Raw genomic sequence first — 205,997 nt, forward strand, 5'->3', positions numbered from 1 at the left:
GTTAGTTTCGCCTTTAGGGTGTCCGATGAACAAATACTCTTGCTAGTTCATTACAAATTTTTTACGTTACGTCACCTTAAGGTTCACAAACTTCCCCGCTAGCTGGATGAAATTACAGATAAGACAAGATAAGATGTTTTTAACATCTTTCAGGAGTAGGAACTTTCGGTGTATAAACTTCTGCATGGTGAAGTTATTGTAGTTACAATGACTGTCTTTAAAATCTTAAGAAGTAAAATTTTCCCTTTCCAATAGACATTTTTAGTAAATATGTGAAATCTAGTTAAACAAGTTGTTATGCAAAAATGATACATATGTTATATTTAATTTCTTCAAGTTATTAAAGGTGTTTTGAATTCAAATCAAAGCATGTTAAGTTACAATAAATGATTTTATAGACCTAACTCGTTTTTATTGTAATTTATGTGTCATGTAACACTGTTCATGTCACGCCTTACCTCTTATGGCACATCCTAATACAGGTTTGACACCCCTCGCCTCCAAAGCACTGAATAATTTCTGAATCATCTACAAATGATTGTACAAATTTACCATCTATTATCACTTAAAGTAACTGTTCGAAACAAAAACTGCCATGTTACAAGAATTATGTAACAAAAATGCACTTGTCACAAGTTGCCCTGATAACAATGTGGTAGTAACAAAGTGTCAGTAACTAAATGTTTGTAACAAAATACTTAGATCCTGTCACCAAAGTTATTTGCAGTTCGAACTCGGGCTTCTCTAATGTAAAGTAAGTAGTGGTTTAGCAGTCGCTGCTTATTGCCATTCATCATGTATTTGTTCTGGCATTGGAGTAAAAGGCACAGAACTAACGACCAAGCGTAGCACAGTTAAAGCAAATATTTTCTTTTATGATCAAGGCACTTTTGAGAGTACAACTCTACCTATGTTGAAAGTATGGTTATAGTACTTCGTCCTGTTCAGTTTACGACATTCATTACAATGAAGTAACAGGCTGATGCATCTTCAATGCTTTAAAGGGGCTTTACATATTTTGGAGAGTGTTTCATAATCTGGTATACAATTGCTATTGCTCTTAGTTTATTCATATATTCAGTCACGCAGCTGATATGATTAAATAAAAAAAAACCATGTCGCTACTGAAACCGCCTCTATAAGAAAAAAAAAAAGATATTTCACAGACCAGTGTGTGATATATGACATTGCTTGGTAACCCTTCAATAAACTTATTGATGCGCATTTCATCATGATATTCAGAAGGCTTGATAAGAGGTGCTTTTTTTATATAATATTTTTAAAGCATTTTTCTAAATGGCTCACTTCTCTAGAGGTCTTCGCCTTTGAGCTTAGTCATACGGATCATTAACAACTGTGTCCCAGTATTGAGTCACGTATCTTCCAAAAATTTTGGGGTACATAGAGCTACACTGTCTAATCTCAGCATCAGGAGTTGCACACATCACATTATGCCCAGTCAGTGATTGTCTAAGTCAGTCACTATAACATCTGGTTAGAGCTGATTGGTACAGTCGCTCAAACTGTTGACCAGTTCCAACCACACTAGTTTAAAGTAGTAAGTGCTGCAGTAGCAAATATTTGTAACCAATCACTGCATATTTATTTTAGTGTAAGCCTGATTTTCTTAGACAAAAAAGGAAAATAAACAAAATGTAATGTTTGTGTAGGTTAGCAATTTGCTGGCCAGCTATTTGTGTGACTGTTAACTGGTTTCTGGAATAGAGGGCAAAAACATTGGAGTTAATATTGAAGAGACAGCGAAAAATCAGGAGAGAAGACCACGTGAAAAAAATACTATGAACAAGGTTTATAGTCAGCAAAGCCTTAGTTCAATATATCAAGAATCCTAAGAATACATACTTTAACTAATACTACATATTTAGTTCTAACTTTCTGTATTATCTGTGTAAACAGGCTGTTTTATATACACAGATCATCTTGCTGACGTGCATGAGCTATATTACATACACTGAGTAGTTCCTGGTATTATTCTCTATTTTCCTTCTACATCGCCGAGAAGATGATTATTTTAGTTATTCCTGCCTTCTTTTTCATGAAGAGAGTTTTGAGTTTAAAGATTATGAAACAACGTGTGCCTGGTACAAAATCCCTCTTTGTTTCTTGAATACCTCTTTCCAATTCATCGTCCAGTTTCCCTGATATTTACAACTGTAGATCAGCTTTCTGTTGAATTACACCGTTTACTTCCTGCCATGCTTCTCTCAAAGAAGTCTGCCACTTTCATTAAACTGGCTTATGTACCTTTATAAAAAGTATTACTTTTTCCCATAAGGTATAAAACATTCATTATTCTGCCCTTCAGTAGAGAGACCAATTTCAAAGATTTGTAATTAACAATATGCTAAATTTTAACTGATATCTAAACTTTATATTAATATTTTGTTTCTCTTTTTTCTTCGCCAGTTCTAAGAATTCATTATTCAGGCCATTAAACTCATATGGCCCTACTACCCCTCCACTTGTTACTCAGTTTTAATTTCGCGCAAAGCAACACGAGGGCTATCTGCGGGCTAACAGGGCAAGCATGTTTGGTGTGACAGAGATTCGAGCTTGCAACCCTCAGATTGCAAGTCGAGCGCCTTAATCACCTGGCCATGCCGGGTGTCATTGTCTTTTTGCTGAAGTTCTGAGATAGCTTTACTGAGTTATGTTCAATTCTGTTTCATCTTTGGCTTCAGTGTACACTTTGCAGGCCTTAAACTTCTCTTTCTAAGCTTTCTTCACTTCCGATATCTTCCATTTGAATATGTTGCAACTACCACATTTACTTTTCTGACTCATTTGTTTATTTCTCCGCACTCTATTCCATCTACTCATGGTGGTTTTGACTTTTGTTATATATAGGAAGTTTGTAGTTTAATTATGGTTTTGAGAGAGCTTTTCCTTAGTTATTATATTTTTAGTATAGTTTCTGAACAATATCTTCCCTTTTAACTGAAGAAACTTAGTAGGTGTAACAGGAGTGAGGTGTATGGTTGAGTCAGAATCTTCCTCTTACTCTGTCTACAAGTCTTGTGAGCATCATTATGGGTTAAAATACAGTGGAAGTCATGTATTTTGCATACTCATTTCGGTTTCTATCTAGCCAGATGTGGTTCCATTAATCAAAGTTGACTGCAATGTTGACTATTGCGCCTATATTCACAAGACGATTCAGCAAACTAATTTACCAACGTTTATAACTGTAGCTGAAGTCTGACACCATCAGACTAAAACTTAAAAAACTTCAATTTATGTCTTTCGTAAAATATTTATATATGGTTAAATACAAAAGTAGGGTATGATATCTTGTATTATTGTTACAATGATATTATTTTCAATTATAAAGTAATAGTAAGTTTTCAACATCAAAAAAGTGTTGTAAAAATAGTATGATAATTACTAAACAATGTGATGTACTCAGGTTAAATTCATATTCTGCGACAATATAGCTAATACAAAGGAGTTCCAAATTTATGTAATTAACTGAATTTTGGAAAATGAAATAAGGACACTTCATACAATATAAAACACACTTGAACAATTCATATTAAACAACACATACACGGTGTGTATGTATAGTTACTTAAAAATGGCAATAAAGTTTATTCATATTAACTTGTACTTCTCTCCAGTTGTATCAGTTGAGATCGTATATAGTCTGAATAACCTACTATAGTAAACAACATACTGGGTGTGATAAATGTCTTCACCACATCCAACACCTGTTTGTTTGTTTTTGCACAGCTTAGAGAGCAATTGGCTGTTAAAATTATTTCATTAATTCATGTAGACCTCTTCATGTGTCCTAAACCAAGCTTTAAAAGCTCCAACAATGCATTACCCACAGACTGTAGAAAGTAATAAGACTCATTATATACAGGTAATGCTATTTCATCTCTTGCAGTGGGCTACTGCTATTTAGACCTACTCTCTGTAAAGAAACATCAACAATTCTTTGCGGGAGTTTATATTGTTTAGGTTGAAAATTTCTCTGGGTGACATACACTGTACATTATTGACACCTCAACTTTATGTTTTGATTTTAATGTAGCCACTAGAGTCACATTGAATATTAGAACAAGTACAGTCATGTGAAAAAGTTAGGACACCGTATAAAAGCCTGTGTATTTTCGTAACATTTTTGGATATATAGATATTTAATCTCAATTTTAACAATACTGAGAGATTATAGGAATATAACTAAATAATTAAAACTGAAGAAGATACTTTTCAAGATCTTCTGTAAATGTAATTCTACAAAAATGCATATTATAACTGAGGGAAAGGTTAGGACACCTTACCCCCTAATAGCTAGTGTTACCCCCTTTGGCTGAAATAACTGCAGTGAGACGCTTCTTGTAGCCATCTACCAGTCTCTGGCATCGGTATGAAGAAAGTTTGCCCCACTTCTATGGCAAACTTCAGTCTGCCCTTGATGTTTCTCATAGAGAGCAAAGGTTTCCTTCTTGCACACCTCCCATGCAAGTTAAATTTGTGCAGTCTCTTGCTCATTGTAGAGGCATGCACTTTCACATCAACAGCAGCCAGAGCCTGCTGTAGGTCTCGTGATGACATGTTAGGGTGTTTGGAAACTCTTTTAGCATCTTGCGGTCTGTTCTCGGAATGAACTTGCTTGGATGACCAGACCTGGACAGTGGAATGCCTGATTTCAAAATCCTTTGGGATGTTTTTAAATCCCTTACCAGACTCATGAGCTGCTACAATTTTCTTTCTGAAGGCCTCAGACAGCTCTTTTGCTCTCACCTTGGTGCTGACTCTCACTTCAACTGTCAGGAGCACACCAAACTAAATGTCTGAGATTTAAATAGGACAAGCCTGATTCAAAATGTTGAGTAACGATTTTCTAATAATGTGCACCTGGTGTGATACACCTGTGTGTGAGTTGAGCCATTTTAAGTGGAAATAAATGTGGGAGTGTCCTAACTTTTCCTCAGTTAGAATATGCATTTTTGTAGAATTACATTTACAGAAGATCTTGAAAAGTCTTTTCTTCAGTTTTAATTGTTTAGTTATATTCTTATAACCTCTCAGTATTGTTAAAATTGAGATTAAATATCTATACATCGAAAAATGTTACAAAAATACACAGGCTTTCATAGGGTGTCCTAACTTTTTCACATGACTGTATAGGTAACATATTGGTGTCCTACATGTCTTGTGTTATTTAAAATTTATAGAATCTCGTGTCTCAAAGTATTGTGGACCATTAACTTTAATTCAGGTTAAGAACCATACCTTGGGTTTGCTAACATACTTCTTGCACTCTTAATAGCTCATACAAATACCATTGGTTATGTGCATTTGTGCTACACCCTCAGTATGAATTGGTCATGCTTTACCTTGTTACATAGAATAAAACATCTATGATAGATCTTGGTCTTTTAGTTGTTCTTCTTAGAGCTTCCAAAGCATTAATGTGACAACCATTCTCTAATGGAATCTCCTACTGTGTGACTTCTTGTGACTGTGTCAAAAATAATTTGAGCTCTCATATAGTGTGCCCATGGTCTGGACGTTCAACAAATGGACAGAGTCTTATGGCAATCCATGCTGCAGTGTCAGGTGATACTGCTTTACTAACTTTACTGTTACAATGCTGTTATCCAGCATGCTATCATGCCTTCTAGATGTATAAAGTTTATCAATCAATTGGGTGCCACATTATCTATCAAATAGTGAATTTTCTCCCATACAAGTGATGTTGTTAGTGCTTTACAAAGACTTCAGTTGTAAGCAGTTTTTCTTTGGTGTATAATATCTTCATTCAAGAGTTATAAGTGTTCATTTAGTGTTCATGATCGCTTGTTGTACTCAATCGTGAAACTACAATAAAACTGTTCCAATTCCGTAATAGTTGGCGTAGGTATCTAACAAGAACTCACAGACTTATGATGGATACTCCAACTGTGATACTTCTACTAAAGAATGTTTCAGGGAATGGGATACTTGGTCACATTCCTTACTCCATCTGAAGTATGTCTCAATTTTTGTTAAAGCTGACAATGATGTATTAACCCTGGAGTTGTTGGAGCTACACAATTGATTATCTGTGCTCATTCATTGTGAGTCCACAGACACACTGCTGTGCCACTGGGGACCAATGGGATAGGCTTGCTAAATATCAAGAGATTTGGTAAAATATATATTTCATAATAGTTCTAGTTTTCTCAAAAAACAATCTTTATTTAATAACATAAGCATATTGTGTGTGTGTGCTTGCTTAGGATGCTGGGCAATCAGTTTGTTGAATAGTAACCTGCTTTGTTTTCCACACTGTATTGATCGAAATTGTATACCAAATACTTCCAGTGAAAAGCCTATTTACTTCTTCAAAAGCCTATGCTAGCCTGTTTAAATCTAGCATTCCTTATATAATTTGCAATTTTAGATTTACTCAGAGAAACTAGCAATTATTATAAGATGGTCACTTTCTTTCATATGTAAGGAAGTTTGTAGCGTCGAGATATTACCTTACCTACTACGGAGCACATTATTATCTGGATTCTTTTACAATGTATATTTTACACCCATAGCGTCCAAGGACATACTATGCCAAGAAAATGACAAAAGAACATGGACAGCTTGAATAAAATCAACTAATAACTTTCTCGACGATGTCTTATGTGAAAACTACACAAACCAGAATACTATATAACTTCCAACTAATGTTAGTTAAAAAGAAGAGGCTGTTAACGGCACGATGTACCACATAACAAAAAATAACGTAATTACTATTGTTTTAAAGTCACACAATGGACTATCTCTACACTATCCACTGCAGAGAACTGAACCGTGGATTTTAATATTGAAGTCCATAAACTTACCACTGGCTTTAAAGGGAGACACAACAACATTGATAGAATATATAAATATACTTTCTCACCTTAATACTTAGGTTTAATGTAATGGGCATGAGATTTTACATATAGGTATAACGTGAAAATACAAACATTTATGCAGTTAGATACAATATATGTTAAATGGTAAAAATTCGTGGTGTTACATTCCTTGTGATATAAAACGCTGGATTTCGAAGAAAAGTTACATGTAACTTGAGAATTGATATAAAATTATTCAGAGTTAACATTTTCTTTAAAATGCTGTTGGTATTAGTCTCTGATAGTTTGGGAGTTTTTTCTCTAATTGTACGGTTCTGTATACTCTTCTGTTCTGGATATGTTTGTTTTTGCCAGATGTTTAGCCCCGAATCAACTAAATGTATTAGAGAGTTGCTTTGGACCTTTGTGTTTGTAGAACTCACCTATTCCAAGACACAATACTTTTATTTATTATGTGTGGCGTACAATTTGTTCTAGGTCTCTTTCAGGGTAGCCTTCTGGTCCTAAACTGATCCATTGGTTTTTGTTTTCCAATATATTAAGTATAAGAAATGTGTCCGTTTTGAAATCTTACTCTTTGATCTGAACTACACCTGAGTGTATGAATATTTTGCATTAGAAAGGGTTTTTTTTTTTCCATTTCTCATAAATGGTTTGGTGTGTTTTGATTTTCGCGCAAAGCTACACGAGGGCTATCTGCGCAAGCTGTCCCTAATTTAGCAGTGAAAGACTAGAGGGAAGACAGCTAGTCATCACCACCCACCGCCAACTCTTGGGCTACTATGCGAATAGTGGGATTCACCGTCACATTATAACGCTACCACGGCTGAAAAGGCGAGCATGTTTGGTGTGATGGGGATTCGAACCCGCGACGCTCGAATTACAAGTTGAGTGCCTTAACCACCTCGCTATGCCGGGCCTGTCATAAGTGATCAGTTTCCGGTATCATCACACCACCTACATCAAAATGAAATTGTCATAAATAATTCTCCTTTGCAATTTTATACTGGCTGTAATTGTCACGTGATTTGCTGAACTGCATATTCACAATTATTTTAATATAAACATATAAGCTAAGAATACAGGTGGGTCCAAGGCCCGAAGACTAATTTGTAATATTAGCCCTTTGTAAAAAGTACATTTATGCATCGTTTTATATGGTTCATTTCATCTATCTCGTTACTACTCACCTTTAAAATGTAAAAGTTGACTATATAGTATATTCTTTCTGTACACAATATCAAATATAGTAGTAAAAAAGGAGAAATATTCAAATTATTCAAAATACAATTCAGATAATCTAACAGCACACCTTTGGTGTTAGAAATATGTATACAATGATTTTACTTATTTTTCTTTTCATACGGATGTAGTTGGAAAATGAATTCAAAACACATTTAAAAATGCTTTATTTTATCATAATGTACTTAACCCCGTACTTTTGGTTTAAGTGACAAAATTAAAGCAGAATTAAGTAATCGTTTTCTCCAAAAACATTTGTTTCTTCTGGTGAGAAAATGTTTAACCTTATGGACGTAGTTTTGTTTGAGCACTTGGTAACGGTGATTTTGCGAAGTATCGGCCTTAAAAATGATTTGTGTAATAAATAATTCTTTTCTTTTGTTTAATTTGTTCTCCTGACGTGCTTTAACATTGATGATCAGTTAAACACGTGCTTTTCATTATAATAAATGTAAGGTAATGCATGCAAGTTGTCGTAAATTAAATTATAAGTATCATTGTGATGAGTATTATAATTTTAATTGTGGTATGGAACAAAATGATCTGATCCGTCACACCAATATGCTCAACCTTTCAGCAATGGGGTCATTATAATGTGATGATCAATCTCACTATTCATTAGTAAAAGAGCAGTCCAAGAGTTGGCTGTGGGTGGTGATGAGCAGCTGCTTTTCCCTCTAGTCTTACACTGCTGAATTAGGAAACGACTAGCGCAAATAGCCCTCGTGTAGTTTTGCGTGAGAGTTCGGCATGGCCAGGTGGGTTAAGGAGTTCGACTCGTAATCTGAGAGTCACGTGTTCAAATCCCTGTCGCACCAAACATGCTCGTCCTTTCAGACGTAAGAGTGTTATAATGTGACGGTCAATCCCACTATTTATTGGTAAAAGAGTAGCCCAAGAGTTGGCGGTAGGTGGCGATGACTAGCTGCATTCCTTTCAGTCTTACACTGCTAAATTAGGGACGGCTAGCGCAGATAGCCCTCGAGTAGCTTTGCGCGAAATTTAAAAAACAAACAAACAAAGCTTTGCGCGAGATTCAAAAACAAACAAACAAAATGATTTTGGTGTTGTTATCCATATGTATAGAAATGTTGAATGCTTACGAAACTCTAAACTCCAAAGTTAGAAATAATAATGGGATTCTTTTATTTGCATAAGATGCCACTAGGTCCGTACAAGAAAATAACCTGTACTTACTAGATAATAACTCGCACGAACAAGCTGCTACCGCGTAACTATGAAAGACTATCACATAGTAAAGATGCATTTATTTGACCTCTCCATTACTGTGCATTACAGATAAGTATTTGCACTTACCTTCGCAGTAACATCTCGTCCGTAAAAGTCGTTTTATTGTTTTAACTTTGCAGTTAAAGTCTTCCGTATAATATGGCTAAAGAGGTTGTAATTTCATATGTACAACCATTAAACAATTGGTCTGTTGTGTAATATTAAATAATGAATCCAACAAAATGTCATAACATTATCCACATAACTAAATTAATTTACGCGGCCATATTGTGAAATAAAAGGGTCTAGAAACACCTTAAAGAGGTTATAATATCGTTGTATGAATCATTAGTTAACTCTCAATTGGAGTGTTGTATTTGGTCCTGGGCTCCTTACTTTAAAAAGGACATTGAATTGTTTGAAAGTGTTTAGAGAAGCGCTACTAGGATGATATCTGAAATAGAAAAGTGTTCATATTATGAAAGGTAACTATTTTTGATTTTTTCTTTTGAATTGTTTGTTTGTCTGTTTTGAATTTCGCGCAAAGCTACACGAGGGCTATTTGCACTAGCCGTCCCTAATTTAGCTTTCTAAGATTTCCCATTCCACACTGCGTGCTGCCAGTTTACAAAATCTGGAGACATAGATGCCCTCACGTAAGAAAGAATGAGCTTTACCTTGTTGAGTGACCTCTCATACTTATCAACAGACACACCGATTGCCATCAGTATATGCAGTACTACCCTGAGATGTAGAAATACATCTTCTCCATAAGGAATTAAGAGTGTGTATGGTAGCTCGAAGTGCGTATCCCCTTGATAAGTTTCCTAGTACTTCCCTTCCTTACGCTACTGTCTTCAGTTAAGACAGTTGTGTTTTCTTAACGTGGTATTTAGCTTTTGGAATGAGTTAACTTCAAGTATGATAAATTTACTAAATTTAAGGGGTTGAAAGTTTCAAGGGTTGGCTTTGAATTTGTTCTTCTTTTTTACGTTTAGTTAATTTTTATTGATGAGACAACTCATACAACAGATCAGATTTCTTGTTGTCATTGAAAATAACGTTATATCTGTAATAATAATAGGACGTGTCTGGATAAGTGTGACTGCCATAGCTCCAAGAGGAAAAACCAAGAATTTGTTTGTTTGTAACTAAGCACAAAGCTACACAATAGCCTATATGTGTTCTACCTACTACGAGTATCGAAACCCGAATTCTAGCGTTTTAAGTTGGCAGACATTCCGCCGTACCACTCGGGCCAGAACCTAGAATCCTGAAATTTTGCACCCATGCTAAGTGGAAAGTGAGAGTGTGCACCTGGGTGATATTACTTCTTATTCACGCGCGTACGCATTTTTTTAACGAGACAAACTAGCGAGAAACCATATAGAAATGAAGTGGTTCCTTATGTAACAACTTCTAATATACAGAAAGCTAATGTGTTTCAACAACAGCTCTCTGTGATGATACGTGGTAACTGAAGTATATAAATTGTGCTTTTATTCTAAAAGAGGTTAAAAAAGCACACATTAATAACATAATAACCCGAGCGAAGCCGGATAATTTCGCTATTAATGTTAAAAAACGGGTATTGTTTTAACTAGAATACACGCCAGATCTATAACTAAAACAACAGAAAGCAAATATGATCAACACAAGCTAAAGATATGTCTTATGTAATATTTTCGCACCGCCATCTACATTATTTAAAAAAGATTTTTTGTATGTAAGAAGGAGGTACTGTGCAATTTATATTGTTACAAAAAGTAAAAGTATATTTGAGTACGAAATATCAAGCCTTGTAGAGTTAATCATTGTGTTTTATTATACACTACTTAAGTACCATCAATTTGAAAAGTAAAAACTATAACATGTAATAAAGCTTGTTTTAACTAAAAAAAATTAACAGATGTTTGCTACTAGTATTACTAAGACGTGGTAAAGTAATTGTATAGTTTCGGACTAGGCTTAACTAAGTTAATTTTCTTATTGTGGAAACCTGAATTATTATTAAGGATGTATCATGTATTGGTACATATAAATTGTTTGAGTCGTAAACGTAGCTTCCCAAGTTTTACTATTATTACCGGTGCAAATAATAATGTTAAATGAGGTTATACTTTTGCTTTTACAACTAGTACGATATAACATATTTAGAAGGTTTAACATTGAGAAGGCGTTAGTGTGATTGCCCATGTTTCTCACAGTATGAGTATTGTTAATAATAATACCATTATACTTAATTTTATAGCCGAAAAGTATCTTTAGCAAATAATGAGGCTGAGGAAAATGACAAATGCTAGTTTGTTTGTGCCAAAAAATATATAAAAATAATCTTGTATTCGATGTTTTACTTTCGTTTCTGAGACTGAACCTGCTAAACTCTGATTTACATTAACTGTAGTTTGGTATATGGTTCTTGATATTGGAGGAAAGGCTCCATCTATACTGCATATAGTAGATGTGCGCTTGACATTGTATTGCATATTATTTGTTTTCAAACACAAGCATTTAGAATTAGTACCAATTCTATATTAATAGTCTCCTGCTGGTACAGTGGTAAGTCTATGGATTTATAATGCTAAAATCAGGGGTTCAATTAACTTATTTGAATTAGATTAGCTAGAATTAGATTCATTTAGATTTTATTAGAACTTTTAATACAGGAGCTGTAAATTATTAAAGTTATTAAATATATTAAAATAAAGAAGTGTTAGCCAAGTAAAAAAAATAATTTATTTTTCTTTAGAGTTGAAATTATTGTTTATAATAATTAATAGTTGATAAAAAATATAATAATTAGTAAAATAACTGAATTTGTAATTATTTATGATTAGATATGTTTTATACTCTCTAGTAGTAGTATTGGTTTCTTAATATGGGATTTTAGTGTTAGAATAATATATAAACTGTGAAATAGCATAATTCTGAGACAATAATTCTGACGAAGAGATTTGCATACCAGTAGCCATGAGTAACTCTCATGTAATTTTACATGAATTGTGACTATTTATGCAACTTGAGCCCTCTTCCAATAGGAAGGCAACTCACTTTCATGCACACTACTTATCCCTATCAATTTGTACTTATGAATCTTAATTATTTTCCTTGTCACAGGTGTGTTTGAATTTCACATTTGTGCTCAATTTATTGAAATTTAATTTGTTAATGCAGTTTTGGATTTTGTTCTCTTTTGTTTTTGTTTCAAAAGCATTCAAATTTTTATTATGGATTCCCAACTGACAGTGATTTACTCTTAGTCCCGAGCATGGGACATTGTTATCTCTTGGATTTATTTCTGCTGTTCCAATTCTTCTCTTCCTTCAGTGTGTTTCCATTCCAGCTCCTACCCTATAGATGGTTAATTTGGTCATGTTCCACTCAGCCTATTCCACTGTCTTTTCTTGCTCCAACTATTCTTGTGACTCCTATTCCAGGAACCTTTTGTTTCAAGCATTAACCACACACTTCTGAACTTATTCAGGAGTTTAAATCTTAGTTGTGGAGTAGACTGCCTCTTTCAGTCTGTCCATATTCTATCTAATTGTAAAATACCCACAGGTCTATTGTGGGGTTCACCATTGATTGGATACTTCCATTTTGATTAATTTTGCTTCCCTTCTTAACTCTGGACTTTCTCTTTTATGAGAATTTATTCTCCATTTTTTGACTCTGGCTGTTGATTTATTAGTCAGGCCTTGTCTTACCTCTTTTCCTATACTTACATCCCTATTTTTGTTCTTCTTCTGAGTCTTAGATTTACAAACCTACTCTCCTTGGTTGTTCCTCTTTGATTGCCTTCACCTTAATGTACTTAGTATTTGAATTCTCATTCCTCTTCCCACTATCCCTTCTCTCTCTTTTTTTTTCACTCTCACACTTTTCTTCTTCATAGAAAAATATCCTCCCTCCACCTTTAAGCTAGAAATATGCTTATTCTGTTATATATTGAATTAAACTTTCCATCTGTGGTGGGGATTTTGTCATTGGCCCCTCTTTCACTCCTGGGAGTAATTCTTTACATCACCTATCTGCCTTTCTTACCCAACTATTTGCTGATAGATTCTTAGTCTCAACCTTTCCTAGTTGTTAGGTGGCCTTGTCCATGGCTTTTATAATTTCCTGGTACCAAGAGATATTTCTCTCCTATCCTCTCTTTTCTGTTTCTCTCCTTGCACAATTCCCTTGCTTGACTGAGCCATTAATGAGACAATGAACATTAGTGTATGTCCTATTTGAACTGTTGATTTTCTTGCTTTTATACCATCTTTCTCTCATAACTTGTCTCCCTCCTTTTTCTATTCTACAATTACTGTTGTTCCATGAGATGCTTCTTGCACCCTCTCCCACTTCACTTATCTTTTCTGCTTTCCAGACCAATCCTTTCTTCCAACTTTATCTGCTCAGGAGGTATACTGTACTTCTTTCCTATCTTCTAGTTCTTTATTATTAGACCATCTGCATCTGTTGAGCTGTTCAGTGTGCCTTATCATGGACCTCTCCTTTTAGGAATCCTTTGTATGTTCCTATTCTGGCATCCCTCTTTTACCGTGGACTTTTCTCCTTCCTTTGTAGGAAGGTTCGTTGATTCATCTATTGACATGTTTGTCTCAGGATGTGGGTGCTCTTAGACTGTTTTCCTTTTCTTTGTATTTGATTTGTCACCTTTTTTTCTTCTCTTATATTTCTTTTTCAGCAGTTCTTGGGCAAGCTCCTCCAAGTGGGCATGTGGATTCTTTCTACACATTTATCACCTTATATATACCTTCTGGATGGTTTGTATCCTGATGATTTTCACCATTCTTCAATCATTTCACTACTTGTGAGAAGAATATACATTATTTCTGTTTAAGAGCTCCTTTCTTATTATGTAGGAGGCTACATAATGTACTTACACAAAATTCACATTGAACCAAGTTAATGGAAAGTGCTCATACCATTTACTTTAATTTCACATTTGCCCACTAAAAGATTTTGTATTCTCCAAGATCACTTGAAGTATCCATGTGATACATCTGTGTATCTATATTCAACTTATTGTCTGATCCACATTGTACTTATTCCTTGGACTCTCATATGAAATGCCAATATCAGAAATTGGTTTCTGCATTCTTTTTTGGCTCTTGCTTGCTAAATGATAAAAATAGGTTTAAATGATCAACCATTGCACTGTTTCCAATAAAAGACCTTTTCAGACTGAAGCACTGATTTGGATGTGGGCATATTTCCTTCAACTCAAATTCTTGTCCCCTTTTACAAATGTGGTACTGGAGGTCCATGCAATTTATAAGCTCCTATCTGCTTGAGTGGTGGACCATGAAGAGTCCTTGCTAACTGGGGCCTAACCACTTGGGCTAGAATTAGGGGTGCTAATAAAAGGAGCAGTATGGAAATGATGATACTATTGGTGTAGGAAAGATTTACCCACACATAATGAGATACATCACTCATGTCACATATTCTCTGTTCCTGCAGCCTGAGCTATTCGGTAGGGTTGAGACGTGTATGCACTGTATATGGGCTAGATGCTGTCTTCAACCACTCTCTCTGTTCAGTAAAAATCACACTCAGTACTAATCCTTACTATATAATAAATGTGCCCTCCTCTTGCAGCTCCTCCCATAGAGTCTGATGGTTGAGCTGAGCAGATGAACTTTATTATAGTTTCAAGTATTATTCAGGCAATCAACAGGATAAAGATCTATCATTTATTTCTGATATATTCTGAAGATAATAAGAGGACAAAAGTTTAAGACCACTTTATCAGCAGTTGTAGAGATCAGCAACTTACATAGGTTTGTTTAAGAGGGTAATCAATAATTTTCTGGTTTAACACATTGGCTTCCACATGACCCACAGGTGAGTTGTGCTCTGTTTTCTTTTTAAAGGGCCACTTACTGGCTGGGAGACAATGGCTACCTATACAGTTACCAATATAATTGTAAAATGACTAGTGGGACCCTGGAATGCATCAACAAAACAGACTTAGAAGCAGGGTCTTAAAACTTTACCTTTGTCAAAGGTAGATATACCAGTACAGTTTTGAAGGACCAAATGGTCCATTGTAATCTGTATATATTATGTTCAACAGTTTCAATGAAACATGAAATTGAAGATTTTCCTCATAACTTACAGTACAGTTTAAACCTGTAAGATGTTGAAATAATCTAAAAACCAAATTGTAGGATAAACTTTAATTGGTATCTTACCATGTTTATATGCTTGTAGCATCAGCCATGGCCCAAACTGAAAATCAACAGACAATTGGACAAGGAACTGCACAGTTTATGATTGATCCAACAAATAATGATGCTCCACTGGAGTTTAACATGAATAAAAATAAGCCACTTATCACCACTGCTGACCAAGGAGAAGGCTACTGTAAGTAGGTTATGTACAGCATAATTTTCTATAGATGTTATATGCTTTGTTAGGTAATATTGTCCTATACAGGTAAACTGACAAAATACAGCATTTTTTAATTATTTTGCTAGAAATGAGAATATTTTTAGTACTGTGGTATAAGACAATTACTGATAAAGGTTGTGAAAGATGTGTTTGTTTATAATATCTACTTCAAACTGAGAAAAATGGGTGGAAAAAACTAAAGCTATGTGGCAAAGATAGTTTTTTAAGTTTCTTGAGAAATGTGTTTAGTGAATTATTAATCTTCTTACCCGAGTATGTTTTGTACAGTTTGAGTAAACCAATTAAACTTGTCTTATTCTCACTTGTTGTTGGCTGTACTAAAATCAATTTGGAATAAAAATATTTTGTTTTTTACATATTAACATTGGGTTATTATGCGTATATACAGTATGCAGCCATAGGTAACAATTTATTTTTATCAGGACGTGTATCTGCAGTAGAGATTGTACGTGATCTTGCTTGGGGTATTTTTTCACTGCATTATGTGCTTAATCATGTTCAATACAAAATACTGACCTAACACCATATGTCATGGTTACTGATTGGAGAAATTAGGTTATATGTGAGGCAACTCTTCTAAAATGGAAATTTGGATTTGATAAGTTGTGTGGTAATTGTGTTTAGGCACTTAGTAATTTAGTACTACAAGGGAAAAGTAGTAATTTGTGTTTGACAAGATGGATGGGAATTAGTGATGTTTTGTGGGTGTATTTGTGGCCCAGTTTCATTTTTTTAATAAATGTCTTGCATTACTGTGTACTGACAACCAATCATATATTTATAATAGTTTATGAATAGTTGCAAATAAAATATTGATTTATGCAAGTGAATTAGAGTAAAGGAAAAACTTCCATATCTCTATTCAAAACCACAAGAAGCTGTTGCAGACTATAATATATTAAAAATCTGAAGAAAATGTATAGTGATGTTTTTAAAATGTTTTTGGTGAAATCATGATAAAGAATGTAAATCTTAACTAATAAATTAGTTTTTGGCTGGATATATAGATGCACATTTTTTTTAACACCAAGTACACAAGAGAAGAAAAAAACTTGTCAAAATAGGAAGTAAATGTAGGTATGGTTAATACCAATTCTTCAAAAACAATGGAAACAAGATAGTAGGAATGGCATTTACATCATCCTAACATAAAGCATGGGCAAGAATTAACATATAGCAATATATATATATAACTATTTAATAACAATTGAGTTTAATTTATCCCATTTTTAACTGTTAATATTCTACCACATTGTGAGCCTGTGCTGTTATGTATGGATGATTCATGTGTAATACCAACAATCTTGTTTGCATTGTTTTTGAAGGATTAGTTATAAAACAAGATATGTCAGGAAACATGCAATGTTACTAGAGTGACATAAATTTCTATAATTTATGTAAACTTTTGAATCACCAGTACTGAATGCTGTTTTCCATGAGCATAATTTCAACAATCCACATGATTAAGGTGCTAAGCTTGAGAGTAACACTATGTAACACAAATTTTGTTCCTGGATAGCATGTGTTATTTCTAAATTATGTTGTAAAAGTACAGAAAATTGTTACTATTCTCTTCAAACTTTGCTTTTGTGACCTGGATAATGAAATTTAGAAATTAACTTATTTTCTGTGTAAAAATGGGCAAATTTGCACATTTTCATTTACATAAGGTCTGAATAAAACAACATATAAATCAAGATTTACATGTATTTATACTAAAGTTATACAAAAATATTTAGAAGTGAGTAGTTTTTTTGATATTTGCAACTGTAATGTAAATCACTTTCACGTGTCAGCCCCCAAATGTAGTCTTCCATCGTGTTTTTGTTATATGCTCCCAGGTCACAAAAGCAAAGTTTGAAGAAAAAAATAGGTCTTTTCCATTAACTTTAGACATGAGTAATTGGGAAATAACACTTTCTGCCCAGGAACAAGAAAAAGTAAAACTTTTGTTACACAGTGTAATCATTAATGATTTTTGTCATTCAAGAAATATTTTTTTTGTACTAAGTAAGTAAACTTTTAGAAGAGTTTGTTTCAATTACCAAAACTAATTTGTTGTAAGTTTAGTAGGTTTGTATTTCTGATTATTCTAGCAGCTTACCTAAGGTAGGCTTAGCTCTGTGTGTTTGTGAAAAAGAACAGGCCTAGTTGTGGTTGTGATGGTTGTCTGTTGATAGTAATTTTGTTTCTAATGTCTGGAAGAAAGTGAAGTGTATTGAGTTATCACAGTTCAAAATTGTGATGTTAATACAATGGTTAAAAATAATCAATGAAAGACAATGAACAGTAAAACTGTTACCCTGCACTTTCAAAAAAGAGAGATTTTTTCACCATGTGTGTAATATTTGATTTTTTGTTTCATTTTTCATTTCTCTGATAAGTCAGTCAATTTTAATTTCCCAGTTTATGAGTCAGGTGGTCAGATAAAAGATGTTATTAGTGTAAGATTCTATATTTCACAGTACAAAAGATTGCACTTCTGTAGAAAGTGAAACAGAAATCCAGATAGTTAAACCTGTTAAAGAAACAGCTAAAAATTCTAATAAAGCTATCTGGTTCTTGGTGTGCTCATCCTCATGAGATTGATATAAGAACTACTATAATCACTACAACCATGTCTCTTATAATTGTATACTACATATAAAATTTATTATGACTAAAATATCTTCAAGAGCTAAATTATAGACAAAGATGAAATGTTTCAGGTGTGTGTTTTACTGATGTGTGAGAGAGTGTTGCCTTGTTGTGCAATGTATAGACTGAAAGTAAGGGATAATAGCAGAACCAATAGTTTTAGAACACCACTGAGAGAATAACTTTTGGTGGTGTTATTGTTCTTAACTCACAACCTCAACTTCATGCTGAAGAAAAAATTGTGGTCGAGTTGTTCTAAACTTTGGTAATCAAGAAGACAGAGTAAGCCTCTTTATATTTTCATATGAAATTACTGTATATTCCAAACAAATGGTGTTGAACCAACTATATGCATGTAGAAGAGATAAAAAGGAGTTGAACCAAGATATTTTCTGATGGAGATGAGCCGCAGAACTGCAACACAAAGCTGTGTTTCATATATAATTCATGTTATTGAATGCTATAAAAATAAATTTGAATATTGAGGGTTAACTTAACTATTTTTCGGGCATGCCTTTAGCAAATGAATAATTTTATTACTTCAAGTAAATCGTGTAGTCTTGCCAATCTAAACTGAGTTGGGTACAAAAGAATTATTTTTAAACACATTATTGCAGAGTTAATGCTGTAAATATACTTAAGTAATCCTTAGCTAATTATTAATATTATTATATTATTCCATAGGACCATTTTATTAGATTCTTAATCCCAGTAAAATATCTTTTTCATTAAGTATTCAAACTAAAAATACATGATACTTTGTATAACCAGTATTATACAAATAAATGTATGTGAACACATACATATCTTATTTTAGATTATATCAAACAGAGTGAAATTATCCCCAAAATATTAAACATCATAGCCTTTTCATACTGTTATTCATCTAAAATTGAAATCCAGTTCATGGCTACGTGACTTGGTGATGAATCATAACATTGAGTTTACACTGCATTAAGATGCAGTTTCAAAGAGTTTTAGTTTGGAAATTTTGTACAATGTGAGACTGATTTGATTCATAATATTGGATTATGCAAAGTTTCAAAAAACTATACTAGTTTTTCATTATAAAGCAGTCTTGTTTCCTAAGTTTTTAATTTGTCACTTAAGTATAATATAACATGTTAACATTACTATTTGTATATACATGTATGCATATTACAGTATGCAAATAGCATGAATATATTTCTATTTTATATTTTATAAATTCAATAGAGTTTTTCATTATTTCTGATTCCTTTTATATCTGCTGCCTCTTTCACTTCCTTCTGATCATCTTCTATAAGAACATTTGTGTAAATATTTAGGTTTGGTCCTGTTAGAATGATATTTTTTTTTTCTTGGTCAATATCACTTTCTTCCATTAGGTTCTCAACCTTTGTTTATTTCTGCAAGTCTTGTTTCTCTTCAGTTGACTGATAATTCCTCATGCTTTCAGGTCTTTCACATTTTCTCCTTTAAATTTTCCTCTGATAAAAAAAAACAGCAACAACAAAAAACTCCAGAGGTTTTTTTAATATTTTGTTATATTCTTCTTGAGTTTTGGCATTATCTTTAGTTAGTTTTCTTATTATGCAAATTGTGGTTGACATTTTCTATATTGCTCTCAGAAATACCATTTTAAACTTTCCCACTTCTGTCATGATGGTGCCATTTTGACTTTTAACATGTAGCCATCAATGCATAATTGGGACAGTGTATTGGATGTAAGGAATTAAATAAACCAGGTATTAGATATTTTGTACAAATTACTAATAAACAGATGTACTGTTACTTAATAATTATGATATAATTTTAACTTTACCCACAATTAAAAACTGAAATTATCATAGCTTCACTGTAAGAAACATGTTTAAATGGTACTTATTATATATTAAAGAAAATTAATTGCCAAAATAAATTAATTGAAGGCATTTGCTACCTATACTTCTGAAGTTCATTTGGTTGATTGTTTTGTTTCTTGGTTTTCAGTTTGACAGTTAAAGGAAAAATGTAATAAAACCAAACAAAGCAAGAAACACTACAAATGATTAAAATGTTTACTTTGTATATGACAATATGAAAAGCAGCAAAAACTGTATATAAAATAGAATTTTAGTAAAATTCTCTACCTTTTATGTATTATAACTTTTCAGCATCAACAAATAGTGAAGGAATATCTTCAAATGCTGGTAATGGTGTAGGAGAGCAGATGCAAGAAAATGAACCAAGAAAAGACTATGGACGAGGCAAAAGTAGAGGATGGGGCAGAAGAGGAGGACGAGGAAAATTTCGTGATAGAGACCGGGGGATGGCAAAAGAAAGAAAAGGTGAACATTCTTATGGTTATATACAAATTTAAATAATCACTTTCCAGTGGGCAAGAATTATGCTTCAAAATGTTTTGTGAAGTACTGAAATGTTGAAGTTATAGTTATACCAGTTTTTATTTTGTTGCAAAAAATATGTGATTTCTTTATGTAAGTTAACAAAACATGAAATGCTTTTAGCATTAAAACAAGACATATCTCAATAAATTTTTAATGTTGTATTTTTAATTATATTCTTTCACTTAATTCTACTTTTTATGTTTTAATAAGTGATGATGTTAGAAATTGATAAGCAGTGATCTCAAGACTGTCACATTTCTTAAAAATTAAATAAATTTCTTACAGTTTTTGAACGAGTAACAAATTATACTTAAAAGCAATTTAAATTGAAGCAATCACACTCTTGAACAACAATACATAAAATTAAATAATAGGCAGCAGGTTAGTGATATTTTAAAATTATAAATGGCAGAAAGTATAAGGTGTAACAAAATTCTAAGTATTAGTAAATCATACAGACTACAGCAACCTTATACCAATGAAATAATTTTGATCAGTCATAATTAGAAAAAAATAGTTCAATATAAATGTACATTAATACTGAAGTAGCAGTGATAGCAAGAATTAAATTTCTCAGATTATATTCTTTTTCAGAGTTTTAACTGGAAAGTATATAATAAAAGTGAGCCATAATGGCAGTCCATAAAAGCTGTGAGTTACTTTGAGTATCTCTTCCATTCTGATTTAATTATCTTTAAATAAGAAGTCTTTAATATATTTCATATGCATGTGAATGTTGTTTGAAGAAACATGTACCATTTTCACAAAAATTAGGAACATTAGATAATAATTAATCCCACCAACATGGGTCAGATGTCATTTTCTTGTTTGTAGAGACTCACATTCAAAATTTTATTGAACTACTATTTAATGAATGTATATCAATAAGTTTGGTTTCAAATTATAGATTATAATTAAAATTTTAGTATTATACATGAATTAATTTCTCAATTTAAAATTACACATTAAAAATCTAAATGATGATTGCTTTGTGTAACGCCCCTAGCTAGTACAGCGGTATGTCTTCGGATTTACAACGTAAAATCAGGGGTTCGATTCCCCTCGGTGGGCTCAGCAGATAGCCCCATGTGGCTTTGCTATAAGAAAACACACACACACACTCTTTGTGTAACTTGGTATGTTGAATGTATAATTGGTTCAAATTTCAATGTTTATATTATGTCTATAGTTTCTTACATGCTAGATTTTCAAATTACCAATACTGACAAACATGGGTCAAATGTCATTTCGTTGTGTTTGTAGACCCACATTCAAAATTTTATTGAACTAGTATTTTATGAATGTATATCAATATGTTTGGTTTCAACTTATAGATTATATTTAAAATTTTAGTATTATGTATGAATTAATTTCTTAATTTAAAATTACATTTTAAAAACCTAAGTGATGATTTCTGTGTGTAACTTGGTATGTTGAGTGCATCATTGGTTCAGATTAAATGTTTATATTATATCTATAGTTTCTTACATATTAGATTTTCAAATTACCAATACTGACAAATAGGAATCTAAGATAAGAACCTTATATCTTTTATATTTTCTCTCTTACTGTTTGGTTTGATGATGTGCTGTAGTGAGGTGCGGGCCCCTGACATGTCTACATGCATCAAGCCTCTTGTGACTTAAGTGACAATGTACAGTCCGACTGCTTATATAGTGGCCATCCAACTCTATCAGTCAGCAAATGAGTCTGTCAAACTATAGCACTAGACTAGCTGCATAATAGTTGACTGATTGCATCCCTGTCTTTGTGCCACTTCATATTGGCTCCCTTTCACCATAAAGATACCATTGGTGATGTGTATTTATGTGTGATAAACTTAACATGGTATTCTGTAGTCACTATGTTAACCATATTCAGGTTACACAATAGATATCCCTATTTTTTATCTATATACATGATCCAAATGATAATGCCCAACAGCAGACTATAAAAATGGGCTGATTTGGCATGTGATGATCAGGATTCAGTGAAGTATTTCAAAAGTGTAAAGGAGTGGTTATTTAACATTGGATGGTCCTCAGATGTTTACACAAGGAACGGAAGGTTCATATTTTTAACTGTTGAGAAAATTATTTATAACAGTATGTGTTTTCATTGACTGTCAGTGTACTAAAAGCATTTCCTCATTGAGTTGATCCGATCTTGCCAACAATAATGTGACTTATGTCTCTGAATTTCTTTCACAAAATGCAAAGTATGTGTAAACTTATACAGAGTTTTTAAAGCTTGTCTTTTATATAACTTACTGCTCAAGCAATAAAATGTTTATAAACTCTGTTTTTCTGTCAAAATTCAGATTTTATTGTTAACAGTTATAGCATTAATTTCACATACTTGAAACTCACTGAGATTGGCATACACAAAGTACCACCCCATGTGATGGCATACCATAAGCAAGTGATACCCTCTGGTAATTGACAGATGATGCCATCTAGTGTCTGATGCTGCATTACCAAGATACATTTCCAACTTTAACATGTTTAATATGCATAGCCTTGCATAACATTTGAGACACCACAGATGAGATGTCTCATAGCTTCATTCCATTGGGGGAACACCTTACAGCCTTGTGTTTTATCTTAACCTTCTCAAATATTTCCATTGCTCTGTTGTAGAGTTGTTTATCTCATCTTCAATACCTCTTGTGCTATTACGTGTTACCACTTCTGAAAGAGTGCTTGGCTCCATTACATAAAGGGTGTTGATGGTGAGGAAGGACCATGCTGAGAATAATAGTTTTCTTTCTGATAATTCTCAGTTGGTCCAGCCTCATATTGGATTGATGTGCTGTGGTGAATTATTCTGTAAATCCATTCCCTTGATTTTTACTCTGATTCTGAATTGTACTCTATCTCTGCTTGATTGCATCTTTCATTTGTCATGGTCTTGGGTGTTACCATTATATTTAAGAGCTGAGCTTCAAGTGAACTAGTGGTATTCCTTATAGAGAAGTTAATTGGAAGGAGCCGTAAGGAATACCACTATTTCACTTCAGCTTTTAAATATACATCTTCTGGACAAGAAAGGGTGAGAATGTGCCTGTTTGGAATTCATTTTAATTTCAAAAATGTAGAAGTGAAGTCAGACATACTCACCTCTGAAGTTCTAAAATCTAAGGTATCCCTAAGAAGTGTGATTTATTCATCTGAATTATGACAAGAAAGCAGAGCTCATACATTCTCATGCAATATCTTATGCAGAATGTAAGAAAATGCATAACTTTGGATGAGTTGAATAATTCTCTATAACATGTCAAGGGCATTAAGAACATAGTCACACAACAGTTGACAGCATGAGATCAAACTCATCAAGAAAGGGTTTTGGTGTATCAGAGGCAAGAATCTGTTTGAAATTTATGTGAACCTTTTTCCTTACATGGGGTATTACACCTTGTTTTCATGTTGCCATACTGTCTATAAATGTATGTTGTGAAATGTTCTGAATATTGTATATTACTCCCCATTAATTCAACCAAATTTTGATCAAATATATGCAGCCACAAAAATGTTCATGCTTGGCATTTATGCAGGCTGAGCCAGGGTTGTGAGTGTTCCATTGCCCTCTTCACTATTCAAGATATTTTTACCACATTTACTATATAATTGGGATCATTATTTTATTGACATATGAATAGCCTCATGGATCAGACTATATCTGTACAGTCAGGTGCCATCAATTTTATGTAAATCAGCATCATTGGCTGAAATGTAGTCTCATATGATACCATTTACCTTTCAAACAAACTGTTATTGATTGTTGCTTAAGAATTTAAATGTGGATTCTTTTTTGAAGAGCACATGTCTCCAGCTTTGTCCAGTCAACTGTTTGTGGTCTAAATAGTTTTTAAGTTTTTTTTTGTTTTGTTAACTCCCTTCAGCAGTGGTTTTCAAATAGTTGCATATTAATTGAGGCAACTCAGTGTTAATATGTATGTTACTGCTTTCTAGGATGCATTCACACCAGTATTTACAGCAAGGTCATTGTCATTAGCAAGATCTATACTCAAGTATTGTTTATCTTGCAAAGAATATACATTGAGATACTTTGTCATTTTTAGTGATTCTTTTTCACTTCTTACTGATCACTTCTGTTATTAATAGGTCCACTTTTGTGTGCCTTTTTCATAAATATATATATACATCTACAGAAACATTGAGGCTTACCTCAATGTTTGACATTAATTATCCTATGAAATATAAACAATGTGACTGCTCTGTTGTAGTTCATTATTACTTATTAAAGGGGCAGGTGGCATCTTGTTATATTTATGTTTCGTATTTTTTTCCTTACTCTTTCCATAATTATTTCCAATATGATGATTCATCAATAAATTTTATTATTATTAATGTCAAGGAGAATGAGATATTTTTGTTTTCACACAGAAATGGAAAGTTACTTTGAAAAGTAATTATTATACTAAGATTTATTGAAGATAAAATCACAAGTCAATGTACTGATACACTAAAAGCACATTTTCATGCACGTAATTTGGCATTATTCCGTTTCTAAATAACTGCAAAATGATGACAGGCACAAAATACTTTATGAAATTATTCAGTAAAAGTTTTGATATTATTTTGTAACAACTTCAGAATATTTGTTTATTGAATTAATAGAAAGAACTTTGGTAGTAATAAGTACAAGTGCAGCTGTCATATATTTTAAACCTCTTGCTATAGGTAGGTCAAAGTTATATTTCAACATTTAATAAGGTACTTTAGTATTATTGTATTTAAATAAACTTGGCACCAGAGTGTAGTTATTAAATCAGCTTTTAATATCATGTAAATTATAAGTTCTTAGTTGTATAAGGAAATATTTAACAAGATCTCAATCTTATTGGGTATGAGAGTCATAACATTTGTTCTCTGATCTTCTTCCTCATCTAATTCATTATTACTACTCTCAAAAGTATGGAATATAATGTACATTACACATTATAATACAGATACAAATAAGGCATAGTCTAAGTTTTACAGCTTTCAATCTTATTTGTTTAAGGAGTCATAAATTATAAAGTTAGACACACTTATCACTCCCACCTGTCATATTTTCTCTTTCAAAAATTGCCAATATCAATAGTTTGATCTGACATTTTACACTATATTATTTATAACCAATTGAAAGACAAAGTTTTAATGTATCAGTGATTTAATTATGTTATTGTTTTCAATAGTTCCTCTTCATTTTGAAAGTTTATCTTATGGTGTTCAGATCAAGAATTTTTGGGAATTATTTTAAGGCTCTTAATATCATAGTTAGGAAGCTAGCTAAATTATGGTAGTTATAGAACGTTTTTTGCTTTGTGTGTGTTGTTATTCTGTGTCTTAAAGTACATTATTTAAGTAAATAAAAATAGTTTGTTAGTATCATTATTAAAAGTAAGCCTAAATTTCATTGACAACCAACAGCAAATGAACAAAAGGTTAGAGGTTGTTATTACATCTGCATTGTTTATTTAATATTATGGAAGTAATTAAATTTTAAAAACTAAACACTTATTAGGTTAGATAAGATTGTGTAAAGTAAGATAATGAAAAAAAGAATTCTGCAGTAGTAATATGAGCTACTTGTTTGCTGAGTGATTTACAACTTGTGTGATGGGATTATTAGTTAAACATAGTTCAAAGAGCAATAAAATGAAATGTAAACAGATGTATAATGTTATGAGAACTTTAAACTATTTAGGATAAACAACTGTAGTATCCTGTTACAATGTGTGATTGTTGTAAAAAGAAAAAAGGGTAGTTTAGATATTGTATTCTTTTATGTTGGTTACAAGGTCAATCAAATTAGCCAAGTTTATATGGAGTAAGGGAAAAGAAAATAACAGATAAAATCTGAAATTATGCTATAAAATATTTTATAACTATTTTTGGAGTTTAACAGGCTTTGCAAATGAAATGTGAGAACTTGCAGATGAATAGAATTATTTTTAATCTCAACTTGAAGCTGTCAGTACTTTGATTCTACATATTCATGGACAAATCTTTGGAAAAATACTTAATAAAAAATTGTTTAAAATGTTTTTTTTATAAAAGACTTGTATCATTAACTAAATGCTTTTAAAATTTCATGAAGGTTCACATAACAAATTAAAAGTTATAGTTGGAAAACTGATGGTTACTTTGTAGTCACAAGATCTGTCACTGTGACTGCCCCTGTATGGAAAGAATTAAATAAAATAATTTGTTTAATAATGAGCAAAGAATTCACAGTAATACTTCTTTATTATTTTAAAAAGTAGATTTGAGTTAAAATTCACCAAAGAAACTACTTAGTATAAACAGTGTTCTAACATGAAGTTTTTCATTAAACTGTTGGTAATTGTGTTACGTTGTCTACGTATTTCATATTCTTTTAGTGTTTTCTAAACTATACTTGAGATCTAGTTCATCTCTAAGTCTATTTGTATGTTTATTTCAGATGATGACATGGTTCTAAGCAATGAAGGAAACATAACAGAACAATGTTATCAACCATTCAACTCAGTGGACCATACTGCTATAGGGAGCAACAGTGTTGCTGGAATGATGCCACATTCAGATCCTTCTCAGTGGAATGTGATGAATGCATTTAATATGATGGGTTTGATTCCAGATCCTAACATGCTGAATATGATGGGAGTGAGTGGATTTAGTCAGGTGAGTAGCAACAGTTTTATAAATTATAAAGATAAAAAACCAGTTATTTACAGGTTATTGTTTTATTTCTTTTGACATATTCCAAATGCTCAGTCCTAGACAATTGCATTCAAAAACACCATTCTGTAGATGAGGAAATTATCAATGGATACAGTTGAGTACTTCCCTGATTGTTACTTTCTGTTCAGTTAACATTTATTTTATTAATTTACATGTAAGTTTCATCGTTTCTTTTTCGCTTTGTGTAAAAATGTTTAGTCGTCTTTAATTCAACAAGTTTTTATCATTTTACTGCTTTTCTTTTTATCTTGAGCTAGTCTTCATATAAAAAAAACTAGAACATTGTTTTTGTACACCTACTTATAGTTTGGCTTTATGGGGACTCCTGACATGAATTTGATGAATTCTGGCATGATGGTTCGTGCAGCGCCTGTGAAAGAAGTAATTCGCTACAAGAGCTGTGTTCTGTATCCACCAAAGCCAAGTAAGTACGTAAACAAATATTTTGTTCTAAATGTGTTTTCTTAGTGGTCTTTAAACATTTCTTTAAACCATTATATTCATATATACGCTCCATATTGATTTCATTTTGGTGTAGTAAAGAAAGTGGTTTCTCTTCACTTGGTTGTTCTGAGAAAGCCTTCTCTCCTGTAAGAAGGAAAATGTATATTTCTCTTTATATCTATTCAATTTTCAGACATAAAATAATTAGCAGCATAAACACTAGCTGTTTACAGTTGTATTGAATAAAAACTTGATTTTCCAAAATTATTCAGAGATTTGAAACTCTTGGTAAGGAGAACCTGTGGAACAGGAAGTATGCAGCTGTTACAGATTTATTAGTAGATTGTTTAAAGAGAAACACCAGTGAAAGTACTCAGAATTGTAAAATATTTTTTCTTTCGAGTGAACAAATTTTGTTGAGTCTCTTGATTTATGTCTCCTCCTTCTCTTTGAACACAAAATTATCATCTTGTACTATAAAACCAGATGTTATTAGCCAACTGGACATACAACAGAGCAGTCAGGTTTTAAACTCAAAACAAGTGTTATCTAGTGACTATAACCCTAGCTCATGTTACATTAAGTTTCTTGGTTACATTACTGACAATACTGTCACTGTACATATAATGTTTTTGTTGTGCACTTTTATTTTTCGAAGTGAATTATATTATAAACAAAGTGGAATACTTGTAGAGAATATTTATAATTCTTTTCTTTAGATGCCCCTCCACCCTCCACTCGAGAAAGACCCCCAGGCTGTAGAACAGTTTTTGTAGGAGGTTTACCAGAAAATGCAACTGAGGAAATTATTCAAGAAGTTTTTGAGACCTGTGGACCAATATCAACAATTCGTCTGAGCAAGAAAAATTTTTGTCATATTCGATTTGAAAGTGAAATGTTTGTTGATGCTGCCATCTTCCTTTCAGGTATAACCTGCCAAGTCATTACTGATTGCAAATCTAAGAGTAACTTTTTTTGTTATAAGTTAATCATGTTTGATATTGATAAAGATATGGCCATAAGAAAAATTCAGTATTCAAATATTTGTTAATTTTGTGTAAATGTTTTTGAAAGCATTGTAATCTAATCCTTAAAAATTTAATTATAAGGCAAGTTATAAGTTTTATTGTACAGGGTGTTTGGAAAGTCACTGTGCAGTTTTGTAATAATATTTTATTCAGTATATTTCAAGCCACCAATTGATAGCAGTGTTTAGAAACAAAATAAGAAGGATTCTGGCCTGTATTGATGCCAATGGGGGTCGCTTTCAACATTGTTTATAATTATCATTCATATTTACCTCCTGTATTTTATATTGAAGCATGTCTGTTAATAAATATATAAGTGCACAGTGACTTTCTAAACACCCTGTAGTAGAAAATATTAATTTTCTATTACCTAAATACTAACTCGGCTACGTAACAGAATTATTACACCAACAAACCGGTGTACAGAAATGTTCATTGGAGGATAATGTTTTTTTGTGATTGTAAATAGGTGATGAGAATGACTGTTAAAAATCTTTAATTTTTAGTTTCGTAAATGAGTTTGAGATCTTTTGTTTATTTTGTTTGTGTATGAAGCCTTTACAGCACAACTAGTGTACAGTTGGTTTGCTAAATATCTGTAAAAATTGTGCAATTAAGTGTAGTTGTAAATATTCAAAATATCTTCATTATAGGGAAGTGTTAACATATATCTAGCTTTGGACCGATACTCTCATGTTAACTTAATGTGATTGCATAATTTAATTGTTATTGTTAACATAGTACAAGTTTCTTATAGAGTAGCATAATTATGCCTTTCTTAGAGTGTGTAGCTAACAAAATGGTTGATTTAAAGTTGTAAGCATTGTATTACTGTTAAGAATAACCTGTCATATTTATATAGGAAAGATAGTCTCAGGTCAGTAGTGTTAGTTTGGTTGAAAATACATTTTCTATATTTGTTGTGCCTAAATAGTTAACTTTGGTGTTTAACTTTAGGGTTACAAAGAAACTGAGTTAAATTGGTATGTACATGTATTTTATTTAATGATGGATGAGTATGTGAAACTATACATTGTATTCTTAGGATTGCTTGTTCTCAAAAGGACAACTAACTGAATATTTAATAATGAGCTGGATGATAATAAGGGTTTTTAATAAAGCTCATATGGTGTACAGTATTTTTAAATTCCTAAGAGAATTGTGATGTGCATTCAGTATACATTTTTTCACATAGGCTATCGAATGAAACTAGAAGACAAAGATGATGCTCCAAATACTGGAAGAATTCATGTAGATTTTGCACAGGCTAGAGATGACCAATATGAATGGGAATGTCGTCAACGTGCAATTCATCGAGAATATCGTCATAGGGAACGTGTAGAGCAGGAAATGTTTCATCCACCAAGTCCACCTCCTGTTGTGCATTATTCAGATCATGAGGCTTCTCTTCTTCATGAGCAACTGCGTGGTAAAGGTTTTCTAGAGTGTTAACTGTAATTTCACCATTTCTAAGTTACTATAAGCAAACTGTACATAAAAATGTTAATATTTGTGCCATTTAATTAACTCCTTAAATGTAAAGTCAGTCAGTTTGACTGGCCACATGACCTCTTTTGTACTCATTTAAAGTCTATAGTTTTGACACTACTAACTTATAATATGTATATTTTCACAAATTTTGGCACACTTCTAGTAAACGTTAAACTTTTCACAAATAAAAAATCACATTTTTCAGTGAAGTATTTTTAATAAACTTAAAAATATTTGTATGTGAATGTTTCAAATATTTCTTTACTAGCCCAAGTGCAAAGAGATTTTCAGGTTAAGATTAAAGAAACTTTTCTTCATCTCAGAAGTCTGAAATTTCATTTGCATAATTTGTAAATACAATTCAAAGTTTGTTTTTACTAAATTTCATATTTTATCTGTTATTTACTCTACCTAAACTATATTCAAGGTTGGTCAGTTTGACAGATCTTTTAACTACCAAAAAATCAAAATAAATTTAAATTACCCTATTTTCTTTTTTCAAATGAAACAATATTACTTTATCCTAAGTATCTTTAAATTAGTAACATTATTCATCTATTTATACTTAAATTTAATTGTTTTATTGCCCTTTTAACAGTGTCTTGCTATTATTCACACCATTATACATAAATCACTTCAGGAATGTGGAGCTCATGTTATGCTATTGAATTACAATACCTATGAGCTGCTCATATGTGTGACTTGTGAAATATTTTTATGATATTATTATTTATTTGCCTAATCTATTCTTAACATCTTAACTAACCTAAAGAGATCCCTATTTTTACATTTTATTTACTTTTATAATAATAAATAAAGAATAAACATAAAAAACAAGAAATAAAGTACTCACCCAGGCCTTTTTTTTCTGTCAGTCACTATTGACACTTAACCTTATTTTCTTTTATATTAATGGTAGTAATGAACTAAGTTTTTATTTAATTAAATAATGCACCAAAGAAAAAATATTTAAAAAAATAGGTAACTTCCTCTTATCTCAAACTTTTTCTGGCTTTCAAACTATGCAACAACAGCTGTTACAAATTCATCCAAATTAGTAGTGGTCTTTCCCATGGGAACAAAGTTTGTACTGACAGAGAAATTTCAGTTCTTTGTTCAGAAACAATATAATATGTCATTTGATAGATGAAGACCTTGACTTTCACTTGGTAATATGTAATATAGTATCAAACATAAGAGTGATCTTTTAAGAAATTCTGAAAGAGATGTGACATGTGGTTGTGGCAAGAGGGATCTGATTTTCTTTTTGATTGCTCTGTAACTAAAAATTGAAGGCTATAATAATTATGGTTTGTCAAAGCAATGATGATTTTATAATGAGTAATTTGTTAAATTTCCTACTTATAGGAGGGGTAGTGAATAAAATAGAAAAGAGTGGGATGCCTAGAGAAAATACTTAATGTTTCTCACATCAGGGGAATTCAGGATTTTTTAGAATATCACCTTAAAGAAATGAAAAACTTTAAACTTGCATACTACTTGAATGTGGATTGTTAGCTGTGCTTTTGTTCTATACTAATTGGTATAACAGAAACAAAATAGTTTAATAATATTTTGAATTGAAGTCACTGAATTCTTGTGACGTGCACAGTTAATGATACTGTCATTTTGACATTCTGCTTCATTAAACCATGAAAATTATGCTTAAGAGGATATTATTATATGTATTTTACATATATATTTATATACCAATATTGATATGCTTGAAAGTTTCAGAAATGTGTGAGGTGTCTTTTACCTTGAGATTTAGTTTGAATCAGCATTTTAGTTAATGAATAATTGGAATCTAAGTATGTTCTCTCATAAAAATATGTTTGTAAAAAATATGATCTGATTACAGAGCAAATGCATGTAATAGTTTGAATTCTTTTAATTTCTTTGTTTGATAAGTTTAATATGCATATGGTGAACTTAGGATTAGGTGGAATACAAACTTAATTGTGTCAAGTTTAATTTTGGTTTAGGTGATGAAACTTTCCAGAAGGCAGTGCAAGTGCTAATTACATGGCTGGAGAGAGGAGAGTGTAACAAACGTAACTGTGGTCAATTTTACTCCATGATCCAGTGCACCAATAGTCATGTTCGCAGACTTATGAATGAGAAAATGCAGTTTGAAGAAGAGTTGGCAAAAGCCAAGCAGTTATTGAACCAGGGCATTCAAAACATCCTTACTCAGTGTAAGTTTACAACTAAATTTGACTTTGGATTTTTGGCACTGTTTTCTTAACAAATATATTAGTAGTTTAGATTCACTTGAATGTAAGTACCTCTACCTAGATAATCTTACAGCTATGATCATTTATTTGGTTGAAATTAAACTTTTTTATACTTTAAATAACTCAGTCCCTGTGTACAACATAATGCAAATTTCAAGAACACTGAGTGTAACATTTTTGTTTCAAATTTTAGACAAGCTATTTATAAAAGATTCAACATACTTACTGTACAATATGCATTTGCCTCTTGGTATTCCTGAATACTTAAATTCTTGGTAAATCTCAAAATGAAATAATTCCTCTAAGTTGTTATACTGCTACATACGTTGAAAATAATGTATATATTTCATTAGAGTTGATTCCAAAAATGATTTCTACAGCTTGTTTCTGTGCACCTACTCTGTCAATAGATAAAAATGAAGTGTCACTAGTAACCAGATAATTCGTTTTCATAATGGAATTGAATTGAATGTTTTCACTTTTTCCAAGAAAGATAGATATTTGGTCAAAACTGACTGTTTTAAGTTTTGTTTACATTATGAATAATGTCTGTGTAACAGAGTTTTTTATTTATTTTTTTATGATGAACTTGTAACAAATTATCTTGTTTGGTCAATAGTAGGTTGATAGTCTGGTTCCTTGTATATTCCTACTCTTTCACAAGGCTGCATTACTACATTATGTAATATTCTGAATATTTAACTTGATAAAAAGGAAAACATGCTGTAAAATTAAAATCTGGATAAAACAATTGCACATTGATATGTTGAAAAATACTTGAATTTACTTTTCTGCCAAGTTAACATTGAATCAAATTCAGTTTTTGAAATAGGTGTTAAATATTTTAAAATGATATTGCTGTGTATATTTTATGTAGGTTTTCTTCTGTCTTTTAAATAGTTCACATTATATGAAAATGTTTATCTAACCCTATGTATGCAGGGTCAGTCCATTGGATAAACAGTATCATCACACTTAACTGTCAACATGAGACAAGTTACTGAGGCACTGCAAGCTTATCTACATACTTCCAACTTGACATACATAATATAGGCATATGCCAATTAATATGGTTGTTCTGATCTTCTCATTGAGAATGTACATCAATACTAATTAAACATGTTATTTGTTACTGAAAGTTTGTGTTAAAACACAGGAAAAGTCGACTGTATATTGTATGATATATACATGTATAACTGGCTTAATTATTATCACAATCAGTGGATTATGAAAGAGTGCTTATGATGATTGGGAATAGTGTTGTGACCTTTCTAGCACATGGGTTACTGTATTTCTGATTGAACTGTTTGTCACAAAAGGTAATCATTAATTATGCAAATTATGTACCAATAGGTAGTATCACTTTAAGTTAACTTTATTCATAAACTTACAGATATAACTGCATTTTAAACATGCAATTAAATGAAAACTGTATTGCTGCTTATAATGGTATTCTTCATTTGCTTAAAACGTCTAGCAAATTGGTCAGGTGTAAAACCGTCAGAAAGTTCTGTGTAAAATTTGGTCAGAAACCAAATTCAATGAAATATTAGAACATGAAAGAAAAACCACAAAACATTTCACAGGTTTGGTTGAGAATGGGTTCACTTGGTATATGTATGACACTAAGAGATTGTTCATGTTGAAAAGACAGGAAAAAGTAAGGCATCTGTATTTGAGTACAACATTTTGCTAACACTATATAAATCATTATATACAAAATGTAAATTGAATAAACAGAAATAAAAATACAAGAAATTCAGAAAATAACTTTATATTATTTTGAATTAAGACAGATTATTAATTTAAGTAGTAAAAGAAAAAGAAAGTTGTTTTCTCAGTTTTGAGTTATTATTTTAAAATTGGTTCTTAAATTTAAAAAATACAATAATTGCAATGCTTTATATTGTATGTATACACACATAATGGGAATAAGTAACCTCTAAACAGACAATCTTTTTTTTCATTAAATGGTGTTTTCACATTGTGAATGCATTTGATACAGATGTGAAGTTTCCTTATTTTCAAAAGCTTCTTGCTTTTGGCACTTGGAGGGAGAAGTGACTTCTCCCTGCTCTGGGAGTCTAGCTTCACCCCTGTCTTCAGATACAGAATTTGTGAATAAATCACAACTATAATATTTTTTATTGTAAAATAAAGCCTGTTAAATTGCATTTATGCTGGCATTATTTTCATATGCATATCTGACCTATATACATTTGAGAGTATTTAAGTATTATGGGTTAATAATTTTGTGTTATAATTTAAGCTATGCCTCATATGTTTAAGATTGCTGTACATTTCTTCTACTATGGGGGTTTTCAATGATATAGTTTCTATCAGTTTAGTAGATCCACAGGAGATGTGAAATTAACTTAAATAGAAGTCACACTTGAGATCCTGTTTCATATCTCTGTATTTGACTATTTAGAGGAAACAGTTAATGCTCTATTACTGTTGCAAAAACTTGTGATAACTATCTTTTTGCAGAAACAATATAACTAAATATTCATATTTTTGCTTTAAAGTTTTTTTGTTCATGCATCTCTCCTTAATACTTAATTATGGAATTGCTTCCTAAAACCTTTAATACAAATTAGAATTTTTTTAGCTCATTTACCAGCATTCCCTAAGTTACAAACACTATTTACTGATATACATTACAGTTTATCACCATTTGAAAGATATGTTGCTAATATCAAATTAGGTCTCTCACATTTACAATAGAACAGTATACAGAGGCTGAGTTTGACATTCTTTTATAAAGATAAATTAGAAATCTTTAGTTTCATCATCATTACGACTGTTAATTATTATAATTTAAATATATTTTGTTCGTAGTAGAAGCAGAAAAATCTTAAAAATGTATGTGGTCAGGAAAGTTCTTGAGGGGTGTATGTTATCAGAACAAGTTGTGAGAATCATTAGTTGTGTGTGTTTCAGTGAAAATCGAAGTGTATCCTGATTGAAAAGTATATGTGGTAAGGAAGTATACCATCATAATACTCATGAATTTCTGCTTTTACCCAAATAAATGAAGGATATATGTTTAAAAGAGTGGCTGGTGGAAATTTCAAGTTATGTGTATTTTTACAAAAATAGTTAGAGAGGAATCTGACCATAAAATGTTTGTCAGAAAGGTATGCAAGTCCAGTAGAAAGTATTGTTAATATGATCGCAGAACATGTTTATTAGAATAACTCATCTATATCAGTTAGAAATATCATGTCAATACTAGAAGTATGTCTGCTGGAATGTAATATGTAATGGTTATTATATCATCATGATATACAAAAGATGTTTTGATATTAATTTTTTTTATATTTTGAGTTACAATGGAGGTTATGTTTCTCATGAACAAGTGTGTTAAACACACATAACATGAGGTACAGATATTTGGAGGTAGGTTTATTTTATCAAGGTGGATAAAACCGGAGAATACTTAGCAATGAATATGTTATTAGAGTCAATAAAGTTGCTTCCAGGTTAGGAATATATCGTCATGATACAGGAAAAGTGTCCTGATTGAAACAGTATCGTCCAGTATTGTTCTTCGATTGGGTTTCTGACTTAATCATCTCTTCAGCAAGTAACGGTAAGAAGTAACTTTCTTAAATACTCTGTGGTATAATTAACAAACTGAATGAGAGTGATTGTCAAGTCAAGCTATGATGCATAGCTTTTTCCTGTGAAGTTTGAGTTTACCAGTCATCCTTTAATTATCTCCCTATCTTCAAAGTCAATCAGATAGAGAAGGTATTCACGACAGCCAATCACCAAAAAGTCTGGGACCATTTCACCAAGGCACAGAGGAAGAATATTAACCTGTGGCATAAACAAGCTAAGGTAAGTTGCCTGGTTGATAGAGATACAGAATGGCTGGTGTTGAGAGTAAAAACATTTGTTCTTTCCATTGATATCAGTCTTATATACATTTCTCTCAAGGCTAAATTTTCATTTCTCCTTCAGAGCTAAAACATATATCTTGCAGAAACTTACATTTTGAATATACAGTTTCTATAATAAAGTATTATACAATAACATATTAACAATTTTTTAATTAGAAAGAAGCAAATAATGTACTTGTTCAGATAAATATGCATTAATAGATTAATAAAAATAAGAAAACATAACATTTTAAAACTTAAATCCTTTAAAACTGATTTTGAAAATCATTGAGATTTAGGTAAATGTTCAAGTTAATGATTAATTTATCACATTTTTAACAGAAACACTGTTCTGTTTTATCTGGCCATTTTGATAAGAAAAACAGTGAAGCCTCAGGTTGTGCAAAAACAAAGTTGCTTTTTTAACCTTACAAGGAAATAAGATTTGGAGATAATTTGCTTTGAATAAATGAACCATTTGCTGGTTAATAGCAAAATGGACATTAAGTAACATAAGTGACATTAATTTTCCAAGCTTATTGATTGTTTACAATATTTCTTGAAATGAACCTGCTAAAGTAATCTACAACTAACATACAAATAAGGGATTGGTGGAAGTTTGTTACCCTGAATTTTTCATAAAACATTTAAAACATTAACAAATGCATAAGCAGTAAGTGAAATAACAAACATTGTACTTCAGCATTTTTACTTAAAGTGTATTCTCAACTCCAGTTTGTTCTGTCTTTGTTGGAATATGTATAAGGCATAGAGTAAGGTCCCAGTATCTTGTGTGTCTGTGTATCTGTTAGTTTGTTTAGAAATATATCTTTATTAAACTGTCAAAAACAACATCTAAGGTGAATGAGGTCTTTGTTTTAACTTATTAAACTGTTGCCGCTCTATGCCTTGGTTCATCTCAATTTCTTCAAGTCTTTTTTTCTGAATGATCATCCAGCATCTGATGTTTCCCAGAAAGAAATACATTTATTAATTTTTTTATGGAAAAATCTCCAGGAATAACAATAATAAACTTTATATATGTAAAAAAATAAGTACTATGAGAATGTAGTATTTAGATTTTCATAGCTTTTTATTATATATGGATTTTTTTTAACCTACAGAGGATCAGGTTAGCAAATCTCTTTCCAGTTTTAACTTTGCAACTTAGTATACTCAGATGTTATACATACACACCTTTGTATATCTATCATCTAAAGCTAAAATCATTATTATTCACTTAAGAAAAGAACAATGAACATACTAATATTGTCATGGCAATTTAAATTGTAGCTAAATATAAGTATATGAAACCTAGATTTCTGGGAGACATCAGAAGTTTAGACTGTACCTACTGGGTTCTCCATTGGTACAGTCAAATCACACTCAAGCCAAACTAATGATGACATCAAACAGTTTCTTTGGAAATCAGGTAGTACTATTAACATTTAGTTCAATGAACTTTTATGAGGTAAGTATATGCTCTGTCACAGAAGGGAAAGTAAGACATATAATAAATGAGTTTCTACTGGAAATCAAAGCAGGGATTTGTGTTCTGATGACACAAGAAAAACAATGAGTGATTCATTATTGTCAGTAATTCATTGTAACTTATGGTCATTAAATATTATTTTAAGACTTGTATTCTAGACTAAAATAAATACTATTTTAAGTAACACTGTTTGGATTCAGGAATTCTGGCTTTGTTGTAAAGCCTGATGTTTGTAATTAATACAGTATATTAGAAATATAGAAGCTAAATAGAAGAATAGTATTATTTTTATTTTTACACACAATCATCTTAACTGTTTATATTCTAATTTTATTTTAATTTAACTTTGTTGTAGTCATCAGTGAATGTAATGGCACCTTCTGACAGCTTCTCTTATTAGGGTACTTAATAGGTTGACCAGTTTTTCACTGTAGCTGGAACAAGAGTAGTAATGTTTTGACTGGTCAAAAAATCAACACTTGAGATAGTTTTTGTAACAATGTAACAAAATATTCCTTAGCTTTTTAATTAAAAAATATAGAAATTGTTTAATTAGTTAAAGGACTTGTAATTCATCTAGCCTGTTCTATAAGATACTGTCACCTTATTTAGTGTTTAAATTCTTTGTAGACAAATTGATTGTATTGCAGATTAAATTTTAAACACAAAGATTAAAAAGTGAATAAAATCTGTATGTAGCCTCAATGACTTTGACTTTTTTGCTAAACTCAGTAAAGAAATAATTCGATAAAAAGATGTATAGATTTTTAAAGACTGTCACGTTAATAAGTCACAAATTGCTGCATAGTATAAATGATTAGTGAATTCAACTTAGACTCTACTTGAAAAAATGGTGGATTTCAAAATATGGACAATTCCTCATTTGCTCAATTATTTTACATTTTGGTGAACGTATTTAAAAGAATGGCATTAAATGTTACAAACGTTTGTTTTTGCATACTGGTTCATACAAATCAAGGTTTTTATAACCCAAAATTGCCTCTTTTTTTTTTTACTTGTATTTGTGGAAAAAAATATGCTGTCATTTTACCATTTTTCAAGTATGTATATAAAAAGAAACTTGTAGCATGACTTAAGCATCCCTTAAATGATCTGATTTGACAAAAAATGTAATAAATACATATTACAGTTAACATGAATTATGCTTTTTTTGTTTCGTGGTGAAGTATAGCATTTTCTAGATACATTCATATAAAAGTCTTTCTGTAACTTAGTTCATGTTATGGTATGTGTTTAGATAAAATTAAGTACATATCAAATACAAATATTTTTTCTTCACAACTTGTGTGTGTGTGTTTCCCAAAGTAGTATAGTGTTTTCATGAATCACTTATGAAAAGTCTACTGCATAGGTAGTTAGAGAGAAACAGGTATGAGAAAAAAATGTGAGGAATATTCAGTTGCAAAAACAAGGTGATTTTTGAAGATATTTCAGTAGATCACTCTGTAAGCTTGTTTCATTGTTTTGGATCAGAAAGTATATGTTGCTTTGTAAAAGCTATGTTACAAATGACATTCAAGGTATAAATAATTTAAAAATCAAAGGATTGTAACATTGTATGAAAGAAATTTCACCTGTATAGTTTTACTTAATTTCTGAGAATTTAGTTGTAGCGTTTTTAAGGTTAATATGTACAGATCTGGTTTGAGGCTAACATACTTAAATTGTAAAGGTTTTCAAACACTTGAAGAGGTGGTGAATGTTACATTACAGCCACTGGAAAGAAGCATGTAATGCATATCCCATAATAATTTCAGGAGAATAAGTGTACATTGTGAGCAGAGACTCGTGAACGTCAAAGCCTACATGTGTTTGCATAAAAATGAATAAGATAAAACTTCTGTATTTAAAAGGAAGGTTTCAGAGTTGAGAATCAATTGTAATTATAAGTAGTAAATGCTATATTTCTGTGTCATTTGGTTAGCTATAATCGTAGTAATTACTTTTAAGATGTATTGCCAATGATTTATTGGTAATTTAAAATTAATGATACACATAAATGGAAAAATACGTCTACTTTTTTTTTCCAAAAAAGTATTGCACTTCTGGTATAATTAATGTAGTTTCTGTCTTTTTTTAATTATGTAGTATTAACCTTTTCATGAAAGGTATCCCTTTAAATCCTTTTCTGTGGAAGTCAGTGTTGCATTTAAAATTTGGCATCTTATATATCAATGTAGTTGAATGAAATTAACAAGTTAATATATGTTATGATTGGGATTTTATGTCTAATCTAAGTTTTTACCTTTATTTCAAAAGAAACCTTTAAAAACTACTTACACTTCAGATGTACTGTCACATGATCAATGAAATATAAAAATGTTCTACTTTGGCTCTCTGTATCTTCAGTGATACAATGGTAGTCAATTAGAGGTATGCCTTGACAAAAAGATGCTAATAAAACCTTTTGACTCATTCACTTTAAAGTTCTCTGAATGAATATAATTGAAACAAGTAATAAATTTTTTTAACCCTTAGCAGCTGCTATACATTGAACAGACTTATTTAAGCTTTATAGCCTACATTTGGATGTTATATATCCATGTGTATAGTCATTGGAAAGAGATCATTTTACACACTTATCAAACAATGGTTACCTTGAAGTTGGCACACGGTTGTTGTAATGAATGATATAATATTGGCTGTAGTATTGTTGGCTGCTTGCTTGACTATAACCCTTATGCATATATGCCAACCATTACAATTTGAGTGTAATCATTACGATTTTGGTGTATACATTACGACTATACGCTCATGCAGACAAATATTACGACTTGTTGCATTTCCCAAATTATTATATATTATATAGGCCTATACAATAAAGTGATAAATTGTACCTCCAGGGCTTGAAAGTGGTGAAAAGAAAATTTCTAGTGAGATACAAATAAATTTTGATAATAAATAAAATAAAAGACATAGTCCAAATGGTTACTTGTGATAATCATGTTTGTGCTTGAAATAATAAAAAATATTTGTATCTCCAACGTCTACCAATAATTTGAGTGCAGTGCTTCTTCATACTGGGTATGTGGGGGAATCCATAGTCAGCCAATCAGTGCTCGTGTAGATGGGTATTTCTTGTTTTCTAAGCAGCATAGAAACACCAATGCAATCGTTCACAAGATGGGAAAAAAAGTGGCCTCGTTCACCAGATTGTCTTGTTTCTGGCAAATCTAAAAGGACTAAAACTGTGAATCAAAAATTTAGGAAAGAGTATAGTGCAAAATATCCGGTCATTGTATCAAAAGTCAGTGACAGTCATACGTTTTGTATAGTTTGTCACATCGATTTTTCTGTGGTGCATGGCAGGATAAACGATTGTTCCAGACATACAAAAGGCTTAAGCGAAGACACAAATGATGCAGATAACGACATTTATGAGTAAGAATTCAGAATATGAAACGATAAATGCAGAAGTGATGTTCATGCAATTCGTCACTGCTCATAATTTACCCATAGCTGTAGCCGATCATGCAGGACATCTATTCAGAAAAATGTTCCCCAGACTGATCTGGCAAAAAAATTTGGCTGTGCTAGAATCAAAACTACAGTCATTGTACAAATGTTGGGTTGTGAAGATGACAAAATGATTTGAAGCATACTTACTAACAGTGTTTACAGTTTAGTCACAAATAGATCCACAGACATGGATGACTTAAAACTGTACCCAGTGGTTGTATGATATCTGTACGGGCTCTGTCTACAATCATTACACTCAGTCATTTGAAATAGTTGGCATCTCTGCTTATGGTTGTTTTTTACATAAATATGGTATAGTTTGAGGTACAGTTTAAATTGTATTTTAGTCTTACTATTATATTTTAGTTAATTATGTGTTAGTTGTGTTTTGGAATACATAATTAAAGGGTTTTAAACATGTTTTTCAATATATATCATACTTCGATTACATTCTCAAGGCTTATGATATTAAGCGTTGAACAGAAAGGTTTATTGAAGGGTTGTGCATGTTTCCCAAAGAAAGTGAAATATGCTTAATGCTCTGTTGATTTGTGTCAAGACCAATAATAAGTGGTAGTGAATACTGTTCTTACTAAATCCTAATATATTAATTTGCAGCAAAATACTTTAGTAGATTAAAAAACCTTCATAACAAAGCATATTTATAATGCAAGTATGCTGAATTTAAAATAGATTTACCAAGTTTTTTACTGTACTTCTGTAATAATAATGACAAATATGTACACAAACTGTTGTAGGACATAAAGTATACTTTAACCTTTACTGCTGTTTAGTGGTGAGTTTGGTTACATTATGATGGATATATACAGTTGTGGCAGCAACTACTGGTTTGAGATTTTAAATTTTTTAGGTTTTTAGGGAAAGATTTTTTGTTTAGTACTAATTAAAATAATTTAGGTAATCAAATCATGTAAAGTGTATTCTTATTGAAAAGAGACTGATGGTTTAATCATACTGCAGAGAAAAAAAGGTATGCAGAAGCAAAATAGGTGTTATGTTGTTGCTGTAGCTTTTGTTGAAAAAATTATGCAGGAAAATATTCTATACCATCTTTGCAACATTAGTAAAATTAGTTATGTAACACCTTTTCAAGAAGAACTTAATGATTTATGCTTCCTAGAGCAGTAGAATTAGAAATTAAAAAGTGTAGATTAGTAAAGTTGTATACATAACATTGTTATATTGTGGAAAGGTATGAATATAGATAGATTGCTTCTGAGATTGTTGGTGAAACTAATAAAAATGTTTTTTTGACACGTAGCTTTTTGGAAGAGAAAAAAAGCAAGATGTTTTGCTTTTACATATGTTGCATGATAAAAGAACAAGTTATATATTACCTAAATGACTGTAATATGATGAGTTTTATTTTTAATACAGGAAATTAAAAATGCTCAGCTTGAAGAAGTCCTGAATGAACGGAAAGAGGATGAAATGGACGTGAGTGATGAAGAAGCTGGTGATCAGCCAGCTGTTAAAAAGACTCGAGTTCAGCAAGGAGAAAGTTTCCATATATCGTATGGTAAGCCGATATTTTAACACTTGTAAAATCTTTAGTTAATTAAAAATCTTAACTAGCATACAAATAGGCTGAGAAACAAATGATATAAACTGAAATTGAATAGTAAATGATAAGAGCTGTGAGCCACAGTGTAAGATTCATTAAAGTTGCTTTGTATGTATGTAAATAACTTATTTAAAGCTGTTTTATTTGGATTGAATAATAATTCATATTATTGCATTTTAGTTACCAACAAGCTAATAATGAACCCATAGCTTGTTCACCAAGTTTCCTAAATCACTCAAGATATTAGAACATCAAACAAAATAGTTTGATTTAATTTACACTGAGGACGTCTTAATGTTCACTGTGTGTATATTAACCATTTTATTATGGGGAGGGTGGAATCCACCCAGCTTGAAACCACAAAGGTATCCATGAGATATGATTTTTGATAATATATGTGTACATTTGCAAAACCTTGCTGGTTATAAGGCTTTCATATACAAAATATCAGGTTTTTCAATTAAGCAGTAAAATAATTTAAGATTTTCTCATAATTTTTTTTATTCAGAATATTGAATAGGCAACATGCAGGGTAGTTTTCATTTTAAGATTAAGAATACTTTTATGTATGTGAAATTTGAACATTTTCTCATACATAAAAGTATTCTTAATCTTAAAATGAAAACTACCCTGCATGTTGCCTATTCAATATTCTGAATAAAAAAATCTTTGCAAAATCTTTGTAACATCCAGATAATTATCAAATGCTTTTCAAGAAGAAACTTTCTATTTTATCTGTTATTTTCACTCTCAGATTGGAATCTCTGAACATGTTTGATATATTTGACCGATCTTATAATTATAATGAAAAAATTAGGAATAGAACATAAATTATGCTTTTATCTGTCTGGAATGATTATAAATTATAACTTGAAAACACAAGTGTTTAATCTAAATAGCTTAAATGTGATAACATAATGTATTTATTATTTTTATTATATTGACCTTGCAGCCACTGCTGGCTAACCTGATAAAAATTTCAATGATGCAGTGCACATGCTCATCATGTTATTGTATCCAAGAGTATAAAATTGACCTATAAAAGTAACCTAGTTTTTCTGTATTTTAGTGGACTAGTATTTTGTGAAATACAGTCACATTTCAGTTATATTATGTATCTGTATACATTATTAATATTTACAAATAAGATTTTAAACTTATTTTTTTAAAACATGGAACAGCCAATAAAGAAGTAAAGCAAACAATTATCTCTTGTAGTTATGACTTTTATATTAGGTTGCTAAGCCTTAACAAATTTCATGTGTGGAGGATGTGAAATGCAATAATTTTTTTAATCTTTATATATACATTTGAATAACCAAAAAATAATAAATTACTACATTGATACCATAGAACTCCATCATAATTTATCTAATTTAGTAATTGAGCTGTATATGGATTAAACAAAAATTAAACTGGCTAAAAGACACAACTGAAGGTTTGTGTCGGAAGAAACAAACAGTGCCGTTATATTTGTAAATGGCTGGGAAAACCACTTTTGGGACATTCTGAGCATTTGATTGATAATTCACATATCTTTTATAGCATTAAGTGTATATTAAGGACTATTTCCAAAAATGAAAGGAGATGAGCAAGGGAGGGTCGCTGTGTTGAATTCAGTGCAATAGTGATATCTCATCCTACGGAAAAGATAAGCATTATAAAGATATTATACTTTATATTCTATCTTTTAAATATGAATATTTTGCATTCTTATTTCATACAAAACTATAGACTTTGTATTCTGACATCAGAAACATCTAATTTCAACCAGTGCTGCATTCAGTATACCACGTGACACACAAAAATTGATGTTTAAGTTAATTTTTTTTTGAATATTACATTTTAGTTGAAAAATTAACTAATGTGTAATATGAAAACTTGTATTACAGTCTACAGTTTGATACAAACCTCATGACATAAATTCATTAAATATTAGTTAAATAAACTTTTGAATAAAAGCCAACAAACATGAGGACATGGCTTTTGATCCATGATCTGTAACAATAGGGTTAAAGTAGAGATCGTTGAAACTTGATCAATCCTAGCATAACTTTAATCATACATGTAGTAACTTGGCCTGCTTTTAACTTAAGAGATTTATTGAAACTGATGCAAGTAGCATGTTACATCTTGAAAGCAGTAACTGTAAGGGAACAAGGTCATTTTTAAATATTTATTTTAAGTGCTGTAAATATTTTTTCAGGTGTGATATATATTGTTCAAAGCAACATGGTATTCACTAATAAAGTAGAATTTTTGTAGTTGGCTATACACTTATAAAATCCTTTTTCTTTACAGACGTAACTAACCAGTTGGTAAACAACTTAAAAGAAGAAAACGATTCTCTTCGCTGTCAGCTAGATGCTTATAAGAATGAAGTTGAAGTTTTAAAAGCAGATGGACGACAAGATCAGGACTCCAGGGAGAAGCAACTAAAGATGATCCAGCAGGCTATGCAAGGGATGCAGCAAAACCTTTTAGCAGCTGCACAACAGAAGAAGAGAGATGAGGAAGAGATTTTGAAGGTTTGTGGAGAAACTGTAACTCTGTTTGCTAAAATATTCATTAATAAACTTAAAGAACTCTTCCAAAATTAGAAAATTAACAAAGACTCTTTTAGTACTTGATATACAGACAAGCTTATCTAGGTAGATTTTATCTTTATGATTGTGGCTAACCCACAGTGTTTAATACAAACATGGCTACTGGGAAACTTCCTTCTTTTGTGGATTGCAACATAAAAGGTATTCTCTATACTCTCTCTTTGTTCATAAAGAACATGGCTCATTTTCTTAATATCACAGAGGAACTTATACCAGTTGACATTTGCTGCATTAACAGCCTTCTGTGAACAATGGATGTTCCTTCTCTTTACATTAATACACTGCTGGCCAAAATCTTAAGGCCAATGAACATAAAGAAAAAATATGCATTTTCTGTTGTTAGACTCAACCATTTATTTGAGTAGAGCTTTGAAAGATGAAAATATGAAATGGGAAGATGAAAATAAAAAAACCTTTTAGCATTTAATAGGAAAATGTGAACATGATGAAATTAGTCTAAATACTAACTGGTCAAAAGTTTAAGACCATACCAAAAAGAAGTCCTAAACAGGTTAGGAGATGCCCAACAAGAGGTCTCAGTAGTGAGTTGCATGGTCTGTATCAGCATTTGTAGAAGGCTAGCGGGAATGTTATTCCAAGTGGTGAAGATAGCTTCATCAAGATCGTCCACTGTTTGGAATTGATGTCCATTTCTGTAGACTTACCTTGCCATCCACCCCCAAACATTTTCAGTGGGGTTTAGTTTGAGGTAACATGTGGATGGTCCAGAAGAATCACATTATTCGTCATGAAAACGTCCTTTGTCCTGCAGGCATTGTGGTTTGGAGCATTATCCTGCTGAAAGATCCAATCATTTCCACACAAGCAAGAGCCTTTACTGAAGAAAGATGTTCTCTCGAAGATGCCAATGTAGCCAGCTGCTGTTTGACGCCCTTGTATAACCTGAAGCTCCATTGTTCTATGGAAAGAGAAAGCACCCCAGATCATGATGTGTCATATATAAAATGTCTTTGGTGGGATATCCATATCGTGCCAGTAACGTTGTAAGCCCTCTGGACCATCCAGGTTAAATATTTTCTCATCAGAGAACAAAATCTTTTTTCCACTTCTCTACATCCCATGTTTGGTGCTTTTCAGCAAAGTTCAACTGAGCTGTTTCATGATGTGTAAGGAGGCATGGCCTTTGAAGATGTTTTTAAACCCTTTGTCTCATCAATGCCATTTTATTGTTTTTGAGCTGCATTCTGTGTCCTTATAGGCCTTAATCTGGTTCGACGATCAGCTGGTGTGTTACCAAACAACCATTTGGATCCTCTTGCTAAATGCCAGCAAAATTGTCTTGGGGCGACCACATGAAATTCTCATTCCGTATCCCTCAGGGTCTTTTAAGAAATTTGCAACAGCAGTTTTACTATGTCCACTCTCATCAGTGATGACACATTGAGAGAGACCTTGCTTTTGCAGCTCGACAATTCTGCCACGTTGAAACTCTGTCAACTTTTTAGGCTTTGCCATGTTTTTACCCAGTATAACACAGGAGATGTCAGTGGGAGATGTTGACAATGCTAATGCTTGAACACAAATGACTAAATTTCATTACATGTTATTAATGCTTCGTTTCAGTATTGTCTAAAACATTTGACCAGCTAGTATTCAGGCTAATTTAATAGTGTTCACATTTTCCCTATAAAATGCTAAAAACGTTTTTATTTTCCCTTTTCTTATTTTCATCTTTCAAAGTTCTACTCAAATAAATGGTTGAGTCTGACAATGCAAAATGCATATTTTTTCTTTATGTTCATTTGCCTTAAAATTTTGGTCAGCAGTGTATTTCACAGGACGATTGACTTTACATCCTGAAATCTATTCTCAACCTTTTTTGAACCATCAGAATCTCAGAAGGTAATTGACCTTGTCACCTATGTCATATCTGTATCCAGCTTTGCATTTGATAATGAACTCCACCCGCAAGTTTTGCAGTACTAAAATGATATCGGTTTCCATATGAATGAATGAACTTGATTCTATATAGTATGTGTCTGTGACTTGTTGGCAATAAATTTCAGCAATGAATAAACAGCACACAGTTCACTTGTTTTAAAATAATATATTAAACAAAAGTTCACAAAAGTTTATTTCATTGTTGGTTATCACAGTTGTTGCTTGCAGAGCTGTAAATAATCATCTTGTTTGTTTGTGAGTTATCTGCCATATTTTTGTTGCCACTACATTCGTGTATGTATTCCACCTTCAGCTATCATTCACGCTGTATTTTCCACTGTTTACCACATGATAATCCTAGTTGGCTCACCAGTGTTGGTGGGCTGGATTCTTTGCAGTAGATGTCTGTGACTTGTTGAAGATAAACTTCAACAATAAACAAACAGCATGCAATCCATTTATTTCAAAATAATGTAATCAAATCAAATCAAAGACAAGCATATACAGAAATCTTCATTATGTAGTTAATCACCAAAAATTACCAAAATACAGTGTGTGATAATTTTACTTTAAAAAGTTTCAGCAATACACACTTTATAGCTAAGTTCACAATAATGCAATCTAGACCTAGCTGTTTATCTAACTAACTCAAACTATAGTTTAAATGTGTATTTCTGGCTTCACCAAATCCTAGAATGTTTGGTACACAACAAGATGTAATCATTCTCAATCAAAACAACGAGTACAACTTTTTTAAAGGTTCCAGTAACTTCATGCAGTAATGCAACAAGAGCCAGTTCACAACTGTTGAACTACACAGCTTAAGATTCACACACAGTTATGTAACCAAACTGAAGATAAACTATCATTTCTAAATGCAACTAAATTTAACATTCGCATTAAACTAAAATTGAAACAGTTGCCAAAATGGCTCCAACTATGTCAGTATATGTATGGGCCATAAAAAAGCCCTGTAAAACCTCATAAATGGAAATGTTACATAATTGACATATTTTTCATTCAGATAGCTGGTTCTGAATTGCTACCCAATAACCATTGGCATCTTTTACTACACGTCATGAAGTTTCAGTGACTTGCATTTAAAACTTAAACTACTATTTTTTTTCAGTTATGACAATTATTATAACATAAAATAGCAGTCAATAATCCATATTTTAGTAATATTTATGTTTTAAGTTCTTAATTTTATGAGGCAATATTTTAAAAGATCCTAAATTTTCCTAAGTGTGAGAATTGTGACATATTTTCTTTGGATTCCCCTCTTTATTTTATTCATTGCTTCTCCAATAACTGCAAAATTTAACATAAATTAGTTATTATATAATAGTCATTGTTCAGACTAACCACAATTTTTATAGTTTTTAATTGTGTATGGTTACAGAGCAATTAAATAGAAAATGATATACATCTTGCCACACCCATGTGTCTCATCGGGATTTGTCAAAGCCAGAGAAATTGTGATCGTTAAAGTATATTTCCAACTTTCTGCACATTATTATTCTATCATTCTTTGGTGCATTATTTAATTAAATAAAAAGTATTTAGTGCATTACTACCATTTATATAAAAAAGTTAACTGTCAATGATAATTAATACCAAAAAGAAAAGACCTAACTGAGTACTTTATTTCTTGTTTTTTGTGTTTATTCTTTATTTATTATTATAAAAGTAATTATTATGTAAAAATAGGATCTCTTTAGGTTAGTTAAAGTTAGATTAGGTAAATAATAATATAATGAAAACATACAAATGAGACATACATGGATAAAGTACTTTGAAAGAATAACATGAGCTACATATTCTTGAAATGATTTACAGCTTATAATGACATGAATAGTAACTAGACACAGTTAAGGGCAATAAAACAATAACATTTAAGTGCAAATAGATGAATACTGTTGTGAGTTTACAGCTACTCAGGATAAATGAGTGTATTTTTATGGTGCAGCTTGAAGTTATTCTAAAAAGAAAACAGATAATTTAGGTTTGACTTTTTATTTTGATGGTTATGAGGTCAGTCACATTGACCATCCTTGTATAGAGTTATGGTTGAGAAAATAACATAAAATATGAAGTTTTATTGAAAACATATATTTGAAACACATTTAGGAAGTATTAGTAATTACACAAATGAAATTTAGAGGTTTTTGAGATGAAGAAAAATATTTTTAATCTTCACATACATATCACTTTGCACATAGGTTAGTAAAAAAAATACTTTACAAACAATTTTTTTTAGTTTGTTATTAGCACTTCACTGAAAATATTCATATTTTTGTGAAATTGATCGAGCCCATATTGAAAGAGTTGATGAGTATTTCTTATGGCAATAAAACCTCTCACGAGACAATCAAGTTTACCATTGATTGCTCCCTTATCCAAGTTAACTTTCTCAATGTCACTGTCTTTTTAAATGATGAAATTTTACACATTGACTTGTACAGAAAATCTGCTGACAGGCCATGATATCTCCCCTATAAAAGCTGCCACCAAACACAAACACACACAACACTAAACAAAGAATTACCGTGTTCATGAATTTCCCATTGACTGCATCCAAATGAGTGAAAGTCTTAAAGATATCCACGTTCACAAAAATGTATTACACCTTAGTAAAGAGTAGTTGTCATTCATGTAATAAAGCCTATTGTTTGACATACAATTTTGTAAAACTACTCATTCTTTTTCTGATATATATGACCAAAAACACTTGAAAATTTCTAGCACAGAACCAGTCTCTCGTGCAGTATAAAAAATGCAATAACCAGTGTATAGGACAGACCCCAGATGACTCTTGTGGAAAGTTTCCATACCCATAAATCTAATATTAACACTGAAATCAACCTTCCTGTTGCCCAACATTTTAACCATTCTAGTCATTCTTTTAATGTTGTGATTCTTATTAGCAGTGAAACCAATTTCAAAATTAAAACTGTCAGAGAAATAAAAGAAGCCTGGTGGATTGCCACTCTAGAAGGGGTTCATGGGAAGCAGTTGATGATTTCAGAATTTGTGTGAAGACTGGATGTGCACATAACTGGAAATTGGAGATTTTCATTACTAAATAAACATATATATTTTGTATTGAATAAGTGAATAACTTTGTTGAAAACTAAACAAAATGCAGGTTTTTTAATTAGCTTAAGATACTGAAACTTGCTAGTGTTAAACCTATTTATCCTTTCATGGAAACTAATATAGCACAAGTACTGTGATAGTTCTGAATTGTTATTATTTTGGATTATGGTAGTTTATAAACACATTTCTAATCCATTGTCTTTTATTTATAGCTTCAGAAACTGATCAAAAAAGTAAAAGTTAAAAAATCAGATGATACTGAAAAGCAAGAAAGTGATCTAGGACAGGAAGAAGTAGCTAACATCACTCATACTGATCATGAAAAAACTGATGGGGAATCAGAGAATGAAGAATCCTTGCTGGAAGAGATCTCTTCTTCTGCTCTATCTTTGGAGATCACAGAGAAAGATGCTCGCCTGATTGGTGAGATATTTTTGTATGAAACAAGATGATAAAATGCGTAAAACCTTTACATGTATTATGTACTCTGTTTAGCTTTCTGAGTAAGCAGATGTTAAGTGGATTATGTTTTGTTGAACTGTAATATCCTTTAATTTGATAAAATGCTAACTGTCAGGTTTTTCAAACACAAATAACATTGTTGTAATAAAGTAAAAATAATCACTAGTTTTAGATTATAAAAACTTTTCAAAATTCTTCAACTTTAAGAATAGTTTTATTAGAAGCTCATCTTCTCTTTAAGGGTATTATGCATCGTGTTATTTATTTAAAAAAAAAATTTAATTAGTAAAATGAACTAAGTAGTGGAACAAATAGTAAGGACAGCTGTTAGATAAGTATATAAATTTAGTACAGTGTAATATGTGTGTATATGATTAATTTAGCCCAGGCTTTATTGAACAGGTTATTTTGATATTTCTGTTTGTAGACATTCATATACATTGTGTTTTACTGATAAGTAATTTGCTACATACAGTTATTTTCATTACTTAATGGCCCGGCATGGACAGGTGGTTAGGGCATTTGACTCTTAATCCCTGTCACACCAAACATACTCTCCTTTTCATCCATGGGAGTAATATATTGACAGTCAATCCCACTATTTGTTGGTGAAAGAGTAGTGCAAGAGGTGGTGATGACTGGCTGCCTTCCCTCTAGTTTTACATTTCTAACTTATGGACAGCTACCACAGATAGCCCTTGTGTTGCTTTGCATGAAATTCAAAAACAAACAAACAAACAAACAAATCATTACTTAACTGTCATTTTTGTTTAGCCATTGTAACCAACCTTGTATATGGTAAAAGGTTATAAATAAATTTTAATATAAAATAGGGTTGTTATACTTCTAACAGAAATTTGAGTATAATTAAATAAGTAAAATTGTTTTCAAACAACAAAGTTTTCTTTTTACAAAAATTCATTTGGTATAGTAGACACTTAAATCAATATTGTTAAGAAAGTTATTTTATCTGGAGACAACTAATTAGAGAAGATATGATCTGACTGAATGTGACTAGATTTGTAGCTTAGATGTATTATCCTTGTAGACTGTGTTTTGATACGTAGATATCAATAAATTGAATTGGTATTTTGCTATGTTACCATATCAACAAAGGGATGGCATGATCTTACTTTATCTGTGAAAATGATTACTGGATTTCATCTTTGTTAGAGGTTGAACTTTCAACTTTCATATGGCAATTTATTGATGTTATAATGGTATTATCTGTAAATTTGGTCAACATAATATATACATAATAAGTTTACTTTCAATTACTGCATGAATAACTGTCTCTTGTGGATGGAGAAGGAACCCCCATGGTTACTGTTATTTTTTCAATTAAAATACAACTGTAATTTAGGTGATATTTGAGGAGGCTGAAGATGTTGCATTGTTGTTGTTGTTTGATGTAGTGAATATTGTTTCTGTCAGGAAAAACTTGTAGAGAAAATAACACCAAAGCTGGTGGTGTAGTCAGAATCTTTAGCCATACATTTGAAGATGTTGAAAAAATTGTTTTAAATGTAAGAACTAGTGGTTGGGTACATTGGCTTATAAGATTTTATAGATGTACAATTGTGGATTGACAGAATAAGGAGTGGTTATAACCAGCTTGTTGCCAAAGTGTGAATAAGGTTATAACGTCTCAGTTTCTAGTTGCATTATTTCAGTCCTATCTCATCAGGATCTGGGTCAGTAAGTTTGATGTAATGTAGCTTTTGTGATGACACAAAAATCATGGGTATGAAGTCTAGTTATTATTTATTGTTTGAGGTCTGAAATAACCAGAAAAAACATTAACCATAAATCATATTTGTTTTTTTTTTAGAATATAATGTTTAGAAACATTATGAATTCCAGTTAAATACTGACATGGTCACAAAAATATGATATTTAATGGAAGAGCACACTAAATCATCTACAATTTGAGACTCTTATAAAATGACAATCTAAGCTTTTTTTGTTTTGTTTTGAATTTCATGCAAAGCTACTCAAGGGTTATCTGTGCTAGTTGTCCCTAATTCAGCAGTGTAAGACTAGAGGGAAGGCAGCTAGTCATCACCACCCACCAACAACTCTTAAGCTACTCTTTTACCAACAAATAGTAGGATTGACCGTCACTTATAATGCCTGCACGGCTGAAAGGACGAGCATATTTGACCGGGATTTGAACCAGTGACCCTCGGATTACGAGTCAACGCCTTAACATACTTGGCCATGCCAGGCCTGCAATATAAGCTATTAAGTGTTTTAACTTTTTAGTTAGATAAATTACACAGAACTGTGATGGTCTTATAATCTTGACTTTTTATGTTTTACAGTAATTCCTGTTTGCTGAATCTAAAAATATCTGTTTTTCTTCATCACATACAGACTTCTCACAAAACATCACATGTATTTTAACATCAACGAATAATTTTCAGTAAAATCATGTTACATTATGTTATGCTTAAAATGTTGACAAACACTGACTATACATTTCTGTAGACCATTTGCAATGTCTTATCAATGATTCTAGAACCCAAACATAATATTTAAAAATATTCATTGTGGTAAATGAATTAATAATTTGATTTAAGTAAGAGTTTTTATTTTCTTCCTAATTTGTTAAAAGAATCGTTATGTGAAAGAAAAAAATGAATATTATTTTCAAAATCTGCATAGCTTAATTATGAAAGATCCATTATTAAAAAAAACAACTTTTGTGAAGTTTACTAAATTAGCAGGACTGTATCATTGTAGATGAGTTACTTGTATTCATAAAATATCCAGTTTCAAACGTTTTAAGTGAGATATGTCTAAATAATTCAGTAAATTTCTGGTGTCTTAACAATTTAATAGAAATATCACACTTGAAGACATTTGTAAGTATAGTTAAGTTTTATTTTACAGAGTGAAGTCATGTTTGCACATTTTTTTTCAAACTATGATTAATATAGGTGTACTATATGATCTATATCTGAGTATTATACTAATAAAAGTTCATTCATTCAGAACTTTTTGTTGAATATATATGTTTATAGTTTGTGTATTTAAATGCATTAGTATTCCAGTATCCAGTTTAATTTTGTAAATGATTCTAACTTGTGTATAGGAATGCAAGAATAGTCATGTTTAACCTTTATTTTGAATCCTAAAAAGTAAGAAATGAATTTCTAATATGTCTGCCTCAAATTTTATTGAACTTTTTTTATTGATAATTATGAAATTATGTACAAAACTTCTGTTAAATTATTTATGTTGCAGGGCTTATTAGCACCTTCCTTCATGTGCATCCATTTGGAGCAAGTGTTGACTACATCTGGTCATATTTGAAACAGCTGGAGGTATTGTTGCAGCCCAGAGATGTTGAGATGCTTCTGACGAAGTTTCCTCTTGTGTTTAAGCAAGAACTCTCAGGAGTTGGAGCTAGTCTTGAAAGAAAATGGACTTTTTGTGGCTTTGAGGAGAAATAGTGATCTTTAAAGTTTTGTGTGTGTTCCACTTTGTTTTCTGTAAAACAAAACAACTTAGAATTAGAATAGTGTTTAAGCTGAATAAAATAAGTTCAAATGAGATTTCATTTGAATTTTTGTTTTGTTTTGCTAAACATTTTTTTCAGTAGTTTTTTGCTAAAATGTGAGCAGCTTTTTTGTAATCTAGTTTGAATGTGTAGTCTTAGCTCAGATGAAGGTGTTTGTAGTATTTGCAAAATACATGTCATTAACATAAGTGTATTTTTTGATGTTGTGTCTGGTGTTTATCATAATTTTGTTTCGTATTTTCTTCTGTTAATGATATACAAAAAAAATTATGCCAATATTTTTTAAAAATAATTTTCCATCAGAATTGTTATAAGCAGGAGAAATATTTCCATTGACTGACATTTGTAATGATATCACCAAATAAAACATATTCTGTGTAGGTTCTCATGAGTGATGGTTTTTTTTAGGTTGTATTATTATAGTTGACAAGTACAATACATTGTGAAATATTAACCATAACATTTATGGTAAAGGATGAATGATACATTATAATATCATGACTGTTTGAAAACAATAATTGTTTTTGTAATGTTTCAGAAAAGTTGTATCTGATTATGTGTGCAAAACATGTGATACCCAGAATGATTTATTGATACAACATTTCAGACATAATGACAATAATTTGATACCTATAAGCCATGTTAATCACAATGATCGTTCTGTGTTTGTGTGCCTGCAAACAGAAAAGATAAATCATGCCTGAAACAGCAGAAAAATAAACATTGTTTTTAAATGGTGGTAGTGATATTATGCTAAATTATTTCTTGTACATTATTTTCTTCCAAATTCTATTTGAAATATAATGAGTTCCAGGCATTTATTTCATTTTTCATATTTCAGTGATGACCTGCATGTTTCTGGGTAGACTAAAACATCATCTGTGAAATATTTTGTCAGTATGAGTAAGTTCTGATGCTTAAAAGTTACTTAAATAACTTCACAATACAAGCTATATGGTTTGATCATTTATTTTTAACGTGTAATTAAATATTAAGTAAGTGCTACTTATTACTTGTGACTCTGTGTGAAGTTGTTTCTTAACTTTCGTTTAAAGCATGAACATTGAAAGACTAGTGTGATAGGACTTTCACAGATATCATATATTTAGTTATGAAGTGATACAGAATTATTTTCAACAATTACAGTGCAATCTATGAAGAAAATTGACTCATGTACATTAAGGAATAAGTGAAATCAGATACTTATATAAACTGATAAAAACTAAATTACTTACGAGGGTAAAAAGGGAGCAAAAATTAATTTCTTTTCACGAGTATTTGTAAATTATTTTATGACAATTTGGAAGACTAAGGAAATGTCAATTTGTACATGTGGATGTGGGAATGTTTTCTTGATTGAAGTTTAAAAAAGAATTGTATCAGATGTATCTCATATAGACACACATACACATATTTAGGGATACGAGAATGGCATTTTTGTCATCTGATAATAGATGTTAAGTCTTTCTTTGGGAGGTCCATTGTTGTTGGAACAGTTGGAGACGAAATAGGTATGTCATTCATTTACTTCATGAAGGAGATTCAACACTGCAAAGTTGAGTAACTGGACATGTAAACATTATTTTCAGAACATTAAAAATATTGCTGGATTCCCAATGGAAGTTAAACAGTTGTAAAAATATTTGAATAACATTTATTATTTTTTAAAGTTACATCATGAAGTGTTTTTCTCAAATGTTGACTGAACTTTTTAAACAGAATAATCACTAAAGTTTTAGAAGTTTTGTCTTAATTACGTTTTTATTAAGTTAATTGATAATTGTTTACTGAGTATATTATTCAAGGCAAGCATATGATCGTTTTTTATAATTTTATGTTATAGGTGTAAATTCTTCATGCAAATTCAGTTTTAATAATAATAAATCCAGAATTATTTTCCTTAACTTGTATATATATTTACGATTTAATTGCCATTAGTAATCTAGTAATAAGTAATTATATTAGAAGCATTTATCCTGCAGTTCTACAGATTGATAATTTATCCAAATCATATATTGAAGCACACTGTTAAGGTAATTAATAATAATAATAATATATATGACAGAAGAAATTATTTGAAACATATGGACTTATTTCTCCAAATAATAATGTACCAACGTATGTCGTACAGAGTACTACATACTTACAGCTTCTTAGATAGTTTGTAGCAACATACAATTTTTAATATCAAATACAAATACATTCGTTCATAAATTGATTTTTATTGGTTTTGATGAATATTATTTGATTATAAATATAAATGTTCTTCCTTAAATTTAGAAATAATGACAGATTTATAATATATAGTAAAATAGTATTATAAAAATATTAGAAAGGAAATAAACTTCATTATTTGGACAATTTTATACATTATATGGGTGGACTAATGTGTTTGTATCACATTCCTCATAGAAGAGCCTTCTCTGGTTTCTTTTTTCATAACATTGAAGATCCAAGTAGTAGGACGGAGGATGGGAGCAATACTAATGGAATGATACGTATTATTGAAATAAGTAAAACATTAGTTTATTCCGGGTAAATAAATAACATGCGAGAGTAAGGGTTAGGTTTAGCATGCCCCCCTCGCTAGTACAGCGGTATGTCTCCGGATTACAATGCTAAAATGAGCGGTTCGATTCCCCTCGGTGGGCTGAGCAGATAGCCCGATGTGGCTTTGCTATGAGAAAAATACAGGTTTAGAAAAGTAGTACGTGAACATATTGATGGAGAACAAACTACTCGTACAAGGATAGTTTTACTGCTTACCCCCATTCTACTTGTGAGCAACCACCTTCCCACTTTTGACTGCAGACAGCGAAAGGTGACAAAGACGTGGGTTGTTGCTGGTTTCAGTTTTCGTATCTCCTCAATTTTATCTTCTAAACATATGATACCAGCGAAATTGATGTTAAAACGTATAGACAGTGTACCACAAAGGCAATTTAGGTTTTACTTTCTCAGGATCTCAAAAAGCCAAGGCACGTTACACAATTACTTTAAAAAGTGAATTGTTTGACTAATTAACAAAAAAATATGTTGGCACACGTTCCCCTGTGTTTTAGTATGGTTTTATTGGCTATTAGCTGTAAAATATACGTATTAATCAAATAATATGAGACTGGGAAGAGTAACCTAAGACGTTATGTTAACTTTTAATGTTGGTTTTGTTGGTGATGTAGATACAAACAAACAATACAATACAAAAAACAACTTGCCGGAAATGATTGTGGAATGATACGTATTATTGAAATAAGTAAAACATTAGTTTATTCCGGGTAAATAAATAACATGCGAGACAAACAGAGAAAGCTACATGCTCAATATTACAACATGGTATTAATATACTTAAAATATATTGTAAACATTCAGAAGCATGTTCAGGTGGCTGATCAAACATTACTGATAAAGGAGCAAATAAAACTTCACCAATACGTACCTCATGCTATCCATCCATCTTTCAATAATAACTTATATATCTGAAATATCCAGCTTAAATTATTTACAGGGTTTGCATAAATATTATTCAAAGCAACATTTTAAGTAAACAATAACTAGAATTTTTGTTTGCTTGCAGTTAAGCATAGTGATAAACAAGTGGCTATGAACGCTCTGCTCACCACAGGTATCGAAACACGGTTTCTAGCGTTGTTAGACCGCGTTGGTAAGGTAGAATTACAGTGCTTACCATTAATGAAGGAAAAATAAAAATCCAATAACAGAAGAGAAAAAAACGTAATTTGGGGTATTTGATATTTCTCTGATTTGTGTGTGTAACGTCAGATTTCTTTAACCAGTTATGAGAAACATTGATAATGACAGCGACTTACTAATAGATGAATACAACTAATTTTGTTCGTTTTGGGATGATTTTTGTCAAAACCAAAGCTATATTGTAGGTTATTGTCAACAATGTAAGTTGCACCGATGATCTTACAGTATAGTCAAAATTGAATACATTATATTAAATGAGATAACTTTGTAATTCAAGTTTTGGTACTACGTGTATTTTGACGTTGTTCTTTAAAGACTCGTTTTTACCAAGAAGTTAAGAGATACTAAGAAGATAAAAGAAAACCAAATACCAGCGACGTAATCAACCATACAACATATAAATCATATTCTTTGCTTAAAAAAAATCACCTCATGGAACATAAATAATTATCAACTTATACTTCTTATTTTTAAATGAACTATTACTTTATTTGTACTCGAGGGCTCATATTTAATGAAATACCTTACGTTACATTTCAAATGGATAATGTGAAGTACTGAGCTTTAAATATCACAACGACGCAGTAAACGTGTATAATATTGAATAGTAAAAGATAAAGGGAATTTATTTATTGCAAACTCTTGGGATTATAACGTACACTTGATCCCAAAGTGCAGTTAGGGATTGCTATCTTTTTGGCCCAAGATATAAGTAATAAATTGATTTTCTATAGATTCTTAACTGTAAATGACAATATCAAATTTTTAGTACTTTATCTAAAAATAATCTAAGTATAAGAGATATTTATCATTTCCATACCCAAACGAAAAGTTGAAACTTTGTTTCTCATTAACCAATAAAATAGTATACGAGGTCTATTAAAAAAATACGCGGACTGATTGAATTGCGCGGCTCCAGTTCGTTCCAGGGGAATCCGCTTGGTGTCGCTAGGTTCGCACAAATCAGCTGATTACGACGCCATTTCCCGATTGCAGATATCTTCATTTGTGTATTAGCTACGCGGTTTTAAGTGAAGTGAGATTTTTTCGTTTGGCGGATTTCAGAATGAATGATCTGAAGGAACAACGACTTGCTGTGAAATTTTGTGTTAAACTTGGAAAATCTGCGATTGAAACTTTTGCTATGCATAAAACGGCTTACGGTGATGTTGCTATGAATCGTACGGCATGTTTCAAGTGGCATGAACGTTTTAAGGATGGTCGACAGTCCATTGAAGATGATGAGCGTCCTGGACGTCCTTCCACGTCAACTGACGACCCACACGTCGACAAAATCAACACCCTGGTGCGGGCAAATGGACTTTGACTGTCAGGGAGCTTGCTGAAGAATGTGGGATATCAGTTGGATCTTGTTACGAGATTTTGACCGAAAAATTGAAGATGCACCGCGTTGCTGCGAAATTTGTGCCTCAGAACTCGTGAGCTTTTGGCCAAACACTCGATCACTGTTCTTCCCCACCCCCCTACTCACCTGACCTTGCTCCTTGCGATATTTTCTTGTTCCCCAAACTCAAAAGACCTTTGAAAGGAAGAAGATTTGAGACGATTCCCGAGATTAAGGCAAATGCGACGAAGGAGCTGGAGGACATTACAAAAGAAACGTACCAGGACTGTTTCAACAAGTAGAAACACCGTTGGGATAACTGTGTGCGTTGGGGAGGAGAGTACTTTGAAGGGGTCCCAGACCTGTAACTTCCAAATAAAGTACATTTTGTTTTATGACGTCAGTGCGCGTATTTTTTAAACAGCCCTCGTACATTTTTCCATCTTCTCAATATCAGTATATCATAGTAGTAATTTTCTTTAAGTTTGTCGTTCACATCAAATTAGAAAAGCGTAAAATATGTCTTTATTAATGTACTGGTCTTACGAAGTTACAGAAAAAATTTCGTCGTGGTTACCACTGAGTTACTTTAACATCTAGCCTGAAATTTCAATGTAATGGTGGTTAACTGTTTGTTCAGCACCAGGTTACACACGGGCTACTAATGCTCTCACCGCTGGCGGAAATCGAACACCAGATTCTTATCGTTGCAAATTTGTAAAATTACCACTGATTTATTCAAAAAATCCTTAACAAATTATTTACAATAAATTATGTTTATTATATCACTTTCATCAGTAAACGAACACGAAAAAAATGTTGTAAATGCTGCTTAGAAATCAAGTCAAAGGCCACCATCTTTCTTAACATTATGTTTAGTTGGTGTTGAAACAGAAACACTTTTATTGTCTTAACTAACAATATTTTTATTTTTTCACCAGAAACAATTTTTTTACAAACAACCTTTTCATTCAATTAAAAACTATGACAGAAACTAGTTTGATATTTTATAGTGTTTATGTGAGCTGTTGCACTACCTATTAAAGTGGTAGCTTCTATTGAAAGGTTATCCGCTGGTCCAGAAGTAGTTTACGGATTTACAACGCTAAAATCAGTGGTTCGATTCCCTCTGGTGGGACGGCTAGCACAGATAGCTTAGCTTTGTGCGAAATTCCAAAACAAACAAACAAAAAACCAGAAGTAGTTTACGGATTTACAACGCTAAAATCAGTGGTTCGATTCCCCTTGGTGGACTTAGCAGATAGCTCGATGTAGCTGTGCTATATAAAAACATACACTTGTTGAAAGAAGCGACAGGAATATATTCACACTCAATCTTTACGAAATACGTACTATTTCTAAAAGAAAAATTTTGTGACAATTTACTACATTTATTATTAAAAGCAGATACTGGGAATTATTGGTGATTTTGAGTGAGGTTATTTTTCGTGTTGTGTGTAAAACAGTGACGTGTAACAAAAATCTGTTTGGATAATACATTGTGTTTGTAAGTGACAAAAATAAAACAAAACACATAGTTGTCAGCGAGTGCCACTGAAACTGTATTTGTTTTCTGTTGTTCTTCGCTTATCATACAGTGTCGACCCATCCAAGATTATTTGACCATCAGAAAGTTTTTGTCCCATGATGTTCAATAGAATAACAAAAAAATATATAGTCATGCAAATAACAATGAAATAATTTGTTTTCGATTAAATGGATTGTGAATATTCTTGTAACGGAAACAGAATAATGTATTTACTGCAGATTGAACGCCATCGACGAAGCTGTCCAAGGACAGCACAGGATAGAGAAAATTATTATCATAAAATGCCATTTTCTCTCATTATTACCATATGTAATTATTCTAATTTCATGAAGTCATGCCGTATTATGTACTGAGATGCTATAAAACTACCCATTTTGTCAAAATTAATATAATTGTTATTTCTATCGTGTAAAAAGATTCATTGCTTTTAGTTCGTATACAGAATCTCTTAGATGTTTTTGAATTCATAGAGCAGAATTATATTTCACTTCCTTTTTTCAAAATATGATTGTGTTGTTTCTTGTTTCTCGCACAAAGCTACTCGAGGGCTATCTGTGCTAGCCGTCACTAATTTAGCAGTGTAAGACTAGAGAGAAGGCAACTAGTCATCACCACCCATCGCCAACTCTTGGGCAACTCTTTTACCAACGAATAGTGGGATTAACCATCACATTATAACGCCCCCACAGCTGAAAGGGCGAGCATGTTTGGCGCGATGAGAATGCGAACTCGCGACCCTCAGATTACGAGTCGCACGCCTTAACAATCTTGGGCATGCCGGGCCAGTGTTGTTTCTAACAGTTGAACTAATGGTTAGGACCGGCATGGATAGGTGGTTAAGGCATCCGAGTCGTAATATGAGATTCGCGGGTTCGAATTTCCGTCATACCAAACATGTTTTCCCTTTCAACCGTAGAAGCATTATAATGTGACGGTCAATCCCACTATTCGTTGGTAAAATTTGTCTGTTGGTGGTGATGACTGGCTGCCTTCTCTCTAGTCTTTAACTCTTCCCTCTAACTACTGGTTAAACACAACATTCACCTTGGTCCTAAGAAGTGTTATTGAACTAATGATTAAAGAGAAGGGTAATTTATGACAAATGGGAGCATGAATTGAAGAGGCATTTAAGCTTTAACATGCAAAAGATAGTGACTAGTGATGACTTTTTGGAACAAAAAAAAAGCTAACAGGGATTTAGTTATAATGAGCTGGTTCCAAAAGTAACGTATGTCAGACTGTAGCTCTGTGCAGATGAGAAACTAGGGAAGGGAGAGATAAGTAAATAGAAAAATAAAAATGGGAACGAAAATGTTTCTTAAAGATAAGAAAGTTATTGTTGATGTCATAGGTGATTATTTAGCATGGCATGTAATTACTGTAAATACGATAATCTGTATGGTGAACATACTGAGAAGAATTAAATTATGCTGTCAGTATCACGAAGCAGAAGTGGATGATAGATCAAGGGAAAATATAAAACCAGTGTCTAAATTAAACACCCAGCATTAACGAGCGAGGTGGCACAGGTGAAGTGTTGTGGCTTAGTCAGTTAAATTACGTGTTCTAGTAAAGAGGAAATCGTGGGTTCGAATCTTTCTCGTGCTTTTTGAGTAGATCTTTGAAATACTAAATTATAAACACCTTACATTCTGTTAATTTTAATTTTGATCAACTACACTATGAACAATGGTTTCACAAAATATGTTTTTAAAAACATATATATATATGTTATATAATTAATAAATGAGTGTAATTAACATACTAAATGCTTATCGCAGTATGCTGTAATCTAACAATATCTTGCGAGAGTAGCAGGTTGAGCGTTACAGCTCCGACGTGACGACTGATGTACATACGGTTTTAGATATTAATTACGAATTTGTTCCGTGGTGTTTTTAAAGCAGTGCTCAACAGTAAAAAAAAAAATTAATGAAGGTTTTAGTGTGAATTTTAAATGTGAAGGAAGAAATAGAATATGAATTTCACGTTAATTTATTTGCAGAACAGTGAATGAATTAAAATGACGTTTAATAATAATTATGATAATTAATAATTACTACTATAGTAATGATGATAATAAATAATAGTAGTAATTGTTATAATGGTTTATTTGTTTGTTTTTTGGAATTTCGCTATATGAGGGCTATCTGCACTAGCCGTCTTTAATTTTGCAGTGTAAGACTAGAGGGAATTCAGATAGTCACTATCACCCACCGGCAGCTCTTTGGCTACTCTTTACCAACGAATAGTGGGATTGATTGTGACTTTATAACGCCCCACGGCTTAAAGGGCGAACATGTCTGGTGGGACGGGGATTCGCACCAGCGACCCTCAGATTACGAGTCGAACGCCTTAACCCACCTGGCCATGCCCGGCCTGTTATTATGGTAAGAGTGATAATGATAACTCCCGAAATATTTATCAAAAATTATATATTTACAAATAACATAAATTATCTTATTGGTAACTTATCACAAGATGCTCTGAAATGCAATTTTCTGCCCCTTAGGCAGATTATGCCCACAGACTGATAACGCTAAAAGCCGTATTTAGGTACCCGTGGTGGGGAGAGGGCAAATATCCAATTGTGTAACTTCAGGCTCAGCTTCGAACAAACAAGCAATCAGTTTCCAGCAATACAAATATTTGGTCTATTAACTGTTTAGCCCCACCATGTTGTATTCAATAGAAAGATATATTTCTAATCAAATATTTTGTAGTTGTTTTTTCCTATCAAATTCTGAAATTCGTAAATAAATGGTAGAAATTTAGAATATCGACAATACTTCACTTTTCTCTGTCTACGTTTAAAACAAATAAAAGTACATAAAGACTCTTTTTAGTGCTATATTAAAATTTTTGTCATTCTTTTTCGCTGAAACCAGTGAATGAATGTTTGCTAGATTTCATATTAAGAATTATGCTACTTTAAAACCCATAAACATAATAACTCTTGATAGTAAAGTGAGACGATAATAAAGTGTGTTCAATAAAACAAACACGTTTTCACAAACTCGGCCTTTTATCTGTTGTACATTTCAGAGTTAGTAACTGAAATTCTAAAATCAAAATTCCTATCTTTTATAAATATTCCAAACTACCGTGTTGTGTAATATACTTAGACAGGTAGACGATGCAAGTTATCCCCAACAACATAAGCACACTACCGCTGTCTGTCGACTCTGTTTCTCTTATATCATTGAGCATCAGTTCCATGACTGAATCACATGTTCGAAGCTCCTGATGGACATTGTCAATATACAAATGGCTAGGAACAAATTTCAAGGTAATCCTGTATGCCATACGCAAAAGACATATATTCCATTAATAGCAAAACCTAGTGACATAAAAATAACTTTGGACTATAAAGATGACCTGAAAGAAATTCTTTCAGGGAACTGGTTAAAGATACACCAGAAATGTATTACCATTACTCAGTTAAACATACAACATTAGTTCCATTCTGCTCTTGCTATTCATTGTGATTATATTATACATTGAAATGAAATAGTATGAGATGTTTAGATAAATATCTAACAAGAACTCATAAAACAATGTAAGTTGAATGACCAATCATTTGTTTTAAAAATGGCAGAAAAAGTTTCTTGATTTTCATAAAACTCAAATAACAGGGAATGATTTTAACTACCTTGTAAAACTGTTTTATATCTTGTCATATTAAAATATTTATAATGTATCTGTATTCACTGTATACCATGCCAACTAGGTCACTTTTAATGGTTAAAGATCATTAAACTGGCTGCATCACAAATCCTTAAAGTGGAATTGAAGGAGGCATAACTGTGGACATTCTCAGGATGTTCAGTGAGATATAGCCAAATTACAGTGGTCGAATACTCTGTATTTGATAGCATAAAGAATTCGCGTATAGAAACAGCGGGGAATAGTAATTTTCTTTCTGGAAACCTGAAACCTTACTTCATTCACATATGATCTTCCAATGAAAATAACTGAAACTTTCAGACAAGTGAAAACTTAAAAACGTGTAAATATTGGAGACGTTCAATAAAATGTAATTCACTTTTATATTTCTAAATGGCTACAAGCATTATAACAGTCAAATATTATGCGATATTCAGTTGCATTGAAAGAAATCTTGAGCACATAAAAATTCTTCTTTGAATATCTGAGGATTGGTTTGACCTGCACACAAAAAAATTCACATGATAAGCAATTCAAACACATTTACCCGGCATGACCAGGTGGGTTAAGGCGTTCGACTCGTAATCAGAGGGTCGCGGGTTCGAATCCCCGTCGCACCAAACAAGCTTGTACTTTCATCCGTGGGGGCGTTGTAATGTAACGATTAGTCTCACTCTTCGTTGGTAAAAGAAGGGCCCGACAGTTAGCGATGGATGGTGATAACTAACTGCCATCCGTGTGGTCTTACACTTTGCTGAATTAGAGACGGCTAATGCAGACAGCTTTCGTGTAGCTTTGAGCGAAATGCAAAACAAAGAAGCATTAACTGTAAATATTCTTAATGATTCGGGGAAAAAAGTGGTTTACATGGTCCAGAAGTTCGCTGAGAAGTGATCATCGTTTCTGTATCTTGTGACAACAAGTTACTTAAAGGTTTAAATTAACGCTGAAGAACTGCTATAATATAATGAATTTTATAAACTGTCTGACAACACAGAAAGCAAGTGAAAAATATTTTATTCATATTTTTTAATAATTTTCCATATTCTGTATAAAGTGTTAGTAATTAATATAGGACAAGTGTGCGAATAAGTTTGGTCTTCACGTCCGATTCGTCTTTCAAGAAATTGAGATTTTTTTACTGTTGACTGCGATTCTGAAATAAATGAAATTCCTGACTTAAAAGAAGTGACAATCAAAAACAATAATGTAATCATAAATAACATTTGTCAAACACCACGATAAACTTTGAAAAAGTAAAACAACGAAATAGAATTTTTTATTTCGTTAGACGAATCAGTCAGTAGGTGAGATGTTAAAAATATAAAATAAAGTCCTCGACCTTGTTATTCAAAAATAAATACGATAAACAATTTATTTTATACAATATAGTTTCAATAAAAATATTAAACTTTGGTTTGAGTTTTATAAATAATTTTTCCCGAGTCAACTTAAAACATTGTATAATAGAAACACGCGTCCCGGCTAGTACAGCGGTATGTCTCCGGATTTACAACGCTAAAATCAGGGGTTCGATTCTCCTCGGTGGACTCAGCAGACAGCCCGATGTGGCTTTGATATAAGAAAAACACAAATGAAACACACAATTTTCTACATTTTAAGTGATTGGTTATTTTCAGTGTTAAACATCTTTCATAATCCTTAAGAAAACAGATGATATTCTAAAATAAGAACATGTTAAATACCGCAAGTGATAGTTTTTTACTTTTCTGTTTAGATTATTTTATTATAACTTTGTTTGTTTCTAGAGAAATGCTACATTGGACTATCTGTTGTATCCATAGCGGTGAATCGAACCCCATTATAAGCGCTGTAAGTTACTAAACTTAATGTAGTCTCACCAGAGGACTCATTATAACTTGATCAATGAAAAGCATTGTACATCTGTTATACTCGTGGTTAATGCGTAATTTGATTATTAAGTTTAAAACATTTGAGTAATCAAATCCAATATATTTTCGTTTTATCAAAATATCTACTAATTATATGAATAACTTCATCTAATAATGAAATTTATAAGATAATTTACATGATAACTTAAATCCTCAACAATTGTAAATTAAACATTTTGCACAATTTCATCTAATGCCTTCAACAGAATTAGATTGAACTTACCGGTTGGGAACACAGGATCATTTTCAAATTGATAAGCGTTCCAATGCACGATTCATCCTAGAAGGAGAAACAGAACATTAATAACGAGACATTCATGAGCGAGTTTTTTATTGCATAAAAACTATTTACGTTTTCATAAACATCTACATAAGGAATATATTTCAAACAAAACAACACGAGATGATTGAAAGTACTAGTTCTTAAAGTTAATATAAACCAGAAATGATCTTTTATGAAAATAACTGTCTGATTTAGGCTATTCAAATATATATTTGTTTCTCATAGTCTTAAAGACATTTATTGATGTTCTCCCAGTATCTAATAAGTAATCAAATATGTTTTATAAATAGTTTAAACAGAATCCATGATGAAACGATATTTACTTTCATGGTATTCAAAGTCTAATCTTTTTTTTTACAAATATCAGAATACTGCTTAGAAGGAAGACAAAACATTATAACATTGTAACATCGAGACGTGTATCAATTTTCGATTTTTAATATTAAGACATTCTGTTTTAAACATTTATACTTTTAAAACCAAATTTTATATAATTTATAAAAATAACCAAAAATTAGATGTTAGCATTAATGTCCAAAAGTAAAAAAAATTATTTCTTTTAACTTGTACACGGATGTCATAAAGTAATGTACCTTACAATTAACAATGAATAATTTAACAAATAGCTTTATTTAAAATGGGTTACAGCACATTGACATTCAGAAATAAGATCTAGTAGTAGTAGACTTTGCAAATGTCATGTATGAGAAAAATAAATTTAAGAGGCAAATTTTTTAACCATTATTTTATAAAGTATTTTTGAAAGGGATTTAACTTTTTTGACGTTTTTCCAACCTCAATAAACGTGATTCGTTAGGATAAATTTATTCTTCATCTTACGAACCTGGAAATATTTATTTATCCTGATAAAATCATTAATAGAATATTATCTATGAGAAATATTATAAGTAAATCAAGAAAAATATCTACTTACCACAGCTTCTATCACAGCTTCTGCACTATCTCTGGTCTGTGAAAAAGGAGAAACAACAAAACAAAAAACAGTTTGTTCTTGATAGAATAAAACTTTTTCGTGTAAAGTGTATCTTTTATTCATAGCTTTCCTCTAAACAAGTTCTTTAGATAGATATCATAAGAAATTCTTGCTTTGTTGAATTTGATTTTAGTATCTGTTTAATATCTTCTATAAATTACAAAAATGCTCAAAGAGCATAGGTGAAATAAGTAAAAAATATGGAGGAATAACTTTTTCAAAACATGTATATGCAAATCAATGTTTATTCACATTCTCAAAATAAAGACCAAATAGCTGTTACTACTTTATCTGTTAGCTTGGTGTACCGTACTCTTAGTTGTTGCTTGTCAAGTGAATAAAATAAATATAACCTATAAAAAAATTATAAATTCATAAATATTCCAATTCTTATATCAACTACGTTACCAGATAGCGTTTCCTTTAACTCTAAATCGTGAGACATTGTAAGTATCAGAATGAAACGATCTGTACACTTTCATTTGTATTTTTATATAGATGTAACGACAACTTGCTTATGATCTCTTAACGAATAGATACCATAATCATCTGTCATTTATTTTCAATTTATCACAAACATTATACCTATTCATATTTACAAAACTTATCTCTATTCAAAGCATACATAATTATCCTTCTATAAATTTAATATACTCTACAATTCAGCTGCAATGTCTTAAAAGTGAACGCTTATTCTTGAGAAAAGAATAAAACCGTATTTCCTCATTCACGTGAGGGTCTACTTTTGCTAACAATACATCAAATATAAATAACATTATAAATAATAAATTAACAGTATCTGAAAACTGTGGAATATATTTTTATTTTGACACACCTTCATTCTATTTGTTTTAAAGATGAAATGCTTGAATCCAAATGTATGAGTTTTCTTATAGTAATGTTACATGGGGCTATCCATTGTATCCCCAAGGGGAACCAAACCACTGATTTTGGCGTTGTATATTTGAAGACGAGCCGACGATTTAGTTATAAATATATAAATCGTGTTAGACCAGTAAAGAGCAGACAGAGAAGTGGAGAAGCTATGTTTGGTATGTTTCGAATTTCACACAAAGCTACACGAGGGCTATCTGCGCTAGCCGTCACTAATTTAGCAGTGTAAGACTAGAGGGAAGACAGATAGTCATCACCAATTCTTGGGCTACTATTTTACCAGCGAAGAGTGGTAATCACTGACACATTACAACACCCCTACGGCTGAAATGGCAAGCTTTTTGGACTACGTGTTGAGTATCTCAACCACCTGGCCATGTTCGGCCGTTACGCTAAATAAAATAATGTAGAAGATACATTTGGACAGACAAGGCCTAGCTGTTTATATATATCAGAGCGATATTAACGATGTTGAAAGAGATAAAACGAATAGTGTATTTTGTCAAAGAGATTTCTAAAGTAATTTAATCTGCCTGTCGACAGAAATTAGACAATTACTGAAAGACTGCCACATTACGAAAGAAGGAGCAGACAATTTTGGAAGTAAAGAATAATCGTGGTAACTCGATGAAAAGTAACTGAACTGTGCTCAGTTGGGTGACAGGAAGAGAGAAAAAGCACGACTTGTGAACTCCCCCACGGTTTAAAGGGCGAGAATGTTTGGTGTGACTGGAAATCGAACCCGTGACCCTCAAATTAAGAGTGGAGGAGCTTAACCACCTGACCGTGCCGGACTTTGAGAAGAAGTAGAGAACTGTATAGTGTCTATAATATGCCTCTGATCATCTATAGTGTAAAGAATTTGTTCTTCGCACGTTTAACTAGTTCCTAATATATATATTATTTTTTAAAGTAGTTATTTGAGTGCTGTTTCTATTTCATCAAATCAGAGACATCTACTTTAAAAGAATCCTTATCCCAACAGTAACACACAGAATATATTTTAACTGAATATGTGTATATATAATACAAAAAGTAAACTTCCTAATGTGTGGCGGCCCTGCCTCGATCATATAGTAGTAAACGGCAATAGAAGAGAGTGCGAATGACATAAGTAGGCACACACAACTATAGTAGTAACGAAAATAGTGCAGAAAATACAGCTGCTCTATAACATCATGCGAACAGATTTGGATAAAAAGAACAAAACAATGAAATAGGAGAAAGGAGAGGCTGGAAATAAGGAGGATAAAAACACAGTAAAAAAGGAAGAACAAGTTAAATACATTGTGTAATAGTAAAGTTGAAATGGAATTATACTTACTATTTCAGGCCTCTGACCGCACGTGGACTGATCTCCTAGATGTGTCAGCTATATAGTAAAAGAAAACGTAAAATAAATCAGCGTAAATATGTCCTATCTATTCATGACAATGTCCTTTTATCACTAAACTTACTTCTTACATTGCCTTTGTATATAACACTTTTACAAAGGCTTTGATAAGCCACTCTCCGGACGACATATTTCGTAAAACAAAATAATCTAAATACTGTGAACTGTTAATTTTGTGAAACACTTGTAATTACAAATGAAGTACACATTGCATTATTCCTCAAGTAAATCTGCATATTTTTATAAATTTATTTATATTTTTGCACATATTTAAAGGCTACATACTACATTACAGACAATATTTGAGATTTTTGTGAAAAAAACTTCACATTTTAATTCGAACAAGAAAACAATTTTTTGTATTTAAAAAGCCAGTATAGTAATCGAGTGAATTCGACACAAGAACTGATTTATAATAATAATTGCATTAATCGTTCACCTATCTGATAAAATAAACATTCACAATTATATTTATCTTTTTGTTAAAATAAAAAAAAAAGTTGTGTGCATTTACCTTACTTTTAGTTTTACAGTAGGTGGAAGTGATCCTGGTGATTAAACAAATAGTTCTGTATGTTAAACATTGAAAATTCTTTTGAAACTATTCAAAAGTGATTGGGTTTCGAGTATCTTATTTGAAATTCATTGCACGATTTGTGTACTAACTCTTTGATCATGGACCATGGATCCACAGTTTACTGATGAAATATATAACTTCTTTTTGTTTTTAAATATATACATTAATACATTTATTACATTAACGTTCAATATATTCCAATTAAATCCATTAGTGGCGACACCTAGCACGATCATTTAGACACTATAACTATATTGCTTGGGTTTTATATGAATTTCAATGGCAGCTACACGAGTGACATATTTAACTTTAAACCATGGCATATTTCTCAGCAAAGGACGGCTTCCACCTTTAATTCAATGGAATCATTTCCTTATCCTGCTATTTAAACTTATAATTACTGACTATATTCTCCTTTATCTACAAACAAATAGTAAATACTCCAGCTTAAAATCACCCAACACCCCTAATCCTAAACCTCTTTGAACTTAATATATTTCCAACACTCAAACAATATCTGTATGCCACACTTTTACTGAATTTTAAAACAACGACGAAAACAAAAAAGTCTTTACTTATTTCCTTCTGAAAAAGAATACAAATTATTTTTTGTGCTGTGTACCACTGTAGTCCAGCCAATACTCTCAAAATTTATACTGGAATGTTAAGACCATTTACCACCGAGTATAGAAAGTTAGTGTTGATGCTGCAAAACTTACTTCTTCAGGGAGACAGCCTATGATCTGGTGTTTCAGGTCGTCATCAACACAGTCTGAAGCGGCTGCAAAAAGAGATTTACTTCCATCAGTTATCTTTGCATATTATTAAAACAATCATTGGACTATGTCCTGTTATAATGGTATGTTATTTGCTTTCATATTCTGCTATATTATCATATTAATATCTCAGAAGACTGCCATTTTTATCCATGAGCGATATACCTAGACCGTTCAATACTTCTGAGACATCCGATATTGATGTTACATGTTCACCTTTCGTGCATAATTGCACAGTAGTATATTTAGGCTTAAAATTTATCATTGACAAAGTGACTTGCAGTGGATTGGCAGTGAGTTCATTGACTCGGACTAGATCCACCGCGATGAAGAAGACACCGATGGTCCATTACAAAGATTTTCATTAAAACAATTCAATGATTTTCCTGAGAAATTAAGTGTCATTAGTGAAAGAGGAACAGTGTTTGGTAATTCAAAACAATATGATATAAAGAAAGTTTTTGTGAATATAGACATGTGTTTGATATTAACATATTGGTATTTAATTTAAACAAATATCAATCTCCTTCAAGATATTATATTGAGATTCTTATAAAAAACACAGACTTACCACATATGACATTTCGGATAAAACGCATTATCATCATTACTCTTGGTGTTGGACCATATTGATTCGAACGTGGTGGTCTTGAAATTTTCGGTCTGTGACCGCTACCAATAACAGCGAAGGTCAAGACCAGGACAATAAGTGTGTTCTTCAATGTCAAGAGATGAACACTTATGTTTGATGTTATACCACACTGTGAGGGGTGTATATATGTAGGAAAATCTTTGTACCAGTTTGGTCTGCATTCCCTACACTCGGCACCCTTATTGGACGACTTATGCCTGCATAATTGCTTCAGTGTTTAAACAGGTGGTAAAAATGTGTATTTGTCGGTTTAGAGAACAAAGTTGGAATTTGCGTATAAAATATATTTAATAAATTAGTAATAGAAAAGCTGTTTAATTATCTTGGCTGACAGAAGACTATTTAGACACATGGTGTAGTACACGTGGTCTCAAGATGGAAATATATAGTATTTCATTTTCCCTTGTGGTGTTCTAAATGCGTCGACACTTGTATTTATAACAAAATGATAATAAGTAGCTGCTGAAATGGTTTATTTAACGAATATTTCCTGTATTTTATTATACAATTTTATGTGGATGCTGTTTCATTATGTTTTTCATGCTGTACACATAAATACTTTGATGCTGAATAAAATGTTTTCTCTGGTTCATAACAAGTCAATGCAAATATCATAAACCAAGAAAAAATCGTTAATATAGGTATTGTAAAACAATAAAAACGAATGTATTCGTACGCTGAATGGCAGAGGTCAAACATTTCATTTCCGATATTGAAGTTGTGTATAAGTTAGTCTAAAGTGGAAATTATTTACTGATAAACAAGCTTTTCAAGCTACTTCGGTTGAAAGCTGACACTCACACGGCCAGGGATGACTTACTTGTTAATATAATGTACTGCAAATCCCGGATCCAAGTATTGCTTCCCTTGTCTTCACCTGGTTCAGCCGGAAGCTTGAAGGCTTATGCTTCCAAAATTCGGGTTTTTATTTTCAGAGACAGACACAGAACTGATAGCTCATTGTGTAAGACTGCATTGAAAACAACAAAAATAAAACAAAATAAACTACCAAATCGCATCAACCTGCAGTAAAATATAAGAAAATACGATTAGATGTAAGCAATCATTGTTAATTCGCTCAACCGAGTAACGCAGCTCAGAAACTGATGTAAAAGGTATGTATAACATTAAGGAAACTTCATAAACTAAGGTATATCCGAGCATAGTCGTGATAACATTTTAATTGAGTCTCTAAATTATAATAAATAATTTGATGAAGATTGTAGAATAACTGATTAATGAATTAGCTGAATATTTGATGTGAAAGCATTATTTTGTTGTGAAGATATTATATTAAAAATGTGTTATATTTTTGAATTCTAGAAATAGAAGACCATTACATTAGTAAAAGTGCACAAAGAAGTAACCATTTCGTGACCAAAAACATGAAAGGAAGATTTCAGAAAGGTAATGGAAAACCATAACAGTAAGCATGAAGGTGATGTGGTAATCATCAAGAAAAAAAAACATAATTCAAAATAGCTCTTAAAGTTAATTGTAAATACCATTATCACCATATTATTTATAATCACAAAGTTATCTTCACTTGAAAATGTGTTCTTTATGTACGGTTTAACATAACGTGCCGACCATTTTGTAAAAATCAACTTAAATATTAGATATAAACAGCTATGTTTATCTCCCACAAAACGTTTTGCTAAGTTATATATATATTTAATGTGCTTTTTTGGTAGTGCTCGCAATTATAATTTCGTTCAAGAAAGCTCAATGGCGAAGTGTGCTATGACAAAATACAGAAAGTTTTGAGGATTCAAATTGTGCACCATTAAATGTTGAACATTATTATTCAAAACATAAGAACCAAGGAGAATAATTATATGATATGATTTAATATTTCTTCTGAACCCTCTTCCTCAGTGCCTAACCGTTATGCTTATTGCTGAGATTTAAAATTGGGTTTCGTAAACGCGTTGGGTGGAGCATAGGTAGCCTACAGTGTAGCTTTGCTTTTAACAAAAATCATTCCCAAGTAGATTAATACCATGTAGTAATATTGAGCATGCAGCTTTCTCTGTTTGTCTCGCATGTTATTTATTTACCCGGAATAAACTAATGTTTTACTTATTTCAATAATACGTATCATTCCACAATCATTTCCGGCAAGTTGTTTTTTGTATCGTATTGTTTGTTTCTACATCACGAACAAAACCAACATTAAAAGCTAACACAACGTCTTTAAGTTACTCTTAAGTCTCATATTATTTGATTAATACGTATATTTTACAGCTAAGAGCCAACAAAACCATACTAAAAACACAAAAAAATTTTTGTTAATTAGTCAAACAAATCACTTTTTGAACGTAATTATGTAACGTGCCTTGGTTTTATGAGATCCTGAGGAAGTAAGACATAAGTTGCCTTTGAGGTACACTGTCTATCCGTTTTAACATTAATTTCGCTAATATCATATGTTCAGAAGATAAAATTGAGGAGATATGGATACTGAAACCAGCAACGTCCCACATGTTTGTCACTTTTCGCTGTCTGCAGTCACAAGTGGGAAGGTGGTTGTTCACAAGAAGAGTAGGGATAAGCAGTAAAACTATCCCTGAAGTTAGTATTCCATCAATATGATAACGTACTACTACTACTATACTAAACCTAACCCTTACTATTCGTGAAGCTCCCATCCTCCGTTCGACGAGCTCCCCAGTGGCTCAGCAGTATGGCTGCGAACTTTGAACGCTAAAAAGCGGGTTTAGATACCCGTGGTGGGCAGAGCACAGATAGGCCATTGTGTAGCTTTGTGTTTTATTGAAAAACAACAACAACTGTCCTACGATGTTACTACTTGGATCTTCAATGTTTTGAAAAAAGAAACCAGAGGCGGCTCTTCTGTGAGGAATGTAATACAAATATATTTGTCCACCTATATAATGTATAAAATTATCCAAATAATGAAGTTTATTTCATTTCCAATAATTTTTAAGATACTATTTGACTATATATTATAATTGTGTCATTATATCTAAATTTAAATAAAAACATTTATATTTATTATAAAATAATTTAAAATGTTTGATTAACGATTTTCATCAAAACCATTAAAAATCAGTCTATATACGAATGTATTTATATTTAATATTAAAAACTGTATATTGCTGTAAACTATCTAAGAGGCTGTAAGTATGTAATTCTCTATACGACATATGTTGGTACATTATTATTTGGAGAAATACGTCCATGTGTTTAAAATAATTTCTTCTGTTATAAATATCATTATAATTATTAATTGCCTTAATAGTGTTCTTCAGTATATGATTTGGATATATTCTCAATCTGTAGAACTACAAGATAAATGTTACTAATATAATTACTTATTACTAGATTATAATGGTAATTAAATCGTCAATATTTTTCAAGTTAAGGAAAATAATTCTGGATTTTATTTTATTTTTATAAAAATTGATTTCGTATGAAGGAGTTTCATCTACAACTTATAAAATTATAAAAAACGATTTTGGTTTAAAAACATCACAATCATATCCTTACCTTGAATAATATACTCAGTAAACAATTGTCAGTTAAATTACCTTAATAAAAAAATAATTGAGACAAAACTTCCAAAAACGTAGTGATTATTTTGTTTAAAAAGCTCCGTCAACATGGGTGAAAAACACTGCAAGATGTAACTTTAAAAAAATAATAAATGTTAGTCAAATATTTATACAACTGTTTAACTTTCATTGGGAATCCAGCAATATTTTTAATGTACTGAAAATAATGTTTACATGCTCAGTTACTCAACTTTACAGTGTTGAACCTCCTTCATGAAGTAAATGAATGGCAAGATACTTATTTCGTCTCCAACTGTTTCAACAACAATGGGCCTCCCAAAAAAAGATTTACACAGCTATTAGATGACAAAAATGCCATTCTCATATCCCTAAATATGTGTATGTATGACTATATGAGATATATCGGATAATTACTTTTTTAAACTTCAATCAAGAAAACATTCACACATCCATATGTACAAATTGATATTTTCTTAGTCTTCCAAATTGTCATAAAATAATTTACAAATGCTAGCGAAAGAAATTTTTTGCTACATTTTCCTAAAAGTAATTTAGTTTTTATTAGTTTGTATAAGTATCTGATATCCCTTATTCTTTAATGTAAATATGAGTCAATTTTCTTCATAGATTGCACTGTAACTTTTGAAAATAGTTCTGTATCTCTTTAAAACTAAATATCTGATATCTGTGAAATAAATGTCATGTTTGTATTTCAGTGTTTATTTAAATGGAAATCAAGAAATAATTTCACCAGAGACACAAAGAATAAGTAACACATACATAACTTAATGTTTAAGTACATGGTAAAAATAAATTATCAAGCCATAATGCTTGCATTGTGAGGTTATTTAAGTCACTTTTAGCACTGTATCATCAATAGAATTTACTCAAACTACCAAAATATTTTACATATGGAGTTTTAATTTACACAGAAACATACAGGTCATCACTGAAATATGAAAAATGAAGTAAATGCATAAAACAGATTATATTTCAAATAGCATTTGGAAGAAAATAACGTACTACAAGAAATTTGGCATAATATCACTACCGCCATTTAAAAACAATGATTATCTTTATGCTGTTTCAGGCATCACTTATCTTTTTTTCTTTACAGGCATACAAACACAGAATGATCATTGTGATTAACATGGCTACTAAAAAGTGGTATCTATTCAAGCACTTATAAGTGAAAGATATTCTGTGCAAATGTATTAAGGGTAATAAATCAGTATTCAATTTCAGTGAAAAAGTTTAGGGAACAACACTTGGAATAAACGTTGAATATACAATAATCAGTTATTTAAAAATACTTCATATGAAATTATCCTTATTACATTTCTTCTTCTACATGTATGTAAAATTCCTGTACATTGTGTGACTTAAATGATCCAGGCTGTAAATTGAAGGTTACTAAGCTACCACATAAGATTGCTCTATGTTCTTGTACAGCACACATGTTATAGAGTTAAACTGTGTAGAATTTAGAACAACAGTAAAATCTCTTGTGCATGAAATAATTTATTTTTAATGTACTCACAAACTATGTCACAATCCAAATTAATCATACTGTTCACATACTAAGTATAGGATTATCCTGTGGTAAAGAGGATCATATAATACTACTTTTGACCAAAAAGTAGTACCCCAGAGTTCATCCAGTGGAAGTTCCTAACCTCTAACCCCTGTATACATGTAAAACATTACAATCTCATTAATAGCATTTGTACTATTAATTGCAGTACACTTATACTACTTATAAGTATAAGTAGTACCCCAGAGTTCATCTAGTGGAAGTTCCTAACCTCTAATCCCTGTATACATGTAAAACATTATATTATTTCATGTTACATCAGAACAGCTGTAGACGCTAATATTTAACTGTTGGTTTTTTATTATAAATATAACTGACACTCATTTTTGTACATTAAAATTCAGTCTGGTTGTGGAAAAGCCCAAAGCTATACAGTGAGCTATTTTTGCTCTGCCCATCAAGGGTATCAAAACTCAAACTGTATCATTGTAAGCCTGTAGGATTAGCACCAAGACAGTGGAAAAAATCTTATAAAGTATTAAACAAACACAGATGAAAAGAAATCTAAAACGATTAGAAGGGATTTAACTTCCAAACATTTCAGTATACATGTGTCTCTTATAGTAAAATACAATATAGTAAAACTAGTAAAATACAAATGAACACATTTTCCAGAATATATTTACATATAAGTTCCACATGTAAAATGACAGTAAGACAATACTGATTTATAACATACATTATAAATAAATGTGTACACCATTAAAATATTTATCCTGTCTTCTGATTACAAAAAGTATGAAGAAATGAAAATGAATTTAATATGAAAAAGCTATAATTTAAGCTGAAAGTGCAATCTAGTCTATTCCTTTTTGGTTATGCCTATTTTCATAATGTCTGAGAATTGTGCATAGCAGTGTGCATAAAGAAATAACATAAAGATTGCATTTATTCCACAGATTAACTTGTTGATTCATTATAGTTAAAAAATTATTCAAATAAAATTTGTTTTGATTTTTTTTCATGTTTTTCATTTTTGATGTTTGCAGAAGTCACTGTATTTATTTTATATGTATTATACTTTTCTTGAACCTAAGAGAAAGGGTTTCCTGGAAATATTATTGGATAAACTACGATGTTTGATACACAATACATGTACATCTCTTTTATAACATATTTTTATTTATCTCATTGTGTTCAGACCTACGTTGTACAACTTCAGTATTTTACTACAATGTGCTTCACACCTGAAGATGACATAAGGTTGAAATGTTATTCTACACTTTATTTTATTAAAGTTTTTAATATACATACCACACATCTTTGAGAATACATTAAACACTTTGGGCAAATCTTTCTGTATGATACAGAATTGTAACCGGATTACCTGAATTTTATAGCCTGTAAATTTCTATTTTGAATGGCATGTTTGTGTCCAATCAAACAACTTCACACTATTTTATTTATTTATTTTCAAAATAAAAGTTTAATTACATAATGCTTTAGATTAAACTATCCATATCTGCTATCCCTATTCAACTATCTGCTCTAGATGGAGGCATTATAAGATTTGATGCTGTACAAGTGATACTTTCACATGGAATTTATGGGTAATCATCTTTGATGCAAGAAATAGGAAGTCAGATATGAAAGCCTCACATAAAGAAAGCTTTCCAGATAAGTTACAATGGCTTTTTTGTAACAAGAGCTGAAGAAATCTCACAACTGACCAATGCCATGAATTATGTGATTTTTCTCATGGATTGTCAAACCAATATCTTTAATAAATGTCTTGAGTTAGGTTGAATGAATAAAAATACTCATAATATTTGTGCTAGAGATACATCCCAAATATATCAGATGAATTCAACTTTAAAAATAAGCTTTTGAGCATATAAATGCAATTGCAGAACAGAAAGTGATAAAACTGAGCACTAATCGTTAGGGATCAGTTATCGTATTTTTGAAGGACGGATCCACTAGATTTTGTTGGATTAACGAAATGTAAGTGGTGCCCCAATGAAGAACGTTTCTATCCAAATGGTTTTTAATATCAGATCGAAAGATTGAATAGTAGCAATTGCAATTAGATGAAGTAAATGCAGAGAAAACAGCCTTTATAGTAGCAACTTGTTGTGTTACAATTTGGGTTGCATAATGTAGCTTCTAATTTCTAAAAGTTAATGAAGTATGCTCACATAAACTCTGTTGGAATGCTATACCAAACTATTTTAGTGACATAATTGCACATGGAAAGATCTTTGATAATTTTTATATGGACAAAGAAACTTTTTGGATTGTTTGAAGAAATAGATCTCTAAGCTAAATTCCAAAAAGTGTGCATTGGTTCCACCAAATGATCAGTTTTCTGGGATACATAGTCAGCTGAGATGTGCCTTGTATAGATTCATCTATGACTGAATCTATTCAGAATTTACTAAGAATAAAACACTTGCATGATGTTAGATGATTTCCTGGACTATGCTCCTCACGTCTTCATTTTGTGAAATCATTCACTGACTCAACTTATTCTCTGTACAAAATATTTGAATAAAAAAAAAAGGTTTCGTTGGACTGTTTATTATGAACACAATTTAACAAAGTGAAGGAAGTATTACTATCCACTCCTGCATTAGTATACCAAGCAATTGAAGAAAAAATCGTAGAACTACTGATGCATTATTCCAAAGTCTATGTGTTAAAAAAGAATAAATACAACAGAAATAGGGAAGCACAAAATAGTAAGAAATAACCAAACTAAACACTAAAGGCAGATAACCCACAAGTGATGACAATGAAGTTTTGTTCAACACTCAACTGAAAGATGCTCAAGCAAAATATCCAAGTTTTAAACTATTTACTCAGTGAATCAAGAACAGCGAGAAAAAAAACCCAACCTGTTTCAAATACTTATGTTATGGATCCGTAAGACAAATATGTAGTGAGCAAAGGTGGATCCATTATGCCTACAGCAGGATTTGTCACATTGAAAATGTAAATATTCCAACTAACAGACACAACTACTATAGCTGGTATTTCCACAGTTTCTACATTCCAAAGCACTCCATTACTTTCACAATCTTTCAAAAACTGAACCCTTAGGTGTCAAAAAGACAGCAGAGAGAATAAGAGTAAAGAGTTAAAAAGTTGTTTGTTTAAACATAAAAAATATACACATTGGACTAATTGTGCCTACCGTAGGTATCAATCCCAAATTTTTAGCACAGTGAGCTCTTACCTTAACAGTGATCTACTGAAGAGCTGGACTAATATGTATTTGTATTGTTTCCATAGTAATCTTTACCTTAGTGAAATACAACGAGTTATTATTAGTACTGTTCTTTGTTGATTATGTTTTATTTAGATACACTTAAATTCACTCGTTCTTATTGTTGTTTTTACAAATGTATTAGTACACTCCTTCCTGCCATAAACTTTCTGCCGATTGCTTTTCCTTAAATTTCTTTCACAGCGTCATCTCTCGGATTCGCAAAAATATCAAAAGTTTTATTTATGTTTTTTATCGCAACGGAGGTAACATAGAATGATACTAATAACTATAACTAAAAGAATTATATAAACTAACTTATGATACATAATCCTTAGTAGGCAAAGTATTCTGCTACAGTAAGACTAAAATGATGCTGATTGAAATCAAGCACAAAGCTATACAACAGGCTATCTATTCTCTGTCCATCAAAATCAGATATTTAAAAAGCGGTATGTCTGCAGACATGCCTCTGTGCCACTGGAATGTTTATTATCTAATGTCACACTTATCATACAGTAAATGAATTCAGAAAAGAATCGGCTTGGGTAATTATTCTTACAATTCGATTCAAGTAGGCTGTTAAACGGGATATATATGCAACCTTATTTTAAAGCATTTTTACACAATTATTAATTTAGTATCAAGAGCAGTTTTTTGAAAATAAGCTTGAATCATAATACTGACCACAATTTTTCAGTTATAGATCACATGAAATGAAACAAAGTTATGTCCCAGTAAGGTCTGGTGTTTATGGCGCTCGACTCGTAATCTGAAAGTATTGAGTCTGAATCCCTGTCGCACCAAACATGCTTGCTCTATCAGCCATGGGGATGTTATAATGTGATGGCCAATCCCATTATTCGTTGATAAAAGAGTAGCACAAAAGTTGGCGGTGGATGTTGGTGACAAGCTATCTTCCCTTCAGTCTTACACTTCTAAATTTGGGACGGCCAGAGCAGGTGGCCCTAGTGTAGCTTTGCGCGAAATTCAGAAAGAAAGTGTATCTGCCTTTATTCAAGGGTAGATTACGTTTTTTTATGAATTGTTACGAGTATTTAAAATTAATGTATAAAATATATTACTTTTTAGGTTTTAGTTTAGGTTATAATAATATAATACCAAGAAAAGCATTTGATGAGAAACTCAATGATTGTCAGAAAATATATGTTAACTAAATTTATAAATTTAAAATAAAAGAATTAGTGAAATAATACCCTGACAACTCTATGGATCATTCGTTATAGTGCTATTTCTCTTTGTTTTCTGAGTGAATATATGTATAATAAAATACAAAAATATATTTTGTTTTTGGTACATTGTGTTAGGTATCAAGTTGGTTTTGTTATATTTGATGCATTTTTATTGGTGACAACGACAGTGGTAAAAATAATGTTGAATTTGAAATTTATCCATATTTGTTTATATATACACACATTTATTAAGATATATATATGAAGGCTTTGGCAACCTCCAAGTGCAGAATAAAATTTTGTTTCAACAGAAAAGATACACATTGGTCTATTTGTGGCTACCGTAGGGTCCTCTGAAAATTTACAGCAACTATTTTTCCCATAAATTTAAATTTAAAACGAAATGATGTGTATTAACAACAAACCAATATCTATGGAGTAATCTTTTCAATTGTGTTAAGTTTATGTACATTTTGTTGCTAGAATCTTATTTTTTTTATCCAATCTTCTGACTTATCATATTACATAAAATAGTAAATTAATATATAAATTCAAATATAGGTTCGAAATGTCTGTGTAGAAATCTTGTCATTTTCAACACTTTGGATTAACATGATATTTACTGCAGTTTAACTCTTTAAATGTGTTTGAACTGGTTAACATGTGGATTTTGTGTAATTTGGTTAAACCAATCCTCAGCTATTGAAACAAGAATTTTATGTGGTTAAGTTTTCTTTCGATGCAACTGAAGATCTCATAATATTTGACTGCTATAATGCTTGTAACCTTTAAAAGTATAAAACTAAATTAAATCTTGTTGAATGTATCCATTGTTTGTACGTATTGAAATTATATCCTGTCTGGATTTTTCAGAAACATCCTTTATGAATGAAGTAAGGTTTTAGGCTTGTAGAAAGAAAATTTATATTCTCCTCTGTTTCCATACACGACTTGTTTATCCTATCGAATACAAAGTATTCGACAGCTGCAATTTGGTAAAGTTTTACTGAACATCCTGAGAATGTCCACAGCTTTGCTTTCTTTAATTCCACTTTAAGGATTTAGGATGCAGCCAGTCTAATGGGCTTTAACCCTAAAAAATGACATATTTGGCATGGTATGCAGTGCCTACAAACACATTCTAAATGTTGAGTTTTACGAAATAGTGTAAGTCGTTTCCTCTTATTTGATTATTATGAAAATCCGTAATCACTTATCCTGCCATTTTAAATACTAATGATTGGTCGTTCAATTTACTCTGTTTAATAAACTCTTGCTAGATGTATACCAAAAGGTTTCACGGCATATCACTTCAATGTAGAATATAATTATAATGAATAGCAAGAGGAACATGAAACTAACGTTGTATAAGTAACGTAAAAGTGGTAATACATTACTAGTGTATCTTTAACCAGTTCTTTGAAAGAATTTTTTTCAGGTCATCTTTAGAGTCTAGAGTTAGTTTCCATGTCACATGATTTTGCAATGGATGGGATATATCTCCTTTGAGTGTGGCATACAAGATTACCTTGAAGTTTGTTCGTAGCTATCTGTTTTGGACAGTGTCCATTAGATGCTGTGAACCTGTTATTCAGTCACGGAACTGATACTCTACGCTATAAGAGAACCAGAGTCGACAGATAGCGGTAGTGTACTTATATTGTTGGGGATAGCTTGCATCGTCCAGCTCTCTAAGTACATTACAACCTCAGTTACTAACTCTATGTGTTAGAAGAGATGAAAGGCCGAATTTGTGAAAATAAACTGATCGTGTCTGAAAATTAAACTACGTAATCAACGTGTTTTTTTTTTCTCGCACAATTATTATCGTCTTACTTTACAATAAATAGTTACATGTTTATGAGTTTTAAAGTAGCATAATACTGAATATAAAACATAGCAAACATTGATTCACTGGTTTCAGCGAAAAAAGAATTTCAAAAATGTTAACATAGCACTAAAATGATCTTTATATACTTTCATTTGTTTTAAACGTAGACAGAGAAAGGTGATATAGTAGCGATATTCTAAATTTCTACTATTTATTTACGAGTTTCAGAATTTGATACAACAACATAATATTTTATTAGAAACAGATCTTCCTATTGAACACCGCCTGATGGGGCTAAACAGTTAATAGACCAAATATTTTGTATTACAGGAAACTGATTGTTTGTTTGATATTTTGTATTGCATGAAACTGATTGTTTGTTTGAAGCTAAGCCAAAAGATACACAAGAGGATATCTGTGTTCCACCACGGGAATTTAAATACGGTTTCTGGCTTTATAATATCCGTAGGCTTTTGGCTGTGCCACTGAGGGGCCAGAAACTGCAGATTAGAGCATCTTGTGATAAGTTACCAGTAAAATAATTTATGTCATTTATAAATATGTAATTTTTGATAAATATTTTGGAAATTATCATTATTACTCTCACCATTATTATGATTATCGTCATTATTATTTATCATCCTTACTGTAAGGGTAATTATTAATTATCACAATAATTGTTAGGTTTGTCCTTTTAATTCGTTCGCTGTTGAAGTTATATTATTAACTTATTGTGTAAATCTTAATCAAAAGTAGTAACTAAAATATAACTTTAGTTATGCATATTCATAAATACCTCATATTTTTACACAACAAATTTTAATGTTTGGAGTTGATATCCTCACTGAAAATTAACTATATCAAAGCAAATCACGTTTAACATCATTTTGATAACAGTCTATTGAATTAGGAATCTATAAAGCCAGAAATACCCTTCTTTCAGTGGCGCAGTAGAATGTCTGCGGACTTATAACATTAAAATCCTAGTTTCCATACCCGTTATGGGCAAAGCACAGATAACTCTCTATGTATTTTTCCCGGTTTCCAAGTCTGTTAACTAGTTCGTCATAGTAGAGTGAAACCTGTCTAAGACGGAATTTCACGCAACCTAGTGAATTTCCGGCTTAGACAGCGAACATCCATTTCATTAATTATACGTAATTTTTCAGAGGAACATCATACTTTCTTGACTCAAGGGAAGTAATACGTTTGTGAACAAAGTTGTTTTTGCTGTATTTATTAGAATAAGAACAAAAATATACATTCAAAATATACTTAAGTTCACAAAATCTTAATCAAATTTATTTCAATAAAGCGTTCAATTTCAATTGTTTCGTTTTTTTAAAGGACTTTCTCATGTGGTTAAAGAGAACGCCAGTTCTACGGCTTAATCATGAAGTTAATTCTAGGCCAAGCGTGTTAAGCGTGCGACTCGTAATCTGAAGGTCGCGAGTTCGCATCCCGGTCGCGCGAAACATGCTCGTCCTTTCAGCTGTGGGGGCGTTATAATGTGACGGTCAATCCCACTATTCGTTGGCAAAAAAGTAGCCCAAGAGTTGGCGGTGGGTGGTGATGACTAGCTCCTTTCCCCTAGTCTTACACTGCTAAATTTGGGACGACTGGCACAGACAGCCCTCGAGTAACTTTGTGCGAAATTCCAAAACAAACTACCCCTATTTTTTGCATGCAATCTGATAGCGTTAATGTAACTTAAAACTTGTGGTAAAGTAGGAATTTCAGTTTCCTCACTATCTTTACATCTTCTGAATCTCTTGCGATTCTATTATAGATTTCAAATAAATTTCATCAGTTTCTGTTAAAACATTCTTGTCAACGTTCACAAAACTTTCCACGTTTACAGAATCATTTACATTAATCTTCTCAGAAACAGTTTGGATTTCACTAGAATCGTCATGACAAACAACTTTTCCACAATCTCCGCCATTATCAAGAATAATCCACAGTTTGAAAGCACTTTATTACGCATTCATCTTTTACGCACTTGATTGAATGACTTAAAAATACAATTGCATCTAACACGTCAATTTTTATGGTAATTTCAGATGTTCTCTTACAACCATCCATGTTTGCAATACTATGCTAAAGCATCAATTTCCTGTATTTCATTTTTATACACTGTATAATTCCATTATCTAGGGACTGTAAAACTGATGTTGTATATGGAGGTAGAAAGACTAAACGAACATTTGAAAGTTGAACTTTTCGGTGACAAGTTGCATTATCTAGGAAAATTAGAATGTTCCTATTTTCTTGTTTCATTCTTTGATTTAATTTGTTCAAAAATTCTTCGAATATAGCACTTGTCATTAACACTTTATTTTTCGCTTTCCATTCCACAGGAAGTTGATTCTTTCTTAAATTTTTGAGACAGCGCAAATTTTCACTTTTACCTATTACCCACGGTTTCTATAGTTTTCCATCAGCAAATGCGACCAAAAGTACTGTCAATCGTTCTTTCGAGTAGCGACCTTTGTAATAATGACGGCAGAAAAAAGAACAGAATATATTTAACCACTACTTACTGCAACAAAATTTCCGAGAATCTATCAATATATAAACAAATTATTAATTAAAAAAGAATTTAGTAATATTTAAAGAAATTATTAATTAAATATTTTTTCCGCCTTACTTAGGTTCTAATTCCACTTTTTGATAGATGAGATAGATGAAAGATAATTTTCCGTTTGCTTTATGCAGGTTCCACCATATATAGTGTATTTTATAAGGGAAATTTTAAGATAATGCTGCAAACTTTTGACATTTCCGGCTTCTACAGGTTTCCGCCCTATGCAGTTTCCGGCTTAAACTGGATTTACTGTATTATCAAATAATTTATTTGGTAATTTTTAGCTATTTTTTTTTATCAGTTAACTGTTTGCAGTGTTTTGCTCACCTACTTTGTTAGTCTTTCTCTTTGTCCGTCTGCAAACTTGTATGTCTATCCTACCTCTTCCTCTCAATTTTTCTTGATACTATTATACTATTGACCATTGCTTTTGTTTGTCGTATCTGTCTTACTGGCATAATCACTGTATGGCTTCTGTCTCTGTAGTTTAACTGGAGTTATTTGTTTTCTTCATTTGTCTACACATTTAGTGGTACGCTGTCTTCAAAATACCCCTGAACAATGTGTTACATGTATTTTAATCACATATAAAAAAAGAAACACAAATGTCTTTGTCTACATCATGCTAATATTATAGTGGTGTAAAATAAAACATACAAAATGACACGTTATTGGTACTTGTGGCAGAGAAGATATGTTGTACACCTAATATTTTCTATTAATAGCAGGGTTATAATGCTTAAGAAAACCTCTCGTAGATATCCAAATGTGCGTATGATAGTTTCCAATAACAATTGCTTAAACATCAAATTTCTCGTTTAAAATAACCATACGCTCATTTGGTTTTATAAGAGAATATAGGAAACACGCGTAATACCAAACACAGAAACACAACTGGCATTAAATGTCACATGAAATTTCCTTAAAGCTTTATATGAAGGGATTTTCTGAGTGTGCAAATGATCATAAATTGTGTACCTATAAAAATATTTGAGGAGTTAAAAATTCACCTATATAAATAAGTTCATTGAATAAATGAATGTATTTACTAGAATATTCTTCATTTTTTTTGCATTACTTGTTACTGGGCCTGAAGAAATTAGGTGCAATTAGTCATCATGTATTTTAAAAAAATGAAGTAAAAATATAATTGTACGGTTGAAAAACCCTTGGGAAAAGCTCTGTTTATGTGGAAAATAACACACAGATATCCCATATAATAGTGTATTTTTCAAAGATTAAGTCTATAAATTATAGGAAGAAAAATGATGATTATATATGAAAATATATATAATAGTTGCGAGCATAGACACATACGCCGACGTAAACTTGTCTTCCGTATTTTCTGTGTAATCTTGAAAGAATTTTTCTTGGACAAAAATAATTTAACAATAATTAAAGTCACAACAATAAAACATAGCTCGGCATGGCCAGGTGGTTAAGGCACTCGACTCGAAATCTGAGGGTCGCGTGTTCGAATTCTCGTCTCACCAAACATGCTCGCCTTTTCAGACGTGGGGTACTATAATGTGATGGTCAATCTCAATAGTGGGTGGTGATGACTAGCTGCCTTCCCTCTAGTCTTGCACTGCTAAATTAGGGACGGCTAGCGCAGATAGCCCTCGAGTAGCTTTGCGCGAATTTAAAAACAATAAACAATAAAACATGCTTTACATAAGCCTATTAAACTGGCTGCATCACAAATCCTTAATGTGGAATTAAAGAAGGCATAACTGTAGATATTCTTAGGATGTTGGGCCTAGCATGGCCAAGTGTGTTAAGGCGTTCGACTTGTAGTCTGAGCGTCGCAGGATCGAATCCCGATCGCACCAAACATGTTTGCTCTTTCCGCCGTAGGGGCATTATAATCTTACGGAAAATCCCACTATTCGTTGGTAAAATTTGGCGGTGGGTGGTGATGACTAGCTGCCTTCCCTCTAGTCTTACACTGCTAAATTAGGGACAGCTAGCGCGAAATTTAAAACTAACCAAACTAAACTAATGGTTAAACACGACATTCACCTTAAGCCTAAAAAGTGGTATTTTTCAACTTTAAGTTATTAACTTATAAACGCACATTTTACATGCCTTTTTTCTATTCTCGAGATAAACGAATTAAACAGAGTACATTCATGCACACCAAATATAGGGAAGTTGGAAAACCATAACGCTGATAAAAAGAGAAACATGAACTCCAATCACACTTTCTTATCGTTCTGGTTATAAATGGTAACAACTATATCTCGCACAAGTTCCCAATACATTATCCTGATAGTATATAAAATTCACATTGGATTTATTGTGCACTCTCTGGAACTCTATTAAGATTGAATATTCCATTCTTAGAGAAGCTTCAGTATCAAATAAAAAAAACTTGTTTTTACATTTTAGGTAGCATGTTGAAAAATCATTACTATACCGTAATAAACAACAAGTCACTGGTCCCTTGTTCCATTTAATCAATTAATTCCAGACACTTTCAAACAATTAATTATAAACACCCTACAGTCTGTTAATTTTATTATTTTTAAACTACAATATTAACAATACTTTCAAAAATATATTATCAAAAACATATATATGTATTAAATAAATAATAAACAAATATAAAGAGCGTACTAAAAGCTGTAATCCAATAATATCTTGCGGGAGGGGAAGGTTGAGTGTAACAGCTCCACGTAACGACTGATGTACGTAAGATTTTAAATATGAATTACAAATTTCTTATATGGTGTTTCTAAAAAGTAAGTAAAATTCATTTTGTGCATTCTTTGTTAAATATTTCCTTGTATAATTAAATATTTATGTTACGAAATACTTATTCTACTGACTGCTTAGCCATACAAAGCCGTGCTCGACAGTAAAAAAAAAAAAAATTAATGAAGGTTCAAGTGTGAATTTTCAATGTGAAGGAATAAATATAATATGAAATTTAGGTTAATTTATTTGCATTTTAGCATAAAGCTACAGAAAGAGCCAACTGTACTCTGCCCCTCATGGTTATGGAACCCCGGTTCTTAGTGTTGTAAGCCCACAAATATTCCGCTGTGCCACTTTGTGGGATGAAGTTTCTGCTTTAGTAAGCAACAAAATCAATTGCGTTTCATCATAGTTACGTTAAATGTGATTTGGTTTAACAGAACTGATTTTTAGTGAGGGTATTTGAGGACATACAACACTAAAAACCAGTTTCGATACCCCTGGTGGGCAGAGTACAGACAGCCCATTGTGTAGCTTTGAGCTCAATTAAAAAACAACAACAAGAGTGAGGATATTAACTCCAATCTTCAAACGTATGTACTTATTGTAAAAAAATATAAGCTTTTTGCGAATATTTATAAGTAATGTTATGTTTTGATTATTACTTTTGATTAAGATGTACAGAATAAGTTAATGATGTAACTAGAACAGTGAATAAATTAAAATAACATGCTTAATAATAATTATGATAATTAATAATTCGAACTATAGTAATGATGATAATAAATAATAGTGATGTAATAATAATTGTTATAATATTTTGTTTGTTTGTTTCTTTGAATTTCGCGCAAAGCTACACGAGGGCTATCTGCGCTAGCCGTCTTTAATTTTACAGTGTAAGACAAGAGGGAACTTGGATAGTCACCACCACCCACCGCCAACGCTTGGGCTACTCTTTTACCAACGAATGGTGGGATTGACCGTAAATTATATCGCCCCCACGGTTAAGTGCGATAGGAATTCGAACCCGTGGCCCTCAAATTACGAGTCGAACGCCTTAATCCACCTGGCCATGTCGAATATATTAATCAAATATTATATATTTATAAATAGCATAAATTATCTTATTGGTAACTTATCAGAAGATGCTCTGATAATCACTTTTCTGCCCCTCAGTGGCACGAGGTATGCCCACGGAATGATAACACTGAAAGCCATATTTAAGTATCCGTGGTGGAGAGAGGACAAATATCCTATTGTGTAACTTTAGGCTCAGCTTCAAACAAACAAACAATCAGTTTCCAGCACATATAAAATATTTGGTCTATTAACTGTTTAGCCTCACCAGATTGTATTCAATACAAATATCTGTTTCTAATAAAATATTTTGTAGTTGTTTTTCTCCAATCAAATTCTGACATTCGTAAATAATTGGTAGAAATTTAGAATATCGACACTACTCCACCTTTCTCTGTCTACGTTTAAAACAAATAAAAGTACATAAAGACTCTTTTTAGTGCTATATTAAAATTTTCGTCATTCTTTTACTCTGAAACCAGTGAATGAATGTTTACTAGATTTTATATTAAGAATAATGCTACTTTAAAACCCATAATCATTGTAACTCTTTATTGCAAAGTAAGACGATAATAAAGTGTGTTCAATAAAAAAATGTTGATTACGTAGTTTAATTTTCATACGCGATCAGTTTATTTTCACAAACTGGGCCTTTTATCTGTTGTACAACACAGAGTTAGTAATTGATGTTGTAAAATCAAAATTCTCATCTTTTACTAATTTTTTGAACTACTGAGTTTTGTAATACACTTAGACAACTAGACAAGTTATTTCCAACAGTATAAGTACACTACCGCTATCTGTCGACTCTGATTCTCTTACAGCATAGAGTATCACTTCCATGACTGAATCACATGTTCGCAGCTCCTTCTGAACACCGTCAATATACAAATGGCTAAGAACAAACTTCAAGGTAATACAGTATGCCACACTCAGATGAGATATATCCCATTCATAGCAAAACCAAGTGACATGAAAAGTAACTTTAGGCTATAAAGATGACCTGAAAAACTCTTTCAGGTGACTGGTTAAAGTTACACCAGGAATTTATTACTACTGCGAAGATAAACATACAACATCAGTTCCATGCTGCTCCTGCTGTTCATTGTGAATATATTCTACATTGAAGTGAAATCTCAAGAGTTTTTTTTATATACATCTAGTAAAAATTCATTAAACAATGTAAGTTGAATGACCAATCATTTGCATTAAAAATGGCAGAATAAATGATTCCTGATTTTCATAAAACTCAAATAAAAGGGAATGATTTACACTATTTTATAAAACTGTTTTATATATTGTCATGATTAAAATATTTATAATGTGTCACTATTTATTGTATACCATGCCAACTAGGTCACTTTTAAAATTTCAAGCCTATTAAACTGGCTGCATAACAAATCCTTAAAGTAGAATTAAAGTAGGCATAACTGTAGACATTCTCAGAATCTTCAGTGAGATATTGCCGAATTACAGCTGTTGATACTCTGTATTTGATAGCATAAAGAATTTGCGTGTACAAACAGCGGGGAATAATAATTTTCTTTCTAAATGCCTCAAACCTTACTTCATTCATGTATGATCTTCCTACGAAAATAACTGAAACTTTCAGACACGTGAAACCTTAAAAACGCATAAATATCGGGGATTTGAACAAAATTTAATTCACTTTTATATTTCTAAATAATTACAAGCATTATAACAGTCAAATATTATTCGATCTTCAGTTGTATCGAAAGAAATCTTGAGCACATAAATTTTCTTCTTTGATTAGCTGAGGATTGATTTGACCTAAATACAAAAAAAATCACATGTTAGGTAGTTAAAACATATCTGCTCGGCATGATCAGATGGGTTAAAGCGTTCGACATGTAATCGGCTTAGGTAATTATTCTTGTAATTCAATTTAAGTATGCTAATAAAAGGGATATACATGCAACTTCATTTTAAAAGTATTTTCAAACAATTATTAATTTAGTATGAATTGCAGTTTCTAGGAAATAAGCTGGAACCATAAAATTGAAACAATTTTTCAGTTTAGGGCGCTCGACTCCGTGGGGTCAATCCCACTATTCGTTGGTAAAAGAGTAACTCAACAAATGGTGAAGACTAGCTACGTTCCCCTACTTTTAAACTGCAAAATTGGGGACGGCTTGCGCAGATAGCCCTCGTGTGGTTTTGCGCGAAATACAAACCAAACCAATCAAACATATTTAAATAGTTAAACGGCAGTAAATATAATGCTAATCCAAAGTGCTAAAAATTACAAGATGTATACACAGAGAGTTCGAATCTATATTTGAATTTATATATTAATTTACAACTTCATGTAATTTGAATAAAAAAGATATGATTTCAGCAAGAAAATGTACATATATGTGTATATATATATATTTGATCAACAATAAATGATCTATTTATTGATCTCTGACAAACAATAACATGGTAAATGTGGTCTCTGAAGCTCTTTGAAACATTCGTCTGTGTGGTCACACATTGTTATAACCTAAACTGAAACCCATAAATTACATACTTTATGCAATTATTTTAAGGCCAGGTTATTAAGGCACACGACTCGTAATCTGAGGTTCGCAAGTTTGAGTACACATCACACGAAACAAGCTCGCTCTTTCACCCGTGGGGGTGTTATAATGTGACGATTAGTCTCACTGTTCGTTGGTAAAACAATATCCCAACAGTTGGCGATGGATGATGATAAGTCGCTGCCGTCTCCAATTCAGCAAAGGGAAAGGCAGCGACTTATGTAGCTTTGCGCGAAATCCAAAACAAACAAGCATTTAATTTAAAAATTCGTAATGATTCGAGGAAAAAAAAAGATAGTCTACATGGTCCGGAAGTTCGCTGAGAAGTGATCATCGTTTCTGTATCTTGTTACAACAAGTAACTTAAAGGTTTAAATTAACGCTGAAGAAATGCTATAATATAATGAATTTTATAAACTGTCTGACAACACAGAAAGCAAGTGAAAATATTTTACTCATAATTTTTATACTTTTCGATATTCTGCATAAAATGATAGTAATTAATATAAGACAAGCGTGCGAATAAGTTTGGTCTTCACGTTTGCTTCGTCTTTCAATAAGATGAGAGTTTTTTATTGTTGACTGCGATTCTGAAATAAATGAAATTCCTGACTTAAAATAGTGATAATCAAAAACAATAATGTAATTATAAATAGCATTTGTCACAAACGACGATAAACTTGGAAAAAGTAAAACAACGAAATGAATCTTTTATTTCATGAGAAGAATCGATCAGTAGCTGAGAGGTTAAAAATATAAAACAAAAAGTCGTCGACCTTGTTTTTCCAAAAATAAATACCATAAACAATTTATTTTATACAACATAGTTTCAGTAAAAATATTAAACATTGTTTCAGTTTGATAAATAATTTTTCACGAGTAAACTTAAAACATGTTTCAACGAGCAAAATAAAATATTTGGCTGTATAATCGAAACACACAATTTTCTACTTTAAACTGAAGGGTTATTTCCAGTTTTAAACATCTATGATTATATTTAAGAAAACAGAAGCTATTCTAAATCAAGAACCTGTTAAATACCGCAACTGAAAATTTTTACTTTTCTCTTGAGATAATTTTATGATTACATTGTTTCAAGAGAAATGCTACATTGGACTATCTGTTTTATCTAATGCGGGGAATCTAACACCAGTATTTAGAGTTGTAAGTTAGTAAAGTGAATGTAGTCTCACCAGAAAACTCATTACAACTTGTTCAATTATAAGCATTGTACATTCATTATACTCGCTGTTAATGCGTAATTAGATTACTGCACTTTAAAACATTTAAATGCTCAAATCCAATATATTTTCGTTTCATCAAAATATCTACTAATTATAGGAGTAACTTCATCTAATGATGAAACTTATAAGTAAAAAGTACATTATAACTTAAATCCTCAAAATTGTAAATTAAACATTTTACACAATTTCATCTAATGCTTTCAACAGAATTAGATTGAACTAACCAGTTGGGAACACAGGATCATTTTTAAATTGATAAGCGTTCCAATGCACGATTAATTCTAGAAGGAGAAACAGAACATTAATAACGAGACATTCATGAGCGAGTTTTTATTGCATAAAACTATTTAGGTTTTCATAAACATCTACATAAGAAATATATTTCAAACAAAAATGCACAAGATGAATGAAAGTACTAATTATTAAAGTTAATATAAACTAGAAATGATCTTTTATGAAAATAACTGTCTGATTTAGGCTATTCAAATATATATTTGTTTCTCATGGTCTTAAAGACATTAAATGAAGTTCTCCAAGTATCTAATAAGTAATCAATATGTTTTATAAATAGTTTAAACAGAATCCATGATAAAATGATATTTACTTTCATGGTACTCAAAGTCTCCTCTTTTTTTTTATAAATGTCAGAATACTGTTTAGAAGGAAGAAAAAACATTGTAACATCGAGACGTGTAACAATTTTCGATCTTTAATGTTAAGAGATTCTTTTTTTTTTAAATATACTTTTAAAGCGAATTTTGAAGAATTTATTTTAAAAAAAGCCAAAAATCACATGTTAGCATTAAGGTTAAAAAGTGAAAAAAATGATTTCTTCCAATTTGTACACAGATGTCATAAAATAATATACCTATCAATTAACAATAAATAATTTAACAAATAGCTTTATTTAAAATGGGTTACAACACATTGACATTCAGAAATGCGATCTGGTAGTAGTAGACTTTGAAATTGCCATGTATAAGAAAAATAAAGTTGGGAGGCAAATTTTTTCAACCATTATTTTATGAAGTATTTTTGCAAGGGATTTAACTTTTTAGACGTCCTTCCAATATCAATGTACGTGATTCGGTAGGATAAATTTATTCTGCATCTTACGAGTTTGGGAACATTTATTTATCCAAATAAAATTACAAATATAAAAGAATGTTATCTGTGAGAAATATCATAAGTAAATCAAGAAACAAATCTACTTGCCACAGCTTGTATCACAGCTTCCATACTATCTGGCCCGGCATGGCCAAGCGTGTTAAGGCGTGCGACCTCGTAATCTGAGGGTCGCGGGTTCGCATCCTCGTCGCGCCAAACATGCTCGCCGTGTAAGCCGTTGGGGCTTTATTATGTACGGTCAATCCCACTTTTCGTTGGTAAAAGAGTTTCCCAAGAGTTGGCGGTGGGTGGTGATGACTGGTTGCTTTCCATCTAGACTTGCACTGCTAAATTAGAGACGGCTAGCACACACAACCCTCGAGTAGCTTTGTACGAAATTAAAAAAACAAACAAACAAATCATACTGTCTCTGGTGTGTTAAAAAGGAGAAACAACAAAATAAAAAACAGTATGCTCATAATAAAATAATACGTATTTCGTGTAAAGTGTAGCTTTTCATTCATAGCTTTCCTGCAAACAAATTCTTTAGATAGATATCATAAGGAATTCTTTTTTCGAGAATTTGATTTTAGTATCTGTTTAATTTAATGTCTTCTACAAATCACAAAAATGCTCAAAGAGCATGATGAAATAGGTCAATAGTATGGAGGAATAACTTTTTCAAAACATGTATATATAAATCAATGTTTCGTCACATTCTCAAAATAAAGACCAATAGCCATCACCACTTTATCTGCTTTTTTAGGTGTACCATTCTCTAGGTTGTTTGTTGTAAATAAAATAAAATAAATACAACGAACAGTGAATTAATAACTTCATAAATATTTAAATTCTTATATCTTTTTACGTTATTAGAATGAAACAATTAATGCAGTTTCATTTTTATTTGTTCAGATGTGATGGTTATTTGCTTATGATCTTTTAACGAATAGATACCCTAATAATATCTCATTTATTTTCAATTTATCACAAACGTAATACATATTTATATTTACAAAGTTTATTACTGTTCAAAGCATACATAACTGTCCTTCCATGAATGTAATATACTCTACACATGAGCTACAATAACTTAAATATAAACTCTTATTCTTGTAAAAAGAACAAAGTGTATTTTCTCACTCATGTAAGGGTCTACGTTTGCTAACAATGCATCAAATATAAATAATAAATTAAGAGTATCTAAAAAAAACGTGGAATATATATTTATTTTAACACACCTTCATTAATTGTTTTAAAAATAAAAGCTTGAATGCAAATATATTAGTTTTCTTATAGCAAAGCTAGATGGGGCTATCTGCTGTTGCTTCAAGGGAAACATGACCACTGATTTTGGCATTGTACCCCCGAAGACATACCGCGGTATCACCAGGGAACATTTGACATTAAAACCATTATTTAGTGTTATCTGTATTTAATATGAACCACGTTTCTCCTCACTTTCTTATTTGGATGTAATTATTATTAAAAAAGTAATACTTGTATGCTTTTATAAAGATCAGCAAATGAAATGTTATTTTTATAGGGTATGTTATAATATAAAAGTATGTTTAATGTAGATATCATTACATTGTGATTAAATATTTTATGATTGTATAGTTTGATCATAACAAGACAGTTAAACGTATTTAATTTATAGAAAATGATATGACAAGTTTAATTAAGTAACTCGGTAAGGGTCGCACGTTGTGGAGATTATTTTAAGTCACGTGAAATTTATAGATGTCGAGGAAATGTTGAGGGCTGACGATTGAGTTATAAATATATAAATAATATTAGACGGGTAAATAGCAGACGGATAAAGACAGAGAACTTGCGAAGTTATGTTTATATTGTTGTTTCGAATTTCGCGCAAAGCTACACCAGGGCTATCTGCGCTCACCGTCTCTAATTTAGATGAGTAAGACAAGAGGGAAGACAGCCAGTCATCACAAATTCTTGAGCTACTATTTTACCAACAAATAGTGGTATTCACTGACACATTACAACGCAACTACGGCTGAAAGGACGAGCTTTTTGGTGTAAGAAGGATCCGAACCCGCGACCCTCGGATTCGTGTTGAGTACCTCAACCACCTGACCATGTCCGGCCGTTAAGCTAAGTAGAATACTGTAGAAAAGGCATTCGGACAGACAAGGCCTAACTGTTGATATATATTAGAGCGATATTAACGATGTTGAAAGAAATTAAACGAATAGTGTATTTTGTCAAAGAGACTTCTAAAGTAATTTAACCTGCTTGTGGACAAAAAATAGACTGTAATTGGAATTCGACGAAATTACGAAAGAAGGAGCAGAAAATTTTGAAAGTAAAGAATAATCGTGGTAACTTGACGAAACGTAACGAAACTGTTCTCAGTTTGGCGACAGTGAGAGAGAAAAATAGCACGACTTGTGAACTGAAATTCTAAAGCAAATAAATAGGTCTAAGTGTAAATTTCAAAAGATGTAGAGAACTGTACAGAGTCTATGATATGCCTCTGATCATCTATAGTATAAAGAATTTGTTCTACACACGTTTAACTACTTCCTAATATATACATTACTTTTCTAAATAAGTGAAGTTTGACTGTGTGGGTATTTGGGTATTGATGTTGTTAAATACCCAGGAGGGTCAGGTACATTTGACCTCTTCCTCCCTCCCGAACGATTATAGCGTCTGTCTTTAGGTTTTTTTTTTGTTTTTTTTTTGGTTTTTTTTTTAAGCTTTGGGCCAGAGTAAAAGTATAACATCATACTCAGGTCCATTTCAGGGCTCAGTCCATGCATGGACGAACAAGAAGTTTTTGTTGTTTTTTTCATTTAATTTTTTGTTTTTTTTTGTATTTTCATATATATATATATATATTTTTTGTATTTTTCTCCTTTTTCTCGATTGAGAGAATGCTACTACTACTTGTAGTAACACAAACACTCACACAGAAAAGAAAGTAATAATAATTATTATTATTCAATACTTGAATAATAATTCAAAAAGAGAAGAAAAAATAATAATAATAATAATAATAAATAATAATAATAATACTGATTAAAAAAGAAAATAATAATTATAAAAATAAAAAGAAACAAGGACTAAGTGTCTTGTGCATAGTGGCCAGCTTGTGTTACATTTCTTAAATATATGTTAAAAGGGGAGAGGTATTTAGGACCATTTACATCATGTACGTGATATCTGTCGAGATCACACATTAAGTCATTTTTATGCCAATTCTTATTGAAATATTTTAGAGAATTATGCAAGAGTCTTTCAGCTATTGTGTCTATGTTTGCATACTTGTGCATGAATGTGGTTGAGGTGCTACGTGGTACTTTGTATGCTGAAGTTAGTACAGAATTTTGTATACGTTGAAGTTTCTGTACATGTGTGGGTGCTATGTTAATCCAGGCTGGTGATGCATATTCTATTGTTGGTCTAATGTACGTTTTGTAGATTTTAAGTATGTTGTCTGGTGATGTTCCTTGGATTTTACCTGAAAGACTTCTTGCATAGTTTGCTCTTTCCAGATTCGTATCAGTACATTTTAATATGTGGTAGCCACGTTAATTTTGAGTCATAGGTTAGACCTAGAAATTTAGCAGAAGTAGCAGTCAGTAAAAGTGATCTATTCATATAGAGTTTTGGTGGATCTTTTTTCAGCTTATTCAGTCTGCTGAATACTATGACTTGGGTTTTTGGAATATTAATTTTGATTCTGTATTTCTGGCAGTATTCTTCGATGTTATTTAGGACTGGTTGTAGGTTCGTTGCTGCTATTGACGGAGTGGGGCACTTTTCCAGACTGCTACATCGTCAGCGAATTGTGATGCATAACCTAAATTTAGGTCCGACAGAGGCATATTACTCACGTACATGATAAATAATATAGGGCTAACAACCCCTCCTGCGGGACTCCTGCTTCGGTGAAAAGGACCCTGAGTGGGCCCCATTTACATTTACTTTACACATGCTGTTATCCAGGAAGTTGGACAGCCAGCGAATAGTTTCCTGGGTAATGCCATTTCAAGCAATCTATGTCGTAAGCCGTTATGCCACACTGTGTCAAATGCTTTCTCAATGTCGAGAAAGCAAGCTACAGTGCATTGTTTTTGTTGAAGCTGTCGGTAATTGATTCTGTAGGTCGAATCAGGTGGTCTGTAGTTTGGCGGTTTTTCGAAAACCGTTTTGAATTTCTGGTAATTTTGAATTTTCTTCTAAGTAAACTGACAGACGATTACTAATTATCCTCTCTAATACTTTGCCAATACAACTGGTTAAGCTAATCGGGCGGTAGTTGTTTGGTTTATTCGCTGGCTTTCCTTCTTTCTGGAACATTAATATTATTGCTTCCTTCCAAGAAACGGGGATATATCCAGCTGTTAGTGAGAGATTAAATAACGCTGTTAGGTGTTCATATAATCTCTGAGTGCCTTGTTTTAGGAGGATAGCTTGAATACCATCTTCTCCAGGGGCTTTGTTTTTGTGTTGTTAATAGCAGTTACGACTTCTGTTACAGTGATATGTTTTACCAGTTGATGAGTGCTCCAGTCTTTTGTTTTTTCTTGGTGTGTAATAGTGTTGACTGGAAATTTAGGTGTAAAAATGCTTCTGTTTTGATCAATATAGTTTGTGACTGTATTATAAAAGTATCTGTTCATGTCTGGTTCATGATGTGTTTTGAACGTGTTTTCTAGGTGTTTTTTAAATATCTCGGCTTTTTCTGTGTTAGTGTATGCTGTTTCTCCATCCAGTTCCAGTGGTGGATATACTGTGTTTGTTGTTCCTGTGTTTGTAAATCTTTTCAAATGTGTCCAGAATTGTTTAGGATCAGTTTTGTGATTTAGATCGGAACAGAAGGTGTCCCAGTTTTCTTGTTTCTGTTGACTGATTAAGTTTCGTATTTTATTCCTTATTGTGTTTATCTGAGTTTTAAGTGTGGGGTTGCGATTTTGAATGTACTGTCTGCGGAGTATACGTCTGTTTTTAATTAAGTGTATTATATCTTTATGTGGTTGCCATGAATGAGTTGTTGTGAAGTGTTTTTGTTTCGGTATCGAACTGTTGGCTGCATATTTTAGACACTCAGAGATGATATGACAGTATGCATCTATATCTGATGCGTCCGCGGCAATATGTAGTACTTCTGGAGGTAAGGTTTCATTTAATATAGTTTGGAAAACTGGCCAATTAGCTTTTTTGTAGTTCAGTTGGTCTCTCACTATGATTTTATTTAAGTGGGGGGTGAGATTGAAGATACACCAAACTGGGAGGTGGTCACTATCTATATCGTGACCAACATGAAAATTTACGAATTTGCGACTCATATTTGACGAACACAGGCATAGGTCCAGTATTTCACTGGTGCCGTGTGCGTACGAGATATGTGTCGGTGTTGCATCGTTTAATAAAGTCATGTTTGATTCGTCCAGAAATTGATAAAGTAAGTTGCCATTTGCGTTTGAACAACGACAGTTGAATGCTATATGTTTACTGTTTAGGTCGCCGATAATAATAAGATTACAGTTGCTATTATACAATATATTCAATAGATTTACATCTAACACTGTACTAGGCGAGCAGTAGATGCCCGCCACAGTAACGTCTGTCTGATTTTGCGTTTTTACATTAATAACTATAGATTCATTACTGGAAGGGATAGTAAGTTCCTGAACTATAAGTTCAGTCTTATACAATAATAAAAGACCTCTGTTTGGATCTCTATTATCCTTCCTGTCATGTCTAATAGTAGAGTAGCCGTTTAATTTAAATCTATGGTAGTTATATAGAAGAGTTTCACTAATTATAATTACATCAGGTTTTATGGAGTTTGTTGTATCTTCAATCTCATGTTTCTTGGAAGCAAGAGCACCCTGGATATTGATGTGTAAAACTGTGAAGTTATCCATGTTTAGTAGAGTTTATGATGGAGGTTAAAATTTGCGGCAAGAACTTGTGTATGTTTTTCAATATGATTTTAACAATTATGTCTGTGAGACTGTTGGTGTTTGTGGGATTTGTATATTCTGCCATTATTTCCGAGAAAGTGGAAGTTATGGCAGATGTCAGTGTTGTTTCAATTGTTGTTGGTTGTGTATTTTGTGGTGGTTTTGGTATTTCCTCTTCACTTGGTAATGGTTTTTCCTGTCGGGATGAATTTTTTAACCATTGCAGCGTATGTGTTTGTCTGTGTAGTTGTACTTTGTGGTGCTGGAGTGGTAGGTGTGGGTTCCTTAATTGTTCGTGGTGGTGGCGGCTTGTTCATCTTGGGATTTTTTAATTTCGTATAAGTGTGTTTTAATTGATTTATATTTCTGACAACCTTTATAATTTGCAGTGTGTTCTTCCCCACAATTGCAGCATTTGGGTTTGGGGTTCTGTTTTGTACACTGTGTAATGTGGTGATTCTCCCCACAGCCCACACAACGCGCATTTGCTTGGCATGCTGCTGCTACATGTCCAAACCTTTGGCATTGGTAGCACTGTGTGACAACCACTGCTGGTGTTTTTGTTTGTTCTACTGTGTACTTTTGATACCACATAGTGATACCATTATTAATGAATTGTGTAATATCCTGGCTGTTGTCTGTGACTACTTTGATTAGGTTTGTGGGTCTTTTAGTAATATTTGAAATTATACGCTCAACTGAAATATGTTTTATGTTTTGTGTACTTAACTCTTCCTTAATGTCTTCTATGTCTATTGAATTATGTACACCTCGTATCACAAAAGATTTCGGTGTTGGTTTAGTTCCTGGTAGGTGTATTGTAATGCTTCCTGTTTTGAATGCGTCTGCAGGCCAAGCTTTTAGTAGACTGTTTAAGTCAGCGGGTTCCTGTCCTTGAACCAGAACACCGCCTCTGGGTAGACGCTTAATATTAGTAATCTTTGTATTAGGTTTGCACCTGTATATTTCTTTGGCCAATTGTGGTTGGTTGTAACTACCAGGAACTCCTTGGATTATAACTGCGTGCTTAGGTGATTTTGGGGCGAGTTGTGTATGTGTGTCTGTGGTGGTTGTTTTTTGTTTAATTTGTTTTTTCTGACTTCGAGTCTGCACAAGCGTGAAGCCTTCGTCGTCAGAAAGAACTTCGTCTTTGTCTGAGCATGTTTGTTTTTGAATATCCAGGGTGGGGTTTGGGTTGCTAAAACTGCTAGTTTTTGGCATATTAAAGTCTATAACCGTAGTCTTAGGTACATTGTCTTCACATGCTGAAATCATAATATCTTTTACTAGTTTCTTTTTTTTCGAGTCCTTATAGTATTTTCTTTAACCGGCGTTAACTTTGCTTTTAGTTCTTTTTCGGCTATGAACATTAAAGATTTTAATTTTAAATTATCATTATCTGTTTGGCCACAGTCACTAGACTTACTTTTTGTCCCTGAAACAGACGGGCTTGCTCCCTCAGTCTCAGACGCTACATCGCTTTCCCTGGTCTCCGACTCCCCGACCGGCATGTCGCCTCGTTGTTTAGCGAAGGGGTATTTCCTGTCTTGGGCTAATTCAAATGGTAATAAGGTCTTCTGTCTTAGTGTCTACTGGCGTAAAACTCGAAGTGAATAGTAGAAACACTACCAAAATATGAAGCAAAATATAACACGTAGAAATATAGTCTTTCAGAGGTATGTCCTTCCTTTACCCTGTGAATTAAGTGCTGTCTTTATTTTATCAAATTTACCGCCAACAAGTCAGAGACGTCTACTTTAGTAAACTTCCTAACAGATGGCGGCCCAGTTGTATAATGCGGTTGTGAACGGTGGTAGAACGAGAGCGCGAATGACATACGTTGGCACACAAAATTTGTACAGAATAGGAGAAAGTAGAGGATGAAAACACAGTGAAAACGAAAGAAACTGTTAAATACACTGTGTAATAGTAAAGTTGAAGAGGAATTATACTTACTATTTCAGGCCTCTGGTCCCACGTGGACTGATTTCCTGCATGTGCAAGGTATATAGTAAAAAAAAACGTAAGATAAATGATCGTAACTATGACTTAGGTATTCATAACCATATCCTTTCATCACCAAACTTACTTCTTACGTTGCATTTGTATATAATACTTTTACAAAAGTTTCCATAAGCCACTCTGAGGACGACATATTTCCTAAAACAAAACAATCTAAATACAGTTTGCTGTTAATTTTGTGAAACACTTATTGTAAGAAATCAAGTACACATTGCATTATTCCTCAAGTAAATTTGCATATTTGTATAAATTTATTTGTAAGCACATATTTAATGACTACATACTACATTACTGACAATAACTGAGGTTTTTGGGACAAAAATTTCACATTTTAATTCGAACAATAAAAAACAATTGTATTTAGAAAGCCATTATAGTAATCATTCATCATGGACCATAGATCCACAGTTTACTGATGAAATTTATTACTTCTTTTTTATTAAATATATGCATTAATACATTTATTACATTAACGTTTAATATATTCTAATTAAATCCATTAGTGGCGACCACAAGTAAGATATTTTAGACACTGTAACTATACTGCTTGGATTTGATATGTATTTCAATGGCAGCTACATGACTGACAAATTTAACTTTAAACAATGACATATGTCTCAGCAAAGGACGGATTCCACCTTTCATTCAATGGAATCATTTCCTTATTTTGCTATTTAAACTTATAACTACTAACTATATTGTCGTTTGTCTACAAATTAGTAATAAATACTCCAGCTTAAAATCACCAAACAACCCTAATCCTAAACGTCTTTGACCCTAATATATTACCAACAATCATTCCTCATGCGTATGCTACACTTCTACTGTAATTCGAAACGTCATTTCTATATACCAGTTGTTGTGTAATTAAATGTGACCATTTTCCTAAACGCCGTATTTTGTAGAAGATATGAGTTCCACTTCTATTTATGGGATCTCTTCCTTCAGCGCTAAAGCTCAAGAATCCTGTTTCATTCGTAAACCTTTCAACAAAAAGTTTCATCTTTTTTTTTGTGTCTAACAGAGAAAAAGGTGTTCGTAAATCACAAATCCACATCAAATGAAATTTAACTTTGTAATTAAGCAATTAGGAAAACAAATTGTGTGAACAACTGCGATAACAACAAAAGTTTTCAATTATTTCCTTCTGAAAAATAATTCAAATTATTTTTTGTGCTGTGTAACATTGTCGTTTAACTAATGCTCTCAAAATTAGTACTGGTATATTAGGAACCTATACCACCGTATAAAGTTCGTGAAGATGCTGCAAAACTTCCTTCTTCAGGCAGACAACCAAAGATTTGGTGTTTCAGGTCGTCATCGACACAGTCTGAATCGGCTGCTAAAACAGGTTTACTTGAATCAGTTATCTTTGTACTTTATTAAAACAATCATTGGACTGTGTCTGGTTATAATGGAATGTTATCCGCTTTCATATTCTGCTGTGTTATCATATTAATATCTCAGAAAACTGCCATTTGATCAATGAGCTATGTATCTGGACCGTTTAATACTTCTGAGACATCCGATATCGATGTTACATGTTCACCTTTCGGCCATAATTGAGCAGTAGTATATTCAGGCTTAAATTTATCATTGTCAAAGTGACTTGCAGTGGATTGGCAGTTAGTTCATTGACTCAGGCTAGATCCACCGCGATGAACAGGACACCGGTAGGCCATTACATAGATTTTAATTAAAACAATTGTTTTGTTTGTTTTGGAATTTCGCACAAAGTTACTCGAGGGCTATCTGTGCTAGCCGTCCCTAATTTAGCAGCGTGAAACTAGAGGGAAGGAAGCTAGTCATCACCACACACCGCCAACTCATGGGCTACTCTTTTACCAACGAATAGTGGGATTGACTGTCACATTATAACGCCCCTACGGCTGGGAGGGCGAGCATGTTTGGCGCGACCGGGATACAAACCCGCGACGATCAGATTACGAGTCGCACGCCTTAAAACGCTTGGCCATGCCGGGCCTAATTAAAACAAACTAATATAGTCAAACTAGGTGATTTTCCGGGGACATTAAATGTTATTAATGAAAGTTAAATCTGTGCTGTCGTTCCATCAATATAGACAAAATATTATTTCATTTCAAGTTCTCAAACGCGCATAATAACTCCTAGTAACTACATAATGGAAAGTTTTCGGATATTTTCACGAACTACTAAAAGTGAATAGTTTAAATTCATTATCACTTTTCTGACACATTCTTAACCAAAAATTATGAAGTGTAATTCTATTATTTTCTACAATGTTGCAAAAGAAAGATGCAAACGTTGTATTTCCATATCCATACTCTGATACTACACACATTGAATCACACTCAGTCCTAACATGGGTAAATAACGAACCATTTTTAAAAATATGAACAACTTTAAAAAAAAACACTAATAGGAAGTTAGAAAACACAGCACATAATTTCTACAGAGGAACAGCGTGGGGTAATTCAAAACTATATGTCATATAGAAAGCTTTATGTGCATATAGACATGTGTTTGATTTTAACATATTCGATTTAATTTAAACAAAAATCAATCTCCATCAAGAGATTATATTGAGATTCTTATAAACAAACACAGACACACCACAGATGACATTTCGGATAGAACGCAGGATTATCATTACCGCATATCTGCTTCTTGGTGTTGGACCATTTTGATTCGAACTTGGTTGTCCTTAAATTCTTCTGTGACTGCTAGCAATAACAGCGAAAGTCAAGATCAGGACAATAGTGTAATCTTCATTGTTAAGAGATGAACACTTCTGTTTGATGTTATACCAGACTGTAAGGGGTGAATACATGTAGGAAAATCTTTGAATCAGTTTGGTCTGGATTTCTTACACTCGGTTCCCTTATTGGATGTCTGATGTCTGCATAATTACTTCGGTGTTCAAACAGCTGGTAAAATGTGTATTTGTCGGTTTAGAGAAAGAAGTTGGAATTTGTATACAGAATATACTTTATAAATGAGTAACATATAAGCTGTTTAATTATGTTGGCTGACAGAAGATTGTTTTGAAAGATGGTGTAGTAGGCGTAGTCTAAAGATAAAAATATATAATATTTAATCTTCCCTTGTGGTTTTCCAAATGTTTCGACATTTCTATCCATAACAAAATGATAATAAGTAGCTACTGAAATGTTCTATTTCACAAATATTTACTGTATTTTATTATAACAATTTTATGTGGATGCTGTTTCATTATATTTCTCTTGCTGTATACAAAGAGATTTTGATGTTGAATAAAGTATTCTATCTGATTCATAACAAGTTTATGCAATTATCATAAATCAAGAAAAAATTCGTCAGTATAAGTATTGTAGAACAATAACAAAGAATATATTCGTACGCTGAATGGCAGAGTTCAAACATTTCATTTCCGATATTTAAGTTGTTTTTAAGTTGGTCTGAAGTAGAAATTACTTACTGATAAACAAGCCTTTCAAGCTAATTCGGTTGGAAGCTAACACCCAACACGGCCAGAGATGGCTTACTTAATGTACTGCAAATCCAGCATTCAGGTTTGTAATTCTAATAATTGAGTTTCAGCATTTAAAAATAACAAATATAAAAAATAGTAAATGAGCAAATCGCATTAATTTACAGTAAAATAGAAACAAAAGAAAAAGCTTTATACATTTCTGGGGCCACCTCCCACTGAAAAAAAAGACATCATTCAAAATATATTGTGAAGGTTTATTGTAAATACAACCGAGATATTTATATGTCGAGTCTGCTCTGGATTGAGGCATTACAAGATGTGATGCTCTACAAGTGATACTTCCACATAGAATATTAATTGGTGTCATATTTGATGCAAGACATAGGAAGTCTGTTATGAAATCCTCACATAAAGAAAGCTTAAAGAGAATTTACAATAGCACTTTTATAACTAGAGCTGTAGAAATCTCACAGCTGATCAATGTCATTAATTACATGATTTTTCTAATGGAATGTTACGACAACTTCTGTAACAGATGTCTTGACTTAGATTGAACAAATAAAAATACTCATAATATTGATACTGGAGATACATCCCAAATATATCAGATGAATGGAACTTGAAAAATAGCCTTTTAAGCATACAGATGCAATTACAGAACAATAAGTCATAAAACTGAGCACTTATCATTAGGGATCAGTTTTTGTATTTTTGAAGAAGGATGGATCCACTATATTTTGTTGGATTAACGAAATGTAAGTGGTGTTCCAATAAAGAACATTTCAAGCAAATTGGTTTTTAATATTATATCGAAAGATTGTATATTAGCAAATGCAATTAGATGAAGTAAATAGAGAGAAAACAGCCTTTGTTGTAGCAGTTTGTTGCGTTACAATTTGGGTTACGTAATGCGCCTGTTATTTAGAAAAGTTAATGAAGTATGTTCACATATACTCTGTTGGAATGCCGTACAAACGACTTTAGTGACATAATTACACATGGAAAGATCTTTGATAATGTTTATGTTGAAAGTATTTTATGATGGACCAAGGAAATTTTTGGATTGTTTGAAGAAATAGAGCTCTGAGATAAATTCCAAAAAGTGTGCATTGATTCATCAACTGATCAGTTTTCTGGGATACATAGTCAGCAAAGATGCGCCTTCTACAAATTCATCTATGACTGAATATATCCAGAATTTACTAACACTAAAACACTTGCATGAAGTAAGATGATTTCTTGGATAGTGCTCCAACTGTCTTCAATTTGTAAAATAATTTTTGACACAGCTTATTCTCTGAACAAAGTATTTGAATAATAAAACAAGTTTCGACGGACTGTTAATTTTGAACACAATTTAGCAAAGCGAAGGAAGTATTACTAACTACTCCTGCATTAGTATACCAAGGAATTGAAGACGAAATCGTAGAAATTCTGATGCATTATTCCAAAGTCTATGTGTTAGGAAAAGAATAAATACAACACAAAAAGGGAAGCAAAAATAGTAAAAAATAAACAACAGATAACCCACAAGTGATGGCAATGAACTAGTTTTGTCTAACACTCAACTGAAAGATGCTCAAACAAAATATCCAAGTTTCAAAGTAATTATTCAGTGTATTATGAATAGTGTGAAAAAACCAACCTGTATCAAACAGTCATTTTATATATCCGTAAGACAAAGATGTAGTGAGGAAAGTTTGATCCATTATGGAAATATACCACTTGACAGACACAAGTACTATAGCTGGTATTTCCACAGTTTCTACATTCCAAAGTATTCCATTATCTCCACAATCTTTCAACAACTTAACCATTTAGGTATTGAAAAGACAGACGAGAGAATAAGAGTAAACTTTTATGGAGTTGGATGCCATGTAGCCACAGAGCATCATATTGAAGCATCACTCAATAAAGTTACTGAAAATGTGTTTGGTCTTCTGCCGTAGTATGACAGATGGTATTAAGTATCTACTATTTTTAACTCGGTAGCAAGAAAGCTTGTCAATGACTTATTATCAAGAGTCGGGGTAAAATTCGATTAAGTTAAGAAGCATTCATTGGTGGGGAATTTCAAAATTGTGCAGAGTCAGGTATACACTTATTTTCGAATGATCAAAAATAACTCGTCCAACGATATACGTTACAATTATAATAAAACAAAGCAGGCTATCTGTCCTCTGCCCATCGAAATCAGATATTTAAAAAGCGTTTAGTCCGGAGACATGCCCCTGTGCCACTGGAAGGTTTATTATGTAAAGTCACACTTACCATACAGTAAATGAATTCCAGAAAAGAATCGGCTTGGGTAATTATTTTTATAATTTGATTTAAGTAAGCTGAATAACAGGACATACGTGCAACCTTACTTTGAAAGTATTTTCACACAATTATTAATTTAGTATCAACAGCAGTTTCTGGAAAATAAGCTAGAACCATAATCCTACACACAATTTTTTCACTTATAGATCATATCAAACCAAACAAAGGTATATCCCAGTAAGGCCGTTGAGTTTAGGGCGCTCGGCTCATAATTTGATGGTATTGAGTTTGAATCACCGTCCCATGCTTCCTCTATAAGCCACGTGGAAGATATAACCTGATGGTCAATCCCACTATTTGTTGATAAAAGAGTAACACAAGAGTTGGCGGTGGATGGCGATGACTAGCTCTCTTTCCTCTAGTCTTACACTGCTAAATTTGGGACTTTCAGAGCAGGTAGCCCTCGTGTAGCTTTGCGCGAAATTCAGAAAGAAAGAAGGAAATTGTATCTGCATTCATTCAGGGGAAGATTACGTTGTTTTATGAATTATTACGAATATTTAAAATTAATGCATAAAATGTATTACTTTTTAGGTTATAACAATATAATACCAAGAAAAGCATTTGATGAGAAACTCAGTAATAATCAAAACATATATGTTAACTAAATTTATAAATTTAAAATAAAAGAATTAGTGAAAATATATCTTCACGACTCTATGGACCTTTCATTGTAGTGCTATTTCTCTTTTTTTTTCAGTAAATGAAATTGAAAAATATATTTTGTTTTTGGAATATAGTGTTAGGTATCAAGTTTTGTTATATTTGGTACAGTTCCATTGGTGACAACCACAGTGATAAGAATAATGTTACATGTGAAATTTGTCCTGATTATTTTAAATGTACACACACTTTTTAAAAATGTATTTATGAAAGCTTTGGCAACCTCTAAGTGTAGAATAAAATTTTGTGAAATAAATTTTACCTTTGCCACAAATTTTAGTTCATTCTTAAAAGATGTCTAAACATGATAAACCAATGACTATGGAGTAATATTTTCAATTGTTTTAAGTTTATGTACGTTTTGTTGCAAGAATCTTATCTTTTTTATTCAATCTTCTGACTTATCAAATTACATAAAGTTGTAAATTAATGTATAAATTCAAATATAAGTTCGAAATGTCTGAATAGAAATCTTGTCATTTTCAACACTTTAGATTAACATGATATTTACTGCAGTTTAACTCTTTAAATGTGTTTGAACTGGATAACACGTGTATTTTTGTGGATTTTGGTGAAACCAATCCTCAGCTAATGAAAGAAGAATTTTTATGTGCTAAAGTTTTCCTTCGATGCAAGTGAAGATCACATAATATTTGATTGTTATAATGCTTGTAACCCTTTAAAAATATAAAAGTGAATTAAAATTCGTTGAATGTCTCCATTGTTCACGTATTGAAATTATATCCTGTAATCGTTTTTAAGCTCTAACTAGTCTGGATCTTTCAGGAAGATCATATATGAAGGAAGGAAGGTTTTAGGCTTGCAGAAAGAAAATTTATATTCTCCCCTTTTTCCATACACGACTTGTTTATCCTATCGAATACAAAGTATTCGACTGCTGTTATTCGGTGATGTTTCACTGAACATCCTATGAATGTCCACAGTTGTGCTTCCTTTAATTCCACTTTAAGAATTTGTGATGCAGCCAGCATAATGGGCTTTAACATGAAAAATGACTTATTTGACATGGTAGACAGTGCATTCAAGCACACTCTAAATATCGAGTTTTACGAAATAGTGTAAGTCGTTTCCTCTAATTTGAGTGTTATGAAAATCAGTAATCACTTATTCTGCCATACAAATGATTGGTCGTTCAACTTACACTGTTTAATGAGCTCTTGTTAGATATATACCAAAGAATCTCACGGCATTTCACTTCAATGTAGAATATAATCATAATGAATAGCAAGAGGAACGTGGAACTAATGTTGTATACGTAACTTCGCGGTACTAATACATTCCTGGTGTATCTTTAACCAGTTCTCTGAAAGAGTTTTTTTCAGGTCATCTTTACAGTCCAGAGTTACTTTTCGTGTCACTTTGTTTCGCCACGAATGGGATATATGTCATTTGCGTGTAGCCTACAGGATTACACTGAAGTTTGTTTGTAGTCATCTGTATATTGACAGTGTCCATTAGGAGCTACGAACATGTGATTCAGTCACGGAACTGATATTCTATGCTATAAAAGAACCAGAGACGACAGATAGCGGTGGTGTACTTATATTGTTGGGGATAATTTGCATCATGTAGTTGTCTAAGTGTATTACATAACTCAGTAGTTCAAAAAATTAGTAAAAGATGGCAATTTTGAATTTACAACCTCAATTACTAACTCTGGGTGGTACAAGAGATGAAAGGCCGAATTTGTGAAAATAATACTTTCTTATCTTTCAGAAATATTTTCTTTCTTATTTTTCCATTTAATTATCTTTCCCTACCCTAGTTTCTGATCTGCATAAAGTTATAGTCTGATGTAAGTTATTTTGGAACCAGCTCATTATAACTAAATCCCTGTTCGTATTGTGTTTTTAGTTCCAGAAAGTCACTAGTCAGTATCTTTTGCATGTAAAAGCTTAAATGCCTCTTTAATTCATGCTGCCATTTGTCATAGTTTAACCCTTCTCTTTAATCATTAGTTCCACTCTATTTAGGGTAGCACAAGTTCTACCTACATGCTATATGCAAACTGAACAATTTCACCACTAACTTCTATAACTGCGTATGCTATACCTGATGTTTTCAAATATAAATTTTATAAAAACACTCTATGCAACTGTTGTGCATTGCAGGCTGTTAGCACTTAACACTCAAACTATAATTAAGCACTGTTGCCAGGGAATGAATAATAAACACTAATTATAAGGGTCTGATCAGTCTCTCAAACCATTTAAACAATGTAGTATAACTGATGGTAGGATAAATTAGATTTATGTTGTATCTACAGAAATACTGAATAGAAATCTAAAGAATTTATAACGTTATTGTATATGCCCTTAGTTAAACTAGAGTTGGAATACTATGTTCAGTTTCGGGATTTTAGAAGGAACATTAATATATTGGAAAGTATTTGGAAGAGAGGTGTGAGGATCATTTCTTGGATGGAAAGGACATATGAGCATAGTTTAATATCCCTGAACATGTATATGCCTTAAAAAAAAAAAAGAGTTAAAAGGGATCTTACCAAAACTTTTAATATTTAATTGGGATTGATAGTGTTGATACAGTATCACTTCTAGAAGTCATAAACAGATAAGACACCTTTATTTTTCTAACAGGTTGGATGATCTTTTGAATGGGTTGCCTTCAGGTGTGGTAGATGCAGATAATGAGCTGACTAAAGTTTTATTTTAGAATTTAGCACAATGGATGAAATGGTCTAAATGGACCAACATATCCCATGTTGTCTTTATTTACACATGTAAGAGTCCGGTGGGTCTATTAGGATTCTAGCCCTAAGTCAGGTCATTATACTTGTAGTACTATCTGTAATTTACAGTAAGCATAGGTCATAGTACTGATCATATGAAGTTATTGTTGTGCATAGAAGGGTAGAAAATTCATTCGGTTTGTAAATTCAAAACTTCAACTGCAAACATATTCATGCTTCCAGTGACACATTAGTATGTCTTTGGACTTAAAATGATAAAAAAAACCTGCTTTCAGTACCAGTGATGGGTAGAGAACAGATAGCCCATTGTGTTGCTTTGTGCCTAACTTCAAACAAACAAATATGTTTTTATTGTTGCTGTTGTAACAAATTGCAAAGAAAGAAGATATCCCTTATCTGTAGGGGGTCCATAATATGCTCTATGCTTATCATTTGTTCATTTGTTACAACATCACCTCCTCTCCAGTGTGTAAGTACTCGTTTAATACTAGTTATACAGGGTGTTCAGAAAGTCACTGTGCAGTTTTGAAAGCAGCGATAACAGCATTCATTCAATCTATTTCTAGTCAGAAACTGATAGTAATGTTTAGAAAGAAAATAAGAAGGATCCAAGCCTGAATTGATGCCAACTTGGGTCACTTTCAACATTGTTTATAATTATCATTCATATTTACCTCCTGTATTTTATACTGAAACATGTCTGTTAATAAATATATATATAAGTGCACAGTGACTTTCCAATCACCCTGTACCTTTAACAGAATATAATTATAACTAATAACATCCTGCACATCAGTAAAATAAGTTTCATAAATTGGATCAATTAATACATGATGATCTATAATAAATCCATATAATTTACAGTTCTGGCACCTGTTGCAAATATACATCACAGGTTGCACTAAATTGCCCTTAATGTTTCTAAGCTTTGCATTAAAATTGAGAATTACCTTTAATATTTTGAAACGTTATACAATTTGAATGCAGTATAGTGCATAACATAATATACTGCAAGGGGCTATTTGCAGTGGCGGCGCCAGGATATTTTCGTTGAGGGGGGCTGAGGTAAACTGTGGAGGAGCTTCCTAAAATGCTATCAATATGAAGTACAGATGGTAAATTATAATAATGTAAATACGAAGGAACATTTCAGAAAGGTGTGCAATTTTGAACTGCATTTTCAATGTAGTTTTCATTGGAAACTAGTACTCTAATTAATAATTCATTATTACAAATTAGAAATAATCTGTTTATGAAAATATGCATATGTGTAAAACAGGAAGCTCACCTAAATTCCACCCAAGGTAATACATAATAATAAAGAAAATCAAAATTAGCTTAGATTGAACATTTAATATACCATTAGGAGTAAAGCTGCAAATCAAAAGAAATATATCATAAAAACATAGTTTACGTAGCATAAACGAATTATCCCATGTGAAGTTAATACACTCTGAGGGAAAGTAAGGTCACTATCAGGCTAACTATCTTTCATCTTAATCAAGATGTTGAGTTCTACAGATTGATGTCTCTTTGATGTTAATTTTTAAGCAACAACGACAATTGTGTTTCCATATTTTATGAATATATGTAGGTAACAATATTGAGGGGACTGAGAGGGGGAGCTTGGCTAATTTTGAAGGAGGCTCAAGCCTCCCTTGGCAAAGCTACTGGCTATTTCGTTCAAAAAAGATGTTCATGTGCAATCACACCTAAGAAAAAAAACAACAGAAATTCAAATTCACCTTTATTTCTCAGCAGGTCATCTATTCTCTATTTTTGTACTTCTTAGTTTCCGCTAATGCTGATGGCAACTTATTCTGTAAATACCCTACTGGAAGAACATATTAACAAGAGCTTAGCCTGTGTTTAAAAAAAAAAAAAAATGTTGTACCACCTCATCTTACTATCATGAGCATTCAACACAAATAAATTAAGAGGACTTTATTCTGTTTATTCTCTTGATATAAATCTTCTAAAGTTTCGTAAGATCACATTTTACCTCTCTTTCTTCAAGAGAAAATGAGATATCTTAATATATTCACATGTGATGAACCTTGCATAATCACTGTAGTACCTTTTAATCACCTAACCCTTTTCCAAAAGGTCAATATCCATATCATGCATACTGTGCATAGTATTCCAACTATAGCCAAAGTAGTGATAATTACCTCTTTTGACTCGTGCTAAATATGTTTATAATTATATAGAATCATTTTATTATCTTTAATAATAAAAACAGGGCCTGGCATGGCCAGGTGGTTAAGGCACTCAACTCGTAATCTGAGGGTTATGGGTTTGAATCCCCATCACACCAAACATGCTATCTCACTTTCAGCCATGAGGGTATTATAATATGATTGTCAATCCTACTATTTGTTGGTAAAAGAGTAGCCCAAGAGTTGGTGGGTGGTGGTGGTGACTAGCTGCCTTTCCTCTAGTTTTTCTTACACTGTTAAATTAAGGATGGCTAGTGCAGATAGCCCTGGTATAGCTCTGCGTGAAATTAAAAAAAAAACAATAATAGAAATAGTGTCACCTTAATGGCTTGAGTGATTTATTTATCATTATGCCATATCATACTGTTGAGTGTGTTTCTAACATTTTATAGAGTTATCCAAGTGAAGATAAAATCTTAATCTTGCAACTACTGTAGTTAAAAGTAAATTGCCAACTTTTGACCAACTTACCAATAGTTGCAAATCATTCTGCAATCTCTTATCTTACTCTGTTTAGCTGAAAATAATTAATAGTTTGTCATCAGAAAAATGTACTAATTATGTCCTAATTAAAGGTCATTAATGCAAATAAGAAAAAAAAAACAGGCTCCTTTGGTTCACTGTTAGGTAGAAAGGTCTGATGTCACTTGATTTCTCTTACTCAGTCACTCTTCAATCTAATTAACTAGTTTTTAACAAAATTGTAATAAATGTTACAAAAACTGCATACTGAAAGATATATCTCATGAAATCATATCATACTGTATCACTGATAATGCAACTGAAAATGAAATGTATGATACAAACAAACGATAAGTTTAGATTTTGCTGGGTTTTCTCGTATGAAGAGACTTTACATTTCTAGTGAACTATTTTTTCATACTTCATATTAATAGAACTTTAAATCTTATGCAAAATCTAAGTTAAGTCTCTAACATTTGCAAATCTCAATTTTACAACACAATGGAAAACCTGGTTTTAAATATTAAACATGTTAATGTTACAAAAGCCAAGTTTGCCTGTAACCACTACTTGTACATGTGACCTTTGTTCACTGCAGTCTGAGTAAAATTGCCTAATGGCTAGCTCGGTGGTAAGTCTCTGGATTTAATGACACTCGAATTTGGGTTTTAGTACTCATGGCAGCCACAGCACAAATATCCCACTGTGTAACATTGTGTTTAACAGTAAACAAAATAATATATCAAATTATACAAGAGTAGCCACATTGTAACAGTCCTATATCACACTATATTGTTAATATTGTTCATGCTGACAGTAAGTAATACTGGAATTGTTTTCATGTGTTACGTACATTGTAGCTATATACTAAAGTTGTGCTACATAGGCCTGAACTCAATGAAATAAATAAAAATATGCTACAAAAGGGATGTATATATATTGTGTATCAAACATAGTAGTTTATCTAATTATATTTCCAGGAAACCCTTTCTTTCAGTTTCAAAAACAGTAAAATACATATAAAGAAGATACTGTGACTTCTGTAAACTTGAAATTGAGCAGCAAAAAATCAAAATGAATTTTATTTGAATATATTTTAACCATAACAAATCAAGAGAGGCTAATTGATAAAATAAGTTAATCTGATGGAATAGATGCAACCTTTATGTTATTACTTTATGTACACTGCTGCACACAGTTGTCAGAAATAATGAAAATAGGCATAACCAAATTAGGATTGAAAAGATATTTACATATAAAATGAACAACAAGTAGTATTATACGATCCTCATTACTACAGGATAATCCTGCATATTACAAAGTGTAAAATACAATATGTCTCATTAATAATTTATTATTTTGACTACATTATTATTTGTTCAGATGTTTAACAAGTACATATATTATTAATATTTGTGTTTAGTTTTCAAGCAATATATTAGGATATTTTCCTTTCATTTTAATTTTTGTCTTTTTTCAAATAATACGTATTTTATAGATAAACTTTTCTCGTTATGAAGTTAAAATATTTTGTATTGACAGGTAACAATACAATATATTAGATAAATAAGTGTTTTAAATCTTTAGACTTTTTGATGCCTGATTTATAGAAGTTGTCACATGATAGTATATTTCATTATTTGAATTACTGAAGATGTAATATTGATATTGGTTGAATACGGTACAAAAATGTATATCTTTATAGTCATGAGTAAAGTTATTTGAAAAACTTCAATGTTCTATTCAGTATGTATAACTTGTGGTAACATTGTTTTGCTTCACAGAAATTTGTTTATTTAAAAGTTTTAATTAGTTCATAAGCATGCTTAAAGCTATAGGGTATTGAAATAATTAAGCAAAGTTTCTGTACAATTGTAGTCTTTTAGCATCTTGATTAAAGTGTACTTGGATGTTAATTTAGTAGCTATTCAAGATCTGAAGGATATTTCTATATTCTGATTTTCTTTTCTGAAACTACAATGAGTGTCATTTTTGTAACTGTAGTGTTTCTCAGATTTGTTTTCATAAGTTTTGCTTTAACAAATATCAAAAGCATATTTGTTCAGTGATTTTTATTGTGATTCATAAATTAATGGGTGAAAACACAATGTTTGTTTTTATTAGTTTATCTAACTTCTATGCCTATATCTCATTTTTATTAACATGACCTTGGTGGGCAGAGCAAAAATAGCCCACTGTGTAGCTTTGTGGTTAACCACAACCAGACTGGTTTTTAATGTACAATGAGTCTCAGTTATATTTATATTGATAGCAACAGTGAAATATTAGAGTATACAGTAGTTCTGTTGTAACGTAAAACAATGCAATGTTTTACATGTGTATGGGGGTTAGAGATTAGGAAACTTCCATTGGAAAACCCTTAAGGTACTAGTTTTGGGTCCAAACTAACATTATGTGATCTCTTGACACAAATATGGTTTACCAAATTTATTTTATAGTTGTACCTGAACACTATATTGTTTTATAAGTTTTAATTTAAGTTTATTTTTCACTGCTTGCTTTGAATGCATAACATCTGAAGGTAATTCTCTGTAGCTAAATGGCTTATAATATTCTAAATCTATATTCAAATCAGTTCTGTCAATTTTAAGAAGCTGTTGCTGAGAGTAAGAAATGTATTGCATATTACAGAATTTTAGTGCCAGCATTAGCCCCAATTAACTGAGTATATGATGATCTATACTTAAAGACATGAACTTTTTTAGTGGATGGGCTTAATGTTGTTAAAGATATTTATAAATAAATTAATGTGATTGTATTACACAGAAAGTCTGCACAGATACATTTTGTGAACATGTTTATATATATTCAATAAACTTAATTCATGAAGCTTAGTTTCACATCACTTCAGATGTGGAAGTGTTTTTAATGAACTTTTTTGTACATCTACAACATATTGTTTTAATATTAGGTTTCAGACTGTGCAAAACAATTTCATATTAAAAAAATCGAGAGAACATTCAGGACTGCCGAAAATTATTTAAAAAAAAAGAAAGTATTGTAATAGCCAGTTTTTTAAAAGTGATTTTATTGCCTTCTCAGAAATGCATACCCAAACAAACACTTCAGTAACTACTGTTTTAATATGTTGTTATACAACTAGAGTGCCAGAAATCGATAAGTATAAGCAAATAACTTGTTTTTTTTTTGTGATTTTTCATGACTGTAAGAAAACAAATGTTTAAACTGTTGTAAAAACCATAAATGTCATGTAGGTCTTTAGAAAGGGTAAGATACATTCTAAGCATGCCTAACTTCTTGTGTCTGTTTTAATCGTTGTCTTCATTGTTGCGTGTGGTTAATTTATGAGATATGGTTTGTGAACATTATATTAGAAAGATAACTACTTGTTTTTTTAAACACATGGTTTTGACCTCCAACCGTTCTGTAGGTTTTAACAAAGCGATGTTAGACAGTGTGTGTAAAACACTTCCTTCTTTCAAGTTTTTACACGTTAAATATTTTTTCCAACTGAGCGGTTTAGTTTGAATTTCACGCAAAGCTACACAAGGACTATCTGCGCCCAATTGAGCGGAATTTTGATCTTATGTTTTACGTTTATATTTTCACAAGAATTCATACTATCGTTATTGCCCATCAGTTCGTATGACATATTCGTGCATGCATATTGCTGTGGGCTTTTATATAGAGTTCTTATAAACAGAAAAACCTTGAGACCAGATAAAGGATAAGCGATTTCGTATTTTTAATCTTTGTACTTGGATAATACTATACGTAGGATTTATGGATAAAAATGAGGTATTTAAGCATCTTAAAATATACTTAACATTTTCAATGTCAGCATTTGAGGTACAGGAGATTTGCCCTCATCAAATTAGAGTGTTTGAAGTAGTCATTGTTACGTATAACATCTTGCAGTGGAGTTTAACGACTGACATGTCAGTCAGCGTCAGTGACATTCAAATATCAACAGAAGTAAATCGAAATGGGTAATTTTGTTATTTTTCTCTTTATCTTGAAAACAGTTATACACGCACACACACAAACATCTATAAATATACAAGTTTGTGAATTACCGATATATTTGTATTCTGCTTTCTGTATGGCCACCTGGTGGGGTCATCTATTTTAGCTACTCTCGTTGCTATACAGTATATTACTGCCTGTCAGTAGACTCTAAAATGAAGTTGCAAGGGGTGCTTAATGTTGTAATTTTGTACAGTCGTGACGTTAGTAAAACGTTCGCATGGCGTGAATCACGAGAAGGATTATGCACTCTGAAGACTACAACACAGCCTGAAATATGAAATTGAAAAACAATAATTAAAAATATTTATTATTCTTAATTTAGATTTTATTTATTCTTGAAACGAAACACTTTCAGGAACCCTATGAAAGAACATCTGATGTGTGCGAAAATGTTTGAAAATTTTCATCTACTCTTTTAATCGTTCGTTCTTGTTTTCAGTCAGCTAGCCTTTTGTTTTCTGGCTTAGACACTTAACATGCATTTCGTTAATTATATGTAATTTTTGAGCGGAATGTTATACTTTCTTGACTCAAGGGAAATAAGACGTTTTGAATAAAGTTGTTGTACTGTTTCTACTATAATTATTAGAATAAGAACAAAATATACATAAGTACACACAATTTTAACCAAATGTATTTGAATAAAGCGTCCAATTTCAACTGTTTCGTTTTTTTTTAATGAGCTTTCTCATGCGGTTAAAAGAGAACGCCAGTTCTACGGCCTATTCATGAAGTTAATTCTCCCCGTTTATTTTTGCATACAATCTGATAGCGTTAATGTAACTTAACACTTGTGGTGAAGTAGGAATTTCTATTTCCTCACTATCTTTTAATTTTCTGAATCTCTCACACTGTTACCATCTTGTGATTTTATCATATATTTTAAATGAATTACGTCAGTTTCTGTTAAAGCATTCTTGTCAACGTTCACAGAATCATCGACATTAATCTTCTCAGTAACAATTTGATTTCACTGCAATCGTCATGACAAACAACTTCTCCACAATCTTCGCCATTATCAAGAATAAATCCTCAGTTTCAACAGCACTTTATTACGCATTCATCTTTTACGCACTTGATTTAATGACTTAAAAATACAATTGCATCAAACACGTCAATTTTTATGGTAATTTCAGGTGTTCTCTTACAGTCGTTCATGTTTGTAGTACTATGCTAAACCATCAGTTTTCTGTATTTCAATTTTATACACTGTATAATTCCATTATCTAGTGACTGTAGAACTGATGTTGGACATGGAGGTAGAAAGACTAATCGAATATTTGAAAGTTGAACTTATCGGTGACAAGTTGCATTATCTAGGAAAAGTAGAATGCTTCTAATTTCTTGTTCCATTTTTTGATTTAATGTGTTCAAAAATTCCTCGAATATAGCACTTGTCTTTAACACTTTATTATTCGCTTTCCATTCCACAGGAAGTTGATTTTTCTTAAATTTTTGAGACAGCGCAAATTTTGACTTTTGCTTATTACCCACGGTTTTTCTAGTTTTCTATTAGCAAGGCGACCAAAAGTACAGTCAATCGTTCTTTCAAATAGCAACCCTCGGAATAATGACGGCAGAGAAAAGAACAGAATATAATTAACCAATACTTACTGGAACAAAATTTCCAAGAATTTATTAATATTTAAAAATATATTAATTAGATAAGAAATTGATATTTAATGAAAAATATCTTTTCCGCCCTATTCAGGTTCTAATTCTACTTGTTGATAGATGAAAGATAAGTTTCAGTTCGTTTTGTGCAGTTTCCGCCATACAGAGGGTCTTTTATAGCAATTTCCGCCTTAAACAGGATTTACTGTATTATCAAATAATTTAATAAGTAATTTTTAACGTTTGTATTTTATCAGTTAACTGTTTACAGTGTTTTGCTCACCTACTTTGTTAGTCTTCCTGTTTATCATTCTGCCAGCTTGTATGTCTATCCTATCTTTATTACGCCCTCTTCCTCTCCATTTTTCCGAATACTATAATACTACTGATCATTGCTATTGCTTATCGTATCTGTCTTACTGGCATAATCAGTGTATGGCTTCTGTCTCTGTAATTCATCTGGAGTTATCTGTTTTGTACGTTTGACTACACATTTAATGGTCTTCAAAACACCTCTAAACAATGTGTTACATGTATTTGAATCACATATAAAAAAAGAAACACAAATTTCTTTGTCTACATCATGCTAATATTATAGTGGCGTAAAATAAAACATACAAAATGACACGTTATTGATTCTTGTGCCAGAGAAGATATGTTGTACACCTAATATTTCCTATTAATAACAGGGTTATAATGCTTAAGATAACCTCTCGAAGATATCCAAATGTGCGTATGATAATTTCCAATAACAACTGCTAAATCACCAAAGTTCACCTTTAAATAATCATACGCTCATTTGGTTATGTACGAGAACAGAGAAAACACGCCTTACACTAAACACAACTGGCATTAAATATCACGTCAAATTTTCTTAAAGCTTCATATGAAGGGATTGTTTTAGTGTGTAATTAATCATAAATTGTGTACCTATAAAAATAGTAGAGCAGTTAAAAATTCACCTATATAAATAAGTTTAATGGATAAATGAATAATGATAAATTTTATTAACAATTTGAGATAAGCTCATTTCAAATGCCATACAACGAAACAAAATACCACGTTTTAAAAATAATCTTAGATTAATTGTTTTTTTTTGTTTGATTTCGATTTTGTATCAAATATCACGTAATCTCATAGTGTACAGTATTATACAACAAAACTTTTTGATGAATAGAATGTACTGTAATCATTCTTTGTGGGCGACCCATTAAGGCAGATAAAACACTTACTCGCTACTATTCACACAGTTTGAAACATCAACAAATAACAGTGTTCACAACTAAATGATCTTCTTACTTCAGTCCTTTAAATATTTCTGTAGGTTGTTATACCAACATAATAATTCAGTTTTTTAGTTTAACATAAATGTGAATCTGAACTTTAATTGTCATGCATATTGAAAATCATCGTAAAAGAGTTTTTGAACATTTGGAATTACAACAATAATTTCTGATATGAAATTGTAAAAAGAAATATTCATATCAGTGATTAAAATAGAAATAGAGAAACCAAATATGATTCATTATAAAAAATAGAAGATGAATAAAGTACGCAGTTCTATAAAAAAATAGTCTACGAACTCTCAAAACAGACATCGTCAGAGGCTATGAATGATGTGTCTACAATGTTCAAAACACTATCTTCTGGTGTTTGAAGATTTCTAATAAATATGAACAAGTCAGGTGTAGAACCACTAACAAAATCAAAACAGAATTGAAACTGTAAAATAATAATCCCTTTTCATGAAAAAGTATTAAATATTTAATGATTAATTAAAATAATTAAAAGTTATGAATCAATAGATACAAATGTGCCATACTTTTTGACCCATCTAAATGCAGGATATATATGTTCCATGGTTAATATCACTAACATATATCATCCAGACAATTTCAAAATGGAACATTCTTTAATTACTCCGAGTCTTACGTAGGTGCTTAGCATAAATACAGTTCATTCCGCTTAAAATAAAATATGAGAAATTAAAATAAACCAGACGGTTAAAACGCTGTTCTATCTACGCAAGCCTAATTTTATAAGAGACAGGAATGGCAAACAGATTTTCCAGACACTCGACTTCACAATTTCATGAATATATTTTTTATTTTCATGGATATATCCTTTGTTAGGCTTAGCCTTCAAAGAGTAATGATCAGCTAAGTGCATGTAGGCAATTTAGTGTGGGAAAAAGAACTAACATGAGAGTTGGATGTTCGTGGAATGTGAAACACGTGAACCTATAATACTCATATTATTCACTTTTATTACATAATGAAAATTTCCGAGAAACATCAAAGGTGATAATAAAAGCATAAGCTAATAGCGTATTAAAACTTAATGTTATTAGAATTACACAAAATTAATGAAGAAGTCTAAAATTTTTAAATCGGTTGTGTGTTTTGTCAGAAAAAAGTGAAAATATTGTAAAGCAGGAGTGAAATTTCACAATAAAACCGTATATATTGTATTTTTCTTCATTCAATCACTACACATTTTAACCTACTTCAAAATTCGTAAAGAAATAATGAAGCATAAGAACACATATAGTTTGATCTTCAGACGATATTAGAAATTGTAATATTTAGAACGGGGATAATCAGTAGTAGGCATTGTAATGCCTACGCTTTGATAATAAATGGTGTGTATTGAAATGTCTATGACCTTTCTGGTCAATAATGGGAGCTGAAATTTCAGAGACCTGTATGTCTGTTTGTTTTGGAATTTTGCACAAAGATACTCGAGGGCTATCTTTGCTAGCCGTCCCTAATTTAGCAGTGTACGACTAGAGGGAAGGCAGCTAGTCATCACCACCCACCGCCAACTCTTGGGCTGCTCTTTACCAACGAATAGTGGGATTGACCGTCACCGCTTGTTTAGCGCGACGCGGGCTCGAACCCGCGACCCTCGGATTACGAGTCGCACACCTTACGCGCTTGGCCATGCCAGGCCGACCTGGATGTCAATGTTACATATAAATGTATAGGATCAGCAATATATGTTGAAACTTTTAGGACTCGGATGGTCAGTGGTAGATGTTGAAACGTTTATGACGAGGACGATCAATTGTGTGTTGAAATGTCTAGGACTGGATTGTGAGCAGCGGATATTAAAATGTATACGATTCAGATAATTAATGGTGTGCGTTGAAGTGTCTTGAACCTCGATTGCAAGTGGTAAGTGCTGAAATGTGAAAGATCGAAACGATTAGTGGTTGAAGTTATAGTGTATAGAAGCTGGACGATCACGGCATGTTAAAATATCCAGGAACTGGATAGTCGGTCTTAAATGTTGTAAGGTCTTAGACATGAATGGTTAAGATTTCTAGAATCTGGCCAGTTGCGGTTTTGAAATGTCTAAGACATGAATAATCAAAGGTGTCTTTGCAAATAATTGTAAAGAGTTCGAGGAACCAACAACCAATATTTCCTTATCACTTAGATAAAGTTTCCTGCAATACAAGGAATACGTGTCAGGAATTGTGGTTAAGTCACTGTAAACTAAAGTGTGAAACATATATTTGGTTAACACATTGTACTTCTGCATATTCTGAGAAAATAATTGCTGTTTATAATTCTTAAAGACATGTTAATGTTCTGTATTCCAAAATTACCTAAAATTTACACACCTGTATTTAAAAGAATATACTTACATTTAACTTTACATTTGGTAACAACTACGACACAATTTACAAGACTCAGTGAAGTGATGCTAAGAATTTAAAAAGTCTTGAACCCAGGCTACTCTTCATCATAATTCAGAAAGCCAAAATCATTCAACGTTGTTCTTAGTACGAAAGTAGAACAAAAGGAGGAATACTCTGAGTTAGTAATGGACCTCTGGCAACGAAAATCCTAGCGAATGGTCAAGTAACGACAGAAGTCTGTTTTACTCGTCTTAAACAACATTGTACCATTTTATTCCCAAACAACCACTTTGTATTTAATATGATTTCTTTCAGGTATAAAACTAATTTATTATCACATAAATAGGTGACCCATATAACATTAGTTCTTAAGAAAAGAGCTTTTATAAATATTATGTATTCCATAGCATTGATGTTTAAAGGAAAGTATTTGTATTTACTAATTGTAAAGTTTAAGAAAGAAGCGTGTTAAGATCCTGTTAATTTGTTTGAAATAAAATAACGTTATTTAAAAATTATGTTTGGTAAAAATGTTGATGAAAATATGGCTGAGAGCAGGAATGTTCAAACTTAAGTGACCAATTTGCCCACTAGTCACATGTAATAAAAACAATGTAGTCATAAGTATTATTACTTTCAGCTTTATTTCAGCGTAGCGCTTTGTTTCTCAATAATTAATGATACTTAAATAAAAGTAAAAATTGTTAATTATTCTGGTGGTTAATTTACTAAAGGGGCTTAAAGTGTTAAGTTATATTTGATAATTATCTCACCAATTTGAACTAATATCAGGACGATAATAGTGGTGGGTTATTAAGAAAGCCTTTTTAGAGGGCGCTATACATCAGAGGAAAAATACCAAGACCTAGTGTAAGCGTCGTAACATCGTGATTTATATCGATAGCTACACCTCTTACCAGCATCAGAACTAATTATCAAATCATATTGCACCCTTAGTCCTGAAATAGGCCATCCAGAGTTGACTTTTACTTTATTGAACAACACTGATTCTTTGTCGTTGACGGTAACGAGTACGATTTTAAAATATTGTTGTTTATCATTTTGATATAAATCACCCATGATTTAACAATAATTTATAAAATAGAATATGTTAAAGCATTTTTCCATTAATATAAACCTATAAGTTACTTGTTATAGCCAGATACAGAAACAACGATTATTTCTCAGCTAACTTCCGTCCCAGCACGGCCAGGTGGTTAAGGTGTGATCGACTCGTTATCTGACGGTCGCTAGTTTGAATCCCTGTCACACTAAATGTGCTCGCCCTTTCAGCCGTAAAGATGTTATAAAGTGAAGTATATATGTAAAAACGGCTGGTATGGTTTGAGAAAAAATTTGATGCAAAGGAGCGAACAACGTTTCGACCTTCTTCGGTTGTTTGGTTGATTTAGTGTTTTATGGCACAAAGTGGCTAGGCTATCTGCGTTAAACGTCTGGTAAAAAGATAAAAGTAAATTTAGTAAAATTCATAAAAGGAAATTGAGGTAAAACAAAACAAAATTTTTATTCTTTGTGAACCTGACGATGACCGAAGAAGTTCGAAACGTTGTTCGCTCTTCCACATAAAAACGTTTCTCAACTCATATCAGTTGTTTTTACATATATATTTTTCTGTGCAAGTAAGTTTTCTCGTTATCACGGGTTATCAAGTGAAGATGAATCCCACTATTCATTGGTAAAAGAGTAGCTCAAGAGTAGGCGGTGGGTAGTGGTAACTAGTTGCTCTCCCTCTTGTATTACATGGCTAAATCAACAGCGGTTAGCACAAACAGCTTTTGTGTAGCTTTGCGCGAAATTCAAAAGCAAAGAAACAAATCAACAGCTAACTTGTTACAAAAGAGAGAAAAAAATCCCTTGCCTAAATTAGTTATTTATCGAAATATATATAAAAACTATCATGGTAAAACTTATATTTCAGTTTTCAGTTTCTTTTGGATTTGTTTTCCTAACTTGTGTTATTTTTTTTTTTACACATAAATTTCAGTAAAATGGTGTGATACCCAACTCTTTGAAATATTAATAATTTAAACTTCGAAATAGGAATAAAAAATAAAACAAGAATCAAATTATGTCGTAATAAGCTTTAATGTTATAAAAACAAAATAAACCAAGACTCATTCGACTGATATTTGTGCTACATCAGATTCACTGATTGTTTTAATTTGGCATTATTTTTTTCGCTAATAAATTCACCTGTCTGGAATTAAAGACAAAGCTACACAATGGGCTATCTGTGCAGAAGGTGTGAAATTAACCTGGTTACAAAACACAATGTTATAATTTAACCTATTATTAGATGCAGGTTTTACGTTATATTTGTTTTGATTATTACATATGACTTAATTATAACACTTCATACTTAGTTCAATTAAAACTTGGATATAATGCTTTTCTGTCACTCTTCAATGGAATGACCTTGATGTTATTATTATTATAGATTTATATATAAACACAAAAATACCATAGACGTGATAAAGTGAAATTAACCACACAATACACATATATTTATACGTATATAAAATATTAGAAAATATAACATATGAACTCACTTGACAGCCGTTGAGGCCCGGATGACGAGATGGGTTAAGGCGTTCGAATCGTAATCCGAGGGTCGCGCTTTCGAATTCTGCTCTTACCAAACATGCACGCCCTTTCAGCTGTAAAGGCGTTAAAATGCACCAGATGAGCTTACGCTGTAATCAAGATTGAATTCATTATAATATTACTGTATCAAATGAGATTACCTTGTAATTCAGGTTTTGGAACTATTCGTTGGTAAAAGAGTAGGCCAAAAGATGGCGGTGGGTGGTGATGACTAGCTGCCTTCCCTCTAGTCTTACACTGCTAAATTAGGGACGGCTAGCACAGATAGCCCTCGAGTAGCTTTGTGCGAAATTCAGAAACAAACCTCTTGAAAGGTTTCCCGTTGGTACAGCAATAACTTTACGGATTTACAACACTAAAATAAATGGTTCGATTCCCCTCGGTGGACTCAGCACATAGCCCGATGTAGCTGTGTTATATAAAAAACAGACATTATATAGAAAGAAGCGGCAGGTATATATTCACACTCAATCTTTACGAAATACGTACTATTTCTAAACGAAATATCGTGAGAATATGCTACATTTATAATTAAAAGCATATACTGGGAATTGTTGGCGATTTTTAAAAAGGTTTTTTATGTGTTGTGTGTAATACAGTAAGATGTAACAAAAATCTGTTTGGATAATATATTGTGTTTGTAAGTGATTAAAATAAAATAAAATATTTAGTTGTCAGCGAGTGTTACTGAAACCGTACTTGTTATTTGTTGTTCTTGACTTATCATACAGTGTCGACCCATCAAATTATGTGACAATACGAAAGTTTTGTCACATGATGTTCAATAGCGTAACAAAAACATGTCGTTATGTAAATTTATATGAAATAATTTGTTTTTCGATTAAATAAATTGTGGATATTCTTGTAAGGAAAACAGAATAATGCATTTTCTGCATATTGAACGCCATCGACGAAACTGTTTCAAGGACAGCACAGGATACAGGAAATTATTCTCATAAAATGTCATTTTCTCTTATTTTTTCCATATGCAATTATTCTAACCTCATGAAGTCATGCCGTATTATGTACTGAGATGCTATAAAACTACTCATTTTGTCAAAGTTAAAATAACTGTTTTTTCTATCGTGTAAAGAGATTCATTGCTGTTAATTCGTATACAGAATCTCTTACATCTTTTTGAATTCATAGAGCAGAATTATATTTCACTTCCTTTTTTTCAAAATATGATTGTGTTGTTTCTAACGGATCAAATAATGGTTACGACCGGATGGCTAGGTAGTTAAGGCATTCGAGTTGTAATATGAGGTGCGCGGCTTTGAATCTCCGTCAACAAAACATGGTTTCCCTTTCAGCCGTAGGGGCATTATAAAGTGACGGTTAATCCCACTATTCGTTGGTAAAATTTGGCGGTGGGTGGTGAAGACTAGCTGTCTTCCCTCTAGTCTTTAACTCTTCCCTCTAACTAACGGTTAAACACAACATTCACCTTGGGCCTAAAAAGTGTTATTGTTCAACTTTAAGTTTGTTTAATGACGTACAAGCATATTATAAACGCACATTTTACATGACTTTTTTTAATACTCTTGGTGAACGAATTCAACAGAGTATATTCAAGCACACCAAATACGGAAGTTGATAAACTTGTATGTTGATAAAAAAAGATACATGAACTTCAACTACATTTTTTTATCGTTCTGGTTATAAATGGTAACAATTATATCTCGCACAACTTCCCAATAAATTCTCCTCATAGTATCTAAAATTCACATTGGATTTATTGTGCACTCCCTGGAGCTCCATAAAGATTGAATATTCCATTCTTAGAGAAGAGTCAGCATAAAAAAACAAACTTGTTATTACATTTTATGTAGCATGTTGAAAAATCCCTACTATTCTGTGATAAGTAGCAAGTCACTGGTCCCTTGTTCCATTAATCAAATAATCCCAGACACTTTTAATTTTACAACTAATATCAATCTCTATAGATGAAGTAATTTTATTACATTTTGTAGGTTTCTTTTATTCTTTAAGGAAAGAGTATCAGTAGAAAAAAAATTACGTTCGTGGTTTGAAATCCTTTACAACAGAAAGGTATTTATGGATTATCTTATGGCAAATGTATAATTCGTTTGAGTGATGATGTGTTGTCCTTTTTCCATGTTATATATAAACACATAATACGTTTTCTCACAACTAATTATCAGGCTTCCAGTGTGTGTGTTTTTGAGACTATTTGTAGCACAGAATATTAGTCAGTTTTTCTCATATCAGTTACTAGCACAAAAGCCTCTGTATATTCCCTCGGTCGGGATTTTGGAGACATAAATGGCTTAATTCTCTATCACGAAATGTCGATAATTTTCTCTTGAAAACTATCAGTGGAATTAACTACAAAACCAGTAATTAGAACAATCATTGATTAGAAGATTAATGAGTGAAAGGATTTGGCCATCCTTACTTTCTCTAGCTTCAGTGCTGAAGAGTAGTTTGAGTATTTAGTGCTCACAATTTGCAATGCGCAACAATTGCTAGGAGTGTTTTTATAAAAGTTTTATTTGAAAACATCAGGACTAGCATACACATTTATGGAAGTTAGAGATGAAATTATTCATTTTGCATATAGCATGTAGGTGAAACTGGTGGCTACCCTAAATAGAGTAAAACCAGTATGTAAATTAAACACTCGTCAATGACGAACGAGTTTGCAAAGATAAGGAACTGTGGCATAGTCAGTTAAATTTCATGTCCCAGTAAAGAGAAAATCGTGGGTTTGAAACCTACTCGTGCTTTTTAAGTAGATCTTTCAAAAACGTAATTATAAACACCCTACAGTCTATTAATTTTAATATTGATCAACTGCAATATTAACAATACTTTCACAAAATATATTATCAAAAACATATATATATATTATATAAATAACAAACGAATATTATTATAATTAAAAGCTTATCCCAATTTACTGTAATCCAACAATGTAATACGGGAGTGTCAGGTTGAGCGTTCCAGCTCCACGTGACGACTGATGTACATAAGGTTTTAAATATTAATTACAAATTTGTTCAGTGGTGTTTTTAAAAAACTAATAAAAATTCATTTTGTGCATTCTTTGTTAAATATTTCCCTGTATAATTAAATATTTATTTTAAGAAATGCTTGGTCAACTGACTGCTTAGCCATACAAAGCCGTGTTCAACAGTAAAAAAAAAAAAAATGTAATGAAGATTTTAGTGTGAATTTTAAATGTGAGGGAATAAATAGAATATGAATTTCACGTTAATTCTTTTGCAGTTAAGCACAAAGCTACAGAAAGAGCCAACTGTGCTCTGCCCTTCATGGTTATGGAACGCCGGTTTCTAGTGTTGTAAGCCCACAAATATTCCGCTGTGCCACTTCGGGGGATGGTGTTTCTGCTTTAGTAAGCAACAAAATCAATTGCGTTTCATCATAGTTACGTTAAATGTGATTTGGTTTAACAGAACTGATTTTTAGTGAGGGTATTTGAGGACATACAACACTAAAAACCAGTTTCGATACCCCTGGTGGGCAGAGTACAGACAGCCCATTGTGTAGCTTTGTGCTCAATTAAAAAACAACAACAACAGTGAGGATATTAACTCCAAACTTCAAACATATGTACCTATTATAAAAAATATATAAGCTACTTGCGAATATGTATGACTAAAGTTATGTTTTAATTATTACTTTTGATTAAAATGTACAGAATAAGTTAATTATGTAACTTGAACAAAGAATGAATTAAAATAACATGTTTAATAATTACTACTACAGTAATGATGATAATAATAATTGTTATAATATTTTGTTTGTTTGTTTCTTGCAAATTCGCATAAAGCTAAACGAAGGCTATCTGCGCTAGCCGTGTTTAATTTTACAGTGTAAGACTAGAGGGAATTCAGATAGTCATCATCACCCACCGCCAACTCTTGAGCTACTATTTTACCAACGAATCGTGGAATTGACCGTACATTATAACACCCTTACGGCTTAAAGCGCTTAAAGTGCGACGGTGTTTCGAACCCGCGACCCTCAGATTACGAGTCGAACGCCTTAACCCACCTGGCCATGTCGAGCTTGTCATAGTGATAAGAGTGATAATTATAACTTCCAAAATATTAATCAGAAATTATATTTTGATAAATAATATAAATTATCTTATTTGTAACTTATCAGAAGATGCTCTGATAAGCACTTTTCTGCCCCTCAGTGGCACGAGGTATGCCCACGGACTGATAACGCTGAAAGCCGTATATAAGTACTCGTGGTGGGGAGAGGACAAATGTCCTATTGTGTAACTTTAGGCTCAGCTTGAAACAAACAAACAATCAGTTTCCAGCACATATAAAATATTTGGTCTATTAACTGTTTAGCCCCATCAGGTTGTATTCCATATAAAGATCTGTTTCTAATCAAATATTTTGTAGTTGTTTTCTTGCGACCAAATTCTGAAATTCGTAAATAAATAGTAGAAATTTAGAATATCGACACTACTTCACCTTTCTCTGTCTACGTTTAAAACAAATAAAAGTACATAAAGACTCTTTTTAGTGCTATATTAAAATTTTTGTCATTCTTTTTCTCTGAAACCAGTGAATGAATGTTTGCTAGATTTCATATTAAGGATTATGCTACTTTAAACTCATAAACATAGTAACTATTGATTGTAAAGTAAGACAATAATAAAGTGTGTTCAATAAAAGAAATGTTGATTACGTTGTTTAATTTTCAAACTTGATCAGTTTATTTTCACAAACTGGGCCTTTTATCTGTTGTATCACCCACACTTAGTAATTGAAGTTGTAAAATCAAAATTACCATCTTTACCAATTTGTTGAACTACTGAGTTGTAATATACACTAAGACAACCACATGTTGCAAGTTCTCACCATGAATATAATTACACTACCGCTATCTGTCGACTCTGGTTCTCTTATAGCATATACAGATGGCTATGAACAAACTTCAAGGTAATACAGTATGCCACACGCAAATGAGATATATCCCAATCATAGAAAGACCACGTAACATGAAAAGTAAGTTTTGATTGTAAAGATGACCTGAAAAAACACTCTTTCAGAGAATTGGTTAAGACACAACAGGAATGTATTACTACTACTAAGTTAAACATACGGTATTAGTTCAATGTTGCTCTTGCTATTCATTGTGATTATAGGCCCGGCATGGCCTAGCGCGTAAGGCGTGCGACTCGTAATCTGAGCGTCACGGGTTTGTATCCCGGTCGCGCCAAACATGCTCGCCCTCCCAGCCGTGGGGGTGTATAATGTGACGGTCAATCCCACTATTCGTTGGTAAAAGAGTAGCCCAAGAGTTGGCGGTGGGTGGTGATGACTAGCTGCCTTCCCTCTAGTCTTACACTGCTAAATTAGGGACGGCTAGCACAGATAGTCCTCGAGTAGCTTTGTGCGAAATTCCCAAAAAAACAAACAAACAAACAAACAATTGTGATTATATTCTACATTGAAGTGAAATGTCATGAGATGTTTAGATGTACATCTGGTAAGAACTCATTAAACAGTGTAAGTTGAATGACTAATCATTTGTATTAAAAATGGCAGAATAAGTGATTCTTGATTTTCATAAAACTCAAATAACAGGGAATGACTTACACTAGTTTAAAAAACTTTTTTATATCTTGGCATAATTAAAATATTTTAAACGTGTCTGTATTCACTGTATACCATGCCAACTAGGTCACTTTTAATGGTTAAAGCCTTTTAAACTGGCTGCATCACAAATCCTTAAAGTGGAATTAAAGGAGGCACAACTATAGACATTCTCATGATTTTCAGTGAGATATAGCCGAATTACAGCTGTCGAATACTCTGTACTTCATAGCATAAAAAATTTGTGAAGAGAAACAGAGGGGAATAATAATTTACTTTCTTGAAGCCTGAAACCTTCATCCACATATGATCTTCCTACGAAAGAAACTGAAACTTTCAAACACGTGAAAACTTAAAAACGTATAAATATTGAAAACATCCAACAAAATGTAATTCACTTTTATACTTTTAAAGAGTTACAAGCATTATAACAATCAAATATTATGCGATCTTCAGTGGCATCGAGGAAATATTGAGCACATAAATATTCTTCTTTGATTAGTTGAGGATTGGTTTGAGCTAAATACAAAAAATCACATGTTAGGTAGTTAAAACACATCTGCTCGGCATGGCCTGGTGAGTTAAGGCCTATGACTCGTAATCGGCTTGGGTAATTATTCTTATAATTCGATTTAATATCCTAATAAAGGGGATATACATGCAACCTTATTTTAAAAGTATTTTCAAACAATTATTAATTTAGTATCAATTGCAATTACTAGGAAATAAGCAAGAACCATAAAATGGAATACAATTTTTCAGTTGAGGGAGCTCAACTCCTAATCAGAGGGTATCAAGTTCGAATTCACGTCGCACCAAACATGCTCGCCATTTCAGCCGTAGGAAAGTTGTAATGTGACGGTCAATTTTACTATTAGTTGGTAAAATTAGCACAAGAGTTGTCTGTGGGTGGTGAAGACCAGCTGCCTTCCCTCTACTCTTACACTGCTGAAATGAGTACGGCCCTCGTGTGGTTTTGCGCGAAATACAAAAAACCAAACCAATCAAACACATTTAAATAGTTAAACGGCAGTAAATATAATGTTAATCTAAAGTGTTGAAAATGACAGGATTTATACACAGAGAGTTCGAATCTATATTTCAATTTATATATTAATTTACAACTTTACGTAATTTGATAAGTCAGAAGACTGAATAAAAAGATATGATTCTAGCATCAATATGTTCATAAACTTAGAACAAATGTAAAGAGTATTCCATAGATATTGGTTTGTTATGAACACACATCACTTCGTATTAAATTAAAATTTATGGCAAATTTGTTGTAAATTTTCAGAGTACCCAAAGATAAAATTTGTTTCACAAAATTTCCTCCTACACTCGGAGGTTGCCAAAGCCTTCATATATACATTTTAATAAATATATGTACATGTAACTTATTTAAATAAATTTCAAATAAAACATTGTTCTTGTCATATGGTTGTCACCAATTAAGCTGCATGAAATATAACAAAAATAATTTAATACGTAACACTATGCACCAAAAACAAAATATATTTTTGAATTTTATATAAATTTACTCAGAAAACTAAGAGAAATAGCATTACAATGAATGATCATGATCCATGGAGTCGTCAAGCTATTATTTCACTAATTCTTTTATTTTAAATTTACAAATTTAGTTAACATATATTTTATGGTAATTTTTGAGGTTCTCACCAGATGCTTTACTAGGTACTACATAGTACAAATCTGTATATATGTATGTCTGATCAACAATTTAATGATCTCTGACAAACAATTAATTGGAAAATGTGGTTTCTGAAGTTCTAAAATTTCTTAGTTTAGGTTGTCTTTCTTTGACACATACATCTCTGTGATCACACATTGTTATAACCTAAACTGTAACCTAAAAATAACATATCTTATGCATTTATTTTAACGCCCTTTTAACCGTAGGGCGTTATAATGTTACTGTTAGTCTCACTATTCGTTGGTAAAGAATAGCCCAAGAGTTGAAGATGGATGATGATAACTAGGTCCCTTCCCTGTAGTCTTACACTTTGCTTATTTGGAGACAACTGACGCACATAGCCCTCGTGTAGCTTTGCGCGAAATCCAAAACAAACAAGCATTTATTTTAAATATTCGTAATGATTCGATTTAAAAAAGTGGTCTACGTGGTCCGGAAGTTCGCTGAGAACTGATCATCGTCTCTGCATCCTGCTACAACACGTAACTTATAGGTTTAAATTAAGGCTAAAATGTTATAATATAATTAATTTTATAAATAGATTGACAACACAGAAAGCAAGTGAAAAATATTTTATTCATAATTTTTATACTTTTCCATATTCTGCATAAAGTGTTAGAAGCGACAAGCGTGCGAATAAGTTTGGTCTTCACATCCGATTCGTCTTTCAATACAATGAGTTTTTTACTGTTGACTGCGATTCTAAAATAAATAAAATTCCTGACTTAAAAAAAATATAATCAAAAACAATAATGTAATCATAAATAACATTTGTCAAACACCACGATAAACTTTGAAAAAGTATAATACCGAAATAGAATATTTCATTTCGTAACAAGAATCAATCAGTAGAGGAGGGATTAAAAATATAATATAAAGAACATGTTAGTTCTTAATTAAAAATTAAGTTAGTTCTTAAATAAAAACTGATAGTTTTTACTTTTCTGTTCAAATAGATTTATTATAACTTTGTTTCAAGAGAAATGCTACATTGGACTACCTATTGTATCCACTGCGGGGAATCGAACGCCAGTATTTAGCGCTGTACGTTAGTAAACTTAATGAAGTCTCACCAGAGGACTCATTATAACTTGTTCAATTATAAGCACTGTACATACGTTATACTCTCGTATAATGCGGGATTAGTTTATTACACTTTAAAAGATTTAAGTAATCAAATCCAATTTATTTAGGTTTTACCAAAATATCTACTAATTATATGAGTAGCTTCATCTGATGATGAAATTTATAAGTAAAAAGTACGTTATAACTCAACTCCTCAAAAATTATAAATTAAACATTTTGCACAATTTCATCTAATGCCTTCAACAGAATTAGATTGAACTTACCTGTTGGGAACACAGGATCATTTTCAAATTGATAAGCGTTCCAATGCACGATTCATTCTAGAAGGAGAAACAGAACATTTATAACGAGACATTCATGAGCGAGTTTTTTATTGTATACAAACTATTTAGGATTTCATAAACATCTACATAAAAAATATATTTCAAACAAAACAACACGTAATGATTGTAAGTACTAGTTATTAAAGATAATATAAACTAGAAATGAACTATTATGCAAATAACTGTCTGATTTAAGCTATTCAAGTATATATTTGTTTCCCATGGTCTTAAAGACGTTAAATGAAGTTCTCCAAGTATCTAATAAGTAATCAAATATGTTTTATAAATAGTTTAAACGGAATCCATGATAAAATGATATTTACTTTCATGGTATTCAAAGTCTGCTCTTTTTTTTTTATAAATATCAGAATACTGTTTAGAAGGAAAAAAAACATCATAATATTGTAACACCGAGACGTGTAACAATTTTCGATCTTTAATGTTAAGAGATTCCATTTCTTTTAAAAAAATATACTTTTAAAGCAAATTTTGAAGAATTTATAAAAAAAAAGCCAAAATCACATGCCAGCATTAAAGTCAGAAAGTGAAAAAATGATTTCTTTCAATTTGTACATAAAATAATATACCAATCAACCAACAGAAAATAATTCAACAAGTAGCTGTATTTAATATGGGTTACAGCACATTGACATTCAGAAATGCGATCTGGTAGTAGTAGACTTTGAATATGCCAGGTATGAGAAAAATAAAGTTAGGAAGCACATTTTTTCAACCATTATTTTATAAAGTATTTTTGTAAGGGTTTTAACTTTTTTGACGTCCTTCCAATATCAATGTTTGTGATTGTGTAAGATAAATTTATTCTTCATCTTACAAGCTTGGGAATATTTATTTATCCTAATAAAATGATAAATATAATGGAGTATTGTCTATGAGAAATATCATAAGTAAATCAAGAAAAATATCTACTTACCACAGCTTGTATCACAGCTTCCATACTATCTCTGGTCTGTGACAAAGGAGAAACAACAAAACAAAAAACAGTTTGTTCTTGATAGAATAAAACTTATTTCGTCTAAAGTGTAGCTTTGTATTCGTAGGTTTCCTGTAAACAAATTCTTTAGATAGATATCATAAGGAATTCTTCTTTCGAGAATTTGATTTAGTATCTGTTTAATGTCTTCTACAAATTACAAAAATGCTCAAAGAACATAAGTGAAATAGATCAATAATATGGAGTAATAACTTTTTCAAAACATGTATATATAAATCAATGTTTCGTCACATACTCAAAATAAAGATCAACAGCCATTACCACTTTATATGCTTTTTAGGTGTACCGTTCTCTTGGTTGTTGGTTGTAAATAAAATAAAATAAATACAACGAACAGTGAATTAATAAATTCATAAATATTCAAATTCTTATTTCATTCTTCGTTATTAGAATGAAACAATTTGGGCAGTTTTATTTTTATCTATCTAGATGTGATCGTTATTTGCTTATGATCTCTTAACGAATAGTTACCCTAATCATCTGTCATTATATATTTTCAATTTATCACAAACATAATACATATTCATTTTATAAAATGTATCTCTATTCAAAGCATACATAATTGTCCTTCATTGAATGTAATATACCCTAAACATGAGCTACAATCTCTTAAAAGTAAACTCTTATTCTTGAAAAAAGACCAAAGCGTATTTTCTCACTCATGTAAGGGTCTACGTTTGCCAGCAATGCATCAAATATAAATAATAACTTAAGAGTATCTAAAAAACCGGGGAATATATATTTATTTTAAAATACTTTCATTCATTGTTTTAAAAATAAAAGATATAGCAAAGCTAGATGTGGCTATCTGCTCTTGCTCCAAGGGGGATATAACCACTGATTTTGGCATTGTACCTCTGAAGACTTACCTCGAAATCACCAAGGAACATTTGACATTAAAACCATTATTTAGTCTTATATGTATTTAATATGGACTATATATCTACTCACTTTCTTTTTCGGATGTAATTATTATTAAAAAAGTAATACTTGTGTGCATCTGTAAAGATCAACAAATGAAAGGTTATTTTTTATAGAGTATGTTATAATATAAAAGTATGTTTAATGTAGATATTATCAACTTACTTATTTTGTGATTAAATATTTTATGATTGTATAGTTTGTTCATAATAAGACAGTTAAACGTTTTAATTTATAGAAAATGATATGACAAGTTTAGTTACGTAACTGGCCTGGCATGGCCAAGCGTGTTAAGGCGTGCGACTCGTAATCTGAGGGTCACGGGTTCGCATTCCCGTCGCGCCAAACATGCTCGCCCTTTCAGCCGTGGGGGCGTTATAATGTAACGGACAATCTCACTATTTGTTGGTAAAACAGTAACCCAATATGTGGCAGTGGGTGGTGATGACTAGCTGACTTCCCTCTTGTCTTACAATGCTAAATTATGGACGGCTAGCACAGATAGCCCTCGAGTAGCTTTGTGCGAAATTCAAAAAACAAACAAACAGTTACGTAACTCGGTAAGAGTCGCACGTTGTAGAGATTATGTTAAGTCATGTGAAATTTATAGATGTCGAGGATTTGTCGCAAGCTGACGATTGAGTTATAAATATATAAATAATGTTAGACGAGTAAACAGCAGATAGAAAACTCTAGAAGCTACTATGTTTAGTTTGTTTGTTTCGAATTTCGCGCAAAGCTACACCAGGGCTATCTGCGCTCTCCGTCCGTAATTTAGATGAGTAAGCCCAGAGGGAAGACAGCCAGTCATCACTAATCCTTGGGCTACTATTTTATCGACCAATAGTGGTATTCACTGACACATTATAACACCCCTACGGCGAGCTTTTTGGTGTAAGAAGGATCCGAACCCGTGACCCTCGGATTACGTATTGATTACCTCAACCACCTGGACATGTCCGGCCGTTACGCTAAATAAAATGATGTAGAAGGACATACAAGGCCTAACTGTTGATATATATCAGAGCGATATTAACGATGTTGAAAGAGGTAAAACGAATAGTGCATTTTGTCAAATAGAGTTCTAAAGTAATTTAATCTGCTTGTGCACAAAACATAGACAATCATTAGAATTCTATGAAATTACAAAAGAAGGAGCAGACAATTTTGAAAGTAAAGAATAACCGTGGTCACTCGACGAAACGTAATTGAACTGTGCTCCGTTTGGCGACAGGAAGAGAGAAAAATAGCTCGACTTGTAAACTGAAATTCTAAAGCAAGTAAATAGGTCTAAATGTAATTTTGAGAATAAGTAGAGAACTGCACAGTGTCTATGATATGCCTCTGATTATCTATAATGTAAAGAATTTGTTCTACACACGTTTAACTACCTCCTAATATACACATTACTTTTGAACAAGTAAATTGAGTGCTCTTTATTTATCAAATTTACCGCCAACAAGTCAAAGAAATCTACTTTAGAAGAATCCTTATTCCAACAATAACACACAGAATATATTTTAACTGACTATATATATATAGTATACAAAAAGTAAACTTCCTGATATATGGCGGTCCAGCCTGGATTATATAGTAGTAAACGGCGACAGAAGAGAATTGTAGTAGTAACGAAAATAGTGCAGAGAATACAGCTACTCTATAAAACCACGTCAACAGATAAAAAGAAGAAAACAATCAAATAAGAGAAAGAAGAGGCTGGAAATAAATAGGATGAAAACACAGTGAAAACGGAAGAAAAAGTTACTATTACACTGTGTAATAGTAAAAGGAATTGTACTTACTATATCAGGTCTCTGACCACACGTGGACTGATCTCCTACATGTGCCAGCTATATAGTAAAAAAAAACGTAAGACAAATCAGCGTAACTATAACTTATGTATTCACAACAATATCCTTTTATTACAAAACTTACTTCTTACTTTAGATTTGTATATAACACTTTTACAAAAGCTTTGATAAGCCACTTTATGGACGACATATTTCTTAAAACAAACACTGTGTACTGTAAATTTGGTATTTATAAATACATTATAGTAATCAAGTCAATTCGACACAAGAACAAATTTAGGATAAAAATTGCATTAATCGTACACCAAACCATTAAAAAAAAACAATTGTTAAAAAAAACGTTGTGTGTAGTTACCTTAGTTTGAGTTTTATAGTAGTTGGAAGAAATTCAGGTGATTGAACAAATAGCCCAGTATGTTAAATATTGAAAATTCTTTTGAAACTATTCAAAACCGATTGAGTTTCCAGTATCTTATTTTAAATTCATTGCACATTTTGTGATCTAATTTTATCGTGGACCATGGATCCACAATTTACTGATGAAATATATTATTTCTTCTTGTTTTTAAATATATCCATTAATACTTCATTACATTAACGTTCAATATATTCTAATTAAATCCATTAGTGGCGACACCTAGCACGATCTTTTAGACACTGTAACCATACTGCCTGGGTTTTATATGAATCTCATGCGCAACTACACGAGTGAGAAATTTAACTCTAAACCATGACATATTTCTCAGCAACGGACGGCTTCCACCTTTCATTCAATGAAATCATTTCCTTATCCTGCTATTTGAATTTATAATTACAAACTATATTCACCTTTGTCAACAAACTAGTGATAATACTCCAGCTTAAAATCACCAAACACCCCTAATCCTAAACCTCTTTGACCCTAATATATTTCCAACAATCATTCCACTTCTCTTTGCCACACTTCTTCGGTACTTAGAAACGCCATTTCTATGTACTGCTTGTTACGTACGTAGATGTGACTATTTTCTTAAACGCCGTATTTTGTAGAATTTATGAGTTCCATTTCTGTTTATGGCATCTCTTCGTTTAGCGATAAACCTCAGGAATCCTACTTCATTCGTAAACCTTTTAACACAAAGTTTTATCTGTTTTTTGTTAACATAGAAGAAGGTGTTCGTAAATCACAAATCCACATAAAATCAAATTTAACCTTGTAATTAAGCAATTTGGAAAATGAATTGTGTGAAAAAACACGAAAACAACAAAAATCTTCAATTATTTCCTTCTGAAAAATAATACAAATTATTTTTTGTGCTGTGTAACATTGTCGTCTGACCAATGCTCTCAAAATTAATCCTGGTATATAAAGACCATTTACCACTGAGCCTTCAAAGTTAGTGTTGATGCTGCAAAACTTACTTCTTCAGGGAGACAGCTCATGATCTGTTGTTTCAGTTCGTCATCGACACAGTCTGAACCAGCTGCAAAAACAGGTTTACTTGAATCAGTTACCTTTGTATTTTATTAAAAAATCATTGGACTATGTACAGTTATAATGGTATGTTATCCGCTTTCATATTCTGCCGCATTATAATATTAATATCTCAAAAGACTGCCATTTTGATCCATGAGCGATATATCTAAACCGTTTAATACTTCTGAAACTTCCGATATCGACGTTACATGTTCACCTTTCGCACATAATTGAACAGTGGTATATTTAGATTTAAAACTTATCATTGACAGTGACCTGTAGTGGATTGGTACCACGTTTATTGACATAGGCGAAATCCACTGCTATGATCCATCTGAAGGCCAAACATAGATTTTCATTGCAACAAACCAATATAGTCAAACTACGTGATTTTCTGGGGAAATTAAATATTATTAGTGAACGTTAAAACAGTGCTGTCTTTCTGGCAACAAAGAAAAATGTTATTTAATTTCTATTTTTCAAACGCGCATTATTACTACCAGAAATTACATAATGGTAATTTTTCTGATATTTTCACGAACTGCTAAAGGTGAATAGTCTAAATTCATTATAACTTTTCTGACATATTCTTAACCAAAAATTATGAAGTGTAATTCTATTATTTTCTACAATGTTGCAAAAGAAAGATGCAAACGTTGTATTTCCATATCCATACTCCGGTATTACACACATTGAATCACACTCAATATTAACAGGGGTAAATAAAGAACCATTTTTAAAAATATAAACAACGTCAAAAAGAACACTGATAGGAAGTTAGAAAACACAGCACATAATTTCTACAGAGGAACAGCGTGGGGTAATTCAAAACTGTATGACATATAGAAAGCTATATGTTAATATAGACATGTGTTTGATGTTAACATATTCGATTTAATTTAAACAAAAATCAATCTCCTTCAAGAGATTATATTGAGATACTTATAAACAAATACAGACTCACCACAGATGACTTTTCGGATAGAATGCAGGATCATCATTACCGCATATCCACCTCTTGGTGTTGAACCATTTTGATTCCACCTTGGATGTCCTGGAATTCTTCTGTTACCGCGAACAATAACAGCGAAAGTCAAGACCAGGACAATAAATGTAATCTTCATTGTTAAGAGATGAACACTTCTGTTTGATGTTGTACCAGACTGTGAGAGGTGTATATATGTAGGAAAATCTTTGAACCAGTTTGGTCTGCATTTCATACTCTCAGAATTCTTATTGGATTACTGATGTCTGCATAATTGCTTCGGTGTTTAAACAGCTGAAAAAGTATGTATTTGTCTGTTTAGAGAACGAAGTTGGAATTTGTATACAGAATATACTTTATAAATGAGTAACATATAAGCTGTTTAATTATCTTGGCTGACAGAAGATTGTTTAGACAGATGGTGTAGTAGGCGTGGTCTCAAGATGCAAATATATAATATTTCATCTTCCCTTGTGGTTTTCTAAATGTTTCGACATTGTATCCATAATAATAAGTAGCCACTGAAATTTTTTATTTCATGAATATTTCCTGTATTTTATTATAACAATTTTATGTGGATGCTATTTCATTATATGCCTCATGCTGCATTCATAGAGATTTTGATGTTGAATAAAGTTTTCTCTCTGGTTCATAACAAGTTAATGCAATTATCGTAAATCAAGAAAACATTCGTTAATATAGGTATTGTAGAACAACAGGAAAGAATGTATTCGTACGCTGAGTGGCAAAGGTCAAATATTTCATTTCCGATATGCAAGTTGTTTATAAGTTAGTCTAAAGTGGATATCACTGACAAACAAGCCAATCTAGCTAATTCGGTTGGAAGCTAACACCCAACACTGCCAGGGATGACTTATTGTTAGCATAATGTACTGCAAATCCAGCATCTAGGTTTATAATTTTAATATGTGAGTTTCAATTTCCAGATGGCACAGCACAGATAGCTCATTGTGTGACTTTGCATTTAAAAACAACAAATATAAAACAAAATAAATGAGCAAATCGCATTAATTACAGTAAAATAGAAACAAAATAAAAACCTTTATAAATTTTTGGGGCCATCTCCCAGTAAAAAGGTCGCAGTTAAATCCTACTACCACATTAGAAAAGTATAATGCTTGTAGATTGATACTGTTGACTAATTACCTTCTCTTCATGTCGACTGAATTTTAGCGACTGTTAGCAAAATAGACCTTTCAATATCTTTGAAATCTTAAACTGACAGACAAATAAGTTATTTTCACAGTTCTTTAATGTTTCTAAACACAAGTGCACCAGAGTAGATCCGAATTTGGAATAGATATTTACGTATTGGTCTGTAACACTGATATTGCATGTTTCTTTCGCGTCTTGTTGCCACAGAATTTCTCTTTACACTTTGTAGCTGTTAATACATTATGAAATTGGCGTTGGAATTTCATTTATCGATTAGATTCAAAATTTGGAGTAAATAACAATGAGTAGCTGATTTCCTACTAGTCTATAAATTAAACTTAAAATGTCCTTGTGCAGCTTTATCTGATTACCTGAAACTAAGAAGAAAACTAAACACAGGTCATAAATGTATTAATTTAAAATACTGTTGTTATAACTACAGTTGAGCAACCAAAAACTAAAGTCTCTTTACCATGCAATTCCTAAAATTAAACTCATTCCAATACAACGTCAAATATGTTACCATTAGAAATTCCTATATGTTTTATCAGTTTTTCTGCTATATTTGAACTACAACTGTACTAAAATGCTATGCCTTATTAATACCTCCATGGAAACATTTTTTTTCTGTATAAACTACCATCACACGTCAGTTAATGCCTTTTTTACTTCATTCACGACTGTATGCCTGAATTTAATATAAATTTCATACAAGTGGAACTCTAAGAACTTTTGTTTTTTAGACTAGAGAGAAGGCAGATAGTGATCACCACTCACTGCCAACTCTTGGGGTACTCTTTTAACAACAAATAGTGAGATTGTCCGTCAGTGTATTACACACCCACGGCTGAAATGTCGAGCATGTTTGGTATGACGGGGATTTGAACCCGCGAATTACGAGTCGAGTTCTTTAACCACCTGGCCATGCCGGGCCATGTAAGAACAAAAACAAATAACAATAGAAAACCATTACCTTAGTTAAAGTGCACAAAGAAGTAACCACTTCGTGAGCAAGAATGTGAACGGAGGTTTTGAGAAAGGTAATGAAAACCGTAACAGTAAGTAAGAGGGTGATGTGTTAATCATTAAGAAAAAAAAAAGACATAATTCAAAACATATTGTGAAGGTTATTGTAAATACCGTTATCACCATTATATTTATAATCACAAAGTTTCTCTTCTTTAAAATGTGTTTTTTAGATACGTTTTAATATGATGTAACGTTAGTTTTGGAAAAATGAATTTAAATATTAGATATAGAAAGATATGTTTACCTCCCAGGAAACATTTTGTTCATATATATTTGTATATATCAAGAAAGCTTAATGGCGTAGTGTGCTATGACTAAAGATAGAAAGTTTTAAAGATACAGATTGTGCATAATTAAATGTTGAACATTGTTATTTAAAACGTAAGAACCATGGAGAATAATTATATGATATGATTTAATGTTTCTTCTGACAATCTTCGTCAGTGCCTCACCGTTATACTCACGGCTAAGACTGAAAATTGGGTTTCGATAACGCATTAGGAAGAGCACCAATAGCCTACAGTGAAGCTTTGCTTTAATTCATCTATTCGTAAGTTGCTGTCATTATCAATGTTTCTGATAATTCGTTAAAGAAACCTGACGTTATTCAAATCAGAAAAATACTTAATACACCAAATTATATTTTTTATCTTTTATTATTGATTTTTTAGTTTTTCTTCATTAATGGTAAACACTGTAATTCTACTTTACCGACGTGGTCTTACAACTCTAGAAACCGTTATTCGATACCTGTGGTGAGCAGATCATTCATAGCCATATCTTTATCATTACGCTTAACTGCAAACAAAAAACAAGACTTCTAATTAAAATGTTGCTTTAAATAATATTTATGTACACCCTCTAACTAGTTTAAGCTGGACATTTCAGAGACATTAGTTATTGCAGGAATATGGATGGATGGAACGAGACACGTATTGGTGAAGTTATATTTGCTCGTTTGTCAATAATGTTTGAACAACCGCGTTTCTGAATGTTTACAATATATTTTAAATAGATTAAGAGTATGTAGAAATATTGAGTACATAGCTTTCCATGTTTGTTTTGTATGTCATTTATTTACCCCAAATAAACGAACGTTTCACTTGTTTCAAGAATACGTATCATTCAACTATCATTTCCGGCAAGCTGTTTTTTGTATCGCATTGTTTGTTTTTATCTACATCACCGACAAAACCAACACAACGTCTTATGTTGCCCTTGCCAGTCTCATATTATTTGATTAATACGTATATTTTACAGCTAATATCCAATAAAACCTCACTAGAATACAAGGGAACGTGTACTTACATATTCTTTTGTTAATTGCTCAAACAAATTACTTTTTAAGGTAATTATGTAACGTGTCTTGGTTTTTTGAGATCCTGAGGAAGTAAGAACTAAATTGCCTTTGAGGTACACTGTCTATCCGTTTTAACATTAATTTCGCTGATATCATAAGTTTAGAAAATAAATTTTTAGGAGATATGGATACTGAAACCGGCAACGTCAATCATCTCTGTCACCTTTTGCTGTCTGCAGTTACAAGTAGGAAGGTGGTTGCTCACAAGAAGAGTGGGGGTAAACGGTAAAAAACTATCCTTGAAGTTATTATTCTATCAATATGATGTTTGGAAATAAATTATGAATATGATAACGTACTACTATACTAAATCTAACCCTTACTATTACTATTGCTCCCATCCTTCTTCCTACTATTTGGATCTTCAATGTTTTGGAAAAAGAAACCAGAAATACCTCTTCTGTGTGAAATGTTATACAAATTCATTGGTCCATCTATATAATGTAGAAAAGTGTCTAAATAATGAAATTTATTTCCTTTACAATAATTTTAAGACATTATTTTACTATATATTATAAATTTGTGTCATTATTTCTAAATTTATATAAAAACATTTATATTTATTATAAAATAATTTGAAATGTTTGATAACGATTTTCACCAAAACTATTAAAAATCAGTTTATGAACGAATGTATTTGTATTTGATATTAAAAATTGTATATTGCTACAAACTGTCTAAGAAGCTGTAAGTATGTAATGCTCTGTACAACTTATGTTGGTACATTATTATTTTGAGAAATAAGTCCATTTGTTGAAAATAGTTTCCTCTGCCATAAATATCATTATAATTATTAATTACGTTAACAGCGTGCTTCAGTATATGATTTGGATATATTCTCAATTTACAGAACATTAAAAACTAATAAATATTACTGAAATATTTATATAACTGTTTAACTTAAATTGGGAATCTAACAATATATTTATATCTCTAATGTTCTGAAAATAATGTTTACATGTCCAGTTACTCAACTTTATAGTGTTGAATCTCCTTTATGAAGTAAATATATGACAAGATACCTATTTCGTACAACAACAATGGACGTCCTAAAGAAAGAGTTACACAGCTATTATTAGATGACAAACATGCCATTCTCATATCCCTAAATATGTGTGTGTGTATCTATATGAGATATATCTGATACATTTCCTTTTTAAACTTTAATGAAAACTGATCTCGAATGATCAGAATGTATTTAATTTCCAGACATTTCATTATACATATACTACTAATAGTTTACAAACACTAGTAAAACAGAAATTACCACACTTTCCAGAAAATATTAAAATGTAAGTTCTGCATGTACAATGACAGTAATACAATACTGATTGATAACATGCATTATTGATAAATTTGTGCTCCATTAAAATATTTGTCCTGTCTTCTGAATACAAAAAGTATGAGAAATGAAAATGAATTTAATATGAAAAAGCAATATTTTAAAATGAAAGTGCAATCTAGTTATTCATTTTACATGTAAATATCTTTTCAGTCCTTATTTGGTTATGCCTATTTTCATAATTTCTGACAATTGTGTGTATCAGTGTACATAAAGTAATAACATAGGGGTTGCATTTATTCCATCAGATTAACTAATTTTAGCAAGTAACCTCATTTGATTCGTTGTGGTTAAAGAATTATTCAAATGAAATTTATTTTTGAAAATTTCCTCCTCAATTTCATGTTTACAGAAGTCAGTGTATCTACTTCATATGTATTTTACTTTTCTTGATCCTGAGAGAAAAGGTTTCCTGGAAATATTATTGGATAGACTACTATTTTTGACATACAATATATGTACATCCGTTTTATAACATTTTTTTTTTATTTATTTCTTTGTGTTCAGACCCATGTAGTACAACTTTATTGTATAACTCCAATGTACTTCACACCTGAAAACTAATCTTTGTTAACCTGAGGATGATCTAAAAAGGTTGAAATGTTATTCTATACTTTATTTTAATTAAAGTTCTTTTATATACATACCGGACGTTTTGAGAATACATTAAACACTTTGAGCAAATGTTTCTGTATGATACAGAATCGTAATCGGATTACCTGAATTTTACAGTCTGTAAATTTCTATTTTGAATGTCCAATCAAACAACTTCCCACTCTTATATTTATTTATTTTCAAAGTAAATGTGTTAATTACATAATGCTTTAGTTTCAATTATTTCTAATTTTAAATTTTCAAATTAGCTTATACTTTTACAATAATTCGTTTGTTTAAAATTAATTTTTATCCTTTGATAATTCTCTTCTTTTCGTCATTTCTTGTGCTGGTTTTTGTACCAAAAAATACAAATTATGAGTATATGAAAGAAAGCTAAAAAGAATTAAAAAAATTTCAAATCGTAACCTAGAAGATAAGAAAAATGTATTGAGGCAGTTGATGAGGTATAGTAATAATACCTATAAATTTCCAGAGGTTATTCAGTAGTAGAACTGATCTTATCCATATAGTAGACGAATAATAAACATGTCATCACTAGGGCCATAAACAGAACAACCAAGAAATACATGTCAAGTCTGCTCTGGATGGAGGCATTACAAGATGTGATGCTGTACAAGTGATACTTTTACATAGAATATTAGTGGTTATCATCTTTCATGCAAGAAATAGGAAGCCTGGTATGAAATCCTCACATAAAGAAAGCTTACCAGATAATTTACAATAGCTCTTTTATAACTAGAGCAGTAGAAATCTCACAGCTGATCAATGCCATTAATTACATGATTTTTCTCTCGAATGTCAAGACAACTTCTGTAATAGACGTCTTGACTTAGATTGAATAAATACAAATACTCATAATATTGAAACTGGAGATACATCCCAAATATATCAGATGAATCCAACTTGAAAAATAGGCTTTTAGGCATACAGATGCAATTACAGAACAGAAAGTGATAAAACTGAGCACTAATCATTAGGGATAAGCTTTTGTATTTTTAAAGAAGAAGGACGGATCCACTAGATTTTGTTGGATTAACGAAATGTAAGTGGTGCCCCAATAAAGAAGGTTTGTATCAAAATGGTTTTTAATATTAGATCGAAAGATTGAATAGTAGCAAATGCAATTAAATGAAGCGAATAGAGAGAAAACAGCATTTATTGTAGCAGTTTGTTGTGTTACAATTTGGGTTATGTAATGCACCTACTAATTTAGAAAAGTTAGTGAAATATGCTCACATAAACTCTGTTGGAATGCCATACTAAACTACTCTAGTGACATAATTACACATGGAAAGATCTTTGATAATGTTTATGATGGACCAAGAAAATTTTGGATTGTTTGAAGAAATATATCTCTAAGCTAAATTCCAAAAAAAATGTGCATTGATTCACCAACTGATCAGCTTTCTACGACACATAGACAGCAAAGATGCTAAGACTGAATCTATTCAGAATTTAGTAACACTAAAACACGTGCATGAAGTAAGATGATTTCTTGGACTGTGCTTCTACTGTCTTCATTTTGTAAAATAATTTTTTGACACAGCTTATTCTCTGTACAAATTATTTGAATAATAAAACAAGTTTCTTTGGCCTGTGATTGTGAACACAATTTAACAAAGCAAAGGAAGTATTACTAACTACTCCTGCATTATTCATAAATCTATGTGTTAGAAAAAGAATAAATACAACAAAAAAGGGAAGCACAAAATACTAAAAAATAACCAACAGATAACCCACAAGTGAATGCAATGAACTAGTTTTGTCTAACACTCAACTGAATGAGGCTCAAACAAAATATCCAAGTTTTAAAGTAATTATTCAGTGGATCATGAACAGTGAGAAAAACAACCCAATCTGCATCAAATAGTCATTTTATACATCAATAAAACAAAGATGTAGTGAGGAAAGTTGGATCCATTATGGAAATATACCAACTGACAGACACAACTACTATAGCTGGTATTTCCACATTCTTAAGTGCTCCATTATCTCCACAAACTTTCAACAACCTTACCCTTTAGGTATTGAGAAGACAGTGGAGAGAATAAGAGTAAACCTTTACGGAGGTGGATGCCATGTCGCCACAGAAGCATTATATTGAAGCATCACTCAATAAACATAATGTTTGGTCCTCTGCCCTAGAGTGACAGTGAAATTAAATAAATTGTGGTTGCGACTTTACCAGATGGTAAGAAGTATCTACTATTCTTAACTATGTAGCAAGAAAGCTCGTCAACGAATGTGTATCAAGAGTCGGGGAAAAATTTGATTAGCCATTGAGTTAAGTAGCATATTTATTATCGATTGATTAATGAGAAATTTCAAGATTGTGCAGAGTTAGGTATACACTAATTTTCAAATGATCGAAAAGAACTCGCCCAACGATATACGTTACAATAATAATGAAACAAAGCAGGCAAACAGAAATAAACATAGAAAACTAGATTGGTTCCCAAAATAAAGTACGTAGTACTTTCTGGACTTCAAAAATTCTAAAGACACATTATAAAAATAATTAATGTTAGTTAGTTAATGAGAATAAGTTGAGTTACTTAGTTCTAATAACAATACAACGTTATACTATTATATGTTGCTTTTTGCTATTAATCACAAAGCAACACAAAGGATTATTATGCTCTGCTCACCGCGCTTATCGGAACTCAGTTTCTAGCAGTGTAATTCTACAGACATGCCGCTGTGCTACTGAGGAGAAACTACTGTATGTATGAAATTACTCACGACTAACATTGTTTGCTTCTTGGCTCTTCCTTCTCAACTTGTGCATGCACATGGTACTCATGCATCAAGGTACACAAGAAATTAGTTAAAAATATATCAGTATGTATTATGTTTATACACTATAAATATTCAGATTGTTTCTAGGAAGTAATAAGTTTAAAGCTAAACTTTTATTAACCTTCAGCATTAGTTTTCAGTTAAAATATGAAATTATTATTAAATTAGTGGTAAATAATATTACGCTTTGTGAGTTCACTCTTCTACAACAGCATTATCTAAACCACACTGATTCTAAACTGTGATCAAGTTGTATTCAACTGTACAGACCTCACTCAGACGATATTCTACTGGACTTAATGTGATTTTGCGTCATGGAAACACTTTGGTTAAATCTAGACTGGATAATACTTTAATATTAACTAAAGTTTAGGAATGAAAAAGTAAAAAATGTAAAGGTTAGATGAGTTTGGCCACTGGTATAGTGTCGTATTCTTCAATTCTGACATAAATTGAAAACAGTTATGGATATTTTGTCAGCAAATTCATCTTGAATTAATTTCTGTGTCTTCCGTAAGGAATCGAACAGCATGTTCTAGCGTTTTAAGTTCATCAACTCACAGCTATCCTATCTGGGAACATAGGCATAATGAGAAACATCTGATGATTTGGACTAGTGTATACAACATCTTTACTTGTATTAAAAAGATTGTTTGTTTTAACAGAAAAGATACACATTGGACTAATTGTGCCTACCCTAGGTACTAATCCCAAATTTTTAGCACATTGAGCTCTCACCTTAACAGTAAGCTAATGAAGAGCTGGACCAATATGTATTTGTATTGTTTCCATAGTAATATTTACCTCACTGAAATATAACGAGTTATTATTAGTTCTGTTCTTTGTTGATCCTGTTTTATTTACATACATTTAAATTCACTCGTTCTTATTGTTGTTTTTACAAATATCACAGTACACGTTTTCTTCCTGACATAAATTTTCTGCCGATTTCTTTTCATTTTATTTCTTTCACAGCGTCATCACTCGAGTTCAAAAAAATAACGAAGTTTTATTTATGTTGTTTATCGTTTAGGAGATAATGTAGAATAATGCTAATAACTATAACTAAAATAATTATATAAATTAACTTATAGTACATAATTCTCAGTAGACAAAGTATTCTGCAACAGTAAGATGAAAATGATACTGATTGGATTCAAGCACAAAGCTGTACATTAAGCTGTCTGTTTTCTGCCCATCAAAATCAGAAATTTGAAAAGCGGCGAGACCGCAGACATCCCCCTGTGCCACTGAAATATTTATTATATAAATGTCACCCTTATCATACAGTAAATAAATTCCAGAAAAGAATCGGCTTCGATAATTATTTTTATAATTCGATTTAAATTGGCTGATAAACATGATATTCGTGCAACCTTACTTTAAAATATTTTCACACAATTGTTAATTTAGTGTTAATAGCAGTTTCTACAAAATAAGCTAAAACCATAATACTGACCACAAATTTTCAGTTATAAATCACATGAAATCAATCATAGTTATGGCCCAGTCAGGCCGGATGTTTAGGGCGCTCGAATCGTAATTTGATAGTATTGAATTTGAATCTCCGTCGCACCACACATGCTTGCTCTATCAGCCATTGGGACATTATAGTGTGATGGTCAATCCCACTATTCGTTGATATAAGAGGAGCACAAGAGTTAGCGATGGATCGTGATGACAAGCTATCTTCCCTCTAGTCTTACACTTCTAAATTGGGGACGGCCAGAGCAGATAGCTTTCGTGTAGCTTTACGCAAAATTCAGAAAGAAAGAAAGTGTATCTTCCTTTATTCAAGGATAGATTACGTTTTTTTATAAATTATTACGAATATTTAAAATTAATGCATAAAATATATCACTTTTTATGTTTTAGTTAAGTTCATAACAATAAAGTACCAAGAAAAGCATTTGATGAGAAACTCAATAATTATTATAAAATATATGTTAACTAAACTAAAGAGTTGGACTGCCGGGCACTTGTAATTAAGTGTTTGAAAGATCGTTTTTCATTGCCAGGTGTTTTATTTCACCATTGGTTTTACACTTTGACTTGATCTGTCAATTATATCGTCACTTCTGCATAGTGATACTAATAGTATAGTTTAATTATTTTCAGTATGTTCACCTCACAGACAATCGTATTTACAGTAATTACATACCATGCTAAATAATCACCTATGATATTAACAATAACTTACTTATTTTTCAGAAACATTTTCGTTCTCCTTTTTATTTTTCCATTTAATCATTTTAAATGATTACCCTACCCTACCCTAGTTTCTCATCTTCACAAATACAGCCTGACATACGTTACTTTTGGAACCAGCTCATTCAAAATATTTATAAATAAAAAAATACGTTTTACAAAGTGTGAAATACAGCTCATTAACAATTTATTATTTTGACAATATTACTGTTTGTTCAAATGTTTAAACAAGTACATATATTATTAATATTTGTGTTCAGTTTTTAAGCCATCTGTCAGATTAATTTCCTTTAAGATTGAAATTTTAGTTTGTTTTTTTTGAAATAACACATTTTATACAGATAAAATTTTTCCAGTTATGAAGTTAAAATATCTTGCATTGACAAGTAACAATAAAATATATCAATAAGTTTTTTATATCTTGAGACTTTTTGATGCCTGATTCATAGAAGTTGTCACTTGATGGTATATTTCATTGTTCTGAATTACTGAATATCTAATATTGATATTAGTGGTATATGGTACACAAATGTGTATCTTTATTGTCATGAATAAAGATATTTGAAAAACTTCAATATTACTTTCAGTATGTATAACTTGTGTAAACATTGTTTTGCTTCACAGTAATTTGTTTCTGTATGTTTTAATTAGTTTATGAGCATACTTAAAGCTATAGGGTATTGAAATAACTGAGCAAAATTTCTGTACAGTTGTGGTCTTTTAACATCTTGTTTTTAGTGCACTTGGATGTTAATATAATAGCTATTCAAGATCTGAAAGATATTTCTATTTTCTGATCGTGTATTCTCAAACTACAACGAGTGTCATTTTTGTAATTGTAGTGTTTCTCAGATTTGTTTTCATAAGGTTTGCTTTGACAGATATCAAAATCATATTTGTTCAGGAATTTTTATTGTGATTGATAAATTAATGGATAAAAATCACAGTGTTAGTTTTTATCATTTTATCTAGCTTCTACACCTATATCTCATTTTTATTAACATGACCTTGGTGGGCAGAGCAAAAATAGCCCACTGTGTAGCTTTGTGGTTAACCACAACCAGACTGATTTTTAATGTGCAACAATGAGTGTTAGTTATATTTATAATGAAAGCAACAGTTAAATATTAGAGTATACAGCAGTTCTGTTGTAACATAAAACAATGCAATGTCTTACATGTATACAGGGGTTAAAGATTAGGAAACTTCCATTGGAAAACCCTTAAGGTACTAATTTTGGCTACAAACTAATTTTACATGATCCTCTTAACACAAATATGGTTCACCAAATTTATTTTATTGTTGTACCTGCACAATATATTGTTTTGTTTATAAGTTTTTAATTTATTTATCACTGCTTGCTCTGAATGAATAACATCTGAAGTTAATTCTCTGAAGCTAAATGGTTTATAATATTCTAAATCTATATTCAAATAAGTTCTGTCAATATTAAGAAGCTGTTGCTGAGAGTAAGAAATATTGCAAATTACAAAATTTAAGTGTCAGCATTAGCCCTGATTGAGTACATGATCAACTATCCTTAAAGACATGAACTTATTAGATGGATGTAACGTTCTTAAAGATATTTATAAATAAGTTAATGTGAATGTATTGCACAGAAGGTCTGCATGAATACATTGTGTGAATGTGTCTATATATACACAATAAACTTCATTAACAAAGCTTAGTTTCACATCACTTCATATGTGGAAGTGTTTTAATCAACATTTTTGTACACCTAAAACGTATTGTTTTAATATTAGGATTCAGACTTTGCAAACAATTTGATATTTAAAAAATCCAGAGAAGTTTCAGGACAGCCATAAATTATTTAAAAAACTAAAATATTCACACTGAGAAAGTATTGTAATGGCCAGTTTTTTGAAACAGTGTTATTTATTGCCTTCTTAAAAATGCATACACAAACACTTCAATAACTATTGTTTTAATCTGTTGTTATAGAACCTGAGTGCAATAAATCAGTAAGTATAAACAAGTAATTTTGTTTTTTTGTGTTTTTTTCATGATTATAATAAACAGATGTTTAAACTGTTGTACCCATAAATGTCATTAGGTCTTTAGAGAGGGCAAGATACTTTCTAGCCATGCCTAACTAACTTCTTGTGTCTGTTTTGGTCATTGTTTTCACTGTTGCATGTGGTTAATTTATGAGATACGGTTTGTGAGCATGTTTCTTTTAATTTGTATATAGGTTTTGTGCACTGTTATTCCATACCGTGTGTAAGACTGTGGATTAGTGTTGAAATGACTTTGACAATTCATTAGTAAAGACAACAAGAATAGCATTTACCACATACAATGCTAAGAGATTCATATTCCAGTGTTTACTTTCTACTTATACTCTAAGTACCAAATAACATGAAAGTTGAGCCAAATTCCTAAACACTGATTGAAAGAATAAAAGTCCTTATAAATTATTTTGAACGTTTGGAAACTCTCTTTGTTAACCTGAAGATAGCTAAGAAGGTTGAAACATTATTCTCTATTTTAATAAAAGTTTTAATAACAATACCAGCCATTTTAAGATACATTCTCTCATTATTTTTAAATGTTTTTTTATGATTGTTTCCTTTAAACAAAAATATGAAGATGTGCAAAATTGTTTTCTCTACCTTGTATGGTATGAGGAATGAAATTCAAATTGTAGTGGTGATACATATGTAAAATCTAAAACTTTAAATTTATACATATGCATGATTGTAAAGCATGTAACAATTTATTCATTTAAATTACCTGTACATACATGTGATGATAGACTAACTACCTAGCTTTATGAAGATGCTTTAAAAGAAAAAAAAACATATTTTGACATTCACCAAGGATTTAATAAACAAATTTTCTAGTGGTTTTGCAGTATGTTCACTGCTAAAAGATTTCTCTATCTAGTTAAATTAGTGCTTTATCACATATAAGTATCAAGTTTCTCATATCATAGCAACTGATAACTGTGTAGTTGTTATCTTAAATGTTCATGTGTTTGTAATATACATGTTAAAGACAATGGAAAAATTCAACATTCAGCTATAAAAAAAGAATTTTATGCATTGTTTTCAAGTGTAGCATTAATTCCTAGGTTATATCAAAGTTGTGTAATGTGTTTTTAAATGAAAGAATCTTGAGGTCAACAAGCAGATTGATTAAAATGGAGTATTGTCAAAATAAGTGGCATGAATTAATCTTCTTTTGTATATTAGAGATAATATGTGGAATTTTGATAATGTAAGTTATTATTTTCCAAGCAACAACCTTTATATTGATAGTTTAGCAATAAATAATTGACTGAAATATACTTCATAACCTTTAATCCTTTAATAATGTCTTTCATGTCGCAACAACTTTAGTTTTTTGGCAAAACCAGTAAAATAGAATGATTTTCATTGACAGTCAGTATGCAACTGTCTGTTTAATGTTAGATATCAAATCGGTGATGATGAGAGAACCCACTTGTAGAGAAAATTATATATGTAAAAATGGCCGGTATGGCTAGAGAATGCACTATATAGAGGAGTGAACAATGTTTCAACCTTCTTTAGTCAACGTCAGGTTCACAAAGAAAGAAAGAGGTAACTGACCGGTAACTGACCTCATGTTTTAAAGCAGTTGTGCAATTAACACAGCATTACATCACCACTCTACTGGTACAGATACGTAAAGACACAATTGCAGGACTCAAATCTACATAACACACACTTAATTTTTTCAGTCACATTAACTCTATACATCTCAACATTAACTTCACATGTGAATAGGACGAAAGCAATCAAATATCATTTCTTAACCTCAAAATTACAAGAACCGATACACAATTTAAAACAGGAATCCACCAAAAAATCACCCATACTGGCCTATACATTCCTTGGGACTCAGCCCATGAAACAAAACAAAAACTCAATATACTTATTAACCAAATAAACACAGCCATAAAACTGTACTAACCAGATAAAATTAATGATGAATTAGGCAAAATAAAACAATACTTCATCAACATCAACATGTTTCCTCCACAAATCGTAGAAAACATTATACACACACACACACACCTAGACAAAAAGCAAAATCAACTAACCAAAGTAAATATACCCCACAATTTAAAAATGATAAAACCATATACTGCTGCATTCCATATATTCCCAAAATCAGCAGAAAAATAACCAACATTTGGAAAAAACTAGTGACAAAATATGACATTCCAGTTAATACCAAATTTATTCAAAAACCAGGCACAAAACTAAGGTCTATACTATGTAAAAACTACACTGACAAACACAACACCAACATTATTTATAAAATTCAATGTGAAAACTGCCATGACTTCTATATTGGAGAAACAAGTAGAAAAATGGAAACCAGATTCACAGAACACAAAATGTCACCTTCACATGTTTTCTAACACTGCAAATTAAATAAACACAACATAACCATAAAAAACACCCAAATACTAAATAGAGAAACCAACATAAAAAATACAAAATTAAAGAAGCCTTACTTATAAAACAACCAATACAAAGGAACATCTTTATACTTATATTAATAAATATAATCCAACATCTAAGCTCGCCCTCTACATTCTTACACTCAGTTACACAACCACATTGAAATATGTAGTCAGCTATCAGTCACTCACCTCTTTCTTTCCTTGTGAACCTGACAATGACCAAAGAAGGTTGAAATGTTGTTCACTCCTCTACATAGTGCTTTCTCTACTCATACCAGCTGTTTTTTACATATATAATTTATACATCAAATATTTGACATTATGTATCACACTACATGTATCAGTACTGTTGTAATAAGTTTCTAAAATGGTACAACACAACTGAGAGCAGTAGTTAATGTTATTTGGTACAAGTTTATTTCATTAATTCTGAAATAATTGGTCTTGCAAGTCAAAAGATTTCAAACTCTGTAAATCAAAACTTTCAATCTGCAGTCAATGATAACTTTTATTCGAAATCGTTGTGGAATGATGTATTTTATGATGATTATAGTAATTTTATTTAAAATTGTAAATATTTTATTTATAAGAACATCTCTTTCAGAGACATAATTTTAAAATGGTCTGAGCAAAACAGATCAAGTAGACATATTTTTACCATCAGAGTAGGTACTTAAATTTATTATTTTTTTAAACTGTCTAATAAATTAGAAATCAGAATTTATTTAATAATTAAAAGTAATGCAACATTGAAATAACTTAAATAAAAACAACACCCAACCTTAAAACGACAATGATTTGGTTTCAAATCACCATCTTGAGGATGTGTTCATACCAATTTCCCAAAGCAGTACTTATTTGGTTAATGTCCATTTCAAAAAGAAAAACGTCATCAGACAAGTTTGATTTCAGTACTGAGTTTCAGATCTTCCAGCAATCACATGCATGCTACTGTATTTCTTTAACGTGATAGTTAACTTAGTTATACACTTTTTTTTTTCAAATTTCCTTTTTGAAATAAAAATTAATGTTAATGTTATAGTCTATTAAAAGGACAAAATAAATTGTAGCATGACCTCAGTTTTGGAATAAAGCATACTGTTGTTTACTTACAATATGGATATGCTTTCAAGTTCTTGTTTGAAAAAATAAAAGTATGTTATAGCCTATAGGAAGATGATGTTCCCAAGGCAGTTGTGAGGTCTTTATCAACAGGCATATTTGAATTTATTTTATAATTACATCAGTGATAATCTGGTTGGGTAATTCATACATACTTTTTCATAGCAAACTGTTAAAGGATTCTTATCAAACCCTGCTTGTATTCTTAGAACCTCTTGGGAGGGAAAAAAGGGGGCCAATCTGTGAACTGACCCCTGTACTATTTCTGGAGAGCCCAACTGCCTTTTTTGTGTGCTGAGCTTGTATGTTGTTTTAATAGCTAAGCTAGTGAACATTAAACGCCCTATCCTTTTTTTTTTTTTTTGGCCTGGCATGGCCAGATGGATGAGGCACTCGACTCGTAATCTGTGTGTTGCGGGTTCGAATCCCCATCACACCAAACATGCTCGCCCTTTCAGCCGTGTGGACTTTATAATGTAATGATCAGTCCCACTATTCCTTGGTAAAAGAGTATCCCAAGAGTTGGCGGTGGGTGGTGATAACTAGCTGCCTTTCCTCTATTCTTACACTGCTAAATTAAAGACGGCTAGTGCAGATAGCCCTCATGTAACTTTGCGTGAAATTCAAAACAAACTAATCGTCTGCATTTACCTCCCCAAAGTGAAAATAAGCTTTCCTTTGATAGATTATTTAGGCTGAGTATTCATGATAAAAGTTCGTAGAATGGACGGCAACAGCCTGTTGTGGAGACACAAGTGTAGAGGACGATGTATCGAAAGTCTTCATATGCTAATTAATACAACATAAAAACAATTAACAAAAAAATTAATAAAATTTGAAAATTAATCTATTTAAATGAGTTAAAGCAGGAAAAGTCGAAATTTAATTAAAACTTAAATTCATAACATTTTAACATTCTTCTGGTGAATGTTTAAAAAGTAACATTTATTTAAAGCAGAAAATAATTCGCAGATTAGAAACGCGCTGTGTGTATTCCATATACCGTAAAAGAAAAATGTATATATATATTTGTTAACACATTAATAAAAGCTTGTTTTATTACAAGTCGTGATCGCTCATGAAATTTTACTGCTTACTTGTGAAATATTGAACAGTTTAAAATTTTAAACATACTTCCTTGGATGAACAGCAGGTATCAGTTAATAAAGGCATTTCATACTTTTGAAATGCAATGATTACGATATATTTGTAGCAAAATAAATATATCAAATAGGTAGTAAAGTATACATTTTACATTTCGTGATGTAATGTTCGTGGGTTATTTCACATTTATAATATAATTAATCAATAAATAATTATAACAGTTTGTAAGTGTAATTTTAGGCCGGACAATCTAAAAAAATATATTTGTGTATGAAGGGAAAAATGGCGGAAATAGGAGAATTATTCAATTTTATGTTTGAATTCTGTTGTCAGAAGAAATGAGAATCATTGCCCCCACTTAATTTTCATTCAATTTAAGTGAAAAATTATTTTTTCTCCATTTCCAATATTTTTTTAATTTATATAATACACACTATTGTAAAGTATGAGTGCATTTCTATATTTTTATTATTCCTTGCTTCACTTAGCGTGTGTATAATGTGTTCATCTGTTAAGAATTAGTGGCTGATGTAATTCATGAAATATGTTCAGAAAACAATTCGTGCACAAAATATATTTATATACTATACATTGTAATGAGGGATGGATTTTGGCCGGTACCTGCTGTTAAATATATATCGTCAAATTATTAGAGGCAATACTAAATACCGGATAAAACGTATCTGTACCAAATTATAAATATCAAGAACATAGGGTAGAACGCAGTTTTTACCATGCTACGTTGTTAAACTATAAAATAGATTTGAAATTTACAGTGGGGTGAAACGTAACGCAGACATACTGAGTACTGACAGAAAATATTCGAGAAATTCATCCCTCTTCAGTTTATATAGATGCAGAACGATATACAATAACTTATTATTCTTTTTATTACAAAGTTAAGTAACTTAACACAGAAATCTAGTGTTGTATTCCGGTGAATATAGTGTTCAAAAAAAGACCGTTTGAATCGACTGAAGATGAGGAGAATGGGATAATTCAAAGAGTGTTATATAGATCACAACTTGTTTTTTTTATACAGATGGTTTTGACCTCCAGCTGTTCTGTAGGTTACACAAAGCGAGGTCGGACAGTGTGGGTAAAACACTTCCTTCTTTCAAGTTTTAAACGTTATTTTTTTTTTGTGAGCGGTTTGGTTGCAGTTTCGCGCAGAGCTACACGAGGACTATCTGCGCCCAACTGAGCGGAATTTTGATCTACTGTTTTTCGTTTACATTTTCACAAGAATTCATACCATCGTTATTGCCCATCAGTTCGTGTAACATATTCGTACATGCATATTGCTGTAGGCTTTTATATAAAGTTCTTACGAACAGAAAAACCTTGAGATCAGATTAAGGACAAGCTATATCGTATTTTTAATCTTTGTAGTTGAATAATGCTATACATAGGACTTATGGATAAAAATGGGGTATTTAAGCAATAGTAAAAACCATCTTAAAATATTCTTAACATTTTCAATTTGCCCTCATCAAGTTAGTGTTTGTAGTAGTCATTGTTACGTATAACATCTTGCAGTGAAGTTTAACGACATACATGTCAGTCAGCGTCAGTGACTTTCAAATCTCAACACAAGTAAATCGAAATAGGTTGTTTTGTTATTTTTCTCTTTATCTTGAAAACAGTCATACACACACTTATATATATACAAGTTTGTGAATTACCGATGTATTTATATTCTGCTTTTTGCATGGCCACCTAGTGGTGCCATCTATTTTAGCTACTCTCGTTCCTATACAGTATATTACTGCCTGTCAGTAGACACTGAGATGAAGTTGCATAAGGGATACTTAATGTTGCAATTTTGTACAGTCGTGACGTTAGTAAAACGTGCGCATGGCGTGAATCACGAGAAGGATTATGCACTCTAAAGACTACCACACAATCTGAAATATGAACATGAAAAACAATAATTTAAAATATTTATTATCCTTAATTAAGATTTTATTTATTCTTGAATTGAAACACTTTCAGGGAACCTTTTGAAGTACATCTGGTGTGTGTGTATGTGTTTGAAAACTTTGATCTGCACTTTTTAATCGTTCGTTTTTTGTTTTCAGTCAGCTAGCCTGCTGTTCCGTGCTAATTCGTGTTTACCAGTAAACTAATCTGCATATCTCAACTTTACCAGACCCGTTATAAACTAATCCAGATGTCTCAACTTTACCAGACCTGTTCGTTCAGCAAACTAATCTACATACATGCCCCAACTATATCAGACCTATTCGCCCATTCGTCATTGGTAAGCCTGTTTTCGAGTTCCTAATTTCTCACGGTTTCCAAGTTGTTCGTCATAGTACAGTGAAACCTGTCTAAGACGGAATCTCACAGGACCTGGTGAATTTCTGGCTTGGACAGTTAACATACATTTCGTTAATAATATGTATTTTTTGAGCTGATCGTCATACTTTTTTGACTCAAGGGAAGTAAGACGTTTGTGAATAAAGTTGTTGTACTGTTTCTGCTGTATTTATTAGAATATGAACAAAAATATACATTCAAAATATACACAAGTACACGAAATCTCAATCAAATTTATTTGAATAAAGCGTGCAATTTTAACTGTTTCGTTTTTTTAATGGGCTTTCTCATGCGGTTAAAAGAGAACTCCAGTTCTACGGCCGATTCATGAAGTTAATTCTACCCCTCTATTTTTGCATACAATCTGATAGCGTTAATGAAACTTAACACTTGTGGTGAAGTAGGAATTTATATTTCCTCACTTTCTTTTCATCTTCTGAATCTCTTGCGATTCTATTATATATTTCAAATAAATTTCATCAGTTTCTGTTAAAACACTCTTGTCAACGTTCTCAAAACTTTCCGCGTTCACAGAATCATTTACATTAATCTTCTTAATAAGAGTATGGATTTCACTAGAATCGTCGTAACAAACACTCTCCACAGTCTCCGCCATTATCAAGAATAAATTCACATTTTCAAAAGCACTTTATTACGCATTTGATTGAATGACTTAAAAATGAAATTGCTTCTAACACGTAAATTTTCATGGTCATTTCATATATTCTTGTACAGTTGTCCATGTTTGCAATACTATACTGAAGAATCAGTTTTCTGTATTTCAATTTTATACACTGTATAATTCAATTATCTAGTGACTGTAGAACTGATGTTGGACATGGAGGTAGAAAGATAAAACGAACATTTCAAAGTTGAACTTTTCGGTGACAAGTTGCATCATCTAGGAAAAGTAGAATGCTCATATTTTCTTGTTCCATTCTTTGATTTAATATGTTCAAAAAATTCCTCGAACATAGCACTTGTCATTAACACTTGTTTTTTGCTCTCTATTCGACAGGAAGTTGATTCTTTCTTAAATTTTTGAGACAGCGCAAATTTTCTCTTTTGCTTATTACTCGGCCTGGCATGGCGAAGCGCATAAGGCGTGCGACTCGTAATCCGAGGGTCGCGGGTTCGTGCCCGCGTCGCGCTAAACATGCTCACCCTCCCAGCCGTGGGGGTGTATAATGTGATGGTCAATCCCATTATTCGTTGGTAAAAGAGTAGCCCAAGAGTTGGCGGTGGGTGGTGATGACTAGCTACCTTCCCTCTAGTCTTACACTACTAAATTAGGGACGGCTAGCACAGATAGCCCTCGAGTAGCTTTGTGCGAAATTCCAAAACAAACAAACAAGCTTATTACCCGTGGTTTCTATAGCAAATGCGACCGAAAGTACAGTCAATCGTTCTTTTGAATAGCGACATTTGTAACAATGACGGCAACAAAAAGAACAGAAAATATTTAACCACTACTTACTCTAACGAAATTTCCGAGAATCTATTAATATTTAAAAAAAAACTATTAATTAAAAAAAGAATTTAGTAATATTAAAAGAAATTATTAATTAAATAATATTTTTTTCCGCCTTACTCAGGTTCAAATCCTACTTGTTGATAGATGAGGTAGATGAAAGATTGTTTCCGTTTGCTTCATACAGGTTGTACCATATAGAGTGCTTTTTATAAGGGAAATCTCAAGATAATGCTGCAAACTTTTGATATTTCCGTCTTAGACAGGACTTACTGTATTATCAAATAATTTATTTAGTAATTTCTAACGTTTGTATGTTATTAGTTAACTGTTTGGAGTATTTTGCTCACCTACTTTGTTAGTCTTTCTGTTTGTCCGTCTGCCAGCATGTATGTCTGTCCTATCTTTATTACGCCCTCTTCTTCTCCATTTTTCCGAATACTATAATACTATTGATCATTGCTTTTGTTTATCGTATCTGTCTTACTAGCACAATCAGTGTATGTATTCCGTCTCTATAGTTCATCTGGAGTTATTTGCTTTCTACGTTTGTCTACACATTTAGTGGAACGCTGTCTTCAAAATACCCCTGAACAATGTATTTGAATCAGATATAAAAAAAGAAACACAAATTTCTTTGTCTACGTCACGTTAATATTATAGTGGTGTAAAATAAAACATACAAAATGACACGTTATTGGTACTTGTGCCAGAGAAGATATGTTGTACACCTGATATTTCTTATTAATAGCAGGGTTATAATGCTTAAGATAACCTCTCGAAGATATCCAAATGTGCTCTTGATAGTTTCCTATGACAATTGCTAAAACTTCAAATTTCTCTTTAAAATAACCATACGTTCATTTGGTTATATATGAGAATAGAGGAAACACGTGTAACACCAAAAACACAAATACAACTAGCATTAAATGTCACATGAAATTTCCTTAAAGCTTTATATGAAGGGATTTTCTTAGTGTGCAATTAATCATAGATTGTATACCTATAAAAATATTTGAGCAGTTAAAAATTCACGTATATAAATAAGTTCATGTGATAAATGAATGTATTTACAAGAATATTCTTCACTTTACGAATTATTTGTTACTGGGCCCGAAGAAATTAGGTGCAATGAGTAATCATGTATTTGATGATAAAATAAAGTAAAAAAATGAAGTAAAAATATAATTGTATGGTTGAAAATCCCTTGGGAAAAGCTCTGTTTATGTGGAAAATAACTCTCAGATATCCCATATAATAGTTTATCTTTTAAAGATTAAGTCTATAAATTATTGGAAGAAAAATGATAATTATATATGAAAATATATATAATAGTTGCGAACATAGACACAGACGCTGACGAAAATTTGTCTTCCGTAGTTTTTGTAAATTTCTTGACAGAATTTTTCTTTGACAAAAATAATTTAACAATAATTAAAGTCACAACAACAAAACATAGCCCGGCATGGCCAGGTGGTTAAGGCACTCGACTCGTAATCTTAGGGTCGTGGGTTAGAATCCTCGTCACACCAAGCATGCTCGCCATTTCAGACATGGGTGTACTATAATCTGATGATCAATCTCACTATTTGTTGGTAAAAAGAGTAGCCCAAGAGTTGGCGGTGGGTGGTGATGACTAGCTGCCTTTCCTCTAGTCTTGCACTGTTAAATTAGGTAAGGCTAGCGCAGATAGCCATCGAGTAATTTTGTACGAATTTCAAAACAAACAATAAAACATGCTTTACATAAGCCTATTAAATTGGCTGCATCACAATTCCTTAATGTGGAATTAAAGGAGGCATAACTGTAGACATTCTTAGGATGTTGGGCCCAACATAGCTAAGTGTGTTTAGCGTGACTTGTAATTTGAGGATCGCGAGTTCGAATCCCGATCGCACCAAACATGCTCGCCCTTTCAGATGTGGGGATGTTATTATGAGACGGTCAATCCCACTATTCGTTGGTAAAAGAGTAGCCCAAGAAATGGTGAAGACTAGCTACCTTACCTCTACTCTTTCACTGATAAATTGGGGAAGGCTGGCGCAGATAGCCCTGATGTGGTTTCCCGCGAAATACAAAACAAACCAAACCAATCAAACACATTTAAATAGTTAAACGGCAGTAAATATAATGTTAATCCAAAGTGCTGAAAATGACAACATTTATACACAACGAGATGAAATCTATATTTAAATTTATATATTAATTTTAAACTTTAAGTAATTCAGAAGACTGAATAAAAAAGATATACTTCTTGAAAGAAATGGTACATAAACATAAAACAAATGTTAAAATTACTCCATAGATATTACTTTGTTAGAATACACAAAATTGTGTTCTACACTTGAGATTGCCAAAGCCTTCCTACATACATGTTAATAAATGTGTGTACATTTAAACTTATGAGGATAAATTTGAAGTACAACATTATTCTTATCACTTTAGATGATATCACTTCTTATCACTCTAGATCCTGAAGTATGTCATCAGAGTGGCTGGTGAAAATTTCAAGTTATGTGCATTTTTACAAAAATAGTTAGAGAGGAATCTGACCATAAAATGTTTGTCAGAAAGGTATGCAAGTCCAGTAGAAAGTATTGTTAATATGATCGCAGAACATGTTTATTAGAATAACTCATCTATATCAGTTAGAAATATCATGTCAATACTAGAAGTATGTCTGCTGGAATGTAATACGTAATGGTTATTGTATCATCATGATATACAAAAGATGTTTTGATATTAATTTTTTTATATTTTGAGTTACAATGGAGGTTATGTTTCTCATGAACAAGTGTGTTAAACACACATAACATGAGGTACAGATATTTGGAGGTAGGTTTATTTTATCAAGGTGGATAAAACAGGAGAATACTTAGCAATGAATATGTTATTAGAGTCAATAAAGTTGCTTCCAGGTTAGGAATATATCGTCATGATACAGAAAAGTGTCCTGATTGAAACAGTATCGTCCAGTAATGTTCTTCGATTGGGTTTCTGACTTAATCATCACTTCAGCAAGTAACGGTAAGAAGTAACTTTCTTAAATACTCTGTGGTATAATTAACAAACTGAATGAGAGTGATTGTCAAGTCAAGCTATGATGCATAGCTTTTTCCTGTGAAGTTTGAGTTTACCAGTCATCCTTTAATTATCTCCCTATCTTCAAAGTCAATCAGATAGAGAAGGTATTCACGACAGCCAATCACCAAAAAGTCTGGGACCATTTCACCAAGGCACAGAGGAAGAATATTAACCTGTGGTATAAACAAGCTTAGGTAAGTTGCCTGGTTGATAGAGATACAGAATGGCTGGTGTTGACAGTAAAATCATTTGTTCTTTCCATTGATATCAGTCTTATATACATTTCTCTCAAGGCTAAATTTTCATTTCTCTTTCAGAGCCAAAACATATATCATGCAGAAAATTACATTTTGAATACACATGTTCTATAATAAAGTATTATACAATAACATATTAACATTTTTTTAATTAGAAAGAAGCAAATAATGTACTTTTTCAGATAAATATGCATTAATAGATTAATAAAAATAAGAAAACTTAATATATTTTAAAACTTAAATCCTTTAAACCTGATTTTGAAAATCATTGAGATTTAGTTAAATGTTCAAGAACTGTTAGTTAATGATTAGTTTATCACACTTTTAACAGAAACACTGTTCTGTTTTATCTGGCCATTTTGATAAGAAAACAGTGAAGCCTCAGGTTGTGCAAAAACAAAGTTGCATTTTAACCTTACAAGGAAATAAGATTTGGAGATAATTTGCTTTGAATAAATGAACCATTTGCTGATTAATAGCAAAATGGACATTAAGTAACATAAGTGACATTAATTTTCCAAGCTTATTGATTGTTTACAATATTTCTTGAAATGAACCTGCTAAAGTAATCTACAACTAACATACAAATAAGGGATTGGTGGAAGTTTGTTACCCTGAATTTTTCATAAAACATTTAAAACATTAACAAATGCATAAGCAGTAAGTGAAATAACAAACATTGTACTTCAGCATTCTTACTTAAAGTGTATTCTCAACTCCAGTTTGTTCTGTCTTTGTTGGAATATGTATAAGGCATAGAGTAAGGTCCCAGTATCTTGTGTGTCTGTGTATCTGTTAGTTTGTTTACAAATATATCTTTATTAAACTGTCAAAAACAACATCTAAGGTGAATGGGGTCTTTGTTTTAACTTATTAAACTGTTGCCACTCTATGCCTTGGTTCATCTCAATTTCTTCAAGTCTTTCTTTCTGAATGACCATCCAGCATCTGATGTTTCCCAGAAAGAAATATGTTTATTAATTTTTATGGAAAAATCTCCAGGAATAACAATAATAAACTTTATATATGTAAAAAAATAAGTACTATGAGAATGTAATATTTAGATTTTCAAAGCTTTTTATTATATATAGATTTTTTTTAACCTACAGAGGATCACGTTAGCAAATCTCTTTCCAGTTTTAACTTTGCAACTTAGTATACTCAGATGTTATACATACACACCTTTGTATATCTATCACCTAAAGCTAAAATCCTTATTATTCACTTAATAAAAGAACAATGAACATACTAATATTGTCATGGCAATTTAAATTGTAGCTAAATATAAGTATATGAAACCTAGATTTCTGGGAGACATCAGAAATTTAGACTGTACCTACTGGGTTCTCCATTGGTACAGTCAAATCACACTCAAGCCAAACTAATGATGACATCAAACAGTTTCTTTGGAAATCAGGTAGCACTATTAACATTTAGTTCAATGAACTTTTATGAGGTAAGTATATGCTCTGACACAGAAGGGAAAGTAAGACATTATATAATAAATGAGTTTCTACTGGAAAACAAAGCAGGGATTTGTGTTCTGATGACACAAGAAAAACAATGAGTGATTCATTATTGTCAGTAATTCATTGTAACTTATGGTCATTAAATATTATTTTAAGACTTGTATTATAGACTAAAATAAATACTATTTTAAGTAACACTGTTTGGATTCAGGAATTCTGGCTTTGTTGTAAAGCCCGATGTTTGTAATTAATACAGTATATTAGAAATATAGAAGCTAAATAGAAGAATAGTATTATTTTTATTTTACACACAATCATCTTAACTGTTTATATTCTAATTTTATTTTAATTTAACTTTGTTGTAGTCATCAGTGAATGTAATGGCACCTTCTGACAGCTTCTCTTATTACGGTACTTAATAGGTTAACCAGTTTTTCACTTTAGCTGGAACAAGAGTAGTAATGTTTTGACTGGTCAAAAATCAACACTTGAGATAGTTTTGTAACAATGTAACAAAATATTCCTTAGCTTTTAATTAAAAAATATAGAAATTGTTTAATTAGTTAAAGGACTTGTAATTCATCTAGCCTGTTCTATAAGATACTGTCACCTTATTTAGTGTTTAAATTCTTTGTAGACAAATTGATTGTATTGCAGATTAAATTTTAAACACAAAGATTAAAAGTGAATAAAATCTGTATGTAGCCTCAATGACTTTGACTTTTTTACTAAACTCAGTAAAGCGATAATTCGATAAAAAGATGTATAGATTTTTAAAGACTGTCACATTAATAAGTCACAAATTGCTGCATAGTATAAATGATTAGTGAATTCAACTTAGACTCTACTTGAAAAAATGGTGGATTTCAAAATATGGACAATTCCTCATTTGCTCAATTATTTTACATTTTGGTGAACATATTTTGAAGAATGGCATTAAATGTTAGAAAAGTTTGTTTTTGCATACTGGTTCATACAAATCAAGGTTTTTATAACCCAAAATTGCCTCTTTTTTTTTTTTTTACTTGTATTTGTGGGAAAAAATATGCTGTCATTTTACCATTTTTCAAGTATGTATTTAAAAAGAAACTTATAGCATGACTTAAGCATCCCTTAAATGATCTGATTTGACAAAAAATGTAATAAATACATATTACAGTTAACATGAATTATGCTTTTTTTGTTTCGTGGTGAAGTATAGCATTTTCTAGATACATTCATATAAAAGTCTTTCTGTAACTTAGTTCATGTTATGGTATGTGTTTAGATAAAATTAAGTACATATCAAATACAAATATTTTTTCTTCACAACTTGTGTGTGTGTGTTTCCCAAAGTAGTATAGTGTTTTCATGAATCACTAATGAAAAGTCTACTGCATAGGTAGTTAGAGAGAAACAGGTATGAGAAAAAAATGTGAGGAATATTCAGTTGCAAAAACAAGGTGATTTTTGAAGATATTTCAGTCGATCACTCTGTAAGCTTGTTTCATTGTTTTGGATCAGAAAGTATATGTTGCTTTGGAAAAGCTATGTTACAAATGACATTCAAGGTATAAATAATTTAAAAATCAAAGGATTGTAACATTGTATGAAAGAAATTTCACCTGTATAGTTTTACTTAATTTCTGAGAATTTAGTTGTAGCATTTTAAGGTTAATATGTACAGATCTAGTTTGAGGCTAACGTACTTAAATTGTAAAGGTTTTCAAACACTTGAAGAGGTGGTGAATGTTACATTACAGCCACTGGAAAGAAGCATGTAATGCATATCCCATAATAATTTCAGGAGAATAAGTGTACATTGTGAGCAGAGACTCGTGAACGTCAAAGCCTACATGTGTTTGCATAAAAATGAATAAGATAAAACTTCTGTATTTAAAAGGAAGGTTTCACAGTTGAGAATCAATTGTAATTATAAGTAGTAAATGTTATATTTCTGTGTCATGTGGTTAACTATAATCGTAGTAATTACTTTTAAGATGTATTTCCAATGATTTATTGGTAATTTTAAATTAATGATACACATAAATGGAAAAAATACATCTACTTTTTTTTCCAAAAAAGTATTATACTTCTGGTATAATTAATGTAGTTTCTGTCTTTTTCAACTATGTAGTATTAACCTTTTCATGAAAGGTATCCCTTTAAATCCTTTCTGTGGAAGTCAGTGTTGCATTGAAAATTTGGCATCTTGTATATCAATGTAGTTGAATGAAATTAACAAGTGAATATATGTTATGATTGGGGTTTTATTTCTAATCTAAGTTTTTACCTTTATTTCAAAAGAAACCTTTAAAAACTACTTACACTTCAGATGTACTGTCACATGATCAATGAAATATAAAAATGTTCTACTTTGGCTCTCTATATCTTCAGTAATACAATGGTAGTCAAGTAGAGGTATGCCTTGACAAAACGATGCTTATAAAACCTTTTGACTCATTTACTTCAAAGTTCTCTGAATGAATAGAATTGAAACAAGTAATAAATTTTTTTAACCCTTGGCAGCTGCCATACATTGAACAGACGTATTTAAGCTTTATAGCCTACATTTGGATGTTATATATCCATGTGTATAGTCATTGGAAAGAGATCATTTTACACACTTATCAAACAATGGTTACCTTGAAGTTGGCACACAGTTGTTGTCATGAATAATATGATATTGGCTGTAGTATTGTTGGCTGCTTGCTTGACTATAACCGTTATGCATATATGCCAAACATTACAATTTGAGTGTAATCATTACGATTTTGGTGTATACATTACGACTATACGCTCATACAGCCAAATATTACGACTTGTTGCATTTCCCAAATAATTATATATTATATAGGCCTATACAATAAAGTGATAAATTGTACCTTCAGGGCTTGAAAGGGGTGAAAAGAAAATTTCTAGTGAGATACAAATAAATTTTATAATAAATAAAATACACAGTCCAAATGGTTACTTGTGATAAGCATGTTTGTGTTTAAATAATAAAAAATATTTGTATCTCCAACGTCTACCAATAATTTGAGTGCAGTGCTTTTTCATACTGGGTATGTGGGGGAATCCATAGTCACGTCATCAGTGCTCGTGTAGATGGGTATTTCTTGTTTTCTAAGCAGCATAGAAACACAAATGCAATCGTTCACAAGATGGGAAAAAAAGTGGCCTCGTTCACCAGATTGTCTTGTTTCTGGCATATCTAAAAGGACTAAAATTGTGAATCAAAAAGTTTAGGAAAGAGTATAGTGCAAAATATCCGGTCATTGTATCAAAAGTCAGTGACAGTCATACGTTTTGTATAGTTTGTCACATCGATTTTTCTGTGGTGCATGGCAGGATAAACGATTGTTCCAGACATACAAAAGGCTTAAGCGAAGACACAAATGAGGCAGATAACGACAATTATGAGTAAGAATTCAGAATATGAAACGATAAATGCAGAAGTGATGTTCATGCAATTCGTCACTGCTCATAATTTACCCATAGCTGTAGCCGATCATGCAGGACATCTATTCAGAAAAATGTTCCCCAGACTGATCTGGCAAAAACATTTGGCTGTGCTAGAATCAAAACTACAGTCATTGTACAAATGTTGGGTTGTGAAGATGACAAAATGATTTGAAGCATACTTACTAACAGTGTTTACAGTTTAGTCACAAATAGATCCACAGACATGGATGACTCAAAACTGTACCCAGTGGTTGTACGATATCTGTACGGGCTCTGTCTACAATCATTACCGTCAGTCATTTGAAATAGTTGGAATCTCTGCTTATGGTTGTTTTTCACATAAATATGGTATAGTTAGAGGTACAGTTTAAATTGTATTTTAGTCTTACTATTATATTTTAGTTGATTATGTGTTAGTTGTGTTTTAACATACATCATTAAAGGGTTTTAAACATGTTTTTAAATATATATCATACTTTGATTACATTCTCAAGGCTTATGATATTAAGCGTTGAACAGAAAGGTTTACTGAAGGGTTGTGCATGTTTCCCAAAGAAAGTGAAATATGCTTAATGCTCTGTTGATTTGTGTCAAGACCAATAATAAGTGGTAGTGAATACTGTTCTTACTGAACCCTAATATATTAATTTGCAGTAAAATACTTTAGTAGATTAAAAAATCCTTCATAACAAAGCATATTTATAATACAAGTATGCTGAATTTAAAATAGATATACCAAGTATTTTTACTGTACTTCTGTGATAATAATGACAAATATGTACACAAACTGTTGTAGGACATAAAGTATACTTTAACCTTTACTGCTGTTTAGTGGTGAGTTTGGTAACATTATGATGGGTATATACAGTTGTGGCAGCAACTACTGGTTTGAGATTTTAAATTTTTTAGGTTTTCAGGGAAAGATTTTTTGTTTAGTACTAATTAAAATAATTTAGGTAATCAAATCATGTAAATTGTATTCTTATTGAAAAGAGACTAATGTGTTAATCATACTGCAGAGAAAAAAAGGTATGCAGAAGCAAAATAGGTGTTATGTTGTTGCTGTAGCCTTTGTTGGAAAAAATATGAAGGAAAATATTCTATACCATCTTTGCAACATTAGATGGATTAGTTATGTAACACCTTTCCAAGAAGAACTTAATGATTTATGCTTCCTAGAGCAGTAGAATTAGAAATTAAAAAGTGTAGATAAGTAATGTTGTATACATAACATTGTTATATTGTGGAAAGGTATGAATATAGATTGATTGCTTCCGAGATTGTTGATGAAACTAATAAAAATGTTTTTTTACACGTAGCTTTTTGGAAGAGAAAAAAAGCAAGATGTTTTGCTTTTACATATGTTGCATGATAAAAGAACAAGTTATATATTACCTAAATGACTGTAATATGATGAGTTTTATTTTTAATACAGGAAATTAAAAATGCTCAGCTTGATGAAGTCCTGAATGAACGGAAAGAGGATGAAATAGACGTGAGTGATGAAGAAGCTGGTGATCAGCCAGCTGTTAAAAAGACTCGAGTTCAGCAAGGAGAAAGTTTCCATATATCGTATGGTAAGACCACATTTTAACACTTGTAAAATCTTTAGTTAATTAAAAATCTTAACTAGCATACAAATAGTTTGAGAAAAAATGATATAAACTGAAATTGAATATTAAATGATAAGAGCTGTGAGCCACAGTGTGAGATTCATTAAAGTTGCTTTATATGTATGTAAATAACTTATCTAAAGCTTTTTTATTTGGATTGAATAATAATTCATATTATTGCATTTTAGTTACGAACAAGCTAGTAATGAACCCATAGCTTGTTCACCAAGTTTCCTAAATCACTCAAGACATTAGAACATCAAACAAAATAGTTTGATTTAATTTACACTGAGGACATCTTAATGTTCACTGTGTGTATATTAACCATTTTATTATGGGGAGGGTGGAATCCACTCAGCTTGAAACCACAAAGGTATCCATGAGATATGATTTTTGATAATATATGTGTACATTTGCAAAACCAAAACCTTGCTGGTTATAAGGCTTTCATATACAAAATATCAGGTTTTTCAATTAAGTAGTAAAATAATTTAAGATTTTCTCGTAATTTTTTTTATTCAGAATATTGAATAGGCAACATGCAGGGTAGTTTTCATTTTAAGATTAAAAATACTTTTATGTATGAGAAAATGTTCAAATTTCACATGCAAAATCTTTGTAACATCCAGATAATTATCAAATGCTTTTCAAGAAGAAACTTTTTAGTTTATCTGTTATTTTCACTATCAGATTGGAATCTCTGAACATGTTTGATAGATTTGACCGATCTTGTAATTATAATGAAAAAATTAGGAATAGAACATAAATTATGCTTTTATCTGTCTGGAATGATTATAAATTATAACTTGAAAACACAATTGTTTAATCTAAATAGCTTAAATGTGATAACATAATATATTTATTATATTGACCTTGCAGCCACTGCTGGCTAACCTGATAAAAATTTCAATGATGCAGTGCACATGCTCATCATGTTATTGTATCCAAGAATATAAAACTGACCTATAAAAGTAACCTAGTTTTTCTGTATTTTAGTGGACTAGTATTTTGTAAAATACAGTCACATTTCAGTTATATTATGTATCTGTATACATTATTAATATTTACAAATAAGATTTTAAACTTATTTTTTTAAAACATGGAACAGCCAATAAAGAAGTAAAGCAAACAATTATCTCTTGTAGTTATGACCTTTTTATTAGGTTGCTAAGCCTTAACAAATTTCATGTGTGGAGGATGTGAAATGCAATAATTTTTTTAATCTTTATATATACATTTGAATAACCAAAAAATAATAAATTACTACATTGATACCATAGAACTCCATCATAATTTATCTAATTTAGTAATTGAGCTGTATATGGATTAAACAAAAATTAAACTGGCTAAAAGACACAACTAAAGGTTTGTGTCGGAAGAAACAAACAGTGTCGTTATATTTGTAAATGGCTGGGAAAACCACTTTTGGGACATTCTGAGCATTTGATTGATAATTCACATATCATATATATAGCATTAAGTGTATATTAAGGACTATTTCCAAAAATGAAAGGAGATGAGCAAGGGAGGGTCGCTGTGTTGAATTCAGTGCAATAGTGATATCTCATCCTACGGAAAAGATAAGCATTATAAAGATATTATACTTTATATTCTATCTTTTAAATATGAATATTTTGCATTCTTATTTCATACAAAACTATAGACTTTGTATTCTGACATCAGAAACATCTAATTTCAACCAGTGCTGCATTCAATATACCACGTGACACACAAAAATTGATGTTTAAGTTAATTTTTTTTAAATATTACATTTTAGTTGAAAAATTAACTAATGTGTAATATGAAAACTTGTATTACAGTCTACAGTTTGATACAAACCTCATGACATAAATTCATTAAATATTAGTTAAATAAACTTTTGAATAAAAGCCAACAAACATGAGGACATGGCTTTTGATCCATGATCTGTAACAATAGGGTTAAAGTAGAGATCGTTGAAACTTGATCAATCCTAGCATAACTTTAATCATACATGTAGTAACTTGGCCTGCTTTTAACTTAAGAGATTTATTGAAACTGATGCAAGTAGCATGTTACATCTTGAAAGCAGTAACTGTAAGGGAACAAGGTCATTTTTAAATATTTATTTTAAGTGCTGTAAATATTTTTCAGGTGTGATATATATTGTTCAAAGCAAGATGGTATTCACTAATAAAGTAGAATTTTGTAGTTGGCTATACACTTATAAAATCCTTTTTCTTTACAGACGTAACTAACCAGTTGGTAAACAACTTAAAAGAAGAAAACAATTCTCTTCGCTGTCAGCTAGATGCTTATAAGAATGAAGTTGAAGTTTTAAAAGCAGATGGACGACAAGATCAGGACTCCAGGGAGAAGCAACTAAAGATGATCCAGCAGGCTATGCAAGGGATGCAGCAAAACTTTAGCAGCTGCACAACAGAAGAAGAGAGATGAGGAAGAGATTTTGAAGGTTTGTGGAGAAACTGTAACTCTGTTTGCTAAAATATTCATTAATAAACTTAAAGAACTCTTCCAAAATTAGAAAATTAACAAAGACTCTTTTTAGTACTTGATATACAGACAAGCGTATCTAGGTAGATTTTATCTTTATGATTGTGGCTAACCCACAGTGTTTAATACAAACATGGCTACTGGGAAACTTCCTTCTTTTGTGGATTGCAACATAAAAGGTATTCTCTATACTCTCTCTTTGTTCATAAAGAACATGGCTCATTTTCTTAATATCACAGAGGAACTTATACCAGTTGACATTTGCTGCATTAACAGCCTTCTGTGAACAATGGATGTTCCTTCTCTTTACATTAATACACTGCTGGCCAAAATCTTAAGGCCAATGAACATAAAGAAAAATATGCATTTTCTGTTGTTAGACTCAACCATTTATTTGAGTAGAGCTTTGAAAGATGAAAATATGAAATGGGAAGATGAAAATAAAAAAACCTTTTAGCATTTAATAGGAAAATGTGAACATGATGAAATTAGTCTAAATACTAACTGGTCAAAAGTTTAAGACCATACCAAAAGAAGTTTAAACAGGTTAGAGATGCCCAACAAGAGGTCTCAGTAGTGAGTTGCATGGTCTGTATCAGCATTTGTAGAAGGCTAGCGGGAATGTTATTCCAAGTGGTGAAGATAGCTTCACCAAGATCGTCCACTGTTTGGAATTGATGTCCATTTCTGTAGACTTACCTTGCCATCCACCCCCAAACATTTTCAGTGGGGTTTAGTTTGAGGTAACATGTGGATGGTCCAGAAGAATCACATTATTCGTCATGAAAACGTCCTTTGTCCTGCAGGCATTGTGGTTTGGAGCATTATCCTGCTGAAAGATCCAATCATTTCCACACAAGCAAGAGCCTTTACTGAAGAAAGATGTTCTCTCGAAGATGCCAATGTAGCCAGCTGCTGTTTGACGCCCTTGTATAACCTGAAGCTCCATTGTTCTATGGAAAGAGAAAGCACCCCAGATCATGATGTGTCATATATAAAATGTCTTTGGTGGGATATCCATATCGTGCCAGTAACGTTGTAAGCCCTCTGGACCATCCAGGTTAAATATTTTCTCATCAGAGAACAAAATCTTTTTCCACTTCTCTACATCCCATGTTTGGTGCTTTTCAGCAAAGTTCAACTGAGCTGTTTCATGATGTGTAAGGAGGCATGGCCTTTGAAGATGTTTTTAAACCCTTTGTCTCATCGATGCCATTTTATTGTTTTTGAGCTGCATTCTGTGTCCTTATAGGCCTTTATCTGGTTCGACGATCAGCTGGTGTGTTACCAAACAACCATTTGGATCCTCTTGCTAAATGCCAGCAAAATTGTCTTGGGGCGACCACATGAAATTCTCATTCAGATCCCTCAGGGTCTTTTAAGAAATTTGCAACAGCAGTTTTACTATGTCCACTCTCATCAGTGATGACACCTTGAGAGAGACCTTGCTTTTGCAGCTCGACAATTCTGCCACGCTTGAAACTCTGTCAACTTTTAGGCTTTGCCATGTTTTTACCCAGTATAACACAGGAGATGTCAGTGGAGATGTTGACAATGCTAATGCTTGAACACAAATGACTAAATTTCGTTACATGTTATTAATGCTTCGTTTCAGTATTGTCTAAAACATTTGACCAGCTAGTATTCAGGCTAATTTAATAGTGTTCACATTTTCCCTATAAAATGCTAAAAACGTTTTTATTTTCCCTTTTCTTATTTTCATCTTTCAAAGTTCTACTCAAATAAATGGTTGAGTCTGACAATGCAAAATGCATATTTTTTCTTTATGTTCATTTGCCTTAAAATTTTGGTCAGCAGTGTATTTCACAGGACGATTGACTTTACATCCTGAAATCTATTCTCAACCTTTTTGAACCATCAGAATCTCAGAAGGTAATTGACCTTGTCACCTATGTCATATCTGTATCCAGCTTTGCATTTGATAATGAACTCCACCTGCAAGTTTTGCAGTACTAAAATGATATTGGTTTCCATATGAATGGATGAACTTGATTCTATATAGTATGTGTCTGTGACTTGTTGGCAATAAATTTCAGCAATGAATAAACAGCACACAGTTCACTTGTTTTAAAATAATATATTAAACAAAAGTTCACAAAAGTTTATTTCATTGTTGGTTATCACAGTTGTTGCTTGCAGAGCTGTAAATAATCATCTTGTTTGTTTGTGAGTTATCTGCCATATTTTTGTTGCCACTACATTCGTGTATGTATTCCACCTTCAGCTATCATTCACGCTGTATTTTCCACTGTTTACCACATGATAATCCTAGTTGGCTCACCAGTGTTGGTGGGCTGGATTCTTTGCAGTAGATGTCTGTGACTTGTTGAAGATAAACTTCAACAATAAACAAACAGCATGCAATCCATTTATTTCAAAATAATGTAATCAAATAAGACAAGCATATACAGAAATCTTTATTATGTAGTTAATCACCAAAAATTACCAAAATACAGTGTGTGATAATTTTACTTTAAAAAGTTTCAGCAATACACACTTTATAGCTAAGTTCACAATAATGCAATCTAGACCTAGCTGTTTATCTAACTAACTCAAACTATAGTTTAAGTGTGTATTTACAGCTTCACCAAATCCTAGAATGTTTGGTACACTACAAGATGTAATCATTCTCAATCAAAACAACGAGTACAACTTTTTTAAAGGTTCCAGTAAATTCATGCAGTAACGCAACAAGAGCCAGTTCACAACTGTTGAACTACACAGCTTAAGATTCACACACAGTTATGTAACCAAACTGAAGATAAACTATCATTTCTAAATGCATCTAAGTTTAAATTTCGCATTAAACTAAAATTGAAACAGTTGCCAAAATGGCTCCAACTATGTCAGTATATGTATGGGCCATAAAAAAGCCCTGTAAAACCTCATAAATGGAAATGTTACATAGTTGATGTATTTTTCATTCAGATAGCTGGTTCGGAATTGCTACCCAATAACCATTGGCATCTTTTACTACATGTCATGAAGTTTCAGTGACTTGTATTTAAAACTTAAACTACTATTTTTTTTCAGTTATGACAATTATTATAACATAAAATAGCTGTCAATAATCCATATTTTAGTAATATTTATGTTTTAAGTTCTTAATTTTATGAGGCAATATTTTAAAAGATCCTAAATTTTCCTAAGTGTGAGAATTGTGACATATTTTCTTTGGATATCCCTCTTCTTTATTTTATTCATTGCTTCTCCAATAACTGCAAAATTTAACATAAATTAGTTATTATATAATAGGCATTGTTCAGACTAACCACAATTTTTATAGTTTTCAATTGTGTATAGTTACAGAGCAATTAAATAGAAAATGATATACATCTTGCCACACCCATGTGTCTCATCGGGATTTGTCAAAGCCAGAGAAATTGTGATCCTTAAAGTATATTTCCAACTTTCTGCACATTATTATTCTATCATTCTTTGGTGCATTATTTAATTAAATAACAAGTATTTAGTGCATTACTGCCATTTATATAAAAAAGTTAACTGTCAATAATAATTAATACCAAAAAGAAAAGACCTAACTGAGTACTTTATTTCTTGTTTTTTGTGTTTATTCTTTATTTATTATTATAAAAGTAATTATTATGTAAAAATAGGATCTCTTTAGGTTAGTTAAAGTTAGATTAGGTAAATAATAATATAATGAAAACATACAAAGGAGACATACATGGATAAAGTACTTTGAAAGAATAACATGAGCTACATATTCTTGAAATGATTTACAGCTAATATGACATGAATAGTAACTAGACACAGTTAAGGGCAATAAAACAATAACATTTAAGTGCAAATAGATGAATACTGTTGTGAGTTTACAGCTACTCAGGATAAATGAGTGTATTTTTATGGTGCAGCTTGAAGTTATTCTAAAAAGAAAACAGATAATTTAGGTTTGACTTTTTATTTTGATGGTTATGAGGTCAGTCACATTGACCATCCTTGTATAGAGTTATGGTTGAGAAAATAACATAAAATATGAAGTTTTATTGAAAACATATATTTGAAACACATTTAGGAAGTATTAGTAATTACACAAATGAAATTTAGAGGTTTTTGAGATGAAGAAAAATATTTTTAATCTTCACATACATATCACTTTGCACATAGGTTAGTAAAAAAAATACTTTACAAACAATTTTTTTTAGTTTGTTATTAGCACTTCACTGAAAATATTCATATTTTTGTGAAATTGATCGAGCCCATGTTGAAAGAGTTGATGAGTATTTCTTATGGCAATAAAACGTCTCACGAGACAATCAAGTTTACCATTGATTGCTCCCTTATCCAAGTTAACTTTCTCAATGTCACTGTCTTTTTAAATGATGAAATTTTACACATTGACTTGTACAGAAAATCTGCTGACAGGCCATGATATCTCCCCTATAAAAGCTGCCACCAAACACAAACACACACACACACTAAACAAAGAATTACCGTGTTCATGAATTTCCCATTGACTGCATCCAAATGAGTGAAAGTCTTAAAGATATCCACGTTCACAAAAATGTATTACACCTTAGTAAAGAGTAGTTGTCATTCATGTAATAAAGCCTATTGTTTGACATACAATTTTGTAAAACTACTCATTCTTTTTCTGATATATATGACCAAAAACACTTGAAAATTTCTAGCACAGAACCAGTCTCTCGTGCAGTATAAAAAAATGCAATAACCAGTGTATAGGACAGACCCCAGATGACTCTTGTGGAAAGTTTCCATACCCATAAATCTTATATTAACACTGAAATCAACCTTGCCCAACATTTTAACCATTCTAGTCATTCTTGTAATGTTGTGATTCTTATTAGCAGCGAAACCAATTTCAAAATTAAAACTGTCAGAGAAATAAAAGAAGCCTAGTGGATTGCCACTCTAGAAGGGATTCATGAGAAGCAGTTGATGATTTCAGAATTTGTGTGAAGACTGGATGTGCACATAACTGGAAATTGGAGATTTTCATTACTAAATAAACATATATATTTTGTATTGAATAAGTGAATAACTTTGTTGAAAACTAAACAAAATGCAGGTTTTTAATTAGCTTAAGATACTGAAACTTGCTAGTGTTAAACCTATTTATCCTTTCATGGAAACTAATATAGCACAAGTACTGTGATAGTTCTGAATTGTTATTATTTTGGATTATGGTAGTTTATAAACACATTTCTAATCCATTGTCTTTTATTTATAGCTTCAGAAACTGATCAAAAAAGTAAAAGTTAAAAAATCAGATGATACTGAAAAGCAAGAAAGTGATCTAGGACAGGAAGAAGTAGCTGATCATACTGATCATGAAAAAACTGATGGGGAATCAGAGAATGAAGAATCCTTGCTGGAAGAGATCTCTTCTGCTCTATCTTTGGAGATCACAGAGAAAGGTGCTCGCCTGATTCGTGAGATATTTTTGTATGAAACAAGATGATAAAATGCGTAAAACCTTTACATGTATTATGTACTCTGTTTAGCTTTCTGAGTAAGCAGATGTTAAGTGGATTATGTTTTGTTGAACTGTAATATCCTTTAATTTGATAAAATGCTAACTGTCAGGTTTTTCAAACACAAATAACATTGTTATAATAAAGTAAAAATAATCACTAGTTTTAGATTATAAAAACTTTTCAAAATTCTTCAACTTTAAGAATAGTTATATTAGAAGCTCATCTTCTCTTTAAGGGTATTATGCATCGTGTTAATTAATAAGTAAAAAGAACTAAGTAGTGGAACAAATAGTAAGGACAGCTGTTAGATAAGTATATAAATTTAGTACAGTCTAATATGTGTGTATATGATTAATTTAGCCCAGGCTTTATTGAACAGGTTATTTTGATATTTCTGTTTGTAGACATTCATATACATTGTGTTTTACTGATAAGTAATTTGCGACATACAGTTTATTTTCATTACTTAATGGCCCGGCATGGACAGGTGGTTAGGGCATTTGACTCTTAATCCCTGTCACACCAAACATGCTCTCCTTTTCATCCGTGGGAGTAATATATTGACAGTCAATCCCACTATTTGTTGGTGAAAGAGTAGCCCAAGAGGTGGTGATGACTGGCTGCCTTCCCTCTAGTTTTACATTTCTAACTTAGGGACAGCTACCACACATAGCCCTTTTGTTGCTTTGCATGAAATTCAAAAACAAACAAACAAACAAATCATTACTTAATTGTCATTTTTGTTTAACCTTTGTAACCAACCTTGTATATGGTAAAAGGTTATAAGTAAATTTTAATATAAAATAGGGTTGTTATACTTCTAACAGAAATTTGAGTATAATTAAATAACTAAAATTGTTTTCAAACAACAAAGTTTTCTTTTTATGTAAATTCATTTAGTTTCGTAGACACTTAAGTCAATATTGTTAAGAAATTTATTTTATCTGGAAACAACTAATTAGAGAAGATATGATCTGACTGAATGTGACTAGATTTGTAGCTTAGATGTATTATCCTTGTAGACTGTGTTTTGATACGTAGATATCAATAAATTGAATTGGTATTTTGCTATGTTACCATATCAACAAAGGGATGGCATGATCTTACTTTATCTGTGAAAATGATTACTGGATTTCATCTTTGTTAGAGGTTGAACTTTCAACTTTCATATGGCAATTTATTGATGTTATAATGGTATTATCTGTAAATTTGGTCAACATAATATATACATAATAAGTTTACTTTCAATTACTGCATGAATAACTGTCTCTTGTGGATGGAGAAGGAACCCCCATGGTTACTGTTATTTTTTCAATTAAAATACAACTGTAATTTAGGTGATATTTGAGGAGGCTGAAGATGTTGCATTGTTGTTGTTGTTTGATGTAGTGAATATTGTTTCTGTCAGGAAAAACTTGTAGAGAAAATAACAACACCAAAGCTGGTGGTGTAGTCAGAATCTTTAGCCATACATTTTAAGATGTTGCAAAAATTGTTTTAAATGTAAGAACTAGTGGTTGGGTACATTGGCTTATAAGATTTTATAGATGTACAATTGTGGATTGACAGAATAAGGAGTGGTTATAACCAGCTTGTTGCCAAAGTGTGAATGAGGCTATAACGTCTCAGTTTCTAGTTCCATTATTTCAGTCCTATCTCATCAGGATCTGGGTCAGTAAGTTTGATGTAATGTAGCTTTTGTGATGACACAAAAATCATGGGTATGAAGTCCAGTTAATATTTATTGTTTGAGGTCTGAAATAACCAGAAAAACATTAACCATAAATCATATTTGTTTTTTTTTTTAGAATATAATGTTTAGAAAGATTATGAATTCCAGTTAAATGCTGACATGGTAACAAAAATATGATATTTAATGGAAGAGCACACTAAATCATCTACAATTTGAGACTCTTATAAAATGACAATCTAAGCTTTTTTTGTTTTGTTTTGAATTTTGTGCAAAGCTACTCAAGGGCTATCTGCGCTAGTTGTCCCTAATTCAGCAGTGTAAGACTAGAGGGAAGGCAGCTAGTCATCACCACCCACCAACAACTTTTGGGCTACTCTTTTACCAACAAATAATGGGATTGACCGTCACTTATAACGCCTGCAAGGCTGAAAGGACGAGCATGTTTGGTGCGACCAGGATTTGAACTAGTGACCCTCAGATTACGAGTCAACGCCTTAACACACTTGGCCATGCCGCGCCTGCAGTATAAGCTATTAAGTGTTTTAACTTTTTAGTTAGATAAATTACACAGAACTGTGATGGTTTTATAGTCTTGACTTTTTATGTTTTACAGTTATTCCTGTATGCTGAATCTAAAAATATCTGTTTTTCTTCATCACATACAGACTTCTCACAAAACATCACATGTATTTTAACATCAATGAATAATTTTCATTGAAATCATGTTACATTATGTTATGCTTAAAATGTTGACAAACACTGACTACACATTTCTGTAGACCATTTGCAATGTGAGAGTCTTATCAATGATTCTAGAACCCAAACATAATATTTAAAAATATTCATTGTGGTAAATGAATTAATAATTTGATTTAAGTAAGAGTTTTTATTTTCTTCCTAATTTGTAAAAAGAATCGTTATGTGATAGAAAAAAATCAATATTATTTTCAAAATCTGCATAGCTTAATTATGAAAGATCCATTATTAAAAAAAAACAACTTTTGTGAAGTTTACTAAATTAGCAGGACTGTGTCATTGTAGATGAGTCACTTGTATTCATAAAATATCCAGTTTCAAACGTTTTCAAACACTTGAAGACATTTGTAAGTATAATTAAGTTTTATTTTACAGAGTAAAGTCATGTTTGCACATTTTTTTTCAAACTATGATTAATATAGGTGTACTATATGATCTATATCTGAGTATTATACTAATAAAAGTTCATTCATTCAGAACTTTTTGTTGAATTTATATGTTTATAGTTTGTGTATTTAAATGCATTAGTATTCCAGTATCCAGTTTAATTTTGTAAATGATTCTAACTTGTGTATAGGAATGCAAGAATAGTCATGTTTAACCTTTAATTTGAATCCTAAAAAGTAAGAAATGAATTTCTAATATGTCTGCCTCAAATTTTATTGAACTTTTTTTATTGATAATTATGAAATTATGTACAAAACTTCTGTTAAATTATTTATGTTGCAGGGCTTATTAGCACCTTCCTTCATGTGCATCCATTTGGAGCAAGTGTTGACTACATCATGGTCGTATTTGAAACAGCTGGAGGTATTGTTGCAGCTCAGAGATGTTGAGATGCTTCTGACGAAGTTTCCTCTTGTTTAAGCAAGAACTCTCAGGAGTTGGAGCTAGTCTTGAAAGAAAATGGACTTTTTGTGGCTTTGAGGAGAAATAGTTATCTTTTAAGTTTTGTGTGTGTTCCACTTTGTTTTCTGTAAAACAAAGCAACTTAGAATAGTGTTTAAGCTGAATAAAATAAGTTCAAATGAGATTTCATTTGTATTTTTGTTTTGTTTTGCTAAACATTTTTTTAAGTAGTTTTTTGCTAAAATGTGAGCAGCTTTTTTGTAATCTAGTTTGAATGTGTAGTCTCAGCTCAGATGAAGGTGTTTGTAGTATTTGCAAAATACATGTCATTAACATAAGTGTATTTTTTGATGTTGTGTCTCGTGTTTATCATAATTTTGTTTCGTATTTTCTTCTGTTAATGATATACAAAAAAAATTATGCCAATATTTTTTTTAAATAATTTTCCATCAGAATTGTTATAAGCAGGAGAAATATTTCCATTGACTGACATTTGTAATGATACCACCGAATAAAACATATTCTGTGTAGGTTCTTATGAGTGATGGTTTTTTTTAGGTTGTATTATTATAGTTGACAAGTACAATACATTGTGAAATATTAACCATAACATTTATGGTAAAGGATGAATGATACATTATAATATCATGACTGTTTGAAAACAATAATTGTTTTTGTAATGTTTCAGAAAAGTTGTATTTGATTGTGTGCAAAACATGTGATACCCAGAATGATTTATTGATACAACATTTCAGACATAATGACCATAATTTGATACCTATAAGCCATGTTAATTACAATGATCGTTCTGTGTTTGTGTGCCTGCAAACAGAAAAGATAAATCGTGCCTGAAACAGCAGAAAAATAAACATTGTTCTTAAATGGTGGTAGTGATATCATGCTAAATTATTTGTTGTACATTATTTTCTTCCAAATTCTATTTGAAATATAATCAGTTCCAGGCATTTATTTCATTTTTCATATTTCAGTGATGACCTGCATGTTTCTGGGTAGACTAAAACATCATCTGTGAAATATTTTGTTTGTATGAGTAAGTTCTGATGCTTAAAAGTTACGTAAATAACTTCAAAATACAAGCTATATGGTTTGATCATTTATTTTTAACGTGTAATTAAATATTAAGTAAGTGCTACTTATTACTTGTGACTCTGTCTGAAGTTGTTTTTTAACTTTCGTTTAAAGCATGAACATTGAAAGACTAGTGTGATGGGACTTTCATAGATATCAGATATTTAGTTATGAAGTGATACAGAATTATTTTCAACAATTACAGTTCAATCTATGAAGAAAATTGACTCATGTACATTAAGGAATAAGTGAAATCAGATACTTATATAAACTGATAAAAACTAAATTACTTACGAGGGTAAAAAGGGAGCAAAAATTAATTTCTTTTCACGAGTATTTGTAAATTATTTTATGACAATTTGGAAGACTAAGGAAATGTCAATTTGTACATGTGGATGTGGGAATGTTTTCTTGATTGAAGTTTAAAAAAGAATTGTATCAGATGTATCTCATATAGACACACATACACATATTTAGGGATACGAGAATGGCATTTTTGTCATCTGATAATAGATGTTAAGTCTTTCTTTGGGAGGTCCATTGTTTTTGGAACAGTTGGAGACGAAATAGGTATGTCATTCATTTACTTCATGAAGGAGATTCAACACTGCAAAGTTGAGTAGCTGGACATGTAAACATTATTTTCAGAACATTAAAAATATTGCTGGATTCCCAATGGAAGTTAAACAGTTGTAAAATATTTGAATAACATTTATTATTTTTTAAAGTTACATCTTGAAGTGTTTTTCTCAAATATGGACTGAACTTTTTAAACAGAATAATCACTAAAGTTTTAGAAGTTTTGTCTTAATTACGTTTTTATTAAGTTAATTGATAATTGTTTACTGAGTATATTATTCAAAGCAAGCATATGATCGTTTTTTATAATTTTATGTTATAGGTGTAAATTCTTCATGCAAATTCAGTTTTAATAATAATAAATCCAGAATTATTTTCCTTAACTTGTATATATATTTACGATTTAATTGCCATTAGTAATCTAGTAATAAGTAATTATATTAGAAGCATTTATCCTGCAGTTCTACAGATTGATAATTTATCCAAATCATATATTGAAACACACTGTTAAGGTAATTAGTAATAATATATATGACAGAAGAAATTATTTGAAACATATGGACTTATTTCTCCAAATAATAATGTACCAACGTATGTCGTACAGAGTACTACATACTTACAGCTTCTTAGATAGTTTGTAGCAACATACAATTTTTAATATCAAATACAAATACATTCGTTCATAAATTGATTTTTATTGGTTTTGATGAATATTATTTGATTATAAATATAAATGTTCTTCCTTAAATTTAGAAATAATGACAGATTTATAATATATAGTAAAATAGTATTTTGAAAATATTAGAAAAGAAATAAACTTCATTATTTGGACAATTTTATACATTATATGGGTGGACTAATGTGTTTGTATCACATTCCTCATAGAAGAGCCTTCTCTGGTTTCTTTTTTCATAACATTGAATCTCCAAGTAGTAGTACGGAGGATGGGAGTTATACTAATGGAATGATACGTATTATTGAAATAAGTAAAACATTAGTTTATTCCTGGTAAATAAATAACATGCGAGAGTAAGGGTTAGGTTTAGCATGCCCTCCGCTAGTACAGCGGTATGTCTCCGGATTACAATGCTAAAATCAGCGGTTCGATTCCCCTCGGTGGGCTGAGCAGATAACCCGATGTGGCTTTGCTATAAGAAAAATACAGGTTTAGAAAAGTAGTACGTGAACATATTGATGGAGAACAAACTACTCGTACAAGGATAGTTTTACTGCTTACCCCCACTCTACTTGTGAGCAACCACTTTTGACTGCAGACAGCGAAAAGTGACAAAGATGTGGGTCGTTGCTGGTTTCAGTTTTCGTATCTCCTCAATTTTATCTTCTAAACATATGATACCAGCGAAATTGATGTTAAAACGTATAGACAGTGTACCACAAAGGCAATTTAGGTTTTACTTTCTCAGGATCTCAAAAAACCCAAGGCACGTTACATGATTACGTTAAAAAGTTATTTGTTTGAGAAATTAACAAAAGAATATGTAGGTACACGTTCCCTTGTATTTTAGTATGGTTTTGTTGGCTCTTAGCTGTAAAATATACGTATTAATCAAATAATATGAGACTGAGAAGAGTAACCAAAGACGTTATGTTAACTTTTAATGTTCGTTTTGTTGGTGATGAAGATGCAAACAAGCAATACGATACAAAAAACATCTTGCCGGAAGTGACAGTGGAATGATACGTATTTTTGAAATAAGTAAAACGTTAGTTTATTCCGGGTAAATAAATAACATGCGAGACAAACGGAGAAAGCTACATGCTCAATATTACAACATGGTATTAATATAGTTAAAATATATTGTAAACATTCAGAAACATGTTCAGGTGGCTGATCAAACATTACTGATAAAGGAGCAAATAAAACTTCACCAATACGTGCCTCGTGCTATCCATCCATCTTTCAATAATAACTAATATATCTGAAATATCCAGCTTAAATTAGTTACAGGGTTTACATAAATATTATTCAAAGCAACATTTTAAGTAAACAATAACTAGAATTTTTGTTTGCTTGCAATTAAGCATAGTGATAAACAAGTGGCTATGAACGCTCTGCTAAACACAGGTATCGAAACACGGTTTCTAGCGTTGTTAGACCACGTTGGTAAGGTAGAATTACAGTGCTTACCATTAATGAAGGAAAAATAAAAATCCAATAACAGAAGAGAAAAATAACGTAATTTGGGGTATTTAATATTTTTCTGATTTGTGTGTGTAACGTCAGATTTCTTTAAACAGTTATGAGAAACAGTGATAATGACAGCGACTTACTAATAGATGAATACAACTAATTTTGTTCGTTTTGGGATTATTGTTGTCAAAACCAAAGCTATATTGTAGGTTATTGTCAACAGTGTAAGTTGCACTGATGATCTTACAGTAAAGTCAAAATTGAATACATTATATTAAATGAGATAACTTTGTAATTCAAGTTTTGGTACTACGTGTATTTTGAAGTTGTTCTTTAAAGACTCGTTTTACCAAGAAGTTCAGAGATACTAAGAAGATAAAAGAAAACCAAATACCAGCGACGTAATCAACCATACAACATATAAATCATATTCTTTTCTTAAAAAAGAATCACCTCATGGAACATAAATAATTATCAACTAATACTTCTAATTATTAAATGAACTATTACTTTATTTGTACTCGAGGGCTCATATTTAATGAAATACCTCACGTTACATTTTAAATGGATAATGTGAAGTACTGAGCTTTAAATATCACAACGACACAGTAAACGTGTATAATACTGAATAGTAAAAGATAAAGGGAATTTATTTATTGCAAAGTCTTGGGATTTGAACGGAACTCTTATAACGCACACTTGATCCCAAAGTGAGGTTAGGGATTGCTATTTTTTTGGCCCAAGATATAAGTAATAAATTGATTTTCTATAGATTCTTAACTGTAAACGACAACATCAAAGTTTTAGTACCTTATCTAAAAAGAACTAAAAAGTTGAAACTTTTCGTTTGGGTATGGAAATGATAAATATCTTTTATACTTAGATTCTTAACTGTAAATGACAACATAAAATTTTTAGTACTTTATCTAAAAATAATCTAAGTATAAGAGATATTTATCGTTTCCATACCCAAACGAAAAGTTGAAACTTTGTTTCTCATTAACCAACAAAACAGAAAACGAGGTGTGTTCAAAAAATACGCGGACTGGTTGAATTGCGCTGCTCCAGTTGGTTCCAGGGGAATTCGCTTGGTGTCGCTAGGTTCGCACAAATCAGCTGATGACGATGCCATTTTCCGATTGCAGATATCTTCATTTGTGTATTAGCTACGCGGTTTTAAGTGAAGTGCGATTTTTTCTTTTGGCGGATTTCAGAATGAATGATCTGAAGGAGCAACGACTTGCTGTGAAATTTTGTGTTAAACTTGGAAATTCTGCGACTGAAACTTTTGCTATGCTTAACACATAGAACAGACACTTTATTGAAAGAAGCGACAGGTATATATTCACACTCAATCTTTACGAAATACATACTATTTCTAAACGAAATATCGTGACAATCTACTACATTTATTATTAAAAGTAGATACCGGGAATTATTGGTGATTTTGAGTGAAGTTATTTTTTGTGTTGTGTGTAAAACAGTGACGTGTAACAAAAATCTGTTTGGATAATACATTGTGTTTGTAAGTGACAAAAATAAAATAAAACACATAGTTGTCAGCGAGTGCCACTGAAACTGTATTTGTTTTCTGTTGTTCTTCGCTTATCATACAGTGTCGACCCATCCAAGATTATTTGACCATCAGAAAGTTTTTGTCCCATGATGTTCAATAGAATAACAAAAAATATAGTCATGCAAATAACTATGAAATAATTTGTTTTCGATTAAATGGATTGTGAATAATAGTTATAATGAGCTGGTTCCAAAAGTAAAGTATGTCAGACTGTAGCTCTGTGCAGATGAGAAACTAGGGCAGGGAGAGATAAGTAAATGGAAAAATAAAAATGGAAACGAAAATCTTTCTTAAAGATAAGAAAGTTATTGTTGATGTCATAGGTGATTATTTAGCATGGCATGTAATTACTGTAAATACGATAATCTGTATGGTGAACATACTGAGAAGAATTAAATTATGCTGTCATCACGAAGCAGAAGTGGATGATAGATCAAGGGAAAATATAAAACCAGTGTCTAAATTAAACACCCAGCATTAACGAGCGAGATGGCACAGGTGAAGTGTTGTGGCTTAGTTAGTTAAATTGCGTGTTCTAGTAAAGAAGAAACCGTGGGTTCGAATCTTTCTCGTGCTTTTTGAGTAGATCTTTGAAATACTAAATTATAAACACCTTACATTCTGTTAATTTTAATTTTGATCAACTACACTACGAACAATAGTCTCACAAAATATGTTTTGAAAAACATATATATATATGTTATATAATTAATAAATGAGTGTAATTAACATACTAAATGCTTATCTCAGTATGCTGTAATCTAACAATATCTTGAGAGAGTAGCAGGTTGAGCGTTACAGCTCCTACGTGACGATTGATGTACATACGGTTTTGGATATTAATTACGAATTTGTTCCGTGGTGTTTTTAAAGCAGTGCTCAACAGTAAAAAAAAATTAATGAAGGTTTTAGTGTGAATTTTAAATGTGAAGGAAGAAATAGAATATGAATTTCACGTTAATTTATTTGCAAAACAGTGAATGAATTAAAATGACATTTAATTATAATTATGATAATTAATAATTACTACTATAGTAATGATGATAATAAATAATAGTAGCAATTGTTATAATGGTTTATTTGTTTGTTTTTTGGAATTTCGCGCAAAGCTATATGAGGGCTATCTGCGCTAGCCGTCTTTAATTTTGCAGTGTAAGACTAGAGGGAATTCAGATAGTCACTATCACCCACCGCCAGCTCTTTGGCTACTCTTTACCAACGAATAGTGGGATTGATCGTTACTTTATAACGCCCCACGGCTTAAAGGGCGAACATGTCTGGTGCGACGGGGATTCGCACCCGCGACCCTCAGATTACGAGTCGAACGCCTTAACCCACCTGGCCATGCCCGGTCTGTTATTTTGGTTTGTTTGTTTGTTTGTTTTGGAATTTCGCACAAAGCTACTCGAGGGCTATCTGTGCTAGCCGTCCCTAATTTAGCAGTGTAAGACTAGAGGGAAGGCAGCTAGTCATCACCACCCACCGCCAACTCTTGGGCTACTCTTTTACCAACGAATAGTGGGATTGACCGTCACATTATACACCCCACGGCTGGGAGGGCGAACATGTCTGGCACGACGGGCGCGAACCCGCGACCCTCGGATTACGAGTCGCACGCCTTACGCGCTAGGCCATGCCGGGCCATTATTTTGGTAAGAGTGATAATGATAACTCCCGAAATATTTATCAAAAATTATATATTCACAAATAACATAAATTATCTTATTGGTAACTTATCACAAGATGCTCTGAAATGCAATTTTCTGCCCCTTAGGGGCACGAGGGTATGCCCACAGACTGATAACGCTAAAAGCCGTATTTAGGTACCCGTGGTGGGGAGAGGGCAAATATCCAATTGTGTAACTTCAGGCTCAGCTTCGAACAAACAAGCAATCAGTTTCCAGCAATACAAATATTTGGTCTATTAACTGTTTAGCCCCACCAGGTTGTATTCAATAGAGAGATCTGTTTCTAATCAAATATTTTGTAGTGGTTTTTTTCCTATCAAATTCTGAATTCGTAAAAAAATGGTAGAAATTTAGAATATCGACAATACTTCACTTTTCTCTGTCTACGTTTAAAACAAATAAAAGTACATAAAGACTCTTTTTAGTGCTATATTAAACTTTTTGTCATTCTTTTTCGCTGAAACCAGTGAATGAATATTTGCTAGATTTTATATTAAGAATTATGCTACTTTAAAACCCATAAACATAATAACTCTTGATAGTAAAGTGAGACGATAATAAAGTGTGTTCAATAAAACAAACACGTAGTTTAATTTTCAAACGCGATCAGTTTGTTTTCACAAATTCGGCCTTTTATCTGTTGTACATTTCAGAGTTTGTAACTGAAATTCTAAAACCAAAATTCCTATCTTTCACAAATATTCCAAACTACCGTGTTGTGTAATATACTTAGACAGGTAGACGATGCAAGTTATCCCCAACAACATAAGCACACTACCGCTGTCTGTCGACTCTGTTTCTCTTATATCATTGAGCATCAGTTCCATGATTGTATCACATGTTCGAAGCTCCTAATGGACACTGTCAATATACAAATGGCTAGTAACAAATTTCAAGGTAATCCTGTATGCCATACGCAAAAGACATATATTCCATTAATAGCAAAACCAAGTGACATAAAAAGTAACTTTGGACCATAAAGATGACCTGAAAGAAATTCTTTCAGGGAACTGGTTAAAGATACACCAGGAATGTATTACCATTACTCAGTTAAACATACAACATTAGTTCCATTCTGCTTTTGCTATTCATTGTGATTATATTATACATTGAAATGAAATAGTATGAGATGTTTAGATAAATATCTAACAAGAACTCATAAAACAATGTAAGTTGAATGACCAATCATTTGTTTTAAAAATGGCAGAAAAAGTGATTCTTGATTTTCATAAAACTCAAATAACAGGGAATGATTTTAACTACCTTGTAAAACTGTTTTATATCTTGTCATATTAAAATATTTATAATGTATCTGTATTCACTGTATACCATGCCAACTAGGTCACTTTTAATGGTTAAAGATCATTAAACTGGCTGCATCACAAATCCTTAAAGTGGAATTGAAGGAGGCATAACTGTGGACATTCTCAGGATGTTCAGTGAGATATAGCCAAATTACAGTGGTCGAATACTCTGTATTTGATAGCATAAAGAATTCGCGTATAGAAACAGCGGGGAATAGTAATTTTCTTTCTGAAAACCTGAAACCTTACTTCATTCACATATGATCTTCCAACGAAAATAACTGAAACTTTCAGACAAGTGTAAACTTAAAAACGTGTAAATATTGGAGACGTTCAATAAAATGTAATTCACTTTTATATTTCTAAATGGTTGCAAGCATTATCACAGTCAAATATTATGCGATATTCAGTTGCATTGAAAGAAATCTTGGACACATAAAAATTCTTCTTTGAATAGCTGAGGATTGGTTTGACCTGCACACAAAAAAATTCACATGATAAGCAGTTCAAACACATTTATCCGGCATGACCAGGTGGGTTAAGGCGTTCGACTCGTAATCAGAGGGTCGCGGGTTCGAATCCCCGTCGCACCAAACAAGCTTGTACTTTCATCCGTAGGGGCGTTATAATGTGACGGTTAGTCTCACTCTTCGTTGGTAAAAGAATAGCCCGACAGTTAGCGATGGATGGTGATAACTAACTGCCATCCGTGTGGTCTTATACTTTGCTGAATTAGAGACGGCTAATGCAGACAGCTTTCGTGTAGCTTTGAGCGAAATGCAAAACAAACAAGCATTAACTGTAAATATTCTTAATGATTCGGGGGAAAAAAGTGGTCTACATGGTCCAGAAGTTCGCTGAGAAGTGATCATCGTTTCTGCATCATGTGACAACAAGTTACTTAAAGGTTTAAATTAACGCTGAAGAACTGCTATAATATAATGAATTTTATAAACTGTCTGACAACACAAAAAGCAAGTGAAAAATATTTTATTCATATTTTTTAATAATTTTCCATATTCTGTATAAAGTGTTAGTAATTAATATAGGACAAGTGTGCGAATAAGTTTGGTCTTCACGTCCGATTCGTCTTTCAAGAAATTGAGATTTTTTACTGTTGACTGCGATTCTGAAATAAATGAAATTCCTGACTTAAAAAAAGTGACAATCAAAAACAATAATGTAATCATAAATAACATTTGTCAAACACCACGATAAACTTTGAAAAAGTAAAACAACGAAATAGAATGTTTTATTTCGTTAGACGAATCAGTCAGTAGGTGAGAGGTTAAAAATATAAAATAAAGTCCTCGACCTTGTTATTCAAAAATAAATACGATAAACAATTTACTTTATACAATATAGTTTCAATAAAAATATTAAACTTTGGTTTGAGTTTTATAAATAATTTTTCCAGAGTCAACTAAAAACACTGTAGAATGGAAATACGCGTCCCGGCTAGTACAGCGGTATGTCTCTGGATTTACAACGCTAAAATCAGGGGTTCGATTCTCTTTGGTGAACTCAGCAGACAGCGCGATGTGGCTTTGATATAAGAAACACACAATTTTCTACATTTTAACTGATTGGTTATTTTCAGTGTTAAACATCTTTCATAATCCTTAAGAAAACAGATGACATTCTAAAATAAGAACATGTTAAATACCGCAAGTGATGGTTTTTACTTTTCTGTTTAGATTATTTTATTATAACTTTGTTTGTTTCTAGAAAAATGCTACATTGGACTATCTGTTGTATCAATAGCGGTGAATCGAACCCCATTATAAGCGCTGTAAGTTACTAAACTTAATGTAGTCTCACCAGAGGACTCATTATAACTTGATCAATGAAAGGCATTGTACATCTGTTATACTCGTGGTTAATGTGTAATTTGATTATTAAGTTTAAAACATTTGAGTAATCAAATCCAATATATTTTCGTTTTATCAAAATATCTACCAATTATATGAATAACTTCATCTAATAATGAAATTTATAATTAAAAGGTACATGATAACTTAAATCCTCAACAATTATAAATTAAACATTTTGCACAATTTCATCTGATGCCTTCAACAGAATTAGATTGAACTTACCGGTTGGGAACACAGGATCAATTTCAAATTGATAAGCTTTCCAATGCACGATTCATTCTAAAAGGAGAAACACAACATTAATAACGAGACATTCATGAGCGAGTTTTTTATTGCATAAAAACTATTTAGGTTTTCATAAACATCTACATAAGGAATAAATTTCAAACAAAACAACACGAGATGATTAAAAGTACTAGTTATTAAAGTTAATATAAACTAGAAATGATCTTTTATGAAAATAACTGTCTGATTTAGGCTATTCAAATATATATTTGTTTCTCATAGTCTTAAAGACATTTATTGATGTTTTCCCAGTATCTAATAAGTAATCAAATATGTTTTATAAATAGTTCAAACGGAATCCATGATAAAATGATATTTAATTTTTTATGCCATTCAAAGTCAACTTTTTTTTTTTTACAAATATCAGAATACTGCTTAGAAGGAAGACAAAACATTATAACATTGTAACATCGAGACGTGTATCAATTTTCGATTTTTAATATTAAGACATTCTGTTTTAAACATTTATACTTTTAAAAGCAAATTTTATATAATTTATAAAAATAGCCAAAAATTAGATGTTAGCATTAATGTCAGAAAGTAAAAAAAATGATTTCCTTTAACTTGTACACGGATGTCATAAAATAATGTACCCTGCAATTAACAATGAATAATTTAACAAATAGCTTTATTTAAAATAGGTTACAGCACATTGACATTCAGAAATAAGATCTACTAGTAGTAGACTTTGAAAATGTCATGTATGAGAAAAATAAATTTAAGAGGCAAATTCTTTAACCATTATTTTAAAAAGTATTTTTGAAAGGGATTTAACTTTTTTGACGTTTTTCCAACCTCAATAAACGTGATTCGTTAGGATAAATTTATTCTTCATCTTACGAACCTGGAAATATTTATTTATCCTGATAAAATCATTAATAGAATATTATCTATGAGAAATATCATAAGTAAATCAAGAAAAATATCTACTTACCACAGCTTCTATCACAGCTTCTGCAGTATCTCTAGTCTGTAAAAAAGGAGAAAAAACAAAACAAAAAACAGTATGTTCTTGATAGAATAAAACTTTTTTCGTGTAAAGTGTATCTTTTCATTCATAGCTTTCCTCTAAACAAGTTCTTTATATAGATCTCATAAGAAATTCTTGCTTTGGAGAATTTGATTTTAGTATCTGTTTAATGTCTTCTTTAAATTATAAAAATGCTCAAAGAGCACAAGTGAAATAGGTGAAAAATATGGAGGAATAACTTTTTCAAAACATGTATATGCAAATCAATGTTTATTCACATTCTCAAAAGATAGACCAAATAGCTGTTACTACTTTATCTGTTTGTTTGGTGTACCGTACTCTTAGTTGTTGCTTGTCAAGTAAATAAAATAAATACAACCTATAAAAAATTTATAAATTCATAAATATTCAAATTCTTATATCAACTACGTTACCAGATAGCGTTTCCTTTAACTCTAAATCGTGAGACATTGTAAAAATCAGAATGAAACGATCTGTGCACTTTCATTTGTATATTTATATAGATGTAACGACAACTTGCTAATGATCTCTTAACGAATAGATACCCTAATCATTTGTCATTTATTTTCAATTTATCACAAACATAATACCTATTCATATTTACAAAACTTATCTCTATTCAAAGCATACATAATTATCCTTCTATAAATTTAATATACTCTACAATTCAGCTGCAATGTCTTAAAAGTGAACGCTTATTCTTAAGAAAAGAATAAAACCGTATTTCCTCATTCATGTGAGGGTCTACTTTTGCTAACAATACATCAAATATAAATAACATTATAAATAATAAATTAACAGTATCTGAAAACTGTGGAATATATTTTTATTTTGACACACCTTCATTCTATTTGTTTTAAAGATGAAATATTGAATACAAATGTATGAGTTTTCTTATAGCAATGGGGCTATCCATTGAGTCCCCAAGGGGAACAAAACCACTGATTTTGGCGTTGTATATTCGAAGACGAGCTGACGATTTAGTTATAAATATATAAATCGTGTTAGACGAGTAAAGAGCAGACAGATAAAGACAAAGTCGAGAAGCTACGTTTGGTATGTTTCGAATTTCACACAAAGCTACACGAGGGCTATCTGCGCTAGCCGTCACTAATTTGGCAGTGTAAGACTAGAGGGAAGACAAATAGTCATCACCAATTCTTGGGCTACTATTTTACCAGCGAATAGTGGAAATCACTGACACATTACAACACCCCTACGGCTGAAATGGCAAGCTTTTTGGACTACGTGTTGAGTATCTCAACCACCTGGCCATGTTCGGCCGTTACGCTAAATAAAATAATGTAGAAGATACATTTGGACAGACAAGGCCTAACTGTTGATATATATCAGAGCGATATTAACGATGTTGAAAGAGATAAAACGAATAGTGTATTTTGTCAAAGAGATTTCTAAAGTAATGTAACCTGCCTGTCGACAGAAATTAGACAATTACTGAAAGACTGCCACATTACGAAAGAAGGAGCAGACAATTTTGGAAGTAAAGAATGGTAACTCGATGAAACGTAACTGAACTGTGCTCAGTTGGGTGACAGGAAGAGAGAAAAAGCACGACTTGTGAACTCCCCCACGGTTTAAAGGGCGACCCTCAAATTAAGAGTAAAAGAGCTTAACCACCTGGCCGTGACTGACCTAGAGAAGACTGAACAGTGTCTATAATATGCCTCTGATCATCTATAGTGTAAAGAATTTGTTCTACGCACGTTTAACTAGTTCCTAATATATATATTATTTTTTAAAGTAGTTAATTGAGTGCTGTTTCTATTTCATCAAATCAGAGACATCTACTTTAAAAGAATCCTTATCCCAACAGTAACACACAGAATATATTGTAACTGAATATATCTATATATAATACAAAAAGTAAACTTCCTAATATATGGCGGCCCTGCCTCGATCATATAGTAGTAAACGGCGAGAGAAGAGAGTGCGAATGACATAAGTAGGCACACACAGTTCTAGTAGTAACGAAAATAGTGCAGAGAATACAGCTGCTCTATAACATCATGCGAACAGATTTGGATAAAAAGAACAAAACAATGAAATAAGAAAAAGGAGAGGCTGGAAATAAGGAGGATGGAAGAACAAGTTAAATACATTGTGTAATTGTAAAGTTGAAATGGAATTATACTTACTATTTCAGGCCTCTGACCGCATGTGGACTGATCTCCTAGATGTGTCAGCTATACAGTAAAAAAAAAACGTAAAATAAATCAGCGTAAGTATGTCTTATGTATTCATGACATTGTCCTTTTATCACTAAACTTACTTCTTACATTGCCTTTGTATATAACACTTTTACAAAGGCTTTGATAAGCCACTCTCCGGACGACTTATTTCGTAAAACAATATAATCTAAATACTGTGAACTGTTAATTTTGTGAAACACTTGCAATTACAAATCAAGTACACATTGCATTATTCCTCAAGTAAATCTGCATATTTTTATAAATTTATTTATCTTTTAGCACATATTTAAAGGCTACATACTACATTACAGACAATATTTGAGATTTTTATGAAAAAAAACTTCACATTTTAATTTGAACAATAAAACAATTTTTTGTATTTAAAAAGCCAGTATAGTAATCGAGTGAATTCGACATAAGTACAGATTTATAATAATAATTGCATTAATCGTCCACCTATCTAATAAAAGAAACATTCACAATTATATTTATCTTTTAGTTAAAATAAAAAAAAAGTTGTGTGCATTTACTTTACTTTTAGTTTTACAGTAGGTGGAAGTGATCCTGGTGATTAAACAAATAGTTCAGTATGTTAAACATTGAAAATTCTTTTGAAACTATTCAAAAGTGATTGAGTTTCGAGTATCTTATTTGAAATTCATTGCACGTTTTGTGTGCTAACTCTTTATCATGGACCATGGATCCACAGTTTACTGATGAAATATATAACTTCTTTTTTGTTTTTAAATATATCCATTAATACATTTATTACATTGACGTTCAATATATTCCAATTAAATCCATTAGTGGCGACACCTAGCACGATCTTTTAGACACTGTAACTATACTGCTTGGGTTTTATATGAATCTCATGCGCAACTACACGAGTGAGAAAGTTAACTCTAAACCATGACATATTTCTCAGCAACGGACGGCTTCCACCTTTAATTCAATGGAATCATTTCCTTATCCTGCTATTTAAACTTATAATTACTGACTATATTCTCCTTTATCTACAAACAAATAATAAATACTCCAGTTTAAAATCACCCAACACCCCTTATCCTAAGCCTCTTTCAACTTAATATATTTCCAACACTCACACAATATCTGTATGCCACACTTTTACTGTATTTTAAAACAACGACGAAAACACAAAAGTCTTTACTTATTTCCTTATGATAAAGAATACAAATTATTTTTGTGCTGTGTACCACTGTCGTCCAGCCAATACTCTCAAAATTTATACTGGAATGTTAAGACCATTTACCACCTAGTATAGAAAGTTAGTGTTGATGCTGCAAAACTTACTTCTTCAGGGAGACAGCCTATGATCTGGTGTTTCAGGTCGTCATCAACACAGTCTGAAGCGGCTGCAAAAAGAGATTTACTTCTATCGGTTATCTTTGCATATTATTAAAACAATCATTGGACTATGTCCAGTTATAATGGTATATTATTGGCTCTCATATTATCATATTAATATCTCAGAAGACTGCCATTTTGATCCATGAGCGATATACCTAGACCGTTCAATACTTCTGAGACATCCGATATCGATGTTACATGTTCACCTTTCGTACATAATTGCACAGTAGTATATTAAGGCTTAAAATTTATCATTGACAAAGTGACTTGCAGTGGATTGGCAGTAAGTTCATTGACTCAGGCTAGATCCACCGCGATGAAGAAGACACCGATAAGCCATTACAAAGATTTTCATAAAAACAATTCAATGATTTTCCTGGGAAATTAAGTGTTATTAGTGAAAGAGGAACAGTGTTTGGTAATTCAAAACAATATGATATAAAGAAAGCTTTATGTGAATACAGACATGTGTTTGATATTAACATATTCGATTTAATTTAAACAAAATTCAATCTCCTTCAAGAGATTATATCGAGATGCTTATAAAAAAACACAGACTCACCACAGATGACATTTCGGATAGAACGCATTATCATCATTACTCTTGGTGTTGGACCATATTGATTCGAACGTGGTGGTCTTGAAATTTTCGGTCTGTGACCGCTACCAATAACAGCGAAGGTCAAGACCAGGACAATAAGTGTGATCTTCATTGTTAAGAGATGAACACTTCTGTTTGATGTTGTACCACACTGTGAGGGCTGTATATATGTAGGAAAACCTTTGAACCAGTTTGGTCTGCATTTCCTACACTCTGCACCCTTATTGGACGACTTATGCCTGCATAATTGCTTCAGTGTTTAAACAGCTGGTAAAATTGTGCATTTGCCGGTTGAGAGAACAAAGTTGGAATTTGCATTTAAAATGTACTTCATAAATGAGTCATATATAAGCTGTTTAATTATCTTGGCTAACAGAAGACTGCTTAGACAGATGGTGTAGTAGGCGTGGTCTCACGATGCAGATATCTGTTATTTCATCTTTTCTTTTGGTTTCTAAATGCTTCGACATTTGTATCCATAACAAAATAATAATAAGTAGCTACTGAAATGGTTTATTTTACGAATATTTCCTGTATTTTATTATACAATTTTATGTGGATGCTGTTTCATTAAGTTTTTCATGCTGTACACGTAGATACTTTGATGCCGAATAAAGTGTTCTCTCTGGTTCATAACTAGTCAATGCCAATATCATAAACCAAGAAAAATTCGTTAGTATAAGTATTGTGAAACAATAAAAACGAATGTATTCGTACGCTGGATGGCAGAGGTCAAACATTTCATTTCCGATATAATAGTTGTGTATAAGTTATTCTAAAGTGGAAATTATTTACTGATAAAAAAGCCTTTCAAGCGACTTCGGTTGAACGCTGACACTCAACACGGCCAGGGATGTCTTACTTGTTAACATAATGTACTGCAAATCCCGGATCCAAGTATTGCTTCCCTTGTCTTCACCTGGTTCAGCCGGAAGCTTGAAGGCTTATGCTTCTAAAATTCGGGTTTTTATTTTCAGAGACAGACACAGAACTGATAGATCATTGTGTAAGACTGCATTGAAAACAACAAAAATAAAACAAAATAAACTACAAAATCGCATCAACCTACAGTAAAATATAAGAAAATACGATTAGATGTAAGCAATCATTGTTAATTCGCTCACCCGAGTAACGCAGCTCAGAAACTGATGTAAAAGGTATGTATAACATCAAGGAAACTTCATAAACTAAGGTATATCCGAGCATATTCATGATAACATTTTAATTGAGTCTCTAAATTATAATAAATAATTTGATGAAGATTGTAGAATTACTGAATTAGCTGAATATTTGATGTGAAAGCATTATTTTGTTGTGAAGATATTATATTAAAAATGTGTTATATTTTTAAATACTAGAAATAGAAGACCATTACATTAGTAAAAGTGCACAAAGAAGTAACCATTTCGTGACTAAAAACATGAAAGGAAGGTTTCAGAAAGGTAATGGAAAACCATAACAGTAAGCATGAAGGTGATGTGGTAATCATCAAGAAAAAAACACATAATTCAAAATAGCTCTTAAAGTTAATTGTAAATACCATTATCACCATATTATTTATAATCACAAAGTTATCTTCACTTGAAAATGTGTTCTTTATGTACGGTTTAACATAACGTGCCGACCATTTTGTAAAAATCAACTTAAATATGAGATATAAACAGCTATGTTTATCTCCCACAAAACGTTTTGCTAAGTTATATATATGTTTAATGTGTTTTTTTGGTAGTGCTCGCAATTATAATTTCGTTCAAGAAAGCTCAATGGCGAAGTGTGCTATGACAAAATACAGAAAGTTTTGAGGATTCAAATTGTGCACCATTAAATGTTGAACATTATTATTCAAAACATAAGAACCAAGGAGAATAATTATATGATATGATTTAATATTTCTTCTGAACCCTTTTCCTCAGTGCCTAACCGTTATGCTTATTGCTGAGATTTAAAATTGGGTTTCGTAAACGCGTTAGGTGGAGCACAGGAAGCCTACAGTGTAGCTTTGCTTTTAACAAAAATCATTCCAAAACGAACAAAATTAGTTTTATTCATGTATTAGTAAGTCGCTGTCATTATCAAAGTTTCTGACAATTCTTTAAAGAAATCTGACGTTATACAAATCAGAGAAATATGAAATACCCCAAACAACATTTTCTTCTCTTCTATTACTGGATTCTTATTTTATCTTCATTAATGGAAATCACTGTAATTATACTTTACCATCGTGATCTTCCAACGCTAGAAACCGTGTATTGATACTTGTGGGCAGCATAGCGTTCACAGCCAATTGTTTGTCACGATGCTTAATTGCAAGCAAACAAACAATTTTAATTATGTTTTTCTTAAAATGTTGCTTTAAATAATATTCATGTAAACCCTGTAAATAATTTAAGCTGGATATTTCAGATATATTAGTTATTATTGAAAGATGGATGGATAGCACGAGGCACGTATTGGTGAAGTTTTATTTGCTCGTTTATCAGTAATGTTTGATCAGTCACTTGAACATGTTTCTGATTGTTTACAATATATTTTAAGTAGGTTAATACCATGTAGTAATATTGAGCATATAGCTTTCTGTGTTTGTCTTGTATGTTTTATATTTACCCGGAATAAACTAACGTTTTACTTATTTCAAAAATACGTATCATTCCACTGTCACTTCCGGCAAGATGTTTTTTGTATCGTATTGCTTGTTTGCATCTTCATCACCAACAAAACGAACATTAAAAGTTAACATAACGTCTTAGGTTACTCTTCCCAGTCTCATATTATTTGATTAATACCTATATTTTACAGCTAATAGCCAATAAAACCATACTAAAACACAGGGGAACGTGTGCCAACATATTATTTTGTTAATTAGTCAAACAATTCACTTTTTAAAGTAATTGTGTAACGTGCCTTGGTTTTTTTGAGATCCTGAGGAAGTAAGACCTAAGTTGCTTTTGAGGAACACTCTCTATCCGTTTTAACATCAATTTCGCTGATATCATATGTTCAGAAGATAAAATTGAGGAGATATGGATACTGAAACCAGCAACGTCCCACATGTTTGTCACTTTTCGCTGTCTGCAGTCTCAAGTATGAAGGTGGTTGTTCACAAGTTGAGTAGGGGTAAGCAGTAAAACTATTCTTGAAGTTAGTATTCCATCAATATGATAACGTACTACCATACTAAACCTAACCCTTACTATTCGTGCAACTCCCATCCTCCGTCCGACGAGCTCCCCAGTGGCTCACAAGTATGTCTGCGAACTTTGAACGCTAAAAAGCGGGTTTAGATACCCGTGGTGGGCAGAGCACAGATAGGCCATTGTGTAACTTTGTGTTTTATTGAAAAACAACAACAACCGTCCTACGATGTTACTACTTGGATCTTCAATGGTTTGAAAAAAACAAAACAGAGGCGGCTCTTCTGTGAGGAATGTGATACAAATATATTTGTCCACCTATATAATGTATATAATTGTCCAAATAATGAAGTTTATTTCATTTTCAATAATTTTTAAGATACTATTTGACTATATATTATAATTGTGTCATTATTTCTAAATTTAAAGAAAACATTTATATTTATTAAAAATAATTTAAAATGTTTGATTAACGATTTTCATCAAAACCATTAAAAATCAGTCTATGTACGAATGTATTTATATTTAATATTAAAAACTGTATATTGCTATAAACTATCTAAGAAGCTGTAAGTATGTAATTCTCTATACGACATATGTTGGTACATTATTATTTGGAGAAATAAGTCCACGTGTTTAAAATAATTTCTTCTGTTATAAATATCATTATAATTATTAATTGCCTTAATAGTGTGCTTCAGTATATGATTTGGATATATTCTCAATCTGTAGAACTACAAGATAAATGTTACTAATATAATTACTTATTACTAGATTACTAATGGTAATTAAATCGTCAATATTTTTCAAGTTAAGGAAAATAATTCTGGATTTAATTTTATTTTTTAAAAAATTGATTTCGCATGAAGGATTTTCATCTACAACTAAAATTATAAAAAACTATTTTTGTTTAAATGCATCACAATCATATCCTTACCTTGAATAATGTACTCAGTAAACAATTGTCAGTTAAATTAACTTAATAAAAAAATAATTGAGACAAAACTTCCAAAACGTAGTGATTATTTTGTTCAAAAGCTCTGTCAACATGTGTGAAAAACACTGCAAGATGTAACTTTAAAAAAATAATAAATGTTAGTCAAATATTTATACAACTGTTTAACTTTCATTGGGAATCCAGCAATATTTTTAATGTACTGAAAATAATATTTACATGCTCAGTTACTCAACTTTACAGTGTTGAACCTCCTTCATGAAGTAAATGAATGGCAAGATACCTATTTCGTCTCCAACTGTTTCAACAACAATGGGCCTCCCAAAGAAAGATTTACACAGCTATTATTAGATGACAAAAATGCCATTCTCATATCCCTAAATATGTGTATGTGTGACTGTATGAGATACATCTGATACATTTCTTTTTTTAAACTTCAATCAAGAAAACATTCCCACATCCACATGTACAAATTGACATTTCCTTAGTCTTCCAAATTGTCATAAAATAATTTACAAATCCTAGCGAAAGGAAATTAGTATTTTTTACTACATTTTCCGAAAAGTAATTTAGTTTTGACTAGTTTGTATAAGTATCTGATATCCCTTATTCTTTAATGTAGATATGAGTCAATTCTCTTCATAGATTGCACTGTACTTTTTGAAAATAGTTCTGTATCTCTTTAAGACTAAATATCTGATATCTGTGAAATAACTGTCATGTTAGTATTTCAGTGTTTATTTAAATGGAAATCAAGAAATAATTTCACCAGAGCCACAAATAATAAGTGACACATACATAACTTAATGTTTAAGTATATGGTAAAAATAAATTATCAAGCCATTTAGCTTGCATTGTGAGGTTATATAAGTCACTTTTAGCACTGTATCATCAATAGAATTTACTCAAACTAACAAAATATTTTACATATGGTGTTTTAATTTACACAGAAACATACAGGTCATCATTGAAACATGAAAAATGAAGTAAATGCATAAAACAGATTATATTTCAAATGGCATTTGGAAGAAAATAACGTACTACAAGAAATTTAGCATAATATCACTACCGCCATTTAAAAACAATGATTATCTTTATGCTGTTTCAGGCATCACTTATCTTTTTTTGTTTACAGGCATACAAACACAGAATGATCATTGTGATTGACATGGCTACTAAAAAGTGGTATCTATTCAAGCACTTATAAGTGAAAGATATTATGTGCAAATGTATTAAGGGTAATAAATCAGTATTCAATTTCAGTGAAAAAGTTTAGGGAACAACACTTGGAATAAACTTTGAATATACAATAATCAGTTATTTAAAAATACTTTATATGCAATTATCCTTATTCCATTTCTTCTTCTACATGTATGTAAAATTCCTGTACATTGTGTGACTTAAATGACCCAGGCTGTAAATTGAAGGTTACTAAGCTACCACATAAGATTGCTCTATGTTCTTGTACATCACACATGTTGTAGGGTTAAACTGTGTAGAGTTTAGAACAACAATAAAATCTCTTGTTCATGAAATAACTTATTTTAATGTATGCACAAACTATGTCACAATCCAAATTAATCATACTGTTCACATACTGTTTCGGATTATCCTGTGGTAAAAAGAATTATATAATACTACTTTTGACCAAAAAGTAGTACCCCAGAGTTCATCCAGTGGAAGTTCCTAACCTCTAACCCCTGTATACATGTAAAACATTATATTATTTCATGTTACATAAGAACAGCTGTATACACTAATATTTAACTGTTGCTTTCATTATAAATATAACTGACACTCATTGTTGTACATTAAAAATCAGTCTGGTTGTGGAAAAGGCCAAAGCTATACAGTGAGCTATTTTTGCTCTGCCCACCAAGGGTATCAAAACTCAAATTGTATCATTGTAAGCCTGTAGGATGAGCACCAAGACAGTGGAAAAAATTTTATAAAGTATTGAACAAACACATATGAAAAGAAATCTAAAACGATCAGAAGGAATTTAACTTCCAAACATTTCAGTATACATGTGTCTCTTATAGTAAAATACAACATAGTAAAGCTAGTAAAATACAAATGACCACATTTTCCAGAATATATTTACATATAAGTTCTACATGTAAAATGACAGTAAGACAATACTGATTTATAACATACATTATAAATAAATGTGTACACCATTAAAATATTTATCCTGTCTTCTGATTAGAAAAAGTATGAAGAAATGAAAATGAATTTAATATGAAAAAGCTATAATTTAAGCTGAAAGTGCAATCTAGTCTATTCCTTTTGGTTATGCCTATTT

At 31.7% G+C, this 205,997-nt stretch overlaps 4 protein-coding genes and 1 long non-coding RNA gene across 7 annotated transcripts; 3 read left to right on the forward strand and 2 right to left on the reverse strand.

The window, feature by feature from the left end:
- Positions 1-11,523: 11,523 nt before the first annotated feature.
- On the forward strand, positions 11,524-55,120 carry LOC143249889 (ecto-NOX disulfide-thiol exchanger 2-like). Its single transcript, XM_076500485.1, has 13 exons — positions 11,524-11,544; positions 15,567-15,719; positions 20,540-20,713; positions 27,224-27,441; positions 27,808-27,925; positions 28,665-28,871; positions 30,169-30,402; positions 32,450-32,662; positions 36,441-36,547; positions 42,959-43,100; positions 45,447-45,673; positions 50,965-51,175; positions 54,464-55,120. Exons 2-13 carry the CDS (start codon positions 15,575-15,577, stop codon positions 54,670-54,672), a joined length of 2,205 nt encoding a protein of 734 aa, XP_076356600.1. The 5' UTR covers positions 11,524-11,544; positions 15,567-15,574; the 3' UTR covers positions 54,673-55,120.
- A 10,891-nt stretch (positions 55,121-66,011) lies between these two features.
- Positions 66,012-141,936, reverse strand: LOC143249915 (uncharacterized). Of its 3 annotated transcripts, none has more exons than XM_076500537.1 (6): positions 141,724-141,936; positions 140,705-140,766; positions 139,295-139,342; positions 68,142-68,177; positions 67,148-67,204; positions 66,012-66,167 (listed from the first exon to the last, which is right to left on the reverse strand). In XM_076500537.1, exons 1-6 carry the CDS (start codon positions 141,881-141,883, stop codon positions 66,150-66,152), a joined length of 381 nt encoding a protein of 126 aa, XP_076356652.1. In that variant the 5' UTR covers positions 141,884-141,936; the 3' UTR covers positions 66,012-66,149. The 3 variants fall into 3 exon arrangements, with proteins under 3 accessions (XP_076356652.1, XP_076356659.1, XP_076356643.1); XM_076500544.1 differs by lacking the exons at positions 139,295-139,342; positions 140,705-140,766; positions 141,724-141,936 and adding exons at positions 70,420-70,467; positions 71,785-71,846; positions 72,413-72,572; XM_076500528.1 differs by lacking the exons at positions 66,012-66,167; positions 67,148-67,204; positions 68,142-68,177 and adding exons at positions 134,705-134,849; positions 135,497-135,553; positions 136,491-136,526 and having other exon boundaries at positions 141,724-141,932.
- Positions 141,937-162,896: 20,960 nt separating this feature from the next.
- Positions 162,897-166,030, forward strand: LOC143249964 (uncharacterized). The gene is made up of 3 exons (XR_013028063.1): positions 162,897-164,425; positions 165,222-165,778; positions 165,923-166,030. It is a non-coding gene; the product is annotated as an uncharacterized LOC143249964 (long non-coding RNA).
- Positions 166,031-169,868: 3,838 nt separating this feature from the next.
- Positions 169,869-185,844, forward strand: LOC143249934 (uncharacterized). The gene is made up of 5 exons (XM_076500555.1): positions 169,869-171,353; positions 172,441-172,582; positions 174,846-175,070; positions 180,345-180,531; positions 183,770-185,844. Exons 1-3 carry the CDS (start codon positions 171,330-171,332, stop codon positions 175,052-175,054), a joined length of 375 nt encoding a protein of 124 aa, XP_076356670.1. The 5' UTR covers positions 169,869-171,329; the 3' UTR covers positions 175,055-175,070; positions 180,345-180,531; positions 183,770-185,844.
- A 7,407-nt stretch (positions 185,845-193,251) lies between these two features.
- On the reverse strand, positions 193,252-199,763 carry LOC143249949 (uncharacterized). The gene is made up of 6 exons (XM_076500580.1): positions 199,568-199,763; positions 198,949-199,010; positions 197,584-197,631; positions 195,371-195,406; positions 194,374-194,430; positions 193,252-193,406 (listed from the first exon to the last, which is right to left on the reverse strand). Exons 1-6 carry the CDS (start codon positions 199,716-199,718, stop codon positions 193,389-193,391), a joined length of 372 nt encoding a protein of 123 aa, XP_076356695.1. The 5' UTR covers positions 199,719-199,763; the 3' UTR covers positions 193,252-193,388.
- Between the last annotated feature and the right edge of the window lie 6,234 nt (positions 199,764-205,997).

Source organism: Tachypleus tridentatus, chromosome 1 (assembly GCF_004210375.1).
Source record: "Tachypleus tridentatus isolate NWPU-2018 chromosome 1, ASM421037v1, whole genome shotgun sequence".
Lineage (NCBI taxonomy): Eukaryota > Metazoa > Arthropoda > Merostomata > Xiphosura > Limulidae > Tachypleus > Tachypleus tridentatus.

Bases quoted from the DNA above. Each gene is read 5' to 3' on its own strand.
- LOC143249949 (XM_076500580.1), bottom strand. From the start codon at position 199,718: ATGAAGATCACACTTATTGTCCTGGTCTTGACCTTCGCTGTTATTGGT. The intron at 195,407-197,583 runs GTAAGTATAATT...CCTTTTTTACAG, and splicing joins GCGGTCAGAGGCCTGAAATA to ACTAGAGATACTGCAGAAGC. The intron at 194,431-195,370 runs GTAAGTAGATAT...TTCTCCTTTTAG, and splicing joins AAGCTGTGATAGAAGCTGTG to AATGAATCGTGCATTGGAAA.
- LOC143249889 (XM_076500485.1), top strand. From the start codon at position 15,575: ATGGCCCAAACTGAAAATCAACAGACAATTGGACAAGGAACTGCACAG. The intron at 27,926-28,664 runs GTAAGTACGTAA...TCTTTTCTTTAG, and splicing joins TCTGTATCCACCAAAGCCAA to ATGCCCCTCCACCCTCCACT. The intron at 51,176-54,463 runs GTGAGATATTTT...TTTATGTTGCAG, and splicing joins GAAAGATGCTCGCCTGATTG to GGCTTATTAGCACCTTCCTT.
- LOC143249915 (XM_076500537.1), bottom strand. From the start codon at position 141,883: ATGAAGATTACATTTATTGTCCTGGTCTTGACTTTCGCTGTTATTGTT. The intron at 139,343-140,704 runs GTAAGTTTTGCA...TTTACTATATAG, and splicing joins TGAGCTGTCTCCCTGAAGAA to CTGGCACATGTAGGAGATCA. The intron at 67,205-68,141 runs GTAAGTAGATAT...TTCTCCTTCTAG, and splicing joins AAGCTGTGATAGAAGCTGTG to GATGAATCGTGCATTGGAAC.
- LOC143249934 (XM_076500555.1), top strand. From the start codon at position 171,330: ATGGTTGTTTTTCACATAAATATG. The intron at 171,354-172,440 runs GTATAGTTAGAG...TTTTTAATACAG, and splicing joins TTGTTTTTCACATAAATATG to GAAATTAAAAATGCTCAGCT. The intron at 172,583-174,845 runs GTAAGACCACAT...TTTTCTTTACAG, and splicing joins AAGTTTCCATATATCGTATG to ACGTAACTAACCAGTTGGTA.